This window comes from Macrosteles quadrilineatus, unplaced genomic scaffold, assembly GCF_028750875.1.
Source record: "Macrosteles quadrilineatus isolate MER2022 unplaced genomic scaffold, UCM_ALF_1.0 Scaffold_6__1_contigs__length_79288215, whole genome shotgun sequence".
In the NCBI taxonomy this organism is placed as follows: domain Eukaryota; kingdom Metazoa; phylum Arthropoda; class Insecta; order Hemiptera; family Cicadellidae; genus Macrosteles; species Macrosteles quadrilineatus.
The window spans coordinates 44,224,569-44,512,926 of record NW_026542599.1 but is presented as its reverse complement, the minus strand read 5'-3'; the positions used below and the strand labels follow the sequence as shown (position 1 = coordinate 44,512,926).

Sequence of the window (288,358 nt, the reverse complement as noted above, 5' to 3'; positions counted from 1 at the left end):
ATATTTTAAGGTTTTGACTTTATTTTTTAAATTAAGTGGTAATTCAGGACCAATAATTGACAACATTCATAATTATTCAGACAAACTGCCCATAACATTCTATGCTTACCTTACCCTTTTTAACAGTGTTTTATTTATTTATCCTTATATTTTTTAAATGCTATTCCTGTTTATATGAAACAAAGGTCAACTAGCGTATTTAAGAAATCTTTAAAAAAGTGGCTTTTACCCAAGTCAAACCATGAAACAGTTGTATAATGGTTGTATTCTACCACTATAAACACCTGGGATTCTTTTGCTGGTTATTGTACTAACTTGTTACGGTTGTAGTCAAGGAGAAGTTGCGTGAGGACGCGGACAGTGAGGTCGCTACTACGAGTCTGCGCGTGTCTCTAATGTGTCCACTGGGACAGATGAGGATAGTGGTGCCTTGTAGACCTACCACCTGCACACATCTACAGTGCTTCGACGCACGTGTCTACATACAGATGAATGAGCGCAAGTCTACGTGGACATGTCCCGTGTGCAGCAAGCCGGGGGATTTTGATAAACTATTCATTGATGGGTACATAGTTTGATCATTTTATTTTTATCTTGTGACCACAGATGCCTTTAGTATTTTTGAGGTTATTTGTAAAAGAACAGTCCAAACCCTGGTTTTGTTACTACCTTTTGCTAGATAGCATAATGAATTGATAGTTAAATGACAGATGGCATCTGGGTCTAGAAACGATCTTGCTTGGAATTGAACCAAGACCTTCAGGTTTAAAAGGTCAGCTTTATATCTGATCTCATCTGGTTATTCTGGGGCATAACAGTGGGCTGTATTAACAGTTCCATTGAAATTACAAACCTTTGGTGGCAGACTATTTTTATTTGGTATAGTGTGTGTAAGATTAAAATAGTAATTGAAATTGATAGATTATATGTCAATTAATAATGGTTAATATATTATGTCAGAGTGTTCTTTTACAAAAAGTGTTGAGTTAAAAGTGTCCTTTTTCTTTATAGTGCTCTTTTATGACATTTTGAAGTGCTCTTTTACAATAGGTACATTATGTTAAAGGTATATTTCACAGTAGATTATGTTAGTGTCGTAAATTTTGCAGGTATTTCCATGAAGTGCTGAATAGTGACAAGTTGCCTTTGGATGTGAATGAGGTTGAGTTGCTGCAAGATGGCTCATGGATCTTTGTCAAAGAAGAAATATTAGAAAATACATCTAGTGCTGCGGTAAGAAATGTTGATTGATATGGATGAATAATGAAGATTCTTTGTACAGAAATGTTTCTTAATTTGTTGTTGTCTTCAGCACTAGGCATTTAATAAAGTTAGGCCTATTGTTAGGAACCGGTTTGAAATCTAGATCGTTGCTAGCATCGACCTGTTGTTTAGAAACATAATTAAAAGTAATGACAAGTGAATCAAAAACAGATTGTACTATAGATTTATTGGTAATCTTGGGACTTCTTGATATCACCCATACTTGGCCAATAGCCATTGATATCCGTATCGAGAATCCATCGTCAAAAGTCAATTCCGCTACCTATACCCGTCACGCCCGCATGATCGTAAAATTTAAGCATGTATGTTGTGGTACTTTCCAGTACAAAACAATTTTTAAGATTCTTACCTAATCATAAATTTGCTGTAAATTACATTTAGGTATCACAATTGTCCCTTATCACAGTAATAGTGTGATCATCTACCACACATGTCGAAATCGTGAGTATACCCTGTGTTCATCGTCTCTTGCGATCACGGAGATATCATTATCGTCTTCCACGATTGTGGTAAAATCCTGAACGTAACTCACAGTCGTTTGGACATCACCATTGTCTTCTGCGATTGCCACCAAATCCTTGACATATCCCATGGTTTTGTGGACATCATCATCGTTTTATGGGAAAAAAATAAAAATGGTAGTTATCAATGTATCAATTATTATCTGCGATTGCGGCGAAATCCTGGACATTTTCTACTGCAGTTGTGTAAACATCTTGATTGTCTCTTGCGATAATGGAAACGTTGTCATCGTCATCCGCAATCGTGGCAAAAGGACAAATTTTGTTGATAATCTTTGTAGACGTGACTTACAATTGTGTGTGTAAAAGCTTGGCTAGAGCTCATTTTTCCGACTTGGTGCTGATCCCTTGTCCGCTCACTCATCTCTAGTTATTGGGCCACTGATTAATGACACAATCTAACAAAAGGTCGACGTTAGCCAGTTATAAGACATGAGTTTAGACCGTTCTCATACAAAAAATTTAAGAACATGTGGGTGAATTAAAACAAATTAATAAAAAAACAGTGTTCTCAGGTACAGCAAGCTAGCTAAACACCATCTAAAAATAAAACTGAATCAGCCACACGGCATTACATAATTATTCTATTACTTTCTATATTTTAATTATTCTATATTTTCTATGTTATGAGTCATACTTAAAACTCATTTTCACAGGCCAAGAATCGTAAAGGTCCTCCAGTCCTGATGGAAGTACTAGAAATAACAGATGATGGTAAGTCAAGTTTATGAGTATTCTCTTATGGTTACATTGTTAACAATTAATTGGTAGTCAAAGATTTCTTGCTCGGTTTTAATTAAGGAGTGAATCCTTCAAGCCACAAACACTGATATACATAATCATGAATGCTAGGGAGCATAACGTAACTGCTGAAAACTGTGTTTGATCTGTGCTACAACTTGGAGGACAAGTTTTCTATGTTAAGGCGTTGTCTCTCCTGTCAGAAGGCAGCACTGTACATATATTTATTTATCTATTGACGGAAAACTCAATTTTACATGTGCATACAAAGATGGCAAAACGTTACATTTCAGACTTTAAATAGAAAATTGAGTGCATAACTCCTGTCCTGGTCAGATCTCGTGTGTCACTCTTGAGTTTATCTGGTGAGAGAAGTCCAATTATAAACTATGAAAGACTCAAGTGAATTTTGCTGTGTATGGGTGGATTCTTCCTAAATTACACCTCTGATCAGACATTTTGCTGCGTTTAGCGAATTTCCTCTATAGGTGGTAAAACCTAGAACTGGGATGGATTTACTATTTTATTTTGATGTCCCCAGAGGCCAAGACAAATATTTTGTATAGGCCTATGTATGTGTGTCCAGGTCTTATTTTGACAAAATTTGGCTTAAATGTGTAGAGTTTTGTGTTGTAGGATTTTATTTTTTTTTATTTTATAAAAATTTAAATATGAAAATGCTAACTTTTTAAAGTTACAGAAAATAATAAAAATAAAATTCCCATGTTATTTTATTTTTATGGGAAACAGTGAAAGTTTGCTTGTGTATGGATGTATTTTGATCAAGGGTATCATCGTTAAGGAAATGTAGTTTGTAGGATTGGACAAATGAAAATCCACTTAGTCATGTAACAGGTTTGCTGTAACGGGAGTATATTCATCCTTACTGCGCCTGTGTCCAATTCAAAATTATTCCTAAACACTTCCTCCTTCCATTACACTACTAAATTGGATCTGTGTATTCACTAAAAAAGGGAAAACGTAAAAACTGACATTTTCAAATTAATAATCCCTGGTGCTCAAAGGATTATTCATTTTCAGCGTTAACATTTCTTTTGCAGATATAGTGCCTTTAGATGTGAGCTCAGACAGTGAAGACATCAAGACTAAGCCTATGCAGCCTATGCAGGTCGCCAACGCACTCACTGTAGACTTGACTGCGAGCGATGATGATGATGACATTAACACATTAGCACCTGTAAACATTAACACTCCCTATAACAAGACTGACATTGGTATGTAACAATGGTGATGGTCAAGTGCTAAGTTCAGTTAGGAGAAAGATGCGATAAACTGAGAAAATTCATGGGAAGTGGATTCATCTAGATAATACAGTAGATAGACAATAGGAGCTGTTGGCCCGTCCTAGGTACGGGAATCGAGGAGTCAATTAAACTAAATATAATTCAGAACAGCTAGTTTAAACGCATAACAGATTCTGGCAGTTTTAATTGGGAAAATCATCTTGAAAACAAATGTCCCGTGGCCACCTATTTATTTCGGAATTTGTTGCCATAGTGTAACCTTTTTTTTTTTTGTAGGTTTCCTCCATTAAGGCGGAACAAGGAATACACATACATCTAGATTTTCTTTCAATTTTCAAATCCTTAACATTAAAACTTTACAGTTTGATTTATTTCAAAGGCCTTTTTAATATTAATCATACAACATATTATTATATTATATATATCAAACTAAATACCCCTGCCACAGCAGGGTTTCAGGAACTTCTTTGACTATTTCTGCAAGGTAAGTTAAGGGTTTACTACAAACAATTAACATAATTAGGAGCGTTCAGATAAATGTTTCAACAGATGTCTAAACATTTTTCTGGTTGACATTTCATTATTTGTTATTCTGAAGAGATGGTTCTGTCAAGAGGTTGGCAAGAATCACTCAACACTTGATTTAATCGAAATTTAATAGTTTTACTTCACTTTCAAGTCTAGTGAGCCCTTGCGACATAGACAAGTTATATTTTTTTCTTATCTCGTTCACCTCCTTAATGATTTGTGCCAGATCCGAAGCGTCTGTGGTTCAAGGACAACTCATCAGTTCTGGGCCCAGAGTTGTTCACGGAGTCGTTCACCAGTACGATCGAAACACGCTCAGAACATGAATAGCAGTACCAATTTATTCCTTTCATTTGAAAAATACTCTTGAAATTATCGAAATTGGTTTTTGAAATGCTCGATATAACACCATTTTTACACCACCCGTAACACTTCACTGTGTTATGATGATTCTGGACTATTTTATCACACAAGCCACAAACACTTTCAGATTCGCTACCCTGCCGTCTTGCAGAATATTCTGAACAGGCTTTTAGTAAACTGAAAAATTTCAAAGGTCTTTAAGTAAACAATTATTGAAGTTCAGGTAGAAGGTCTGAATAAAGTGATAGACAGGACGGTGATGACAAATCAACAAGAAGGTGTAGGCGTCAATAAAGCACTGAATGATAGATGACGTTATAATGACAAAAATCATAAAAGATTAGGTAAAAAACCTGTAAAACCAATTAAACGTATATAAGTAGATAGGTCTGACAACCAAAGGTTTTGCTTTGTGTTGTTCTTAACATCCCACTTATCAACTTCTGATTGTTTCAGACAAAGTGGGTTTCGGCAGTATGAGACCTAACCTGTTGATTCAAGACATAATCGATCTAGACTCGCCCCCTAACTCACCCCTTGGATCATCAGGCGAACCACAATTCCCCATGAAGACTGCCCCAGTGCAATGGGATGCTGCCCCAACGGCACAGTGCCAAAATCAGACTCTGCCATCATTCTTCAACACAGAACCAAACATTCCATGAGGTAAGAATTAAAATTTCCGTAAATCTTGCCGGGAAAGTCACTAAACGTTGTTTCACTAAAAGATTGACAGTTTCAGGCTAAGTATGTGAGATGTACCTATCACATGTGCCTAGACTTTTACTTTACACTTAGTTATTGGCAGGGTTGCCACCAGCCATGAAAACCTTGAAAAGCTTGAATTATGCATGAATTCTTGTGACCATGAAAAAAGGCATGGATTATGCATGGATTTCTCCAATGGGCCATGAATTTTCAAAATCAGGAACAATTATTCAACCAGTACCATTACATTTTCCAAATAAAAAAAATTTCATATTTAAAAACAGTTCATAGAAACGAACACCATGAAAATACTGTGTGAAGATGATTATTTAACATGTTTCATTTTTAAGAGTTGTTAGCCTCCGGATTACGTTTGAATATTTATAATGGTTTAAATACCTGCATTCAGTAATCCATTATGCTGCTTGTGGCAACTATAGTTTCGGTTCACAGGGAACCATCTTCAGGCCGTACAAGGCTCAAGAAAACTACAGGCCCACAAACTTCAAATTTCGCAGAGCATTTAATTTCACTCAACCACAACTATGTAAACATAAATAGTAATATGGACGTTTTACATCTTTCTCAAGACCGATCAACCATTAACACTTATGAAGAATTTGAAATATACAAGGCAGTCAAAACAGATGGTCAAAATGTTTTAAATGACAAACTCTCATTCCAATCGAATTCCATTTATAACACCGCAATCAAAATACTGGATGGGGGAGGAGGAGAGAAGGAATGAATGCGAGCCGGCAGTGATAAGGAGACAATGGCTGACGTCATACCGTTAGACCACTGACCACCAGTTCGAGCTACAACTTCCACCCGGTCGCGTCACCTGTCTCGTGTTCCCGAGTACTCGGTATTTTTAATGTTAAATGTTCGTGTCAATGTATGTTTTCGTGTGTTCGTGTTTTATGTACTTATGACGACCTTCATATATGGAAGTGAATAACGACGCCTTGTACGGCCTGAAGATGGTTCCCTGTGAACCGAAACTATAGTTGCCACAAGCAGCATAATGGATTACTGAATGCAGGTATTTAAACCATTATAAATATTTAACATGTTCCTCGATCAGAAACAATTGTTTAGTTCATTCCAAGTCATCCCAAAGATGCTGATGTCAGTTGAGACTTCCTGAGGACTATATATAGTTCGAAAAATCATTAGTAGGCGTACCCCCGCGTATGAAAAAGGGGTATGGGGACTTAAATCACAAAAACAGAAGTTTTAGACCATGCAGGGATTTGAAACGGGGTGCGAAATAAAAACCAAATTTCCGACTCTGACGCCTGTTTTTTTTAGCTTGTTGGATAAAACCATCATATCCTAGTAGGTTGTGGAATAAGAGAAACCAGAGTGCACATTTTATGACATTCATGTAGGGGATAAAACAGGAATTTTTTGGCCAGGTGAGTTGGATTTTTGTTTTATTTCGGTGGAAAGACTGAATTAAACCTAGACTTAATATATTTTACAATTATTCTCCAATATCTCATATAGAATAGCTGGACCTGTTTTGTTTTCAACTTTGTTTTGAATGTTTATAAATCACTCTTAAAAAGTTGTATATTAAGTATGAAAGGTTATTGAAAAGTAACACACAAAGAAACTGCATCTTTAACATCAGTTTATGAAATCAGCAAAACTCAATTGTGTTGAAATTGTATAAGCGCATCGACCATGAATTCTTTTAAACTACCAATGAAAACCATGAATTCTGCATGAATTTTATCATCCTACTATGGTGGCAACCCTGTATTGGGTAACCTCAACACATTTAGGTACTAGATCGTGGAAGCACTTTATTTTGGCTACTACAAACAACCACAACCGTAAAAGTGAAATAATTATTTTCACTAAACATTGTAAGGGCATGTTACCCTTTTAGCGAATTTCCCTAGAGGGAAGTAGCTATTACCGTAGGTGGCACGGTAAGACCTAGGCCCGGGACCGATTTACTTCTTCATTTTGATGTCCCCAGAGGCCAAAAACACCATTCGTTGAAATTTGTATATATGTATAGTATATACATATATATATATATATATATATAGAGAGAAAGAGAGAGAGTTATATATGTGTCCGTGAACACGTTAACTTGAGTAATTGTTGTCCCATTTGATGAAATTTGGCTTGAAGGTGTAAAGCGGGATAAACTTGAATGAGTTCGTGAACCAGCATGATCAGACCATAGGAGAAGAGCTTAAAAAACAAATGATTGAGTATATCAAAGTATTTTTGTATGGATATTGGTAACAGAGAAAATTCATAAAATTGTAAATTTACAATTATGGGGAATATTGTATAATGTTTTAGTTTGCTTGTTTATGGATATATTTTGATCAAACTTGGTAATTTAATTTATTTTATACTAAGCTATTAATATTTTACATAAAAACAAAATTTATTAGCAGCAAACCTAGGTACTCTTTAAACCACACGTTATTTAAATAAATTTTATTGAAAATTAATTCAGGCAGATGAAAATTCGCTTAGTCGACAGGTTTGCTGCGGCGGGGGTATTTTTTGTAAGTATGGGTTGGTTGTAAAGAGAAGAAAAATTCCATTTTTTTGTTAAAAATGTATCATTAATGGGAAATAAATATGTATTTCATTTCTTCCATCTGCACAGTTAAAAAAATGAGTTTCGGTTCTTTCATCGCACAAAAACTACTAGACCAGTTGTTATATATTATTATATCTGTTAGTCTGGACTCATTAATTAATTTTATTTCTATTTACAGCTGATGTAATATTTTCAATTCTAAGTTTGAGAAATGAATAAAAACAAGACATTATTTTTAGTTCTTACAATTATGTGTTATAATTATTTAATTCAATAAGTACGTAACACCAGTCAAGATGACCGTTCTACTAAAGCCTATCTTGTACAACTGTTAAATAATTTTTGTTTTCCAGATTGTGTGGACCAACCCATTTGGCGATATTGGTGATTTCTCATGATCTCCTGACAACCTGTTTCTCTGACTGTGATGGTAGTTGTGTATAAATAAGCTACGATTACCTTGTCCATGTTGTGGTGGACCTAAATGTAAAAAGTCATCCAGAAGTTTGGAAATTTCATTTGAAATATGATAAATGCAAGTGTGTTAGTTAATTGTGGTGGTTATTGCTTGGGACAAAGCCATACTGATAGTTGGCTTTTGTCTTGGTTTTGGCAGAAAACATTTTAAATGTTGAATTTGATTGTTTTACTAGTATTTGTAGTAGAAAATGTGTTTATAAATAAGTGGTTTAACAACCGCATAACATAAATCATTTTTTGATTCATCTAAAAAAATTTTTTTAATATGTGCTATTTGAAATTTTTGTTTTGATTAGTAAAACCCAAGGTTAGCCTAATCTGTTTAACCCAGCAGAAGTTGCTATGGACAGGAAAATATTAATTCTTTTTTGACCAGTTAAACTAAGCCTTTATTAGTAAAAGATATTCTAAAAAAATAAATAAAAATGCCTTTACTTGTAAGTTTTTCTCATATATCAGATTTTTTAACTATTGTCAACTGAATTTTTCAAGTGATCATTGCTCTAAATTCAAATTGACACTTTGAAATATTTTATGATTTATACAACATAGAAAAATTGCTCCAGAAGGAATCAAGTCATAAGGCACAATGTGCCTTAGACTAAGTAGAACGGAAAATATTTTTCATCACTCCGTAACGAAAGTAACTATTTTCGATAACAGCTGATATCAATGAAAGTAGTCGTTTCCCAAGCTCTAATTTGGGGCGAGGGAAAATCGATCAGCTGATTTTCCCTCGCTCTAAATTTACTTTCCCTCGCTCTCAATTAGTTCTCCATTTATTCACTACACGCGCTAGTGTTTTGTTACGGTTTAATTTAATGATTTGAATCAGCTGTATGTATTGTTAAAAGTTGTTTTATTCTTTTATTTTCATGTTTAAACAAAATTTATTGAGAAATATACGTAGGGTTCCTTTAAGAAGATTCAATTTTATTTTGATGTTCAATCAAATTAATTGAGAAATAAAATATTTGTAATACTACTGAGGTCTGCTATTCTGTGTTTGTGTATTTTTGCGTCGTGATGAAAAGTATCGTTCATAACTCGTACCGAAAGTTATTATCCGGCACTTGCTCCACTATTCCCGTCCTCGGCTTCGCCTCGTACGTGAAAATAGCTCTCACATACTCGGCTTCGCCTCGCACGTGAAATTAAGGTTCCCTGTGTTCGGCTTCGCCTCACACAAAAACTTGAGCGCGCGACGGAAAATGCCACTTTCGGTCCTAGTAATGAAATATACTATTTCCACACATTTTAAGTATCACCATGAGAAAAGAATAATCAAACTTCAGAGCAACTGGTCTTTTAAGGAGACTTATTCCTTCAGACTAAATTAGGATGAAAACAACTTTCAATGAAACAATAAGAGTTTAAAATAGATTAAAGGACACTACAGCATTCTAAAATTGATGTGACGTGTAGTGTGACGTGCATGTCTCTGCTGTCAGATTAAAACTGACAATAGGTTAACTACTTAATTCTTATTTGCATTGACGACACACAACGGATTTCAGCAACATAAACAGACATTATTAAACAAAGTTAAGTTAAATGTAACTGTTATTTTCAAACAATCAGTGCGGCTACAGCTGTTTCATACTCAATATGAGTACATTATCAGTATCATGTCCAAACAGTCAAATTTCTTTATTTTCTCGCTAATCCTTGACAATCAAATTCATTGGCCTCATGATCTATTTATACTAAACAGTGAATATGAAACAACTGTGGTCATGCTATCTACAAAGGATTGTTTGAGAGTAACACATTAACATTAAACCTTAAATTTTCTTACTATAGTTCGGCCGCTTAGAAAACGACCTGCGCGCTAATGCTAAACCAATGCTGGAGGAGGTCGCTTTCTAAGCGGCCGAACTATAGACAATCCAGAGGCTATTCTATCTATTAGACTTCTAATTTCAAATTAAATTACAATTAAATGTCATATGTAACATCTAACGATGCTACACTAGTTGCTAAAGTTGTCATGAATGTATAGCCAAATGAACTGTTAGAAGAGGTAACTGCATATGCCCTGCTTATTAGTAAGGCTGTAGTGGGTTTAACCTTTAATTTAAACTTCTAAAAAAATACCCAATTGTTGACAGTAATGGCTGAGCATGAAAAATAATATCACCCATGGAACATTTTAAATTCATCGCATAATGATAATTTTCCAAACGCAAGAAAATATTTCTAATTAGCCTAGTTGTTGTAACACCAAAATTCACAAGCAAGTATTTATAAATCATATTTCTTATACTTTCTGGATGGCTAACAAAGTTTTTAGTATAAAATTATTTTACTACATGGTTTGAAACGTTTGATTGTGATTCATTGTATTTTTATAAAATCTGAGGTTACACCTCATAGAGGATAATTTTTTATGATAATAGTCATAGTGGTTTTGTAGTCGTAATTTCTAAGTTGAAGTTAATTTTTTCATACTATTTTGTTACAATTAGTCATTAGAACTGATTTTGTTAGATATATAATAGGGACGAAGTAGGTGCCTTGTACTAAGAAACAGTCAACTTATAATTTGAGAATTTTTTCCTGCTTTGTATAAATTTGTTTTAAGTCTGATGTCGGGATTTTAGAATAAGTTGTGGATCCTAATACTTATGTTATTGATATAATCGTCTTGGTTCCTAAAAGGCATTATAGTGTTTTCTCTAACAAAAAAAAACACTTGTCATAAATAGTTAAGTGTGTAGGATAAACCAAAAGAAATTTTTGTTCTTTTAAGACATAAAGCAAAGAAAATGCCATGGACTGAATGGTAAAACTACTTGAGATAAGGACAAGTATTAAGTTTTCCTGGTCCAATAATTCACTTTTTTCAGTGATAAAGTAAAATAAGTATATTACATTACAAAGATAAACTAAATTTGTTTATTTCTTACAGAGTATGTACTATGTAAGACAAATAGATTACTGTTATCTGAAACTAAATATTAAATCAGTTAAATACAAGGTTATTGTGTAAAAAAATCTATTGGAACGTCAATAACCTGACTACAGCTTATCATTTATAGTTAATTATTATTACTTTTTTATCAATCACTTTAAATTAAAAACCTTGATAAGAACACCCCCTCAATTTTCTCATATAATTGAAGGCTTTTACTCTTCAAAAACATTATACAAACTACTATGCAAACCTAAATGGATCTGAGATTTATTAACAACTTCAGGTTTATCTCTAAGCATATCTGAGAAAAATATTATAGGTAATGAAAGTTATCAAACGAATTTTAACTATAAACCTTTAAAACATATTGCATTCTGAAACTCGCATACATATTGTGGAAATGTAATCAAAATTGTTTTAGACCTTTTCGAAAAAAATTAAGATTGTTTGATTTTTCTCATTTCAGGGGTTTACTTTCGTTAGGTACCCTTGAGAGAAAAAAAAAACTGAAAACATGTGCTGTTTATGTAGACAACATAACTTTTAAAACTTAAAAAAAATTTGAAAAGGCAATACTTTCTCTGTATAGTATTGGTTGAAAAAATTCAGTATGAAATAATGACGTTTTTAATAAAAACTGTTGTAAATTGTAATAATATTTTCTTAGGTACAGTAATAGTTTTCTTAACCCTTCCCGAGTGGCGGCTGCAGGGTGAAACCCTACTTACTACGTGATCAATAATTTGGTTTAAGGTTAAGAAATTGATTTCTAAATCTTGATGTTTTCCACCAACAATAATAGGCTTATTAATTAATGGAGCAAGTCAAGTGTCTCATGGTATGTCCCTGTTATAGCTATAAAAGTCGAAGAGGCAGTTTTTGTCTGGGCTTGGTACCATAGGTATAAAGAACAAAAACAAAGTAAAAATACCCCTGTTGCGGCAACCTAAGCGACCTTCCCCGTACTAAGTGAATTTACATTTGTTTAATGGTAATTTTTGCTTTAGTATTTCCGTAAACATGTCAGATTTATTCCCTATTTAATTTTTATTCCAAGGCCTGAATGAGAAAATAAAATTTTACCCCAAAAAACCTTGTTCTCAAGTCCGATCAACATGCCAAATTCAACCCACAATTTTTTAATTTTTTTTCGGACTCACTATTGAATGAATGATGATTTTGGTCTCTTTTGGCCTCTTGACACATCAAAATTAATCAGAAAGTTAATAAATAAATAATGGTTTAAATACCTTATACTGTTAAGTGATCCTTTGTAGTCCAAATATAGGCTACTGCAGTTTCGTTCCTGATAGGAACTTCATCAAGCTGTCAGGACATCAAATATTGTTCCAGAGGAAGTCGTAGTTAAAATCCATCGATACATTTAACACATGGGTGTAAATGTATCGATTACATGACCATTATTTATTAATTTTTTTAATTACCACTGGGCTACCTAAGAATACCAACTGCTTGATTATTTAACAAAAGTTCAGGTCTGTCTAGCAACTTGTGATAACATTGTTAGGGATTGGACTCAACAGAAAATAACCTTGTAATTACCATGAAGTAAGTTTATTGTAGGCTATATAGAAGTAAATACATAGCAAGCATACATAAAACTTACTCCCCCCTACTCCAAAACACGCGTTTCAACGCTCACATGTGTACGGCCCCATTAGAACCATTGTAGCTGAAGGTGTGCTGCTAAAAGGCGTTTCACGAAGAACCTCTCAGGCGCAATGAGCGCCATGTAACATGTGTTGCAATGCTTCCATGAGTACAGGGTGTAAGGTAACTGTTGACGGCCAAGAAACAACTTTAAAATACATACATACGTTAACATGTTTTGGCATATATATGCGTCATACGCTTGTGCCCTACATGAGTCGTGAATAAATATACAGCCAACGCTCGGGAATGGTTAGTTTCTAATTGTTTTCTGGAAACTTAATATTAGTCCTTATATCTTACGATCAATTATTGCTCATACCAAATGTTAGATTAGATGTACAGTAGTTTCGCCAAAGTTAAGATGTTTTATTCTAGTTCATTTATGAATTGTTTGATTTATGTTACCAGTTTAAATTACATACATAAGTGATTTACTTTGTGTCCTTTTTCCTTTTTCATATTTTGTTTGTTTGTTCCTCAATGGTAAAATACTGTACCACCACTACAGTAGGCTAACTGATGAGTGATGACATGTTTCATTTCAAAAATTTAATAATAGGATGTAACCTTGAATATATTTTTTGACAATTAATAGCTTTTACCAAAGGTTATCCCTCTTATTCTTTGGATTCCATTTGTTTACCTTTGTTAAAAAAAAGTCTGTTGAATCATCTATTCAGTTTAAATAACGGTGTAGGTTACATTTTCTATTTGATTATTAAATATAAGTGCTGTTAACAGTTTATCAGTTGAACACCTAATAACTCTATTCCACACAAAAAATTGTTTTGCAATGAAGAGGAACGTACCTTTTAAGTATTCTAAATAATGTAAACATTTAATTTTTTTAAATAAAATTGTTTTTGTACTTTGACATTTTCTGCCCCTTGCAAACTCCTATAATGTTAATTTCATCACTTATTGTACCAGCTAAAAACTTATGGAGTGAAGTTGTAGCACCAAATCAAAACAAATTTTTTTCATGTGAAAGGGTTATTTATTACTAGTGGCCTATAGGGGCCATAGCCCCTAATTTAGACTACAATAAAAAAACCATATATAAAATGACAAATATTCGAAATAGGCCTATGTTTTTAAAATTATCAATTTTATGTTACTTAAAATTAACAGTGTTTTTTGTTTTATATCTTAGTTTTCCTTCCGTTGGAGTCGTATATTAGTTGCTTCTGATGTGTCAATGAAATACAATTGTAAAATAATGATTAAATCAATAACACAATATATTAACTAATGGAAACGTGCACACGGTTTGGCCTGAGCCCGGAGAACTACGAATCAGAGCTGAAATCATACAACATACAGTAAAACATTGCACATCTTTTCTAGTTTAAAATTGAAGATTTGTTTTGTAATCTTACGAATTCTGTTATAGTTTCCATTTTGAGAACCACATGTAAAGGTCAAAATTATTGTTAATTATCATGAAGGCAACTCCCCATTTCGCGGTAGTAAGTCAGAAATATATCTACGCATTTGTCCCTGAATTTTAAGACAGTAAGGCCCATTTCCCGGAATCTCTTTTTGTGTAGCGGAAAGCGACGCAAAAGCCATTGCACTGTTGTATTGCTTTATGTTTTTTATAAAGTTCGAATCATCGTCATTTACTTGTGGTTGTGGCATGTCCATAGTGGCAACATGCGTTGAAATGTCCATTTGTGGCCTCCTCTGCGAAGTGAAATGCGCCACAATGCATGCAAGTGCTTTAAGAGAACCTAGATTGTGAGAAACAACACTCAACTCATTTTCCAGCGTTCTTCTAAAGACAGGTGGTAAAACAGCTTCTGGATTTCTTTCACAGTTAGGCCCTACATGACGTTCTTTTTTGCATTTTTTAAGTCTGTTGAATTCCTGGACACTCTTCCACGTCTTGCAGGTCTTACTTCTAGTTACTTCACTCATTATAAAAACGGAAAACAAAAAAATTAAACACAATTCATTTTGAAACATTATTTACCAACATTGACTTTTCGGAATAAATGTAAACATTGCAAATAAATAAGTAACAGCTGATAGAATGCAGACAATTTTCAGTCCCAATGCATTTCTTATGGTGGATATTTTACGTTATATCTCGTTTTCTGGCAACTTTATGGGAATTCTGCTATTTTTCCCGAGTCCCTGGGGTCAAGACCTTCAATTTAAGACCTCTCCCACTTTTCTGCGACTTACCAGACGTCCACAATTTTCTGGTAAAAAGTTTGTCTTACAGAATTATATATATAGATTAATAGATTTACTAGCTGACCCGGCGAACTTTGTACCGCCTATAACAGTCATGTATGTCGTGATCATATGCTTTATAGAGGATGTATATTTTGCTGTATGCTGGGTTGCACTGGGGTTGATGATTCTCTTCAGTAAGGCACCTTGTGAAATACAACATTTTTGTTTTGTTATAAGGCGCAAGAACAAATAAATATGAAGGGTTTGCGACACGTGAACATGCCACGTAAACCACATGTCTATAAAATGTATAAAGTGAATAAAGATAATTTGATTTGATTTGATTTAACTTGCGATAACTACAGACCCATCACTCTAGTTTCAACCATTTCGGAAATATTTGAAAAAGTAGTAATAACAAGATTAATACAATTTTTAGAAAGAAATAATATTATGTTTATAAGAACCAATTTGGATTCGTAAAAGGGGGGGAATCAACCACCAATGCAATGTTTACACTTAACAAAATAAGTAGTACGGGCTCTGACTCAGGAGAAAATGCTTTAGGGGTTTTCTTTGACCTGAGCAAGGCCTTTGACACTGTAAATCACGATATGCTCATCAATAAACTAGAATCTATTGGAGTTAGGGGGCTGGCACAGGAGTGGTTCTCCTCATACCTTCGAAAGAGGGAGCGATTCGTTGAGGTCAGAGGTGTTGACAGTACCCAGAACTGTCAATGACAGTTCTGGGTGTGCTCGACCCTTTAATTGTCTCCTCTCGGGACACCGTCACTCGTGGGGTTCCCCAGGGATCTGTCCTCGGACCTGTGCTGTTTCTGATTTATATCAATGAACTGCCTTCAAGTGTTGAGGCTGGAGAGATCTGTCTTTTTTGCGGATGACACGTCTAGCTCTGTCTGGCTCAACTTCCGAGGGATTAGAATTAAAATCTTTTATTGAAGCAAATAACGTAAAGCAGTGGTTTGACTCCAATTTATTAAATCTCAACCCCAACAAAACTGAATTGCTCCGTTTTTCAATCCATACAACTATCCTTTTAGACAACGTGGAAATTGAGTCAACAGAAGGTGTCAAGTTCCTTGGTTTATTATTAGACAAATACCTTTGTTTTTATGACCATATCGACAGTGTCTGTATGAGGGTTGGTTCCGGCATCTTTCTTTTAAAACAATTGTCAAATTTTTCTGATCAGAAAGTCATTATGACCGCCTATTATGGGGTCATTTTCACTCATTTAGTATATGCAGTGCCGGCATGGGGATGTGAGAATAGAAGGACCAGATTTCTATTTCGACTTCAAAAGAGAGCAGTTCGAACCATCTTTAAAATCAGCTCACGAACTTCATGCAAAGATTTTTTTCAGTCTTCAAATATTTTAACTTTTCCATGCATATACATCCTTGAAACACTCTCTTTTCTGAAAAAGAACATTTCCATCTTTTCAAGTTCCAGATCATGTCCATATTCTTTGCGAAACAGTCTTGATCTTCAGATACCAAAACATTCAACCACCTTTTTCAAAAAAACTTCTTTATTATGACGGTCCCTACTGCTTTTCGATGCATTGTCAACACATCTAAAAATTGAGTCAAACCCTGTTAATTTTAAAAAATCACTTCGAAAATTACTGGTGTCCAAGTGTTACTACCATGTCCGTCATTTTATTGCTGATGGGTAGTCATGGGCATATGGTATGCTTGGTTCATGAATTGTTTACATGTAAATATTGTTTTAGTTTAGTAGTAATTTAATGGTTTTTAAGAGACTGTATTTTTTAATTTATTTATTTATTTGCCGACGGATTTAAACCAATTTTACAGGTTGATTGAGTTGTAAATTGCTCATTATGACTAGATAACCCATATATACATAATAACAATGAAAGGAATGTCAAATGTAACAATAATAAAAGTAAAGTATAGCCTACATGTGAAAAACTTGGTCAAAGAAAGAATAACTGAGTAACGATAAGCAAATACATAGTTGAATGAATAACGAAGATATGTATACAATAAATGGCACATGGACTTATGGACCTAGAACCCCTACCCTACCCTATCTACCTGCTTAACCTAGAAAACAATAAATAATATAAATAACAATAAACATGATAAATATTTTTGTGAGAACAATAAACAATATAAATAACAATGTATATTTATAATAACAATATTTAATGTATATTGACTTTGACCTACAGTTACCTAACAATGTACATGTTCTCTCACTGATTTGAGAAAGCAAAGTGGCCAATTCGCTCATCCACTCTAATTACTTTGTCTCACTCCAGATTTGCAACGTGAAGGCACGAAATAGTGAGCGCGTAACATGAGACAAGATCGTATGCGCGCGAAATACGTTGGCAAAACTGGCAGTAAATCAGCTGGTCAACTGTTTTACTGTTGTATCATTAAGGCCAGGCGCACACAGGCGATTTTGAGTCGCGCAACAGTTGCCCGACTAAAATGTTCAACATTGTTTTAAATTGGAGTGCGCACACGAAGGAAACAGTCTGGGGACAGTCGCGCAACTGTTGCAACCGATGTTCCCGGACCCAATTTGCCAGCGACTGCTCTGCGACTGAATTGTTGCGGGACTGTCGCTCCTGGTTTGGTATCCATTGAAACAAGTGTAGATGCGCACACATGCAACTAAATAGTCGCTGTGTCGCTCAGTCTCACCCCAGGAGTTAAACTACTCGTGGTCAGAACTGTCACTATTGTTTGCTCTCTTGTTGTGTGAAGATTTTAGAAAATTACAAGTATGAGTGTGCTTGATGAGGATTTTTGAGAAGAGGCCGACTATATTTAAAGTCATTGAAACTGTCCTTTCACAAGTCGCTCACTATATATATGGGATGAACCCAGTATCTTCTCTTTTTCTTTCGCGCGCGAAACTTCAGCAACAAAGCACATACTACGGTTGTATCATTGAAATCCATTCGGAACGCTGTTACGAATGTATTTCCAACACGTCTCAAGACTAGATCCGCGACTAAAAAGTTGCCTGTGTGCGCACTCCAGCTCAACTGTCGCTAGACTTCAGAGTCTCCGAGAGAGTTGCGCAACAGTCCCCCGATTAGTCGGGCAACTGTTGCGCAACTCAAAATCGCCTGTGTGCGCCTGGCCTAAATGTCATATTAAAAGTTCACTTCTGTGTAAAAATATGTTACGTTTCTTTAACAAATTAATTTGTTTTATGGTATCTGTAGGAAAAATATAATGTGCAACTCGAGCGCAAAGTTTGCTCACTTTGCTCACTAGTTGCACAAATAACTATTGCCAATTAATGCATTAATGTAAATCTGGCCAAATAAATGACTTATGACTAATGAATTTCTTCCATTTGATTTGATTTTCTGTTAATATTTTGTTGCTATTTCGTCGTGATTTCGTCACCAACATGACAACCCATAACAGACACTTTTTCACCCTCCCTGTTGCAGCAAACCTATTACCTAAGTACAGCGAACCTAAATAGGGAATAAAAATGTGATATTTGTTATGAGATATTTTTAGTTTACCCAGTTTACGTCCAATCAGGCAAATGGACATTCGCTTTGTATGCAGGTTTGCTGCGGCGGGGGCATTTCCTTCTTCTCCTTTGTTCTGACCTGACTTCTGTCGTCTGTCCCATCCTCCAGCTGGTCTGGTCTCATCTCTGGACTGGATCTCTCCCCATCCGGTGTCCGACTGTCCGAGTCCCGAGTCCGATCCCCATATAAACAAAATGAAAATAACAACCGAATCTAAGTTCGTTTAAACTTGGTTGCGCTTTAGTTTACGTCCTATATTTATTTTACACTAGGAGTAGGAGATTATCAGCATTGACTTTATGATATTAGTGTCTTTGTCAATGATATTGGTGAATTCGTTAAAGGCAAGTACCAATTTTGTTTCTAGTTATGCCTAGTTAAAGAATTATCTCTAGGCTAGGCCCTAGTTATAGTTAAGCCTAGCCTTAGAAACTGAAAATATTGAATCGAAAAAAAACAATCGACTGAGTGTAGGACGTCAAGTAAAGTGCAGCCAAAAGGATCTGCTTGCTCTAATGCTCTGCCCTCCTTCTAATGCAATTAGTTGGGAAGGATGTCATGACTCTTTTGTAGGCTACCTAAAGTGTATTATTGGCTACTAGGCTAAGTTAGAGGCTACAATAACTTACGCTTGGAAACTGACATAGCCTGTAACAATGTTGTTGATTGGCCAAATAAATTCATTGTAGCCTATTCATTGTATTTATTGTACACCAATCTTATGGAAACATAATAAGTTATGGTTAGACCTAGATCAAGAGACGCAATTTGGAAGTGTAAGTCACGGAAAGGGTGCTAAACTTAGGCCTGCTCTAAAACCCCTATATTTTATCATGGACAATGAAAAGCCAGTGGCAATGATGGCCTTATAAAGGAATGGGGCAGATACTTGTTGGTGCCTTCAATAGGGTAGGCTACTTAGAACCAGACATTGAACCTGTTGAGGTTAGGAGTAAAGCTTTATGGATGGAAAATGACCACAAACAGCCGCCCAAGGAGACAATTTTTTTTTTTTAAGTGAGGTCGGTTTATCCAAATTAAGTTAGGCCTAAGTTTACTTCACTAGAAGGAAAGAGAGATGAGATGCGGTTAACATTGCATAAAAATTAATAAGTTAGTAATGGTTCTCAGTGAACTTCTCACTCTAAGCTAGGCCTACGGATGAGGGTTATTGTTTTCAAAATGCCTAGGTTACTGATATTTCCGTCGAACATCAATGTTTTTGGCCAAGTAAGTTATTGTAATATCGATGTTTTCCATAAGTGAATTGTATTGTAGGCCTATTTATTCTATTGAAAGGCTGACGAAATATCAAATCCAAAAATATCGAGAAACTGCCAATCTAGAACGTCTAGCTAGCAGCATAGACTAACCAACGCAAGGGAGTGAGTTGAATCAATGCTTGTAAAGTAGGTATGCTAATAGTTTAATCAGCTGAGGCAGTATACATAAATCAGACAAAAAACTAATAAGAAAATATCATTGTTATCAGTAGCTTACATTGATGGTTGACACTATTCAATGTAGGTATTTCTAGGTACGACCTATCCATGCTCATCCCTATGTCATACGTGTAAAGGACAGCCCCGGGCGCCGTGAGGTATAGGGAATGTGCTCATATAAGTTAACAGGTATCAGGGTTCCATGTCAAAGTGTTCAAAAACTCGGATTCACACACTTTGTGTAAATAATATAAGGAGTGTTTTTTTAGTAAAAACAAACCATACAGCAACTGGCAGTAAGTTATTTGAATATAGAGCTTATTCCAAAAATCCAAGTGAAGAGCATCCTTAGTGAATATGTGAATGAATAGCATACTAGTGGGAGAGATACTTAAAAAAAACTTGTTGAGTGCTGCCACTGAAGCGGGATCCTCAACTCAAAGGGCTTAGAGGCATTAACAACGTTTACCTTGGAGATCGTCAAAGGTTTTCTCTTCAATAAAGGTTAAGTTCTTAAAACTGCAGCAGATAAAAATTCTATTTAATTAAAATAACTAAGTTTCACTAGGAATAGAAGTTTAGGAAAGAGACTAGCCTCTGAGAGAAAATTGAGGAATAAGAGGCTTGAACAAAGTACCAGTATGGTAGTGTATAATTTTGTTAGAAAATATCTTGAGCAGCTAGAATATCACGATGTTGTAGGTATGCTAAGCTATAATACCGAGCCAAATAATAACAGTCTAATGAATCTTTTGAAAATTATTGGAATTGCAAAGTAGCAATTGAATTATGAATTAAAATATTTGTCTCTGTTTTTGTTTTAGGGAGCCTACCACTAAGGAAAAAATAATATTGAAAAGTAAAAAGGGTCTCAGCTATTATTCATTGATTAAAACCCTTTAAGTCACAGACTACAGAGCCAAAATGTCAATATTCATCAAATTCTGCAGTTTGCAAAGGATTTACCTTATGTCAAGGCCGAAGAAAAATATTGCCATGATAAAAGGTTAGTTTTAGTTTTTTTTTTTTGTACTTAATTGTTAGTTAGTTTAGAATTTAGATTTAGGCTACTTATCCTTTTTCCTACAGTTACCTAACAATGTACATGTTCTCTCACTGATTTGAGAAAGCAAAGTGACCAATTCGCTCATCAGTGAGACAATGTTAACATTGTCTCAATCTAATTACTTTGTCTCACTCCAGATTTGCAACGTGAAGGCACGAAATAGTGAGCGCGTAACATGCAGGCAACGTCGTATGCGCGCGAAATACGTTGGCAGCACTGGCTGTAAATCAGCTGGTCAGCTGTTGTACTGTTGTATTTGTCACTTCACATTGAATGTTATATTAAAAGTTCACTTCTGTGTAAAAATAGGTTATGTTTCTTCACCAATTTATTTGTTTTATGGTAACTGTAGGAAAAGTATAATGTGCAACTCGAGTTCAAAGTACAATTGCCTCACTCGAGAAACCATTCCTCACTCGCCTACGGCTCGTGAGTAGGGATTTCTCTCGAGTGAGTCAATTGCTCACTTTTCTCACTAGTTGCACAAATAACTATTGTCATCGGCATTTCAGCAAGCTTAATGTTTACCTTACCGTAAAACGGGGTGACTTGAGCCCAGTGGGGTGACTTGAGCCCAAAACGCAAGAAAAAGTTTTGAATTTTCGTTTCAGAAAACCTAAATGACTTATCAAAAGGTTTTATATATCAATTTGAAGGTTACCTAATTAGCTTTCACCACAAACGATTCCAATTATTTTAACTGTCCATTTTAATAATTATAAAAAATAATAATGTTAACACGTCTGAATCTGAATTTCATTACGTTGAAAAAAGGTTATCGGCACAATGGGTATTTGCACTTAAATGAATATAAAACTATTTTTCCCCATTTCATTATTTCCTTGACAACACAAACATGTTGAAGCATGTTTGATTATGTAATGGTTTAAGTCAGTATGACCTGGGTTTACCTTATCATGACCAAGTTTGGCAGATTTTGGGGTGACTTGAGCCCACCTGTGTTTAAGTGGTACCGTAACGTTTGTTTAGTAATGAAATAAGACACTTTCATTATTTCATGTGGTCTAATAATTGGAAATGGCCAGAAAAGGTAGATGAGTGCTGGTACAGCAAAGCAGAAGTTAAAGGAAAAATAGCAGCCCCCACACCCATTACCGACAGAGGATCTTTTGCCGTTCCAGAAGTGGAAAAGTGGCGGTTAATGGACAAAGACATAAAGTAGAACAAGTGCTTTTACTAGTGTAAATAAATAGTGTGTAGATAAAAAACAATTTGTTATTTTTACATTTAGTTAGTCTATTAATGACTGTCAAAATGTCTATTGTGAAGTTTTCTATATCGGAGTGACGAATCGGTTCGGATTAACTAGAACGAGATATTGGCAACATTTCATTTACAGAAAAAATTACTTTTTTATATTTTCAAAAATTGCTGGTGGACTTTTTCTGATTAATCATATTCAGATCTTCAATATTTGGTAAGTAAAATTTGTTTAAATGTTTCTGTAAGTTTTTTATAAATTTATTACAGTTTCGACAAAAACTTTGTGTTTTGTTGTACACTTACCGTCATTAAACCTTTAAAAAACAGGAATTTTTAATCTAAAAAAATACCAAAATAGTCAGCTATATATGTGGGTTCAAGTCACCTCATGGGTCAGTGCAGTGGGTCTAGTGCATTAGAATAGCATTGAAATATAATAGCTGGGTTCAAGTCACCCCGACCAACGAGGTGACTTGAGCCCACCCATATTTTATTTTTTTTTAAATAGTTACACTAACTTTAAAAAAATCTTATTCCACACATTTGTAGAATAGACCAAGACTAAGTTTACTGTAAAAGATTTATAAAAAAATACTTAATGGGTTTACTTTAATGAACAAGCAAAGTTCAAAAGTGGGCTCAAGTCACCCCGTTTTACGGGCCTACTGAATTAGGCGTTAAAATCATTAAACTTATATTATGAAGTTGATGACTTATCTTTTCATACTTGCAAGTTTGACATTGCTGCTAATATTTACGTTTATGCCTACTCGTGCCAATAATAATAGTGTTTTTAGTTGAACAGCAGTGGGTACTGTATAGGTAATGTCCTGGCTTAAGGACGGTCTGACTTGTAAAAATTTACTTTTTGTATTTTTAGGATTATTTGTATTTAGAATCATTAGAATTTTCCGTTTATAATGGAAAAGCCACTGAGGCAGAGCCCAAGGGACTTTCAAAAATGTAAGGTCAGTTTACAAATCTACACACCTAGACGAACATTTTGGTATATAATATGTTTGGTTAAATGTTAAAACAAAAAAGCCTTATTGTTCACAAAGGTTCATCTAGCGTATTAATAATACAAATAGATGATTGATGATATAGATATGGAAGATTATTGCTCCCCATTGTGCTGTACAGGAGTACAGGACCCCTAGTAGTATTATTTTATACTAGTGGCTTGTAGGGACATAAGTCCCTACAATGCTCAATAATATAAAACAAATTATTCTAATATTTAAACAAACAAAGAAATATATTATCTATGTGTCAGAATAGATATCCCTTATATATGCCATATCTTTTGCAAAAAAACAATTTGTTGTTTGTCTTTGTTGATGTTATTTTCAATAAATCATTCGAATCACTACATAGATTTAACTCTGCTAAAGCAAGGCCACACTATAATGGCAGCAAACATATAATTGGTTGTGGATAAATACTGGTTTATTAAGGTAGCTCGTTAATTATTTATTCAATGTGGTTATTTCTTGTTAAACACAAGTTTGAAAAGTTTCACAGTAAAATAATATATTTCCATATTCTATATAACGTAACTAAAAAGTCTTAATTATTATAGGTAACGTTACCCCTGGTTTTATATAGTACATTGCTGAACTTACTGGCAAATAAGTATAATCCAAATGTTAACATTGCGTACTGGCTTTATGATAAATCACGATCAGCTGTATGAAGTAAACAACCATTAGCAGAAAATAGCTTCTAATGCTATTCTTATGGAGAACATTTTACGATATATCTCGTTTTCTGGTAACTTTATGGAAATTCTGCTATTTTTCCCGAGTCCCTGGGTTCAAGACCTTCAATTTAAGACCCCACCCACTTTTCTGCGACTTACCAGACGTCCAAAATTTTCTGGTAAAGATTTTGTCTTACAGAATTATATATAAGGATGTTCTTACAAAGGTATTTTATGATTTTAGATTTTCATTCACAACTATCACGGCGTTGGTTTTGTAGCAGTTTGAATCAGTTTGGTCAGCAACTGAATAGCTCATCACCAGGTAAAGAATAGTCTACTTAGTTAGTAGACTAAAGCGAAACTCATATTGGTTTTATTTTCAAATAAACTTCAAGTTTACTCTTACTTTTATCTTGTTAACCCTTTTAACCACATTAGCCTTATTAATTCATCTTAATCAAATAAGATGAAGGAAACATCATTCGATGAATACCACCAACATTAAATTTATTTTCTTTTTCCATCCGGATTATGTTAATTATATAAATTAGAGTAAACGTAAATCCAAATTGTTGCAAACACGCTACTAGTTTCGACTTCATGAAGTCGTCATCAAGCGTCCAGGGGATGTCAAATTTACTAGACGCTATATTCACCCAGTCGCGATGCAGCATCCCTAAACCGTTGTTACCATATTTATTTTTCTTTCACATGTTGTAAATGTACCTTTTTTTCGTATCTACATTCGTGTTTGTGTATAAATGTACAATATGGGTACCCACGACATGAGAAGTGATTTTGACATCCCCTGGACACCTGATGATGACTTTGTGACGTCGAAACTAGTTGCGTCTTTGTAACACTTTGGATTACTAAGAAGCAGGTATTTACACCAATTTAAATTTATTGATGACATTGTGGTTCAAAGCGTTACCTCCCCAGCCAGATATAGCACTGAGGATAAAAGGTTTGAATACCAACTTGTTCGTGTGGTTCACAACTCATTAGGTGCTCACAAATATTGTTGAATGTAAATTTATAAGTATAATCATGTATGTAACTTATATATAGTATTATAGGAATAATATTTTGCTTGTGTAACATTAATGCTCAATAACTTTTAAGTCAAGCCTGCCTATGCTAGCAGAAAAATCAGATGTTAGAAACAAACTCTTTGAAACAATGGCATGGATTGGGGAACATTAAAATAGGCGTGTGGCATCATACTGTAATTGGTAATAATATTTTTTATTTTTTTGAAGTGTGGGGTTGGTAATTGTGTTTTATTTTAACCCTCAAACTGACAATGCGCAATATATGTAGTGGCAAGGCATTTTTGGCGATTTTGCAGTAATATTTTAGAAAATTCGAATATAAACTAAACGAACAGAGCAAACCTATTGAACCATATACTTGAATTGTTCGTAATGAAATTAAGAATTTGAAAATGGCAACAGAATATTTAGAACAGTGTGTATTGGCATTAGGTAGACAAAAATATAAAAAATAGGTTTTTGAATTTTGAGATGTTAAAAGTAAAACTTTGCTGCATGAACCAAAAATTCTTTATGTGAAAATCAAGATATACAAAATTTTTGGAATTTATTTCCCTACTTGTAAATGTAAACTTGAAAAACTTTGGAGCCTACTTTTTAGGGTGTCTACTTTACTCTTGTACATTCTTCTGTTTAACAAAAACCTTTTTTAACTTTTGCCACTACTTTGTAAAATTTATCTCTTTGGTGATACAACGTAATATGCATTTAAAATAGCCTCGACTTTTTTTTTAACACAATCAGATGATCTATGTCTGAGATATTAAAGTTCAAATTCAAGTGCCCATATTTTTCCTCAACAATAAATTAAAATCTGGGGTTCACATGGATATAAGTTCAAAAGTATTATTAATACTTGCTAAATATAAATCCAATTGTTCTCGATAATTTGAAGTACGTAATTGTAATGGTTGTAATTTAGACAGTTAGCAGTGATAGTGTGATAGTGATCTGAGCTATAATGGACGTTTCTCCAGTGATAGTGACATGGCTTGTGCTTTTTGTGTTGCTCTCTGCAGTATCCTCTCGTGATCCCGTCAACCACAAACGATCTGCAAAAAGTAAGATTGTGTCAGATGGTAGTTTGAAATATAGGAAATATGAAAGGATAATTCAATGTTGTTTAGGTCTGGTTAGGTTGGGGATAAGCTTAGATAGTAGAAGTATTATCATAGACTAACCAACACAAGTAGACTTTTCATCCCATTGTAAATTTTGAAGCTCGTTTTTCGTGTCTAGTTCTTGTACAGTGACACTGGGCGCTGGTGTCGACTAAATTTTGTTTCTATTATTTTAGGGGTAATTTCTTGATTTGTGCGTTACTGTTTGGTTATATAACTAGGAGACAAGTTGTTATTGTTTATGATTAGATCGTATTTATTTGGTTAAACGAGGTTTTAAATGACTGAAATAAAAAGAAACATTTTTTGTCATAATTTTGCCAGAAACTGTCCAAAATAAAAAATTTTATAATACCCCAAAGTACTCATATTATAATTGTTTAACCAATTTTTCATACAGGTTAGATCAAACATCAGAACCATAATGTCTCAAACGCCAACTATTTTTGAATCTACAATAATGATGAGTTGTTTTGAACTTAGTGAACAAATGATTTTATTTCCTTAAAGATTACAGTGCTTTACAATAATATTGTTGGAAATAAGACCGACCACTTTCACCAGTTGTGTGGTCAGTGAAACAATTTCTTTTGACTGAAAATAAACATAAAAGCAGTCTAGTTCAACCATAAAAATAAAACAAATTTGCTCTCTGTGAGGTTTGCTACAAAAAACTCAATTATCTAAATCAAACAGCCTTATACAAAGTTTAATAAATATAAAAATATTCAATCTTAAAATTATAGGTTGAAAGAACAACTATTCTTGGATATCATTGTGCTGAATGTTTATAGGGTATAAATAGAAATTAAAATATTGTCATCTTTATATTGGAGAAATTGGAAAATATTAAACTAAATAAATTTAAGTGTTGTCAGAAGTTATAAAGTATATATTTTAAATCCAAAAGCAATATCTGAATTTGTTACTGTCAGGCTAGTATGAACAACTACAGTATTAAGAAAGCTGTTAAAGCTGTTTTATTGCTTAGATTAGCTACAATAAGCTGCTTACATGTAAAAAATTTCTTAAAGTAGCCTAATAAAATTTCAGAAGGCGGAGCAGGGATTCCTCCAGTTATCAATTCATCTTCAGGAAAAGCGGGAAAGAAAAATCCTCCCCCTCCAAAAACCAAGAAAGCAAAACCACCAAAAGTAGATCTCAATTTAGTAGAAGAACTTAAAAAACTTGATGAGCAGTATGACAGATTAAAAGGTAAGTTATAGATGAATAGAACTTTGTGTGTATTAAGTTGACCAAACTATGCAGCTGGTCTATTAGGTTTGGTTAAAGCACTAAGTTTGACCATGTTTTAGTCAAAGCTCTGACTTAAAAACAGTAGTTCGAATCCCGTCAATCACACCTATAACTCCTAGCTACATGATAGTTTTGTGACTTGCTTATCTTAGAAACAAAAATATGTAGATCAGGTGAGAAAACTTGTATGGGAAAGTATACCCTTCTCTAAAGGTCATACAATTCTGAAATTTAGCCAATACTTACTTTGCGTTTGCAGATAGTAGTTTTTGTAACATACCTATCTCCAGTGTAGACATTTTCTATATGACTATGCACAGTTATTTAAACATATTTTAACTCTGATTGGTTTCTACCAATCATGACTTTTTTGGTATTTTAATGCAACCTACACATTTTCCTGGTTAAAAAAAAACTATTAAATAGAAAACAACAAACAAACAAACAACAACAACAAATGTTGGTATGCTCCAACAAATACTGTGAAAAATTTTATGCTCGGTTTGTGTTTCAGATTTACTTCAGCCAATCTTCCCGTTTCCAAAAAATAACTTACACAATGCATATGCAGTCATCTCATCACAATTGGGAGCTCAACATAAGGTAAAAACACCCCCGCCGTAGCTAACCTTCAGACTGAGCGAGTTTCTATTTGTCTGATTGGGTTTTTACTAAAATATGTCCTTAAAAATACCAGATTTATTCTCGATTTAAATAACATCAGATTTAACGAGTACGTAGGTTTGATGCTAGGGGAAAAGGGAAAAATGTTTTTTTTATGTTAATGGTATGAAACAAATTAAATTGCCAAATTTGATTAAAATACAGGGTGATTGATATAAGTGTGCCAGCCGTTTTATTCGAAAAACATAAGAGATATCAAAAAAAGTTAAATGGTAAGTGCCTTTGATTTTTTATTTTAAAAATTTTAGTCAAGTCAAAAAAATTATTTTTGCCGCCATTTTTCCAATATGGCCGCCAACTTTGATTTTTCTTACGGAACACCCTGTATTTTATGATGTATTCCGGTAGAAAATGTAATTTTAAGACGATTTTATTCTTGGGATTTTTTTCATAAACCTAACCGTTTCAAAGATAATAATGTTTAAAGTTTTAAAAATTAGGCATAAGAAAGAGTTTCAATAAAGGCCTAAGCAAGCATGCCAGCTGTTTCATTCAAAAACTATTCAAAATTTCACAACTTTAACCACTATTATCTTTGAAACGGTTAGGTTTATGAAAAAATCACAAGAATAAAATCGTCTTAAAATTACATTTTCTACCGGAATACATAATGAAATACAGGGTGTTCCATAAGAAAAATCAAAGTTGGCGGCCATATTGAAAAAATGGCGGCTAAAATTTTTTTTTCGACTTGACTACAATTTTTAAAATAAAAAATTCAAGGCACTTACTATTTATCTTTTTAGCGAATTTCCCATATAGGGAATAAGCTATTACCGTAATACTCACGGTAAGACCTGGACCCGGGACCGATTTTTTTGTTTTTTGTTTTGAGGTCCCTAGAGGCCAAAAACACCATCCGTTCAAATTCATATATATATATATTTATATATATATATATTTATATATATATGTGTCCGTTAGCGTGATAACTCGAGCAAAAATGATCCGATTTTGATGAAATTTGGTACAAACGTGTAAACCTACGTTTATTCGAACGAGTTCGCAAACCAGCATGATCGGACCATGGGAACGAGGGTTTATGGGGGCTTTTATGGGGTAAAAATGGGTTTTTCCCATTTTTGACCTAAAAAACATAAAATTTTGCAATTTCTTTCTAAACTATTTTGTAGAGCTTAAAAAAACAAATTATTTAGTATATTGAAGCGTTATAATGTGCCTAATGGTTACGGAGAAAATTTCAAAAAATTGTAAATTTAAAATTCCCATGTTATTCTTATGGAGAATAAGTAAACTGTTGTAGTTTGCTTGTTTATAAACATATTTTGCCCAAATTTGGAAAATTTTTTTATTTCTTACTAACTATTAACATTTTACATAAAAAACACTTTTACCCTCCCTGTTGCAGCAAACCTATGTGTAAAACTGATTCTATTTAAATAGGGAACAAATGTGATATTTTTAAGGAGACATTTTAGTGTAAATCCATTCAGGGAAATGGAAATTCGCTTAGTCTGCAGGTTTGCTGCGGCGGGGGTATTTTGATATCTCTTATGGTTTTCGAATACACTTATGGCACTCTTATGGCTGGCAGACTTATATCAATCACCCTGTATGTTCATAAACTAGCAAAATACAGTTTGTAAAAATGTGACGCAAATTTCTAGGGGGGGAATAAACTAGTATTCACCAAGTCAGGCTAGGCCTACCCCTAGAACCGGCCACACTCAAATTTCTTCCCCGGAGTGCTCAGAAGGAGCCGAGAAAAATCCAGGGGTCGATACGAAGTTGTCACGGCTTTGACTGATCAATTTATTTAAAATTTAATCGAAGGCTCAGAGCTCTAGAAGCGCTCAGGAAATCCTGCAGACGCCCAGTTGGAGCTATATCATCCCAGCCTTCGTACAAGTGTTTTGGAGAATTTTGCCTAACTTTTAGAATGACTCTGTAGGGCCGACGAGTATCCAATCTTAAGCCAATGTGATATAAATACTCGTAATGAACTTTAAAATAATTAGCTAAAGGCCTAGGTAAATAGTATAAGACCGAATATAATGTAAAACCCAATCCCTACAGAGTCGTCGGGGCCTAATTAATATAATTGGACGGATAATTTATCGTGATGTTGTTTAAAATAGATTTAATATTAATATTCGTAGCTGTTTGATTGTTCAAATCAGCTGCTCCCAAGACTTGATTCTTTCACCCGCCAAAGACGGGGTTTAGAACATAGACGACAAGTCTCGGGGTATTAAAACGGTGAAAACGAGATATAATTTTAGACGTGATAATTATTTGTTAAGCGAACGGAGAAATCGTAATTTCGAAACTAATTAATGGTAATTAAATAAACGATAGCCACCGCTAGTCACTGGCAGGCAGGAACTGGCGGGTCAAGACTCAAGTTAAGATATTAAATTTAGATAATTCGAAACGGAATATTAAGAAAACGAAAAGGTATAATAAGTTAAGTATGCGTAAGGTAAAACAGAAACAACGTAAAACGTAAAAAGGGGCCTAACTAATATAGTAGCTAACCTTCGTAATAATATCGTACAGTCGTCAGAGCTTCTCGTGAACAAGTCGACGGTTGAACAGCGAATAATCCTTGTCCGGCTCAAATCATGATTTCCTCGGTCGAGGCTTAATCGCTCTGGTGGTGAGTTTGAGAACTAGCCAACAGCTGATTGGAAATTCACCTGTTGAGCCGGTCTAGTTGTCGTCTGTCGTTGGTCAACAAACACCATTTCGAGGTTAAGTGATGTTGTAATCGGCGTTAAATATTCGTATAATTGGTCGTTTTAACTTTATTATGTGAAACGAAGCGCTATTATGAATGAATATGTAGTTGTGGATGTGTTTGTGCACTTCACTGTGAATAAAAATAGGCCTACGTTCTTTGGCCCATAGCCCAAGCTATGGCCAACACATAGGCCTCGGAGTAGGCTATTGTGGTTAAAAAATCGGGTAAGTTCTGGTGTTCATTTATTCGTAGTACGTTTTTACCCCCCTTAAAATTTGGCACCTTACAAAAAAAACTCGCAAATTTTAAGATAAAAAGTTTTATCTTATCAAATCATAACGTTTGCCTTTTCCAACTGAATATATTCTACCCAGTTGACCACAAAATGTGCAATTTTTAGGTTGAGTTCACTTATAACATGGTCAGTCAAGCGCCGTCCTTTTGGCACTGTCAGGTTAAGGTGGGGTGGCCTTCAGAGGCCAAGTTTACAGGCCGAGCTGCCTCCAAGAGTGAGGCTAGTGGCCGAGCATCTCTCCTCACCCTTCAATGGCTCCAGGTGTGTTGTTACACTCCAAAAATTCAATTATTTATATTTGCTTAACGTTCATTTCTGGTGACGTTGAGCTAATTTTATTTAAGATATCGCTCAAACCACCATTTTGTGCAGACATTTTGTTCATTGTGTTACAATTTTGTATGTTCCTATTAATTTTTTTTAGTCTAGAGGCTTTGTTTTTATTAGCCTACTGTTTTAACTACAAAAGTCAATACTACAGCTATCTGTGTAATTTTCAATAATTATGATTTTCCAGCTTCGGCCAATTTTGTGTACTAATCTTGTTATTTTATGTATTTTCACACCTAGGACGGGATCAGACTCTAGATCCCAAAACAACTTAAATATATTTTTAACTAGCAGAGTACCCGTCCTTCGTACGGGGTTGGCATATAAGTTTAGTATAAAATGCTTATTTTTTGCAGTTATACTCAAGCTTTGCGTTTGCAATGGGGGAGAACATAGTTTGATAAAATTTGCCACTTTAAATTTACATTATACTATAGTATTACACATCAACCATAGTCATAATGTTTTACCAATTCACCTAAACAAAAGATAAAAATAAACTGTCGAAAATTCCCAAAATATCACAAATTGTTTATGGAATTAAAAACATAAACATAACAGTAAACAATCCTACTTTGACAGTTGTCATTGCGTATCACAGATTTTTTGTTGCTGCTTAGTTCAAATTAGCTGTTTTCATAAATGCAAAAAAATAATATTGCAGCACTCTGTTGGTAAATCTTATAATTTTTTAATGCTTTTCATATCATAGAATCAACTTTTTTAGTTGAAACAGCTGACTATAGTTCGGCCGCTTAGAAAACGACCTCCTCCAGCATTGGTTTAGCATTAGCGCGCAGGTCGTTTTCTAAGCGGCCGAACTATAAATCTTTAATTCCCTTTAAATATGAATACTCATAAGGTTAACATGGGGAACTACAGAGCCACTGGGGCGGAGCCCGAATGGATTTTTGAGATAAGAATATGCCTATATGTTAATCGGGAATGTGAGCTATCATCATGTTAAATTTCAGCCCAATCCGTCCAGTAGTTAATGCGTGATTGAACTTCAAACAAACAAACAAACACACAAACTTTCACATTTATAATATTAGTAAGATTAATCGTGATGGAAAATGTCCGCAGTAAACCTAGAATAGAAGTTATTTTAGAATCTTATCTGTTAGAATGTAGGCTAAACTAGAAATTTGCTATCATCTTGATTTTCAAGCAAAGATTTATTTTGACGATATTTAAGTGATTGTAGAAAGAATATGGCGTAATTGAAAATTTGTAATATCTCACGATCTTGGGAGATGATCATGAAGTGTGATTTAAATTTCTCCTTCTTTCTTCATGGATAGATTTCCATGGACAGATATAGATTTGGGGTCTTTTTGTCACTTGATACGTCGCCCTTATATCTAGGCCAAAACGTCAGTGAATAGTGTTACATACAAATATTTCTCTTCTTATTCTGGATTAAAATAATATATCAGCCTCCCAAACATCATAAAATATTCAACAAGTCTAAAACTGTTTAAAACTAGATTATTGAAGATGCCATGTAATAAATGCTACTGCAAGATTACAGAATTTGTTAGCTAGTTAATAGGCCTAGTTATTTTTGCAGTATAAATTTGTGTTATCATGTGATTATAGTGGTTATTCTTGACACAATTCACTTTGATTAAATGATTTTAAAATGTGATAGTTTTGATAGTCTATTTGTGAACTAAATTATATGTAATATCAGTCTCTCGGCAAGATCAATCGTAAGGGGGAAGTGGAGCTGATGGTTCAGATGAACAAGAAAGCTGCAAAGAATACTCCCGTGGCAGAGATACGACTTAGCACTGAAAGTTTGGCTAGTATTGAAAAAATCATCAACCATTACTATGAGGTGAGGGCTTGTTTTATTTTGGTTGTAGAACAAACGGTACTAGACCACGTAAATTAGTAGTAGGTAAGTTATTCTTTACTGTAGACTTCCTCTTATCCTGACTCCTCGGGACCGGCCAGTCGAGGCCAGTCCAGATAAGGGGCTTTCCGGTTAAACCGACGTCCGCAAAAACTCGTTAAAACGTACCGTTTAAATGTGTACCTACTGTATACAGTATTTGACATAAATTTAGGAGAACATTGTTTAGACACGTGATCACTGGTCTCAAATCTTTCCCACGAGAACAGGCGTTTCAGTACTGCCTACTTCCTGCCGATCTAGTCAGGTTAAACCTATGTGCTGATAAAAATTTTCTGGATAAAGAGATGTCACATCTACCGAGTGTAGTCCGGTTAAACCGATGTCCTGTTATAAGGTGTCCGGATAAGAGGGAATCTAATGTATTATGTTACCAACAAGTATGAACCAATTCTATTTTTTATTTTTTAGATTTCTTGTAAAAGTAATAGGACTTAAGTCTAGGGTTTTGTTGTAAACTTGATAAACTTTTTTATACGTTAAAAAATGTCATTAAACTTTTTTAACACATTCGCTGCGGCCCATCAATGGCAGGGGTAGCCTCGGTGCGTCGCAGCGTCGAACAAACCCGATTGCCAGGCGATTGGCTTTCAAATATTTTGGTCTGACGAATAGCAAATAATGTGCGGTGATGTGCTGCGTTACGATGAGAGTCGACGTAGTTCGCTAAAACACCCACAGATAACAGCACTGCTTGGACCGTAGTCTGTCCCATTGTATTGCCAATTGGAGGGAGAAAGACGGGACAACCAGTTGATTTCCAGATGGACTCGTCAGACGGGGATTTTACGAGGAAATTTACTACCCCGTATTAGACTGGTATTAGAGACACGATACTAACGTGTACCAACCGTCCTCGATGAGAGCCTGAGCCACTTTGACTGTGCAATAGACAATAGACAATAGACAATAGACAAAATCTTTATTGAAATATTCCTAGAGAACATTCATGCGTCAGGTACATAAAATGTACAGTATGTACGTAAACTATTACAGTAATTTGCAATTACAATTAGAATTTTCTCTTCTTTTTTTTTTTTCTTTCTTTTTTTCATGGTAGCTCATTGTTTAAGAATTCATCCTCAGAGTAGTGCAAACAATGCATTGTGCGCTGTGTCCCTGATGACGCAGCCGCCCATCACCACGGCACGCCATGCATCACCGGGGCACCCAGCCGCAGCAAATGTGTTAAAGAGAAGATTCAGTTCTAAAGAATTTTAATTCTAAATCAATTTGGAACTAAAGAAAGTGTAAGTTAGCCCAATTAGGCATATGTAAGATTAATTGTAAATTATAAAAATGATAACTTATCTTTTAACTTAATAATGCAATTGTTTTCCCAGTGAGAAAAAAATTTGGCTAATTTAATCAGTGTTGCCAAATAATTCACCATTCATCTAGTGTAAAGGCATATCCATTAAGTTAAGAGAGTATCAAATCATATGGTGATTTAAAGTGAAACCTTAACTTTTTCATTCATCAATATACTTGCTAAACAATTTGTTTTCTGTTTTTTACCCCAGTTTTCCCTCCAAACTATTCTTTTAACACTAATACCGAAACCCCGGTCTGACAGGCCCACGGGAATTTTCAAAAACGCATGTTGGCAACACTGTTTACTTGGTAGATTCCATTCCCCCAATACCTTCCCCCCTTTTCCTCCCCTACCTATTGATATATCATTTGTTCATTTTGCATGGGTGCCGTGACCTTTACAGGTCGTCTGTTCATAACATGTCCGTCTCAGAAGCTCAGCCTTAGTGTATTTTAAAGCGGGGTCTCACAGACCGAGGGTTTCGGTTTGTGTGTTTCTAAGCGGGGTCCAATATTTTTCAAATGGGGTCTCACAGACCGGGGGTTTCGGTTAACGTCAGCCTAGTTGGGGTTTCGGTATTAGTGTTAACGTTGATGCTACTGAAACATAGCCAGTTTCTATTTGAAGTATAACTTAATCATATAATTTCAGAATGTTGTTAAGATCGACCAGATTGCTCAAAAAGAAGTTCCAGTCATCTCTAATGTTACGGAGAGTCAAACTATCAATGAAGAAGAAGACCTTGATATGGAAATTGGTATGGTCTATCTAAAAACATCAAACTCTAGTTATAAAAAAAATCTACAAATTTTTTTTTTTAAACTGGGTTGTCAAACTTGAGGGCCCCATTAATTTTAGTCATCGTGGACCCCTAAAAATACCCTTGATCGTGTTTTGTTAATTAGAACATTTAATATATACCGATATATATTTTAGATTAACTTGCTAAGAAGATGGTTTTTAACTCAAAGTATAACTTTCACTTGCCTAAACAGATTTTTATGGTACAAATGATTTAAAACTGTTTCAAATATTTGTTTGCAAAACCTTAAGAATATACTTGGACCGGTGCGCAGACCATGCTATGAGAAACTCTAGGCTATCTCGGAGCAACTATTTAACTAGTTAAGGCATTTTATACCACTGAAGAGTACCTGAGCTGTGACCCTCAAGACATTATCTATTGATTTGTGTTAATACTTTGATGACACCTATTGTATACTGCATATTTAATGGTGAATACATTCTTGATTCTTGATTCTTAATAAGTTGGCTCATGAAAAACAAATAGGCATTTACAAGATTGAATAATCTTTATCACTGAAAATGTTTGATGTTTTATTTTAGGACACTTTTGTAGCTACAAATATTGACTTTAAATTGTGCTAGTACTTCTTGTTTGATTGTAAGATCTTTGTAAGTGTTTTTTTATATTGGTAATTATAAGAGTGTGCTTATTTTGACTAAAGGTTTCTCATTAGGGTAGATTTAAATAAATCGTGCCTTACAGTTTGGAGTTTGGTTATACATAATACTAGAGGATACTGTCATTAATCAAATATTTTTTTGTTAAAATTGTTGAAAATAAGTTAATTAGCACGAAACAAATTGTTGACAATTGAACATCCTCTACACTGCCCAGACAGAACTATCCTTAATATTGTCTTTAGCTGATCAATAAGTATGGATTATTTAGGTAGTGTATTTAACCTGTTTAACCTACGGCTTCAACTGAATGTGAAAGTAACAAGTGTTTTTCTAGATAGACGCACTGCCTATCCGACGTGAGAAAAAACTGTTTCCACATGTGGCTGATCGGAGGGACGGAGAACTCTTTAGGAGGTATGAGAGAGTAAAGAGTAGACGAGAGGATTTGAGCGCTGCACTGCCGATTGATAAGTTCAGGTGAGTTTAGTGGCAAATTTATATTTAAATATTGGAATCATTACCTGACAGCAGTATTTAGGGCTGCAATCTAGTTAAATTTATTTGTCATCTACGAGTAGTCTTCTAAATATTTAGTTAAGTATGAGTCCCCCTTAAGTCCTAAAAATTATTTATTGATTTGTTTAAATATATTTTTGTAATATATTCTCTTCATCTTGTGAGGATAAATTTGTAATAAAAATGTTTTTATACTCACCTAGTAGAACTCAACCATCCAAATCAATTGGGACTGTGCAACATTTAGATTATCAAACAATTTTATTTTCAACATAAGTCAGGATTTTTTTTAGTACTATATGTATTTTAAATCTTTATTTTCCCTGTAACCAATTGGTTGGCAAAATTTCCTCACCGAGAGTTTTTTTGCAGACAAGAAATAATCAATTTGGTAGAGAACAACAGTTTTGTGGTGATCAAGGGAGAACCTGGTTGTGGTAAGAGCACGCAAGTGCCGCAGTACATCTTTGAGACCTTTGCTGCTGACCGAGAGGCAACTGACTGTAACATTGTGGTGACGCAGCCTCGACGCATCAGTGCGATATCACTGGCCGAGCGAGTTGCTTACGAGCGGGACGAACAGGTAAGCGACATACAATAGTCTAATAAAGTGTTTGCCAGTAGAGATATGCGATACGGTTGTCAATTAGGAAATACTTCAACAAAACATACTGTTGCTTGTATATGGATACATTTCATTGATAATTTTTAGGCAAATTTATATCAAACTATTGCATTTTACTAACACTTTATTACCTTCCCTGTGGCAGCAAACCTTAGTAAGTGCTTGTTAAAGCTAACGTTATTTAAATAGGGAATAAATCTGACAAATTTAAGGAAATATTTTAGTGCAAATCCAATCAGCCAGTGGAGGTATTTTCATTAAACTTACTTTTTTCATTTTTAATTCTTCTTAACATTTTTTAAAGTAAGTTTTAAGACAAAGTAAAAATTATTTTATTCCAATTGTAAGATATGAGATAAAGCTCGTCCTCTCAGCCACTCTAATGCACCATAACTAAGAAGTGGGGAGTGGGGGATAAGAGATATGCAGACATGTAAAACTGAAGATGTGAGGTATGCAGCACGCTAAAACAGTAAGATAGTACAGTTAAGTGTGGGTCCCTGAAGGCTTGCATGTACAGGGTGATTCAAAGTGAATGACCCAGTTTTAACGCTTTATAACTTTTATACTATTAAACTTACCGCTATAAAATACACATCAAACGAAAAAGCAACTCAAAGAGTTTATGCCTTCCAAAGACACATCATTTAACAAAATCGATCCAGCAGAACTGTAGATTTAATTGTACAAAGTTAAAAATTAATCTCCAAATTTTTTTACCACTAGAAATTCGGAGGTTACTTGACGTTTTTGCAAATAACTTTTAAATGGTGAGGAAATCGACCAAAGTGGAAGGTAATATTCCAAAAGAGAATAAAATTTCCTACAATCTACTGTTATGCATTTCTTGAGAAAACTCAATAAATGTAGCTTAAATTTGGCTTAAAATAAAAAAGTGTGAAATTTAATGTTTGCTATGTTTATTGTCTACATTGAAGACGGGGATTTTCAATTTTTGTTTCATTTTGAGGCAATTTTTGGTACCTTTCTTGAGTATTTTCAAAAAATGCATAACAATAGATTGTAGGAAATTAATCTCTTTCGGAATATTACCTCCCACTTTGGTCGATTTCCTCACCATTTAAAAGTTATTTGCAAAAACGTCAAGTAACCTCCGAATTTCTAGTGGTAAAAAAATTTGGAGATTACTTTTTAACTTTGTACAATTAAATCTACAGTTCTGCTGGATCGATTTTGTTTAAATGATGTGTCTTTGGAAGGCATTAACTCTTTGAGTTGCTTTTTCGTTTGATGTGTATTTTATAGCGATAAGTTTAAAGGTATAAAAGTTATAAAGCGTTAAAATTGGGTCAATCATTTTAAATCACCCTGTATTTCAGAAGTTCAGTCAGGAGCAGCAAAATTGTTGTATCGACACAGTTATATCACATGGTAATAGTGATTTCATAGTACTTCCACACGATTGTCTACAGGAAAGGGCGAAATGACACACGATGAAATGAAATGAAATGAAAAAATATCTTTATTCATATGGTATACAGTCGCATACATTGAATGGCGTCACGATGTCAGATAATTTAGACTACTGTAACTAAAGAAAATAGTTCATAAATATCACTGTGACAGAACACCCTTTGTGATGCATTGACTGAACATTTTATTGAATGTTTTGGCGCTTTGTGCAAATGAAGTATGCCAGTACTTATATCTTATCAAAACTATTCTACGTTCCAGGTAGGGGATGTAGTCGGTTACCATGTAAGACTGTATGCTAAACATCCAAAATACAGAGATGGATATATTCTATTCTGCTCAACTGGAATGCTGGTACAGAAAATGGTCAGCGATGCAGGTAAATTTTCTTTCAAGAGTTTGTGATGCACATTTAAGCATGAAAAATCATTAAAAGTTAAAAAGAAAAAAGTTAACAGTTTTTTACGGTTCATATATTTTTCTAGTTTGCAAGAGTAGTCAAGTCTAGAGTGAGTCTAAGGTCTCAAATTAATGTTTTCCCTGCATGAGTGCAGTTTTGTTTCCTCTTAAAAAATGATATAGTGGAAAGTGTACTCTGCCAACCGGACATACATTCCTCTTTGTAGATTACCATTGTCTTTTTGTATGTGTAAATATAAGTATATTCATAAATTTTTAACAAATTTCGATGGTTAAACTTTTTGTAAATTCGGCCGCCCGTTTAAACGCACCATTGGTAGAACCACACGATATCATTAAATGTTTTTCAATTAATAACTTGCATACACAAAACACAATAACATAATAATAATTATTATATTATATTATTATATTATTATACAACATAATAATTTTGCTATTTTTTTTAAAATAGTAAGTAGAGTTTTATTATACATTTAACGTGTTTCAGGTTTATCAGGCGTCACTCATGTAATTGTTGACGAGGCTCACGAGAGAGATATCCCTGTCGACTTTCTGCTGTTGCTGTTGAAAAGAGCCCAGGAACAGAACCCTGCGCTCAAAGTGATCATTATGAGCGCAACAATAAACGCAGAACTGTTTACCAAGTTCTTCAATGATTGCCCGAGCATTTCCATTCCAGGGTTCACCTTTCCTGTACAACACAGGTTTTTGGATGTGAGTCATTTTTAAGGTTTTTTTATTGAATATTATAATTAAATGCAGTGGTGGCGCTTTACCTGAACAGTAGGGTGGGACATTGCGGGGTGGGATCATTCCGAGGGGTTTGGGGGTATGGAATTTTGAAATTAGGTTTTTCAAAAATTTTTTCATAAATTAGACTGGGTGTTTATCATTTGAAGTACCTGATTAGAAGTTGGGTTGGTTAAAAAATGGTAAGTTATGTTCTACTATTAATTATTTTTTACTATTTAAATCATGGCAAGCACTGCATTTTTAATAACTCACAATTCTGAAGATTGTAGTAGGCCTACAGTTTGAGTAAGTCTAATCCCATTTGAAACACAAACACACTTCACAATAACATCACCATCAGGCCTTTACATTTATGATCACTAAAACCTTAATATGGCTACTCTAATATATATGTACGAATAATTTTACAAAACTAACTAAAAGTCTTATTATTACATAAAATATTACAACTGCAACCAGTTTGCCGGTTGGTGTACAACATACACGGCAAGATGTAAACAAAGCTACACTAGCGCTCAGTACTCCCAGCGAGAATATTGAAAATCAACGTCCAGTTGACCAGCTCAAGTAGGCCCACCCTGCTCCATATACCTATGCATTGTTAGTCAAGCGCTGCCGGCTGGCGTTGCCTTGTCCATTACCTTCTTATGGTGGCTAGAAGGGCCCAAAATCCGTGGCCCTCCAATGTGTTACGAGATGATTGCATTATGTTTCAACAAAAGTTATGACCCATTGAAAGTTCAAAATTAATTTATATCACAGTTCATTGAATAATATCAACCAAATGACCTATAGTATCTAAAAATATATGTTACTGTTTATTTTTGGTGGGCCCAGCCCACTTGGCCCTTATGGAAGCGCCGCCACTGATTAAATGGGTGTTATAATTGGTCTACATCAATCCATATTTTATCTCAGATCACTAGTAGTAGAGTTTGTTGCTTTGTTTTTTCTATTCAATTAAGTAGGAAATAAGATTACTTATCATTTGACAAGACCTACCAAACAATAAAATGATTGTTTTCTTGTTTTGTGATTTGTAACACTTGTTTTAATGTTTTAAAAATCAGATTCAGAAACTGAGCAATTAAGGTGTGAAACTAACCATCTGTGGACTAACGACGACAAGATATTTTTCCTATTTTACAGCAGTTAAGCAGTTTTTGAGGATTCATGGTGGCAAAAAATCAACTGTAGAGAAGGATTAAAAATTTTCGTTTTCTAAGATTTTGAATTTGCTTGATAGTCTTTTAAGATAAGCTGGTTATGTAGTTTGTGAGTCATGTGCAGGCTGTCAAACCATCTAAAATCTGAACAGAAGAGAACAAAAATAACTGCAGTCTAATGTAATTCACAAACTACACAGCTTAATGTTTCAGAACGAACTACGGACAATGTTAAGACGTCAAGGGGCACAGTTTGAAGAAGAAGGCGACCGACCAGTAGTCAACATAGAGGCTGTGCTTGGAATGATTGATTGGATCGACAGGAACAAACCAGATGGAGCTATTTTGGTTTTCCTACCCGGCTGGTTGGAGATCAAAACGGTCATGGAGCGACTACAGGAATTGCCTAATGCCGAGAAGTTTATTGTAGTTCCTGCACATTCAAAACTGAGCAACGATGATCAAAAACGGATATTCCATGTGCCTGATGCAGGCTATAGGAAAGTTATTTTGTCCACAAACATCGCTGAAACAAGCTTGACGATCAATGATGTCGTGTATGTGGTGGACTCGGGTGCTGTTAAGGAAGAGAGGTGAGGATGCTACGCTAATATATTTTTTGTCTTTTCAAGTGAAATTTAAATTGGTTCCTTAAAAATAAAGTCTACGGGCTGATATGTTGGAAAAAATTTGTTTTTCATGCATTTCTAGCTTCACTTGATTTCTACCCCTTCTTTGGGTATCCCAAGTTTTCATTCCATATTGGTTTTTATCATAGTTTCTAAGATCATAGATTCTTATCACATGTCCAATCCATTGTATTAGTCTTCTTTTAAATTCAGCAATCCACCTAGAGCTTGAAACAAATCCCTTAGTTAATGCTTGGTTCTCCGATTTAATATTTCATTATAAAGGAACAATCATTTTTTGATAGGTCATATACAAATCATATAAGTGACCTAAAACTGGTCTATTTTAGAGAAATGTCTTCTTTGATTGTACTAATTGATTATTTTGTAGGATGGACCTGAAGACGGGTCTAGTATGCCTGGACAACCAGTGGGCGAGTCAGGCAAACGTGAGACAGCGCCGAGGTAGAGCAGGCCGAGTAAAGCCTGGGGAAAGTTATCATCTTTACACAGAGGACAAATACAACAGTCTGGAACAGTTCCCTACACCAGAGATCAACAGAATACCTCTTACAAGATCTGTACTGGATGTCAAGGTTGGTAAAGGTCATATCTGCATTGTGTAGGAACTAGAGGTGTGGAAGCAGCTTGATTTTTCAGCTGAGCTGAGCACAAAGTCAGAAGCTCAAGCTGAGCTTTTACAATCACAATTCTCATAGCACTCATAGCATCTGTGTCTGTTTCTTAACACAAGCTTGAAGGCGCCATTCTATATTAGGTGAACAGAATTACATTTCATTTTGCTTGAATCAGTTGTTTCAAACTGTACAATTTCTTCTTAACCACATTTCAAGAAGTTAATTTATAAAAGTAACTTATAATTCTCTTATATAAAAAATTCACAAAACTTGGAAAAGTCAAGTTTTTGTATTTGCACTGACGTTTTCTCCCCAAAAGCTTAAATTTAAGCCTACTTTGCACTCTTTGAAAGCCATATTAAAGGGGGTTCTGCAACAGTACACCAAATCAAAAAAAATGCTCTCATTACAGAAAGGCTAAAAGAACTAAAGAAACCATCTCAATCCCAATTCCCAATATCAATAACTCTAGAGCAACCCAAGAGAGCACCATACCTTCTTCATATCAAATGAAATCAAACAAACCTACAAACCCATGTCTCCCACCCTTGAAACAGTAATCATATTCTTTGTAATTTCATATCTATGACTGTAAATACAATTATTCTTTCTACTTATATTCTTATGGTACTGTAACACTGTAACAGATTAATAGAATGATATAGGTACTTAACAATTCCGGAGATGTTCCAGAGGTGTGAACTGATCTTTCCGGGGAATTTTTGATATCTTTCCGTGGAATTCCTTCTAGTAGTGTTGTTAACACTGCTGTCCGTAATTGCGAGAAAAGATGATGATGACCACATAATGACAGAATATATTCAGGATTTTTCTGCGATCCCAAAAGATGATGATAATGTTTCCAAGACAATGATGATGAACATACGACTGTGATAGACTTTCAGGATTTTGCCGTGATTGCGGATAACAGTGATAACGTTTCAGAGACCACGGAAGATGATGATGGCCACAACAGCGGCGAGAGATATTCAGGGTTTTATTGCGATCACGGTCACGGATGACAATAATAACATTACTGTGGCCATAAAAGACGATGTTTCTGTGACCCATGAAATTATTCAAGATTTTTCGGCGATTCCGGTAGATGATGATAACGATTCCACGACCAACAGAGATGCTGATGTCAACCACACAACCATGGGAGATAGTTATGATCCTGTCCTAACTATCTATGACTTAATTTTTTTAGTTAGGATCATTTCCTCCTGAAATAAATTCACTTGCTGTTCTTTTTTTTTTTACCATAAAATGTTGACCTATAGATGTCTTTCAAATGATAATTTTTATGCTGCTGCTATAGTAAGCTCACTTCAAATTTAAAAAAATGTCAACTATTTGTTTTATTTATTGTGGAAATAGTTATTTATTATTTTAATATTTACTTGTATTCTTCGTCCATAACCCCACCAATTTTAAGAAAAAATTGCCTTTTCAAGAATATGAAATGAGGTGACATGTATTATGAAACTTAGTTCCTCAATTCATCCTTTTATCTTCTACAAAATTGTTATTTAACTCTGCATCATAACATTAAATTGCATGCAAAAAAACTGTTTTTTACTAGTTTACTTTTTATTTGTAATCACGTTATACGCATGATAGAAAAAAAGCTCAAGACTCATTCCTTTTTCCAAAAGTCTCAGGCTCGCACACCTCTAGAAGGAGAATAATTGTGGAAAGACCAGTAGCAGTTTAGTTTTACAAGGTCTTATATTTATATTTAGCATTCTCATTCTAGTATTGTTGCTTTTGGATCATTTGCTTGTATGCTTTGGACACAGTTATGTTTCAGTCCAATAAAGTTACCTACTTTTTTGATAGTAAAAACCTTCTGTTGAATTCACAAAAATCTAATTTTGTAACATTTACAACCAAACAGACTAAGCAAAAATTAAATCCCACAATATTCATTGAAGAATACTTAATAGATCAATTAGAGAAAACAACTTTTTTGGGATTAGTTATTGATGAAAACCTAATGTGGAACGACCATGTAAATCTTGTAGTTAAAAAAACAACAAGTGGTTTGTATGCTCTTCGGAAAATGGCAACCTCTTGCAATATTGAAACTTTAAAAACAATATATTTTGCCTTAATCCATTCACATGTGTCTTATGGTATCTGCATCTATGGGTCAACCTCTAAATTAAACATGGATAGAATATTACTCCAACAGAAAAGGGCATTAACGGTAATTTTGAATCTAAAAAAAAAATCTGATGTAGTTAAAAATGATTTTTCCAAATTGAAAATATTCACAGTTTACAGCCTCTTTATTTTTGAAACAATAAAATTTGTAGTAACTAACAATAAACTAACATTTGGTAATACTGTCCATAGCTATAATACAAGACCCCATCGATTGGTTGAACATCATAAATTAGAGCTTTTTTAAAAAAAAATCACCTATAAAGGAAACAAATATTTTGATCTTTTGCCACAAAATATCAAAAAAGAAATAAATAATACAAACAGATTTTTAAATTTGGCAAAAGCATTTCTAATCCATCAGCTTTCTTTTCTATCGGGGAGTTTTGTTCTTGACTCTTTTGATTTTGACTCTCTCTTAATAATTTAGAATACAATTTAACCTTATGTATTTTTTGAATAACCATCTCACTTAGTTTTAGTTCCCATGACTCTATTTCATGTAACTATATGTTTGCATATTATGAAATAAAGATATTTTGATTGATTGATTGATTGACTTAGTTTTATATTTGGGATTTTTTGTGATGATAGCAGGCTTACCTGAATGAGGAATAGTCTAAACTGGCACAAGAAACAAAATATTTTACACTATTAGAATATTTCACCGTCACTGACAGCATTTTGAACCATTGTGCGAATTCAGTCTACTTCCTCTCAAGTCCAGTTTGGTCTCTTTCCCATACATGTAAGCCTGCTATGCTTACAAATTTTAAAACAAATCCAAAAAACCTGGGCCCTTGTGCTCTATTTTATATTCGTAGTTGTATATTTGGAATATTAAACAATGAGTTCCCTTCTGTTCTAGTTTTCCCAGATCTGGGCATCTACTTATCTTCTCTTTAAAGATAGATAAGATTAGTAGATGGCATAGGAAAGGTCCTAAGCCTCTACAGTTCCAGATTCCAACATCTGTCATATCACTTCCTCTTCTTGACTTCACTTTATTTACTACTGCTACCGGGACTTCTTCTCATTCGCATTCCTTCTTTCAACATCTTAGAGTTAAAGAAAAAAGTGCATACCCTATTTAAAAAAAAATATTTTGCATTCCTTTCACATGCACAACCCAGGCACTGGTCTTGCTGACTAGATATTTTTAGAGATGAACCCCTTTGAAACCCCTTCTGCTTCCCCTGTGCCATAGCCTAGCAGTGTACCCAGACTATTCTCTTCTACTGTAACTATATTGATTTGTTCAGATGCACACAAAAGATGAGAACATCAGTCAGTTCCTATCACAGCTGCCAGAACCCCCCAGACTGGAGTCGGTCACTCAGGCTGTCCGAGTATTACAAGCTATGGGTGCTCTGGATGAGGATGAGAATTTAACACCTCTAGGCAAGCGAATATACAAACTGCCACTGGACCCTTACCTGTCAAAGGCTCTCGTACATGCCTGTCTGTTCAAGTAAGTGATGCCTTCGACTATGGATGGATGTAGATATTCCACCTTAATGTTACAGTTTTCAGAATGAAAATGGACAGCATTTTTTTGGGCCACCGGCAGAATGTACTGATGTAACAAACTTTTTAAGTTAAATGTTAAACTGATACGACGACTTATTGTAAAGTATGGCATCTTTTGTGCTACATCATCTCCCTAACAAATCAATACCAAAGGAGAATATCAAATTTTAGATGGTAGCATTCTCTGTAAGGGACTCACTCAACTGTGTTCTATTTGAAAGAATAAAAACAAGGCTGGTCCATTTAGGTGGGATGTCCACTTCACTATCCACAAGTAGATGGTTATACCAATGACTAGAAAAAATTTCATTACCTAACACGTTCAGTGCGAGGAGCGGTAATTCTCGTTCCACTGTACTGGCACCACTAGTAGTTTGGTCGGGAAATGTCCTCCTTGCATAACAACAACCTTGCTTCAGTGTGTGCTCAGCCTCACACGGGGAACGTTGTTTCCGATTAACGCTTATTGTGCCTATTGTACAAGTTTTATACTTCAATCTAGTATAATTCGTTTTCAGATATGACTATTTTATCAGTGGAAGGGATTGTTTCAAATTTAGTGTAGTGTGGGGTTTTGGCTTGGATTTAGTGAAATGAATGGAATAATGATAATAATTACTGCGCACAGTGAAGCATTTGTGAAAGGAACCTAACCTAAAAATTGTTCGTGATGCCTTTTTGCAATATTTTTTCATGGTGTATCCGGATTTTTGTCCCTGCTTTTTCCCTGCCTTTGGCAATACTAACAGTTTTAGCAATACTAAATCGTCTGTGTCAATTGTAAAGATAATTTTTCTTCCAGGTGCGTAGGTCCGATATTGTCTGTAGTCACTGTATTGTCAGCTGACTACTCGTTGTTTGAGAATTCACTCGGTCTAAAGAGCTCGATGCGACAGATGAAACAGAAGTTCAGTCCGAGCAGTGATCACATTGCGCTGGCCAGACTGTACCATCAGTGGGAACAGCTTGACTGGCAAGACCCGTCTGTGGCAAGGGACGATTGTCGGGAGAAGGGGATTGTGTACAAGAGCATGGATAGGACTAGACGTAAGTTGGAGTATTATTAGTTTGTTGAATGTACGGTGATACATAGCAAAGTTGATACATTTAAACTTCACCTGAATAGGCGAAACATGTTGTGAGTTCTACTTACTACAATTGAACTGTTGACGTACAGGTATGTACCTCATATTAATTTAAACTTCGCTGAACTGTAACTCCAACACCTGTTATGGTTTAACCATGAGATTTGTTTAAGAATTGCTACTTATCTTAATACTTTATTGTATCTGTTATGATAAGGTGAGTATACTTTCCTAAAAAGAACATGGCAGAAACTCCCCCCCCCCCCTTATTGTCCCTTATTTTTCCATCTCTTGGGACTTTTCACCAATTTAATTATACCTATTTTTCCCAGGTTGTTGCTAAACTTTTTTAATATTTTAATATCAGTTTTTTACTTTTTTTATATAGCTATTTAAAATTATTTTTAAATAACTATTCCAAATAGTTGGTTTATTTTATACTAATGAATTTAAGTGTCATTGGATTAGAATTTTAAAGTGCTTTAGTTTTTATACCTACCAAGTGTAGTTTTGATTTAACAGCTCATTTTCATAGCATTTCATTTTAAAATGAGTCAAGTTGAATTTCTTTTTTAAGTTTGTCTTTTCTAACTGTAATATACATACTGATTCCAATTTTCATAAAGATAAGTTATAAATTAATTTTGTATTTCTTCTTTATTTTCCCCTAGTAAAACCACTTAAATAATTCACTATTAATCCAACAAGATGAATGTTCCAGAGCTGAGGTCGCTGCATGCTGAACTTCTCGTGGCGGCACGACTAGTCCCAGAAGGGACGGATGTCAACGACCTCTCCGCCCCCTTCAACAAGTTCTCTCCTTATGACGAGCTACTCAAGAGTGTGTTGCTGACTGGACTGGGCAAACTGTTGCTGTCCTCACAACCCACTGGCAGAAAAAAAGGGATAACTATTCGAACAATGTAAGTGGAATCAAAGTTTTCTTTCTTTGAACCGTGTGATGGAAGTAGACATTCTTTTTTTCATGTGAGCAAACATTAGCAGGTTTTAGAATCAAAATTAAGCTTGTTTCTAAATATCACCTTTGACCTTCAGATACTAGAGTATACATTCCATCAGCTGAAGGCCATGTTGTATTCAGTTGGAGCATAGTTGAATTAAGCTACTGACAAATTGTGTCTATGTAAATTAATGATTTATTTTGAATGCCAAACTGAAATGATGATTCATTGTATTCTAGAGTATGTTTTATGTCATATAAACTATCTTTATCTAGATAGTAAAAATTAACGGAGAAAGTAGAACATTATATGAGTGACTCATTGTGAATTTGGCAGTAACTTTTTTCTGGTATCTTGGATATATGTGTAATTCCATTGTGCGTGATTTTGCATGGACGATATTCAGAAAAATGCAACTTTTTATTGATTACAGATCTATATTTAAACAAACACTTTGGTGGAATCTTAGTTTCTTACAGTTTCAAAATAATGTTATTAGAAAAAGTTTAATTGATAATAAGAAGGCTGCAAAATAGATTTTCACTGAAGTTTGTAGCATAGACAAAAGAATTAAATAAAGACTGACAAAGGAAAGTTCCGCTACGGCTCACCGTCTGCTACCACCACTACCACCCTTGCAAACAAAATGCTACCAACTTATCACACCCACTTTTCAATGTGGGTAAAGTACCAAATTCTGAAATCCTGTAATATTAACAGAAAAGCCCTTTTTTTTTAATCCCCGGAAATTTTTTAAACTTGAAAAGATAATGGAACAAACTCCTACTCCCCAGATTTCAGGGGATTCTCCAGAAGGGGCAACCCTGGCACTAACAACTAACTTGTCATGGCAAGTGTCGGTGCCCACCGAAACTACACTCCTAGTGGTGGACGCCATAATATATGCTAACTCCATCAATGCCGTTGGTCTATATTTAATTATTTTGTCTATGGTTGCAGTCTACGAATAGTCTTTGCTTATGTGATTTTGCTATACAAGGCACATTAGCAGAATGCATACTGGTAGCAAGGACTAGCCTAACTGCCATGGCCACACTGGAAGCTATTTGGCTTCACCAAACAACTGTCTCCAATCTAATTGGCTATCTAATGTTTCTGCCTCTTCTAGCACCCAGAGGGTCATCTTCCATTCTATAAAGTATGTCTAGAAACAGAAAGAGGTTAAAATCGCTAATACGAGGTTAACTTCCTCTTCCCTATATATCTTCCTTCAAACGCCATAAGTTGTTATTAATTGAATTTCAAAATTATCTGGTAAAACAAAATTGTTCTGTTTCAGAGATGGAACGCCAACCATCATTAGCAGTGAGAGTGTAAACTCCAAGTTCAAAGAGTTGCCGACGCCATTCCTCACTTACTTCAAGAGTATGTCGTCCACGGAACGGAGAGCAATAATTGTTCACGAGTCTTCTCTTCTGTCTCCATTGACAGTCATTCTGTTCCAGCCGGGTGTTGTTACACTGAAAAAAGTAGGTCTTGCTAGTTAATATGCAATTGGTCTGCTACTTGTGTTTGTGTCCAAGCTTTTGTTCGTACCTTTGATGAAACAATCTAATTTTGAGATACATATTGATTTAGTGCCACTTAAATTAAGGTAAATTGTTTATACTGGTTACATTTCCTGGATCTACGATGATTTATTGGAATTATTATATTATTATTATTATGTATTGAGGCTGTCTATGGCCGGTCAGATTCAGAATATAGTATTTCTAGATTAAGAAGTACCACTATCGGTACTTCTTACTCGGTACTTCTTCTCCACTACCGACCATCTGCGTGATTCACAACTTATTACAGTTTCTCCAAGTTTTAAACTTGGCTGACATACCCTTCCAACAGACCTAACACCATACCGGATAATAATACACAATACACAAGATTTTACTAAATAACATCTATGTATTTCAGAAGGACATACACAATATCTTGCATTGCACCTCGAAGTGTTTGGTAATACAATACAGTAAATGTAAACAGTATGTATTGTACATAACCCTGTTTACTCTTTAGATGATTCTATAGCTAGTTTAAGTAATTTTTTGTAATTTTCCAAATATTTTTTCCAGATGGATGGATTGGAGGATGATAAATCTGTGATTGCCATCGAAAGCTCTAAACCTGTCAATATCATTGTTGGACAAAAGTAAGTTTCTTTTTGTATACATTCTGAATTGATTTCAACAATCAAAATTCCTGCATTTTGACTATCACAGTTGTCTGTAGCCCTTTTAACTGACACTTTTACTTCCAACTTTTTCTTCTTTATTTCAAAAGTTACGTATCTAAAAATAATTCTAAAATTTTTCATTTTATCACACACAATCCAAATATATAGTTTTATAGGTTTGATCCACAGATATTGGAACAGAAATATGATCAAATCAAATCATCTTTATTCCACCGACACAAATTGCACCCTGGCGGGGGGAGCAGGAACTTGAAAATATTACGTCATCGTACTCACAGACCAAAGACACCATGTAAGACTAAATTACTTACGTAATTCCCGTCACAGCTCAATAAAATATGTCAATTCAGGACATGTTTCGGTGTTAAAACACCATCGTCAGCTTCAGGTACATAGTGTAGAGTTGATCAGTTGTTAACATCGTCAGAAGAATAAATAAACACAGTACGGACACGAATAAATACATAAAACAATTAAACATTTAAAAAACAGGCCTGTTCTAACAAAGATGACCGACCGCACAGGTAGCAAGGGACAGACTAGACCAGCTTATGCTTATCAGTTGTGTGAGAGAGAAAGATATTGGGCAAGGATCAGCTGTTGTAGGATGGACGGAGTTATTGATGAGTGAATTAAAAATGGTGTGGGAACTGAACTGTAGTTTTTCGTTTAATATAGTCTCACGGGTGTTAACGTTGTTAAAACTTTTGTATATTTCATACTCCTCTAGAGTGTCCATCTTTTTCCCTTTTCTGCAAGTGTGTAGAATTTCCAAGCTGTCATCAATATTTCCCATTGTATGATTGAAGTCAATTAAATGTTGTGCGAAGGTGGATTTTTGTTTGGTTACGCTGGAAACTGGTCTGTGCTCTTTAAACCTTGTTTTGAAACTTCGTCCTGTTTGGCCAACATACATACTAGGGCATTCAGCGCATTTCAGTTTATAAATGCCAGTTTTACAATGTATGTCCTTTGCGGTCGTTTTTGAGGCTAATATATTTTTTAATCTGTTGCTAGTGTTGAAGGTCAACTTCATGTTATTTTTCTTGAATTCTTTTCCCAAGCAATCATGTATGGTCTGAGAATAATCAACACATATATGTATTTTGGTTTTTCGGCAATGTTGTCCCTAGTAATATTGTTTTTATTTTTATGTTTTTGGATTAGTCTGTCCACAATATTACTTTTAAAACCATTTGCTAAGGCTATATGTTTGATAATAGCTACTTCACGTTGGTAATGTTCATTGTTCAGTGGGACAGTGAGTAGTCTATGAACCATACTATTGTAAGCACCCATCTTTTGGGAATATGGGTGATAAGATGTAGCGTGAATTGTTTGGTCAGTAGTCGTCGGCTTGCGGAAAATGTCAAAGTTAAAACTATTGTTGTTTTTAATGATGGTTAAATCTTAAAAATTCAGCTTGTTGCTATCTTCAATTTCAAGGGTGAATTTTAAGTTGGGTTTCAGACTATTTAAATAGTTAAGGAGTAAGTGTAGCTGCCTTGAATTGCCGTTGAATATTACAATAGTGTCATCAACATATCTTCTATAAAATAAAATCTTGCTACTATATTTATTTGTGCTTGACATGATGCATGTATTTTCTATGTGATTTAGATAAATGTCGGATAAAATTCCTGATAAGGGAGAACCCATAGCCAATCCGTCAGTTTGGTGATACATTTTACCATCGAATACGAAGTAGTTTTGTTTTAATACCTCCTTAAGTAGTAATAAAAACTCATTAATTGCATCAGTTGGGAGGCAGGAGCTCTTTAGATGGAGCTCCAATGGAGGATCCAACAGCTCAGGGGCTACACACATGAATTTAAATCAAAGACACCACTCTAAATAAATAATCATATGTTATGCTGGCTGATGAAATATAAATCTTAACAGACTCAAAATCTAATTATTTTATGTACTTTGATATAAATAACTTATACAGCTACGTAATGTCTTAGTGTATGCCTTAAAATCGGCGCCTTCCCGCATGAATCTAATTTTTATTTTTATTACTTGAATTGTATCGCGATTTGATGCATCGAATCAAATTGGAATTTTTATTCATTTTCGATGCATTACACACCCCTAAATGTGGATCTTAAATTTGTAAATTTTAACCCTATCCACTTATAACACACTACACATTTTAGTGCTATCTTAATGTTGACATCTTGATTTCAGGGAAGGAGAACAGCTTTTGCATTTGAGGCAGGTTATTTGGAATGTGTTGGAATACCTTGTTGAAAATCAAGGATCTCCTAGAGATTTGGAGCAGTTCCTTACAATCTCTGAGTTTAGAGATAAATTACTTGACGTTTTGGCCAACATAACAACGGAACAAGGATCAAACTTGGATTATACAGAGGCAGGAGAGCTAAGAACCGAACCTGTCTATCAGCGGTCGTATAGAGGATAAACTACCAGTCTTTTAAAAAAACAATTATTATTCATACAGAGTATTTGTAAACGTTTGTACAAAAGTGTAATATACAGGTGTAAATATTAATTGTTTATGTTTGAATAAAGTGTTGCGATTATCACATTGATTTGATAGTTTTCTATCCTTTGCCTTGACAGAATTTTATATTCTACCTACAACTGAATTTCCCCTAACAATCTGTTAAACCTGAGTGGAAAGTGCTGGCCTGGTAAAATCAGAAGGTTGCAAATTCGATCCTGGAATGGTCTGAAGCTTTTTAATTTTAATTATTTGAAATCAAGTGTGTGTCGAGCAGTCATCATTGGGCCAATAACTTAGTTCCTTGGCTAAAGAATCGCCTGATAGTCTGTAACAAAGCTGTCATCTCATTTTGCATCAAAATATATTTGAGAAATTAAATAATTATTATATATTGGCCTTTTGTACCATCAAATTTAGTATTACATTACATTAAAAATATATGTTGGTTTCTCTTACAGTTAAAGTACCGGTACCTATTTACTTATTACAAAACTGTCCAATACCATAAAATAAAAATGGCATAAAGATACTTGATAAAAATGCTCTAAATTTTGCCTACTTTTTCCTACCAAACTGCATGGAAATTATCACATTTTTGGAAAGTTTTCAAATGAACACCCTGTATATATATATGTGTCCGTTAGCGCAATAACTCGGGCAAAAATTATACAATTTTGATGAAATTTGGTACAAACGTATAAACCTACATTTATTCGAACCAGCATAATCGGACTAAAGGAACAGGGGTTTATGGGGTAAAAATAGATTTTTGCCATTTTGACCCTAAAAACACGAAATTTCATAATTTCTCTCCAAACCATTTTGTAGAGCTTAAAAAAGAAATGATTTTGTATATTGAAGCATTGTTGTATGCCCAACGGTTACGGAGATAATTAAAAAATTGTCATTTTATTCTTAAGGAGGATAAATAAACTGTTGTAGTTTGCTTGTTTATGGATATATTTAGCCTAAACCAAATTTGTATAGTCTGCAGGTTTGCAGAATTAACATCGGAACAACACGTCGAAAGTCATGGAAGTATCTAGGATCTGGAGATGGTCTTCACCCTGTAGTTTGAAGTGCAAAGAGAGAAAGACAAAGCTGGGTGATGCATATCTTCTGGCAGCAATACGTCCACAGCGTTTCTTACATCGAGATCTTCGTTGTTTGAGAAAAAAAAGTCAAGGCTAACTCCCCTATGCTGTAAGACTTTGTTGACCTGAGTGAGGTCATATGACAAGAAAAGTTTCCTTGACGTTGCGTGAAGATAACATTAACCTTTGAGGATCTGGGTCAGTCCTAATGGAGTCTGGGAGGTGCTCAGATTGCAAACACCATTTTACCATTTAGAAAAATTATAAATACAATAACAATCAAATCAATAGTTAAATAACTATTGATTTGATTGTTATCAAATCACAACAACATCACGCCACTCGCGTGAGGTGCGCGTCCGCGCCCGCGCTCGCGTTCGATAAATCGCTGTGACGTAAACGTGCCAATCGGGTGATATGTGTATAAACTGTGTAAATATGTAAATTGAACTTCAAGACTCCCTGAAGATGCCACACACTGTGGTGAAATATATTGGAGGATTATATATTTAATAAGCAAAAATATCTCATTATTGGTATTTACAGGTCACCTAGATCAGATGTAAATATTTTTCTGGACAGGTTAGATATTTTAATTGATTATTTTAATAAAAAATATGATAAAACTAGCAGAGTACCCGTCCTTCGTACGGGGTTGGAATATAAGTATAAAATGCTAAAGCCATAATGTTCTACCACTTCACCTAAACAATAGAGAAAAATAAATTATCAACAATTTGCAAAATATCACAAATTATTCATGAAATGAAAACATAAACATAACTGTAAACAATCCCACTTTGACACTTCTCATTGCAATCACAGTTTTTTGTTGCTGCTTATTTCAAATTAGCTGTTTTCATATAAATGCAAAAAAATATAGTGCTGCACCCTGTTGGTAAATCTTATAACTTTTTAATGCTTTTCCATATCATAGAACCAACTTTTTTAGTTGAAACAGCTGACTAATTTCTTTAATTCCCTTTAAATATGAATACTCATAAGGTTAACATGGGGAATTACAGAGCCACTGGGGCGGAGCCCGAAAGGATTTTTGAGATAAGAATATGCCTATATGTTAATCGGGAATGTAAGCTATCATCATGTCAAATTTCAGCCCAATCCGTCCAGTAGTTAAGGCGTGATTGAACTTCAAACAAACAAACAAATAAACAAACAAACAAACACACAAACTTTCACATTTATAATATTAGTAAGATTATTGTCTATAAGTCTCTTGCCTATAGTGTCCAAGTTGTTTGAGAAATTGTTCCTCAAAAGACTACAAGCTCTTTTTGAAGAAGACGACGTCATTCCAGGACACCAATTCGGGTTTAGACGGAGACATGGCACCGTGGAGCAGGTCCATAGGGTTGTTCATAAAATTCGAAACTGTTTGGAAAACAAACAATTTTGTTCTGCTGCTTTCCTTGATGTCAGTCAGGCATTTGACAAAGTATGGCACTCTGGCTTACTATTCAAAATTAAGAAGTTACTACCCCATTCAGTTTTTCCTATTTTAAAATCATATCTTACCAACAGAACTTTCCAAATTAAACATCAAAATTACTTAACTGACTTTTACCCTATAGAATCAGGAATCCCCCAAGGAAGCGTGCTTGGACCATACTAACTTGTATATTCTCTATACATCGGACCTACCAGAAAGTGTAAACACTATGGTTGCTACATTTGCGGATGACACGGCGATTTTATCTGTCCACGACAATCCAGCTCAAGCTACAGCAAATTTGCAGCTAAACTTGGATGAAATTTCTCATTGGTTTAAAACATGGAGGTTCAAAATTAATGAAAATAAATCAGCACACATTACTTTTACCTTAAATCAGGCTACATGTCCTCCAGTATCCATGAACAATATTCACCTCCCTCAAGTAACGGAAATAAAATACTTGGGCATGCACTTAGATGCAAAGCTTAATTGGAAGGCACATATCTGGACTAAAAGGCAACAACTAAATTTAAAAACAACTAAACTTAATTGGCTTCTTGGATCTAAATCAAAACTCAGTACACAAAATAAATTGTTACTGTACAAAACAGTTTTAAAACCAATTTGGACTTATGGTATTCAGCTTTGGGGATCAGCAAGTACCTCAAACATTGAAATTATTCAACGTTACCAATCAAAATTATTACGTAAAATTGTCAACGCTCCTTGGTTTGTTACCAACAGAACACTTCACAATGATCTTCAAATTCGAACAGTAAAAGAAGAAATTACAAAATATAGTGAAAAATACATTATAAAATTGGAAAATCATTCAAATCATCTTGCACTTAATTTATTGGACAATCACAACACCATTTACAGACTGCTGTTTGCTAGTGTTGACGGTGGTCAATCACTAGCTCATATTCTTCAAGTTATTTTTGTATGTATTACTATTTATATCATTTGCTTATTGTTCAACTTGAACAGATTGCAAATTAAATAAAGTTAAAAAAAAGAAAAGAAAAAAGATTATTGTAGCAGGTGACCTGAATATTGATGTTTTAGTATTGGACAGCAGACATAGATTATTACAACAGATGTTAGAAAGCAAAAATATGAGGTACCTTGTTAATTTCCCAACAAGAGTTACAGATAATTCGGAGACAGCAATAGACAACTTTTTGATAAAAAATATTAAATTATCTGACTTAAAGGTAGAAGGTCTGGTTACTTTCTTATCTGACCATGATGGACAGCTATTAAAAGTAAAATGCCAACATTCTATGAAAACCGTAAATTTGCCGATTAAAAAAGAGTTGCGTAAATTTTCACCTGAAAACACTAATCTTTTACACAATTACTTTCCAATGAATCTTGGCTCGATGTATATAATTCCAGGGTAGAAACAAAGTATGATGTCTTTTTTAAAATTTTTTCTTACTATTTTGATCAGGCTTTTCCAAAAATATTGGTTACAAAGAGAAATAAAAAACGTACATGGATAACTAAAGAATTAAAGATGAAACAACAGCATATTATCATTGACTATACACCTCTCTAGTAGAGGTGTATAGTCAATGATATTATTCAACTGACTAAGGAATATCGTAGTAATAAAAGTAATAGTCTAAAAGATTTTTTACATCAGGAAAAGGCTAGTTATAAAAGAGAACTAAATAAGGCTAAACACAGACATTTCCAACAAAAAATTGGAAATTCCCAAAACATTCAGAAAACCGTCTGGAATATAATCAACTCTGAAGTTGGGGAAAATGACAAGAAACCATTAGAAAATATAATTTTAAAACAAAATTCAGAAACAATTTTAGACCCTGGTAAAATTGCAAATATGTTTAATGGTTATTTTAGCAACATGGTTACAGATTTAGATTTAAATTTAAATTGTAACAATCAGAATGTGACGGCTGATGTGAAAGCTGATTTTATTGATGACTTGTTTGTAAAGCCAAAATTTGAACTGAAACCGATCACTGAAAGGGAGGTGGAAAAAATAATTCAATCTTTAAAAAATAAACACTCCAGTGGGCATGACGAAATTCCTGTAACAATAATAAAGGCTGCAAAAACCTACATCAGCAAAATTGTTTGTCATCTGATCAATTCTTCGTTTGTTTCAGGCATTTTTCCTAAAATATTAGAGCAGGCAAAAATAATTCCTTTACACAAAAAAATGACCCTGAAATTATATCCAATTATCGCCCAGTGTCTGTTCTTCCTTCAATTTCTAAAGTGTATGAAAAAGCCGTATACTTACAATTATCCGAGTTCTTGGAAAAATTTAATATTTTGGATGATAATCAGCATGGATTTCGGAATGGAAGATCAGTTGTAAGCGCAGCTGTTTCTTTTATCGAATCAGTCATTGAATCAGTAGACAAAGGACATTATACAATTGGCATATTTATGGACCTTTCTAAAGCGTTTGATAGTGTAAAACATAGTAAATTACTAGAAAAACTTAAAATAATTGGAATATCAAAAAGAGCTCTTAATTGGTTTTCTTCCTATTTGACAAATAGATCTCAATTCGTGGAAATTACCCATTTGACAAATCATAATAGAATTATCAAATCATCATCAACTTATCAACCAATTAAATTTGGGGTGCCACAAGGTTCAATTTTGGGGCCTTTGCTATTTTTGTGTTACCTTAAGGGCATGGAAGATACTTTAACCTACAAGCAAAATTCTAAATTATGTCTTTACGCTGATGATTCTAATTTGATTGTATCATCTAACTCTCCAGAAGAAGCTGAAATTCTTACATATGTAGAATTAGAGAATATTGGGAACTATTTCTACAATCATAACTTATTATTAAATTCACAAAAAACTAAATTTACAAATTTCAGAACAGCACAGAACAGAATTACAAAAGATCCAACAATAACTTACAACTCAAATAATATTCAAAAGGAACATTAAATCAATTTTCTGGGATTAACAATAGATGAAAATTTGAATTGGGATAAGCACACACAGAAAGTTTTAACCAAAACTAACTCTGGAATGTTCGCATTATCAAAAATGTCCTTTTATTGTAATTTGAAAACCCTAAAAAGTATATATTTTGCACACATTCACTCCCATATTTCATTCGGTTTAGCATTATATGGGTCAACAAAAATATTAAATATGGATAGTATTCTGAAGCGACAAAAAGAAGCTATCAGAATTATGCTTAAGCTTAAACGAGATGATTCGGCAAAAGAAAATTTTAAGAAATTACAAATTTTTACAGTTTATGGGCAATATATTTATGAAACAATTCTTATCGCAAAAAAAAAATGAATCTGAGCAAGTAATAAATTCAGTGCATTCTTATAATTTTAGGAGGAGAAGGGAGTTTGTCCAGCCTCACAAATTAAAATTTTTTGAAAAAAAAACCCTCATATGCTGGTAATGATTTTCTAAAATTTGTCCCTGAATTCATAAAAAAAGAAACGAACCTATCTAAGTTCAAGAAAATTCTAAAGGAGCATTTAATAAATCTAGCATTATATTCTTTTGATGAATTTTCCACCTCCCATAAATAGAAATAGTATTTTTATTTTAAGTATTCTGACACTATTCACTGTACCACCAATGTACATGATTTACGAATAAAGATGTTTGAATATGAATATGAATATATAGCTTCATACCTACAAGAACAAAGGCATAAGGTAACTAGTTCAAAAATTAAATTATTTTGTTTTGAATCTTGAAATAATTACCAGAAATGATAAAATAATTATTTCACAAACAGATTAGTAGGCTTCTTTATTAATACCAAAGTCTTAACTGAATCTTCAAACAATTAAATTAATTCAATACAAAAATATTTAACATGTGTTAAACCAAAACACAGTAGTTTAGAAAAATGTAACAGTCAGATCAAAAGGAAAATCAATGAAGTGAAAACATATTCAATAAAGTTCACAACATCCTCCCCCCATTTAAAATTGCTAACCAAACATGTGCAATTTTAAATCAGTAAAATCGCTGGGGCACTTTTACTTCTCTTCCACATCTGATTTTCTTCTTAGCGAAATCAAAGACTTCGTTTTCAACTACTTCTTCTTCTTCAAGTGGTTTATTTTCTTTCATACACTCTTTTTCACAAGCTGTGATTTCTAATGGGAAAAGTCTTTGTAGTGGTCTTGTCAAAATACCATTTCCAGTTTTTAGTCTTGCGACTCTGGAGAAACCATCTCTTCCTGGATATACATCTTGTACCAACCCCAAAGGCCATCTTATTCGTTTTGTGTTATCATCTCCTATCAATACAACTTCTCCAATAATGGGTTCTCTACTTTTCTTGTTTTTTCCATTGTGAACGAGTGTAGTCAAATATTCTTTCTTAAACCTGTCTCTTAGTGATCTTCTTAATTTGTTTATATAACGCACTCTTTTATTCAAACTTAGACACTCAATTTCATCCAAATCTGGTAATTCAGCTGTTGATGTTGGTTGTAAGAATAAGGCTGGAGTTAATGGTTGAAAACAGTCATCATCATTCGAAAGATAAGTCAAAGGTCTTGAATTTACAGTTGCTTCACAATCACACAAAATTGTTGAGAGTTCTTCCTGCGTGACTGATGAATTTCCCAAGTTGCGTCGTAAAATTTCCTTTACCACTCCAATAAGTCGCTCCCTCCATAAAAATCTTAAAGTGTCTCGGTCACTTTCTGTTAAACTTACTTGCAAGAAAGCTTTCTTAATATCTGAAATAACCCCTATTGGGTGTTTTCTAAACTTCATTAGAGCTGGAATTAGTTCTATTAAATTAGGTCCCTTTTCCAAACAAGAGTTAAGAGAATTCCCCCTACTATCGACAGCAGAAGCATCAAAGACTGGTCGAACCTTAGTAGTCAAACTGGATTCTTTGACCACAGCGTGATGAGGTAAGTAGTGTAAAGGTCTATCAGTTACAGAGGACTCAACAACCCTTTCAATAATGTTTGAATTCAACCACTCTGAAAATACCTGATCATACTCATTGAACTTTTCTAACTTAATCAACTTCTTAGTCACTGCATGTAGTCGATTTTCGGCTGTAACTCTGTTGTCCATAAGCTCCGGATGGCTTTCAGTCCATGGAAGAGTCACCTCGTACCTATTTTCACTATTTACTACAATAGTTTTGTTAAAATGCTCCAAGACATCTGATGCATTCGCCTCCTTTGTTTTACTACCTGATGGATCAGTGATGCCCAAAACATCTAAACGCCATAGATCTGAAATGTCCATTTTAGCAAAGCAACTAATGCTAATAAGTGACTGGTTACTTTTTCCACATTGTCCCATTACTGTCCATCCTAACACAGTCTGAACAGCAACCAGAGATTGATCTAGCTGTTCAATTTTACCTGTGAGAAGTTGGCCCAAGATATCAGCTCCTAGTAGTAACTGTATTTCTTCTGCTGCATCTTGTCCAATATCTGAAAGGTGTATATTCTTCTTCTTTAAAATAGGAAAATACCTTTTTGTATCTAATCTGGGTATGTAATTGCAAATCTTGTCTTGATCAAGCACATTAACTGAAATGCCAAATTTACCCTTTGTGTCACGTAACTCTACTTGGTAAAGATTATGTGGAGTCTCTTTAGTTTTAATACCTCCAAACAAACCATGAACTATTAATTCCTCACCAGATTCTATTAATTTAAGTTTCTCTACACAGTCCTTAGAGATATAAGACCTTTGAGATCCAGAATCCAACAATGCTCTTACTAGTAAAGATTGCTGGTCAGGTCCTATTACTTTCACTAGAAGAGTTTGTAATAAGGTTTCCCTATTCTGATTTGCAATCAAGGACTCAGATTTGTCATTAATTTGAACACTTTCAATGACATTTGATTTGTCATAATCATGAGTATTACTGTGCATCATTTTCTCTAAACTAGGACACATTAAGCAGTAGTGTTTCCTTTTACAGATAGCACAGGATACAAAAACTTTACATTTATTACTGCTGTGACCTAACTTTAAACATGAGAAACGAGCTCCATTTTTTGTCACAAACTCTCTCTTTTCTTTTAAAGTAAGCTTTTGTAACCCAGAACAGTCTTGGGTGTTGTGATTTCCTTTATTACAAAATAAGCATGTAGGCTTACTCACCACTGAAGAGCTGTCTGTAGCAATTATTGTAGATGCTGTAGGTAAAGGTAGTCCTTTCTCAAACCCACTTTTCATACCGGGACGTTGGTGGCGGTATCTCTTCTGTGGCTGGGTGTCACTTGGTGTAGTGTCTCTGTCCACTGCAAAACTGTTCCGAGCAAGAGCTAAACGTTCTTCGCTTTCGACCTCGGAACGTACAAAATTCAACAATAGCTGTAAATAATTTGAATTAGATGACTCGTTACCTTTAAATTCACCTAAGCCTATTTTGTTTGTTGTTCTGTACCGCTCCCATGCTCTGAGAGTATCAGTTGGTAGAGCAGATTCAACCAGTGGGTATAGCATGGCAGCATAATTATCTGATGTGACCCCGAGTGTTTCTAGGGCACGAAGTTGAGTCTCAAGTTTATCAGAAAGGGTTGAAAGTGGCATGATACTTTGTTTGTTGGCTTGTTTCAAAACTAAATTTAGTAATTCTCTTACATAAACTTCAATCAAAAGTTCATCGCGTGCAAACCTGGATTTCAATTGTTCAATAGCCTTGATGTAATTTTCACCAGAAGGAGGAAAAGAATCTATTAATTCCCTAGCTGATGAACCAGGTTTCAAGGATTGAATTAAATATTGAAATTTGTCTTCAGGTTTAATTTCACTATCTTCATGAATCTTTTTGTACTGACCCCAAAACCCAATCCAATTCCTAACATCCCCATCAAATGAAGGTAATTGCAATTTAGGCAAATGAAAGTTACGGTTTGGTCTGTAAATGTTTGACTCACCATTGATGGTAGGTGTTTTAAGAAACATTTCATACTTAGCCTTCATCAGGTACCATTTCTTCTTGTATTCTTCTTGCGTGTCCAGTTCATTGTCCAGATCAGCATCAGAAGCATCTTTCATCAGCATTTCATCAGAGATTTTTCCATCCATTACCATTAATGCTGTTATTTTGTCTTCAATTTGAGAAAAGTTTACTTTTATTTGAGTTTCTTTATCATTCATTGACAGCTCTTCATTATTAAATGCTTCTTCCAGTTCATTATAAACTTTGGTGAATAGCCTTCTAATCTGTGATCTTTTCTTTTTCATATTTTCTAGGCCTTCCATATTGGTATAAACTATTAAATAACCCAGATGTCTTAAATTAAAGAAAAGGTCCTGTCACGGTCGCCAAAATGTTTTGAATCTTGAAATAATTACCAGAAATGATAAAATAATTATTTCACAAACAGATTAGTAGGCTTCTTTATTAATACCAAAGTCTTAACTGAATCTTCAAACAATTAAATTAATTCAATACAAAAATATTTAACATGTGTTAAACCAAAACACAGTAGTTTAGAAAAATGTAACAGTCAGATCAAAAGGAAAATCAATGAAGTGAAAACATATTCAATAAAGTTCACAACATATTTTATAGTTTTATATTTGTTATCATTAATACTGAATTTTTTCAGTGTTTCAAGATAATAGGCCTAACTACTATCATAGATAAAACATACGTGTTGGTTAGTCTATGCTACTATCACGGCCGCCTTAAACTCATCCAGATCCAGGCCGCGGCCTTCGAAGTGGCAACGTTGCAAGTGGTGAAACAGCTGTTTTGTTTGGAAGAATCTAATGGTATTTGTGTATTTACGAAAGATTGGTTACTGGGCTATTGACTCCGCTTAAAAATTTACAGATATATATAGATTTTTAATTCACATTGTTTCGGTTTTCAATTCTGTATGTTTAATTTTCAATATTTTAATAAATTTATGTTCATAAATTTAAATTTAAATTTAAAACAATAAAGTGAGAATTAATGAGCTGATGTCACCTGTGTGACATGTTATCTTATGGGACTTCTGTCACTATCACTAAACAACACCAACACCAACACCACTTGCGAGTCGCAAGTTGCGACCATGGTGGAAGAAAAAAACATTTGCGACGTTGCCAATTCTACCAGGCCGCGGCCTGGACGAGTTATTATTTATGATGAGATAGTTTTGGTTTTATCATAGACTAACCAACAGTATGTTTTATCTATGGTTTTATCTATGATAATACTGATTATGGATTTATTGTTTCATGATTGCAGTTGACCCTAGTGTCACGGCCGCCTTTAACTACAAAGGCGGCCGTGCTAGTGGTAGTTAAAGGCAGCCGTGGCTAGTGGTAGTTAAAGGCGGCCGTGGCTAGTGGTAGTTAAAGGCGGCCGTGGCTAGTGTCGTAAAAGAACAGGAACAGGAAACGAACCAGAAAAGACTGGACTAACTGTCCTGAAGGAAGTCTGACTGAACTGAATAGGGATTGGGTTGTTGTTCTCGGAATGATAAAAAAAAATAAAAATAAATATGATCAGATCATGATCATGGCTGCCGAAGACAGTGGAAGTGCTAATACGGTGGATATTGCAATGGAGAAATTAGATTATTCAGTTCATAAATGTTCTAGTTTTTCGGCTTCATTTGTTCCATCGTAAGTTGTTTATTTCCCTTCACTGTAGTTTAATTGTATGCCCTTCGTCCTAAACTTAGACAATTTGCTTTTAACCTTACATAACCTATATCAGGTTAGTGTTAGTGAAGACAAACAACGTTTTGAAGATCATTTGACTATTTTCGCAGTTTATGCATTAAATAACGTAAACAATGTTTTAAAAAAAACATTATTGCCACATGTTGCCAGTTGGCATGTCAACCTCTTCCTATGCAGACTTAATTTTAATCAAGATTAAATTCTTCCTCACGAGGAATGCTCATGCATATCCCTAGCTTCAATTGGTTTCCCTTCTCTACACTTTTCTAAACCTATACCTATATTTTAAACAATTGGTAGGCCTAACCATGTAACAAGGTAGGGCTGTGCCCTAGGAAGTTAGGCCTAGTTAGCGCCTGCTGACAGTGGGGTTGAGGTGAAGAAGGTGAATTTTCTTGAAAGTAAAATTTGTTATTTAAAAGTTTTTTGTGTAGGCCTACTTTTAAATAGGCCTAATGACAATAAAAGGCTGCACTTTAGTATCTGTCCTAAGTTACACTCGTTCAAATGAATATATCGATTGTTTCATCCGATAAGTTATAACTTAACTTAGGCCTATCAAGTTTGGTCAACTTAGTCAGGTTAACCTAACCCAACTAACCGAATGAAAGGTAATTCTGAGCAATTACTTGGTCAACCCCAATTTTTTTCATATTTTACTACGGTCATCAGGAGGTTCTCAGAAAGCAAGAAACATATAATTCAAGGCCCGCAAGGCCATCGTACAGGTTGCCGAGCGATAAGAAGGTTCAAAGTCCAAGCGATAACAGTGGCTTGCGGAGACGCGCGGAAGGCCAGTTGTGACAGTACCGTTATGGCTATGGCTAGTGGTTCCTCCGACAATCCTTTTCTATGTACCTAACCTAACTTATTATGTTTTTTTTAGTCTCAAATACATCTCTAAGGCCAATTGTAACAGTACCGTTACGTTAGGTTAGGTTGAGTTAATTAATAACCTAACTTAACCTAACCTAACCTAACTTAACCTTGCGGGGCTTGAATTATATGTTTCTTGCTTTCTGAGAACCTCCTGATGACCGTAGTAAAATATGAAAAAAATTGGGGTTGACCAAGTAATTGCTCAGAATTACCGAATGAAATAATCGATTTATCGAATAACTTATATAGGTCCTATCGTATCGGGTATAAGGCCCTATTGGTTATAATCTATACCCTATTTCCATGCTACTGGTTGTGCACACACATAATATGCTATAGCCTACAGTACAAAATAAAATTTACAAAATCAAGATACTTAGGTATCTCATACCTAACTTAAGATACTTCCGTACCCATAAGTTAAACATATTTTTTTCCTATAAAATCACCCTCAGGGGAGGGGTTAAATAGGGGGCAACCCCTATATTTTATTTGTATTTTGATAGCTTAAAACTCAGATCTTTATTTTTCTATCATTACAGATTGTAATAAGTTAACCTAACTTACTAACTTTAATTTTGTGGTGTCTTTAAGGAATATCCAAGAAAACAAGTCAACGGACCAGACTTCAAGGTGGTCTTCAGAATCAAACAACCCTCCACAGTTTCTTATTTTAAAACTATCAAAACCTGCAATTGTAAAATCAATAACTTTTGGCAAGTATGAGAAGAATCATGTGTGCAATCTTAAAAAGTTCAAAATATTTGGTGGAATGACTGAAGAACGTATGCTGGAGCTACTAGATACGTAAGTGGAAATCTTGTCTAGGTTTTCTTCATGTTAATTTAATCAACCTTAGAATAGGTGACTAGTTTACTCATAGGCCTACTTATTGAAATAGGCCTATTGACCTTTGAAGAGCAATAACATAACCTCTATCCCACATAAGACTTTACTTGTTAATAATCAACAAGGAAGACTTTACTACTTTTCATTGTGATAAAAAATACAATTTACCAAGTATACAGCAAATAATAGTAACTTTTTATGTTACAGATGATACAACAGATTTTCTTACTAATCCTTGTTTTAAAAATTTTACAGTGGTTTGAGGAACGACAACATTGAAGAAACATTCCCGCTGAGGCATAATGTTGGGGGTCACGCTTTTCCTTGCAGGTAAAAAGCTAATGTTTTTAGCAACATATCATGATATAAGATTTCACTTATCATTCAATTAATTAGCCCAGTACTTAATAAGATCATTACAAACTCGTTTACTAGTAGACTAGGTACTGTACTACTGGAAATACTAACAATAAAAATGTAAACACTCAACATGTTCATGTACCTAAGACCTTTTTGGAAGTAAAAACTACATTTAATAAGAAATTTTGGTTAGTCCCCCATTCTCTCTCCTCTCAACCAAATAATGTTCTCAACAGATATATCAAGATCATGCCCCTACAGTCCTGGGGACCTTGCTTCAACTTCAGTATTTGGTTCGTACTGTTGAGCGGAGTGAACAAGCCCGAAGTAGTAGAACCGGCGTTGGAATGGTTTATAGAGGTAATAAATTACTGGTACTGTTAAATTATAGTTAAAGAGAAAATATTAACTAACTTTGTAGTCAACTGATCGGTGCTGTTATTTTTAGAACGTGAAGTAGGCCTACGACAATAATGAGCAACCGTGTACTATAAAAATTGTTAGTATACTTTTTCTAGTAAATTAATAGCATTAAGTTAATACCTCCAAAATCGGCGACACTCAATTTTTATCATAATGCTCTTATGGGATGTTAGTGTTTTAGTGGTGGGATGGTGAGGCTAATATTCTGGTGAGGGATATATTGAAGTCCTTTGTCCAAATCTTGCTGATCATCAAAGACCGTCTTTGCAATTGTCTTTCTCTTTGCTACTCTTATCCTCCTAGACTTCCTGGTTGACTACACCATTTTTAACTTTTAGATGAATTATGGGTTGATAATTTCATATAGGCCTAACCTTATCTTACTTAGGCCTACCTACACTGTGTAAAAAATGCTCTCCACCACCACCATATTTTTTATTTTCCCTTTACACCAACTATTTCAAATGTCATGGTACTAACAGAAAATCTCTATAATTCCTGGTACCGGTCTTGTCGCTTGGAAATAACTGGACAGCGCACTTTGCAAGCTGCTAGGCTAGATGCGTTACGTGAGTAGGTTACTTGTGGTCAAAACAATACGGAACCAAAATCTTTTAAGAAGACGCTTGAACATATTTGACAGTTCATGCTTTATAAAGTGCTTTGTTATTATTAGCCTATGTGTTGTAAGAGTCTCGTTTACAAATGTGTTTTTGTTTCCCATTTTATATAAATTTTGCAATTTTGTATCTTTTTTTAGCTAACTTAACCAAATACAACAAATCCCACACTTACAGACTAACTTAGGAATTTAAAAACTTTAAATAAAAAAGGTGGTTGTGAACTAACACAAAAGGACCAAAATAAGTTTTTGTTACACTATAGTTTGGCTAAAGTAATAACATACTCTAATTAACAGTACCAGAAGAGAGAGGCAATACGGCTTTGTCTGAAGCACTTCCGCCAGATGAACTACACGGAGGCGTTCGACGCATTGCAGCGTGAGACACAAGTAGAGCTGGAGGACCCGTTGTTGAGTCGACTTCACTCAACTCTCGTAGAGCAAGGTGACTACCAGGCAGCCGAGGGGTTCATGGAGCAGGCACTCACTGGTGAGTGTGGTTTTGCACTTTCCTATGCTAACAGTATTTTTAGCAAATTTCCTATGTAGGGAATAAGCTATTACCGTATTAGGCTACTCATAATAAGACTTGGACCCGGGGCCGATTTATTTGTCGTTTTGATGTCCCAGAGGCACAAAAACACAATCCATTCAAATGCACTACTGAGTAGTAGCTCCAACTCCGAGCCAGCACAGTGGCAGTGGACAATCGCTTGACAACATCCCTACAGCCTTTCTCTTGTGTGTAAGACCAATGTTGGAAAGAAGTTGATGCGTAATGCTAAAAAATATTTTACTTACTCTTACTCCCATGGCCATCGATACCCAAGTTGGTATTTGGCCGTGCCAACTGAATGCCTCCACTTCTTCCGATCTTCAGCATCTTCCTCCATGATTCTTATCTTCCTCATATCTTTGGTCACTTCATCTTTCCACCTCATTTTGGGACGCCCAGGAGGTCTTCTTCCAACAGGGTTCTCTTTCCAAACTTTCTTTATCAATGCATCATCTTCTCTCCTTAACACATGCCCGAGCCATCTTATTCGTCGACTTTTTGCTTCCGCCACAGCATCTGGTGCTTTATACAGGTCTCTAATTTCTCTGTTATGTTTGATCCTCCATTCACCATTTTCTCTTGTTGGTCCAAAAACCTTTCTTAGTACTTTATTTTCAAAGGTGACAAGTTTTTTTCAGTACTTTTGTCCAGAGTCCATGTTTCAGAACCATAAAGCAGAATTGGACGAATCACAGTTTTGTAAATTTTTAGTTTTGTGTTGACAGAAAACAGCTTTGATGATAATAGTTTATTCAAGGCAAATAAAATAAAATAAATAAAAAATAAAAAATATTTTAACTTTACAAAAATTATATTTTGTTCCAATGAACATCAAATTCAGAATGCTGTATTAGCCAGATTAAAAAAAATCAATTTGCAAAATATGTTAAGTTATGGCTATTTAATTTTATTCAACTAGAAAAAAAATTACCCATCGATCGTGCTCCCCCTGGGAGCCTAGGGCGCGCCCATAGGCCTGGGCCTATTGGGAAATTCGGCCCTGTACGTAGATCACAATAGTAACATTGCAAGTCATTAACAGAACACCAAAAAGCCTTAGAAGTGAAAGGGGAGTTGTAGTAAAAGACGTCTAAACATCCGGAAAAACGGAGCAATTAGCGGTTACAGACAAGTTAAATGTTTTATCAGAATGTGTAAACCTGCCTTAAGTCTGTTCTTTAGCCAGGGCCATTAATTAATTTAGTGAACAAGTACAGCTCAGTCCAGTTCAAACCTTCACTAAAAAGGTTTCTGATGCACAGGATAACTCAAACCGGCAACCTTTTGATTGCTATTGGAGGTACAATAACCCCTTAGCTATTAAGCTACAAGTGAAGGCAACATTGTTTTTTGATTGATGGCAGTAGTCTATTCATAGGGTCTAGCCCTTGTTTTATGCAATTTCGCTTAAATGTTTTTACCCGTGGCTTTTTGATTGAATCGGAAACGCTTTTAAATGTAAGAGATCCAAACCTTTAAAATATTTTGTAGTGTATGTCTGGGGTTTAAACTCACCCCTCTTGCATTGAAGTCCGATACTGTCATACACACCCTAAAATCAAGTCATATTTGCTAAATAGTCTGTTTGTCTATCTAGGTGGGCTGTTGAACTGGTATGTGTCAAAACAGGAGTACCGAGCTGTTTGGCACATGCTGGCCAGTGACAAGACGAGGCCAGGCATGCGCGGCGGACATCAGATGTGCATGGATCCTCACACGGAGACTATTTACCTGTTGGGAGGCTGGGACGGCAATCAGGTATATCATGGTTAACGATTAGCGATAGAATTTTTTAAAGAAATTGAGTTGAGCTAGTTTGTGAAAATTGAGTCCAGGGGAAAATACACACTATAAAAGGCCACAAAACATGAAACTGCTATTTTATCCTAATATAGGACTGCTTCAGAGATTGTTTTTTCAAAGATAAAAAGTTGTTATAGCCATTTGGCTTTTCTGTTGGCCTAACTATAACCTCCATTAAAGGGATAATCTACTTGGGTTGTTTCTGGTCAGATTTACAAATCTTTTTAAGGAGGGTTATTAAGAAGCGGGTTTTAAGGGGTTATGAAGAGATCTACCATAATCACCTAGTCTAGCAGAAGGTCTGGTATCCGTTGGAACAAGCTGGTATAGTGGTAGTGGGTAGGACATTGTTCCTCAAAGTCTCAGGTTCAAATCCCCCCAGTCACCAATGGATTTTATCTATGATAAAGCACTGTGACTCAGTAGACCAGCCTGATGGAAAGTGTAAAACAAACTGTTCAAGACTTTTCCCCCTTGATCTGCATTTAACATGTGTATATTTATTTATCATATGTTATTATTTCTTTCTGTTTACTTTTTTTTTACATTGTTTTTATTGCTCAAGTGAACATGGTTTCTTTTTTATAATTATAATTTTTCCATTTCCCAATCCAACATTTGGTCCTAATTCGCAGCCGGATGAAAACCTGGTAACTATATTCATTCCTTGTTAACATTACCCCATTTATAATCTAAATGTTCTACTTAGTTCCCTTACAGTCCACTAGTAATTTATTGTTTTTGAAGTTTACCCGATTATAATCTTTTTGGACTCAGATCACGATATGAAATGAACTCTTTACTTACTTTAATACTATATTTTTGGTGCCAATCAATCAAACAAGTTCAAGTTTATTAATTTTTTGTGCACTTAATAGACTATACATTCCTCCTTTTAGTTAAAGACTTTATTGAAAGAAACTTATGATCTATATCTTTGATGTACAATTCATCTTTTTTACTTCATACTGAGATTTTGTGTGTGCTCAAGACCTTTTTATATTGTGTGTGCCGCTGTTAAATTTTGTGTTCTACTACTACAATGGCTCCTAAAACTTCTGATTTTAAGTCATCCACATACACACGCTCAACATCTCTAATTAAAACTCGTTTTAATAAGCTTAAATATACTGTTGATGAATACTCTACCTCAACGGAACAACTCACCCCTATTCAAATTAAACAACTAAATGCTCATTTAAATGAAATTCGTAAAAGAAAAGAAGAATTCGACAACAATGTGCAACAGGTTTTAATCTTAGAAGAGGATCCTATCTCTGACGAGACATTGTCTCAAGACCTGGATGAAATTGAAAGTTTATTTTCTCATATCGTGGCTACTATTGAGTTCTTAATGTCCCATCCTGAACCTTCAAATTCTGCTATCTTAAGTGACTCTTCTTCCGTTTCTCTTCACCAAACACCGATTTCGCAAGCAGTACGCCTTCCAAAATTGGATTTACAAAAATTCTCCGGTGACCCACTAACTTGGACAAGTTTTATAAATTTGTTTGATACTGCAATACACCAAAACGCATCGCTTTCCAGTGTCATGAAATTTCAGTACCTCTTAAGTGTACTTAACGGAGAACCCCTCGACTTAGTCAAAAGTTTGAATCTTACTGAAGCTAACTATTTGGTTGCATATAATCTCCTCCGTGATAGATATCACAATGAACGCCGCTTACAATCTTTGCACCTCAATCACATTTTGGACCTTCCTACCATTAATGCATTTACTATAACAGGACTTCGCCATTTTGTAAATTGTTTCACTGAACACACGCAAGCGTTAAAAGCTTTGGAATGTGACATTACAAATAATAATCCCCTTCTCTCCGCACTGCTCTTGCGTAAGATGGATGCTGATTTACGCAAAAAGCTTGAAATGTTCCGGTCTTCAACCGAAAATCAGCCGAATTCTCACTCACTTCCCGAGGTCAAAGATATAATAAAATATCTGAACACTGAATGCTCTCAGGCTGAGGATGCAAATCTACACAGCGCTCCCACACTGAATAAAATTAATAACACTTTTGCTCATGCACCCAAAGACACTACACAAAAGCAAGTACACTTTTGCTCAAGAAACGTTGCTATGGCCACGACCCACACTTCCCCCCATCAGTCATCTCATTCAACCGGCATCAAAAAACCGACTCATTGGCAGTGTTTTGCATGTAACTCAAACGAACACAAGATCTATGCCTGCAGTGTGTTCTAAAATAAATCTCCGCATGAGCGACATAACCTCGTCAAAGAAAATCATCGCTGTGTCTCCTGTCTAGGCCATCATAACCTCAAAGATTGCCATTCACAAACTTCATGTCGTACATGTAACAAGAAACATCACACTTTGTTACATTTCCCTGCACCTCTTGTTGATCAAAATCATTTTAAGCCTGTCAATGCAAATGTGTGTTACCCACATGAGCCTACTCAAACCTCAATGACTTCAACTTCACAAGATCACTCTCAGCCACCTTTTAAAAGCTCCACTATACTCTTGGGAACTTTTTTGATAAAGGTCACTTCAGTTCAAGGCACATCTCATGTGTTCCGTGCCTTACTTGACTCCGGCTCCATGTGCGACTTAATCACTGAACGAGCAGCTCAACTTTTAAATGCTCGACGCTACAAGTCAAATGTTCAACTTTCTGGACTTGGCCAAAATGCTGCTAAGAGTAATGGGCAAACTTACCTCAATCTTGAAACTCTTTCTGGATTTCTCATATCTCCGCAACATCCAATGCTCATTTTAGACAAATTGACTGTTGACTTACCTCGTGTTCCAGTCTCTCCGGAAGTATTATCGCTCACTAAACGGTTTTGTTTAGCTGATCCATCATTTCACCTGCCAGGACGCATTGATATCGTGCTTGGTTGCTCTCTCTTCCCTAAGTTACTAACTCATGAAAATTACTCTCTTGGCCAACATATGCCCCACGTAATAGGAACTCATTTTGGATACATCGTGATGGGTTCTGCACCCTGTGAAATACCAAGAAATTCCACACCAAATTTCATCAGTCACACCGTCTCCCTCCATTCATCCAATGATGTTGACCTTCAGTCCTCACTTCAGCGATTCTGGACTCAGAAAGAACTTCCAAATCGTCAAAAGAAAACTGAAGAAGTACTCAGAACGCAAACCTACGTTGACGACATCATCACTGGTGCGGATACTGAGGAAACGGCCTTGAAACTTCAAGATCAATTGGTCAACCTGTTACGAAGAGGAGGATTTGAATTACGTAAATGGGTCTCCAACTCTGATCGTCTTCTACAAGCTTTCCCCAAGGAGCATCTTGAGACTCCCGTCTTTCTCCAAGATTCTGAACAGCCACACTTCACAATACTTGGTCTACATTGGTCTCCCCACTCTGACTGCTTCACTTACAACCTTAACTTCCCTATGGACCCTCATCCATCAAAACGTTCGATCTTGAGCATCATAGCAAAAATCTACGATCCTTGTGGATTTCTCGCTCCCTGCATCATGCAAGCAAAATGTTTTATGCAGTTACTATGGACCACAGGCTTATCCTGGGATGATCCCCTGCCCACTAACCTCGCCGAAAAATGGCATTCATTCCTAATCGATACTCAATATTTATCTCAAATTTCTATTCCTCGAGCGTTACAGTTTTCCCTGTCATGCACCGTAGAATTACATGGCTTCGCAGATGCGTCAGAGAGCGGCTACGCTGCTGTCGTATATTTCCGCTGTCAGATGTCTAATGGTGACACCATCATTCACCCAATAATCTCAAAGACTCGTGTCTCTCCTCTCAAAAGAGTAACTCTTCCTCGCCTTGAGCTTTGTGCTGCTCATCTTCTCGCGCAATTAGTAGCACATTGCCATTCTTTCTTCTCAGATAAAATTGCCATCAAAAATATCTATCTATGGAGTGACTCCTCGATAGTCTTGACATGGTTACGGACTCCACCCTACAAACTCAAGACGTCAAGACATATGTAGCCAACAGGGTTTCTCAAACTCAAGAACTTGTTCCCATCGACACCTTTAGTTGTTCTTACATCAGATCCTCAAAAGGAGTGGGAACTTCTTTCTGCCTACTCATCGTGGAACAAACTCCAACGCATTGTCGCTCTTCTTAACCGCTTCATTCACAATTGTCGTCATCAAAATGACCGTCTCAGTGGTCCTCTCTCATCGTCTGAAATCTACAAAGCTCGTCTCAAGATATTTCATCATGTTCAACAAGCCACCTTTGCAGATGAAATAGTGTCCCTCCAAAAGAAGCGTGATTGTTCCACTCGACTACAACGTGTGACACCATTTCTTGACTCTGGTTAAAGCCCTTCGTGGCTTTAAGGCGGGCAGTATGTTCAAGACTTTTCCCCCTTGATCTGCATTTAACATGTGTATATTTATTTATCATATGTTATTATTTCTTTCTGTTTACTTTTTTTTTACATTGTTTTTATTGCTCAAGTGAACATGGTTTCTTTTTTATAATTATAATTTTTCCATTTCCCAACTCAGTAGACCAGCCTGATGGAAAGTGTAAAACAAACGATTTTGCACCTGAGCCTAAAATGATTTCCTAGGATGTGAACATTTGGAGAAAAAAATTGACAATCTTAATATGGATGCTTAAGAAATAGTGCAAGGGAAATACTGGAAAGGAAGAGTAAATGTATGAATTTAAAGAGTCGGCAGGATAGACATGTGTAGGTCTACGTATAGTAATGGACGGGAAAGGAAATTATTTTGTCCCTTGTTTCTGTAACAAAACATTCAAGATATACCTTGAGTACATCTAGTACATTAGTGCCATATTGTTTATGTACTTTTTATTAACAGTAGTGATTCTGTTCACCAACACTGTAATGTGTGTTTCAGGATCTCAGTGACTTGTGGGCGTACCATGTTCCTACCAAACACTGGACATTGATAACTCGTGATACTGAACTAGAGGTAAGTTGTATCCTCTTCTTTACTAGCAAGGGTTCACAGATTCGTCATAATAGATTTTACAGGTTACTTGGTGAAACCATAGCCATTGAAACTGGTGAAATTGTGGTGGAAAATGTATAAGGTGTTGCTTATATGAACACTCCAGGTTTATAGGATTTTCCCCTGTATAGCAGGTTTACCTGAATGGGAAAGGACCTTAAGGCATCTCTCTTCTCAAAACATTCCTTTGTTAAAAAATATTTTAATTTTATGTATAGTGTAAAGTTTTTGATTGTGTTCTTCTTACCACAGTGAACTGTTTCCTCAACATTTAAGCCTGCTTTATCAACCAAATCCTTAATACCTAAGCCCTTTTGCTTTTGCAACTTTTTTTTAATTGCCATAATTTTAGTAAGTTAATTTGTGAAACTCAAGAGCCACTGGGGTGGAGCCCTTTTGATGGATCTGCACTAAACTTCACACAAACCATCCTTGAATAATTCTTAATTATGGCTGAAATTTTCATTGCAATCTGTTGAGTGTTTTCAGAGTCCATAGGGTACATACATTCATACCTCCTCTTTTATAGATATAGATTGGGCATGATTGATCACAATTTTAGTTCAAAATCGCTTGAAGACGGAAAAGGTAGAATTCAGCAAATGTTATTTTTTTAATCCTTTAAGAATCAAAATCATTCATGCTACTTTCTTTACGTTATTCATTTGTCTTCTACCAGGGTGGACCAAGTGCAAGATCTTGCCACAAAATGTGCCTTGATCCAGAAAGAAGACAGATTTTTACATTGGGAAGGTACCTGGACACTCAGTATCGGACCCCTGAAAATCTTAAGGTATATGCCCATCATTATTTAGCAATAACAAAATAGGCCTATTGAAAAACTGTACCCTCAAATAATTTAAGATGAAAATGAATTTTATACCAGAGTCTTGCCAATCCGAATTAAACCCTGTTTAGATTATTAACCCTTACCACTCTCAATTTTTTAATACGGTCGGACAACACTTCCATTAATACAAGAACTAAAAAGAATGCCGAACACATCTCAAGTTTGGTATGCAGATGACTCTTGTAGTCAAGGCTCCGTTGATGATGTTGTGAAGACCTTGAGAGTAAATTACAAACAAATTATAAAAAAAAAGATGATAAAAAAGGATTTTAAAAAAGAGTATTTTAACTGGTCATAGTCGCCAGAGTCAGCTCAAAATTTTTTTTCTTTAAAGATTTATCACATCGAATGGCCTCATTGATGAGTTCGTCAAATTGATTATTCTGCCATTCATCTAGTCTTCTTTCAATTAATCTTCTTATATCCTTAGCTTTTCTAATCATTTTGTCTCTTTGAAGGATACTTGCATTGAAACAAATTACTCTCTCAGATATCTCTTTTCCTTTTGCCAACAGTAATATTTCATCTGCAAGTATTTGAATAAAGTTGTTTCGTATTGATCCATTTGATAACTCATATTGCATCCTTTTCAGTGAAATAATCTTTTCCCATCGAGCATTCCATTCAGATGATAAAGTAATTTACATAATTTAAATTTAGAAATATTATGTTTAGTAAAAAAATATAAACATATCATAGAGCTAATTGAGCGGAGCGAGCGAAGCGAGCGAAGCTCTTTGGGATCAACTTCAATGCAAACAATATAACACCATCACTCAATAACGGCTGAACACATTTCAGCCAAACTTAACAAGACTACTTAGACTAATAATGAGATGGTTTGTAAACAAACAAATTTCAATTAGATAATGCTAATGCAATTTAAAACGAACTTAAAATTTCAAATTTTTAACATTAGGCTTATGGGACTAAAGTAGCTATGACAGTTTTTTTGTTTACAAGAAAAATGTAAACAAGAGAATCATAAGGTATTACTGAACTTTCTATACTTCTCTTTTAAACGTTTTTAAACCATTCCTATAATTTTAATAAACAAGAAAATGCCGTTAAAACATTTTTTAAGGCGCGGAATTCACTGAAAATCGAGAAATTATACGGAACTACTTTCTCAATGCGCGGAGCATAAACAAGGAGCGGAGGGATACGGACCGGTGACTACTTTCTTGGGAACCTATTTGTGTTGCCAGCTGATTAGAAACAGCCAATGTTAGAAATCAGGATTTAATAAGCGATATATCGAACCGCATCGAAATCGGTATTTAATCCGATAATACCTCATAGGTTATATTAAGTTGAATTACATCGACGGTACAGTAAGTTATTACACTTATTGATAAAACGCAGATTGAACACTGATCTAATTTAGGCAGGTGGGGAGGTAGGTCGGGGTTTATGAGTATTCGTGACTACATTAAGTGTTTTGAAGTAAGTTTAGATTAGGAAGGTAAAGTGTAGGTTATAGGTAGGTGATCGGGTTGTTTATTTGTGTTGCACCATATAATTTTTATCTTTTGGAATGGAATAGTTGGTTAAGGTTAAACGGGGAAACGATTTAAAAAATGTTTGCATATGGTCTTAACTTAACAAACCATCTACAGTATTCTAGCTTTGACTTTATATAAAGTCAATGATTCTAGCAAATTATTACATACTGACCAAAAGAAAAGAGAACATTTGGTTTTGGATCTTTGACCATAGCAAAACTAACATATAATTTATGGAATGTGAAAAGTTGTATATCATTATATACTATTCTGTAATATTAATAATTGTTCGGCAAATCCTCATTTTAATGGCTCGGCTGAAAATGGAATCTGCATTTTGTGAAACAGTTATTTGGTAACAATTCAGTCATTTCAAATGTTGATAAAATTTCCTTTCTCTTTTTTATACTTTAATGCCCTTTTTGGATGTTAATATCAGATTCCAACTACTATAATATTTTCCTGGTCAAAACTACCTTACACTTCTCGAAGAGGTAAATTTGAATTATTATAATTTTAATCTTTAAAACCAGCATTAGTAAATAAATCTATTGACCTTTTTGCATTTAGTTACTTATACAAATATCAAATCACGTTTGTTCCGCTCAACTGGCTTTCACCTCTCTGAAAGCAATCCTAGTAAAAACTGAAACTTAACAAGTTTCTTAAAATTATTTAGAGGGAAAAATTATAATGTTTTGTTTTTCACAGAACAGCTGTTCCCTTCTCTTTTAATGAGTTTATGAATAGTTCTAGCTGTACATTGGTGTGTTTACATGATGCTTTGCACAGATGAATTTACCTCAGGGATTGCATCTTGTATCTTGTGGTGTATAGTTTGTTCCGGCGTGTTTCAGTAAATGTCGGTGTTTTATTTGTATAACTTCTTGATCAGCATCATCGTGTGTGTGTATCGTACGTGTATTGTGTGTTTGTACGTGTTTTATTTGTATTCTTTATTACATTTGTTGTTTGACAGAGTGACTTCTACGTGTATGACATAGACAGCAATCAGTGGACACTGATCACGGATGACACAGCCACCATGGGCGGACCTCAGTTGATATTTGATCACCAGATGTGTATGGATGTGGCTGCTCGGACGATTTATGTGTTTGGGGGTCGAGTACTTACAGCACACGCGAGGTAAGCTCTAGAACCTACATACACGGGATTCTACCATTGAACTTTCTCCTTTTAGTTCTACGATAAAATTGTAGTAGAGTTTTAAAATCTTACTTTAAATCCAAATATATTTATTCCTAATTTTAAATTGGCTTGGCCTCGCCAAGTTTACAAAACTTGTCAGTGAGGTACAATTGATTTAAAAAGTAAAAAACAAATTTTACAGAATTTATTTTTAATTCTGGACTCAAACTGGCTATAGGAAGTTATAGTTTCACTGAGAGAATAGGTCAGATTACTAAAAGAACTAATAGGTTATGTTTTTAGGAAAAAGCATTTAGCTTGGATCAAATAAATATATAGGATGGAGAGGACACAGCTAACTCACCTGATGAAAGGTTGCAGACGAGTCAAAGAACACATAAAACACACACATAATAATACTTGATATTTCGCCTCTTTCAGAGGCTTCTTCAGAAGTAGGCCTAGATTGCAGTTACAAGAACAACGGTTTAAAATAGGATGACACAGTTTGAATTCAAAATGTCTGACAGGTTGTCCAACTGACACTACACAAAGCACTAAACAGGCACATTGCAATATTGTATTTACATATAATATGTATATTGAAAAGCAAATTAGTTTTGTCCATGAAAATGTCAGACATTTTGAATTCAAACTGTGTCATCCTATTTTAAACTGTTGTTCTTGTAACTGCCATCTAGGCCTACTTCTGAAGAAGCCTCTGAAAGAGGCGAAATATCAAGTATTATTATGTGTTCTTTGACTCGTCTGCAACCTTTCATCAGTTGAGTTAGCTGTGTCCTCTCCATCCTATATATTTATTTAAAAAAACTAATACAAATCATTGTTAACATGTTACAAATAAATTATAATTAAATCCATCATGTTTCTCACTTGTCAAGCTTATTGAAAGCTTAACGTTTATCTTAGAAAACCAACAAAATTATTTCCGTTTTCAATCCATCATGACCAATAAAAAACTAGTGACAAAGTAAAAACACCAAAACTATGTAGCCTAATAAAGTAATTTGTTCCCTCATACACAGGTCGTTATTTGCATCGACGAAGACATGAGGATTAACAGAAAGTTATGTCTAGGCCCTACTTGTGAGGAGTTGACCAACCGTGTTGAATGTATCGCGCTAAACTATAAGTAGGCCAAGTACAGGCAAGTGGGGGTGCCTAAAACCTGATAAGTCCTATCTTCCAAGTAGGCTTACAGACAATCAATTTCACAGCATCGATCACTGGCAGATTGCGTCAAACTACTAATGATCAGATAGTCGAGTAGTTTATTGTCTAGGCTATATTAGGCACCTTAAGTTCAAAACTATTTCAAACTATTCAACTTTCTATAACAAAATACCATTACAAGATTGTTTAAGCTTTTCCACTGACCTTCAATAATGCTATAACATATTTCCATGTGTTTATTTATATATATTTATATACAATAAATACTATAACGGCTTTTTAAATTGATTTGTTTCCCTGCAGTGTGTCGGAGGAGCGACCAGGCTGCCTGGGATTGGTTGGGTCGTCGGAACCCATATTCTCAGGCCTGTACTCCTATCATGTTGCCACCAACACTTGGAAACTACTGTGTTCCGACATCCCACCTAGCAACTCTAACACAGAACCTGGCCTTCGCTCCAGAGTAGGGCATTCCATGCTGTTTCATCCGGTCAGTAAATAGTTGTTGTGCTATGGGAAGTATTGTTGAATATTAAAACTAGGGATGGACGAGATTAGATTTTTAGTTCGGGATTTTTTATTTCTCATAAAATTTTGAGAAGAGATCAAGACACAATTTCCTTTCTCATACATAACGGGAAATGCACATTCGACATTTTAACCTAATGTTGTAACATTGTTAAATACCTATTGATATATGATAGATTAAATACAAAAACAATAATAATAGGTTAGGAACGTTAGAATTTAGTTCAACTTTGAAAAACACAAAATTTATCATTCTTACTGGTTAAGTAGAATGATTTTGTTGTGACTTATTTTGGCTATGTTTATAGTAGTAAAACATGTCTCAAACTGCTTACACTTAACAAAACTTCTCATCATTTGCGATGTCAAAACAAAAAATTATAAAACAATTAAAGCAATATTTACAAGTAAAGAATTAATTAAATAAGAACGCCTTCACAAAGGAAACACAACATCAACGGGATCTTGTATTGCAAGTATTGCATTAACTCTCTGCAGGCGTTTTTAACTTTTTTTATAATTTTGTCTCTAAAATATCCAATCAAAATAAAATCTTGTCTCGTAGAACGAGATTTAAAATATCTTGAAATTTTGAGACCCATCCATCCCTAATTAATACTAACTTTGACTATTGATTGAACTAGACATTCCATCCTCATGTTGGAGTTGTCTCCAGTTTTAGGACGTAGTTGAGTTGAACCACGAACAGAGTGCCCTTATTACTAATTTCTTTTGAAAACAGCAACTTTTTAACCAAATCAAAGTGATAGGGCAATTTGTAATCAATTGCATCTTCTATGCCTCTACAAGTAACAAAAGCTAAGGCTTAAATAGAGTTTTAGATGTTTGCACATTCTGTGATTGATTCATTCAACTATGTATTGTAGACTACAGCTGATCCATATAGATGGGATGTTTACTTCAGTATCCAAATGTCAATGATATTACACCTATGAGAGAGAAGAAGAATATTGATTAGACTTTAATTCTTTAGTATTTTTAGTAGGCCTACATACATACAACATAACCAAATGTACTCTGGCATTCCGGTCATTCCTAGATTCCTAGGTCTGGGTATCGACAAGACCTCTTCTTGTTGCATCCTTCCACAATTTCATTTCTCTTCCTCTGCCATCTCAGTTACCTCTCATATGGGCTTGGGACAGATTGTCAGGGATTGATAGGGAAGTATAGGTTCAGGTTAGTCATCCTTACTTTCTTTGCCCCATAAAAGCATTCCCATGTTGCACGGTCCTATGTGCAATTTATTTGAGTATTATTATCGAGTACGTCAGCCTTCGCACTCGGCTTTGCCTCCGACAGTCGGACAGAACCCTTGTCTAGAATTATAAATACCCATTTTTCATAAGTACCCCGATAGCAAATGTTATGGTTAGTCAGCTACACACCCCACCACCCAAGAGTTTATTTAATACTTTCCCATCAAATAACATTTGATAAGTGTATTATGTATAGGCCTATTTATTTATGTCATTAAATTATTAAAGTCGGGACCACAAAAGTTTGCAGTTGGTGGCAGCCAATCACAAGACAAGGCTAGTGCGACGTTGCCACATCGCCCGTTGACAACACTAATTAACATATACTAAGCAATATTTTCAAATCAGCTGGTATTATTAGATTTGGCAACACGGCACGGTTCTCATTGGTTCATTGAAAACCATATGATAAATAGGCTCCTCCCTCAACTGCAAACTTTCGTGGTCCCGACTGTAGGAAACTATCAGACACAAAGCAAATCATATTTACAATTAGTACTAATTTTATTAGCGGATATTTTATTTCTTACTAAGCTATCAACATTTCACTAAAAAAAACAGATATTATTCATTTCCTTGCAGCAGGAAAAAACTAAGTAGAACCTATTCATTGGACTTAATGTTATTTAACTAAGGAATACATTTTTCAATTTTGAGGAAATATCAGGGAAATTTGCATAGTATGCAGGTTCGTGGCGGTGGAAAACCACATTCCATAGCTCATCATCATATTTTCATTTCAGTTGTTTACAATTAACCATACAATTTATTTGATTGCATTCTCACAAATCTTGGTTCTATCTCTTTTTTATTCTGTTTGTACTATTCAATAAAAGTAATCAAATACTTAAGTTAATTATTTTTGCTTTGTCAATAAACTATGATATCGTTTTGCAGATTGAGCGCAAACTGTTCATATTCGCCGGCCAGCGCAGCAAGGAGTACCTTAATGACTTTCTAACCTACGACGTAGACACTGGTGTGATCAGGGTGATTAGTGACGGGTCCAAGAAACATATCAACTCTCTCTCCGCCGCAGGCTTTACTCAACGAGCTACTATTGATCCCACGCTCAACGAAATCTATGTTCTCTCTGTAAGTACCGCACATCAATTTGTATTCGGCATTTCAAAACATAACCTAATCTGAGTGACCTAAATCACCTAATCCTAGTTGATAGTGACCTAGTTCACCTAATCATGGGTGTGAGTAGAAGGTATTATTGCCGTACTGTAACGTAGAGGTGTGGTTGGGTGAGACGTAGGAATTGGCTAACTCAGGAGCTCGCTAACTCGGTCGTGTGTCGGAACTGGCTAACTCTGGAACTGGCTAACCGTCTCAGTCAGGAATTGGCTAACTCCGGAACCCGCTAACTCGATTTTGTCTCGCGGCGGAATTCGCTAACTCTGGAAGTCGCTAACCCGGCAGCGCCCACTGCATGGAGCGTTGCCAACCTTGCACGATAAAATAATCGTACATTACCGTATTTCAAAATATCAGTGTCAATGAAGATACAGTAAATGTAATTGTTTTTGTTATCAATTTCACTTTTAACAGATAACTAGCCCAATGTAATTCAAAGACAATTATTGAAAAATCATGAAAAGTTTTTTTTTATTTAACTCTAAAATGGCCAGTTAAATGTTTATGATATCGATCTTAAATATAAATGCCATAAGTATAAAAGAAAATAATAGAGTTGAAAAATATTGAAAAGGTACTAAATAATAAAACCTCTACGAAATTAAGCTAAAATACACGCTAGTTCTCAAACACGGAAAACAAATTTAATCGTAATGTCATCAAACATCAACCATCAGTCATCAACCATCGTAACTTTCATAACTAATTCATAGATTTAAAATTAAATGTTCGTCGTTGAATCGCCCAACTTACGTGTAAAAATATGACATTAGACTAAGCTTTTATCTAGGCCTAATAGTTTAAGCCAAAACGTTGTAGGCCTACTAGTAAATAGTTGCCTAATTCTAAAATGTGTTGAATGTTTTAGTAATAATGTTACATGTTTTAAATAGACTAATTTTTAATGCAATCTATGAATAAATTAGGCCTACAACTTTATAATATTGTATTGATAAATATGTATTTAAATTCAATAGCTCTATTTAAAAATACATTACCACTACAATGTATTTCTGGACTGACGTTTAACGTGTAAATTTTATCATGATTTATGATTCAATTTTATGATTCAAGGTTACAAGCCCAGTATATAAAATACAAACTCAATAATTTATTTGCAGAAGTTCAAAAAATGGTATTTATTCGAATAAAAGAAACAAATGGCGAACTACGAAAATAGATATTTCATAACATGTAAAAGATCCAAATTAAATGTACATTTTTATCTTTTTGCATACCATAAAGCTACTATTTAAGTAAGAAGCCCAAATATAAAACATACTCCCTTATATTAGTATATTTCTAATCCTTATGGATCAGCTGAAAACAGTTTTATTGTTAGTTCTGTCCGGTGCACTGTCTTTAGAGGTCGTGTTTTGTTTACAATTGTTTCTTGTTTCCAGTCATTTAAAACCTCGTTTAACCAAATAAAACGTCCTAATCACAACTAATAACACGTCCCCTAGTTATATAACCAAACAGTAAAGAGCATATTATGAAGTTAACTATAGAAATAATAGAAACACAATTTTGTCGACACTAGCGATCAGTGTCACCGGACATGAACTAGACGAGAAAAGAGCTTCAAAGTTTACAATGGGATATAAAGTTTACTTGTGTTGGTTAGTCTATGGTAAGACTATAATGCATTTTCCACCCTAATAATCATGAGAATAATGTTAAACATACTTCTCAATATATTTATTTGATCAACTGCGTTGCTCTTACTCCTAATTAATCGTAGGATACGACATTATGGTACCAATATAGGTACTACACTTTCGGTAACACTGGCCAAAAATATTCGTGCTTGGCTCCCATTGGACGGCCCGCGAGGCTTCTCATTGGGAGTTAGCGAGTTCCGCCGAGGGACCGAGTTAGCGACTTCCGTACGAGGACGGAATTCGCTAACCCGGCTCTAGAGCGGGTTAGCGGGTTCCGGAGTTAGCCAATTCCGAAACCGAACAAGTTAGCGAGTTCCTCTCATCGACCAAATTTGAAGATAGGGCTTTTAACATGGGGTTAGCGAGTTCCAGAGTTAGCCAATTCCGCGGACCCGGTTGGGTCAGTGATTACAACTCAAGACATTTGTCCTGAAACCGTAAATTCAAAACCAGCCAGTCTTGATTAGCAGTGACTTGATTTTATAGAGTTCAGCTCAAGTTCTCTTACCACAGGTCTCCCTTTCCTTCTGTAAAGGTCGTATTAAAGTTCACTTTTTTACTAACATGAGATTTTTACTCAATTGCCTTTAAATAAGTTTCACAAATCAATTTTGTTAATTGTCTAAAACCTTAATTGAGAAAAAGAGTCTGTTAAGAAGATATAAACACAGGATGACTATTATGCATAACCCCTATAAAGTTAATCTACTTTTCATTGATGCTGTAGTATATTTGTAAAACAGAGTTTCTTGTAGAAAATCTGATTTGTATAAAATGTAAATGTGTGCCTGTGTGTGCGTGCATCACACCATATCACACCATGTCTGTGGCGTCATATCAGGTGATATTAATAAATTCCCATTGGCTGCCGCGACCACGCCATACCCGTGTATCTAACCACTACTCCAGTCTGCTCTAGTCCAGCGACCGTCACACCTCTATCCTGGTCCGTGCAGCCCGTAGTATTAACTAATTATGTAGTTGATATTTTCTCTAGTCCTATCAAGCTAAAATGTTATTAGTTTGGAAACGTTACAGATGCATTATGTATTATAATGTTAATTGTTTAACTGAATAAACTGAAACTGTATTTATCTATTACAACTGTCCCTAACCGTTTGGAAATATTTTAAAATCATGTTAATGTTTTAAGTTCCAAATTAACAATTAATACAAAGTTTTAGTGATGGGATTCCTCACATCACTTAAAACCTTAAACCCTGTTCACTATTTATAAAATGCTGTACTGTAGTTTATTTTCTTTTCTAACCTGATTATGGCTGACTCAACGTGATGCATGAAAAAGACATTTAAGTTAAACTAGGGATGGACGAGATTGGATTTTTAGTTCGAGACGAGACAAGACGAGATTTTTTATTTCTCATAAAATTTCGAGACGAGATCGAGACGGGATTTCCCTTCTCATACATAACGGGAAATGCACGTTCAAAATTTTTACCTGATTTTGTAACATTGTCAGATGACTGTTTAAATACAAAAATAATGATAATAGGCAAGAATATTTACAATCATTTATTAAAAAACATCAGCATAAAATTTTTTTATTAATCCCGCCTAACTTATTAAAAATGCCTACGATTAGGAAACATAGTGATATCAGTTAGGATAGAGTTCAACTTATCCTAAAATAAAATAAATCATAAAATAAAAGCAATATTATTTTTTATAAAATAGTTACTTGTTTTGACTTTTTATAGTAATAAAACATTCCTCACACTGCTTACACTTAACAAAACTTCTCAAATGTTATTAAAGTAATATTATTAAAATAATTAAAGTAATATTTACTTTTAAATAATTAATTAAATAAGAACGCCTTCGCAAAGGAAACGCAACTACAACACGCTCCTGTATTGCATTGACTTTCTGCAGGAGTTTTTAATTTTTTTAATTTTTTTTTTCTCGTCTCGATAAAAATCTCGGCCAAAAAGAAATCTTGTCTCGTGTAACGAGATTTAAAATTTCCCGAAAATTTCCCGAAATTTCGAGACTTGACCATCCCTAAGTTAAACCAAGAAATGCTACGGACAAGCCTTTTATGAGGCCTCTGTAGCTTAGTGTTATAATGCCCTTTGTCATTGTGTTTGTATTGAATAAATTGAATTGAATTGAATTTGAATGAACATTAATTTTAGGATCTGTTTTATTGATTGTTTTAGGGTTTGAGTAAAGACAAGGAAAAACGGGATGACAACGTGCAAAACTCATTTTGGGTCTACTACATCGCCCAAGATAGATGGTACAGTGTTTACTGTTGTATCTTTTAGCGAATTTCCCATATAGGGAATAAGCTATTACCGTAGTACTCATGGTAAGACCTGGACCCGGGACCGATTTACTTTTTGTTTTGAGGTCCCTAGAGGCCAAAACACCATCCGTTCAAAATCATATATATATACTGTATATATATGACCGTTAGCACGATAGCTCGAGCAAAAGTGATCCAATTTTGATGAAATTTGGTATAATCGTGTAAAGTGTAAACCAACATTTATTCAAATAAGTTCGCGAACCAGCATGATCGGACTATGGGGGGGGACGTGGGTTTATGGGGTAAAAATAGGTTTTTCTTATTTTTTACCCAAAAAAAACATAAAATTTAGCAATAACTTTCCATACCATTTTTTAGAGCTCAAAAAAACAAATAATTTTGTATAATGAAGTGTTATTATGCGCCTAATGATTAGGGAGAAATTTAAATTTAAAATTCTCACCTTATTCTTATGGAGAATAAGTAAACTGTTGTAGTTTGCTTGTTTATGAACATATTTTGATCAAATTTGGAAGATGCATTTATTTCTTACTAAACTATTAACATTTTACAAAAAAGACACTTTTTTACCCTCTCTGTTGCAGCAAACCTAAGTACTCGTTAAACTAATTCTATTTAAATAGGTAATAAATGTGATATTTTTAAGTAGACATTTTAGTGTAAATCCAATTAGGCAAATTGAAATTCACTTAGTCTGCAGGTTTGCTGCGGTGGGGGTATTAATATTATACTACAGTAGGTAGTGAAAAACACCTAAAAACATTAAGATTCGCTTAGTCTGCAAGTTTGCTGCATTGGGGAATTTTTTTTTACAAGCCATACTTCCAAAACAACCCATATTTATTTAATATGTAAGCATTATTACATTCCTGAAGGGTGGTTTGTCCAAAATATATCCATCAACTTTATGCTATTTGATATTATAAGTAATGGCTAAGTAGTTTTTTGGAAATAAGAGACATAGTTCAGCAAATCCCAAAAAAAGATGAGTGCAATTTTCTTACCTGAGAAAGTTAAAGTCCAAGATAAATTTTTGACTCATTATAGGCCTAAGGTTACACAATTTACATATTTCAACCTAGTTTGAACTTGCGATTAGAAGTCCTATACCGCAGTTTAGATTCATAAGAAATACATTTTAAAATTCATAATTTCCTTTTGAACTCCATCCCACTGCAAATCTTGAACACAACAGTTCAGCAAACTTAATTAAGAATATTGGTTCACTGGCTTTTACTTAAAATCTATTAAATTATATAGGTGTTAAAAATCAAGTCAAAATATTTATATTTAAATAATTTGATTGTTGTACGAACCTATTTGTAACGTCTCCAAAGAATGCTGACTTGGTGTTAAGCACGGTTTGTTTAATTAGGTCTTGTGTATATCAGAATGAAAACACCGGAGAGCAGTATTGGAACAAGATGCAACACGTGGAGCCTTGCCCAAGGTTCGCACACCAGCTCGTGTACGATCACGTAAACAAAGTGAGTAATGCCCAAAACTCAATCATTAGGAAATTCTCATAAAGTCCAATACTATTGGAGTGTCTGATAATGTCCAAGTTTCTCTTAAAGACCAATTCTTATAAAATCCAAATTATTTATTAAAAAAGTATTGTATCATCCAAAGGACAGCGATAGCTAAAGGAGGGTATATGTCCTTAACAACATTCCACATTTACTATACAATGTGAAGTGTCCATTTTATTTCAAAAGGCTGTCTTAGTGTACCAAAAGCCGTACTAAAAGAATATTTAGTCCTGCAAAATACTCCTTACTTTTTTCTATACCAGAGGCCCTATAATTCTGGCTGTACTATTCAGACCTATAACACAAGTTGGGTGTAGAATCTAGTTTACCTTACCTAACATTAAATTGAGGTGAAGGGTGTAGCATAGAGCACATGGGCCTAGGCTTTTAAAATTTTTTGAGAGGATAGCAGGCTTACCTGAATGGGAAAGAGTCTAAACTGGCACAGGAAACACAACACTTTACAACTCACTCACTCACTCACTCCCAGAAAAATGATGTTTCATGAGACCAAATTGCCCTGTAAGGTTAACGAAAGTTTGAAATCAAGTTTTGGTTTCTTTGTTCAAGCAATTGCACACTTTTAGATCATGCTTTATTATCTCCCATGTCTTGTGACAGGTTCACTACTTGTTTGGTGGCAACCCCGGCAGATCTTGTTTGCCCAAGTTGCGTTTGGACGACTTCTGGAAACTTTCGCTGTTCAAACCTTCGCATTCGCAGTTGCTGCAAAGGTGCAAAGTGCTGATTCGGACCTTCAGGCAAGTCACTGACTTAAGTGTGATTTAGAGAACAGCCAGGTCCTGAGTAGTGGAGATCCTGTGCTTTGCAGTGGTGTATAAGCTTAAAAGTGTACGAAATAAGCTCTTTGAAGCTGCCCCAAAAATGGCTTTTATTATAAACTTTTATAGAATTTTGTATATTTATTATTTATGTTCTAATTAATTTATACACCTTAATATAATTAATAATATAGGTTATTATTATTATTATCCTACCAGTTATAATTAAACTTACCACACAGGTTCACTAATTATTCTATGTGATTTGTCTAAGGCTGGTTTCTATTACGGTTGACCTTAATATAAAACTACTTACATTGTTAAGTTGTCTCACTTGTATTAAAAAGAGAAATGATTTGTTTCTTGTTTAGAAATTATAAACCTCTCTGCTGTTTGAAACTACTAGAAATTTGACATTAGTTTTGTTTGTTTAGGATAATTTAACCTTATGGTGAAGTTTTCTGATGAATAAGTCTTTTTCAATGTGGTTTGGCGAGTGCTACTGAATTTGATCAAAATATTAAACAAGCATTTAACCAGCAAGGATTAACTGTAATTAACAAATTTGTCACCTAGTACAAAACCTTTAGCCTTATCTCAGCAACTAATGTGCAGGTATCGGGAGTTGGCTATGACAGAAAGTCTCTCTGCTTTACACTACCTACAAACTTCCCTCTCGGAGATAATAGATCACCAAGACCCTGACCAGACTAAGGAAGTAAGTTTACCAAGATTTGTTGGTTAAGTTGTATTTTCTCTTTTGGAAAAATCACAACAGTCATATTTGTTTTTGGCTTAAGAATACAGGAAATAATTAATTTATTTCCTCCAGTAAAAACACACTATGAATACAAAAAATGACTTAGAAATTAACTGGTCACTTTATCCAGTACTTGTGGCCAGTGTACAAGGAAATTTATCAGTGGAGGAAGAAGGAATGGATACGCAACTAACTTACTTGAGAAGCAGAATTCTAGGAAGTGTTATACTGCTTCTTTTATAATGAAGTCCCCATATAGGGGACTTCTTCAAATTAATTGTCTATAGGACAATCAAACTATGTGCTGTTAGCTATTTGTGTACACTAACTGCTTGAAACTATTTTCCTGGACAGTCATATCTGGTATTGGGAAAAACATATGTATCACCCTGATATTTATTGTAAAGATTTAAAGCTCAATTTTAACATGAAGTAGAATTTGATTGCTCATGTAAGAAACAATAACAGCCTATGTTAACTGTGTGAAGCTAAAATAACCTAGAAGGTTCAGGATTGTTATGATGTTTTAATTTATCAATGTATTGTCAAAAGTGGGGCCTGCCCTGGCCCTGGCGACCATATTGCGTTAATATCTCACAATGTATCCGTGTTTTAATCGGATTACCGTCAATTTTGACATCGCACGGCAACTTCCTGATTGCTGAATTTTTCCTGGCAATCCACCAAATAGCCGGCGATTTGGAGATTGCTGGGGGACAAGATTGCTAAGGTTTTGGGACCGAGTAATCATCTCGAGCGATATTTTCCACGTGCATGTGCACTTAAGTCTGACTGGCGTCACCTGGTGTGAGAATTATAATCTTTATAATTTCCTTTCACTGTATCGAAAACAGTTGTTAATTCATTCTCAATAATTTAATGTTAAACTCAAGCTCCATTCTACACACTCTTCCACACTGATCAACAAGCTCTGATTTGATTGCCATATGATTTCATTTTGATTACCTGACTGATTTCTGGAATCATGTTTCAACCGACAATCTAATTGCTCATCGACGAGCGACCAAATCACCTAATGTACGGGGCTTAAGAATCAATAATTTTCAAAGCAATCAGATTTTTGCCCTGAGACTTGAGGGCCAAAAAGTAAAAATGTCTGGCCTGCAGACCTCTACTACTTGCTGTTAGCCCTGCATAATCTCAAAGTGCTTACAATTTTCTCCAGCTGGAAACAATTAAAATCTCCGTCGTTGATGTGAGCCACCGACAGATTATGAAATGAAATGAAAATCCTTTATTTCAACAGGCAAAGTTAGGGCCACATGGCCCTTTCTTACACTTAACCTGCATTATGCTGATGTACGTGTAAATTGCTCATTTCTGTTGAATACACATACTTTTTACTAAGTCAAACTGATGGAACAACATAATATTGTAAGCTATAGCAATTGTCAACCCATCAACTGTCAGCAATAAAAAATAGGGTAGAAAATAGAGTTTTAGACACTAGCGCATTCTGTAACTGGGTCACTCAACTATGTTCTTTTTTAATAAAAGATTGGCGACAGCTGGTCCATATAGATGGGATGAAGGGGTCTACATTACAAGGTATTTTTCTTTCAGTTCCAGCAGTTGGCGTCCCTGATATTCCAAGACAAGAAGTGCCAGTCGCTGGGTGAGAGCGACCTGCATCAGCACAGGTTCAAGTTGTACGAGCAGCTGGCCGTGTTCTTCCCCGAGTCTATGACGCAGCCGACAGGCAATCTCATGGACTTGGTACCATTGTAGGCCTTGCTCTAGTCAACCATGTACGGCAAGGCAGAGATTTTGATACTTCAACTTTTCTATCCAGATTTTATGCTGTAAAATAGAGGTGTATGAGTGTGGCTTGATTTCCTAAGCCTAGCGTAAATGTTTGATCGAGGGAGAAAATCGAGCTGAGCTTTTATTGTTTTGAAGCATCTGTAAAGATTTCACCATCGCAAATTCACGAACAAAATTCATTGTGGTAGCCTGTTGCGCTTTTGCAGGAGACGATCATGTTTCAGCAATCGCTGGAGATAATCACGATAGCGGTTTTAACGGATTATAGTATTTTATCTACGATTATATAAATCTCTCAAAATGTCACTTTTTAAAGAGTAGCCTACACAAGTAGATGACATTGGTTTTATTTAAATTGAGTCGTTGTTTTATAAACGATACGCATACATTTAATTCTTTATGGAAACATTAAAAAGCTTTTTGAATAGAAGAATTTGGCTAATCAATTTGATATATAGCATTACGGCACTTTGTTTTATAATAACGCTCGGCCGAATAACATTTAGGCTCAAGCTTTTTCCAGAAGCTCAGGCTCGATTAAATAGCTCAAGTTTACAGACCCCTACTGATCCTCCATCTTTGGAACTGAAAGCTAATTTTACCTCCCTCAGTGTTTTGGTAACTTTGGATTTAACATTTTGTAACTATTTAAAAAATAAGTTAAAAGTTTTATCCTAAAATTATAAATAATTAATGTTTTGTAATCATAATTTGTCATCTATTGCTATCATTGTGTTTAAGGTTGAATGGAATGTTTGAACTAAATTTGAAGATTTAAAAATTCATGTAAATAAATAGTATACTTGACTAGTAACAAAAGTGGCATTTTCCAGTGTGAGCTATTTTGTTTCAAGTGTGAGAGCGAAGACAAGCATGGGAATAACTCAAGCAAATGACAAAAAAGCACCTTTGGTATGGGTTATGAATGATACTTTTCATTACAATCATTTTGTAGACGAGTAAAAACATATGATTTGAATTGTAAAATACATTGAAATGACATTGGTGTACATATGTTCAAAAGAATCTAACTTGGAGCAAAGGAAAGTAAATTTGTTTTAGTAATCAGCTGATTGTTTTCCTTTCTCAGAATTAGAATGTAGGAAACGGGTGATTTTTCAGCTGAAATTAGGGGTGAGGTTCATTTGTCCGAGTTTTCATTTGTCCAAGTGTTCATTTCTCCGATGTTAGTTTAAATAATAATAATATTTGGTGAATTCAACTGTCCGAGGTTTTAAACGATTTGAAAAAATTTTGAAATATTATTTGTCCCAGTTTTCAACTGTCGAGTATTATCAGCGCCAAAAGTGACTCTGCTACCGAGCCGCTAGTACAGTCTGTGCAAGACGCAATCATACTGTCTTAGTCTTACGTACGGTAACTTAAGCAGATATTTCAATCACACGTTTACTCTTACTGATTGATTTTATGATTGTATTATACAATATTTTTATTAAATTAAAACAGTAGGACTCTAACCTAACCTTACCTAACCAAACCTTATCTTACCAGTACTCGTCAATACGATGGCGAGCACGGTTCAACCAAATATTATTATTTATTTAAACAAACCTCGGACAAATGGTGTGATCCGGAAATTAGCTACTTCTTATAGTGATGTAAATTGAAAAATTATTTAGATGGTTGAGAAATGAAAAGCTATTTTTGTTATTTAAACTACTGTTTTGAAATAGTTGCTAGTTTTTTATTAAATTTGCCTGTCAAAGTGTGCATGCTAACAATGTATTTTATTTAAATTTCAAAAAAAATCCATTCCCAAAAATTCTAATCTTCTTAAGAGCATTATAGAGGCCAATTTATCCTGATAAAGCGTGTTTTTGAGAAATTTGGGAATAATGTTTTTTTGCTGTTGGTGTTTTTAGTTGTGTAGGCCTAAGTATTTCAAAAGTCACCCTTTATCAAGTTTATCCCTTTATAAGATTTTCCTTGCTATACAACGATGTTTTGAATCATAGGAAGTTGTTTGATATCATGGTTAGTAGTATAGGATGGTTAGCTCCAAGAAGTCAGTATTTAGACGAGACTAGAATGCCTTGTTGGAAAGACTGGTAATAAGTCATTACTCTTAAGGAAGGATCTTATTATTTGGAAATTATACTATTTTTATACACTTTAATATGTTTTCTAGTAGGAACTATAGCACAATACAAAGTTTTTTTTTTACTGTTATGTTTACAAGAATGTTATTTTTTGTTGTTGAATATTGGTTATTTCATGTTGAATATTAGTTATTTCATATTGAACATAGCAACACTAACGTTAATCATAGCATTGAAGACCAAATTTGAATGGGGATTATTTTAAGACCATTAGCTATACACGTTATATTTTTTATGTAGATTTCTAACTGGTAAGGATTTGTAAGTAATATTTTTATTAAATATTTAATTTGTTTACACAATTTTTTCCGAATGTCTGTTTTTGGGGCAAGTAGTCTTAGTGGTTAGAGAGTAGGTTTCAGTCCAGTGATCTGAGGTTCAAATCCCACCAATCACCAATCTGGCTCTTATCTATGATGTGATAATCCCATGACATTTTAGTAGACTATAGAACCCACCTTAAGCCACATAAAAATAATATGTGCAATAGCAATAGACTACAATGCTACAAAATCATTTTCATTGATTAGACAAAAGTCTTGCTTAAAATCTTTTGAAATCACACAATTAAACTTAGATAACATCAAATTAGAACCTCAAAATATGCACCAACATTTGATTTAATTACTACTATAACATACAAGATTGTCTGTAGGCGATGGTATTTTACCCTCAGGGGTACGTTGTTTGAACAGTGCACTGTAAAGTGGTAGTTTAAACTTAGATTGTTCTTATAGTTGCTATAATTTAAAAATATATAGGTAGAATGGATGGAATTTTACCTCAAAACTATGTTAGTCTGGTTCACAGGCAAAGGGACTTAACAAAATTTGCTGAACTTTGAATTGGAAATCAAAATTTTGGGTACGTTAACCGGTTTAGGTTTTAATGCAAATAAAATATCAGAATTTTGTTAATGCAACCTAATTTAAATATATTTGGCTATTTAAGAATCATTGTAATATTTTATACATAATCAAACAATAGGATAAATCAAATTATGTTTTTTTAATATTTATTTACAATTTTTTAGTAGCTACAGTACTGTACTTTACAAGTTTAAGCTTGCCAATGCCTGCTTAAGGGCTTCAGTTTCTCTCAAATATACCTTGATCAGTTAATGATTGAAATAAGAGACATTAAGGTTTTTGACTACTGGTGCAGTCATGTGCTTTATTTTTTATAACAGGATGAGCTGCAAGTTAAGTTTTAAATTTTTATATCATGTTCACCACAAATTCTGTAATGTTTTTTTTATGAGATGAGTACATAAACTATGAAGTCACTTCCTAACAAAACTGTAGTAACCCTAGAGCTATGTTTTACAAATAAACCCAAATCTGGTGTGTACTTATATGCTGCCATTAATTTATCAATGTCCAGGAAATTTTAAAATCAAAGATTTCAACTGGTTAAAAATGTAGAAATCAAAATGAAAGTATCTGCAAGCTCCCAAGTAAAAGTATATAATATGTATCAACCTCAAAAATGGAAATAAAAACTTGTGTAGAAAAATTATTCCCCAAATTGATTTATGTACTTGTTCGGATTTCATGTGTTGTTATATGTTGTATTCAATGTTGAGCAAACATTTTGTACTTCTAGACTTAAATCACTCAGGAAATGCACTTTTTTGTGTAATTCTATTATACGCTATTAATAGTAGTAACAGTCACTACTATAAGCATATATACAGTCTTATAAGTTTGACATTTTTAGTAGTTTCCACAAAAATGTTGTTTAAAATCGATAATGAACATTTTAATAGGTTAGGAATTGTTATTACCTTAGGTTTTTTTTTATCTTATGCGAAGCAGTTTTTTTGTTTGCGAAATAGCTTTTACATACTGTTACACAATGTTTGTCAATGTAAATATGTACAATGTTCATTAAAGAAGGATGTTTTAGACAAAATGACTTTGTTTTCAAAACTCCCAAGTACTGTTAAGAATAATAATACACCATCTACAAAAAGTAGAAAAACGTTATCAGTAACGAAAGTAATGAATTTAAATATTATGTATATTTAGATCACCTGAACTACATTTTAATAATTTCTAATTCACTGGGACCCTAGGCCTTTTTGGTAAATGGACCAAGATGTTTTAGGCTTGTTGGAGCCATGAGGAAGAGGAAAAATGCCTCGCTGGGAAGGGGGGCGCATACATCTCTCGGGGTCCCTAGCGTGTCACATGCCAACCGCAGGTCATGGTACTAGTTCAATGACTGAGATGAAAAGGTTGGAAAATGAGCATGGGTTGGTTTAAAAAACTCCGAGCTAACTAATCACAAATAAAAAAATGTATACTAACACTTTGTAAACACACATAAATGTAAGATTTTTTTTATGATACCAGGCTTACCTCACAACAAATTCTAATAAACTAGGCCCTTGTGCTCTATGTTACAACCTTAACCTCACACATAAATTATTTAAGTGAGGATAAGATATACATTTATTATCTAACAAGAACCATTTTCTTCACCAGAATTTTTTACAAGTGTGAAAAGTAATTAGAAGTGAGTACATCGCTACTTCTTCTAGAGCCATGTTTACACGAGGCCAGTAGGCAGGAAGGTAGCTTCAGGTAACTTTAAATAAACTACATGGCTTTAGAGATAAGAATACCCCTTTAGCCTCAAAACACATTAATTGAAAATGGCCATGACTGCAGTATAACTATAGCAAACATTTTTTTGATTAACGAATTTCCCATATAGGGAATAAGCTATTACCACCATAGTACTCATGTTAAGACCTGGACCCGGGACCGATTTAATTTTTCGTTTTGAGGTCCCTAGAGGCCAAAAACACCATCCGTTCAAATTCATATATATAAATGTGTCCGTTAGCGCGATAACTCAAGCAAAAATGATCCGATTTTGATGAAATTTGGTACAAACGTGTAAACCTACGTTTATTCGAACGAGTTCGCTAACCAGCATAATCGGACCATGGGAACGGGGATTTATGGGGTAAAAATGGGTTGATTCCATTTTTGACCCTAAAAACAAAAAATTGCAATTTCTTTTTAAACCGTTTTGTAGAGCTTAAAAAAAAAAATAATAATTTAGCATATTAAAGCGCTGTTGTATGCCTAACGGTCACAGAGAAAATGCAAAGATTTAGTGTAATTTAAAATTCTCATGTTATTCTTATGGAGAAAATGAAAACTGTTGTAGTTTACTTGTTTATGGATATATATTAATAAATTTGACAAATTTATTTATTTCATCCTATTGACGTATGGTCAAAAACACTTTTTACCTTCCCCGTAGCAGCAAACCTAAGCACTTGTTAGATCTAATGTTATTTAAATTGGGAATAAATATGTCTTATTTATGGAGATAGTTTTAGTAAAAATGTAATCAGGCAAGTTGAAATTCGCTTAGTCTGCAGGTATGCTGCGGCGGGGGTATTTTTTTATATTAAGACATTAAGGAAAAAATAATCCGAATAACCAAAATTTTAAAATTAAATACTTTCAGAAGATTATGTTTTATTGATTATAGAGTAAAAATAAATAACAAAGTTTAACAAAAACGTTAACAATAAAATAGTGAAGCCTGCACTAAGATGCAAGTATAGTTGTAACCCTGTTCAAAACACAGTTGTTCCAAACAATCTGCTAATATAGAATACACTTCCGGTTGTTATTTACGTACAGTATCAAATAGTTTACATTTTATATGGTACAACCTGGCTGCCAAAAAATTGTTCTTGGAATGAAGCAAGACAGTACTTTAGCTTTTACTTTCTTCAATGCACTTTTAAACTAGATTACACAATAGTCTAAAAATAGTTGGTCAAATAATTTGTGTCCAAACCTCTAAAGTCCTAAATATTACAAGATCTACCCAATTCAATACTTCAATACACCAATATTTTAAATTTTTGGTAACAAGAGTGAGAAAATGCTGCTTAATTCTTATACTATCAACATGTTCTAAAACTATACATAATGTTATGTTGGTATTTAACCTTTATCTTACAAACTTTTGTCATAATTCACAATGAACTTATAGTTACTTCACATCACAAAACCGAAGTCAAACCATTTGCAGAAATGGATAAAAACGCAGATGAATCCGACAAAAACAACATCCAAAAATACATAACAGTTAGAAGGCCCCTCAGAATTGTTTTGGAGGCCCGAGTGTCTTCAAGGAGGGCACAACTTGTACATTGGATTAACAATTGTTAGGATACCAGCTACCGATGACACCACTCCTAGCATCCCTACTGTACCGGGGCTCAGTCTTACATACCCTAATGCTGTCAAGGGTATGAAAAAGTCACAGCCATTCTTCAAAGTGTCCACCACCAAGTCTTTATTTTGCAGAGCAAGTTTCGTCAAACTAACCGAAGCTTTGCGTTGGCTTTTCGCCTTGTTGGCTTCCAAAAGACGGTTTATCTCATACACGTCCCTAACTAAGTTCATGGTAATGGAGTACAACCAGCATTTGTTCGCCCTTTGGACCCACTTGTCTGTGTTGAGATCGGCAAAGCCGGCTCTGGCCAGCCACAACAGATGGTCACAGAACAAGTACACTGCGTGAGCGATCTTTGAGAACGTGGAGGTGTAGCGGACCACAGCCTCTGCGTAGTGCATTGCAGCTAGAGCACTATACAGTGTGTCCAGGAATCTTCCCATCCTCAAAACTGGAAAAGAGAGGTGATTAGTTACAAATATGTTGGGGAAAAATTTAAATATAGGCCATGCCACACCAAGCTCGCTCCCGCGGCGAGCGCGAAGTTTAACAAATTGTTCACCTGTTAATAAATGGGAAAAGTCACATAGCACGGGGTAGTGTACGCCGCGTAGTGCGTAGTATACGGCTGCTTGCTGAACGATTTTTTTGGACTACCACGGCGGAAGTTTTTTTTTTCGTATCTACGCCAGTGGCATTTTTGTAATGTAGTCAAACACTTTTAATGGAAAGCGGTCCAAACCCATTAAAGTTTGGTGGATGTGACAGGGATTGAACCCGTCCCTCCCGCGTCCGCGTTTTGTCTAGCGCATGCACAGAAGTGCACCTTTAACATTAATTCACAATATTAGATTTAAAATACTAATTTCCATGTTCTCCCCTCCATATCTCTATAAGTAATTGTCATATGTTGTGTGTTATTGTTTTAATAGCCTATTATTCAGAGTTGACAAAAAAAGGTTAACTTAAGTCTTGTTCTTTCTTACTATTAACGTTTTTTATCAATCTTTCCATAATATTTTAGTAATAATCCTAGCAAAAAAGTGCAGAGGAGTCTTGTTCTTTCTTACTATTAACGTTTTTATCAATCTTTCCATAATATTTTAGTAATAATCCTAGCAAAAAAGTGCAGAGGACCTTTCTTGTAGATCATTTTACGTAGATTATTTAAACATATGACAAACATTTTGCTGAAGGCCATGGTTCTGGAGTTATTTACGAAAAACTAACAATTCATAAGATCAAATTTCAAATCCTGCTTTGATAATACCCAAAGTCAACTAGTTGAAAATGAATAGCTTAGGGCCTATTTATAAGTTCTAAATATCAAATTGACTGGTTGATCACTTCACCATAACCAATCGTTAAACAGCAACACCTGCCTAAATAAAAAATAAAAAACACTTCTCTTCAGACTAATATAGTACATGAAAATCAACTTATTGAATCTAACTTACGTTTCCGAAAGGTGCTCAGTGTAAATTCTAAGCTCTTGATTGCATCAATTGATTTATGACTTGCATTCAATTGATGCATGTAATACCAAGTGACTCGACTGGCATATTGCAATAATCTGAAAAATATGGTTTAGTAAGAGCAACCTGGGCTAATAATTTGTTTAGGAAAAATAGATACCTGTTTATAAATAAAAGATTCTTATTTTAATTCATAATAGTTAAGTTGCATAGTTCAATAGTAGAAATAACTGAGAACCACTGTTTTAAAACATTAAATTTAATGTATTTTTTTACATTGTTATGCATGTTTTGGGCCACCATCAATACTGTTTGATCAACATTGTGGTTATGGAGGCACTAAGTGTAAGACTAATTTTAAAAGCTGCCAAAAATCAATCAATCTGTAGTAAATAAATTGCAGCAGCTCCTGGATGATTATGCCTATAGGCTACACTTTTTTCCTAGGACGCTAGGCACAAGCCCGGGATTGTTTTTCACATTACCATACTTCAGTGCTAGACCTAGGGGTTGCGGCATTATCACTTAGATAAAATCCATTGGTGATTTGGCAGGATTTGAACCCGGGACCTCAGGCACCGAAGTCCCGCGCTCAGGATATAGGCTACACTAGAATCAATTAGGATTCGATCTTTGGTTCGGTTCATGAAAGGTGAAACTGTCTAGAACGTTTAAGATTAATAACTTGGCAGACAAAAAACATAAGGGTAGCCTACTTAGGGTACATCAAACAAAACTATAAAAAAATACATCATCAATAACATCAATGTGAACCCATTTATATGCACATCTCTGATAGGCCTGGTCAAAGCCCATGAGTTATAATAGTAATAAGTTCAGGCTGTGGGAGAGCGCTAAGTTATATTAGCATGACCTCAGTGTACCTTAGTCATTACTAAATAGGATACTTAGTAAATAAATTGTTCTATCTTAGTGTGTGTTTCTCTCAATATAATTTGAGCCGTATTTACATGTGAGTTAGGAGTTCATAAAAAACTGAGAAACACAACTTTTTGTAAGCAGAAACATTTAGATGTTGGAATGGAAACAGTGTGTTTAGTGTTTACAACATTGTTTCTGTACCTCTACACTGTTCACAACACTTCACCGCTACCCCCCCCCCCTCCCCTACATACTACCAACTACCACATGACTATGCATCGTGCCCTCTCCCCGCAAGGACTGACCAGTGGCGGACCTAGAACAGTCACAAGGGGCCCGCGAACCGGGGATTCTGGGGCACCCCCATCCCCTGGAAAATGTGTATAAACTAAGTCTCCAAAATGGCAGTTTTATACAATTTTTTTGTCCAATGTTAGTGAGACAAATTATTTTACGCAATGTGTATTTACTACTGTATTACATGCAGTCAAAAAATACATTTATGTATGCCCGAGGAGGGGGGGGCGGTCACCCCCCTCTGGATCCGCCAATGGGACTAACCTAAAGTTCTCGGGAACAGTGATAATTGTTTCCAACAAAATCAAAGAATAGAGTGCACGGTACTCTACCTACTTAAGTTTAATTGTAGGCTAGCTAACTTTTGTTATAGAAACAAGTGTTACCAACAAAGTTCCAAACTCCGGCTTTAGTATGAATCTTTGTTTGATGTAACTTAGCCAATGTTATTGATTAGTTAGTGGCAACTCGGAGAACTATTCAAACTCAATTTGTACATACTCGAACACAGTTTCTTATCTGGGCTAACTTTCTTACGCTAATATCGATTGAAAATATCAATTTGATTAGTAAACTTTCAGGGTAGACTTCCGTAAGTTATCTGTTGTAAAAAACAACCGAATAAAAATATCGATCCATAAATTGATTATCAGATATATACTTACCGTATTTATCGTTTGATATAAACAAACAATAGGCTATATCAAATGAAACAATTGAATCATCGATATTTTCATTTAGTTGTTTTTGACAACAGATAGGCCTACGGAAGTCTACCCAACTTTCATTAGATTTTTTTACAATAATTTTTTAAGTTAAACTGTTTTAACCTAACCTAACCGACCAAATGATAATGAAATTATCAAAGAAATTATCATAGAAATTATCAAATTGCTGAATGAATCGGTAATCGAATAGATATTAGCGTCTAGCCCAGTTAAGAAACTGTACCCTCGGACTCTAACATAGGTAGGCCTACAGCATTTTAGACTTATAGACACGATTCGACAAACAACCGTGTTCAAAATTCAACACAAACACCCGACTCGTGACTGCAGCACAAAGTAAGTTATCGCATGGATACATATTCATAAATTACAACACCCAAGTCCAGTATTCAAGAATCATATTTCAGTTAGGCTAAGTAACTTATCGAGTCCACTTTAGAAATTATTAAAAGACTAACTTACCTGGCAAGTTTATCCCTACCAGCGGTCTGGTTGTTAAATTTCACGATTTTATTCATGATAAAAAGTTGTTCATTAAATTTCTAAAATAGTTGAAAATCAAAGTAGGTAATCTGATCATTAAAGCCTTTAATAATTTTAAGTTAATGCCGATGCCCCATAGAATAGGCCTAGATTATTAGACTTCATGACTAAAAAAATGTACTTGAGTGATTTTTATTTGAAGATTGATTACTTATTACTAATTACACTGACATGACATAGTGATAACTTGTGATAGTAACTAACTAAACTACTGAATATTGATTGAAATTGAATTGAAGTGAAGTCCAAAGTGACAGTAGTGATCAGTGACATGACATTAAATGTAGTGCATAGAGTAAGTAGTTTTTTTGAGTTACATTATAAGGATTTTTGTAATGCCAACAGAAGACTTTCCAATGGTAGTTTTTAAAATCATTAAATTAACAAATATTAATGCAAAAGTAATGTTACAAAAATTATTGAAAATGTCTATGATAATGTTAATGAAAATGAAAATCTTTATTTTCCGTTAAGCATGCATATAATATGGGGTGCTTAGAAAACGGAATTTTGATCATTAACGTTGGCAACCCTAGGTCTCTTTCTTACTCATGCTCTCTTGTTACTTGCTTTCTTTACTTTTCTTTTAGTTGCCTATGTATACACTTTTATGTTTTTGTGACTGCTGGCTGTGTTGTTGTCTTTGTCTAGTCGTCGTTGTGTGTTGTTTGTTGTTTTGTTTTGTTGGTTCGGTTAGGATCAATAATAGTCAGATTTCGATTGTCAAATATTTATATTTACATTGGGCCTAATTAAAAATGTCTTTATATGATGATTTTGATGCAATTAAGCAGAAGTCTGATCATGTTGCTGGTTGGTCATCAGGAATTAAATTATTTCAATCTCAGTTGCAGTTGAAGAAAGCATCTCAAACTCAGGTTAGATTCTGACCTAGGCCTAGCCCTTGCTTATTGGTGTGAACCTGGCAATAACTCCAGCCATAAGTAGTGCGCGCGGCCAAAAAAATTTATTGCTGGCCGTTTTGCGGCAAAATACGTCCGCGAGCAATATTACCGATGATGCCAACAGATAGAGGACACTTTAACGGACACGACAGTATCAATATCATGTACCTGGGGGATAAGTTAAGGGGGGTAAAACCAGCAATAAGTTGTGCGCGCGCCCGAAAAAATCTATTGCTGGCCGTATTGCGGAGAAATACGTCCGCGAGCAATATTACCGATGATGCCAACAGATAGAGGACACTTTAACGGACACGACAGTATCAACATCATGTACCTGGAGGATAAAATAAGGGTGGTAAAACCAGCAATAAGTAGTGCGCGCGCCCGATAAAATCTATTGCCGGCCGTATTGCGGAAAAATACGTCCGCGAGCAATATTACCGATGATGCCAACAGATAGAGGACACTTTAACGGACACGACAGTATCAACATCATGTACCTGGGGGATAAGTTTAGGGGGGTATAACCAGCAATAAGTAGTGCGCGCGCCCGATGAAATCTATTGCTGGCCGTATTGCGGAAAAATAAGTCCGCGAGCAATATTACCGATGATGCCAACAGATAGAGGACACTTTAACGGACACGACAGTATCAACATCATGTACCTGGGGGATAAGTTTAGGGGGGTATAACCAGCAATAAGTAGTGCGCGCGCCCGATGAAATCTATTGCTGGCCGTATTGCGGAAAAATACGTCCGCGAGCAATATTACCGATGATGCCAACAGATAGAGGACACTTTAACGGACACGACAGTATCAACATCATGTACCTGGGGGATAAGTTTAGGGGGGTATAACCAGCAATAAGTAGTGCGCGCGCCCGATGAAATCTATTGCTGGCCGTATTGCGGAAAATACGTCCGCGAGCAATATTACCGATGATGCCAACAGATAGAGGACACTTTAACGGACACGACAGTATCAACATCATGTACCTGGGGGATAAGTTTAGGGGGGTATAACCAGCAATAAGTAGTGCGCGCGCCCGATGAAATCTATTGCTGGCCGTATTGCGGAGAAATACGTCCGCGAGCAATATTACCGATGATGCCAACAGATAGAGGACACTTTAACGGACACGACAGTATCAACATCATGTACCTGGAGGATAAAATAAGGGTGGTAAAACCAGCAATAAGTAGTGCGCGCGCCCGATAAAATCTATTGCCGGCCGTATTGCGGAAAAATACGTCCGCGAGCAATATTACCGATGATGCCAACAGATAGAGGACACTTTAACGGACACGACAGTATCAACATCATGTACCTGGGGGATAAGTTTAGGGGGTAAAACCAGCAATAAGTTGTGCGCGCGCCCGAAAAAATCTATTGCTGGCCGTATTGCGGAGAAATACGTCCGCGAGCAATATTACCGATGATGCCAACAGATAGAGGACACTTTAACGGACACGACAGTATCAACATCATGTACCTGGAGGATAAAATAAGGGTGGTAAAACCAGCAATAAGTAGTGCGCGCGCCCGATAAAATCTATTGCCGGCCGTATTGCGGAAAAATACGTCCGCGAGCAATATTACCGATGATGCCAACAGATAGAGGACACTTTAACGGACACGACAGTATCAACATCATGTACCTGGGGGATAAGTTTAGGGGGTATAACCAGCAATAAGTAGTGCGCGCGCCCAATGAAATCTATTGCTGGCCGTATTGCGGAAAATACGTCCGCGAGCAATATTACCGATGATGCCAACAGATAGAGGACACTTTAACGGACACGACAGTATCAACATCATGTACCTGGGGGATAAGTTTAGGGGGTATAACCAGCAATAAGTAGTGCGCGCGCCCAATGAAATCTATTGCTGGCCGTATTGCGGAAAATACGTCCGCGAGCAATATTACCGATGATGCCAACAGATAGAGGACACTTTAACGGACACGACAGTATCAACATCATGTACCTGGGGGATAAGTTTAGGGGGGTATAACCAGCAATAAGTAGTGCGCGCGCCCGATGAAATCTATTGCTGGCCGTATTGCGGAAAATACGTCCGCGAGCAATATTACCGATGATGCCAACAGATAGAGGACACTTTAACGGACACGACAGTATCAACATCATGTACCTGGGGGATAAGTTTAGGGGGGTATAACCAGCAATAAGTAGTGCGCGCTCCCGATGAAATCTATTGCTGACCGTATTGCTGAGAAATACGTCCGCAAGCAATATTACCGACGATGCCAACAGATAGAGGACACTTTAACGGACACGACAGTATCAACATCATGTACCTTAGGGATAAGTAAAGGGGGGTATAACCAGCAATAAGTATTGCAATAAGTAGCGGCTAAGCGACTACATAGAACATAGCTACTGCGTGCACTGGTTCTAGTATAACAGACAATGAATAATGGTTAGTGCAGCAATGGTATAGCAATTGTTAGTACAGTTCTGAAATACAAACAAATGAAAGCGTGTTAGTTAGTAAAGAAGCCAGCAAAAAATTACAATCACTCTAATAAATCAACTATTTTCTTTTACTCCCATAAATCAAATATCTCACAGCTGAATTGCTGCTACAGTAACTATCTGTTACCCACGGGCTCCACCCCTGTTACTACAATAGTATTAATAAAACTATTGATTGGTTAAGTTAAGATGAAATAGGCTAAACAAAACAGAATACAGTAATGGTAATGCAAACAAATAATAACAGCTGAGGTATTTTTAACATTAGGTAAATGGAAAGTTCCCTTTGGAAAGCAATTACGACCTTATAGGGCAGTTTATGAAATAATGAATAATTTTGCGCAAGGTTTCTCGTCATGACGAACATTTTAAGTATATGGTTTATGGGGGTGTGACTTGTAGTTTTCTCAAAAGTTCATGGGTACTTTTGACTTTATACATAGATTACAATAAACATTGACTACAAACTAAACACCACACATTATTTTAGGTAACACCGTGTTCTCACGGACCTACGCGATAACAAAACGAATTTGAAAAACCACCTTGCTGCCGACTTGACTGTCGACTCCCGCCCATCGATGTAGTTATTATACATCGATGCTCCCGCCTCGCCGTCGCCGACCCCGACTGCGACTCAGACTCACTGTCTAGACTAGTGATACTCCTTTTATCTATGCTAGTATCTCGGCTCGGCGAGCGCCGCGCACATCCAGCGCTGTACCCCGGCTGTACCCTTCGCAGGCGCGGGTGACTGATGCGCGGCCCGGCGGTGAACCACAAGATCAGCTGTTTCTGAACTAGTGTCATCTGCTAATTTGTTATGTTTACATTTTGGAACATAACTTCGGTGAATTGGCGAGGCGATTCTGCTAGTAAGGTTTTAGTTTGATTATAAATATTAACAAACTATTATAAATACTAACTTAGTTACTTGTATAACTGTGTGGGAAGAGGTTTAACACCAGAAAACCTAGTACAGTATATATTAGGAACGGCAATGCCTCTCCTCCAAACTTCACGTTATCTGCCCACAACTATATTGATTATGAAATAAAACTGTGCTAAACAAACCTAAACCAAACTTGCTGCAATATTTTAAAATTCCGTTTGATAGCAGCATTCTGAAAGGAAACTGCTGTTCTTTAACATCCTAACTAAACTTTCTGTAACATTTCAAAAATTTCTTTCCCAAAAATTCCATGATTGAATCATAATTCATTTGTTCTAAATATGCAGCCTAAAAATTTAGTTTGTAAAGTGTTTCTTGATGATAGACTAAGTAAATATGAGGTTTGTGACATTAAATTTACTACAGACAAGACAAATTGTAACAAAAAAAACATTATGCTATACTTCAAAAAATCTTTATTTAGTCTTTAGCTCTCAATTACTTTAAACTAAAAAAAATATAACAAAAAATTAAATTATTTGAAAAATTACAAACAAAAAAGAAAAATATACATAAAATACAAATTATACAACATAAATAACAAATAACATTAATTAACGTTAAAGTGTCCACTATCTGTTGGCATCATCGGTTATATTGCTCGCGGACGTATTTCTCCGCAATACGGCCGGCAATAGATTTTATCCGGCGCGCGCACTACTTATTGCTGGTTTTACCCCCTCTAACTTATCCCCCAGGTACATGATATTGATACTGTCGTGTCCGTTAAAGTGTCCTCTATCTGTTGGCATCATCGGTAATATTGCTCGCGGACGCATTTCTGCGCAATACGGCCAGCAATATATTTCATCGGGCGCGCGCACAACTTATTGCTGGTTTTACCCCCCTAACTTATCCCCCAGGTACATGATGTTGATACTGTCGTGTTCGTTAAAGTGTCCTCTATCTGTTGGCATCATCGGTAATATTGCTCGCGGACGCATTTCTGCGCAATACGGCCAGCAATATATTTCATCGGGCGCGCGCACAACTTATTGCTGGTTTACCCCCCTAACTTATCCCCCAGGTACATGATGTTGATACTGTCGTGTTCGTTAAAGTGTCCTCTATCTGTTGGCATCATCGGTAATATTGCTCGCGGACGTATTTCTCCGCAATACGGCCAGCAATATATTTTATCCGGCGCGCGCACTACTTATTGCTGGTTTTAACCCCTTTATTTTATCCTCCAGGTACATGATGTTGATACTGTCGTGTCCGTTAAAGTGTCCTCTATCTGTTGGCATCATTGGTGATATTGCTCGCGGACGTATTTTCCACAATACGGCCAGCAATAGATTTTATCCGGCGCGCGCACTACTTATTGCTGGTTTTACCCCCTCTAACTTATCCCCCAGGTACATGATATTGATACTGTCGTGTCCGTTAAAGTGTCCTCTATCTGTTGGCATCATCGGTAATATTGCTCGCGGACGCATTTCTGCGCAATACGGCCAGCAATAGATTTCATCGGGCGCGCGCACAACTTATTGCTGGTTTTACCCCCCTAACTTATCCCCCAGGTACATGATGTTGATACTGTCGTGTTCGTTAAAGTGTCCTCTATCTGTTGGCATCATCGGTAATATTGCTCGCGGACGTATTTTTCCGCAATACGGCCAGCAATAGATTTCATCGGGCGCGCGCACTACTTATTGCTGGTTATACCCCCCTAAACTTATCCCCCAGGTACATGATATTGATACTGTCGTGTCCGTTAAAGTGTCCTCTATCTGTTGGCATCATCGGTAATATTGCTCGCGGACGTATTTCTCCGCAATACGGCCAGCAATAGATTTTATCCGGCGCGCGCACTACTTATTGCTGGTTCTAACCCCTTTATTTTATCCTCCAGGTACATGATGTTGATACTGTCGTGTCCGTTAAAGTGTCCTCTATCTGTTGGCATCATCGGTAATATTGCTCGCGGACGTATTTTCCGCAATACAGCCAGCAATAGATTTCATCGCGTGCGCGCACTACTTATTGCTGGTTTTAACCCCTTTATTTTATCCCCCAGGTACATGATATTGATACTGTCGTGTCCGTTAAAGTGTCCTCTATCTGTTGGCATCATCGGTAATATTGCTCGCGGACGTATTTTTCCGCAATACGGCCGGCAATAGATTTTATCGGGCGCGCGCACTACTTATTGCTGGTTATACCCCCCTAAACTTATCCCCCAGGTACATGATGTTGATACTGTCGTGTCCGTTAAAGTGTCCTCTATCTGTTGGCATCATCGGTAATATTGCTCGCGGACGTATTTTTCCGCAATACGGCCAGCAATAGATTTTTTTGGGCGCGCGCACAACTTATTGCTGGTTTTACCCCCCTTAACTTATCCCCCAGGTACATGATATTGATACTGTCGTGTCCGTTAAAGTGTCCTCTATCTGTTGGCATCATCGGTAATATTGCTCGCGGACGTATTTTGCCGCAAAACGGCCAGCAATACATTTTTTTGGCCGCGCGCACTACTTATGGCTGGAGTTATTGCCAGGTTCACACAAGTCCCTTGCTTGGCTTACTTAAAGTTAATACTAGCCTATTATTTACTTACTTACTTGCATATTTAGTTGTTGTAATGTCTATATAATTTAATCCCAGAGTAGGCCTAGCCTACTCAATCTGTATACGGTACAGCTTCCTCACCCTTGGAACCAGTGACCAAAGAATAACATTGACTGGCAATCACTAGGCCTATGCCCAATACATTAACGGAGATGAAGCCGTTCCCCCACCACCCATAGGCACATTCACCTGAGCCACTGTGCGCTACTTTCACAAAATTTGGTAGCTTACTTTCCAGTTAAAGGGAACGGTAAATATTCACCTTCCCTGGCTCAACTAAAACGTTCTATAAGACGTGTTTACACTGTTCCTAGAGGGTACTTAACTGGGTTATGCTAATATTAAATGAAACTATCAAATTGAAGGCAAATATTTAGGCCTACTGTGTTTACACTGGGATAAGTATGATGTAATTTTTATATGTCCACTTACAGTATTTTTAACGCTGAATCCAAAAATGCAATCAGTTTTTGCCGGAGAGATTCCTAAGTGGCCGTAGTGGCCGTAAAACAAAGGTTAGGAGGCTGCACTTTACTTTATAGGTCCTACACTCATTCGAATGAAAATATCGATTATTCGATTGTTTCATTCGATGTATCGTTTGGTTAGTTAGGTAAGGTTGACCTAATCAAACGATATATCGAATGAAACAATCGATTAATCGATATATCGATCGATATTGTCATTCGAATGAGTGTAGGACCTAAAGTAAAGTGCAGCCGGTTAGGATTACAAATCTAAGGATAATTGAGTGGTACTGATGGTAATAGTAATATGGCGTGGTCTGGACGGGACCGTACTCCGTACTGAGTGAGAAGAGTTAACAACTGTTTATACTTGATTTAATGCGGAATGAAATGAAATCAATTCGTTTTGAAACCAAATAATCAGTTCTTATTTAGGCATGTGAGGAAGAGGTCGGGTTTTATGCGGACTCGTTACTGTATTAAGTGTTTTAAAGTGAGGTTAGATTAGGAAGGTAAAGGTTAGGTTATAATGAACCGACTCATTAATTTATGCAACTTCCAGACTGTTTTTGCACAATTAAATAGTGGTTGAAACACAATGAAATAACGATATCAAAAATGCGCAAGCTTGAGAATTTAGCTCAAGCTGCTGAGAATTTAGGTCCAAGTTAATTTTGATTTCAAAGCACACACCGTGGCACGCCCAGCTCCAGCGCTGAGTGTTCCGTGAACGTACAATTAGTACGATTGATTCAATTTTTTTTAAGTTAAACATAGGTAGATAATTAACCTAAATGCACTTTTTATAGTTAAAACTTGATTTGTACTAAGTTATTGTTACCTCACAACTTTATCTTTATTAATTCGAAACTATAGTTAAGTTAAAATCACCTTGTTTAGAGTTTCTGTTATTTGTTTCACACACTGGCTCAAGTCAATTAATTTCATATACTGTATCATAATGGTCTATAAAATTAATGTAACTAAGACGAGGTAAAAAATAACGAACATATTTTTAGAGAAAGTTAAGCTTTATTGTATGGGATTACAATAATACCGGGCCTGTAGGCCTAAATCTTACAGTCAAGGATAATTAAAATAAGGGCAATCTTACTGTTCATATTAATTATATTAGGCCTAATTAATGTTTTGAAAGAAATTAAACCCTACAAGTGAAAATGCATGGGCCTATTTATTTGAGATAGCCTATAACATGTGTAGCGTTAAAGCTAAGCTACTTACTTACTTTCTTACAATTCTATAATAAAAGTACAACTTTTATTCATTTATTTTTTACTGCAATTGCTATACAAAGTAAACTAGCATGACTAAACATAAGTTAGGTACCGGTAACACATTGATGGTTACAAGCAATTTAAGAAATATCATAGCTATTTTAATTCTCCCCTTGAAAATATAGGATATAAGTTACTGCGGTTATATATTTTCATGATCAAAAGTCTACCCTGGTATTTTGTGTAAATGGTATAGGCCTATTGGATTTGTCTATCGGTATGCCTACCCAATACGCTAAAAACTGCATTTTTTGTAAAAATTTTAACTTGCGCTGTTGTTAGATTTTACGAAGACTATATTTCTCTTTTGTTGCCTAAGAGTAAAATCCCTTAATTTTGTTGGTCTTTACTAAAACTAGGGATGGACGAGATTGGAATTTTAGTTCGAGACGAGACGAGACGAGATTTTTTATTTCTCATAAAATTTCGAGACGAGATCGAGACGGGATTTCCCTTCTCATACACAACGGGAAATGCACGTTCAAAATTGTTACCTGATTTTGTAACATTGTTAGATGACTGTTTAAATACAAAAATAATGATAATAGGCAAGAATATTTACAATCTTTTATTAAAAAACATCAGCATAACATTTTTTTATTAATCACGCCTAACTTATTAAAAATGCCTACGATTAGGAAACATAGTGATATCAGTTAGGATAGAGTTCAACTTATCCTAAAATAAAATAAATCATAAAATAAAAGCAATATTCATTTTTATAAAATAAATAGTTACTTGTTTTGACTTTTTATAGTAATAAAACATTCCTCACACTGCTTACACTTAACAAAACTTCTCAAATGTTATTAAAGTAATATTATTAAAATAATTAAAGTAATATTTACATTTAAAGAATTAATTAAATAAGAACGCCTAAATAAGGAAACGCAACTACAACACGCTCCTGTATTGCGGGTATTGATTGACTTTCTGCAGGCGTTTTTAATTTTTTTTATTTTTTATTCTCGTCTCGATAAAAATCTCGGCCAAAAAGAAATCTCGTCTCGTGTAACGAGATGTAAAATTTCCCGAAATTTCGAGACTTGACCATCCCTAACTAAAACTCAAATCCATTTAAAACCTAAGTTAGGCTAACTTAATCTTGATAATCCTTAGACCTACATAACTACCGATACCTCTATATTAAGAAATTTCTTTGTAGATTCTTACAAAGTCACAACGGCGATTTAACTGGGTACTATTTGTGTGTTTGTAGGCCTAGAGATAAAATAGCATGATTTAACTTAATTTTGATCCCATGATTACCTATGTAACGTAATGTTTATTAAAATTTCTTTTTTAGCCAAGGAGGGACCAAATAAGAAAATCAAACAACGTTCTTGCTCCTGTAATTGATTTGAAATCAAAAAAAGAAGATGAGGATTCCAACTCTGGTGGGTTTGGTGCATATTCAAAGGTAAGTTTCATTTAGGCCTACAACTAATTTTTTTATTCAAGGATCATAGGTCTACTTAACTCTTCCCTGACGGGTGACAGATATATCCGCCTAAGTCTTTGGCGATAAAGGACGGGTGGCAGATAAATCCGCTTATGGTTTTTGATGTTCCGGACGGGAAGCGGATATATCCGCCTTCTCTTCAAACCAGATGTATCGCGGTACCAAGGCACCACTTTCATGCTTTCTTCATGGCTGCACTCTCTCCCGCACTCCCCCCTCTCTCCCGCACCTACCCCTCTCCCGTGCCATCCCCTCTCCTAGACGCTCCCCCCTCGACGTTTCCCGCTCAACACTACGTTGTCTTTATTCATTGTTTACATATTGTTCTTCATCTATTGCCTAACGTTGTCATGGTGTATATCTTCAAAGACGGGTGGCGGATATATCCGCTGCTTTTCTACTCATCCGCGGACAGGTAGCGGATATATCCGCATAGTTAAAAACAAGTAAAAAATTATTTTGACATCGTGAATTGTTTCATTGTGTTTATTTTATGTATACTTGTATAACAAAACACAAATAAGAAAAATTAATTTTTATTTTTTCCTATGATTTTTTCCCGTTCTATGTCACGATTTTGCCCGTCCGGGAAGGGTAAAAACAGATGAGTTACTCAATGTCAATGTAAGCTTTGGTATAACTTAAGCTTTGACTATTGATACAACTATTGGGGAGCGAGCTGGGGTAGTGGTTATCAATCAATTAATCAATCATCAATTATTTAAGATGGGGACATCACTATGTGCGTATTTTAACCCAGATATGAGTGAAGGATGAGTGTAGGATGAGTGTAGGATGAGTGGCGCGATCTTGTAGTCTTGTTAGTGACTAAGGCCGACATGTTCCTTAGACACAGCTGTTAATTAATAGCCCATACAGCTAATGGCAACTAAGGGACCTACAGTTTATTGTGCAATCCGAACCACATTTTTTCCTCGTAATTAACGAATTGGTCTAATTATTAGGATAGTACTGCGGATAGTCGTAGTACTCACTAGTGCGGATGTCAATCCACACCAGGGAGTATCGCATCCACAGTGCATCCCTATAAATATCCACAATGTTTAGAGCGCGGGACTTCAGTCCCTGAGGTCCCAGGTTCCATCCCAGCCAAGTGACCAATGGATTTTATCTAAGTGATAATGCCGCAACCCCTAGGTCTAGCCTGAAGTAATGTGAAAAACAATCCCAAGCTCGTGCCTAGCGTCCTTGGACAAAAAAAAATTGATACAACTATTGGTATGCTATAAACATTGACTATACACAAATAAGTTGACAAGTCTGGGTGTGTTTTTAAATTAATATCCTGTTTTTTATTTATTTTTAAAGGATGCAAGACTTTTCAACTTTTCTCCCCATGGAAATAATTTCAACAATCAAGACATGGATTGGAACTTTGATGGTGTTGAATACGACCCAATGTGGCCCAACGATTATGAAAAAGTCGTAAAAGGTTGGTTTTTTAATCTATTGACTATAGCTTATAACCCTTTATGCCATAATAAAAAGTGATAAAAAATGTCTAAAATATTCAATTAAACTGTAGGCTCTTCGTATTTATAGGCTTTTACTGAACTTAGTAAATACGGTTTTTATGGTAACATTGTGTTTGAAGTAAAAATAAAACTGATTATGTTGTGTAAATGGGAGGAATATGCATATTGTAACTACAAAAGTTTAATATCATTAACTGGATTCGAACTACAAGTGCTCAAAATAAACTCATGGATTATGTTTTGTAACTTTCGATTTTAGAACTATTTTTGTAGTTTTTAATCTTAGGCTAGGCTACCCTATCAGAATTTATTTGATTTTTGCTATTAAATTTTTTACTGATAGGCTATCTTGCCAAACAACTTTGTACAAACATTAAGAATAACTTAAATTGATTGGCTGTAAATTGATTGTAACCTAATCCATTATTAAATTCTTTATTGCAGATTTAAAAGAAATCAGAGAAAGAGAGAGAGAAAGGGAAGATGATGAACGCCGCAAGAGAAGAGAAGACAGAACAAGACCAAGAGAAAGGTAAGTTTTAAACTTTAGCTAATTAATTTAATTAATACAATACTATATTCTATATTGTGCATTCATAAAAAATTACAAAAGCCTCATGGGTAAATGAAAGTACATTATAATTTACGAAATATTCATAAAATTCCTTTAGTGAGTAAAAGGGTCTTGCGATCAGCCACTTGTGGCCCCATATATTTATAGGGGGTGCTCTCTTATTACCACCTAGAAAAATGTTTTAGAAACAAATTGTACGTTATTTGTTGTCATTGTTATAACACTTGAAAAAAAGCATGTGCATTGTCAGATAAAAAGCCTCTTGTCTTTTAGCGAATTTCCCTATAGGGAAGTAGCTATTACCGTAGGTCTCATGGTAAGACTTAGGCCCGGGACCGATTTACTTTTTCATTTTGATGTCCCCAGAGGCCAAAAACACCATCCGTTCAAATTTTTATATATGTATATATATATAGATATATATATATATATATAGATTTATATATATATGTGTCCGTGAACACGATAACTTGAGTAATTTTTATCTGATTTTGATGAAATTTGGTTTGAAGGTGTAAGGCGGGATAAACTTGAATGAGTTCGCGATCCAGCATGATCGGACCATGGGAACAGGGTTTTATGGGGGGTTTTATGGGGTAAAAATTGGTTTTTCGCATTTTTGACCCCCAAAACACAAAATTTCCCAATTTTTCTCTAAACCTTCTTAAAGAGCTTAAAAAAACAAACAATTCGGTATATCAAAGTGTTTTTGTTCGGTTATTGGTTACGGAGAAAACTAAACAAATTGTAAATTTAAAATTCCCATGTTATTCTTATGGAGAATATTGTAAAATGTTGTAGTTTGCTTGTTTATGGATATCTTTTGATCAAACTTGGCAAATATATTCATTTTCTACTAAGCAATAATTATTTTACTTAAAACACACACTTTATTAGTTTCCTTGTAGCAGCAAACCTAGGTACTCGTTAAACCTAATGTTATTTAAATAGATCGATTGAAAATTAATTCAGCCAAATGGAAATTCGCTTAGACGGCAGGTTTGCTGCGGCGGGGGTATTTGTTTATTTATACCAAGCTTTAAGCCATGGTTATATCTATGAAATCTTGCGAAATAAACAGGAAAACATGTCAAGAAGATGAATAGAGCTGCTGCATATTAGATTGAAACTAGTACTGTAAAATTGTTTTAATTAGTGAAGCTTTGTGTATAAATCCAAATAATTGGAATAATGTGGCGTATTGCAGGTCCTTGTTCCAGAAAATGATAATTTCACACTAAAATTTTAGTAAGAAGGTAGCTCTGTTATCATCATAAGAACAATAAAAAATGCACTTTTAAACAGATTATGAGAAAGGTTTAATTCATGCCAAACTGCTAAACAATAGAATTTTAGTTGCACTTCTATCTTTAAATATAGCCTAAATTGATAGCAGTGCAGTACACACGTTGAGGAGCGAGCTAGTTTAGTGGTTAGAGTGCAGGACTTCGGTTCCTGAGGTCCCGGGTTCAAATCCTGCCAAATCACCTATGGATTTTATCTAAGTGGTAACTTAATGCTGCAACCCTTAGGTCTTAGGTCTAGCCTGAAGTAATGTAAAAAACAATCCCAACCTCGTACCTAGCGTCCTAGGACAATAAAAAGTGGTTTAAGCTTTTGGATTGAAAATATTTGAGAGGTTATGTCTGGAGACCCTTAAAAGGCTTTCTCAGTTAGTGTGTCACTGAAAAATAGTGAGCATATTCAAGCATATTCAATATAGCTGTCATATTCTAGGGCTTTTGAGCTTTGTGCAATTCCTAGTGTTTGTGTGTAAATCCATTTTCTTATTAAGTTTTGTTGGTTTTTTTATGAAAATCTTTAATTAGATAGTTTAACTTAGGCTTCTGTATTGTAAATATTATGTTGATTCAACAACAATTAGGATAGTGCAAATAATTCCAATGTTTAATTGTACTGTAAAAATAATCTTGTTAGCTTTATCATTGAATAAATATTCATACTTAAAATGTGTTTATATCTAGGCTAGTTTAGCACTTTATACTTGACACTATTTTTGTACCCATGTACATGTAATGAAAATAAAGATGATTTGATTTGATTTATCTGGATTAGGCTAGTTTTATTTTTTTTATTTTTTTTTTGCCTAATCAACTGTTCAAATAAGACGCATACAAAAATTTAGTCACACGACTGCATTACATTACTACTTCTTGTGGTAATTAACAAACTACAAAAAAAAAAAAAACGGCAGTACTACATCCGTTTTACTAGTAAATATATAATTTACAGTCGATTTGAGCCGAGCACTCCGGGACCGGAAGAAAGGACACCTGGCCGAAGAGGACTCGGGTCCGGTTTCCCAGGTATGGCTGATGAAGAAGAAGAAGAGGTCATGGCAGAGCGGCCGTCGAGAGGCGGAGGCGTGGCGATTGCTCCCCCTCCATCTCTGCAAGAACCTTCCCCTACTCCTCCTCCTCTGGACGCAATTCGCACACCTACGTCCTGCGGGGCATCCGTGGCTGCCAAGATTATGGCCAAGTATGGTTTCAAGGTGAGAGAATGATTTTAATGAGACTGTGACAAACACACACACACACTGTGTAAGCGTATTTTTGAAATCCTTGTGTACAGTGTTGCCATACGCAATTTTTATTCAGAAAATTTGAGATTTAGACTACACACAATATTAAAACAAGCTATGGAATGAAACAAGATTCCAGACCCTGACGGCTGATTTTTCAAATCATTGCTGAGATCTCAGACACCTCTTTACATGCAAGAAAAGATTGTAGCCGCTAGGAACTAAATTTGGGCAGAAGGGCACTTGTTGGAATAGGTCCCAATCGAACTTTCCCAGATGGTTTTTGGTTATCTAAGCAGCAAGAGGTTGGTCATGCCATGCAAAATCACTAGAGGTCAATAATCATGGCATTTGTTTGCATTGTTGTATTTCTAAATTACTACTCCTTTGCTCATCACCACATGTCCATACACCGCACAAAATTCACGATAAATAGCTGTGGCCGAATACTTTTTTGGCATCAAGTAAAAATAGCTCGCATATCATAGGCCCTACTTGTCAGGATTTTCCATCATGTCACATATTTTGAGCAGCTGTAAAATTAAAATACACAATGGCTTTACTTTCACGCTATGGTACCACGGCTGACCTCAAGAATGACCTCGCTACTCCCATAGTGACTGGTTACTTTCTGAACGGTCCTTGTGTTCATGTGATGTAAAATAGATCTCCCTCCACAATAACTTTCGTGGTTTGACCGTCACACCTGTGGTAGCTATGTCAACTACTAAAATGTTAGTGCACCATACTTTTGTATTTATCTAATTGTTTAAATTTCACCTCTAACCATCTTTTAATTATTCAACAGGAAGGTCAGGGGCTTGGTAAGAAGGAGCAGGGCATCTCGATGGCTCTGCAAGTAGAGAAGACGTCGAAGCGAGGCGGACGTATCATCCATGAGAAGGAGATGATGCCTCCCCCACCTCCCACACCCGTCGCACCTGTAGAGCCAAAGGAGGAACCTTCTATCACGGAGATTATGAGGAGTCCCTCCAAGGTGGTGCTACTTAGGGTGAGTGTTGTTCCAAAACTTATGTTTGGTTCTTTTTGAATAATTATGGTAATTGAGTGTTTATGTCATATTAAGAGATATTGCAGAAATTTTCCATTACGATTAGTTAGAAAACAAGTTTTCACCATGCTTTACTGTAAGCAGATTGTTTTTGGTCTCTTGGTAGAACAGAAAGCCGTTGTGTACAAAAGGGATCAGTAAAATCAGATGGTGTAGAGTGAAATTAGCTGGAGATCGGTAGATTTACCGATCACTCTTACGAGGAACATTTTCAAATGGGCTTAGCGTCCTAGGGCAAAAAGAATCCTCTAGGCTATTATATCAAAAGCCTAAAGAACACTGAAAAATATATTCTAATAATCCAGCAGACTAAAGTGTAACCAAACGTACATGAAACAGACATGATTCCGAATTTGCAATAGAATGCAAAAACTAGGAGAAAATTTACAAAAAATCTATTTTGTAAATGTTGTCTAAATTCCAGCTATTCCACAATTTTTGCTCTCCAAGATTTGCACTGTTAAGTATACATATTTTTTTCTGTTCAGTGTCTGGATGTCAAATAGGTCTCTCCATCTTTTATCCATCCACAGCCACTCTACTTCATCCTTCTTCATCTAATATCCACCTTCTATGGCTTCCTCAATATCATCATCCTTGTATCATCATATACTCCATTTTCATAGGAACTCTCTCTTCTTGCATGTCCAAACCGACTTGGTCTTGCTTTTTACAATTTACTATTTATAAAGTACATGACCCACTTTAAGATTCCTCTTTGTTTCAGAACATGGTTGGCCCAGGGGAAGTAGACCAAGATCTGGAGCCTGAAGTGAAAGACGAGTGCAACACCAAGTACGGAGATGTCATCAAGGTCATCATCTACGAACTGCCGAATGTAGTTCCCGAAGAGGCTGTGCGGATATTTGTAGAATTCAAGAGGATAGAGTCGGCCATCAAAGGTGAGTTCATAACCATTGCATTTAAGGTATTTGGGAAATTATTGAAATGGCTGCAATAATTCTTATTGAAGCCTCATATAATAGTCCAGTCAAAATATATAAATTAATGACCCAACCTCCGAAAAAATCCGAAAGATTTGAAACTGCACACATATTTCAAGGTACCTAGGGAAGATTATACCAAGAGTCCCCCATAAATATGAGACAAGCTCTAGCGACAATTAGTGAAAACAGGGCACCTTTTTTTGTTTTTTGGCTAAAATCTCGTCGGTCGGAGTCAAAAGTGACTAAATACCAAATGAAACATCATTAAATTTTTAACAAATGATATTTACACACTTTTATTTTATTTCTAATGGTTACCGAGTTATAGGACACTAAAATATGGTGTTTTTCTCAACAAAATACCAACTTTAGTTTGCACCATTGCTCGCACCCTGACAGTTTGGCACCTGAGAAAAAACACAACATTTTAGCGCAGTATAACTCGGTAGTCATTAAGAATAAAATAAAAGTGTAAATACCATTTTTGTTGAAAATGTAATGATCTTTCTTTTGGTATTAGTCACTTTTAACTCCAACCGACGGTTCTCGAGATTTTAGCCAAAAATAAAAACAAAAAAAGGTGCCCTGTTTTCGCTAATTGCCACTAAAGCTCGCTTCATATTTATGGGGACCATTGGTCTTACCTAGGTACCTAGAAATAATTGTGCAAAGTTTGAAAAACTTACAGAATTTTCCAGAGGTTAAACCCTTTCTTGACTGGACAATAAGCACAGTTGCCATTTTTTTTATGTTGTGTAAGATAGACATTGTTTACGGCCGTGAATCCAAGCAACAATGGCATTATCAAAGCCCCTAAATCTTTACTCTTGCTAAACAAACAAGAGTAGTATTTTACACCCTTAAATTTACTGATTAATGTGTTTCCATCACAGTACAGTTAGCAAAAAAGTGTGAATTTTCCATTTTTCAAGCTTTTTAAGTTCCACTGCATTTGATATAATTTGGTTCTGGTAAGGTGTAACCTTTCATTTTAAGGTTCTGTATGCAAATCGACATCTCTTAAAGCTCGACATTCACTACCAGGTCTCGGGAGAACATACATAGAGGGAGTGCTGGTAGTGAACATGTTAACCTTTTACATATTTAGAAGATCTTGCTGACATTTTCTGTTCTTTGTTTCAGCTGTTGTAGATTTAAACGGTCGTTTTTTTGGAGGCCGTCAGGTAAGGGCTGGATTTTACTCTCTAGAGAAATTCAACAATTTGGAGCTTTTAGAGTAGGTAGTCATTCTTTATAATTTGTAATTTTTTAAGTCTCTAATTGTAAATAACTTTAATAAAACTGTATGGAAAAAATAATGTGCTATAATCTTTTTCACTTTACTCGTATCGACTTACCTTTTAAATAAGTTGGCCCACCAGAGTCCCACTAATCTGAACCGCATGTTAAGAAAAAAGTTCCTTTCTGTATTTAAATTAAATACTAAGCCATGAGTTCCGAAATACGAACCAGGGTGTCCAGCTTACCAGGAAACCGAAGATTGAATTTCAATATCTATAGTTGTGAGTGAATTTTTTGAATGGAATGTCATCGTGAAGGTAAGGAGAACACGATTGTGGGAGACGGTTACGGTATTTTCTTGATCGTGTAAGCAATACATGGCCACTTACAGACATAAATATATAATTTAAAAAAATTTTAATCTATTACATTTTAGGCAAATCCGAAACAGGTCCAATCAAAATTTGTTTGGATTAGCGGAACTCTGGAATATCAAATATAAAGTATCTGAAAATTTATATTGTTATTTTTACAGAAAATGATGAGTATATTACTACAGCAATTTGTCACCATCAAATTTGATTGGAATAAAATACAGTAGTAGGTTTAATCCTCTAAACCCTAAAGGTCGAAATATCAACCTAAATGAGTCGGCCTTCACTTAAACTATTTATTTATTTATCTCAAAGTATCTTAACAAAAACTGCACCTGAAATGGGCAGCAACTGTAGCCTCAACCTGAGAAGAGGACAACATTAAGACTACCACTTCAATCTTTATAAGTGCAGAAAAAATGTGTTAAGTAGGAAAAAGTAAATTCAATCTAAAAACACTCAGAATTGCTCACAAGTTAAAGGTTTTGGAGGCATGTAAAAAAAATAAATCAGCCACAAATTTACAGTAATGATTTATTGACAGCACAGTATAAAAACACATAAATAATACAGAATAAAAAGTAATACGTTATTTTCATTGTCACCTCATAGCACCCTATTGATATTGGTCATGATAATTCATTGTTTCTCGTTAGTTTTTAAATTCTTCAGTATTTCAGCAGCTTCTTTCCTTACCTAAAACACAAATAATCGTAATAGTAAAAGTGACTTTACAACACAAGCTCTAGTGTTAACTTAGAAATGGATGAGAGGGGAAAACATTTTTGGTACATGTGAATGATTTTTGAGGATTGAGAAGAAAATGCTGAGGACAGAGACAAATGGAGGCACTGTGTTGCTGAAGCTAAGTACAAATTGGGATACAAATGGTCATGGCTGTAATTAATTAATCAAACCCTCCAAATTATCTTACAAATCAGTGTTTATATTGTATGGCTTTTTGTGGAGGGAGTTTTTAAAGACAGAGTTTTCACATTTTTTGCTTTCTAAATAAGAGAACCGGAGCTAAGTGAACTCTTAACCACTGGGTCTGTATTATCACATAAGTCTTTGTGATTGGTGGGTTTTTAACCTATACTTCCATTTTAACCTCCAAGACAGAATAGTGGTTTAACCACTAGGACAGCTGCACCCCATTGTTCACTCTGACTCATATCTGATCTGACCTGATTGGGGCGAGCTAGTCTAGTATTAGATTGCATGACTTGTGTCCCCATGGTCCCCGGTTCATATCATAATCACTAACGGCTTTTCAATGTGACAACCCTCTAGGTCTAGCTTGAAGTGTGAATAAAAAGGTTCCAAATAGAAAGTAGCATACCTGGTCGTCTTCATCAGATGAACTAGGAAAGTCGCGAGCTTGCACCAAGTAGTCGTAAGCTTCAGTTGGTCGCTGCAACTTCAACAGTGTCTTTCCCACCATTAGTAGGTTCTGGCTACAACAACGTAACAAGCCTTACAACATTTTTGTTTGTTAAGAATATATTTTCTAACAGGCAGTCAAATATTTATGTCTTAATTTTTAGAAGTAGACTTAAATTAATCATGTAACACTACAAAGGTAGCAGCAGGAGTGATCATTTTAGTAAAAGCCTGATAAGACTGAACTCTTCATTTATATAGATAAGACAAGTTTTTGTCTACACTGACCACAAATACTGGACAAAGTGCTCAGTTGATTTCCAAATTGTTTTATACTTTGTCAATGTTTTTTTTTTGTTTTTTTTTTCCTTTTTTTGAGGGAATGCATTTATTACTCATTATTATTCATATTCAAATATATAAATTGTAATAAATAGCTAAACATCTAAAAATCACATCAATGTTTTCAATTTTTGTTATGTTTAAACAATTTTTTTTTATTTGCACAGGTTAAATACAACATAAGTCAGGTTATTTTAGGGACATGGTTGTACTAGTGGTTTAGAGCACAACCTCTGTCCATAAGACCTGGGTTCGAATCTTGCTAATCCCTAACAGCTTTTTTGAACATCTGTATGACTTGAAATTTAATATAATGTAGTGGGCCTGCCAACTTCTAACATGTGATCTTTAGTTATGTAGCTTGAAGTTTACCAGTAAATAGCACTAGAATTTCCTCCTAGACTTCGTAGGTCTTTGTTTTTTTACAAACAATTTAAATTTCAAATAAATCAAATGGGCACCAACAACATTCATGTTACTGTTTTCTACCTGTAAAACCTGGGCTGGACCTCTTCTGCCTTGGAGAAATATTGAAGAGCTTCTTCAAAAGATGATTTTGGAGGTTCAGCGAAGATTGTAGCAGCTATTTTTCTTTGATACCAAGGCATGTCTGCTATTTGGTAACACCTGAACAAAGATGGTAACAAATGTTAACAAACAAAATCATCTTGATCAATAATCAAGAAACATATCATAGCAAATACAAAAACATGTACTGTGTGAGTTATATGTCACATTTTTTTTAGTTTCAACAATAAATTCACAGGCACAGGTGAAATAGAAATACATTTATTTGTTTCAAAACATAAAATAACTGCAAATAATTTAACTTCTGAAATAAGAACTTGGAACTGTTTATTGAATATTAATATTAATAATACAAATAAACTTTATTTTTCATAAGAATACATAAGATCATTAACAAAGTCAAAATCAGAATCATATATCTTTTGAGTTCTTTCAGTTAGCCTAGGTGTCAACCTATAGTAAATCAGTTCAGGACGTCCTGCAAAAAGGACAATACAGTTATAAACCCTCCCTGCCGCTGGAATTGTCATCCAAAACCTTGGGCAAGTGGTTTCTTGGGCAGTATTGAGTAACAAGGAGTTTGAGAAACTGTAGTGTTCGCACATATAGGGGGGATGTGAGAGGCAAAATACATGGTTTGTGCATGGTCCTTGAATCGCATTATAGTTAGTTTCCAATATATTACATTACTTTACATCAGTCCACTATCGAATCAAATTTTCAGTGTTAATTTGATAAACAGTTCTTATTGTGTGAACATTTCTGTTAGATATCAATTTCATTTAGTATAGTATATTATTTTTATTTTTAATGCATAGTTTCCATTGCCCTGAGCTTTCGTTTCACCGTTTATCTTTCAACCCATGTCCGGCCGATAAGAATGGAATTTCCCGACCTTTGTACTTTTCCATCGTACGATGCCCGGCCGCGGCACAGTCCGCTACTACTCCTCTCGACATTAAGTCACTTTTCATGCAGCAATACGCTCACCGCTATAACCGTTTTATCATATATTTCATTACCAATCAAATTCAACCCTCATTAGGCCATAAAAGATCGTTTTTTGTTTTGCTTTTTTATAACAAGAAGTGAGTTTTTAAGTTATTTTTTCGTGTACATAAACTATTTCTAAAGACTTTAAAAAGTGTGCAGTGCAATCCTGGACAGGACGACATGACGCCAGCAGGTGGGGTACCCCAGCCGTGAACACCTTTCTACAACTACAAGGTCGGTGGAAAATCTATTTGAAATATAATAGAAGCTGAAGTCAATCATCTATAATATTAAAACGAAACAGGGTTTTTTTATTTCACGATTCTGAATCAACCACTTGACCGATTTTCATGATTTTTGTGTTGAAAGAAAGATAATTTTGAGAACTAGGGAATGTCAAAGCCATAATTTTAATTTAGGGTTTCAGTTTTTTAGAAATTAAGTTTCAATTTTTAAAAAGTCTAGCAGCCGACGCTAGCAATTCAAAGTATTTTCAGTGCTGGTTAAACTAACAGCTGGTTATAAACTGTCATTGAAATGTTTATGTTACAAGTTGTTTGTATACAAAAATATTGTTCTTCGGTGTTGGCCTGCATACTATTTCACTTTAAAATTTAGTTTTTTTTTACCGTGAAGGATCTGCTTTATCAGGAAATGTGTTATTTTGATCTATACATCTCAAACAGTTTAAATCAAGTTTTGTTGTAAATGCAAACTGTGTAAGTAAGTTATTTAGTTTATGCCATGGACATTTCATCTCATATTTGGGAAATCTTTTTTCAGAAATGTATTGCTTAATCGTTTAAGATATAAGTGGTTTACGTGTTGATACTTCTTTTTCTGTATGTCCGAATGTATGTGAGTCATACTATAATTTTGGTTAGTAATGAAAGCGTCAATTGGTGTAGTAGGTCTCTTAAAACTGTCCAATGAGCTGCAAGGTGCAATAGAAACCAAAGTCGACTCATACCATACCATAACTCTCCCCGTAGTATTGAAAAGTGCAGACAAAATATACAGACCAGTTCAAGATAACGGAGGTCGTGATAAAAACAAACAGAGAGCTAAGAGAAATATGTAAACACCCAGATATAGGGGTGCTTTCCAGAAGTAAAAGGCGTGGATGGGCAGGCTATGCGTGGTGGATAGGAGATAAATAAACTTTTAAAAGTATATTCCATAGTACCACAAGATAAAAGACCACTTGGAAGACCAAGAATTAAGTGGAAAGACCAAGTTATGAAATACATCCTCAGACCGGGATCTTAATTAGAAGAGACAGGGGATGGAAAAGAATGGGTGGCCAGAATCCTCATAAGGTGTCAGTCTGTGGTCACGGAGGTAAAGGTGCGGTAAGTGCATATATAAGTGGTATATGCAATAGTAGCAACTCTACTCAGTACCAGTATGTGTGAATCGGTCTCCAATCTCACTTCAAGTCTTTTCAAATCGACGCAACTGCAATTTTATGGTAAAATTATCGAATTTAAAATGCTTATCGCTATATTTTAGGTCTATAATCGGATGGAAGAAACAGGTAGTCACGTGACATTTGTTAATAAGGTCAACAACTAAAAAATAACAATTAATTGTTAATTAGGTTGTTTTGGGGGCAGTTGGCCCCCATTAAAACTGCCAGAATTTGTCAATGTGCGTGTTAACTAGATGTTCTGAACTATTCCGTTTTAATTGACTACTTGATTTCCGTACGTAGGACGGGCCAACAGCTCGTTATAAAATTAAACTATTTTTAATCTCATTTAATATAAAACGATCTTTTGATTTATTTCTGGGTAGGCCTAAGAGCTCATTGCTCACGTTTTATTCCAACACAATTTCAGTGTCAATTTTTATTTTATATTCCATAACATTAGTGCGCCAAAACAAGAGAGAAGAGTTGAAAGTGAGAAAATGTTAACAAAAAAAAAAAAAGAATTACCATGATCCAATCATATACAGGGTTGTAGCATCACTTGGGTTTAACTCAGCTGCTTTCTAAAACAGAATGAAAGTAAGAATAACAATTAAAAACTCAATTCAATGTAATGACATCAATGAAATTTAATAGCGTATACTTTTAACCACTCAAGTAGTCTCTAGTCAGACAATATGTTTAAAAGGCACTTGTTTACTTAAATGAACTCTCTGCGTCTTGTAGATGTTGGCATATAAAAAGGTTAATTAACATGTTTTCTCCTTGTGGTCCTAGTTTATTCTGCTGGATTATAGACAATCCAACTAATAATTTAATTTATAATTCAATCTTATTTATTTATGGTAGTTTAACATTTTTATTTGACAAATAATTGGTCCGCAAACATTCTAACAAGAAATGAAGCTGACGTGGTGAAAGACGACTCTTCTGTCTTTCACCATGGACATTTTTAGGCCAAAATTTTAACTTGAATTAGAATAGCTGGTCATAGCAGTGCGTTAAGTAAAATTATTAATTGTGTTCATGTTTGAACAGAAGAGTTTTAGTTGCAATATTAGATGTTGGATTAAGATAAGGCTTGGATTTTACCCCTTGCAACATCACCTCCCTTGGAGACATCTAGATGACTAATAATGCAGAATGTTATATTTTTAGCTCTGCTTAGAATGAATATCAAAGTTTAAATATGATTCTGTATCAAATATATTATACACAGTATTCAAACTAATTCATTCACAAAAATATATTCTTGTTGCAAACACAAATAGACTGTTTGTATACTGTAAGTAAACAATAACATTGTTTAATCCGTCCAACTTGATCTTTTTCATGCCTGATTCATAATTTAAATTGTTTTTGTTTTTTTTTTTGCTAGTAGTCAGTCAGTGTCAATGGCCTACAAACAATGAAAAGTATCTATATCCTGTTGTCTTATGCATTTTCTAATTTTCCTCGAGTTACATCAGTTCAGTTTTAGAATTTTCCCACTTTAAACGCAAAATAGTGTCAAAATGGACCCAAAATATGTTTGTGTTGGACTGTTAAAAAGAACCTGAAATAATCTTGTGAAGTGTCAGTCACATGTGTAAAGAAGTAAAAAAAAAACCTATTGTAATTTAAAAATTCTAACTGTAGACCCCAAATTTAGTTTATTTGTAGGCTATGATAATTAGATGTTTCTTTAATTGATTCCCTAAATGATATTATCATACGCTTAAATAATTTTTGAATGTAGCCATTTCAAATGCAGAAGTATTCCATAACATTTTGAATCGATAAAACAATTGCCGTCACTAAAGATGACCAGTCAACCATAAAACACCGGCATGATTGTATTTAATTTTCACCTTTGGTTTTTCAATACAACTGTGTATATTAAGTCAAGTAGGTATGAAGTGTATGTTGGCCATTAGTATTTCGTAAGGTAAATAATATAAAGGCTTAAAATCATACATTGCATTGTTAATATTGTTAACTCACCAGCATATGTTCCTTAACCTTAGACAATTGAGTGACCCTCGCCTTCACACCATCGTAGGTGAATCTTGCGTCAAGCAGCACACTCATCCACTTGTGGACCGCCCAGTGGTCGGGGTCGTGTGTGATCGCAATACACAACTCGTCATACGCTGACTCTATCAGCTGACGTCGCTGTGGTTCTACCACTCCCGACTGCTGCGACTGCTTATACTGCGCACGAGCTAGCCGCCATAGCACTTCTACATCCCCAGCGTCCTACACAAAGTATTGATTATGAATACAACTAGATGTTCTGTTCCCATATTGTTGTAGTCTGGTTTAGAATGAAAATTAATGTGGTTAGCAAACGCACAGGTTAATCTTTACGTCACATTAACTGTGTCAAAAACTAAGGGAGTAGGGATGGACGAGATCGAATTTTTAGTTCAAGACGAGACGAGACGGGATTTTTATTTCTCATAAAATTTCGAGACGAGATCGAGATTTCCCTTCTCATACATAACAGGAAATGCACGTTCCACATTTTAACCTGATTTTTATAACATTTTTAAAAACCTACTGATTTATGACAGACTGGATGAATACAAAAATATTTAAAATAGTTTATCAAAAAACATTAATAAAAAGCATCAGTATAAAAAAAACAAATATAAACATGGAGATATGAGTTAGAATATAGTTCAACTTTGAAGAATACTAAATTTATAAGTCTAAAACAACAGTCTTACTAGTAAGTATTCAGTAACAACTTTTCAGTCTTGTGTATTTTTAGAATGATTTTGGGGTGACTTATTTTGGGTTATGTTTACAGTAGGCCTAGTAAAACATGTCTCACACTGCTTACACTAACAAAACTTCTCATCATTTGCTATGTCACAACAAAATATAATAAAACAATTAAAGCAATATTCACATGAAAAGAATTAATAACTAAACTAAATAAGGAATGCCTTTGCAAAGGAAACGCAACATCAACACGCTCAAAAATATTAAAGTATTAATCTTGTCTCGTAGAAAGAGATTTAAAATTTCCCGTAATTTCGAGACCCGTCCATCCTATAAGGGAGAAAAATTAATTTGCTTACATATTTACAGCATGTTATTTGTGAATAAAAATAGGCTACAGCTTGTCAGTAGGTGCAATAATATTAATAGAAATATAGTAATAGTAGTCTGAATGTGTGTACCGTAAACATATCAAGATAAAACTGTTCAACATTTTTGGAGAAGTCAACACCAAATGACACAAATCATTCTACAGGATAAGCACACAGGATATGATTTGTATTTAAATATGGTATTATCCGGAGGCCACCCTTATACAGTGCGCTGCGGCGGTTATGTTAGGTTGGGGTGTCATAAATGGAAAGAACATACTTACTGTCCAAATTTAACATGATTACAATTAGCGGCCGTTGAGTTCTGTCTCCCAGAAGACAGCGATGTCGGTGAGGATTGAGTTGAATGAGTCGCCGCAGCTAGCTACCACAACCACACCAGATACAGGTGACAGGTGATGCGGACGCTCAAGTCAATAACCTCACCTTGGCCTACTTGGAGGAGATTTGGCGAGCGAAAGTAGGACTCATCTGGTATTGTTTGGTTCATAATGAAACAAGAAAAGTCCTAAAAACATATTTAGGATAACCCAACCTAACATAACCGCCGCAGTGCGCTGTAAGGATGGCCTCCGTATAATACCAAAGTACCTGAAATAGTGGTACCAGAAACTATTTGTGGTTTCAGCCCATACCACAACTCATTCTTGTGCTGAGGTACCAGACACAGAACAGAAAGATCCACGTTTATTTTCAATAGCCTAGAAAGTTTTTTTTTAGTTTGAAAAGGTAGGTATTTATGATTAGAAAACATGTAACTTTATAGGTCGTAGTAGAATGTGATCTTCAACAGTTACTTATTGTAGAATCGTTCCTTTTGGGGGAGAACTCTGTGTCAAACTTGACAAAACAACATTTTTCCACAAAGATCAAGTGATTAGTCATTAAGTGGAAGTCAAGTCGCCCTGAGGATGGCACTGTGTATTGAGTCCGAAACTTTGGTGAAGAAAAGTGTTTTGTCAAGTTTGTCACGACGGTCATCATCCAAAAACCACAATTTGACATTAAATGTTGCTTCTTATGAAATCTGCCAAACAGGGAAATTCCATTGTCAACTATACTTAACACAAACCTGAAATGGAAGAAGAGTCGAAGCAGCTTCTTCAAACTTGTTTAAGTTGAATAGTTCATCAGACTGAACAACGGCTTTTTGAGTTTGTTTCTTGAGATTGACATTTTTGGGTTGTATGGCATTTGAATTGTCATCCTCTTCCTTTGAGGGCAAGAATGGAAATCCCCAAAGTAACAAGAAAGGCCGTTTGCTTTTGATGAAGAATAAACTTATGAACAAGAAGGGATTCTGTAACAACAGCAAGATAAGCAGTTTTTATTAACCAGTGGAATTTTAAACATAAAATGTTCAGTTACAATTGTTTGATTGCAAGTTATCATAGCATTCTAACTAATAACTTAAAGATGTACCACATGAAGGATGCAGGGAAAGAACAATCAAACTCCAAAAATATAAAAAATTTTGATACCAACCAGTATATTTTGGTGGTTCGTATAACCTAACCTAAGTGAGTTTTATAACCATGTGCGATTTTCGCCTACCGTACTTATGTTCAGTGTTTTATGCTGATACTGTAAGTAAATTAGAACGTGAATTGTCTGACACTAATGATAGTGCACGGTGCTGTATGTTGATGGTTAAACTATTACCAAGAAAAAATTCAAGCTGTGCGTTGAAGCGTAAAAACTGGAAAATAACCGCATTTTTGCAGAAATATGTCATGTGAGTACTTAAATTTACCGGTAGAGTGAGCTAAACAAGAAGGTGTAAGAATTTTTAAGATCCGATGGATATTAACGGAGATACGACCGGAAAAGGGTAGGATAAACAAGTTACCACCAAAATAACCAAAACTAGGTTAGGTTGGGTCAGGTTTGGTTTTATTGGGTTAGGTTAGATTACGTTGGGTTAGGTTAGTTTAGATTCGTTTCGTTGGGTTTGGTTCGTTTAGGTTTAGGTTAGGTTAATGTTAGATTAGGCTCCGGGAAAAGGTTATATTAGGTTGGGTTAGGTTAGGTTATGTTGGGTTAGGTTACTAACAATACTTACCCATTTTATTGATAACATAACCTAACCCACCCTTACCTAACCGAACCCAACCTAATCTAATCTAACCGTACCTAACCTAATCTAATCTAGTTTTGGTAATTTTGGCACTAGGCCCTAGCTTGATTTTACAGGCCATATTTCTGTTAATATCCATCAGATCTTGTTCAGAAAATTCTTGTTCTTCTCGCTCTACCGGTTAATTTGAGTGACACCCACATGATCTATTTCGGCAAAAATGTTGTCTTCCCGTTTTTCCGGGAAACGGTAGCCTACTTTTTCGTGGAAAATGACAATCATATTTTAATTCAGGACGTTATTTAGCATAATAATAAGGAAAAAATTATTATTTTAACGTGACGTCCGTGATTGATATCATTACACAAAGAAGCTCTTAGAAGGAGGCTAGATTAAGTTACCTAAATAATTTCTTGTATGAGTACAAATTAACTTACGCTACCGTACCGTTACGTGTACTGTAAAGCAAGTTATATAACTATATAATAGCTTAAATACGGCATTAGTACAGTTTGTACAGGCCTAACTTAGGCCTATCTACAGTAGTCGCAGCTAGTCTGGGCGCGCGGCCGCGCTATGGTGCGGGGTGTAGAGGGGAGTGTTTATTGCTCATTTCCAAAAACATCTGACCCACACGGCTCTCTAGGGTTGTTCAGTGCCTCAGCGCTGTCTTCATGGCTTTGGCGCGGGGGACGGTTAGTACACAAGGGTCCGCGCGCCCAGACTAGCTGCGACAACTGTACTTACTACGGTAGTTGATTGTTCATTTTTATCATCGACTATTCTATCATAGTACACTTAACTTACATACCGATTCGTGGTACATACATATGATCATAGCAAGATGTACATTGTTATATTTATCATTTTGGATAGTTTAGACCTAGGTCTATTATTAACTGTACCTTAAGTTACCTAGTTAAGTTAAAACCTTCACATAACTTAAGTGATTAGTCATATAGGCTAACTAAGTGAAATACATTACCCTATGTAAGCTTTCTTACTTTGGAAATCTTAAAACTCCTGTAAAGAAATCCAGCATTTGAGGTTGAGAAATGTTGAGCTTTATGATGGACAGGCTTAAATTTTAGCTTTTTGGTTGTTGCAAAAATATTAAATAGAAGTTTGTTTAAAGAAGTCATCATTATCAGTAACTTATTGACTTAACGTAAGAGTCTCAGTAAGCTAAGAATGTACCTAATGGCAAAATAACACAAACTAAATTCATGGATGGATTACTAAGGGTGAGTGTTTACTAATTAAATTACTCGTAAGTTATGCTCTAGGCTATGACAAACAAACATATTAACTTGAATTGATTGAATGACGTTTCAAAATTCCTTCCTTGCTTCCAGTGCAGCCGAAACAACAAAACAACAGTAAACAAAACAAACCAGAAACCACCTGTTGCTGTTTTTGATTCTTGCTTGAGGATTTCCCTTCACTTGTCAAGTGAGACAGTCTGACATGAAATTATCAAGTAAAGCCATCGATTATAAGGCGCTGTAATGTTAATTAAATATACTGCAGCTATTTAAGAGCAAAATTACTTCACAAAACTTTGCAGGCATGCTCTAGTGCTTCATGATCACTGTCACTATTATAACGAATTAAGAAGACAGTATTGTTTGGCATATTTTACTCAAATAAAATCAAGACCACAGCATAATTCTTCGTTCGATGAGATTGGAAAATGCAATGCAGTTGCAGTACAAGTGCTCACTCTCTTCAATGTGAGCCAAACCGAGTTGAGTTTAAGAAAATAGTGTATGTGTTTGTTCAAAGCTATAGGCCTAGTCTATGGCCTAATCCTATTCCTAATCCTGTTTTAGTGAAAAGTTTAGGTAGAGTCTCTAATGTGCTTTACTCTGTCAATATATTCGCTCGCCCTCTTGTAATTTACCTTCTTATGAACAATTGTTGAAAACTCCTGGTTTTTTTTTTTTACCAACATATTAACCTTTGCCTTTCACTCTATCTTATCCCAAAGTTGTATCTATTTCTATTTCTTCATTAAAAGTTTGTTTGTTTCAGTCTCTCTTACTGTTAAGCTTAGTCAAAATCGTTGTTTTAGCTCAGTTAATTTTAATTTTTGTGTTACTCTTGCTATGTACCTCGTACCTGTAAAGTTTTGCTTTGCTTTTTAGCGGATTTCCCTACAGGGTAATAACATGGTGGTAATAAATAACACAAAAAAATTCACTGCTGCACTAAAAAACTACCTCCTTCAAAGACCATACTACACCATCAAAGAGTTCTATGAAGACCACAACTACTACATAGGGCTACTATAAGAAGAAGTGAGAAAGTAGTAAATGACGATTCTCCAGTCTCTACGACTGCGATGAAGAGGACATATGTAAGATGTAAGGGAAGTAGATTACCGTAAGTCTCATAGTAAGACCTAGGCCCGGACCGATTTACTTTTTCATTTTTATGTCCCCAAAGGCTAAAAACACAATTTCGTTCAAATTTGTGTACCTATATGTTTAGTTCTATATATATGCCTCATTCCTCAAATTGCTCATTTCACTAATTTAGCCTCAGAATAGTTGACGGTACTTTACAATTATATTAAATTACTTGTTTTTTTAAGATTTTCTAAATATTTATGAATATTATTGATTTCCAACAAATACGTAATTCACTGATAGCGACTGAGCCTACACACAGGCACCCTGCCCATGTAGGCTTATTTCCTAAATGACTATATTTAACATAGCTTTCTCTGAAACCTTCCATCCTTTGTTATTATTATTATTAAGTTTACATGCATTTTTATAATTATTTATTTTATCCATGCAATAGCAAGTAAGGTGTCTGTTTCACTGGAAGATTTTGTTTATATTTTATTCTGTTGAATTTTTTTGAATTTTAAAGTATATTTTGATTTGATTTGATTTGATATGTCCGTCCGGACGGTAACTTGAGTAATTTTTGTCCGATTTTGATAAAATTTGGTTTGAAGGTGCAAGGTGGGATAAACTTGAATAAGTTCGCGAACCAGCATGGTCAGACCATGGGAACGGGGTTTAACGGTGGGTTTTAGCGAATTTCCCTATAGGGAAGTAGCTATTACCGTAGGTGGCACGGTAAGACCTAGACCCAGGACCGATTTACTTAAATTTCATTTTGATGTCCCCAGAGGCCAAAAACACTATTCGTTCAAATTTTTATATATGTATATATATATATATAGACTTATATATATATATATATATATATATATATATACACGTCCGTGAACGCGATAACTTGAGTAATGTTTGTCCGATTTTGATGAAATTTGGTTTAAAGGTGTAAAGAGGGATAAACTTGAATGAGTTCGCGAACTAGCACGATCGGACCATGGGAACGGGGCTTTACGGGGGGTTTTATGGGGTAAAAATTGGTTTTTCTCACTTTTGACCCTCAAAACACAAAATTTCCCAATTTCTCTTTAGACCTTTTTAAAGAGCTTAAAAAAACAAATAATTTAGTATATAAAAGTATTTTTGTTCGAATATTAGTAACGGAGAAAATTAAAAAAATTGTAAATTTAAAATTCCCATGTTATTCTTATGGAGAATATTGTCAAATGTTGTAGTTTGCTTGTTTATGAATATATTTTGATCAAACTTGGCAAATTTATTTATTTTGTACTAAGCTATCAATATTTTACTCAAAAACACACTCTATTAGTTTCCTTGTAGCAGCAAACCTAGGTACTCGTTAAACCTAATGTTATTAAAATATATTTAACTGAAAATCAATTCAGACAAATGGAAATTCGCTTAGTCGGCAGGTTTGCTGCGGCGGGGGTATTATGGGGTAAAAATGGGGTTTTCTCATTTTTTACACTTGAAACACAAAAAGTATCAATTTTTCTCCAGACATTTTAAAGAGCTTAAAAATACAAATAATTTAGTATATATCAAAGTGTTTTTGTACAGTGATTGGTTAGAGAAAATTCAACAAAAATTTAATTTAAAATTCCCATGTTATTCTTATGGAGAATATTGTAAAATTATATAGTTGGCTTGTTTATGTATATATTTTTATCAAACTTGGCAGATTTATTTATTTCATACTAATAAGCTATTGATATTTTAATAATACCCCCGCCGCAGCAAACCTGCAGACTAAGCGAATTTCAACTCGTCTGATTACATTTTTACTAAAATATTTCCATAAATAAGACATATTATTCCCTATTTAAATAACATTAGATTTAACGAGTGCTTAGGTTTGCTGCTACGGGGAAGGTAAAAAGTGTTTTTTGACCATACGTCAATAGTATAGGATGAAATAAATAAATTTGCCAAATTTTATCAATATATACCCATAAACAAGTAAACTACAACAATTTTCATTTTCTCCTTAAGAATAACATGGGAATTTTTAATTACACTATTTTTGAATTTTCTCCGTGACCATTAGGCATACAACAGCGCTTCAATATACTAAATTATTTCTTTTTTTAAGCTCTACAAAACGGTTTAGAAAGAAATCGCAAAAGTTTTTGTTTTTAGGTTCAAAAATGGGAAAAACCCATTTTTACCCCATAAAACCCCCCATAAACCCCCGTTCCCATGGTCCGATTATGCTGGATCGCGAACTCGTTCGAATAAACGTAGGTTTACACGTTTGTACCAAATTTCATCAAAATCGGATCATTTTTGCTCGAGTTATCGCGCTAACGGACACATATATATATATATATATAAATATATATATAAATATATATATATATATATATATATATATATATATATATGAATTTGAACGGATGGTGTTTTTGGCCTCTAGGGACCTCAAAATGAAAAATTAAATCGGTCTCGGGTCCAGGTCTTACCATGAGTACTACGGTAATAGCTTATTCCCTATATGGGAAATTCGCTAATATTCCCTATATGGGAAATTCGCTAATATTCCCTATATGGGAAATTCGCTAAAAAACACACTTTAATAGTTTCCCGGCTGCACTTTACTTTAGGTCCTACACTCGTTCGAATGAAAATATCGATTGATATATTGTTTGGTTAGTTAGGTAAGGTTAACCTAACCTATCCAAACGATATCAAATGAAATAATCGATATTTTCATTCGGTTGTTTGTAGGACCTAAAGTAAAGTGCAGCCAGTTTCCCTGTAGCAGCTAACCTATAGGTACTCGTTAAACATAAATGTTAATTTATAGATTAATTGAAAATCAAACCAGGCAAATGGAAATTCGCTTAGTCGGCAGGTTTGCTGCAGCGGGTGTATTTACTTTTTCCCTCTATAATACCATAGACTAACCAACACAAGTAGACTTCTCATCCTCATCCCATTATAAATTTCGAAGCTCGTTTTTCGTGTCACAGAACATACGCGGTAACATCGCGCCGACAATTCAATTCAATTCAATTATCAAATTAGGGTCAAGATTAAGATTCGACAACAAGGGTCGAAGAAATTTTGTTTTTATTATTTTAGGGTTAATTTCTTGATTGGTGCTTTACTTTTTGGTTTTATTACTAGGGAAGGAGAAGTTTTTATAATTAGATTTATGATTTTTAAGTTTAGTATGTTATGGTCCTTTAAACTTTAAACAAAATGGAATAACCCCCATTGATGTAAGTTACAATTAAAAAGTTATTGCAATTTATTTTATTTGACCTATTACATTACTACCATTAGAGTGGTTGGCGAGCTAATGGGAGAAAGTATGTGACAGTTTGCTGATTATATTGTAAGTAAACGTAAAAAAAAACTCCACAGATATAATTTTTGTTTTTTGACTTGTCCCTTTCAGTGGCGGTGACTGAATAAACTGATGGGAGGCGAGTTTAATACTACTTAGTTTAATAATACTATAATGCCCTGATAACTCCACTCAATTTCGTAGATTTAAAATTATATCTATAAATTAATAATTAATATATTAATAATATAAATTAATAATTATAAAATTATATTTATAATTATATTAGTTCTAAACACTCTTCACAGTTAGTTTATTTTTTTAATAATTAGTAAACCGATAAACTCATCGGTCTTAGTAAATAAATCCAAGATTTATAAACTTGGACGTTTGATTGGTTGTGTGTCTTGTTTTGTAAATTCCCTGTGTATCCAAAGTTTACACTTAATGCAACTGTGTTTACATGAAGCAATTTGGAATATTTTACCCCTTATTTTACACAGTCAAAGTAACTAAAAACATTCCAACGGGTTCCTTCCCAGCTGTCACACTCCTCTGAATGTATGGTCCAGCACCAGTCTAAAGCTTTCAACAAATTAAATTAAAGATTTCCTTTTCCAGCTTAATTTGCATTAGGAGTCATACACATATTACGTAACACACTTTTTCATAATTTTAAACCTCACCCTCCCCCATGAAATGAATCGTAACGCTTGAGCAAACCCCCCAACCCACCTCCCTTGCGTTACGTAACTCGTAGTAGACTTTAATAATAGCTAAAGCATAATTTGTCTAATGGAATATGGAGTTAAATAAATCATTGAACTTGTACTGTAATGACTTTTGTTTGTTAATCTTTTTATTATCAAAGCAAAATAAAAAAAACAAACAAGATTTTTACTATTATTTTTGTAGCGTTAAGCTATGCTATACCCCCCTTCAAGTGAGTTACATAATGTGTATGGCCCCTAAGGGTGTTAGGTTCTTGTATTTTTGTTAATATGAAACTATTTACTTCAGAAAAATCAGAGGGCGAATTTGAAAGCAAGAAAAGTTTGAAGTTGATGTCCTTGACTCCAGCTCATTGTTTATTGCATAAGAGAGAAAAATAGCTACATCAGCCCTGTAAAACATGTATATTGAAAACAGCAAAAGGTTGTAGATCCCAGAAAAATAATAGTATATTTCGTACCTAGGGCCGAAAATGAGGTTTTGCCGGCTCGAGATAGTTAAGTTCGAGACAAAGTCAAGAAAACGATCGAGAGCTGCAAAACCATTTCGGTCCGTGGTACAAACGCTATTTTTCACCACACTACACCTTATTACCACTTCACCACAACAAGAATGTACACTAACAGTCAACACAACTACAACTTTAAGGTTAACTGAAGAAACCATTTGAGGAAACAGCAAAAATAATAATAAATAGTTGCTAGGCAATGGTGATACTGATTGTGTATTTAATATGCATTCACTCTTTAAGAAAGTAAGTGGACAGATGATTTTGCGGCCCTAGCGATGTAAAAACCTGCTCGGTCCCCAAAGGCCAGCAAAACGTAGCTTTCAGCCACCAATTAACAGATGTACAACAGCTAAAAACAACATAGTGTGGTGAAAAATGTATTACATAACGAATAATGGATGTTGGTTCATTAAGACATAATGTACAAAGTATACTAATTGTACAGGTTTGCTTTGTCATTCTTCTCATAATATTTTAAATAGGACATTCTCAAAACGAAATTACAGTTTAGAATTACAGTAATTCAGTAACAATCTGATTATGATGGTTTAAATCACTTAGGTCCAATTGGTTGACCTTTTGTAGAAATAAGATAACTTGCAGTTTACAGACCTGTAAACGTCAACTCCATCACAATAATACACAATACTGTAAGTTGTATAAAATAACATAAGTATTGCATTCACTACACAGTTTTACAACAAAATGTTTTGCTAGCAACAAAGGAAAAGATAATACAACTCTTCAATATTCATTGTGAAAATTATTTTAATTTAGAACAAACCAAAATGTAAACATAAGAAATTACAAATAATGTAAACATACATGCTAGGTAAATAAATATACAATCAATTAAAATTAACTGGTTTATTTGGCAAAACTAATTTATAATATCAGACAATGTTCTTGTATATCGTTGTGAGTAGGCACACAAATTATTGTATTAAATCTCATGTAAATGCCTTCAAAGAAGTATAAAAATGTCAAAAATGATTTACAAATCTCGAAATCTGAGTATTAATGACATGACATGGCTCTAAAAATATATCTAGCAGTTGAGTATAAGAATATTTGTATATACTATAGAAAAAAAGCCAAATAAACCCTAAAAGCTACAGAGAAAGCATTAAGGCACAAAGACCTGCAGCTTTCTAGTCGACTTACGCTTTAATAAAAATAACCAGCTTCCACAAAACTTGTTGATCCAGGAATGTTCTTAGGAACGAAATTCACAAAGGTAACCATGCTTATGCTTACAGTTAAAATGCAACGGATTAATTTCCATTTGGCACAAATACTTGCTGCGTTCACTACTGTCTGGGAAGCTTGTGTCATAAATGCTCGATACATGTAAAATAACTTACACTGCAATTTATTACAATCATACTGAGTAACATTCTTATCCCGAACTACTGGTTAATATTTTAAACGAGTAGGTATACATTTTACAACATCAAAATATGGCCAAAAAGTTTTTTGAGAATCACATTGTGACACCTATATATATATTATGTAATACTATAAAATAATATCCTAAAGTAGGAATATAAACCTAACATACAATAGTTGGATAGTGCTTTTGAGATACAGTGAAAATAAAAAATAAAACTAGTAGCTAAGCAATACTAGGGTGGACAAACCAAACACTGGAATATAAGGAAGACCAATTTTGATTGCTTCGTCCAAGAAGTAAGTAGGTATTTGGTTGTACTTAGGCGACGGTCCACCCATTGCGGCCATCTGAAAATAAATTACAACATAAATCAATACTTTGAACACATTAAAGTTTAGCATCTAAAAATATGAACACAAATCAAATCAAATCCAATTATCTTCATTCAATTTATGCATTTTACATACATGAATAGTGTCACAGTTGAACCTAACAACTTACACACTTAACAACTTTTGTTATTGTTGTTAGTGACAATAACAAGTTCAGTTGAAAATATCGTACCATGTAGTCAGTAATATATGGTGATTATATTAATTAATACATTGTCAGACAAGTGGAGACAAACAGCTGTCAAGTGTAAATGTTAAGTCTAGATCAGCTGATATTAGTAAGTGAACATATGTAGTGAGGATGCAGGCAATATCAAGGTTAATATTCTGGCCAACTTGAGCAAAAAGCCATTTTGAGCTTGCACATACATGAATATTGTTGAAGTCGAAGTACGGTACTTAACTTTGACAAACTAAAAAGAAACCCTGTAAGAATTACTGACAAAGTTTCAAGAGCAATAAAAAATACTATAGGTCGGCCGGTTAGAATGCGTCCTCCTCGTAGCATTGGTGCGAGAGAGAGATACCGAGCTGTGGGAGTGAGACAGACTATGGCTCTTCCCCCACTCCGCTGCCGCCCCACCCCCAACCTTCCCGAACACAGCTAATCAATTTAGATTATACAGCTGATCAAAATGTAAACAATTACGTTCTTCATAACTTGAGAAAAATAGGTCCTGCAAAAAATATTGTATAACCTAAATCGCATCAATATTTGAGCATCATGAAATGTTATTATATCATTGTGTAAGCAGTTCCATTTGGTAACACAGGATTCCAACTCCCACGACACCAGGGCGCTGCCGTGTCGGTGTCGTGTCGTGCAGTGTGAAAACGGCCATTGGCGGAGAGGGGGAACCTACCCTCCCTCACCGTTACCTCCCCGGCGCTAAAAATTTCGCGCAGCTCGTTTTCTAACCGGCCGACCTATAGGTGTACAATGCCTTAAAGTTGTAGCCAGGTTTTTAATCAAATTTGTCTTAGTTGATGTGAACCACCTACAGAATGCGCTGATCTTAATTACTGATTTCTGCCAATTACATGATGCTTTTTACCAAGTCAAACTGATGGAAAGACTTATTATGAGCTATAGCAACTGTTGTGACCCAGCAACTATGTCAGTAACGAAAAATAAGGTACAAAATAGAGTTTTAGACACTAGCGCAATCTGTGACTGGCTCACACAACTACATTCTTTTTTAGTAAAATATTGGCGACAGCTGATCCATATAGATGGGATGTCTTCTTCTGTATCCAATAGTCAATGGTTTCATCTAGTTCTCATAAATTAAATGTCTACTTGCAATATCCAATGTCAATGATACATTTGGCTCACATAAATAAGATGTCGATTTGCAGTACTCCACATCAATGATACGCCGGGTTCACGTAAACAAATTGATTACTTGGAGTATCAAAACTCAATGGTACATTTGGTTAACGTTAACGTAAATGAATTGTTTACTTGCTGTAACCAAACTCAATGATACATTTGGTTCATGTAAATGAGTTGTCTACTTGCAGTATTTTAAGTCAATGGTTCATTTGATTCACATAAATGGAGTGCCTATTTGCAGTATCCAAAGTCAATGGTACGTCTGGTTTATGTAAATGGAAAGTCTACTTGTGCAGTATCCAAAATCAATGATATGCATATACAGTAGACCCCCTCTTAACCGACCCTAATGGGACCGGACCTAGGTCGGATAACTCAAAAGGTCGGTTAAAACGGGCAATCCCTAAAATCATAACATAATTAAGTGTTATAAATTTTGAATTATATAATCATTATTTTGAAGTCATACTTCTATTATTTATAAAATAAACTACTCTTATCTCCTTTTTTTCCTATTGATAGAAAAGTCATAAATAAACACTAAACACCGTTAAGTCAAATAGGCCTACTTTAAGTGGAATAGATTATATTACTAGGCAAGAGTCAATAAAAATTCCTATTTTAATAACTTTAGTTCTAACCCCCCTTCCCTGCCCTCCCTACAAGTTGCATTGTTTGTTTACTCTAGCGATACGATAATCAGTTCTCAAAATCGTAACGCACTTTACGATTTTATAAATTTGCCGCACAGATAACAAATCAGATCAGGATGTGCTCGCACTATAAACGATGATGACAAACTGACAATATGCTATATTTTTTGTGATCAATGCAAAATAATTTATTCTTAGTCACATCCTGTGGAGATAAGCGTATGGTTCGGTTCTCATCGCCCAGCGTGGGAGCGGAAATGCCGAGATTCCTAGAAAGCGGCGGCTAAGCCGAACTGCTCTCAAAGCAAGGTCGGTTAAAACAAACTGTGATATTTTACGATGGAAGGCGGATAATCCAATTATCGGTTAATACGAGGTCGGTTAAGAGAGGGTCTACTGTATATGGTTTAGGATCACATAAATGGAATAGCTATTTAGAGTATTCAAAGTCAATGGTGCACCAGCCTAGTTAGGAGTGAATTATGATCAATGGTATTAATCCGATTGTTCTTACCTTTTTCTCTGTACGGTATTTGTAATGTGCTATTTTAGATGATGCGTTGACTAACATATGTTGCGACTCTTGTTTACCTTTTTACTGAAATCTCGCAAATAATGCATGGTGACCAATTAACCTATAAGGCCCATGTTAAATTTCTAACAGTTAAATTCACGTAGGGAAAAGCTGTGTGGTCTGATTTGTACCATTTCAGATTTATACCTTCCCATTTTGGTTACTATGACTGTGCTAAATTTTGTGCAGATCGCTTCCGCCGTTCAGGAGGAGTATTTGTAAAACAAAATCAGGAGTGTAGTATAAGAGCTTCAGTTCGCTCCGCTCAAAAATGAAGTAAATTAATTATTATGGATAGGAAGTTCACTATTTGTAATGTCTCTTTACCTCAGGGCTACCAAGAGACTTACCACAGTTACTTTGGGTCACTCAGGAAATAACCTCTAAACTCTAATAAAAAAAAAACTTTATTCATAACCCACAAATTATAAACAAAATACATTAGCACACTGACCTACTTAATGCAACAGCATTCTGTAGATCAGCACGATAAGTAATTGTTTTGCAATACTTGCTAAACACTTCCTGTTTACAATTTAACACCAGCTTCTAACAAATATTTAAATATAAGGGAAATTCAAATTATCTGTTATTTTTAATTGCCCCTTATATGATGACATTGCTATGAAATAAGATTGCTAAAAAGGATATTAGTAGAACCAGATTTCCTAAACCCAATTAAAGGTCTTGTATACATTTTGTCCATTCGATATTTGAAGGTCTTTAATTTCTCTAACTATCAAAAAAGAGTTATTGTAATTAATTGTATATTCTTTTGGAACTCAATAGAAACAAATTTCCTTTAAATCAATCCCATAAAATAAAATCTTTGATAGAAACAAGAAAGAATGATTTGATTATGTCAACATTTTTCAAAAATTTCCCCAACTTTCAGTCACTATTATATTAAATGGTGAAAAGGTTTGGAGTTTTTTCACCCTTTTTTGACACATGGAAAAATTAATTGTTAAATCCGAGACAATAATCATAAAGTTACCTGAAAGAGGTTGGTAAGGTGAGGTTGGCGGCACGGCATACGGTCCAACAGTGACGAGCATGGGACCTTGCCGAATCACTCCTGAAGTTAGATGCAACCTTACAATAAAATTATGGCGTGAATGACCTTGGTACAGGAAAGAAGAAACCCCCCTACCGATAGACACCAAAACACATGATTCACATGCACATGCTGTGAGAAGAGGAGAGCAGGATAGAGGTGCTACATCAGACTGTTACTTGTAACTCATGTTAAAGTATAAGGTGTTAGCATTGTGAAATGAAATTAAAAATTCTTTTTTTTTTCAGGCAAAGTTAGGCCATTTGGCCCTTTCTTACACTTAACCTGAGTAGTAGTGTGTATGTTAAGTAGTTTTTGTTTAGATGAGGAAAAAGAATGTAAAATGTTACCATTGGCAGAAAGAATTAATAAAATAAAATGACTAGTGATATTGCTTACATTATCTCTAAGGGTTTTGAACTTTTCAAAGATTTCCTTTAAAAGTGTCTTTAAATTTTTAATGGGAGATCAGATAAGGAGTGGCTTGGTTCAACAGTTCATTTTTAAAACTACTTAATGGTATGTTGCTCTAAGTATTTTCAAATTCAATAACAAATATAACATAACATTTTGATTTTAATATGTACATTGCCGGCAAGGCGTATGAAAGAAGGTGTGTGCATAGTGACGTCAGTGCGAGTAAAACGTGTTTTATTTTACCAAATCATATGTTTTCTTGTAATTTTCCAAAGACTTTCGAATGACAATCATTACGAATTAGCATTGAATAAATAACACCACTAATAAAAGACAAATGTGTTTTTCTAGTATTTGTGTATAACACTATTTAGTTATATATAACACGAAATAATTGCGACGATATGAAGTATACATTTGGTTTTAAAATAATAGACAGTTTTCGTGTCGTGGTATGCTTAATATCATCGCAATTATTTCGTGTTTGGGCTCAATGTTCTTGTTATTTGATGCAGGTTACAAAAATGACGTTATTTAATACACATTATGGTGATATACAAACATTTTACCAACTATGCATTGAGCCCAGTGGGTGACTCATTGTCGAAGCCCCGAGCAGCCGAGCGAGGGCTAATTTAGGGGCTGGGAGCTGGGACACCACCCGACCAACAATCCTTCAGCCGCCACGAATCTTTTATTGGCTGAAGAGGACTAAGTGCTAAAACAGCCTCAGTCCAGTAGGGTTTCAGCTCTCTGGATTGGAACGTCACGAAGAACGAACGAATCTTTGCGGAAGGTATAACTACTCACTCACCCCTACCCCAGCACTGCAAATAACCGGTATCCGTAAGTTTTAGTTGGGCTAGCGACCTATCCGCGTGCACAGAAGTTTTGGCCGAACTGTATGTTTAGTGTATGTCATTAAAATGTTATAAAATCCCTACAACTTAAGCTATATGCCATTTTGTGCTGTTTTTGTTAAATATATGTAAATACAATCTTGCCGATTTATTTGTAACTATTTATTTTCCACTAAGGCTACTTAATGAGAGATTTTCAATTATATAAAACATAAGTAGGAGCTGAAAAAGGTATTATACTTAAAACTATTTGTATATTGTCACCTAAAAATATGTTGCCTGTTAAGGCAGCCACAGTTACAATATTTACTGCTTTACTGTTTTTCGATTAAAAGGTACTCACTATCAAAATGCTATATACTAAAAATACTACCACCATTGAATATACTGTATAACACTATGACTATATTCAATATTGAATACAACACTATATTGGATATAAAACGCTAAACAGTGTTACATATTCAATGCTAATTAATTCGTAATGATTGTCATTCGAAAGTCTTTGGAAAATTAGCCTACAAGAAAACATATGATTTGGTAAAATAAAACAAGTTTTACTCGCACTGACGTCACTATGCACACACCTTCTTTCATACGCCTTGCATTGCCGGTATGCATAGTATTTTAATACATATAGACAGAGCACAACTAACCCCAGCTAATTAGATTATCAAATTAAAACACTCAAAACTTGTTTACACCCTTATAAAAAAAAATAAAAGAAACTAAGAACCAGGTTTTAAACCACAAAAAATAGCTCTATTAAATTAAAATAGCTCAGTTATACCAAGTTAAACAATAATAATGATTGAAGATATTTTAATCTCATTTCATTTACTGATTGTTTTTCTTCATTGGTAAATTGTTGGTAAGTAGACTTAATTCAAACTAAGGATTCTAATCCAACTTGTATTTCCTAATCCAATAAATGTGATTTTGTAACAAAATAGAAAATATGCTATGGAGGGAAAATAGCACTATGAACATACACAATAATAAATCAGATCTAATAAAATGAGTATATATTCAGATCTCCAACTCAACTGATTAAAACAACATAACATCAATGATTCAAGAAATTACAGCTAACTATTTTACAAAATTAATGTTTTAATAGACATGCTAATAAAAAATACATATCTGAAGACTGAAACGTAAACAAAACTAAGATAAAAAAAAGTTTATAACCCTAACATGCTGAGCAACTAAAAAATGGGTTTTTGTATATAGTGTGATTAAAAGATACATTTTTCCTTTCTAAATCCAACGCAAAAGAGACAAGCATTAAATGTTTAAAATCTAATATAATATAAGGCTCAGAAGATTACATTAGCACACAAGATGACACTTTAAAAAATATCATCTAAAACCGAAGAATTTAGATAAAATTTTCTAGGACTGATTTTCTTTTGGATATTCAATTTAAAAAGTTTTTTATAAGAACCATAGCAATATTATATTTTTATTTTTTAACTAACAGTTTCAGTAGCATCAACTATAATTATACTTTGTTAAAGTTCTCTTAGATTCTCTTGAATTTTTTTAGTTATATATATAAAACATTTGTCCATCTCAATTTTCAATTCTAACATTACAAATCGACAAATTGAAGTTGAAGAGGTTGTCAAAAACATTTATCAAAACAAATAAGATTAACAAAATAATATTTCCAAGTAAAAAAATCATAGCTTCTTTCGTTATTCAAAAATATCATTTGTATACTAAAAAAAAAATCATTTTCAAAAACAGATTGTACCAACAATGTTCGCATATGTTACGTCTCTTCACTAAACCTAAGGTATCTTTTTCTCGTAAGGCGCGGATGCAGTGTATGGTGGGGGCAACTGTGCAGCCATTCCCATAGCTGCTTGTTGAGCGAGCTGTTGTCTCTGCAACTCCAATTCGAGCTGCTGTTGTTGCAGAATCACCTGCTGTTGTTGCAACTGGACCTGTTGTTGTTGCAGCTGCAACCGCTCCATGCCTGCAACCAACGTCGACTTTCTACCTTCTTCTCACTCCGGGTGATCAATGGTTTGGGTTTGGGATCGTTTATGAAGGGAGGTTCTTCTTTTTGTCTAAATGTGAAGATGATGAGCGATTGCGCAAGTTTCATCCACTAAAAGTTTTGTTTGATATAACTATTTAATGAAAAGTAATAATCAGAATGATATTGTCCACATAGCTTCTAAGGTTGATTGTGAAGATGATGAGCAATTGCGTAAGTGTTATCCACTAAAAGTTTTTTTTATATAACTATTTAACGACAAGTGATAATCAGATTTACGTTTTCAAAAAACAATGAAATTTAACCATTAAATTTGTTTATGAAAAATATTTTCAAGCAAACCAAAACAATTACAAAAAAAAACTATATTAATTTGGATTAAAGTAATGATTAATGATATTCTTGATAGACCTACAGCTTACTTTGGATTCTGAATTATCGGATGATGGAAATGCCATAGAGCAAATTGTCATTGATGATTGGCATGATTTGAATTTTAGGTTTAAATAAAGGAGTCTTACAATAGACCAGCTGCACGCCTGTGAGTAAAAATGAAATATATTCTAATGAAATGCCACACCCAACACAACTTTTAGGGTCACCTCAATGTAGACAACTTTTAAGTTTTTTACTTTTTCAAGTTTTATAAATATAAAAAAAATACTTGTGGCTATTTTGTAACAAATATATAGACTTGATATTTATTGGAATCGGAAACAAAAATTGTCAAAAAATCCTAACCTCTGTTACAGAAGCTTAAATTATTTAACCTATTTTATCCATAAAATTAAATACATTTCTCGACAATCTAAGTGAGAGATATCTTATACTTTACCTTCCCAATGTGGCTGGCAAATTTATCATCCAGAATTTATTATGTTTGAGAAGAGTTACACAACGCCTAACATAAAACCTTAAGTTGTTAAAACAAAGTGAATTATTAAGGCTCTCGTCCCAATTTTTTTTCTCACAAAGTAACCTTCCCTCTAACCCTCACAGGGTCTTGGGATGATTATTCTGTTAAATAATTTTCAACCATTATCATTTACCAAGTTTTACATTCATGATTGTGCATCAATCAATCAAACAAGATTACAGTGTGCTAGGGTGAAGTTCCACCATTAAAGTTGTTACACCTCCCAGTTCATGCAATTTTCTTTAGAACCTAACTGATAAGACCACATCCTTTGCCAATAATAATTTCTCAGAAAAAAATGTATTGAGTTAAAATGTGTCAATGCAAATATGGGCGCCAAATGTGTAGCTAATTAAAAAAAAATGAACATTTTTGTCCAAGTTAAACCTCATTAAAATATCACAGCTAGACAAACTTGGATTACCGAGGAACATCAAAGATGTGTGTATTTGTGTGAGTGTATGAGTTATGGAGGAGGGAAAGTGAGGAACACAAATGTTAAAAGCAACGGCCAGTGGTAGTTACGCAACTAGGCCAAGCATAACATGCAATGTTTCATGCCAGCATTCATATTACAGGTTGTCCACCTACTTCTGAATTACATTTTTAGAATGATTAACAATTTATGCGATTGACATGAGCATTTAGTGTTTTTATTCAGATTAAAATCCATTATAAAAATAGGTTAGAGGTGTAATATAGTTAAGAATAAAAATTATTCATTTGATGGAAATAATTTGGTGTATTAATAACATTTAGACAACCAAATAAAAAATTGCTACTTGAGAATCTTTAAACTTAAATGGTGCAAGAGTGACTAAAATATATAGTGTTAAGAGGATAAATAAGGATTACTCAAGTTAAATAAAATTACATACGTATCATCTTAGGGACAAAATCATTCCACAGTGAAAAGCTATGACAAAATTTCACTTTTTAAAGTTTAAAACAGTCAGTTTAGAATGCAAACCAAGAAAGAGACTATTATATACATATTCCAAATAATAAAAAAATGTTAGTGGTTGGTTAGTCAACCACACAAATACAACAAATAACAACACTACACCTTTATAAGTAAAAACTAAACAAAAGATAATGTATGCCTAGCCTAACATATTATCACATTTCAAATAAAAATTATCAAGACTTTTACAACTTCCACACCAATATCACGTTTTGGTGATAAAAATTATCTGTTACAAAATTATTTGTATATAACCTTTGGTATTTTAAGCATTGACATGACACATAGGCCTACAGTAATGTGATAAACAATTCATATCATGTTTAGGAATGTTAGAAACACATTTGAATACGATGATTACCATGCAAAATAATCTGTGGGTTAGAACTTGTAATTTTTCCCTTTGATGTCATCCAACCTCCAAATCAGTGCATCAACTAATTAATAGACCCAGTTCTCTCTCTTAATAACTTTCATTCTTCATTAAATAAAATTAAGGACTTGATGTTATGCCTAGTTAAGTTTTAATGTATACGAAATTTCATTATTGATTCTGTTCACTGTCCATTAATTAATTGTACTACAGTTAATTGCAAAGTTGTTGTGTAATACTGTATTTCACCATGCAAACATATAACACTCATGCATGTTATTATTCAGACAACCAATATAATTTAGAATGTTGGATTAAACATTTGTTACGCAATTTCCAGTTATTCATTACTAACATAAATAAGTTTCCCATGTGTGAAATACTACATGTCACCAAACCAATTTCCACTAAATATAGTTTGAAAGGAAATAAATCCACTAAGAGCAAGAGTAAGGCAAAACCTCTAGGTTGTGACAATAAAAACATTAGCAGAAAACACTGAACAGTGAACACCCTCTACTTCATATGAATCACCATGTTTACATTCGGGTATTACAATCATCACTATTTTATATTAAGTTATCTTGTGTAAATATTTTAAATGTTAATATCTGTTTAATTCTGTTTGGATAAAAGTTTGTTTAGCATTGAATTAACTATCACATTATTTATTATATCATGTATTATTTATTTATTGGAAACAATCAACCATTTTTATTTAGATTTTATATTGAATTGGTGTAGTTGTTAACAACAATCCAGTTTTCTGTCTTTAAAGTTATAAAAAATCATTGGTTGACATTACAAAAAAATAATCCTCTGACAAATTCACATAGAAAAATTAATTTTCAGCAAATTAAAAAGTGATATAAAATTGTAAGACAAAATTCATTTACAAAAAATTGCCTTACTCTTGCATGGATGTTTACATAAAAAGAGAAGGCAGGTGAAGTATGGTGAACAATTGCAAAGCGAAGGAGGGGCAAAAAGAGAAAAATAATTAAATCTTACTTCCGCCGCTTCTTTTCCTGTAGAAGCAGCAACAAGGGCAGCAAAGACAGCAAACACAGCTGACGATGAAGGAAACAACCAAACCTATGATGATCAGCGGCAGCATAATGGAGATGCTGAAAAAATACAGTTGGTTTAATGCTTTTTCAACTTTAATAAAAACCACACAGATGGAAATAATGGTAAAATCAATACAGAGTCAATTACCATTGATTATAGATAGAACCTGACATTCCATTCCCATGTTTAAGTAAACCAATTTTAGAATGAATCAGAACGTTGAATTGAGCCACAGACAGTTGGTGCTGGTGGAAATTATTTATTTTTGTCAAATCTACCAACTAAGTCAAGTTAATACAAAACTGATGTAACTTGTTGTAAACATTTACATGTGTCACATCAAAAATAATTGTACCAAAAACCAGAGGAAAAAATCAAAACTTGACATATACTGTGAGTGGCTTTTTCAACAATGTTCGATAAAAATTGGCTACATATAGTCCAACACATACAGTACATATAAGTAGATTGGATGTCTCATTAAATATCCAAAAGTCAATGGTTCCAGGAACTAGTAATTAAAAAGCAGTATGTTGGACGTAATTCCTTAAATTAAAACAAGTTGACTATTACACACAATCACTAGGTGCATAATATTTTAAATTAAGTGTAAGCTTCAAGTGGTTTTAAGTCGGCTATAATGAAACAGGATTAATTAACTAATATTATTTGTTTACTTTGCTTAGCATACTTGTTCAGTGACTGATTTCTATAATTTGAGTGGATAACATCTCAACCAGCATAGAGTGTTGTACTAGCTAACATAAGTAGACTATTTATCTTGTTGTAAATTTTGAAGCTCGTTTTTCGTGTCTAGTTTATGTTAGTGACACTGATCGCTAGTGTCGACGAATTTTTGTTTCTATTATTTTAGGGTTAATTTTATGATTTGTGCACAACTGTTTGGTTTTATATCAAGGAGATAAGTTATTTTTCATGATTAGATCGTTTTATTTTGTTAAACTAGAGCAAATGCGAGAAATTACAACGGCGTCATATAATAATATAATGTGTCGGTTTGCTGGTACTTAGTATTTATTTGAGAGCTCATAAGGGTAGTTCATGTTTAGAAAGAGGAAGTGAACTAAAAAAAATATACCGAAGTACAAGTGACTATTTATGATTTGGAAAGTCTGATTTCAGGAGTGACAAGGTTACTTTTGTGCCTAGTACTGTATGAATGAGAATGACATTGAAGACCATTAATTTGATATGTTTTTCTTTGTGCCGATAATCGATTTGATTTTATTTGACAAGCTAATTTTGAAGGATCATTTTTTACATAAATTAAATCACAAAGAATGTACATGGATGGCAAAGTTAGAATGTTTAGTTAGGAAAAGTAGGTAGTCAAGCCAATGTTTCAACAGACTATTGACTACTTGACCCCTGTGCCATCGCTAGTTACATGTTCTTGGTGGGAGAGGGGCGAGGGTGAGTAATGCACAACAGGTGTTTCTGTTCTGACACATGAACATTTCCCTGTCAGCAGTCAGCAGTCAGCAGTCTGGTGTGTGGTGCCAACTGGCAGTTACAGTTCTCAGAATACCGTGGCTCACATATCAGTCTGAGTCAGTTTCCTGTTTGCTTATCTGCACAGCCTTGGCCCGCCTCCTATTGCATATGATACTACACTGAAGAATTAATACAGTAGAGCTTGATACATGAAGATGAAATCTTATGTAGAGTGAAAAAGTCAATTTAAAAGTATTTAAAAGTATAGAACGTTAACTTAAAATATAAGTAAACTGAAAGTAAAAAAATATTAACTTTTTAAGAGTCAGTAGAAATAACCCTAAAGGAAGGCGATCTTGTGGGTGACCAAAACAGAGATGGTGGGACCAGGTCAAGGCAGATCCATCCAGAGATTTGGAACCGCAAAACAGGACACAGAGCTAGTTGAATTGGAGAGAATTTGTTGGTGCGGCTAGATAAACGATCACGGGCTAGATATCACCTACGAGATTAATTGTCCTGGGAGTATGAAAGTTTGATTTATAAAGGTCCAAAAACCTTAACACCTTGAATACTAAAATGGTTTCTGTTAAACCTTTGAACTACAAACATAACGGTTATCAGAGCTCAACAGATCCCATAATTTTGATTAATCGAGGTACTATCTTCGATAAATTGTATATTTATGAAGGTAAAATAACATGTGGTAGATTGAAGAGTTCCGAGGGAATCAGAAATCAATTTATCGAGCCTCTACAACTGGAGTCACATAATGTTCAAAATACAGGGTGTTTCAGTAAAGCGTAGCGGGCTATGGAGATTCAGATTCTACATGCAAAAATAAGTCAAAAATGTTGAATAACTTTTTTCCGATTTCGGCTTAGTTTAGCCGTAATCCGCCATTTTGTATTTTTTTGAAAATAATTAATTACTCAAAAACCCTTTGAGATATTTTTATGAAACTCGGTATAAACTTTAAGTCTACAGGTATAAACATTCTCCAAAAATATCTTTGATCAGGCTCATCAAATTTCAAAATGGCGGCCATTAAATTTTTTTTTTTAAGTAAAATTCAGTGAAAACCGGCCATTAAAACAAAATTTTAAATGGTCGCCATTAAGAAACTCGATGAGCCTGATCAAAGATATTTTCGGAGAATGTTTATACCTATATAATTAAAGTTTGTACCAAGTTTCATAAAAATATCTCCAAGGGTTTTTGAGTTATTAATTGTTTTAAAAAAAAATACAAAATGGCGGATTACGGCCAAACTAAGCCGTAATCAAAAAAAAGTTATTCAACATTTTCGACTTATTTTTGCATGTAGAATCTGAATCTGCATAGCCCGCTACGCTTTACTGAAACACCCTGTATATTTCTTTACAGGTATAATCTCCACACATCAATATTTAAACATAACCTACCTATCAATATTGCACATCAATATTTGCTATTGAGGGGTGGTTAAAACAAAATAGGTTATCAGAGCAAATTTAACTATGAATATTGAAGTTAAATCAAAAATTTTAGGTCTACTTAGGCGTTAAGTATTTTTGTTTAAAATAAGTTGAACGTCATTTTTAACATTGATGTGTATAAACGTGACAACCAGACCCGCGGTTTGCCTGTGAAGTGCCATGGGGAGAGATAATGGTGCAGCTCTCCACCTACCTAATGGGGGAATTGTGATATTCCTTGCCCCCCAAAAAACCTAAACCCTCTTGCGCCCCTAGGCCCATAATTAAAGCGGCCCGTAAAATTGAACTCATGTCCATAATGTCATCACTTAAGTGGGAGTTGAATACTCGTAAGTGAAAGTCTATCAGAGACTGTAGTTACAGTTGGTTTATCACATGATTGCATAACAAATCTCACAAGAAAGACTACATGCCTTATTCTTACAACATTTTTAGTTTAGTTTTCAAATTTAGTTGTTCAACAAACAAGAGTTTAATAAAACTTAAACAAGCCTGAAGTGAGGTTTTTTTACTCATTCATAATAAAATTATAGTAGACATTGCTACAAAGATAATTTTTGTGTTCCAGGCAGTTCAAGAGGACTTTTTGTTTACACAACCTCATTCTGACTCAATTAAAGTAACTCATTTTAATTTTTTCGTCTCTCAGAATTGGCAGGGTCTAAATTTTCATTTAGTACTAGTTATTTTCTCTATGAGTATTTTTTTTCTGTGTCTATATCAAATTCAATGCAAACGCTTTTAAGGGAAAGTGGTCCAAACCCATTTAATTTTTGTGGATGAGCTGGGAATTGAAACGTCCTTAAAATGTTTCTTTGGTCCTGAAAGAAAAGACAGATGCTTTTTAATAGTTGAAAACTAGCCTGAGTTGTCCTTGATCATTAGACATTTAGAAATCCTGATCCTGGTTATAGAAGTGTCTGATCTTATTAACAAAGCTGTCTTTCACCTCATTCATCCTTCACTCATCTCCGCCTTAAGAAATGAACCGTGGTGTGTGGGTGGAATCTAATCTAATCTAGTGTTTACGAAATTAGGCTTATCTCTTCTGGCTTAAGTGCAGTGACAACAAACTATCTTTTACAAACAATCTCCGCTACAATTCCCTTTTTTGTTACTTTATAAATAAACATGTAAACATTAACAAGTTTGAGAAGGTCATGAGTGGTATCAGAAAATACTATGTACAAGGTGAATGATTTCCTTGGAATTATATTTAACATGTCTATGTTACTTTTTATTGTTTAAGTTAAGACCTGGGCCTTAAATGTTTTTTTTTATTCATCAAGGTTTTAAATTCTCTTCTTTTGACTCTATCCATCGTATATATTTAATAACAAAAAACCATTCTGATTTGGAATAACGCTAAATAAATTCAATTGCTGTTCTTATCTATATTGTCAAACATCCAATTACAAGACTATCATTAGGTACTCTTTCTAGGAGATTTTTTAATCAATAGCCTAATTACTTTTTTAAATATCTCAATAAAAAAATTACTTTTAAGAACAAAGACCATTAGCCAGGGGGTACAAAGGTTGGCACAATTAAACCAATTGTCCCAATCAACAAGTAATTGTACTACAATCTCTAGCTCTTCTCAGCAGAATTCACTATTCTCCATGACACAGTGTTTGTCTGTTATCTAGGCAATATACCACAGTAATTTGTGAGATTGCAGCATTAGCAATCTTACTGAGAAAGTCATACAGATAAACTACAAGCTGATAACACTAAGTGAGTGATTCATCCTTCGTCAGTGTTCTGCAATCAGTGTTTAAGAATGACATACATCCTAGCAGAAATGCCAAACGTAATAAAAACAATATTTTAAAGGTGTTAAGGGAGTATTACGGATATTATGCATTACCATTAGTAAAAAAAATTTTCAACTCCCATTTAAGTTTATCTTTTTTAATATTTTAAAGTTTTTGTTGTATTTTTTTTCTACTTATGTTGTACCAGTTTAGTTATGTAAATATAGGTATGTCTGGCTTAATGAATGATTAATATTCAAATCATATTATTCCCATTCCCAATAAGTTTCAGTCCTTATTTTGTAGTTCATAGGCCTACAATTTTCTGCAGTTAAATTATGCTGATATACTTTATGTTACTTAGTTTGTTACTTAAGAGGGTTCTACCCGGTCAATTCAAGATGGCGGCTAAACATGCTGTACAAACATGGTACAAGCTTTTAACATTCTAAAACTAATTTGTTTCCAATGATTGTGCACTTGTTGTGCTCTTAACATATCAGAGCTTGCAGTGGGTGGAGCAAGAATAATGTTTAACTATATTTTGAAGTTAAAATTGCATGTGAAAAAGACTAATTTACGGATTTTCAAAATGTTTATGTAAATACTTAAACAATTATGTAGTTTCAGTTCAGCCAGTGCATAGTTTGGATCTTTGAAAATACTTTACAGTTTATTTCAACTCGATAAACACTTTAATAATGCCAGGAGGTTCTTTTTTGCAGAATCATGTGGTAAACAGCCAGAGGGTGGAGCCCTCTTAGTACTTTTTCAACCGATTTATGATTGTACTACATTAAAAAATCACATGTTTATTCTTGACGATGCACCACTTTTAAAGCTTAAAAATGTCCAATGCTTTGCCAGCCGGAGCTCAATGCTGTGTTTTTTTTTGCGTTTTATACTTTAAGTTAAATAAAATGTATTTAAAAAGAAAAATTATATATCCATCCACTTGCCAACACAAACGTGTATTTTTTGCCAACAAATAGCTGGACTTTCTCTCTAATGTTATTTGATAATCTGATAGAAACATAAAGAGGGTGTGGCAGGGGGGAATGGAGCTAAGCTAATGTGCCTGGAGTGATCAATGTCACATTGTTGACAGAGCACTAGAGCTCAACACACAACTCACGGACTTGTAAACAAACAACAGCTGTTTAGACTGGAGAACTAAGGCTGTATGAAACTGCCACATAAACCTTGTATTTCAAACAAATGATTATGACCAAGAGCTTATTAGTGTTGTTTATTAAACCTTTGACTTTTGACATCCCATCAATATCAGTTGTAGCTTTTTTGTATTCAAAGACCGCTGATAGAACCAGACATACACCATCTCCATAAAGTTTATGTGTTACCAGTTTTTTTTTTTTTTTTTTTCAAAATGAACATAGTTGAATTGAGCCATCAATACAGTATAATGATGGTTAGTTCAGAGAAAAAAATATATTCTCTTTTAAACCCATAAACAGATCTCTAAAATTATATTGATTAGGCCTACTTATAAAAAAAATTACAACATAGAATAAGGGGGGGGGGATTTAATTTTTGTATCTTCCAAATCTCTATATTCTGTGGTCATATAGGCCCTAATGGTAAAAGGAATTGAGAAAACACGCCAAAAACATTGGATACTTGTGCAAAATTTAGCATTTAACTTGTATTGGACAAATTTCTAAGATTTACGATTTTTTCTTTGAATAAAAATCTTTGACAAATCAAATTACAGTTGTGAATATTTTACCTATAAGAGTGAAAATACCTTAAAAAACATTTTTTTAAGATAACAAAATAAATAAGTAGGTCTAACTATGAATATTTTTACTACGTTAAAAATTACTACCTAATTACTACCTAAACATGCTTCACATAAAAAACTCAGTGACACTGATATTCCGTGTGGTAAAATATAACAAAAAGGAAATCCAAACAAATTTCTTTATGAATATGAAGGTTAAACCAACATTTCTGTTTCAAATATTGAACAAAAACGTTGACGCTTTTATTACCAAAACTAATACGTTGTATAATTGAACCATGAACCACGTCAAAACTGATGTCAGTTACGTGGAAGTTGAACAAACCTACAGTTACGGTTATTTAGACGCTTACGTAATAACTCTCACAGGAAAGAGTACATGCCCTATTCTTACAACCATGACTAACAGCAACAGCACATGTATGTACTAAACTTTCATTCTAACACTCACAGTCATCAATGACTATTATATTTATTTAGAGAAAATTTGAATTGCTAAGTGAGATGATATACCACAATATTAATTATGCCCAAAGAAGATTGTTGGGACGAATATAAAGTGGGATTTTTTCTAAATTCAAATTTTTCTTTAAAGGAAATAGGTACTGGTATCAGCTAAGCAAACTAAATACTATGTGTTGCAGGCAAATAAATTGATGTAATTATGCTGTAGAAGGAGAATATTAAGCTAAATTTTGCGCTTAGATAATGTGTTTATATTCATCTTAAAAACACATAAAGTGCGCGCTTTGTTGTCTTAAAGAATAAGTAGATTTTTTTTTAATTAAGTGTTTTTCAAGTCTATAGTTTTAGCTATATAGATAACAATCAATTATTATTTACATGGTTTAGTTTCCACAATATCAATTGTGACCAAACATGTTTAAAAGTAGGCTATTTGTAGATAGAATTACAGTATATAGTTAAACAAATACTTATTGTCACATCAGACAAAATATCAAAAGACTTATGTGGAATAGCAGGTCAAAAGTATTTTATGTAGACAAATTTAAATACCCCCGTCGCAGCAAACCTGCATACTAAGCGAATTTCCATTTACCCGGCTTGATTTCTACTAAAATATTCCCTATGAATTTTCAGATTTATTTCCTATTTAAATAACATTAATTTTAGTGACTAGTTAGGTTTGCTGCTACGGGGAAGATGTTGAGGTGTGTTTTTTCAATTGAAATATTGATAGCTTAGTATGAAATAAACCAAATTGCCAAATTTGATTAAAATATATCCATAAACAAGCAAACTAGAACAGTTTATTTATTCTCCATAAGAATAACATAGGCCTAAGAATTTTAAATTTACAATTTTTTAAATTTTCTCCGTAGTCAATGAACATTCAATAACACTTCAATATACTATATTGTTTGTTTTTTTAAGCTCTTCAAAATGGTCTAGAGAGAATTTTAGAAATTTAAAGTTTTTAGGGTCAAAAATGAGAAAAACCCATTTTTACCCCATAAAACCCCCCATAAACCCCTGATCCCATGGTCCGATTATGCTAGTTCGCGAACTCGTTCGAATAAATGTAGGTTTACACGTTTGTACCAAATTTCATCAAAATCGGATCAATTTTGCTCGAGTTATCGCGCTAACGGACACATATATAAATATATGAATTTGAACGGATATTGTTTTTGGCCTCTGGGGACCTCAAAACGAAAAAGTAAATCGGTCCCGGGTCTAGGTCTTACCATGAGACCTACGGTAATAGCTTATTCCCTATATGGGAAATTCGCTAAAAATAATTTCAGTCAAAAAAGGGATTATGAAGACTATTTGTAATGGTTTTGGTAGAGGAAATATTTTGTGCAACTATTATGATTTATACTAACAATGATGATGATGACTTATAACATAGACTTACAACTATTAAAACGCTTTATGACTCTCATGATCTTTGTAAAATCCCATAAAAAAGATGTTTTTATCCTGTTACAGTTTTATATTCTCCTAGTTGTTTGAAAAAGTACTTTAATAAAAATTAATATATATCAGCATTGTTCCACCCTGGTGACAATAATTTACAAGAAAAAGAGGGTATGTGTCAATTTTCTAATAAAGTTTAGTTACATTTACATTACAACATTAGAAAATCTACGATTAATGTACTATTAAAATCAGAATAATATGTATGTAACCGTAATATGTACTATTTTTGGCAACTCTTTGGACAACTCAATATATTAATGAGTAAGTCATAATTGGTTCACATAAGGTCCCGGACACGTTTTGTGCCAAGGGCAGCGACCGATGTCCTTGGTAACTTGGTAATCCCACGATTCACTTTCTAACTTCCTACGCTGTGTTTTGGTAACACTGTGACAAAATCATCTGAGTGATTTCTCTTTTAACACTTTCTCTTCTGACAGGTGGATGAGTTTTGAAAATTAAAAAATTGTCATTGGACATAAGGCCTTGTATACCAGTTGTGACTACTAATCTACATAAAACAAATTTTTGAACTTTTAATTTTGATAGGCCTACATACTTAGTCTTAAATAGCCTAGTTAAGTTTTTAATATTTATTAAATACCACCCTTGGTATTAAAGTTTAAGTAAAATTTAATTCATATTTGGATTTTAATGTAATGAGTTGGTCATACAAAATACTTCTGACTGTAACCTAAATTTAAAATAAAACTTATCACAGCAAACCCTGAGATGTTTTTTTTTTTAAAAAGAAAACCTAAGCAGTATGCTAAGTTTTTTGCAACATTTATCAACTTTTATAAAGGGGAAATATAAAAATGAATTCAAACAGAAGCTAAAAAAATGTCAATCCAATTTCCAATTTGTCTGGAGATTTTTTTCAAGATAACATTTTAAATCTGAATTTTACTATCTAATGGCTTTCATTAGTCAGCATCATTAATTTTAATTGATAGCCATAATGACTAAATGTCATCACTGTGTTCAGATTCAGAACTGTCTTTTAAATTTCCACCGACAACATTATAGGACTTAGAGTGAAAGGAAATAGTCAATAAAACACTTGCAGGGCAAAAATTAAATTCAATGAACAAACGGAAGAAATCTAACAATATTGTGTCTAGTTCTAAGTATAATTAATCTGAACTGAAAGGTCAAAATATATGTTTGAAGTCTTTCAAAACTCATTCAAAAACATATCAAGCTGGTTCCCAAACCAATCTATTGTATTATATAAAAAATAAATAAAATTATTGTAGTGAGTGTAAAATATTTTTGCAAAATCTTTCAAAAGTCAAAATGACAGTCAGAATGTGCCAAAAACACAAAGTTGAACAGGCAAACGTCTGGTGTATGTGGCCTTGAGACGGACACAATGGTGAAATGATGTCATGGCTATGAAGACCACAACTGTTGAATACCTCCCCCCTTCCCCCACCCTATCCTGTAGGTCTGGTCTACACCAGCTGCTACTCTTGCTGCTGCTACCTTTCCAACTGCCATTGTTTTTAAGTAACTTTTTGACAACTGGGAGGAATTATTCTACCTAAATGAATTTTAAATTAAAGACAAATGAATTTATTTGGTAACTAGATTCTAGGCTTAATTGATAACAACACGCATATGCAATATCAAAAGTGTCTCAGAGGGTGTTTTTAATTGTTTGATTCAGATAGCAACAAAGTATGTCCATTCATATGCTAATTGCTACTTTACAACAGTGGTTCTTTCTTATACACCTGTAGTTTAGGCTAAAATTTAATGGAATAATAACTTAGTTTGTTGTAAAAAAGCAAGTATTTTTTATATGCCATCAGAAGAAAGCTTTGAAAATTATTTTTTACATTATTAGCCGCGATAATTATAAAACAATATTTTTGTAGCTTAATACAAAACTCAAACATCCTTTCACTCAAGCCAATAGTAATCAAAGTAATTTGTAAGTCATAATGAATTTATGGTTTCGAAGAAGGGTGGTTAGTTTTGACTGCAGCCTTTTTTTTACGTCATCTGAAGACAGAGTGAAGTAATGTTACGGTGAGTCTAAGTTACGGTCTAAGTTATTTCCATTTGCCTGAATTTATATACAAGTAAATCTATTTAAATAACATTAGGTTACAAGAGTACCTGAGTCTCGGGCTCAAGTCTTACAATGAGACTTACGGTAATAGCTACTTATAGGGAAATTCGCTAAAACAAGGTGGTAGTGAATTAACGGAAAAATCCCTATTGTTATTTACCATTGATAAAATACCACACTAACAACTTTAAATTTCATGCTAAAATTAGCGTTGGAGTTGATTAGTAAACTGACCTGTTAAACACAAAGTCCGTGAGATTGCAACAGGTGACTCGGTCTCCGCTGGGACTCCAGCAACAGTACGACTCCTGCTCGGAGTCGATGAGGGGTCGCGGACACGTCCTGATCAGCTGTTCTATCACATTCTTACTGGTACCCAGCGAGCAGTCCATGGCTGAAAAACAACAGTTCACCTCATGGAGCTTAAGTTAATTAAAATGAGTGGAAAATGTAAGCTGTTATTTTCAATGAACTCAAAATCAGCAACTTTATGTGATAGATATAGTGCCAAACATCTAAAAATTCATGCTAAATTAGAACTCCCACTAAACCAACTGCGTGAAATTTTTGCTAATCCTTGTAGGCACAAGATTTATTTTATGCTAACAAAGTACCCGACCTTCACATGGATTTGGCATACTCAAGTGTAACACGTTTATTGCAGTTATATTCGTGTTCTGCGTTTGCAATGAGGGAGGACTCGGTTTTGGACAATTTGGTTCTTTGAATCTACTATAGGCCTACCTATGAAATAGTTACACATCTACCATAACCATAATTTTCTACCACTGCACCTAAACTACAAAAAATAGTAAATGATCAAACAATTACCATTACAACTGTACCTAATTTCCATTTAATATACACTAAGGTTTTTTATGGAACGTGTGAGGCTCAAACAATATATTTGACCATTTACTTTTGAAAACTGAAGTAGTTATCCCTTCTATATGGACTAGTTGTATCCTTGTTCTATTACAAAAGAACATTGTTGAATTAGCCACTCATAGGAAGCGCTGCTGCCAAAGTTCTATTTTACTCCTTTAATGAAGAGGTGAAATGAAAACCGTGCTAAGCGCAAAAAAAATCACATTTGTGGTTAAGTATTAAAATGTGTGCTATAAACCAATGTCAAACACAATGATAACCACACTATTTAGTGAAAAAATCCTTTATAGTTCCAAAAAATTCTGATAGATAGCTTAGGCTGAGTGTCAACTGAACGCAGCGCTGAAATGAAATGTGTGCTATGTGGAATATAAGAAATACAAGCTAAGGAACAACCCGGCACCTGTTGCTTTCTTTACGTTTTATGCAGACTGAAGTGTTGTTGTGTTAAGATCAACGTTTACTATTGTTTATTTGTCCATTAAAAAGTTACAATGAGTGAAATGAACAGTCCCGACTTTGCTGTGGAGCTGCAGTGGAAGTAAGAGCTGTAGTGTCTCAAACAAACTCAGGAAAAAGTGGGAAAAAATGTGAAGGATGCTATGAAACTAAATCCAAGAAAAGGCAAAGCATACAGTAGGTTTATCCTATGAAGGAAACCAGGGCATGAATACTGCAAAACAACCCCCAGCAGATGATTTAATTTAAGTCATGGTAGAGGCCAGAGACAAAAACCCCTTTCCTGAAAGACTTAAATACAGCCGGAAGATTTTTTTGATTTCAAACTAGTCGTCTAGCCTGTTTGAATAGGTACTAAGAAGCTTGAACTATCTGAGGTTCAATGGCTTTTTTTACTAAAGATCAGCTTGGAAAGGTCCTTACCAAAGCTGCATTTTTGGGATTGGAAGAGTTTCACTAAGGTTACCGGTATATATGTTTTGAAAAAAGGGTTTTACGATGGACACTTCAGTCTTCAGCCATTAAAGTACCTCCTGTGAATGGACTCTCTAAAGAAAAAAAGAAAAACCTACGATCAATGATATCTCATATCAACGATCACGGACGTATCCATAAATATAAAAATTTGAACGAATGGTGTTTTTGGCCTCTGGGGACATCAAAATTAAAAAGTAAATCAGTCCCGGGCCTAGGTCTTACCTACGGCAATAGCTAACAGAGAAATTCGTTAAAAAATTGTAAACTTTAACGATTATGTTTTAAAAGTAATTCAAGCTTCTCCATTCTATCCAAGGAAATAATATCGTCTTCCATGGAAACTATTTTTTCTGTTTTGAAGCTCTAATAAGTTAGTACAGTATTTAAACTCTCGACTATCTGAGCCCTAAGGCTATCCGAAGTGGTTTTAGGCCCAAATAACTTGTGATGTGGAAAGCGAATAGGGACCTCTTGTTGGGAGTTTTAGATATTAAGTTAATATAACTTATATTTGAATTTATTATTAAATTCCGAATCACTTGGTGCAAGTCAAATTCAAATTGTTTATCTCGCCATTAAACATTACATAATAGGCTATGTCTAAACATAATTCAATTAAATAAAGGTCCCATGCATCTACGATTTTTTTTGTTAATGCTAAATAGGACTGTGAAATTTTGCTAATGGAAAGGGTTCATTTTGAGAAAAACTATTTTGAAAATGTCAAATAGCCTACGCATAAAAACAGTTTTTTTCATATTTAAGAAACGATTTAGGTATTGAAAGGAAGCATATTTAATGTCCTCATTTGAGGCAATACCAATTGTTGTCTTAGCTCGGAACAGTAGTTTTCATTTAAATAATTGTTTATTGAAATGTGTATCAAAAACAGTAGGCCTATTCAACCAATCTCATGAGTTCTTAAGAAAACGGAAAAGTTTCAACTTTTGAAGGTGTAACCGTTGGAACGAATAAAATCTCAGACTTGACTTTTTTGTGTGTAGCAACTCTGTTTGTGTTTCAAATATCAACCCTGAGACTTAATTCCTTTAAAAGTTATCATTTTTCAAAAACAGAATTTTTTTGAAAAATTCAATTTTGAGTCTCAATAAATATTTTTGTTGTAGGGAAAGTTTAAAAATCTGAAATTTGTACCCAAAACCCCTCTTTAATTGTTTATACTGCTTTAAGAATTTCATCTTTGAGATTTACTTGCTAAGTTACAGCACAGACAAGGGAAACAAACATCATGAAAATCACAATAAACCCATAAGCTCGGCCAAGGCAGCTAAGTACTGTTGGTAGCTTAAAGATTAATTTATAGAGGTATAGGGCCTAAGTAATTATCTTATTTAATATAAACTTCCCTACTTTAAAGTAATGTAGGCCTATAGCTTTTTCTTTCAAATGTCTTGTCTTTGTGAAATTTAAAAAGAAGAAGAAAACTTTTATCTGATTATTTTCATTCAGGTTTAACTTACACCAATTTTTTAAATTCAGTTTACACACATTTTTTTGCAATAAATAATTTTAGCTTATTTATACATTTATTGAACCACTTTTATTTTAATAAAGAATGTTGGAAATTTCACATACAAAAGCTGTTTGAAAAACATGTTCTTAAAGTACAACTTTTATACTTGTTATAAAACTACTTTTATAACAACTTTATATACAACTTTTTTTACTTGTTTAGTGTTTTTTGTTCTACTTTGGTTGTGCTCATAAAAAAGTTAAAATATTGCTTCATTCAGTTTGGGGGGTGATGTTGTATGTCCTTCACATTGGTTGTTGTCGGTTCCAAGAGATTTAATTTTCTCAAAACTTTGTTTATGGCCACCCAAGGATTTTCTTTCTCATTTTTTTTTAAGATGGTTGTTGGTCCTGCTGGATCTTTATTTTGGTCACATATAGTCAATCAAAAAACCTCAATCAAATGGTGTTTAATAGATCTAATATTAATGAAACCTTGCCTTCTATACGTCCGGCGGTGGGGAGAAGTGTGGCGGTCTTTATAAATATGTGTGTGTGTCCATTAGCCGGATAACTCGAGCAAAAATCATCCGATTTTGATGAAATTTGGTACAAACGTGTAAACCTACGTCTATTCGAACGAGTTCGCGAACCAGCATGATCGGACTATGGGAACAGAACACTATGGGGAAAAAACTTTTTCTCAGGATTTTAATTTTACAAAAACAGTCTGCAGGCGACATAAACTAACAACTCGATACATTATAACCAAAACTTTACCTTCCTAATCTAACCTAGTTTCAAAAAACTTAATGCAGTCACCAATTCACATACAGCACGACCTACCAACCTGTCATACCTGAATAAGAACTACAGTATGTAATTAGTCCACCAGTTCATCTATATCTCCATAATGTGACGAAATTACTATTATAGAAAACATTATTGACTACAGAATCACTTGAAATGTTTCTACAACGATGTTATCATGTTTAATCAACGATGTTCTTCTTCTCGTCAACCATGTTACTTTCTTCACTTAACCTGGACCCTGGACTTGTAACGGCGTAGCTGACTAGCACTACACAGCACATGATATGAGTATGAGTATTTTTGTTTTGAGTTCTAGTTGTAAGTAAAATGACGTCAAAGGCATAATTCAGAGTGAGTTAATAAAGTTCAAAAGTTGTTACTTCCAGTTCCAGTTGCTTGTCGTGTGGTTGAAAACAGTCAGCTGTAGGCTTAGTTACCCCCAGTTCATTCCACTTGTAAATGTTAACTTATCCATTCTACCTTGTTTATCGTATAATGTTGTATGTTTTAACGGCGATATCTTGAGAAATATTCATTAGAGCGGTGAAATGGTATATAATGGAATAATGGTAGGCCATTTGGATTCAGGAGGTAAAAAACTATAAAGTAAGATATAAAAATAAAAAATTTGTTTGGAGGCACCTATACGGAATAAATACCCAAATTTATTATTAAGTTAGGTGGAAGTCCACTTGCCCCAGGCGTACACTTAACCCTAGCAGTGGCCAACCGTCGCCTGGTGACGGTATGACGTTGATGCTTAGAATGGCCAATGTCGTCTGGTGACGGTATGGGCCGAAATTTTTTTAACGGTAAAAAAACACTTACAATCAACTCAGATGAGAATAATATATATACCATTCGAAAGATCACATTCTGAACTTTCATTTGATTACATAAACAATCCCTGTAGCAGGTATATAACAATGTCACGACGATTAGAAATCAAATGAAATTTTGGCGCGGTACGACTTTTGCAGCCGACACTTGGGAACTGGCAAAACACGTCTTGTTTGGCATTACCCTGCTCGGGTAATTTTCGTCTTGGGATGTTGCGGGTGGTACCACTGGATAGCCATTGATTTTATCTTCATTGTGGTAGTGATATTTATAACTAAATATTGATTGCACAATCAGTACGATTTTATGAAAACAGCTGTTTTTGAAATTTCTAACAAATGGCCAACAGTCGTCTGGTGACAGTATGGAAAATACGAATTATATACAGTGAAAGTTATTATTACTAGTCATATAGTATATCATTTTGAAGAGGAAGAAATTTAGATTCAGAGAGTGGCAGCCCTGCACTCAGGGTTATTTCTGTATGCTCGCATGTAGACGACAAGTGAGTCATTACTGCTACAGTCTGTCAGCTATCTTGTATTGCCATTGTTTGTTTGTGTTGTTGCCGGTAATAGTTTTATCCACGATTTATTACTAAATATGTTATTAGTTTCGTAGTGTTAGTGAAGTGTTGTGTGTGTGTATAACAGTAATCTTCATGCATAAATATTACTGAATTGTGTGAAATAGTGTTCATAAAAGGTTGTATTTTGTTAGCATCATGTCCTAAAATGACGATTCTGACATTCAGAGATTGTTGTACCTATATAATGATATACCCAAGGTGTTATACATTTTTATAAAGGTAAATGAATAAACTACAACATGTTTATAATTGTTTGGGGGTAAAAAATTTTGTAAAAAGTTATAGCCTATACTAAATAGGCCTACTACTGTATTTTGTTAGCATCATGTTCAAAAATGACGATTCTGACATTCAGAGGTGCTATATATGCTATATAATGATTTACCCAAGGTGTTATACATTTTTATAAAGGTAAATGAATACACTACAACATGTTTATATTGGTTTGGGTGTAAAAAATTTGGTAAAAAAATTATATAGGCTACTAAATACTGTACACTCTATTTTCTGGAAATGCGCAAAAAATTCAAAACGTTCTCAAATTGATACATAATCATAGGTGAAAATAACTTTTTACCATCATACTTATGACTTTTTTGGATTCCTTACTTCATTAGCTTTACAAATATGTAGGCTACATATCATCAGCCTACATAATGTTTCACAACACAAGCAAACACTGTAGGCTATAGTTTACACTTATTTGCGGTTTTGCGGTTATTGTATTATTATGTCCCTATTACGTACCTACAAAAAAAAATATTTCTAACATGTTATACATTTTTATGTAGGTAATTGAATACACTACAAGATTATTATGTTGGTTTTGAAGTAAACAAATTTGGTACAAAAGTTGTATACTAAGTACTGTGAATTTTTTTCTCGAGAAATCGCTAAAATATAAAAACATTATTTTATATACGTAGGTATGTTTATAGGTAAAAAATTATTTTTACCATAAACTTTATGACTTTTTTGGATACCTTACTTCATTAGCTTTACAAATATGTAGGCTACATATCATCAGCCTACATAATGTTTCACAACACAAGCAAACACTGTAGGCTATAGTTTACACTTATTTGCGGTTATTGTATTATTATGTCCCTATTACGTACCTACAAAAAAAAAATATTTCTAACATGTTATACATTTTTATGTAGGTAATTGAATACACTACAAGATTATTATGTTGGTTTGAAGTAAACAAATTTGGTACAAAAGTTGTATACTAAGTACTGTGAATTTTTTTCTCGAGAAATCGCTAAAATATAAAAACATTATTTTATATACGTATGTTTATAGGTAAAAAATTATTTTTACCATAAACTTTATGACTTTTTTGGATTCCTTACTTCATTAGCTTTACAAATATGTAGGCTACATATCATCAGCCTACATAATGTTTCACAACACAAGCAAACACTGTAGGCTATAGTTTACACTTATTTGCGGTTATTGTATTATTATGTCCCTATTACGTACCTACAAAAAAAAAATATTTCTAACATGTTATACATTTTTATGTAGGTAATTGAATACACTACAAGATTATTATGTTGGTTTGAAGTAAACAAATTTGGTACAAAAGTTGTATACTAAGTACTGTGAATTTTTTTCTCGAGAAATCGCTAAAATATAAAAACATTATTTTATATACGTATGTTTATAGGTAAAAAATTATTTTTACCATAAACTTTATGACTTTTTTGGATTCCTTACTTCATTAGCTTTACAAATATGTAGGCTACATATCATCAGCCTACATAATGTTTCACAACACAAGCAAACACTGTAGGCTATAGTTTACACTTATTTGCGGTTATTGTATTATTATGTCCCTATTACGTACCTACAAAAAAAAAATATTTCTAACATGTTATACATTTTTATGTAGGTAATTGAATACACTACAAGATTATTATGTTGGTTTGAAGTAAACAAATTTGGTACAAAAGTTGTATACTAAGTAGGTACTGTGAATTTTTTTCTCGAGAAATCGCTAAAATATAAAAACATTAGGCCTATTTTATATACGTATGTTTATAGGTAAAAAATTATTTTTACCATAAACTTTATGACTTTTTTTGATTCCTTACTTCATTAGCTTTACAAACATGTACAGTATATATCATTATTAGTATACACATATATTATAGAACTTTTTACAACATAAACTAACACTGTACGGTTTTCAACTGCTGAAAAAGTGCCAGAGGGAAAAGGTAGGTATTTAAATTGGCATTTAATGAGGAAAACACACAGAAAGTAGCTATTAACTTAACTTTTTAAAAAAAAACACATTTGCTAAGTGTTGAATAAATGATTTACGCGTGTGTCCCAAAAGTGCCAGAGGAAAAGGGCCATAAAATATAGGCCCAATGAGAAAAAAATTCTAGGCTATTTTCAAAATTCGTCTGGAGCTCCTAAACTAAACAAATGTCTTTAATCTAAATTACTGTCATCATTCATAATAGGCCTGAGATTAAAGGTTTTGGTACACTTGTATTTATTAGGGACTTACCTTGTGCAAATTGAATGCCGAAGACGGTCAACATCACAAAGGATAGATTAATAGCCATTGTGAGGATTCAAGTTCGGTTTCTTGAACGCTTTGAATAATTAATTATTTGGGAAAACCGCAAGAAGTGGACTTTTAAAAGAATCAAGAAAACACTTTGACAACTTTTCTCTCACAACGCACACTACAGTCCAGTCAGTCTTGCTCAACACTCAAACAAAACAGAAAACAAGTCCAGTAGAAGACGAGAACATCAACAACACGCACGACACGGCACGAATCGGACACGACCTTCCCCTTTCCTTCCTTCACCACACTACACTACACTCTACAGAACAGAACAGAAACAAATCTCGACTTCGAGTGGGTGGGACTGGTCGACTGGTGGTGGGAGTGGGACTGACGACGACGACGAGTCGACGAGACGAGGAGGCTGAATTTTTATTTCAGGATAAGTGTTGCCTACAGTATTATTTTGAGACTTCTGATTGGCTGAGGGAACATCATTACCGCGACGATACGGTCGATGCAAACACTGAGCTATAATTCTAACTGGAGGTAGCACTGAATGTCAAAGATGCGTGTCGCCAGCCGCCATGTTTGCGTGAGTCTGGTGTCATAAGAAGCCATATTATTATTATAACTATTATTATACTTGGCTTAAAATACCTACTTTGTATGGTCGCCATTTCAAAGAAAATTATTAAAGTATTAAAAGTATTCAAGTATGACAAAAATACTCACTGCTATACCAACCTAGTTATAAGAAGCCATGTCATTGCTATGATAAGAAAACTTACTGCTATACCAACCTAACAAAATCAGCGACACGCTTTTGACAGACTTCTGCCATGGCAGTGCTACCTCCAGTTATAATTTTAGCTCGGTGGATGCAAACGACTTCGGTGGTGAAGTGGATAGAATGCTGGGCTGATGATCCGAAGGACCCGGGTTCGAATCCCATCCATAGCACTATTTTTTTTGTATTGGATTTTTTTCATTATCAACAAGTTTGGTTGGTTTGGTTAGGTTATAACGGTTTAATTTTATAATTAAAACATTATGAAATTGAATTTGACCCATTTATAGTTTTATTTTATGAACAGAAATATTTTTTTCGGTTAAGCCTTCATTTGATTTTTCATTATTAGCAAGTCTGGTTAGTTTGGTTAGGTTATGATAGTTTCATTTTAGAATAAACAAATATAAAATAGGATTTGAGGCATTTATAATTTTATTTTATGAACAGAACTATTTTTTCGATTAATAAACCTTCATTAGATTTTTTCATTGTCAGCACGTTTGGTTGGTTTGGTTAGGTTATGACGGTTTAATTTCATAATAAAAAAAATATAAAATTGAATTTGAGGCATTTATAATTTTATTTTATGAACAAAAATCATTTTTCAATTACTAAACCTTCGTTATAGCATTGACTATATATACCTACAGTATATATAGTCAATGCTATAACGACTATATATATATATGCTATATATATGCTGTAGGTATATATAGTCAATGGTTATAGTCAATCAGGAGCCTCTAAATGACACTGTTGGCAAAATTAATCCTGAAAAACAAATTGTGCGACGAGGAGAAGGAGACGACGACTGCCAAATGCCGACAGGGACAGGGACACGAGACCTTGCCGTCAGACCGCCACCGCCCACCACCGCGCCGTGCATCATACCGTGCATAGCCGAACTGTTCGTGGGAAATTGTTATCTGTTATCTCTATCACTGTCGCTGTCAAAACGTGTCATTTGTAGGTTAAATTTAAATTAATTTAACTATCATAACCTAACCAAACTTGCTGATAATGAAAATTTTGAATGAAGGTTTACTAATAACAAAAATAGTTCTGTTTATAAAATAAAATTTTAAATGTCTCAAAATCAATTATATATTTTTTTAAATTATAAAATGAAACCATCATAACCTAACCAAACTTGCTGATAATGAAAAAATCGAGTCAAAAAGTTAATGCCTCCGGTAAGTTTCGAACCGGCTACCTCCGTATTATCAGCCCGGTGCGCTAACCACTACACCACCGAGACCTACGGCTGTCCAACGTATCGACCCGCGTGTATCGACATCATCCACCCCCACCACATTAAGCAATACGGTTGAAAATGGTGTCACGATTTAGTGCTCATTTTGTGCTACAACAATATATAAGTTTTATAATTTGGGCTCTTAAAACACCCGAGTAAATGAGGAAAAACTGCTGCCGGTGATGACATCATCCACCCCGCCAAATTATTGCAGATACATTAATCCACTCCTAAACTCCACAGTGCTCACCTTTACTACTTCCTTCACCACTCCCTATGTCGTAGACCTGTTTGCCCTCCTTCTCTATACCATTTTAGAATTGCAGATACATAAATGCCACAGACAGTTCCCACACTCTGCACTGCTAGCCTTACTACTTCCTCCACCATTTCCTAAGTCATAGACCTGTTTTCCTCCCTTCTCATAGCATTTCAGGATTGTAGATACCTTAATCTAATCCCCATTAACAGTTCCCACACTCCACACTGCTAACCTCTACTGCAATCATAGATAAAAAAATTCCTGCTACAATGTTTAATGTGAGCAATGACACATTTACTCAGGTGGTTTTAGGGTACAAATTTTAAAAACTATATATTGTTGTAGCACAAAATGAGCACTAAATCGTGACACCATTTTCAACCGATTTGCTCAACGTGGTGGGGCGGATGACGTCATCACCGGCGGCAGTTTTTTCTCATTTACTCGGGTTGTTTTAAGAGCACAAATTATAAAACTTATATATGCACAAAATGAGCACTAAATCATGACACCATTTTCAATCGATTTGCTCAACGTGGCGGGGCGGATGACGTCATCACCGTCAGCAGTTTTCCTCATTTACTCGGGTGTTTTAAGGGCACAAATTATAAAAGCTATATATTGTTGTAGCACAAATTTCAACATGAGCACTAAATTTCTATGTATAATACATTGTTTATTCGTTTGGTGGCGGGTTAGACGTGAAGTTAGCCCAGCCAACAGTTTTTATAACTTTTTGGTGTGTTATTGTTGAGCACAATTTTTTATATATACCTTTGAGAAGCACAAATTCAGCACCAAATTTTGTACATGTTTTTATAATTTGTGCTCATTATGGTGGGGCCAACTTCACGCGGGTTTCAACACTGGGGTTGGTGGTCTGTTGGAATTCGGCAAGGTCTCGTGCATCCCACCAGCCGATCACACGGCCAACCTAACAACAAGAAACACCGAAAACAAACATTTTTATCTAATGTTCAACCAGAAAGTAGTGACTCCAGTCATAGACTAATCGGAGTATGTTTTATCTATGCTCCAGTTAATCTATTTATCTCAATGTGGGTACGGGGTTCCAGTTTATGCAAGGCTCACGGGACGCTCCGTGACGCACAATTCGCGGTGTAGCGAATAGCGTACTCGGCTGATGCCCAAGGAGATAACCAGATCGAAGCGAAGCCTACAGGTTACACAAACTTTTAGTCAAAGATTTTGCTTAGGATGCGATTACTCTTAACTGTACATCTTTTGTTAAAATTTGAGGAATTTATAATTTTATTTTATGAACAGATCTTTTTCCGATTTGTAAACCTTTATACGATTTTCTCATTATCAGTAAGTTTGGTTAGATCAAATTTCAAATTCGTTTATTCAGCTAAAAATTAACAAAACAATTGCATTAGCTAAGTCAGAAAAAAGTACAAACTCACACTTACAAAATAATATACAAATATGCTTACCATCTATTTACAAAATCAAATTGACCTTATCATCCTCTATTACAGGTTGCAAAAACTCCTTGACACAGTAACACGAGAAGTTAATCAGAAGTTAATAATGAGATTATCTTTCAAATGTAAACTTTGAATGGTTTGATTCAAACTTCAGGGACCGGGATGGGTTATTGTACAGATTAATACCGTTTTAGAGTGCATGCTTTCTGAAGAAGGAGGTTGTATATTTTGGAACAGGTAAATCATGTGAATTTCGCAAAGGGTATGGTCAGGCTGTAGATTTATCTGAGACTACAAAATAATAAAGACAATTAATTTTGATTGACAAAAGTTAATGTTTGCAGGATTTATAAACTGGAAATATAAACTATTAAAATTTTTTATTCAGAGTTAGGTTAGGTTATGACTGACTGTTTAAATTTATAATTAATTTTTTTTTAATGTTTCTTAATTTTATAACTAAGTATGACGTCATGGATTTACGAACCATCAATATGACGTCAAGGATGGCTCCCGTGAGCCTGTCCGGAACGCGACCCAGGTGGGGGTCCTTGTGGTTCTTGTAGATAGGATAGATAGATAAGTTTAGCAGCTAGCAGCACAAGCACAGCGACAGCATTCAGCTTCAGCATTAATAAGCTAAGCCCAAGCAGACGTCGTATTTTCTTCAAAATGGCGGAATCAGGTAGTTTAGATGTCAAGGTGGAAGATGAGATTGGCTGTAAACATTACAAAAGGAGAACGAAATTTGTGGTAAGATTAACAAAAATTGTATTTAGTTATAAATGTTGTTATTTTATAACCAAAAAAGTCCAAGTGTAATAATTTATTTCACCTGTAAATATTAACTGAAGGTTGATAACTTAGTCCACCTGCAGTAAGTTATCAATATTTTAGTAAAACATTTATAAATGATACTTATTTTACAATAAAAACTTCCCCTCCCAGATAATATTTCAACATGTTTAATGTATATGTAACTAGTTTGTCATAGGCTAAGCCTTCAATCTAATAGGACCCATTTCCTAGTTAATGAAACACAATACTGTACTGTCTGTGGACTCCAGCTGGCAACTTAGGCTGTAGCCTAGTAGCATAGACAAAAAGAATTAAATATAGACTGTCAGCCGTACTGCGGTTACCATAGGTTCCGGCGCACACCGCTGTAGTTTACGTAGCGTGTACGCCGTAAATACATGCCCGCCCCAAGCGGTGTGCGCCAGATGGTGGGGCACACGGAAGATTTCTCAGGTACAGTTTGACATCACTAACTGCTGACGTCACTAACTGCTGCGTCTCAGACAATTTAATGATTTTTCTATTATTAAATTAAACTGTCATAACCTAACCAAACGTGCTGATAATGGAAAAATCGAATGAAGGTTTACTATTCTGAAAAATAGTTTTGTTCATAAAATAAAATATTAAATGCCTCAAATTCAATTTTATAATTTTTTAATTATAAAATTAAACTGTCATAACCTAACCAAACCAACCAAACTTGCTGATATGAAACAAATTGTTGACAAAAAGTTAATGCTACCAGTGGGATTCGTACCTGGTACATTTGGATTATCAGCCCGACACGCTATCCACTACACCACCAAGGCCGATGCCTCAAAACCATGTTGCGGCCTAATGGTGTTCCCTCAAAGTGACGTCAGCAGTTAGTGACGTCAAACGTCACCTGAGAAATCTTCCATGTGCCGTTTTGGTGCGCTAGAAGCTATGGTAACTGCAGCACGGCTGACGGTCTATATTTAATTCTTTTTGTCTATGCTAGTAGGCAGTTCTTTGGCAACAAGTTTACCACTAACATAACTTAGTTGCTCTAAATTAGTGAGGAGCAACTTTTGATTTTCCACAAAAAATCTTCCACTAACTTATTTTCTCACATTTGTTCAGAGCAACATTTAACTTAGGCTATTTAGTTGTAAAATACATTGGTCGTAAGTTAAACTTTTTGTTGTAAACTTTTGGTTGTCAACTTTGGTGTGAACGCGGATTTATAGGCCAATAACCAGCTTAGCAAGCTAAGATAATTGGAAAAAAACATAGCCTACTCCCTTATCGGTAGTAGATTTCCCATCCTTATGAAACAGCAGAAGCCAATTTTATCGTAGTTCTAACCGGTGCACTGTAGAGGTTGATTTTTGTTTACAATTTGTTTCTTGTTAGCCTATTTCAGTCATTTAAAATGTTTTGCTGCTGACCGCTAGATGCCGGGATGGCGCCAGTAGCTGAACTAACGCTCGCCACTGCCGCCGATACACTGAATTACAGTAAAAGCAACAGTAGTTATACTGGATGGCAATGTTCTGTAATAAAACTGGATTTGGACATAGTACTAAGTGATTCTGATAGATAGCAGCACTACCCAGGTTACAGCCGGTAAAGTAGTGTCGCTATCTAGCAGGAAAGAGGTGAAACAAAGCCCTGTCCTAAACTACCCTGGTGGTGATTTTGGGAAACTATATTTTTTATTGTCAGAAAAGTACGTTTCCGCGAGCTGCAAAGAAAATAGGACACTTGAGCTGGCTGATGGAAACGTTAACCAACAATTAACGGTGACGTTCCAGAACGTTCTTTGCTCCTGGCGCCGTGGCCCGGTTGACGTTCCGGAACGTCCGTATCAGTGAACGTGTTAAAATCCTGTTTAACCAGATACAGGGTTTAAACCAGTAACCTCTTGTTCTAGGTACTAAAGTGTCATAATCTTCATCTTCTACTTCTTCGAAAATGTCTAAACTCTTCCGTTTGAGTTAAGGGGCAAATACTGCAATTAATAGTAGCCTAACTTGAAATTAAATAAAATGTAAAAAAATAACTTATTAAAAACAGTAAATTAAAATATAAATAAAACTTAACTTATAAGCTAGCCCTAAACCAAACCAAACCTACTTTTGTTCAAATGAATTTGTAGTTGCTTCAATTATTATTGTTTTAACACCTACTTTTTGTTTTGATTTGAGGTTATGTTACTGTTGTAATTTACTAATTTGAACTCAGTTTATTTTATCCCAAGTAGTTAAAAAAAGTCGAGAGGTGGTTTAGTTTGAACTTAGATTAATACCTAGTTTAAATCTGGGGAAACACAAATCAAAGATAAACTAAGTCTAAATCGCTGTTTAACTTAAAACTAAGTTTAAATGAGTTGGGGAAACCGGGCTTTAAAATGAATAAATAAAAAAAAATGTTCTAAATTGAAGTTCTGTAAAAATCTTCAATTAAGTAAAAAGCCTTGTCAATAAGTAAATTATCTAAATTGTCTCTTTAAATTTGGTTTTGCTTAGTGACTTATAGCACGGCGGAAGCACATTGTAAATCTCAGCCCAGCATACAATGGAGATTTTTCATATAGGGTCAAACGGTGTTTGGGGAGTCTAAATATATTTTCATTTTGGGTTTCATACCTGTGATTAAAATGTATTGTTTTTGGTAGCTCATTTTGAACTGAATGTATGTAATTTAATAATTCTAAAATGTACAACCCCGTTAATGTCTGAATTTTTAAATTTTGAAAATGTTTCTTACAAGAACTGTGTGGATGAGAGTTGGTGATAATGCGAATAATACGTTTTTGTAACCTGAATATAGTTTTAATACCAGTTGCTTGACCCCATAAAATTATGCCATATCTTTAAAACGACTCCACATAAGCATGATAAACAACTTGAAGTGTCTCAATAGAAACACAGTCCCTTAAATGTATGAATAACAGATGATATCAACCTAATTTTGGTATGTAAATAATTCAAACGTGAATCCCATTTAACTACGTCATCTACATAAACCCCTAAGAATTTATGAGCTTCAACTAAATTAAAAGAACATTTTTCCATATTTTTGTGTCTAGTAGAAAATTTAATAATATTTGTTTTTTCAACATTAAGTTTTAACCCATTTTCTAAAAACCATTGCTCCATATCCTTTAACACACCTTGCAGAGAAGAAAACATTTCAGTTGTATTATTATTTTTTATCAAAGCAGTAGTGTCATCGGCAAAAAGAATTAGTTCTTTATTTAATAGCCTTTGGAAGATCATTAATATAAATAATAAAAAAAAGTGGGCCCAATACTGAGCCTTGGGGAAAACCTGTGGATATAATTTCCCATGGTGAAAAATGTTTATTGTTATCTTCTAAAATTAAAGTTCTTTGTTTTCTTTCAGAAAGGTAAGATTGTATTAAAGAAAAGCAACTTCCCCCAATCCCATAATCATTAAGTTTCAGCAACAGGAGTGAGTGATCCACACAGTCAAAAACCTTAGACAGGTCAAAGAAAACACCCGCTGTGGCCTGAGACCTGTCCAAGGCCTCTGCAATCTCATTAACAGACAGAGTGAGAGCAGAAACTGTGCTTAAGTTTTTTTCGGAAACCAAATTGTTTATTGTAAAATAAATTATTATTTTCAAAATAATTAACTAGTCTACAGCTTATTACTTTTTCAAATATTTTATAAAAATTACTTAATACTGATACTGGGCGGTAGTTATTAATATCTGATTTTGAACCTTTCTTAAAAATGGGAGAAATTTGGGAGTACTTGAGTTGATCCGTAAAAATACCATTCTTTAAACACTGATTTATAATAAAATATAAGGGTTCGGAGATAACGTCAGCTGCAGATTTGACCAGTTTAATAGGAATTCGTCCCAGCCCACTGAAATTTTGTTCTTTAGAGAAAGGATGACCTTTTTTATTTCATCTTTATTAGTGAGACTAAGATTGCACAATGTAACCCCACCATCAATGCAGTATGATTTTACAGACGAATGAACACCATTGACAGAAGCCTTTTTTACATTCAGATTAATAATTGTATTACAGAAAAAAACTGTTAAAAAGCTTAGCTACATTATCAGGGTTGTCAACAGTGGTTTGGTTTGTATCATCTTTTAAAATAATTTTGTCTCTTTGAGTAGGTACGGTTCAAGCCCAGTTCATTGTTAACAATTTGCCAAGCTGCCTTAGATTTGTTTTCAGATTTTCTAATTAGGTTATTATTTGAGAGAATTTTTGAATTTTTTATAACTTTATTAAATATTTTTTTATTGTTTGACATAGGATATTTAAACTCTTGGCTTTTACCTTCTAAACTTGGCTTCCAAGTGCAATTCTCGTTTCCTCTTACTGGAAATTCTTATACCTTGGGTCACCCAATTCAAAGAAGTATATTTATTAGTTTTAGCATTCCTTTTTAATAATTTAACAGGAAATATATGATTGAAAGATGATAAAAAATTTCTCAAAAAAACTATTGTAATTTTCATTGGGGTTTAAATACAAAATTATAATAAGTGCTCTGTAGATATTTGCAAAATTCATCTGTATTTCTATCACAGATGATTCTTTTCTTGAAAGAACTAGAAGTAATCTTGATGGTTTTACACTTGGCAAGCTTAGGGAGGTTTATAAATATAGCATTGTGATCAGAAAGACCTTACTCAGTGTTTAACCTAAAAAACCTGCAATAGCAACTAAACGTTTTGGGTGTGATAAAATTATCTAAACAATTAAATGAAGTATTTGTTATTCTGGTTGGCTCCTCAAATTGAAAACAAAAACCATTACATTCAAAAATTTCTTCAAACCTATTGAATGTGTCATTTGTTAAAATGTCGATGTTAAAATCTCCAGTTACCAAAACGGTATTTTTTTTAAATTTTCTGTATTATCAGAAATAGATTTTAAAGTCTATCTAAAAATTGTTTACTTATGTTGCCAATTGGTACTGTATAAATAGAAATTAAAATTGAATTAAAATCCACACGTTCAATAGCAGAACATTAAAAAATAAAGTCTTCATTTAAATTGGAAAACTGTGGTATTGATACATATTTACAGTTCATATTCAACTTATTTATAAATAACATTGGCAACGCCTTAGATTCTGAGTACCTTCTGTTCGCTGATGATGCAAAACTTTTCTTGGAGACCTCCAGTGCTCAAGACTTCATTCGTCTTCAGTCATCCATAAATGCAGTGATGAATTGGTGCCTTGACAATTCAATGAATCTGAACACCTCGAAATGTGTCGTTATGTCCTTTTCTCGCAATCAAAACACTCATGAGCATGGCTATTTTCTTGGGGACGACCCTCTGCGTAGAGTTTGAAGGATAAATATTAACAGCTGTTTCACTAAAATGTAGTGTAAAATTATGCATATGGTCGTAATGTAAACAAATCTGAAGAGGGAACTTTAAAGGCCTCTGGGTCAGAGCCCCAAGGGAATTTACCTTGTTTCTCTTTTGATGGCTCATCTACAAACCAAGACCTTTCTTTAGACACCCCTATCAAGTTTCTACGCCCAGCCGTTCTCTCAAATTAGATGTGACAAAAACCCCGTTTTTTCCTCCATAAGAATGAGATGGGAATGGAATTTTAAAGGCCACTGGGGTAGAATTTCTCTTTTGATGGCTCATCTACAAACCAAGATCTTTCTTTAGACACATCTACCGAGTTTCTACGCCCAGCCGATCTCTCAAATTAGCTGTCACAAAGAAAAACAGTTTCAAATTAATATATAGATTATCTATATAAATAAAATTAGAGTTTTGTCTGTACATTGCTCAGAATCATAAATTTTTAGGTTATTTTTACATTTTATACATTAAAGAAGCCAAAACAAGTCCCATCTAAATTTCTGTCTGTCTGTAACACTCAAGATGGCATTTTACGCAATCTTCTCCAGGAACACGAGAGTACCTATCAAGATCCAAGTCATTTTAATGTATTCACTGGATTGGCGAGAGTGTCTTTAGCCATTAAAATATGGCCTCACTACTTTGTAAATAAAATTACAAACGTTCAAAAATGCAGTTTTGTGTGATTTTTGTCAAGTTTTCATCCAATTTTTATCACATAATCATCTATGAAATAACGAACAGCTGTTCGGATCAAGATTATTATTTCTAGCTGTCACTGATATGGTTATACAAATGTTGTTTACAAATACCGCAACCATTTCCGATCACTTTTTGAAGGCAAATCCCAACCAAGTGAGATTAAAAAAGTGTTTCTTACATAACAGATTTAATTAATCGCAAGTGGAATAATATAGTGTAAACGTAAATGAAATTAAATAACTAGGCATCATCCAGGTCAGGAACCAGAGATTCTTTGTGTTTAAAATATTTCTTGAGTTTTGATAACCAGAAAGAAGACCTTGAATCAGTGTTATATAGGGCTGGGAAACTTAAATTTATTAATGATTGTTGCCAATAGCTTACAAACAAGGAGTCCACTCATTGACGGCGCTTCAATGGCGGTTGTGTAAAGTGTAAAGTAAAAAATCACAACTGCAGTGGGTGATTGTAACAGAGGTTTACGGTTTATGGATGATGCTAAACTCGCTTTTCCAATGTGTCACTTTCTGTTCCTACTCACCGTGTGATGTAATTGCTGGACCATACAGCCAATAGGTCCATAGCCCATCTCTTGGGTACTTACGCCTGTAGACCCAATTATTCATAACAACCTTTTCGACGACGATCCTTGGTAACGGTACTTTTCCCTAGAATACACGGCCTCCCTACTTAAGAAATAAATTTACAAACGTCCAAAAACCCAGCATTGTGTGAGTTTTGTCACATTTCCTTCTAATGTTTAAAGATATACCAATCATTGTTTAGAGAATACATATTCTATTAAATAACAAAAAGTTGTTTGTATAAGGTTGTTTTTTTTTTTCAAACTGACACCAATAAGTTTACATTAAAAGTTGTTTACGAATAGAGCAATTAATGGGAAATAACTTTGATTGCCGATAACTTTTTATAAGAAAATCCAAAACCAAGAAATCAATATCCTTGGGACTTGATTAACGCATTTAATTGGTCGGACGTAATTCTTAACTGTAAACGTTGGTTTTTGGTACAGGTTCTTTTCCTTAGAACTGTTGGTAGCAGCAAGAATAATTGTTACGTACCAACACATCACTGTACTGTAATTTACAAATTAGTTATCGTTGGTGTTGCACCTTATTTATACAGTCGTATTACAGCCGTATTCAATTTAATTGATGTCTTAACTGTATAAGTTTTGCCTTTTCTGTCTGGATTCAAAAATGTTAGTTTATGCTAAGAAAATGATAACTCATTTAAGTAAAACATTTGCTCAGCAAACAATCATGAATTGTTTATGTATCAATAGGTAGTTCGTGGCCTATTTTGGTAATTTTTACTATAAATTACCAATCTAAATCGTATATAGTACTTCATTTCATATAGTAAGCCGTCATTTCGACATCATTTTGGGTCATCTTCGGATCAAGCAAATATAAATTGTTATGATAACATTTGATGACATTGACTAAGATTTCAAATACTAATTTTATATGTACTTTGTTAGCCTTAAAACGTAGCAAATTCCCTAATCGAGTTCTGTATTTTTGTGTGTATGTCTGTTGGTAACGCATGAATGTTGTTATTTCTCAGTGTCACGAAAAGGACAAGAGTACCTTTGATAATGAAAATGTCAACCCAAATAAAGTGTTAAATGGTGAGGTTGAGGTAGTACTTTAAATACTTTTAACCATTGTGGAAAGTAACTTTCAACTATAGGCCTACCTTAGGGCTATGCCTCATAGATCTAGGCCTATAAAGCATTTTTTAGTTTAATTATTGGATTTAAAATATGGACCAACACGATCCGGGTGACATTTAATTGCGGAGCATTTGTTTTGGCTTGAAACTGATACTGTATTTGCGAAGGTTTATACAGAATAGTTTTGCCAGCATATTTTGCCAACAAACCAACTGCTGTTCTTAATATAAGAAGGTTTCAACTGACTACTATAAGATTCCCGTGCGTAGAACGGGCACACAGCTAGTAATAACTAAGTAGGAGAGGAGATAAGCTACCCTAGTGATCGCTTATTTATTTAATGGTCACCAGTTTGATCACTGAGAATAGCCAGAAGCTCTTTGGTGATTTTAAACTGGGCCGTTTGGGCCCAGCTGTCTATGATTAGGCTTTGGCTTTGTGCCTGATCAAAGAAACAGGATCTAAGTTAGTAAAAGCTGTCATCTCATTCATTCAACACTTCACCGTCACTCATCTTTGCTTTTAAATAAGCTACAAAACCCTTTTCCTGTCTGAAAAATCTAAGTTTTAAACTTACAAAGTCATATGTTAAATTTGCTGGGGTTTACAGTTAAACAATTGTCTAAACTGTGTCCTTGCTATGTTTTTTTCAAGATTTATACCATCCTACCCAAGTTAAGTAGTCTGTAAACCATCAATAATGTTTTACTTTCTATTTTGCCATCTATCTACTAATAATTTTTATGACCGTTAGACGCCTTGCTGTGACAAGGTATACACCTGCCGATTCTGCCATGATGAGAACGAGACCCACCCTCTCAACCGCAAGGATGTCACAGAGCTAGTGTGTGGCAACTGTTCTACGCGACAGAAGGTGCAAGCAGAGTGTGAAAAGTGCAGACTGCGGTTTGGCAAGGTAAGGTAGAATTTTATGTTTTTTAAGTAAAGTTACCAGGACTATTGATTGGCCTACACCGGCGTTGAGTACGTTGGATAGCACGTAAGTTAGGCCTTAAATGGGGAAAAATTGTAAACTTTAAAAATTATGTTTTAAATGTTAATCAAGCTTCTCCATTGTAAAAACCTATCCAAGGAAATAATATCGTCTTCCATGGAAACTATTTTTAGTTTCTCCCCCTATACCATAGTATATGGAGAAAGTATTGTTTTCGTCAAAATTTTCGAGTTTGAGTTTTGAGTGGATATATTCGTTTTGGGCCCCCCTGGACCCAAAAAAGTGGTTTTCGAAGTGATGTCTGTGTGTGTGTGTGTGTGTCTGTGTGTCTGTGTGTCTGTGTGTCTGGATGTGTACAGAGCTAGAGACTACACCTGTGGTCCAATTTCGATGAAATTTGGTATGTAGGTTCTAATCTATGGTATCTCCAGGCGTTTTTTTCATTTTTTTGAAATTTTGATTTTTAATGGGGATTTTTCCATAAAAACCCATAAAAAACCGGAAAAATCGAATTTTCTCAAAAATGGACCGAACGATTTTGATAAAAATTTAGTATGTTGTAGCCCTTTAAGTTCTGAACAAAATGGTACAAATCCCATTTCTGTAAAAATTACGGTTCAAAAGTTATGGTAAATTATGTTATTTTCCCATAAAAACCCCATAAAATAACGGAAAATAGGATTTTAGAAAAAAATCCGGTTTTGATTTAACATAGTATGTTATGGTCCTTACAATTTTGAGTTTTTTTTTCATTTTTTAGAAATTTTTATTTTTAATGGGGATTTTCCCATAAAACCCCATAAAATAACGGAAAATTAGGATTTTCCCAAAAATGGCCCGAACGACTTTGATAAAAATGTAGTATGTTATAGTCCTTTATATTCTGAACAAAACAGCATAAATCCCATTCCTGTAAAAATTACGGTTCAAATGTTATTGTGAATTATATTATTTTCCCCATAAAACCCCCATAAAATAACGGGAAATCGGATTTTCCCAAAAATGGCATGAACAATTTTGATAAAAATGTAGTATGTTATAGTCCTTAAATTCTGAACAAAATTGTACAAATCCCATTTCCGGATATGAGGTTGTTGACAAACATATGGGAGAAAGTATGTGTCAGAATGCTGATACCGTTTATTTTCTGTTTTGAAGCCCTAATAAGTTAGTACCTACAGTACACTTTCGACTATCTGAGCCCTCAGGCTATCCGAGGTCGTTTTAGGTCCAAATAACTGATATGTGGTGTGGGAAGCAAAAAGGGACCTTTTGTCGGGAATTTTTGATTTTGAGTTATATACAGGGTGTCTGGTCATACGTGTTAAATAAAATTTTGCACAAAACTAAATGGTAACGGTGACAGAATGACACACATTTGAGGATCCAAACTTAAACCGTTAGAATAACAAATAAATTAAAGATTTTTCAAATAATAATAATACATTTAAGTGCAGGCAACAAATAATTAGTATTTTCTCGCATGCAACACTTTGTTTATAACTAACAAGTTTAACCTAAGAAAAGAAACATATAGTAGTAAAATGTGTTTGTGAAAAAGTTGAGGTTATCGTATATTTTTCATATTTCAGATAAGATTCCAATTAACTCCTGGAATTTCTATTTTGTTGAATGGACTTAGTCAATAGATTCAGGTATTTTACTGATAACAGTACTTTATCCAAGCGATATGACAACAAAGTGTAGGCCCAGTCATATTTAAAAATACCCCCACTGCAGCAAATCTGCCGACTAAGTGAATTTCCATTTGCCTGGATTGATTTTCAATAATTCCATTAAATTAACATTTATTTTTAACGAGTACCTAGGTTAGTTGCTACAGGTAAACTAATAAAGTGTGTTTTTTATTCCAATATCAATTATTTCTCCGTAAGCTTAGTATGAAATAAATAAATCCGCCAAGTTTGATCAAAATATATTTATAAACATGCAAACTACAACATTTTACAATATTCTCCATAAGAACAACATGGGAATTTTAAATTAACTTTTTTTTAATTTTCTCCGTAACCAATCACCGTACTAAAACACTTTGATATACTAAATTATTTGGTTTTTTTTAATGTAAGGAGTTTGACAATAAAAACAAGAACTAATGCAACCAATACCACCACAAACACAACCACTTTGTACTTGTTTAGGATGTAAGCTGTTTGAAGATTAAGACAAGAACCAATGCAAACAATACCACCAGAAACACAACCACTTTGTACTTGTTTAGGATGTAAACTGTTTGAAGATTAAGACAAGAACCAGTACTATTGCAAGTACAGTACAACCCATTCTGTCTGTGTTTCAGTACACTTGCTTAGAATGTAAGCTGTTTGATGACGAAGACAAAAACCAGTACCACTGCGAAGGCTGCGGAATTTGCCGCATTGGCGGCCGTGAGAGGTTTTTCCATTGTCAGAAATGCAACATGTGTTTGCCCAACAAGCTGCAGAGCGGACATAAGGTTAGTCCAGCTCATTTTTGTTTGTTTTAGAGAAATATAAATGAACAAATCTAGTATCAAGCCACAACCAATATTGCTATTAATAAAACTTCTATGGGAAACCTTTTTTCACTTAGCTCAACATTTTTGTAGGTTACGTTAGATTTTCTGTTCATGCTTTTACTGGTCAACTGCCAGTTACATTAGTTTTCATTTTTAGAGCGTGAGGTACTTTAATACATTTGTTTGTTGTCTGCAGTATGCCTAGGTATAGATGTAATCTAGTTTCCAGATTGTTTCTAGCTGCAAGGGGACTGCTAGTTAACACATTTCTAGCAAATTTCTGAATTTAAGTGAATTTGTTGATAGTGTATTGAGAACGTGTCCCGCGCCAATTGTCCGGTGTGTCTGGAAGACATTCACACTTCCCGGATACCCTGTCATATCCCGGACTGTGGACACCTGCTGCATAGGACCTGCTTTGAGGATCTGCTGCAGAGTGGGCTCTTTACTTGTCCCTCCTGCCAGACCTCCCTGATAGACATGACCCCGGTTGGTAATACCATGGACCATAGATCTAACAGCTGATTATAGACATTTTCAAAGTTAATAGGGAAAAAAACTCGGATCCATTAAAACCGGATCCAGCCCAAGATCCGATTTTTTGTGGATTCGATCGGGCGTCGGTTCCGGCGGATCTGTTAGTCTGATATCCAGATCCGACCATCACTAAAAAATTTACAAAATCCCTTAAACGATAAGACAGTAACATTGTAGTAGAACACTGTTTCAGTTGTTACCAGTTTATAGAACAAAACTGACTTAGTTTAATTAAGCCACCAACAGAGAATAGACACACTTTGTGAACATTGTGAATTTTCTTACCTCTACAAACTTTTTGCACACAGAATAAACAATCAATTTAAATTGCACAGATTTCCATCTGTAAAATTTCAAAATTTTTCAAAATACGGCCTAAAGGAGAAGAATGCAAATTTTTTGGTCTTCAACATTTAGCATACCTCTGTTTTATTAACATACCTACTTAGTTAAGTTTTGAATGCATGGATGCATTTAAATTTCAAAATCGTTCTGTAAATGTTTTAATCATTTCTCCTAGTCAATCTTAAATAATTTTTTGTGTGTGTGTGTGTCTTAGTGTCGAATGCAGGAATTTGTTGTTTCAATTTTTAAACATTACAGGTGTGGGAACATTATGATCAAGAGATATTATTGACTCCAATGCCAACGGAGTTTAAAGACTACTTAGCTCAAATCCTCTGCAAGGACTGCCAGAAAGTAAGTAATTATAAATCCTCACCGTTCAATTTAATTTTTTTTACCAATTTGTAATGAAGTATCAAGTGTATTATCTTAATATTAGCAGTAATGTAAAAAACCCATTATTCAATTTGCTGAAATTTTCAAATTTCCAAAGTCAATGAAAGCATGAAGCTGAAAATCAATGTTATTTGTAGTGAGTTTTTTCATTTTTACACAGACCTAGAAACAATCTTGGTAAATATTACAAGCATTTGAAATAAAATAAAATAAATATTTAAAAAAGGGTACTTTGTTAACTATGTTTTTAATTTTTATCATTACCATTTAATATACAGGTAAACATTAGCTTTGGTCTTTGAATAGCCAAATAGTTTGGTATTTTAAGCTCTTCCCAGTCCCAATTCGTCTACATTGGCTAGGCCTACTACTTGATTCTCAACTTGACTTCATTTGAGCATGTTTATTATGGTGACATTCCCTAGTTGATTTAATATAATTTTTTTTCTGCGAAAACTATTTATCATTCTATATACACCTCTTTATCTGTTTGTTATGTTGTGTAGAAACCTGTTTCAAATGCTATCAGCAAATTTTTATCTTAAAAGTTAATACATTGTTTTAGCGAATTTCCCTATAGGGAAGTAGCTATTACCGTAGATGGTACGGTAAGACTTAGGCCCGGGACCGATATACTTTTTCAATTTGATGTTCCTAGAGGCCAAAAACACTATTCGTTCAAATTTATATATATACACAGTATATATATAGATACGTCCGTAAACGTGATCGCAACTTGAGTAATTTTTGTCAGATTTTGATGAAATTTGGCTTGAAGGTGCAAGGCGGGATAAACTTTAATGAGTTTGTAAGCCAGCATAATCGGATTACCGGTATGGGTTATGTTATGGGGTGTTTTATGTGATAAAAATAGGGTTTTCTCATTTTTGACCCTCAAAACATAAATATTTACTTTTACACCATTTTAAAGAACTTAAAAAACAAGTAATTTAGTATATTGGAGTTTTTGTGTGCGGTTATTGGTTAGTTACGAAGAAAGTTGAATAAATTGTAAATTTAAAATTCCCATCTTATTCTTATGGAGAATAATTAAATTGTTGTAGTTTGCTTGTTTATCGTTATATTTTTATCAAACTGGTAAATTTATTTATTTTATATTTAGCTATTCATATTCTACTAAAAAACTCACTTTATTACCCTCACTGTAGCAGCAAACCTAGGCACTTGTTAAACCTAATGTTATTCAAATACATTTCAATGAAAATCCAATACTGGTAAATGGAAATTCGCTTAGTCTGCAGGTTTGCTGCAGCGGGGGTATTTATCATTTCCAAAAATTCTCAGGTCCTTGTTATCCTTGTTGTTATGACTAACGACTTTGTAATATCACAATTTTTCACAATTGTCATCATATTTGTATTTTTATTTCCAGTATTCAACAGTACCTTACCACGTTGTTGGACTCAAATGCCAAAGTTGCGGTTCATATAACACAACAAGAACAAAAACATTTCGTCCTGGTAAGTTTCTGTATTTTATAACACTAGTCTGTTATTGCTACTAAACTTTGAGTGTAAATTTCACTAACCATCATTGCTGTCAGGGAAGTTCTCCAATAAATGTTAATTATTTGAGGCGATTGATCTGTTAGTTAGATCGCAGAACTCCTCTTTCAGAATTTTTTTTCATGTTCCGTCAATTTTATCTATAGCTCTCGATAACGCTATAACACTTGAGCTTCAAACCGGGCGGGGGGTTATATTATCATATTGAACTGATAACTACCCTCGACATTAGGAAAATGTGTTTGCCAAATTGAGTCTGACAGCTGTTCCGCCTTCTGACAGTGCATGCACTGTAGCTTCTTTTGCTAACTGTGCATGATGTTTGGCTTTTCACTCCCGCAACGGACTGTACAACATATTGAATAACATCATTATTCTATATCTACAGTAACTACCAATACACAATCTCAAACATCTCACAAACACAATCCTTGACAATGAAAATGTACAATTACTTAGATGAATTTTTAAAATTTTCTGTGGTAAAAAGTACCAAAAATCGCGACGGTTCATCTATAATCTATGAAATCTATAAAATCTATGAAGGTTTTTAATTTTTATCTAAGAAATTTGAATTCTAAGTGCAGGAATTGCCTCATTTTTGTTCCTGGTATTATAGGAATAGAAATTTGATGAAAAATTTGAAGGATTGTCTGAGGATTCATTTTTTTATAAGAAGTTTTCACCAGTTTTTGACGGATTTGTATGATTCTTCGGTTGAATGAAACTTAATTGAACCACTTTCAACACCAACAACTCAAATACAAAAGTAAAAGTTTTGTTCTCTGTAAATTAACATTCAAAGATTTTTTTTAGCATTAACTAGAAATCCATGCCCTAGCTAATATGAAGCTATGGATGGTAGTGGCTTAAGAAAATTTTAAGAATAGAAAAGTATATCTGTATTACAGAGATACTTTTCTATTAACTTAAGAGATACTTCTACTAAGTATCTATTGTGTTAAAGAGATAATTTTCTATTAACTTAAGAGATACTTCTACTATCTCTGCATTACAGAGATACCTTTCTATTAACTTAAAATTTTCACAAGCCACTATCATCCATAGTACAACACTCCAACTCAAAATATTGGTTATTTTGGTTACCCTAGCTATTTTTTGTAGAGCAATGAGCTACCTTCAGGGAGAGGTTCTTTGCCAGCCGATTTAATGAGTGGGGTTGTTTCTAATCAAAGCTTATATTGTATTCTCTTTATTTTTATCTAGAGAGATGAGAGCGTGTCCCTACAATAATAAGTCAAGAGTTTATGCTGTAACAATTAAATATTTATTCAACAAATCTATTAAATCTAACATTCAGTCTTATTAAATAATTATCACAGTGATCTTTCTCACTTAACAATTCGCAAATATTTAACAATTCATAAATATTTAACTTGAAATTGAATAAAAATCTACTTTAAATTATATCACAAAATATTAATGACTCAAGAATTCCCTAACTCGCAATAATGTAACCCCTGAGAAAGAAATTAAGTTTAGCTAATAAAAACCCTAATATGTAGTTTAATTTGCCAACTTTCAGCTCTTACCAACTCCAGCACAAAGCCGAGTGTAGTGTTTGCCGAATGTAGCTTTGAGGACTCTACTCTTCCAGCTAAAAAGCCGAGTTAACAAGAGAGAAGTCTTCCCTCTTTCAAAAATCCCGCCCTGCCATGATACCGGAGTACGTACCGCGCAGAAAAAACTATATGACGTAATGTGATTGTTTTACTTCCTCTCACTCAATTCTCAAACCGGGCCGGGTACCGATGTCTGTCAAATGTCATGTCCTGGAGGTTATGTTAACGATGATTGTAAATAGGCATCCGTATAAAGTTATTCTTAATATGAATTTAAACAATCTTACAGTAATTAAAACAAATCACAGCTATAGGATAATTTAAATAAAAGAATGATTAGTCGGAGTCTAATTTAATTATGGCCTTTGATGAAAGTAAAAGTTGTATCGGCAGACGTTATGATATCGAAACGGTAAGTGTACGTATTGTAGGTTATCTTAACTTAGTCAATAATGAAATTTGACTTAAATCTGTTATTAATTAGAGAGGTATTTATTAGAATTTTATTTATTATTACCTTGAAATTACAAAGCATCAAGAGGATCGGTGTTTATTGCAACTGTGCAACAACCTAGGCTATTTGGAATAACGTCTTTCATTGGTTATTGTTTGAGCCTATTAGAAAGCTTGATAGTAATCTAAATTTGGTTAATTGAGTAGGCCTATTATATTATTATTACGGCGGTAAATTTTGGTAACGTCGTAATTGTCCCCTCAATTTTGTGACGAAGCTAATTGTTATTGCAAGTTTCACAAAATTCTAATATCACAGAAAATTTTTAAAATTTTAGATAAATCAGTCTTGAAATGAGCAAAAAATAAAATAACTAATAGGAACATGAAATCTTACAACTAATAATACATAACAGTCTTTAGGTTGGAGTCTTGAAGAGTCCTCTAAAACTCCAGGGTGAAATCCTCTTCTAATTCCATCTCCAGGACGTCCTCCTCAGGATGGGCTTTAGGCGGGCTGAAGATGCTGGTCACCGGATCAATCCTTTGAATGGGCTCCTGGACCTTCATCTCGTGCAGGATGCGCAGCACCTCCCGGTCGCTGGAGTCTTCAGTTGGGGGTCCCTTTGGTGGTATGTCGCAAGGATGCAAGACATACTTCCGGGCGATGATAGGGTAGCCCAGCACCCTCTCCATTTCTGTAAGCCTCTTCTTGGCTTGGACATCGGCGTACTTAGTGATGTCCGCCTCCTCAGATAGCTGCTCACACCGTCTACCGAGCACCTCTCGCTGCTTCTGAGCCTCCAGCTTCCTGTTGTTGATCTCCAGGAGATTCGCTAGTTTCGTTCTCGGCTTGACGCCTGAAGCAAGCTGCACTCGTCTCGGGTCGTCAAGTGGGAGCTTGGCCAGCCACTTTCGGAAGGCTTCGTGGTGACGCTTTCCTCCTTTCTTTGGAATGTAGAAACTAGCTGCTGCCATCATCTGTTTTGCAAATTCAAAAGAAGATTAGTGTTGTGTTTATAATAATACATTTCATAAACTTTTTTTTTTTTTTTTTTTTATTATTCATTATTTTATATGTATTGTTAATTGTTATTGTTAGCTGTGTTTTTCTTAGTTTCTATTTCATCCCAATCTTTGTGAAGATTGTCATTGTTATGTATTACTTTGCACTCAATAACTTTACTACTGACCTCCTCTAAGTTTACAGATATGCTTTGATTCCCATGGTAAATTGAGATCTTATTTCTTCCAAAGTCAAGGTTCATATTCAACTCTTTGATTGTATCCACTCCCAGTATAATTTCTCTTATTAGTCTTGGTATTACCAAACATTGGAGCATAACAGTTGTATTTAAAATTGTGGCTTCAAGTAAAACTATTTTATTTATACGTTTACTTTTCTGACCTGTAGCAGTAGTAATATTTACGCTTGTTAGAGGTAATTGGCCTACTATACTAATCTTATCTTGATTTGCTTCCAACCATTCAGTTTGTACACAAGTTACGTTACTACCAGAGTCAATCAGTGCATTAATTTCTATGTTCTGTAATTTCAATTTTATTTCAGGACATCTTACAATTTTACTATTTAGATTTTCAGGGACTTCTAAATCTTCTGTTAATAGAAATTCTCTATCACAATATACATTTCCTATTAATATTTTTTCGAAGTTAGTATTCTTTATGTCTGGTTCCTTTTCAGTTTTTATTTGAATTTCGGGCGGTGTGGTTGTGTTGTGCACCGAGGCTTCTACACTTTCTCTTAGATTTCCTAACAGTTTTGTGTTGGGGCCCGATTCTCTGAAAGTCTCGGTGCTTTCTCGTTTAAAGGCACTGGTTGAGAATTTCCCTGGTACACCATAGAGCATACTCTTCTTTGCTCCTCACTAGGATATCTATATGGCTCCTTTTGTGGATAGTTAGGTCTTGTTTCATTATTTCTCGGTCTGTAGTTTGGTCTTTCGCCATTGATGTTATCTTTGTGTGCTTGTGGCCTATCATATCTATGGTGATAGTTTTGTTCTGTTCGGTTTCTGTTGTATCTGTCTCTACGTTCTATTTCTTGTCTGTAGTCTTCATTTCCTACGAGGTGTGTTTTACTGCGTTGTTGATTGTAGTTTTGGTTTGGCTTAGAGCTGTTACTTTGAAATTTTAAGCTTTTATTTTTCTCTTCGTTGTCCTCACGGTCTAACAATTTTTCCATAGCACTGATAGTGGTTATGCCCTGGACACTACAAGCATCCTGAATCTTTTGTCCAAAATGACCTGACAACAAGCTTATTATTTCCTCCTCGTCCAAAGTATTGGCTGACATTGAGCGTAAGAGAACCGCCTTTTCCATAAAGTATTCGGTACGACTTAATCTACCTCCTGGCCTATACTCTTCCATCTCTATTCTCTGTTTTAATCCACGTTGAGTCTCCTTACTCCAGTATTTATTTATGAACGCTTTTTCAAAGTCGTCAATGTTACATATACTATCCTTTATGATTTGCCACCAAGAAGCTGCGGTACCAATAAAAATTCCTTCAAGTACTTCCTTTAGATCAGAATCCTCGACTCCTATCATGTTAGTTCGTTTTTTCTCTTCACGACTAAGGTATGCTTTTAGTTTGTTTAGAAATATCATTGGGTTTGTTTGTCGTCCGTCAAATTGCAAGTGTTTTAGTGACTGTTCTGGGGACCCTTGGTATGTGATAATTATTTCCTTACTGTTTGTAGCCTCAATATACCTTTCTTTTGATTTTTGTTCCCTAATGGTGTCATTAGTGATTCCTATTAAGTCACTTTTTATTGTCTCTATCATTTGTGTTACGTTAGCATTTTGGGATTCTACAAGTTCTTCCACCCGGCGCATAATTTTTATCTCCCTTAGTTCACCTTCTGATTTTACCCTCCTTAAATCATCATCAATATAATTTATTTTTTGATCAATTGTGTAAGTTACCTTTTCCAATTGGTTTTCTACCTGTCTCTTTAATAGTTCAATTGTTCTATCTATGGTAAAGCTAAGTTCATATTTAGTCTCATCTACTTTTGCATTTAGTTTTTTAATCTCATCTCTAGTTTCCCTCATTTCGCCTCTCATTTCATTTAGTATTAACAAGATCTTGTCCATAGTTATAGTTTGAGATTGGGATGGTTTACTGTCGTTTTCTCTGTTTGATGGTGTTTTTTCTGTTATTCTTTGTGTTTTATTTATCGTCCCATCTGTCCCCTCTATTTGTAAGATCTCACTGCTAGTGCTGTCACTATCGTGGATTGAATTTTCATAGTTTGGGTGTGTTTCCTGACCTATAATTTCGCTAGGTTTTTGTGTGATGGTTTGATTTTCCTCTGGATTTCGTCTTGTTAAAAATTCAAAGCTTCATTACTTTCTAATAATTTATTACTCGGTTTGATACTCGAACGCAAGTTATACTGACTGGTGTTGTCTTCCATTATTATTTATAAACCTATTTATCAGATTCTAGACATTCAAAGTATGTTAGTTTAATTAAGTTTCTATGTTGGTTACTCCGTACGGTTACTACGTTGGTTAATTGGCTGCTACGTTGGGCGCCATTTTACAACACTCCAACTCAAAATATTGGTTATTTTGGTTACCCTAGCTATTTTTTGTAGAGCAATGAGCTACCTTCAGGGAGAGGTTCTTTGCCAGCCGATTTAATGAGTGGGGTTGTTTCTAATCAAAGCTTATATTGTATTCTCTTTATTTTTATCTAGAGAGATGAGAGCGTGTCCCTACAATAATAAGTCAAGAGTTTATGCTGTAACAATTAAATATTTATTCAACAAATCTATTAAATCTAACATTCAGTCTTATTAAATAATTATCACAGTGATCTTTCTCACTTAACAATTCGCAAATATTTAACAATTCATAAATATTTAACTTGAAATTGAATAAAAATCTACTTTAAATTATATCACAAAATATTAATGACTCAAGAATTCCCTAACTCGCAATAATGTAACCCCTGAGAAAGAAATTAAGTTTAGCTAATAAAAACCCTAATATGTAGTTTAATTTGCCAACTTTCAGCTCTTACCAACTCCAGCACAAAGCCGAGTGTAGTGTTTGCCGAATGTAGCTTTGAGGACTCTACTCTTCCAGCTAAAAAGCCGAGTTAACAAGAGAGAAGTCTTCCCTCTTTCAAAAATCCCGCCCTGCCATGATACCGGAGTACGTACCGCGCAGAAAAAACTATATGACGTAATGTGATTGTTTTACTTCCTCTCACTCAATTCTCAAACCGGGCCGGGTACCGATGTCTGTCAAATGTCATGTCCTGGAGGTTATGTTAATGATGATTGTAAATAGGCATCCGTATAAAGTTATTCTTAATATGAATTTAAACAATCTTACAGTAATTAAAACAAATCACAGCTATAGGATAATTTAAATAAAAGAATGATTAGTCGGAGTCTAATTTAATTATGGCCTTTGATGAAAGTAAAAGTTGTATCGGCAGACGTTATGATATCGAAACGGTAAGTGTACGTATTGTAGGTTATCTTAACTTAGTCAATAATGAAATTTGACTTAAATCTGTTATTAATTAGAGAGGTATTTATTAGAATTTTATTTATTATTACCTTGAAATTACAAAGCATCAAGAGGATCGGTGTTTATTGCAACTGTGCAACAACCTAGGCTATTTGGAATAACGTCTTTCATTGGTTATTGTTTGAGCCTATTAGAAAGCTTGATAGTAATCTAAATTTGGTTAATTGAGTAGGCCTATTATATTATTATTACGGCGGTAAATTTTGGTAACGTCGTAATTGCTTCATATTAAGCTAGGGCATGGGTTTCTATTTTATGCTAAACAGATCTTGGAATGTTAATTTACAGAGAACAAAACTTCTACTTTTGTATTTGAGTTGTTGGTGTTGAAAGTGGTTCAATTAAGTTTAATTCAACCGAAGAATCATACAAATCCGTCTTGTGGTTGATTCAGAATCTTTGGACAAAAACCCCTTCACCTATGGTATAGGTTGTGTGAACAATACCTTCATTCACATACTCCAGGTTAAACATCGAGACAAAACAAAACATATAATTTGCTGTTAGATCACACAAAGAAGTATCTTTATACTAGTAAGCTTGTCAAGTAGTACATGTTGAATGAACATGCTGTTAATTCATTTACTCTTGATAAATCAGGTTTGAGGACCACTCAACTAGCAACACACTCATTTTGTACTGATTAAATTGATAAGAAAACTTATCCAGCATTGGGATTAAGAAACGTAGACGTTTTTCTGTCATAATCAAATTGGTGAATGACTAGTCTTAGTTACTCTAGCAGTCCTAGTTGTAGCAATTGGTTGCACAGTGTAGTACGAGTGTTTGCGTATTCGCTAGTGAAACCAAATTGCCAGGGTGTTCAAGCAAACTGCTCCCACGTTTTTAATGAGATGTTTTATTTTAATGGTCTTACTTTCTGCTTTTTCTCATTCATGTCATAGTCTAGACTTAAGTTTTAATCACGAAGGTGGTCCTTGCCCACAAAGCTCTTCCACAGACACGGTTTGGACTGTTCCCTTGCATAAAAGTTATAAAATTGTAGATAACATAAAATAAGAATAATAAAAGACACCTGAATTTATAAATTGCACACCAGACTTGACTGAGACAGGATCAAATCCTCATTCTATGATGATGTCTGCTCGGCCATTGGTCAGACATCACCCAACAGTAGTTCTAACTTAGCTCCGAGGCTGCAAGACATAATATCAGGAATAGCTGTCAGATTTTTTAGTCGACTTATATTTGCCTAGATAGTAAGTGGAGGTTTGATTATGTTAATCTCGTGTCGGAAATCTGCCTTAGGAGCTCAACGAGGGTGAGAGCACTTTTTTTCTGATCTTGTTGTTAGTATTGTCGTAGAAGTAGTTAGAACATTGATTTCTAGCCTAAATTATGTTTTGTAATTTTGTTCTTTATTTTTAAAAATAAATTCATTACTTTTCCGCAGATGCAGATGGAGTGGACGAAGAGATTAACTTGACAGACTAGTACGCTTGATAGCACGGCTTTCGCTTGTAGTTGACTACCATAGTGCCAACCTCAGCACCGAACCCACGTTGCAGCAACCCTGCATTCATCACTTGACACCTGAATGAGTAGTCTTATGTAAAATAAGTTAACAGTATAAAAATTCAATAGCAATAGCCAGAGTACCAATTTTGCTTTGGTTCTTCTAGAAACAAGGGTATTTTAATCGTTAAAACTTCAATTACTAAACATTTACAGGTGAAGTTAAATAAGCTAAGGCTTGAGCCAAGGTTTGTGATTATGGTGAGATACCTTTTGTAACTATTGACTATGACTATTGACTGAAGTCACCTTATTTTGGGTCACAGAGAAGCTACCATTTATTGGGGTATTATTGCAGTTGTTACAATGTAGTGGACTAGACTAAAAATTGCCTTTTGTGATGAGAGGAGGTCGGATGGGCCAATCTTAAGAGGAAATAACGGTAAAATAAAGAATCAAAAGGGCTATTAATCAAACTATTTTTTTTAAGTTTTCTATCCAACTCGCTTAGGACTCATGCTTGCGTTAGTCTGGCCCAATAGATGACGTATTATTGCGGTTTGAAATGAACAACTTGTACCAAAGCCTAGCTATGGAATGTGCTGGATCACTGGCATTTACTATGGAATGTGCAGGCACTAGTCCCTGGGATTTGTCTATGACAGACTACAATAGAAGGACAATGTAAAACATGGTACTCTGTGCTTGTAAATTGTTATTACTAATACAATGTTTAGCAGCCATTTTGTTTTATTAGAAAAGTAAATTGTCTATTTGTCATTTTATTTTTTAGATATAAATTATATTTTGGTTTTATTATACACACAAAATCACAATTTGTTGTAGTTGATTGTTTGCTTCATGTTGTTGATTGTGCAATTTCCATTGTTTACCTTTTGCGACCATTCTTAGTAAGGTAGATAGATTTGATAGAAAATGTTCCAGTTTGCGTTGTATAGGAGTTTAAATTTTAAAAACTTGCTGAGTTTAGGCTAAATGGATTGTTTGAAAAAAATATTAAGCCTACTTATTCTTTAATCAAATCACATAGTCATATTTCTAGAAATATGAAGTTTTAGGCAAGGGTAGGCCCAGGGTTTTTAAGGATTTTGTAATGGATAAGCCTAGGCCGAGCTTTTACAGCAGGCTTACTTTACTTACAAAAATAGATAAAAAACACAAAATAAACACAGTATTTTCAGAGCTCTCCGACAAGTTCCTCCTTCCATCGACAACCAAAACACCTTATCTGTGTCTATTTGCGCTTTTAATTTATTGATTTTTCAGTCTGGCAGATAGCCTGTATACTGTAAATATATCACATAGGTTACTTACTGTCTTCGCAATCCTGATTTAGTTATACTACTACGGCCATTTTGTCAGGTGTAGTCATGCACAAAACTAAACTAGTGGGGTATACGTACCATTTATTAACAATTGACTCAATGAAAATGAAGAAATCCCATGAAAAATGTAAATGCCCCAGTATTTTAGTTTAGTGTACGACTACACCCGACAATGGAGTAATCTCCACAACGACCATAGTGCTATAACTAAATCAGAAATGCAAAGACAGTAAGTAACCATGTATTTATATATTTTAACTAGTGATGGGTTTCTAACCAAAATCGGTTCTCGGTTCCGGTACCATCGGTACTTTATTTTAAATTTTTAGGATAGGCTTCTTAATTTTTATTTTTAAAACAAAATATCCATACAGTATTTCAATTTTACAGTATATTGCATTAGTATTAGGTTGGTACAAAACTTAAGGGAGAAAATAAAACTTATTTGAAAAAAAAACACTTAAATAACCAAACACATTCAAATCAAAATAATATATAATGTAGCAGAAGTGTTAATATTTGATGAAATTAGTGATGTGTCGATACCAGAGTTTATAGATTCTGGATACCGATAACTAAAAAAACAATTCTCAATGCCAATACAATTTTTTTAATCGTTTTATGAAGTTTTATGAGTTTCTGGGGAAGTTTTCTGGGGGGGGGGGGTTGTACTACAACAATCCCTGTCTTTTATGTCTTTCTATTAAGCATTTTTGAGGTAGGCTAAGGCTATTAGGGGTTTTTTTTAAGGGAAAAAAATGTATGCAGCAATGAAACATTCTAACTAGCCAATTTCCAAGTATAAACACTTCTTATCACATCAAATAACTACCATATTTAAGATACTACATAGAGCCAGCCTGATATTTTCAGTCCAGCCAAACTCAAAGTAATATCGTGAAAATCGTCGTATTCTGATATCACTGCAAAATCCAAAGTATTTTTCTCAATTACTGAAACATCATCACTGTTTTTCACGGGTGCGGCAACATCATGAACATCACTCACGGTCGTGTAGACGTCATTGTCTCCCGCCATTGCGGCAAAATCATGAACATCTCCTGCGCCCGTGTAGACAACATCATGAACTCCCGCGGTTACGGAAATGTCTTCGTCGCTGTCCACGATCGCAGCAAAATCATGAACACCTCTTACCATGTAGACGTCATCATCCTCTCCCAGGATCGCCGTAACGTCATCATTGTCATCCTCGATCGCAATCACAGCAAAATCATCTCCCGCGGTCATGGAAACATCGTCGTCTTGCGCGATCGTGGCAATATCAGTAATTTTTTGTCATTATCAGTACCGAAGGTACCGGTACCTACATTTCACCATCGGTTCTCGGCGGAACCGACATTTGACGTAAAGTACCGACCTATCACTAATTTTAATCTATTCTCGTCAGTAAGGTAAACCTGCTGTTAAACCTATCCATTACAAAATACTTATATTTTTAAATATAGTTATGTTAACAATACTTCTACCTGTGTGCGTAAAAGCATTTTCCCTCCTCTCCCTAAAAAAAACAACAAAAAAAACACTTCATTCAGAATGTGCAGTAAAATAAACTCATCAGCTGATAATGTTCTTTAGAATGTTAAATTAATGCTCACACAACATGAGCATAAAAATGCCCACTACTCAAAGCTATACAAGGTAGTTAAGGCAAACTAAACATTTGTTTAAAGTTTATCACCAGTCAGTTTTATACAAGATTTTTCTTTAAACTAACTTTATGAAATATTTTTATTTTCATAATCTTCAGTGATTATGTTATATTAGACCCTTATAAGATACAACTTTGATTCTAAAATTTTATTTCGGTTTGAATCCATACAAATTCTTTTAAGACATGGACTTACACTTGGGTGTGTATTTTAAGCTGAAGTACCCAGGGACGAGTCATGGCTCAGTATAGTTTATTTCGATCGTAAAAAGCATTATAAAGGAAACTCACGTTTTATCTACAACTAATTTTGGCTTTTATTATTTAAGTTTTAGTGGAATTTAAATCCAACCTTTTACTATAGAAATTTTAACCTGCCAATCCGCGACAAATTGCATTATTTAACTTTTGTTAAGTTACTTTAATACCTATTTTATTAAATAACACAATTTATAATATTATTTAGCATATCTACTTATACTACCACATTAGAAAAAAAATAAAATGTTTTGGAAATCAATTTAGTAGGGTATGAATGTAGTTTTTATTTTTATTTTTTTAAGTATTATTGAATTATTTACAGTGTAAGTACTTAGAAAATAGCACATATACTTAAACAGAACCAGTATGGATCATTAGACTAATTAAGTTGCTGGCCCGAATCCTATACTAATAGCATTAACATGTGGTTTAGACAGCTCCATTTAAGCAATGTTAAATTATGTTAATTTTCAGGCCAGTAATAGTTATTTGTCTAACCAGTGTGTGCAGTGGCATTTTGCTGCACATGAGAGAAAAGTTTAAACACGAACCGCAGGCTATAAATCATATAATTAGTCTTTCAAACTCTTAACAACACGTTTTTAGGTTAGGTTAAATCCAAACCTTGAACGAAATGGGAAATGCTGCACCAGCTGATCGTAGTTGTAGTATCTTTAAGTGTTGCCAACTTATTTTCAAGCTTACACGTATTACGTGCTGAATAAAAGCACTCTGTTTTGTGTTGTTTGGTTGAAATAAAAATTCTTTCAAGTGTGGCAAAATAATTACTGCGGCAAAAGTGAGTAAATGCAGCAATTAGCTACTTTGCATTCTTTAATCAGTGCAAGGAAGCGTTTCTTTACCAATTTATTTGTTTTATGGTAACTGTAGGAAAAATATAATGTGCAACTCGAGTGCAAAGTGCAATTGCCTCACTCGAGAAATTATTCCTCACTCGCCTACAGCTCGTGAGTAAGCATTTCTCTCGAGTGAGTCAATTGCTCCCTTTGCTCACTAGTTGCACAAATAACTATTGTTTATGTTTATGATCCATTCTGTGTCTGTTCAAGTATTCGTGGAAAATAGCCATTGTTTGGTCAAAAGCTTTATTTTGGAAACATTCCGGGTTTTATATACTAATATATTAACTGTTGAATTAGCTTGTATCCAAACAGCTTTACAGATTTACTTGTATAAGCAGTATGTATAATGAAAGGCTTCGTAAAGAGCAGTTATTATCATTAGGCACATATAATAACATGAAAATATGATTTCAGTTTTGCTTTTAAAACGATTAAAACTATTAGTAAATTATTTAAAATGTTTGTCACTGTTACACCATTTAGAATATATTGAGTCAGTGAGTAAAAAAGTGTGCAATTCCTTCAAATTCTCACCAATCAAAAGCCTATTGATGTTGTACATGTTCCAAGATATATTTTGTAGGGCTCAATGAAGATTGCTGGCACATGTAGTAATGTAAATGCTGTTTTGTTGTATATATTATGTAACACTTATGTAAGTAAGGGCCATGCCCATTGTTATTTCCTTGTGTACAAGGTATGTGCATTAATATAGTGGTGTATTTATTTTACAGTTTATGTTAGAAACAATCAGGCATTACAGTTTCCAATTAAAAGGCATAGATTTGTGGCCAACATTACGTTGGGCATGTTAACAATTCTCCTTTCGGTTAAGGTTAAAGTAAAAGTGTGGTCAAAAATAGTTGATTGTTATTGGGTATTAAAAGTTTATGCAATATTTTTGTTGATGTTTTTAAAAATACCTGTTGTCCTTTTTAGATTTTTTCTTGTTAAATTAAGAAATTAGTTTCATACACAGAGTAACTCATATTTTAAACTTTTGAAAGATTTGTTAATTTTTTTATAGATTTGCCATTTGAAGTTTTTAAAGTATTAATGCCCTGAGGCCTGGCCACCAGCCATAAGGCTGGTGCTTGAACTTTTAAGAAGTACAAGTCATGAGTCAATAGTCTAAAGATGAACGGTACTTTAAGAGCTTGTAACCATCTACTTCTAAAATCTGTGGTTCTAAGTCTGCTAATACTGACAATATCTTAGTGTGGCACTATCTTGGAGGAGTGTTGTTGCTCACGTCCTGATCCTTAACCCTTTTTTACTGAAAATAATATGTATATAGGTAATTTAATTACTCATGTTGTGTGTTTTGTCTTACACTTAACAGTGTGCTGGAATGACAAGTAATACTGGCCTGAATGTCCACGTTAACACTTCAGAATTATTTCAACATCCAGCTTTCTCTGTCATTCACATGGTACACATCCAGTAATCTAGGTGCTTCTGGCAGATAATTCCCACCACCTTGGAATATTTAGTCTGAAAGTTGATCACTAGACCAACAACTGGTGAATTGATCACTCGGTTACTAACTGGTCACGCTGCTGATAAGACAACCAAAAAAGTCTACAGCAAGATCTGGCCCCAAAGGGCTAAAATTTGTTGTATGGAAGGTGAAATAAGCTCAGCATGTTTTTAAACAATATTTAATTGATTAAATCCATAACAAATTGTAAACCAGTACGCCTGTTACTGAAAATCGAACATTATGTAAATAGTTCCAGTGAAGCCATACTGCACAAGCTCTGCATAATTCGTACAATAATTACAATAAATTAGATCCCAAAATGGTTATCCCTATAATAAATGGTTTCCTTCTGGTTTTACTATTAATTACATATAACAACAACAACAACACCCCAACATAACATAACATATAACAAGGCCCCACTAGAAAAAACAGGCCATGCTGCAGGATCCATGACGTCAGTCACACTAGTGGATAGTTTTCATTGATAAATTCATTGCCATCGCCATTCCCATATGTTTTAAGTAAATAAACAAGCTGGCTGTTTGTAAGATTTTAATGGTAAAATTTTAGTACAACTATCAACCACTGTGACGTAGTGTTGCGCTGCCCGTGGCCAGTATGGCCTGTTTTTCTAGTGGGGCCTTGCATAGCATCTGTTACTTACTATTATAGATATATAGACTAACAAATTGCAAAAATAAAACCTTAATAATATTTTTTACAACCTTGTTCAAAATTTTATTTGAGCAGTAGTTTTTAATTTAGAAACTGTTACACGGGTGTTGTCCAAAAGGTTAAACAATTTTTTTCTGTCCTGATTCATAGTTTGATAAGAATAAACAGTTTGCATTGTATTAGATTGCAATTTTAATGTATAGCCACTTGAATGAGTTTTTACTCATGCTATACTTGTGCTAGAGTTTTCCCCAGCAGAAGATAAAATGCTGCAATCAAATCAAACTTAAATGCTGCAATCAAATCAAACTTGCCAATAGCAGGCAATGAACGGGGAGGAGACAAGTGCGCAACTAAATCACTTTGTGGCAGCGAGCACCATGAGGATAAATTACAATTAATCTATAAATATAATTCCTGGCAAATATCCAATCTTTTTATCAGATAATTGAAGACAGCTTTTTAATAGTTTATAATAATAGATTTGTTGTTAACATATATACCTGATTAGATAAAATCTTGCTTTAATTTCGTATTCATATGTATTAAATTTTTTTTCCAAAATATAAAATATATTTTCTTAAAGAAGTTTTGCCTCTAAAACCTTCCAACCCTGGATGGACTCTACAGTCGCTACATCACTGAGTCTTCATGTATCACCGAGCTTGATGAGTGAATCTACCAAAAATACTAAAGTGGTTTGTAAACAATATAAATCCACAGTGGTAAAAATGGCACCAATATGCATTAGGTCAATGTTACGCTGATCTGTAACACCACCTCGGAGCTGTCCGAAGGTTGACGGAACAACTGAGCATGTTGCCATGCCACTTCACCCTCCCCTCCAGTCAAAACAGCTGACAGGGTGATGACAGACGAACCTCTAAACTGCGAAGTCTTTAAGTCTCCTACAAAAGTAAAAAAATTAGTATCCCTTAAGATTAACCGATGTAACGTAGAGCGGATGGGCCTAGGTTAGGATAGCAAGCTTGCCCAAATGGAAAAGAATGACAAAAAAGAAATGGTTTGCCAAACAGCAAAAATATAATATTTTTGACAGTATTTTCAACCAAAGAGGCTTGAGTTGGGAAGATAAATCTTGTACAATGGTCAATTATTGGTACATTGGACCAGAAGACATCTTAACACAGACCTCTTGGGTGAAAATGGTGCTAAAAATGTTTAAAATTTTCTGTATTTGGTTTCTGGTGCCAGAGTATATGGACATGGTCTATCTTCCATTTATTTTTTGTCCTTTTCTATTAACTGAGGGTAATTTCAAGATATTTTACTGTCCAGGTTAAGGATAAGGCTAAATCCCTGAAGAAGCCAAGGATGGAGGAATGGAGGGGTATCATTGGCGAGGCATAAAACCGGCTTAGGTTTCAGTGGCCAAGGTAATGAGCGCATGTGGAGCATGTATTAAAAAGTAAAGAGGACCCGGTAAAATAGATTGAACACAGTACCTACTAAAACTACAGTACGGTATGCTACTAAAATTAAAGAAAAACATCCCAATCAAACATGAAACGTTAGTAGAGTCCCGCAAACTCGTAATGTGGACTGGAAGGCTGCCGAGTTTGTGAAATGCCGGGTTATCGGAAATTAGAGTTAAAAATAAGAACAATACAATTTTTAAGCTTAATAACTGCCTCTTTTAGTTATATTTATACTAGCAGAGTACCCGTCCTTCGTACGGGGTTGGCATATAAGACACGGTTTAAGAAAATTTTGTCTTTTAATTTATACGGTATCCTATAGTGTCCTACAGTATCTACCATAGCCCTAATTTTCTACCACTGCACCTAAACCATGAAAAAAAGTTAAGTTCTCATTGTGTACCACAACTTTTTGTTGCTAGTTGGTTAAAATTAGCGTTAGTATTTTTCGCGTTTACTTGTCACAAACATCCATGCATCCTGTAAACATATTTATATTTTAATTAAATTCTTAAATTTCATCTTTAACCATCATATCTTTAAAATTCATATTAGGCCCATTTAAAACTTGCTACTGATTCAAGTAAATAAAATATTACAATTTTCTAATACAAAGAGACATGTTGAATGGCACCGACGAGTCTACAAGTATCATATTCAAGGTCCCGGGCAATGTACGCACAACCTGACGTCTACAGTGAACTGCTGATCGAAGTGGCAGCCAATCACAGCATTGAGCACCAAAGGGATCATCTATGATTGGACACTGTAGGCGGGGTTAATTAGAATGATGGGAAATCTAAAAAAAAAAGGAAGGGACAGGAGGAGCAAGATGGCATCAGTCTGGAAGAAGATTTGCGAGGCTTAGGACGGGGTCGGATCGAGCAGGCCCCAAATTATATCAGGATTGGTAAAATCTGCCACCTGAATACGTCCTAGGCCAAACTACTTCACCTACTCAGCCCACGCCGAGAGAAGAGGTTCCAGGGGGTCGTCATCCACCATCGAGGACCAGGATCAACCACCGAGTCATCTGCCAACGGAGACAAGGGGAGGCCTGGACATCACGAGACGTCACCTCGGGGAATTCATCTACCCTCAAGATCTTCTCCTCGGTATGTCAAAATTCAATTATAATTCCCAGGACAACAAATTTTAGAAGAAAGAAGATAAATTTAAATTACATAAAAAAGGGCCTAAGTTAAATAACTACAATTCATTCAAATTAAACCTAACTTAAAAATCAAATTAAAAACCTAAATAAATCGATTATATAAATCATAAATAATTATAAATAAATAATTTCCTGCTAAATAAAAACAACAACAATATAGCCTTAAAGGTTAAACCTGTAAAATAATGTATTTTATATAAGTTAGTTCTCATTTTATATATTATTTTCAAACGTGTATTTTGGTAGGTCGCTAATGTAAATATTCTTTGTTTGCAAAGTGTATTAATTTTATAGAATTTCATATTAGGATTGTGTATTAAGTTTTGTGAACTGGACTTTGGCCAAATGGCAAAGATGTAGATTAATAACATTTTATGAATATCTATAATTTTTATGTAAAAGGTTTAATTAATTAAGATCAAGTCGTTTTACATTTGCATTATATCTATTACTTTTAAACTTATATATGTGTTCAATTCTCTTATTTTGATACTGGGGCCCCAAAAATATTTAATTACTTTGGTAAATACGTCACTTGATTTATTGATTATTATATATTTATATATATGTTGTGTTTTAAAGGGTTATCAATTAGACTAAATAGTGAAATAAAATTTAGTAACTCATACAATGGTGTCAGTTCAATCAGTTCCTGAGTATTCTCACATATGCCAAGCGAGTATACTGAGCTTAGTAATAATTTTGTATTTTTCACATTTAAAGTAAGAACAAAACCCCACAAGTTTACAATCCATCCATACATCCAAACTTTCTTACTTATAATATTAGTAGGATAAGTAAACTGTTGTAATATTGCTTGTTTATGGATCAATTTTTATCAAACTTGGCAAATGTATTTATTTCATAGTAAGCTAATGATATGTTCCTTAAAATCACACTTCGTTGCCCTCCCTGTAGGCAGCAAAAACCTAGGTACTCGTTAAACCTAATGTTATCGTTGGTGCAATTAGTAGCGCCATTTGAACAGCTACTGCAAATCAGCGCTACTATTCTATTTGCTAGCAGCTATACCCGGGCCTTGCATCGGGGTCAGTATGCAAAAGAGACAATGTTGGTTCTTAGAAACATGCCAAATGGTTTTCCAAATGCCAAATTTAGAAACAAAATTTAACTGTACTACTTAACTTGATAATAGTACGTTTTTGTTAAATCTTACTGTGATTACTTATTTATGCTACCTACCATACAAAACCAAAGATAGATTTTAAGGTATAATAAAAGAATGTATTTCATGGTTTGCACTGTAAAAGAAAAACTATCACAATAAACCTCATAAAACTCAGAATAAGAGCCTAGATTGATAGGGCAATGATTATAGAATCTTAATGATTTCCTATATCCATGAACAATTTTTTTACAACGAATTATTCCCTCTAAAATATTATTACAGCATTTCACAAATATTAGAACAGACTCAGTATAATAGATCATAAACATAAACAAATGAAGTAACTGAAAGATTCATATACTAATGAAATTCAAATTATATTAACATATGGTTTGACAGCTCCATTTAAGTAATGTCAAATAATGTTTACATTCGGGCTAGTGACATCATTATTTTAAATTTTTATAATCCTTACCCTCTCTGTTCTAATATTCGTGCAGTATTTAATATGTTTGAACCAGCTGTGTGGAAATATGAAATCAACATTCATTTGACAGTTAGTTCTGCTTGTTTACATTTTTAAACTTTGTAGGTTTGTTCTTTGTTACCATGGATACCATCAATCAATATTTACTTTTAAATCTCTCACCTCAAATTTTTGAAAGCCCACGGGGCAGAGCCCTAGGACAATATCGAAGCGGGAATAGTTCTATATGTATCCTCGGAGCTGTAGCTTCATTTGTGTGCGATTTGAGCCCAGTCGATTCAGTAGTTTTTGAGATTACCTCATACAAACACACACACACACACACACACACAGACACCACCTCTTCTTTATAATAGTATAGATTACAAGTTAGTATTAAGTCATCAGATATAGTATAACAAATCCTTGGTACGAGCTGTGAATGATTTAACTTGAGCTGGCTTGAGTCCATAGTTAACTCGGACTCAAAAAATCACTAATTTTCTGAGCCAGGTGATGGTTGAGTTATCCAGACTGCCGGGTTATCGAGTGCCGAGTTTGCGGGACTCTTCTGTGATAGGTTTTCAGTTTTTGTTTTTACGAAAGGATAAAAAGTCTATTGCAGTGAAGGCTACACTCAAATATACTGAGGTAAGTAACAAAGACTATGCAACAATTGTGGCAGAGGTAGCCTAGAAAATGCATTTTCATGCATGTAAAGCCCTGAGTTCAAATATTTTCAGTATAGCTTTCACAATTAACTTCTCTGATTATAATAACTGACTTCAATGACCCTAGTAATGTAATGTCTAGATGCTTAGCCTACCGTTGATGACTGGAATACAGATGTCTCCAGAGCACAATGTCAAGGCTACACAGCCGTTATGATACGTCGTAGACAAACATGTCACTTCAACCTGATGAACCTTCAGCCCGCTGTTTGATACATCCACTTGCCATGAAACTTTACCTTCATTACTTCCTTCTGTAAGGGGAAAACATAATTTTTAATCAATTAAAATCAGTTTAATTTAATATTAGATCGCTAGATTCATTGAGAGGGTTTGTAATATTTATTAATTGATCCATAAGTTTATAATTAATCATGTTTGATAAAAGCTTGTCAATGCTAGGACACTTTTTAACCCTTGTTTTGTGGACAAAAACCCTTGTTTTGTGGACAAATCGAAATCAATCCTTAATTCTTGAACTTTAAGAACATTTAGCTGTTTTGTAATGTTAGATAATCCTAAACTCCATTATCGAGCACTTAGTACAAACTCATTGACATTCTTGTCTTAACAAGAAGAAACATTTTTGAATTAATCGTTGATGGTACTAAAACTACGGGTATTCAAAGTATGTTGTAGCTTCAGTATCCAATAGTCAATGGTTGTAGGTATAGTTGTAGATTACAGCAAAGCAGCAAGGTTTTTTCATCAAGTAAGAACTCCTTTAAAGGATTGTTAAATACACTGAAAAAGCAAAAAAAAAATGTATGAACTAATTCAGTCATTCTGTAGAAAAATGTAGGCCTACACTCAACAAATAAACAGTGTCATAATACAAAAATTGCTATATAGCTTTTAAACCGTAACTTACTTGGGAGTTTGCGTTTTTGTTCAAAATTAAAAGGGCTATAACACACTAGATTTTTCTCCAGTGCTTGAAAAAGTGGTCAGTGGCAACAAAAATTTCTACTTTTGTGTTATATATTTTATGTGTCTATATGGACTTATTTAAAGGTAAGCCTGCTTTCCTGTCAACTTCCTTAATGATTCCTGGCAAAATGCCCTATCTTTTTATCAGATACCCTAACCTATAACACACTAAATTTTATTCAAAATCGTTCAGGACTTTCTTGTAAAATATGATGTTTCCCTTATTTTAGGGGTTTTCATGAGAAAATCACCAACATTTCTAAAAATAAATAATAAACGCCTGGAGATACCATGGATTAGTACCCACATGCACAGACATCAAGTGAAAACCAAAACGGATATATCCACCCAAAACTCAAAATAATTTATGTTGGCAAAAACAATACTTTCTCCATATAGACATGGGGAGAAAGTAAATAACAGAAAGAGGCTTAGATGGTTTGGTGTAAAAAGGAAGAATGAAAAAAAGTACGACTGAGATACAGATTTAATTAGAAGAGTGGAATAAGACAAAAGAAATGGGAAAAGAGAACTTATTTTGGGAAGAAAAACCAGTAAGTGGGAGTAGGAAGAGCTTTATTATGGATACGAGGATGGAATGGACTTAACAGCATGCTCGAAGACAAGCTGCTAAAAATGATGAAAGAATATTCAAAATAGAAAGGTTGATTCTGAAGATTTAACCAAATTTTGTCCTTTTACCTCATAAACTGTTTTCTACTTTCTAATTTTACAATCGGCCTACCAGTTCGACACAGGTAAACAGTTTTCCAGTCCTTTTCCTCTTTCCGGAACACATTTTCAGCAGAGAACACACAAGAGTTCCAACCTTTTACAGTTTCGCCACCAACTCTCAAGTATTGATCTTTGCCAGCACAGTAACTTATCACCATCTTTTTCCCCTCAACCTGTCAACATAACATCTACACATGAATACAAGTATATTTAATCTGATACTAATATTATTTATAGGCATGCACTGTGGATGCGATGCTCCCTGCTACGACTATCCGCACTCCGCAGTAATATCCTGATAATTAGACTAATTCCTTCATTACAAGGAAAAAATGTGGTTCGGATTCCACTATAAACTGTTGGCCCCTTAGTTGCCATTGGCTGTATGGGCTATTAATTAACAGCTGTGTCTAAGGAACATGACGGCCTTAGTCACTAACAAGACTACAAGATCGCGCCACTCATCCTACTTTCATCCTTCACTCATATTAGGGTTAAATTACGCACATAAGTTAGTGATGTCCCCATCTTAAATAATTGATATAACTGATAATGTTTGTAGGCCAGCACTTTTTTCAATAAGGAATTAAAGACCAGAGTCATGATAAATGCTTAATCAAGATTCAAACCTCAAGTTTTGTTGGTGTCCACACGTAAGAAGTTCTCTCAGCCTGTTGGAGAGTTGTTTCATGTCGGGCTAACCTCCAAGCAAGTGATCCTGACAATCGGCCCTACAATGTGAAAGGAAGGTTAGTGAAAAACACAACTGATAGATATACAGTGTTAATGTTTAAGATGTGCAAGAAATAAGGAATGTTTCGCCCTGAAAACAGTAAAATATTTTATATCAGAGAAGATTAACACAACTTAGTTAAAGGTATAATATTGAGCAGAAAAAACGAGAAAAAGGTGATTTGGCCATGTGAAAAGATGTAGATGAGAGAACCTCAAGAAAATGGAATTGGTATTTAAACAAGAGAAGAAGAACAAAAGGAAAATAAAAAAAGATTAATGAAGTGGAGAAGGGTATGGAGAAAAGAGGGATGGGACTGAGGAAAAAGAGGAACTGTGCAGGAATAGATAATGGACAGTCCTAGTCAACGCCTCTACCAGGTACGGTAATAATTGGTATGGAACAGGATATTTACCTAAAATAATGTAGTAATTACAGTTCATGGCACATAATATGCACAACACATACCTGACTATCTCCCTCTGTTTCTTTGGCTGGTACCATCAAATCCACCAGTTCAACGACAGTTCTACGAGCCAGTATCTTCCTTCTGGCAGCGCTAAGGTTGGCTTGCCTAAACAGAAATAGAAATACCAAATCAGATTAGATAAGACTAGAGCTCGCCCCATGGTAGAAAACCTGACTAAAAGTATGTATTGTGCAAACTTTTCTATTTTCACCCCACACTGTAAATAAATCATGTGATTGGAATTTTTTCAATTTGTTTTGATTTTCTTAATATTTTGTATTTCGTCACTAACATGGCAACCCATAAGGTCCATGTTAATAAAAAGAAAAATTAAATATAATTCGTTGTGCTTATTTTTAGCCTATTTTATTTTATAAATTGATTCTGCACATCTATAGGCAAATATCTTTCTAACAGTATGTGTAGATTTTCCCTGCAATGCACAGGAGCTGAGAAAAAAGGGTTTTAATAAACATGGTTGTTTATTAATAAATAACTTCTTGATAAATAACTTGTTTATTAATATTTTTTGTTTATTAACAAGAACTAGCACACCCGTCGTGGCTTCGCTTAAATTCAACAGTTATGTAATCTGATAGGCCAACAAAATAATTAGGAAAAAACAAATTAGGCCTAAAACCATTTATATAATCCCTTAATTTAGTTAAGTATGTGTAACTAACGAGTAACGAAGAACGATTTTGATAAGAATTTAGCATGTTGTAGCCCTTTAAATTCTGAACAAAATGGTACAGCTCCCATTTCTGTAAAAATACGGTTAAAAAGTTATTGTAAGTTATATATTTTTCCATAAAAACACCATAAAATAACAAAAAATAAGATATTAGAAAAAAACCGGTTTTAATTTAACTTAATTTAACTAAGTATGATATGGTCCTTAAAATTTTCAAAGTTTTTTTCATTTTTTTAAATTTGGATTTTTAATGGGGACTTTCCAAAAAAATAATGGAAAAATGGCTTGTAGTTTTTGAGATCCAGTGAACAGTGAGTCAGTGAATGGTATTTGACTTTTAAAAGTATATCTTAGCCCCATGTCAAATCTTCATAAGAAAAGTTTAATTTCCATTTTTGACCTAATTAATTATCATCATAAATATTTTCAAAATACAAATAAAACCTGCACATAAATATCTGATAACCTTTCTTTTGGTACAACGCCACCTGTAATTCGGTCTAGTAGTATGATCAGGCTAGCTGTCATAAAGTTGGAAATTTTTTTTTACCTTTAGGAGACCAGCTTTCGATTTTTTGGAAGTTAGTATTTTTTTTTTTTTTTTTAAATACAAACTTCCAATGTATTGGCAGTTAAAAAAAAGATTATCTAAAAAAATTTAAAACAAGTTAGAAAATCAAGAACAGCATGCTAGAAACGTTAAAGAGGGCTGCTATTCAAAAGTTATAGCATTTTTTATATAACATTGCAAAAACTGTTAATTACCCCGGTCCTAAGCAGTGCGTCATATACCATAGGGGCGGTCTCTAAAGGGTTAATATATCAGATTTAATTTTAACCAAATCAGTAAACTGTACATGCGTTTCCTTGAATAGCATCAACATAGGTCGAGTTTGGTATCAAATTAAAGGTATTATTTAGTAAAATTAAAATACATAGCCGTAAACCCAAACTCAAATGGACAACCGAGTCAAAATGGCAACTGTTCAAATGTGTCTATCATTTTTTACCCAGCTGTTATTTTGAGCTAAAATTTACGGCATTGTAATCTACTTAATACCTGGGGACTAAGCTTTGCTCAGGGAAAATCATTATTTTACACTGACAGAAGTCTTAGTATTGCAGATACATTAATCCCACTGCCACAAACGGTTACCACAATCCGCAATGCTCGCCTTTACTACTTCCTTCACCACTTCCAACGTCATGGACCTGTTTCCCTCCCTTCCCATAGCATTTAAGTATCGCAGATACATAATCTAACTGCCACAGACGGTTCCCACACTTCGCACGGCTCGCCTTTACTACTTCCTTCACCGCTTCCTACATCAGCGATTTTTTTCTCTGCCTTCCCATACCCCGCACTGCTCACCTTACTACTTCCTTCACCACTCCCTACGACGTGGACATGTTTCCCTCCCTTTCCATAGCATTTAAGTATTGCAGGTGCATTAACCTAACTGCCACAAACGGTTCCCACACTTCGCACGGCTCGCCTTTACTACTTCCTTCACCACTTCCTACATCAGCGACCTTTTTCTCTGCCTTCCCATATCATTTTAGTATTGCAGATACGTTAATCTAACTGCCACAGAAGATTCCTTCTTTGAACGACTCCCTAAAATAGTTAATATAGTAAAAATAGAAATCGTCCAGTGGCTGAAACTCGACCAAAAATATGTAATGTACAGACTTCTCTATTTTCACCCCACACTGTAAATAAAACATGTTATTGGAATTTGTTTGGATTTTCTGTCCATATTTTGTTGTTACTGTATTTTGTCACCACCAAAGCAACCCATAAGGCCTGTTATTTTTTTTTACTTTAAAATCCATTTTTTATGCTTATTTCTGAGCCTGTTTTAATTTATAAAGGGATTCTGCACATCAACAGGAAAATTTCTTTCACGTGCAATTCGGTCCAGTAGAATGGCTAGGCTAGATGTCATACCTTTTGCAAAGGTTTTTTAATGTACCTATAAGATTATAATATCTAAATGTGAGCTGTTTATGAGGACAAGACACAAAATAAACTACTACTGCAATTAAAATCTTAAAAAGTTAAAGTGTGTGTCCCTTTGAACAGTTTGCCAATCTGTGTCTTGTTTTGGAATAAAGAAATTCAACATTAACTAATATTTTCATCTGGAAAATATGTATTAGTTCTGAATATATTTATCTAAGAATACTCAATTGAAATACTCAATTCAAATTATAAAAAATCAGACCATAACATTTCAAATCACTATCAGCTATAACTGATCTATATGTTATGTCTACATCAATACCCAAAGTTAATGGTTAAGTAGTAAATAATTCACTTACCTGATCTGGTTAAGCTTTACGAGGGTTTGCACTAATTGTTCCTCGGAGCACAGATTGCGCCGTGCTCTAACAGCATCATGATGCGCCGAGTAGCGCCAGGTAACGTCTTGTGCACCGTCACACGAGAAACCGATCACGTATGTCAGTTTCTTGCCCCACCCCTTCTCATAGAGTAGTGGCTTGTCCAAGGCACATTCACAGGCATCGCAATGCACCCAGCGCTGCAGTGATTTGAAGTAAACCTATCAAGTTAACATATTTGGATTATGGTACAAATTATAAAATGTGTGTAATTAAAAATATACATGGAGAAAGTGGGCTGTGTTAGTTCATTAAAATCTACAAGTACATTGTATATTGTATATTGATTTACGGATAGGTTATATATACAGTATATATACAAGCAGTATATTGTCTAGGTGTATAACGGCCAAATTGTTAGGTTGAATTGTTACGTAAAAATTTTTTCCAAATTGCTATGTATAATTAATTGAATGTTGAATAAGATATTTAGCATAGTGACGAAAGTTGTTCTGAAAAGCTGGTGTACCAGAGAAACGCTTAATAAAGACATTTTTATTTATTTATTTAAGTAAACACTTTTTACAAAAAAATATTGTCCTTTTTTTACAGATTCTCTATAATCCATATCAAGCTGCCGTATCTGAGTTGTAGAGTTGAAATATCCCAACATGCTGAGCAGTAAAGCAATATAAAAATTTTCCGTTGGAACGAATATAAATAAATGACTGTCTGAGGTAATTGAGGCCTTACTTAAAACATGACAGTCCTGATGTAGTTAGGCCTATTTATGTTTTAATTTCCCAAATATTTTCACACACCCTTATAAAACAACCAACAGAAAATATGCCCTTACCCATTGGTACTGTTTCTAGATTTATGCCAAACTTTTGTACATTAACTGTTACGGTACTATGTATTTGATAATAAATAAATAAAGTATATTTAGGATTTAAGTCTAGACACCTAGAACTGACTGTGCAAAACGTCACAGACCAAAAAGGTAGAAAAGATAGGTAGCCTTTATTACAGTCATATTATCAATTCAGGATGCAAAGTAAACAGATTCATCATTATTACCTAGGTATACAAAAAAGTTGTGATCTGTTGATGAATTTGTTCAAAATAGCTAGATATCAATTATCTACGATGAACGATACAAACCTAGTATTAGTGAGTCTCACCTCAGTCCAGACGTGGTCCGTTGCGTCGAGGACGAATCTCGCCTCATAGCCGAGGGCTCGGCACAGCGCAGTAAAGGCGTTGGCCCACTCTCCACATCGGCCTCTGCGAGTGTCAAACAGTTTGGTCACATCATTGATACGAGGAAACAATATTCTAGCGCTGCAACCGCCACATTTGTACACCTACAATCAGAATGTTGAGTCAACAATAGGTTATGCCTAGGAATTTCAAGTTTAAGTTCTGAATCCATAAAATGCTGTTTAGTGTTTATGGATGTTAAAACCTAAAAACAGGTAATAAAATACAATATAGAATGTAGTTTTAAAACATATTCCTTAACATTATTCTATTTATTTTGAAAGAAGTACCTAGGCCTATAGAACTTATGGCTCAATTGATTTTCAGCTCTCATGGCAATGTCCATTAGGATCTCAAGCCATCTTGGCAATAAAACTCATCTGTAGGCCCTAAAACTCTCTTTGACTTTCCTCCTGAACAAACAATTTTATCAGTATCACAATCAACGCAACAGGAAGTCTGAGGAAAAGATTTGTCAGGTGTTCAGATAATAATGATTTTTAAACCTAACACAATCAATGAATTATTCAATATGAAATACTCATGAGTCTGGTGTTGTATACAACTAGTGCACCTGTTGCTCGAATTTGTGCAATTGCTAAGTGTTGAAAGGTTACAGGCGTTATTTAAAAATGAATAACAGTAATAATTTCCGATGACTTAAAAAAAGTCAACTCAAAGCTAATGTAATCAATCACTCCACTCCAGTTATCAAAACTGAAAACGAACTCACTCTGAAAACGCTCTTGTGTGTATCATGTGTTTACTATAATAGATGTTATGCTATGCAATTAATACAAATTATTCATCTGTTTAAGTAAACAAAATCTTTTCTTCATAAGAAATACTGGGATTTTGATGACCTGTGGGGCAAAGCCGAAAGATTTTTATAACAGGAATTGGTGAAAGGGGGTGTCTACACAAAAGATACTTTATTTTGACATATCGTTTGTAAAAATCCATCCATTATTAACGGAGGAGTAGTGTTTTGTAGAAATCGCCTTCACGTATTATATAGAAGGATATGTTGTGAAGAAAAAAATATTTGTTTTGTTTGTAAACAAATATTTTTATTTTGTTGTCCCTAGGTTGGAAGAACCAAATGAAAATAAACTCACTCAACAGAGTGATGGCAGTGGAAGCTTGTTGTTGAATTAAAGTGGGATTGTGGGTACATTTATGCAAAGAACCTAAGTTGTATTATCGGTTAAAACTTTCATTTGGTATATATAAAATTTATATAACTAGTGTACATGTTGCTCGAATTCAAGTAATTGAAAAGTATTACAGGAGTTATTTCATAACGAATAACAGTCATATTTACAATGAGTTTAAAAGAGTTAAATGAGCAGGGTTGTTTAGTCTTGATTGAGTCATTGACCTGTTATCACCACCCTGGGTCTGGCATACCCTCAACACGCATGCTTGTGTTACCGCAGTACTGTGTTCATTGGGGAGTCTAGTTTACCTCCGTGCGTGTAATAGTGTCTCAGTTTTAATATATTAATTAGTATTAATAACTTTTTGACTTTATTATTTATAATTTTGATAGTATTGAAAGTTTTATAAATAATTTAGTATAGAGTCCACTGATCTAGCCTCCCAATAAAAAGGTGCGGTGCACCGTCTTCCTTGGTAAAATATACTCAAATTTAAATGTAAAGCCTTAAAAAAAACTTATGTGCTAGGGACAAATGTAAAATATTTGTGAAGTGTGTTTGAAAGGACTTCTCAACCAAGGACCACTGGACAAGGATTTTGAAAGAAAAATACCAATTACCTACCAAAGAAAGTGTAATTTCTTTCAGTTTTTGTTTAGTATTTTCTAAAAACCAGGTAATGTATTAATTATTCATGAAATATTTACTGCTTCAATGGTTTTGTATAAGTATTATACTTGTTTAAAATTAAAAATGACTAGGTGAACCTGTGCGAATTTGCACGAATAATAAATTAGGATGTTATAACAACGTCGTTAGAAGTTGCGGCGTTGTATCGACGTTGGTCTTGAGCTCGATCGTTGACTATATGCATTCTAAGTTCTTTTTGCTGTTCAGTAGGGGTATTTTGCAGGACGGAGCTCATCATGCTGAAAAGATGGTAGAAAAGATGGTCGGGTCCTTGGAATGTTTAAACGAAAATATAATGTAAAACTTTTCTCCCGACGTGTCCTATAGGTAACATTTCTTTGCCTGGTTTCTAATTGTTTGTAAAAACATGCAAACTGTTTACATTTCAAAACCAAACAAAACAGCTGGGATATAACTTTTTTAAACCAATTTATTGACATCTGTTTCAGAATATAATAACATTCAAATCAATCACAATGTTATCCTTATGGAAGGAACTTTGAGGGCAGCCCACGCCCTTAAAAATATATATTTTGAAAATCTAAAGCCAGTTTGCACATCTACACACCTAGACGAACATTTTGGTATATAATATGTGGGGTTAAATCTTAAAATAAAAAAGCCTTATTGTTCACAAAGTTTCATGTCGCGTATTAAATATATAGATATTTGTTTGCTTTGCATTAAAAACATGTTTAACTTCGATTTTCTTCTCTTCAACACTATTATTACGTTTAATTATGAAAAGATTAAGGGTTCAAAATATTATTTTCAACAGAGTTAAAGGATATGGTAGGATCATAACATTTACGTAACAATATGAGAAAATGAATATAGATATTATACGTCTAAGGGCTAGTGCACGCTATCCCAACCACGACCACGACTCCGACCGGTCGGATACGACTAGTTTTATAATAGGCGTAAATGGAACAGCGCGCACTGGTCGACTGGTCGGACCCTGGACGAACCCTGGTCGCACGACCAAAGTCCTTTCAGTTTGGTCAGGCCCGACTCACTGTCTGTTGCAGCCAAAAATAGAACACATTGTAATGGGATGACGCGCACTACCCCCGACTTGTCTCCGACCTGACCAGTAGTACATCACTCAATCCCCAGTATCCCTAAATCAATCAAACGTTAAACACTTGTTTTTTGTATGGTTTGTGAAGTGACTTATTTTTTTAAAAGTGACATAATTTCGACACTGAGAGTTTTATTATGGCTACTAAAGAAAGGTCCTGTTCACAGGATCTATCAGCAGTTTTACCATCAGATAGGGATGAAGAAGGAAGCTTTGGAGGAGATCACACTGATGTTTAGTGGAAGTGAGAATGTTACTCATTCAGCCACTTCTTCACACTAATATCACTTCTTCACACTCCATCTTGTCATTGAAGTTTCGTAAACATTCGTAGCCTTGGCCGGGTCGTGGTAGGGTCGTGCTCTGGTAGCATGGTGAACGACAACGACCGGTGGGGCATTTGGTCGTGGTCGTGGTCGGGCTGGTGTGCGCCAGCCATAAAGTTTAAAGAGCTAAATATCAAAAACTTTTTTTATATACCCATTTTTATTTGGGGGTCCACTAGACCCATGTGCGCTCCAGTGTAAAAAAAACGAGCTTGTGCTGGTTACGTGGTGGCTGGACTGAGTGCCAACTCACGCGCTGGTTACGTTGTCTATATTTGACAACGTTCTGTCTATGGTTCTGTTCACTTATTTCTGAAAAAATCTAACAGAAAGTGTTGGCGTGTCTTCTCGGGACTTATTCACAACACAACCACATATTTTTCAGTTTTAGATGTTGGCTAACCTGATTAGCCTATATCCAAACTTTGGTTATGTTGTCAGCTAGATTTATGATTGTTTTGCTCGCCAGCTGACTAACCTTATTTCACTATCAGCGTGTGTAACTTGTTTACTTTGTTGTTGTTTTTATTGTGTGAAGTAATGTATATAATTAATACGCTACATTAAACTTTGTCGGTTGAACTCCTCTGCCATTTCTTAACCGATTTTATCCACTGACGTCTCATTGGAAAGAGCGTTTCGCGTAGATTTGCAAACTGACCTTACATTTTTGAAAAAGTTCCTTGGGCTCTGCCCCAGTGGCTGTTAAAGTTCCCATGTTATCCTTATGAAGAACATAATTGTTTACATTTTGATCAGCTGTATAATTTTATTGCTGTTATTTATTTTTCGATTCAAAGTCTTTTAAACTCATTGGACGTTATGATGACTTTTATACTTTACTTCTTTGCAATTGCTTGATTTCGAGCAACGTGTTTACTAGTTAAAGATAATTATAAGTGAAGATAATTTGCGTATTTCTGAAACTGATCGTTTCCTGAACAATAATGATGAACCTGATTGTGATAGTGATTTCAGTGAGGAAGACAAAATCCCCAAAACACTAGACCGATTTACTATCGTCGGATAAAAATGACAATTATCATTTCAATTATCAATTATTTAAGATTAGATAGCTATTTGATAGGTATAGGTTCATTTGTTTAATGGTTTTAAGAAGAAAATTCTAAAAAAGTTATAAATTTAAAATTCTAATTTTATTTTTATGAAGAAAAAGTAAACTGTTGTAGTTGACTTGTTTGAACATATTTTGAATTTCGTACTAGTTTTTTAGCTATAAAAACACTTTATTTACTTTCCCTGTTAGCAGCAAGGTGCGGTACTCGTTAAGCTAATGTTTTTAAAATAGGGAATAGATATGACATTTTTTATTAAGGTGATATTTTAGTACAAATCTATTCAGGCAAAAGGAAATAAGCTTAGTCTGCAAGTTTGCTGCAGCGGGGTTATTTAATTTCACAACTAATAGGCCTACTTTTAAACTAGACCCTAGGCCTACTTAAATTCTAGGGTAAAACTTTTTTATAAATATATGCTACCTACCTCAACACGGTCTGAATGCACCAGTTCCTTAGGATCAGAACTCATTTCGACAAATCGACTTTCACATTTGCAAAGGTCACACTTTGGAGAGTTCATCCATTCAAAAAAGTCATTTTTAAACCATTTCATCAGTTCATTAATGAACAACGCTTCTTGAATGCTAGCCTCGTCTAGAGGTTCACTGTTTTTTAAAGCTACTTGCTGGTGGTGTCTCATACTCTTTTGCACTCGTTCACTAATCTCGTTGAGGGGTATAACCGAGATTGCCTTTCTCTTTGTGGCCTCCTGCTCATATTGTAGAACCATGGAGGAGTATTTTTGTAACTGGTTGAGGAACTGGTTTGTCTGGAACAAAGAAACGGCTTGATAAAATTGAATTAATTAGGTGTAGGCTAAATGTTAGTTCATGAATACCTCTCAAGTAGAGCCAATTCACTTAGGCTACAAGAATGATTTTGTTTGTTTTATAGAATGGATAAATAGTCTTTTAAAGTTAATATAAGAAGAATAAGCTTTGGTGCTTACCGAGTTTACTACTGTCTGTAGAGAAGGCGTAGCTGCGGCCTCTGGTTGTGGTGTTGATTGACGTTCATTACAAGTTTGTTTTGGCTCTCCACCCTGGTTTCCGCCTGGGGCATTTACATTAGGTTTTTCTTTCAAATATTTGTTTCTTCGGTTTGATATTTCTTCTCTGAACCGAGTCAGCTTTTCAACCGACGTGCTTTCAGGAGGTAGCAATAGTGCATCATCGCCCTTGAAGAATAAGAGGAAAAGAAAATGTTAAAATAATTAACTTAGCCTAGATTTTATAAAATTGTAAGGACTAATGATATATTTGAAATTTACTCAGCCTGGATTAGTTTAACTTAAACTACTGCATGTAGAGAAGGCGTAGCTGCGGCCTCTGGTTGTGGTGTTGATTAACGTTCATTACAAGTTTGTTTCGGCGCCCCACCCTGGTTTCCCCCTGGGGCATTTGCATTAGGTTTTTCTTTTGTTTTATAAAAGTTGTAAGGGTTAATGATATATTTGAAATTTCCTTAGCCTGGATGAGTTTATAACTTAATTAACTACTGCATGTAGAGAAGGCGTAGCTGCGGCCTCTGGTTGTGGTGTTGATTAACGTTCATTACAAGTTTGTTTCGGCGCCCCACCCTGGTTTCCCCCTGGGGCATTTGCATTAGGTTTTTCTTTTATTTTATAAAAGTTGTAAAGGTTAATGATATATTTGAAATTTCCTCAGCCTGGATGAGTTAACTTAAACCTTAGAGTACGGTAACATAATGAACTAGCATAAGTTATATTACAAGTACCGGTAGCCCACAGTATTTTTTTGGCTCAATTGTAAAACTTAAAATGTAAGACAATGAAATACAGTAGAAATTCGTTTACACGACCCTCAATGATACGACAACCTCGATCACAAGTGCACTTTTCAAATCATTTGAAAAAGCTATAACACACAATGTTAAATTACCCATATTATAACTTTTTCTATTCAAAAAACCTCAATAAAGCACCTTTTTCAAACACTTGAGGCAACTCAGAACCTCTATGACAAGTTGTTTTGATGAGAAGTCAACCTTTATAAAACAACTCTACATAACTGTATGAAACAGTTCCCACAAGAATTAGCCAGAACGGATGTTTTCGAGGAAACAATGTCAATGGGACTAGAAAAAGTGACCCCTACTTCACTCCCATTTTCAGAACATTTTTAATCTTTGACAGATCAGTATCGTGTGTCTGTTCATTGCGGTCTAAGTATTTCCTGTATTATTGATTATCCATATAATTTAATCTCAAGTGCAGTAATGTATACCACATTAATACAGTTGGTACTGTAATGATATAGGTACCTACCTAATACTTATACCATAGATAAAACCTTTGATAAAACATACTCCCTTAGTAGATTTGTCATCCTTATGGAACAGCTGAAGCCAATTTTATTATTAGTTCTGTACCTCCAACTGTAGAGGTTGTATTTTGTTTACAACTTGTTTCTTGTTATTTCAGTTATTTAAACCCTTATTTAACAAAAAAAAAAAGATATAATCATAAACAGTAACTGGTCTTCTAGTTTTATAACCAAATAGTAAAGCAGAAATCATGAAAATAACCCTAAAATAATAGAAACAAGATTTCGTCTACCTTAGCGATCAGTGTGGACATATGAACCAGACGCGAAAAACAAGCTTCACAATTTACAATGGGTTGAGGAGTCTACTTGTGTTGCTTAGTCTATACCCACGATTACTAGAAAAATACCGGGATCATAAACATAAACAAATGACGTTTTTGGCACGAAAATAAACATGATTTAACATTGCTTAAATGGAACTGCCAAAACATATGTTAAATGCTATTAGTATAGGATTCGGGCCAACAACGTCATTTTGTTTATGTTTATGATCCATTTCGGTATTTTTCTAGTATTCGTGCTAATACCTAATATACTAAAAAAAAACATTAAACCATAGTGTTTTTTAATATAAATTAGGCCTAAGTATATAACAACTTATTTTTAACCTATTTCAATTTGTTAAGTTACACAATATTAACGAAAAAATCATGTGTTTGCACAAGTTCTGTAATGCACTCATTATGAAGATGCTCGGTGCTTTAATTAACCTGGATGACATGACTGCAAGCTTAACACGTTCGCTACTGCAATAGTACGAAATTTTCCTTTCACATGGACCAGCGACGCACATATGCGACGGCCGGTTTCCACCCATGGACTGCCGTCGCATATATGCGACGGCTAGTCACATTAAAATAGACTGCCGACGCATATTTGCGTCGGGGTTCTAATGTTATTAAAATGCTCATATCTTTGTAGTGGTCTATTTGAAGGCACTGAATTCCCTGCAGTGGTCTACAGAGATGTCTGACGCACAACTGCGTCGCTTGGTCTGCGGATATGATGATTGGTGACGTCATATAATAGGTGGAAAAACTGGTCTTTACTTTTCTGCATCACTGTATGTATGTATGCAGTATGTATGCTGCATTATCCTATGTAGCTTTTATATTTGTTCAGTTATAAACTGTTCTTGAATAATCTGTTTATTTCTCTACTTACTTTCACCTTAAAACACAAAAAAATGAACTGTCGCATATATGCGACGTCTAGTCTATTTCAAGAAAACTATGATAATTTTCATTATTGTCTTCGCTGTAGACCGGGCGTCGCAAATATGCGACATTACAAAAGGTTATAAAAAATACAAATAAACAAGAATAATTTATTTACAAACACCATTGTAGCGTATTAAAATGTAAATGATCGCTGTTTTACAGGTTTTCGCCCGTGGTCTGTGTGTACTGTTATCCAAGTGACAGTCGGTCTATGTGTAAGATTCAAATGTATACCTCGGTCTGTGGCAATGACCGCGGCGTCGCATATATGCGACGCTCAGTAGCGAACGTGTTAAATGACCTTGATAACACGACCCTCTACTAGAAGAACACCTCAATACGCTATAGACATGTACTAGAAACAAAAGAACCCTGGGCCATTTCGAGCCGCACAGGTTTGAATGGCACGCCACACCTACCGGCGCGAACCACGTGATATTTTCGTTCCTGAGCAGGTTGTTTTGTTCTTGGGATGTCTATAGCAAGTATTTTCTTAATCTCCTTGAGACACTTCTTATCAAGGTTCTACTGAATTCATCATTGGGCAGTAATAGCTTATAATAAACTGATCCAGTTAGACCCTTAATGCTATTCTTTTAGTTTATATTTCTTTGTTGCTTTATCATTAATTGCCGTTTTTTATTACTAGGCCTATATAATAAGGAATTAACTCATTTTGTTTTGTTACTTTTCTTTAAATATAAGTTAACCTACGTAATTTTGTTATTGATTAAGTAAATATTGATAGTTTTATTTACTTATTTAATCAGTTAACTTATCAATAAAAACAATGAAAAATCATAACTCAATTTGATGTTAACATTGAGGAAAAATTGTATTAATCAATACCTATAAGTTATCAAATTGGAAAAGTATCGACATTTATCGTTCGCACGTTATCTGCGGAACTGTACCAAAGGACACATTCAATGACACAGTTCAGATAATTATGGCATTACTTGTGGTGATTATCGGTCAATAGGTAAGGCAATGTCATTGACAATCCCACACCACTCTAACTAGCCTTTAAGTTATTTGTTGAGATTCTTTACAATCAGGCCTAAACTGCTTCCAACCTTCCAAGGGTAAAAAGACATAGGGTTTAAGCTACATAAGCATTCTCTGTTCCTTAATTATCTAGCTGCTCATTTCATCTTAATTGTCTTACTAAGTACGATTAGTAAGAGAACCAAAATTAACTAGGCCTAACTAAAATATACCAACCTCTTGGAATCCTAATTCAAATAAGCATTCCATACCCCCAATAGAAGGTAATATTACAGTGGACACAACTTTATTTTCAAGCCTGAGTTTCCTGTATTTGGGATTAGAAGGGTAATGTAAAACATTGTCAACCAATCTCAAAAGTATAGAGGAAACTTCTAAATAAACATCAACTGAATTTTCTTCCAAACTATCAATACATTTGAACGTCGTCATTTTGACAAACAACTTTGTGGTTATGGTTATGAACTGTTGACGTGTATTTAAGCTAGCTGTCTTCGCGGTCGTTTAAATTAGCCTATCTATAATAAACTAAAATTAATATTGAAACTTTGATACAGTTATTGATTTAGATGGAATAAAACAATGTGTTTTCCATAATTAATCAAACGACTGTGAATATTGCACAACAACCGACATTAACAAACTAACGGCAAATAAATAAACAAACACTGGCCTGCTGGCATACAGACGACAAAATCAAATCAAACATCAAAATAAAAAAATCAAACTTGCTTGACATTCCATTCTCTGCTGTTAAGGCAAGCCAAATTTTTGAGCCATGTAGCTTATTCAGAGCTGCCGATATTAGATTTTAAACCTAACGAATTTCGGGAGGCCTTCTTTTTGGCCACGTTTCACTTAGGTCAAATATCAAATTGGTCCCCTCATTTAGAGATGAGAGAATCACATAGGGATCTACAATTTCAAGATCCATGACACGTTTTACCACCAAAAGTACTGTAGGTCCTCTAATTACTCAAGGTCATGATCCTGAATACGCACAAATGTATAAGTAGTGTGACGGTCACGGTCAGGCAGTTATTTACCATCACCATGGTTATTAACCATACTATATATTCTTTTTGTCTATGGAGATAACTAATAAACCAATGCAGTATGAAAGTGGATCTATTAAAATATTGTACATTACTTTTATAATTTTTTACAACATATCTTTCATATTTCTAATCAGTCAGAAATTACTTAAGAGTGACTCTTTGATTGAGGGATTGCTGTTTATATTTCTTTCTTTATTCTTTTTATTACATGTTTCAGTTTTGCTTGAATTCAAGCAACGGGTTATCTTGTTGGGTTAAAATAAGCACCAAGGTGGCGCCCACATCTCAATGATTGATAGATAATTGATCTATACAGAGGTCCCAAGGTTAAGTTTTGTGGAGATTTATATCCCAGTAGACAGTTGATCTGTTTTTTAGGAGAGGGGAAGGTGGGTACCTAAGTGGGAGATTTTGAATTTAAATAGCAACATTAATTATTGAAAGTTGAAAAAGGTGACAGAATGAAAATAGTAAAACATGCCATCAATATTTTACTAAACTAAGTACTAACTGTCCTTTAGAATATTTCATGTAACCTAACTGCGTAGGTTCTGAACTACATAGGATAGGGAAATTAATAACCCTTGTGGATCTTTTCACCAGCCTTAGTACCTTTACAAAGTGTGGTCCTCGTACCCTTTTGGGATGAAAGTGTAAAAATCTTGACAAAGTTTAAAGCAGTGTCTTGCTTATGACAATCCAAGTCTACTTTTGATTTAAAATTTAAAGTTTACACTCTACAAGTCCAATAATTAATCATGGTTATATATAATATATTCAAATAATAGTTATCACAAAACCTTAAGGTAGTCATGATCATTAATATGATATGTTTAGTCTACTATGGAGCTCCCATCAACTCAATGATAATATTATTTATATAATCGATTTGAAAGATTTAGGGTACTCTATGATGAAAATTAGATATTTAATTTTTCTATTCTTTATTTTAGCATTGGCAGGTTCAACAATCCATACTATTAAAACGCTACATGAATCTTTGTGATGTACATCAAATTTGCGGCACTGTATTATACTACATGAATATTGGCCAATGCATACGTTTATTATTCTCTTCCGAATTCTAGTGGGGTGCCACCTGAGGGGTAGCGTATATTGCACAGTAACAGTGTACCAACTTGTATAGCTCTATCTGCAACGGTTAAATAAATATTGAGCCGTACCCAGACTTTTCAAACACCCTGTATATCAAGTAGGTAATTTTTGAGTGAAAAACCCAAAATTTAGCTACATCATTCTTATATTACTATAAATGTTAATACAGTAAAAGTTTTAAGGTGTTTTAATAGGCCTAATAAAACCTACATTATTAATTGAATAAACAAACTATAATAGGTTAAGAGATTTCATATACAACAAACACATAACAATTTACTAATGAAAACAACCCATAACATCAACAAATGCACAATGAAATTTAAATGAAAATAATAGCAGATTAAACCTAAAAGTACACTAACTTATAACCTCTATATTCTAATTATAAAAAATACTCTCCCTTGTTTAAAGCAATTGGCATTGATTAAAAATTTAAGAGAATAATACAATTAAAATGGAGCTTATATTACAAAATTGAATGTATGAAATTTAGCTATATGTGTTCTATAAAAAAAGCTCTCCACCTTCCAGGCATAGGAAGCATAAAGTAATGATTATGTTTAGTTATAAAACCCACACTTAAAAAAAAAAAACAGAATTTTTTTGCGCTAAGAGAGTATTGTAAGTATGAGATAGACAAAACTTTTAAAATACTTACAAAGGTAGATTGTATACATACATTTCAAATGTTATGAAGCTGAACAACAGGTGCAGTTTACATAGCTCAGAAAACATCAAAACACTTACCAACAATCACAGTTTTAAAAACTTATATCTGGGTTTAGAAAGCAACAACACAAATTTTCCCACCAAATTTCTGCAACAAGATTTGGATCAAAACAATATTTTTCTCTATGTAATACTAGGCATTCCATCCCCATGTTAAAATTGTTGCTAGATTTTTTATTAAATTTTTCGAATTTTATGTGAGCTTGCGTTGATCTAAATTACTAATTTCTGTTGAATACACCATGTTATTTACCAAGTCAAACTGACAGAACAACTTATTGTGAGCTATAGCAACTTTTATAGCCCATAAACTAAGTTAGCCACCAAAAATATAGTGGCAAATAGAAATTTTGACACTACCTAGCACATTCTGTGACTGGCTCACACTACATTCTTCTTCAATAAAAATGTACAAATTTTTCCTAAAAAAAACAAAACCTAAGTTTAATTCTTGATCAATTTATTGTTGTTGACAAATTTAACGGTTTAATAAAAATTAACTTTTGGAGTTGCACTTGGACACATGTTGCTCAAAGTATTTTTTCAAGAAGTACTCTTTACTACATACGTTACAAGTAAACTTTTTTTGACCTTCTGCACAACGCTTCATATGCTTTTTGACTGCATACCTGTCACTTTTAAAACCGCATAATTCGCAAGTATATATGATGCCCAAGTGGACAGTTTCGTTATGAATTTTCAAAGAATATTGGTCCCTGTAAGCTTTATCACACAATTGGCAAGCAAATGATTTCTCAACTGAGTGAGTATAGCTGTGTCTCGTGACGTGAGCCCGTTTTGAGAACCCTGCACCACATATTTCACAAAAGAAGTGTTTTTCCACCACCCCTAGATGAGTCAAAACATGTTTAGCGATATCAGTTTTTGATCTGCACTTCAGCCCACAGTCCGCACACGTATACTTTTTGTCCGGATTTGCGTGTGTTCGTAAATGTCTTCTAAGATAACATCTTCTTTTAAACTCCATGGGACAAAAGTCACAAGAAAACGTCTCCCCAGAAAAATTATGATGCACTTCTTTGTGCACATTTAAATTGTTCAGAGTTTTAAAAGCTCTCTCACAAAATTCACATTGGTATGGTTTTTCAGTTGCATGAACGTACATGTAATGGGATTTAAGAGCCATTCTCTGTTTGAATGTTATGTCGCAATGTTTACACTTGAAGTGGTATATGTCGTCATGAAGTTTTTCGTGTTTTAGCCAGTTGGCCTTGTATTTGAATTCCAATCCACAAACTCTACAAGAATGTTTTGGACCTTTAATTTTTGATTGATTTTCATTCACTTGTTTTTTATGCTCTAATAAATCCTCTTGATTTTCAAATGCCTCATCGCAGCCTTCCAAAATTTCCACGGTACAATCTAATTGATTCTTAGCTTCTGGTGAATCCCCTGCTTCAATACTCACAATGCAGTCAATATTCTCACCATCCATTTCTTCCATGCCCCCCTCGTCTTCTGTGGTAATCTGGAACAACATTGCAGCATTATGACAAAGACCTATGTATAAAATGCATTTTTTTAGAGGTTGGTGGCCTCTTTTAACCTTGCATTTGCCCGTCCACATAGACTAACCGCTCGAGCGTGGATTTGGATCGTTAACAGCAAAGCACGGAGTGAGCCGGTACAGTACAAAGGTGAACTGTACTGATGTTTTCGGCAGTGACCAGGATTCGAACCCACGACATCGCTGCCTTGGGCCCGAAGTCCGCGACGTAGTGATGTGCGTATCGATACAAGGACCGCAATATAGCCTATAGCCAATATCGTATCGAATATCGTATTGTTTATTTATTAATATAAATCTTATTTTTATGGTAAGAAATTTGTCTTCCCATCTTCCTCCCCTCAAAAGTAGTAGTGGAAATTTGATATTTTACCCTAGCATCTTCAAAAACACTGATAAAACATGTATTTCCAGCTATGTTTTGCAAATAATCTCAAAACTAGGGCCACCATTAATGGAAGTGGGGACCAGGGAACACAGAGTGGGGACCCTCATTGTCCATATTATACTATTTAATGTGTATGTGGCATACCCACCATCATTATTAGTACTTTTTGGTTCAATTAATTATCCCTGTGTAAAAACTAGGAAAACAATAACAAAATGTTTTCCAATTTGAGGGTTTACCGGAATTTGGAGGTTATGTATGTATGTTTGATACAAATAAAAAGACACAGGAAGGTCTTATAATATAATGAGTTACTAGGTGGCGTTCGCAGAGGCATCCACAAAACTGAGCGGAGTCATTATTGTCGGGACCACGTAAGTTTGCAGTTGGTGGCAGCCAATCACAAGACGAGGCTAGTACGACGTTGCCACATCACCCATTGACAACACTAATAAAAATATACAAAGCTATATTTTCAAATCAGCTGGTATTGTTAGATTTGGCAACACCACACCGTTCTCATTGGTTCATTGAAAACCATATGGTAAATAGGCTCCTCCCTCAACTGCAAACTTATTTGGTCCCGACAATAAGGGTTCATATTATATTGTTAGCGAATTTCCCATATAGGGAATAAGCTATTTTTGTAATACTGCAGTAAAAACAGTCGTTTTTAGTGCATGCGTTGCGGGTCTAAAGTAGCATTTTTACTCTTTGTGAGTAAAAATCGTTTTAATCCTCTATGGAGTAAAAACCAGCTGTTGTCAACTCAGTTGTAAATTTCTATTGTAAACGATTGCATGTATCGAAATATGTATCGATTCGTGTTTCGTAATTATTTTAACCTACAGTCTACAGTCTCTTCCCATAGTATTTTAGCATTGCAGATACATTAATACATTCCCACACTCAACACTGCTCACCTTAACTACTTCCTTCACCACCCCCTACGTCGTGGACCTGTTTCCTTCTCTTCCCATAGCATTTTAGGATTGCAGATACATTAATGTAATTGCCAAAGACAGTTCCAACACTCTGCACTGCAAGTCTTACTACTTCCTTCACCATTTCCTACGTCATAGACCTGTTTCCTTCCCTTCTCATAGCATTTAATTATTAGATATACAGTATTTATCTAACTGCCCAAACGGTTCCCCCACTCTGCACTGCAAGCCTTTACTACTTCTTTCACCACTTCCTACGTCGTGGGGCCTGTTTCCTTCCCTTCTCATAGCATTTTAGGATTGAAGATACATTAATCTAACTGCCACAGATGGTTCTCATACTATGCTCATACTTTACTACTTCCTAAGCCACTTCCTACATTGTGTACCTGTTTTCATCACTTCCCATAGCATTTTCGTATTTTAGAAACGTTAATCTAATTGCCACAAACATTGTCCACACTCCGCACTGCTAGCCTTACTACCATTTTCTATGTCGTGGACATGTTTCCAACCCTTTTCATAGCATTTCAGCATTGCAGGTACATTAATCTAACTGCTACAAACGGTTTCCAGTTCCCACACACTCCGCACTGCTAGCCTTACTACCATTTTCTATGTCGTGGACATGTTTCCAACCCTTTTCATAGCATTTCAGCATTGCAGGTACATTAATCTAACTGCTACAAACGGTTTCCAGTTCCCACACTCCACACTGCTCACCTTACTACTTCCTTCACCTCTTCTTACGTCGCGGACCTGTTTCCCTCTCTTCCCATAGAATTTTAAGATTGTAGATACCTTAATCTAACCGTCATAAACAGTTCCCACACTCCGGACTGCTCGCCTTGACTACTTCCTTCACCACTTCCTACGTCACGGACCTGTTTTCCTCCCTTTCCATAGCATTTTAGGATTGCAGATACCTTAATCTATTGGTCATAAACAGATCCCACACTCCGATCAACTCGCCTATACTACTTCCTTCACCACTTCCTAAGTCACGGACCTGTTTCCCTCCCTTTCCATAGCATTTTAGGATTGCAGATACCTTAATCTAACCGTCATAAACAGTTCCCACATTTCGGACTGCTCGCCTTGACTACGGTACTTCCTTCACCACTTCCTACGTCACGTACCTGTTTTCCTCCCTTCCCATAGCATTTTAGAATTGCAGATACCTTAATCTAACCGTCACAAACAGGTCCCACAGTCCGGACTGCTTGCCTTTACTACTTCCTTCACTACTTCCTACGTCACGGACCTGTTTCCCTCCCTTTCCATAGCATTTTAGGATTGCAGATACCTTAATCTATTGGTCATAAACAGATCCCACACTCCTAACAACTCGCCTTTACTACTTCCTTCACCACTTCATACGTCACGGACCTTTTTTCCTCCCTTTCCATAGCATTTTAGGATTGCAGATACCAAAATCTAATCGTTATAAACAGTTCCCACAGTCCGGACAGCTCGCCTTGGCTACTTCCTTCACCACTTCCTACGTCGCGGACCCGTTTTCCTCCCTTCCCATAGAATTTTAGGAATGCAGATACCTAAATCTAATCGTCATAAACAGTTTCCACACTCCAGACTGCTCACCTTTACTACTTCCTTCACCACTTCCTACGTCACGAACCTCAAGCTAGTGTCGTCATTTGATTATATTTATGATCCATACCGTTTCTGTTCTAATATCTGTGGAATAATGCTATCAGCTATTTCTTTATCTAGGTACTGCATTCAAAAGTCAACAGCTGATCATATGTCTTTGTTTATGTGTCAAATACCGCTTCCATAAGGATTACATTGAAACTTTGAGACCCAGTGGGGCGGATTCCTGAGAGACTTCTTTAACGCCATATAGATGTTGGCACTCACCGATATGGTCTTTATCACCATGCAAAATTTGAAAACGATTGATTCAGCCGTCTAGGAGGAGTTTGCGTATTACGAAATGCATAAGAGTCGACGTATAAGAGCTTCGCTCGCTCCGCTCAATTAATAGCCTATTATAACCCTCTTTACAAGCTTGTAGTAGCATAGTATTTGTCTATGCAGCTTGTATATTTGAGATAATTTGTATTTTTTTTTTATAAATAAACAATACGATACGATATTTTATCGGATACAGATAAAAATCGATACATGAGGATACGATACGATACACGTATCGATACACCACGTTCCGATACGTATCGATACGCAGTATCGATACATTGACCCGTATCGCCCATCACTACCGCGACGCTACCCACTGAGCCACCGACTCACTATTTAATAAAATAATTTTCACACCTCCAATAATATTGCACAAATATTACCTACCAAATATTGCACATCTCAAACACTTCCCAAACTCCGGGAAGTGGTTCTATGAGTCAAAATAAAAAGAAAAAAACATATTTTTTCCTAAAATCCCATTGTTGACACATCTATCATTTCATATTTTTTACAAATACATTTTAATATCTGTATTGATTCAACCGATCCTTGTGAAACACCTCATTTTGCCATCAAAATCGTAATACTTCAGTTATTTTTCATTCAATCATATTCAACTTGGTGTTGTTTGATAGGTCATTTGAAATTCTAAATAAGTGTTCTTATTATCTTATCTAACTAATATTATAAATGTGAAAGTTTGTGTGTTTGGTTGTTTGAAGTTCAATCACGCATAAACCACTGGACGGATTGGGCTGAAATTTGGCATGATGATAGCTTACGTTCCCGATTAACATAAAGGCATATTCTTATCTCAAAAATCCTTTCGGGCTCCGCCCCAGTGGCTCTGTAATTCCCCATGTTAACCTTATGAGTATTCATATATAAAGGGAATTAAAGAACTTATAGTTCGGCCGCTTAGAAAACGACCTGCGCGCTAATGCTAAACCAATGCTGGAGGAGGTCGCTTTCTAAGCGGCCGAACTATAGTCAGCTGTTTCAACTAAAAAAGTTGGTTCCATGATATGGAAAAAGCATTAAAAAGTTATAAGATTTACCAACACTATATTTTTTTTTGCATTTATGAAAACAGCTAATTTGAACTAAGCAGCAACAAAAAACTGTGATTTGCAATCAGAACTGTCAAAGTAGGATTTTTTACAGTTATGTTTATGTTTTTCATTTCATGAATAATTTGTGATATTTTGCGAATTGTTAAAAATTATATTTCTCTATTGTTTAGGTGAAGTGGTAGAACATTATGGCTATGGTAGATGTGTAATACTACAGAATACTGTAAATTTAAAAAAAGCAAATTTTATCAAACTGTGTCCTCCCTTATTGCAAACGCAAAGCTTGAGTATAACTGCAATAAGCATTTTATACTTATATTCCAACCCCGTACGAAGGACAGTGCTTTCATAAAACAGCCATGTTTTAGTAATTTAAATTATAAAATTAAAATGGCTGGCATTTTGAAATTTGAATTGGACAAAAGATAGTTTCTATTTTAGCAATAGGGCTCTACTACCTAAACCTTAACATAAATTCAATGTCACATAAGGGTCAGTTGGAACATTCTAAATATAAAAATGTTTATGTAGAACAGGTAGAACATACAAAACTGGCAAATATCTGGTTAAGAAGGGATTTTTGGGAAAATTCCATTGTTGATGTTCTCTTTATTTTGACCCATGGAACCATTTTCCAGAGTTTGGCTGTTTACTCCCAGGAGACACTGTATAAAGGCCACTAGGGCCAGGCCAGGGATGTTTAAAGGTGTACGCCTAGAAGCAGTTTGGGAGTGGGTCTGTGTAAAGGTACTTATACCAAAAGAACTGAAATGTCAAAATTTGTCTGTTGCTACCGGGAACGTTCCTTGTACCAAGGTCATCCTCTATTCCATCATTCCAATTGTTCTTGTTCTAATCAGCAAATTATGCTAGGGCAGTATGTTTTTAAATAATCATTTGTATCCCTCTGAACCAAACAATTCAAGTTGTCCGTCTCAGTTTTTTTTTAGCACTCTACAAAAACATTTGATTGGACACTTTAATGTTAATTTCTGTTGAAAACTTGTTGAGTGAAAATTTAAAAACGTACGTTTTCAGGAAACACACTTTGCAAATTTTTTTCCCCTTTTTTCAAAACTTTTATTATTTTTTTGATTTCATTAACATTTGAAGTTTCATAAAATGTCCATGGTAACGCAATATCTTTGGTAGTTTTTTTTTAAGAGAGCATCTTTAGTGGAAAAACACAAAATCCTGTCACGACCATAACAGACGTTTAAATGAATATTAAAAATAGTTAATATTATTTTTATAACTATGTTTTGCTATAAACTAATTTACTTTTATGACCATTATACATTAAAAAGGTCACTGAGCTTTTAGTATATTTGGTCTTTCTAGAAAAAAATAAAAAACTCAAAAAAATTGAAAAAAGCCAATAATATCTTTTTAAGTTTGTATAACTCCGAAAAAACTTACCTGAGACCCGAAAAATCGTTATGTTTGCATAGAGGCGTGCTTCTTTTGTGTATAAAACATTGAAATATGACGATATTTTAATTTTTGAAATTTTTATGACAGAAATCATAAACGTGATGGTCAGGGACAAGCGGTACGGTCGTGAATTTTATAAAAAAATCTAAATCTTTCTAAACAATCCTTTAATTATACTATTAGTTATAATAAAAATATGTGTTTCAATTGAACTAAACTGTTCAAATTACAATTATATTAAAGTTATTGTCACGACCAAACACACTATAATCCATAAGGCTGGATAGGTCGTGAAAAAACCCGCGATGGTCGTGAAACTTTGGTCGTGAAATTACGTGTTATTTGGCTCTGTTCTGGCGGTAGCTCTGCACCTCATGTTCGAGGATACAAAGTGGACTTCTAGGTTAATCTAGCAATTGAAATATCTTATAAACAAAAATTAACACCATGTCTACTTCATCGAATGACTATGTACGGTCATGGACACACCAAAATTACAAAAAACACAACCTTTCCTGTATTAATCTTGTAATTCCTCCTTTCAACTCGAAACGACCGGCACTACAATCCTGACGTACACCCCGAACTAGTCTCTAAAACCAACTGACTCCATCAACGCCAGGCTTGCCACTGTCGTGCTCCAAAGTTGAAAAATTTTCCCAAATGGTCGTGACGCCAAATCGAGGGACAGACTTATTATGTCATGGTAGTCAGTTTGCAATGACAATAAAATTATAATATGCTCCTTTTTTGTAAGTTTAATAACCATTGATGACATAAAAATATGGCTTTATATATTGCTGCATGAATAATTAGTCTAAAAACAGCGTGAAAGTTGGAAAATGTACCCTAGGGACACGTCATGGTCGTGAATTTCGAGACTTTAAAAATACGAAAAAAATACCTAGAACCTATTTAAAACCAAATAAATGTGTGTAACATGTTGCCCCCATCCCAAAAATTATTAAAACACATAATAATAAACTACAAATCCAGTAGCTACGAAGTAAAAGGCCAGGGACATGAAAACGTACGTTTTTAAATTTTCACTCTGTTACAGTTTCTTGTTTAACAATACAATGTCACAAATGGTCCATCCAACACAGACTTATTTCAGTGTTATTGGCTTTAGTATATTAGTTCCTCCTATTTAGCTGTTTCACTTTAAACACATTTTTTAGCTATAGAAGAAATCAGGGACCTAGAACTACTTTGGTAAATTATCATATTGAATTTTAGCCTCCTGATCACATTTAAATATTAAATAATTGGTGTAAATACCTGCATTTATGTGATAAATGTGTTGCTAAATTGCAACCGGTTTCAACTCACGAAGGAGTCAGTCTAACACCCGCCCGATCACATCGTGTCCTGTTACCATTCTATTATTACCCTTCGTTTTTAACCCTAAATGTTTTTTTATGTTCGTGTACGTGTGCGTGTTAAATGTATTTATTTATTATGAATTGACAACCTTTGAATGATGCAAGAAGACATCTGTACTGGCCCGACAATGACTCCTTTGTGAGTTGAAACCGGTTGCAATTTGGCAACACATTGATCACATAAATGTAGGTATTTACACCAATTATTTAGTTTGGTACATTACTTAAAACACGATAAACCCTGTTTAGGTTTACATCCAATTGTTTTAATTTACGAGACTGACAAAATATGTATGGTTACAAACTATTGAAATAAATAACAATTTGTTTTTAACTATTGTCTATCCACATTATAAGCATTGCTGTTCTGGAACGAAAGCTGGAACTGACACTTTTATGATGACAATTACAGCAGCTACAGAAAATGTTCTCGTCCCGGAAATGCATACACCTTTAAATCTGAGGTCAGTAGGGAGGTTTGCTGGGTAGCATAGTTAGTGTAGGCTACATTATACTATCAATATGATAAACTATTGACAGTAATGGAACAACCCCGATATCAATCCATAGGTACCTAATTTCAATACATGTGATTACTTTACAATCAAAGTTTACAACAGCTGATTTTTACTCCCTAGAGACTAAAAAGGCTTTTTATTACAATTATTGTTGATTCCATTTTAAATTCAATAATTTTACAATAAAACAGCAATTTTGTTGATTTAAAAAGCATTGAAGTGAGATTGGCGGCCAATTCATACACACTGGTTTTGAGTACAGTAGCTACATACCACCCTCCATTGCACACTATCACTTACTGTACCTTATCTTACCATACTATCCGTAGCCGTAGCCACTGAAACCTTAAAGAGGATTCTGGCGTCCATTCTCTTCTATCCCATGCCTCTTCTAATGTAGATTCCAGTCTGGAGATGTCTTTCATTAGGCCTACTTGGTCTTTCCACATTATTCTTGGTCTTCAAAGTGGTTGTCTACCTTGTGGTACTCCTTGGAATACACGTTTAAAAGTTTATGCATCTTCTCTCCACCATGCATAGACTGCCCATCCAGGCCTTGTATTTCTGGAAAGCAACCCTATATTTGGGTGCTTATACATTTCTCTCAGCTCTCTGTTCTTTCTTATCTCAACCTCCGTTAAACTGGTCTGTATATTTTCTCTGCACTCTATTGGCAAACCCAAAGATAAGGTTTTTTGGTTCATTAGTCAGTGCCCAAGTTTCTTGACCATACAACACTATTGGGATGGTTACGGTATAAATCGATTTAGGTTTCTACAGACACCCTGCAGCTCATTGGACAGGTCTCTAGACACCACTACTCTTGTTGACATTTTTATTACTAACCAAAATTTTGGTATACCGACATACACACATTTGAACATCAAGAAAAGGAAGTATCAACACATAAAGCACTTGTATCTTTAACGATTAAGCAATAGTTTGCTGAAAAATATTTCCCAAATATGGGATAACACTTTCATGGCATAAGCTTGTACTTAGGTACCCAGTTTGCCTATATAACAACATTTGTTAATACGCACATATTTGAGATGTATTGTTCAAAATTACACATTTCACTATAATGCAGATCCTTTACGGTAGGAATAAAGCTACGTTTTAAAATGAAATTGTATGTAGGCAAACACCGACGATCAATATTTTTTCCAAACAAATAACTTGTAACATAAATATTTCGATGACAGTTTAAAACCAGCTGTTGGTTAATCCAGCACTAAAACAACTTAAAAATTGTTAGCATCGGCTGCTAGACTTAAACAAAAATTAGAACTTGATTTCTAAAAACAACTGAAACCCTAAGCTAAAATTATGGCTTCGACATTCTCTTCCTTTTAAAATTACCTTTCTTTTACTCACCAAAAAATTTTACCTCAAAGGGTTAACATGAAACAAAAATAATGAATATCCGTCATGTGGTTAATATAAAATCGTGAAATAAAAAATTCCTGTCACATTTAATATATAAGATAGCTCGATAGCTAAAATGAAAGCTAGTCTTTCACATAAGGTGCTTAGACCAAAACATATAGGATAATGTAATTATAGAACTGGTGAAATACATCTTAAACTGAAATAAGAATTAAAAAAATAAAATTTATGTTCTTTGGTCAAGTATTACACTGGATAAATTAATTTGATTCTTGATGGCAAATCTGTGTGTGCAAAAGTTAAATGTCAGACCAAAATTATAAAAAACATAAGCCGAACCGAGTTGGAAAAGAAAAACTAATATTCTTCAATACATAGATTTATTTATTATATTTAATATGCCAGACATCAGATTTTCTCTATTCTAATAACATTGAAGATTGCACAGTATCGTTAACGATTAATTAATTGCTTGGAAGACTGAATATAATATAGGTTATAGTTTTTAGTTTGCATTAAAATGTATTAAAAATATCATTTAATATTAACAAAAAGACTTAAGACCTGCTCTCAACGACCTTAAAAACATACCTAGTCTAAACAGTGCATCAGTCAATAAAAATAACTTCATCAATACAGACATTTTAAATGTGCAGAACACGAATATTAGAGTACAAACTATATGTATGAAAGTAAATGAAATAGAACTGACAAAAAATTACCAAACCTGTTTGAGTCATTGAGATTAATTAAAAATCAATCCAGGCAAATGGAAATTCGCTTAGTCGGCAGGTTTATTGCAGTGGGGGTATTTATGTTTATGATCCAAAAGTTTCTGTTCTAATATGCATGGTACAGAGTGGTATCAGTTACCACAAAACAAAACCTCATAATGACTAAACAATAACAAACACACACACAAAAATACAACATACAGTGATGCAAGAATTTAATTTAAAACATCTGGTATTTTAAAAAAACATCTAGTGTTACAAAAACCTAAGTTCAATCTATCTATATATTAATAGGCAAGCATGTTTCTTTAAAACCTTTTTTCTCAGCTCGTGTGCATCGTAGGGAAAATCTACGCATACCGTTGGAAAGCTATTTTCCTGTAGGTGTGCAGAATCCCTTTATAAATTTAAATAGGCTCAAAGATAAGCACAAAAAATGAGTTTAAAAATTTGAAAAAATTAACATGGATCTTATGCGTTGCTATGCTGGTTACGAAATAACAACGAAATATAAACAGAAAATCAAAACAAATGGAGGAAACTCCAATCACATGTTTTATTTACAGTGTGGGGTGAAAATAGATAAGTGAGTACATTACATATTTTTGGCCGAGTTTCGACCACTGGACGACCTCTCGTAAAAATAAAAATACAATTAAGTGATGCAAAAATAACAAAACATACATGAGAAATATATTATTTCCTACAGTTGTGTCCTACCTGACAAAGTGGGCTTCCTTGCAATGTTTATAGCACGCAAAGTAGCAAATTGCTATATAATTTTTTTGCCGTACTCCAGTATTCCAACCAAACAACACAAAACAGTGTGCTTTTATTATGCACGTAATATTTGTACGCTTGAAAATAAGTTGGCAACACTTAAAGATAATATGGTTAGTAAACACACGCTTGGATTTAACCTAACCTAAAAACGTGTTGTATAGTGTTTGAAAGACTAATATAGGATAAAACTATACTCGAATAAAACATAAAACATAAATGCGTTTTAATGTTAAGTATGTCGCTTTGTAATTATGCTTTATAGTAACTGAAGGACAAATAAAATGTGTAGCGCGAGTGCAAATTGCCTTTGCTGCACTTGAGTGTCACTTCCCACACTAGTTACACAAATAAATATTTTATTTGAATACAAAACTGGCTTCAGCTGGTCGATAAGAGATGGAATGTCTAATTCAGAATTCAAAAGTAAAAGGCTAGCCTATATGCAACTATTTAGAAATACAACACATGCATTAAATGCTTTGTGGTTTAAAATGGCTGTGGTTTATACTTAGTTCTCTTATGTATATGGGATAAGTATTGTTTTCGCCAACATTTTTGATTTTGGGTTTTGTTTGGATCCCCCTAAACCCAAAAATTGGTTTTTGAATTGATGTCTCTGTGTGTTTGTAAGTGTACAGAGCTACAGACCACACCTGTGGTCCGATTTTGATGAAATCTACTTGACCAATTGCTTCTAGCCAGCCTAGTTAAAAAACAATATGAGTTGTCTTGTGTGTTGCGTCAACTGTCCTCGCGACCCTCGTGAAGGCGTTCAGGTACATGAAACAACCCCGTGAGTCAGCGGAAATGTTTGCAGTCCGGTCTTCTCCTTACCTCCACCCTCCCACTGCCTACACTGCCTGTTCCAGGTCCAAGTGCCAGCTAACGTTTCACAATCATTATCTCCAGGCATTTTTTAAATTTTTTTAACATTGATTTTTAATCGTGATTTTTCTATAAGAAAATATAATATAACAAAAAATATAATTTTTACAAAAACAGCCTTATTGATCTTGATTAAAATTTCGTACGTCATAGTTCTTTTAACTCCAAACAAAACGGTACTGTTGTAAAAATTACGAATAAAAAGTTAATTTAACTTACGCGATTTTCCCATAAAACCCATTAAATAATGGGAAAATCTGACACAAAACAGATCGACTGATTTTAATTAAAACTTTCAAAAAATGTTCATAAGTGATAGCAATTTTTGTGATTTTTCCCATAAAATATCATAGTTACCCATGGGAAATGTTGAAAAGCATATGGGAGAAAGTGTGTGTCAGATTGCTGATACTGTTTATAATTAAATTATTTGAAGTACAGTACGTGTTTCTTGTAAGAAAAGGGATTTCCGCTACGCCTTATAGGTACATTCCGCTGTCACAGAAACATCGTCATCATCTTCTGTGATCGTGACAAAATCTTGAATAGCTACTTCGGTCTTGTAGACATCGTTATCATCGCCTCCCGCAATGGCAGCTAAATTTTTATATCTCCTGGAGTCACAGAAACATTGTCATCATCTTCCGTGATCGAAACAAAATCTGGATTATCTACCGTGGTCTTGTAGACATCCAACGTCATCTTATGCGGTATAATCGTGCTTTGTGTTCTTCTTGGATAGCGTAAGTTTTTTTATTCACACAGACCCATTAAGCAATTGTTCAACAACTGATAACAAAGTTGATAATTAACTTCAGAAAAAAAGCTTCTCTAGCACAAACATCACATGATGAAGATGGTATATTTTACAATTTAAATCACTAATACCGCCTTAGTACAACCACTTTCCGCAACAGTCATGAAATATGGGTGAAAAAATTATAATAAAACACAGCATTGATTCATTGTCATCATATAGATACTGTAAGATAAAAATGAAGTAAATACAAAAAAGTCAATGCTTATTTACTATCTGAACCGGACGGAACTAAAATTAAACTTGTCTTTTAAAAATCTTTAAGGGAGTGTTTAATCTATGATTAATCAATCAAAATACTACCTTCCACTATAAGAAGTATAGGAATGTAACATTTAAAAATCATAACATCTTCCTATGCTATTATCGACATTGTTTGCGATGCTGACTTAACGTATGTCTATGCCTACATTTATAACCACAACCTTCACATGTAAATAAAGCTTTACAGTGGACTGTTTCGTTGTGTATTTTTAAACTCGAAGGATCTTTATAAGCCTTGTTACAAAGTTTACAAGGATATGGTTTTCTATCAGAGTGAACATTTTGATGTCGCAGCAAATGATCACGCTTTGTAAATTTAGCTTCGCAAATCTCACAAGCATGAGGTCTCTTAACAGCTCCAAGATGAGTCAGGACATGTTTGGCAATGTCTGTTTTGGATCTGCATCCAAGTCCACAATCTTCACAAACATACTTCTTGTCAGCCCCAGTGTGCGTCTCTAGATGTCTGGTCAAGTAGCACTTCCTTTTAAACTCCATGTTGCAAATATCACAAGAGAATTTATCTTCTGTGCTGTTGTGATGCACTTCAATGTGATGCACTAAATTAGTTTTCGTCTTGAACGAACTATCACATTTAACACATTTGTACGGTTTTTCAGTTGAATGAACTTGTTTTCGATGATTGGTAAGGCCTCCCTTTTCTTTGAAACTCATGTTGCAAATTTCACAGTGAAAACAGAACTTGTTCTCATGTAGATATTCATGTTTCTTTAAATTTTTTTTGCTATTGGTTGAATAATCACACATATTACAACAGTATTTTTGGTTTTGCATCTGATTATGAATATTGTTTATATGCTCTCTTAAACCATCTCTTGTAGTGAAGTTCTTGCCACAGTCGTTACATACTAAAAAAACTTTTGAATCTACAAGGTCTTTACCATTATCTGCAACGTTATCATGGTCTTTTTTTTCTTGAACCTCTTCATGGATATTATTTATGTGTTTATTAAGACATAACTTAGTTCTAAAATCCTTCTTACAGATGTCACACTTGTAAGGCTTTAGACCCTGATGAATCAGCAAGTGTGACTCCAAGGAAGAAGACTGTACAAATCGTTTTCCACAGATATTGCAACGATATCTTTTCTCAGTATGATTTGAAGTGTGGAGTTTCAGTAAACTTTTCCTTGTAAATCGCAAACAACAAAATGAACATTCGTAAGGTTTCTCACCCGTATGTGTTCTTATGTGGCGAATGAGTATGTCGCCTTGTGGAAACTTTTTGTCACAATACCTGCACATGTATTTTCTTTCTTTTATATAGACTTTCTTTATCCGACCTTGTTGTGGTGCTAGAGATGTTGATGGTTTTTCAAAGGTGTCAGGAGCTCTGACATCACCTTGTGCTCCATAAACCCCCCGGGTATTATCCTGCAAATTAATTTTATAATGGTTATAGATGTTAAACAATATTAAACAGAAGAAATAAAAATTAACATAAAGGTAAATTTCAGTATAACATTTGTGCTCTAATTGTTACACAGTGTGGTGTGTGTGTGAAAGAAAAGTAGAGCGGATAATTTTTTATGCCGAATAGAGCATATGGTACAGCTAGGGCGATCAAGCACCAGATCAGAAAAGTGAGCTGGAGCCAAGCAGAGCTTACATTTTGCGACCAATAATTCACAAGTATGGAGGGTGACTATGATGTTTTCTACGATAGAGGGAGGGGTTCACAACTTTGCTGTTTTGCTTTGATGTGTGACGTTGGTTATGCATTCACGATGCTGATAGGGCCTGTTGATGTTATGGACAAAAAACTTGTATTGATGTGTAGGTCATCAGCATATATGGTGTAATAATTGAGCTGAAGTAATTTATGGCAAGAACAAAAAGCAGAGGCCCGAAGATTGACACCTGAGGCACACTAAAAGCAGTAATTTTTGCAACAGTGTGCACTTTTCTCAAGTCTTTGATTTACAGGGGAAGTGTGTTACTTGTTTTGACACGAGTGCTTTTGTCAAACAACTCAGTCCAGAACATACATGAAAATACAGAAAATAGCTATACCTACTACAGAATTATTTATCCTTCTTGTACCTTACAGTTATACTAACTCCAAAATCTTCCATTCAGATATGAAAATATTATAATCAAAACAGCTACCAGTGCGTTTACCCACAATGTTTGCGATGCCGACCTAATGTACGTCTATTCCTACATTTATAACCACAACCTTCACATGTAAATAAAGCTTTACAGTGGACTGTTTCGTTGTGTATTTTTAAACTCGAAGGATCTTTATAAGCCTTGTTACAAAGTTTACAAGGATATGGTTTTCTATCAGAGTGAACATTTTGATGTCGCAGCAAATGAGAACGCTTTGGAAATTCAGCTCCGCAAATCTCACAAGCATGAGGTCTCTCAACAGCTCCAAGATGAGTAAGAACATGTTTGGCAATGTCTGTTTTGGATCTGCATCCAAGTCCACAATCTTCACAAACATACTTCTTGTCAGCCCCAGTGTGCGTCTCTTGATGTCTGGTCAAGTAGCACTTCCTTTTAAACTCCATGTTGCAAATATCACAAGGGAATTTCTCTTCTGTGCTGTTGTGATGCACTTCAATGTGATATACTAAATTAGTTTTCGTCTTGAACGAACTATCACATTTAACACATTTGTAAGGTTTTTCAGTAGAATGGGCTTGTTTTCGATGATTGGTAAGGCCTCCCTTTTCTTTGAAACTCACGTTGCAAATTTCACAGTGAAAACAGAACTTTTCCTCATGTAGATATACATGTTTCTTTAAATTTCCTTTGTCATTGGTTAAATAACCACATGTATTGCAACAGTATTTTTGGTTGTGTACTTGGTTATGTTTAACTTTTATATGCACTCTTAAACAATTTTTTGTGGTGAAGTTCTTGCCACAGTCGTTACATACTAAAAAAACTATTGAATCTACAAGGTCTTTACCATTCTCTGCAACCTTATCATGGTCTTTTTTTTCTTGAATCTCTTTATGAACACGATTTATGTGGTTACTAAGATATAACTTAGATCTAAAATCGTTCTTACAGATGTCACACTTGTAAGGCTTTAGACCCTGATGAATCAGCAAGTGTGACTCCAAGGAAGAAGACTGTACAAATCGTTTTCCACAGATATTGCAACGATATCTTTTCTCATTATGACTTGAAGTGTGGATTTTCAGTAAACTTTTAGTTGTAAATCGCAAACAACAAAATGAACATTCGTAAGGTTTCTCTCCCGTATGTGTTCTTATGTGGCAACTGAGTTTCCATTTTGGAAACATTTTATCACAATACTTGCACATGTATTTCCTTTCTCTATAGACTTTCCTTTTCCGACCTTCTTGTAGTGGAAGAGATGTTGATGGTTTATTTAAGGTGTCAGGATCTCTGACATCACTTTTTGGTCCATAATGCCCCGGGGAATCATCCTGCAAATGAATTTTTTACTAGTAATTGCTATTAAACAAGTTGAAACAGAATAAATAAAAAAGAACATGGAGGTTAACTACAGTACAATATTTGTGCTCTCATGTTAACAGTGTCTCGTGTGTAAAAAGTATATGCATGGAAGCGGCTATTTTAAAAACCAATAATTGAAGCTTGAGCGACTGAGCCCTAGGTCAGTAAAGCTTATTTTACAGATCCTGGTAAGACAAAATCAATGATCGATTTGACCACCACTCTTCCAAAGGTTGGCTTTCCATTATGGATCAAGAACATAATGATCACTTCCAGCGACCATTTCTTTCACTGCTTGTCCAATTCCATAGCTCTTCCCATAGGGTGTATTTTGCATCAAACTCTCCTGCTACTAGGACTCCCTTCCAGGTGATGCAATATTTGTCTCGAAACTCTCAAGATCGCTTTCAAACTTTTCCAGTGTATCATTTCTGTAAATAGTGGAAGATTTATACTATCCAATCTTTGACCATCTAAAGTTCCATGTTATCTACTCTTCTTTGCTGATGATATTTCCTCGTTGCAGTATAGCACACAGCAAGAATGTCGAGACACCTTTTTTTATTTTCGCCAGACTGTAATTGGGAAGAAGCACCAGGTTTAAGCACCTGCATCACTTTACTGTACTTTCTGAATGTGCACTTCATACTAAACATTTTGTCAACTACTCATACCTATATAACTTTGTTCACCACTAAGTTGCTGTGTGAATCACTCAAGTGACACTGCCCATGCAGTTTCTAGATTAGGATAAGACTGCAGCATCCAATGCAGTCAGGACTTGTGGTGGTCAGGATAAACATTATTCTGGTTGAATGAAGAAATGTTAGGCCTATAGCTTAACATCTAAATATAGACAACAAAACTGCATCACTCTTTTTGTGGTTGCTAATGCATGTACCTAACAGACCTAAACCATACATTTAAAAACCCACATAAGCGTACTATTGAAAAATACATTATTGACCTCCATCATGCCTCTAGTGCTTTATGTAGCCTAGTGTGTAAAAGAAATGGATTAGTTTCTCACCTCAAAGTTATCCTCAGGATCTTCTTCATTAGTCTTTTCGACCCCGAAAAGTAGAGGTTCTCCCTTTTTAATATCCACTGTCTTCTTCTCCTTTAAGCTTAGGACATCTTCATCAATGGTATCATCCAATCGTTTTAACAACACTATTGGTTTGGTATCGCAATCAAACTTGGCAGGATATAACTTTTTTTCAAAAACAGCAACGATTGGTTCCAAGTACTCCTCATCTTCCTTTTTTATTGTTGGAACAATATTTTCAATCTTTACTCCAAATTCAAATATTGGTGAAATGATTTCCTAAAAAATTAAATAATGAAGAATTGAAATTTTGTTATAAGAAAATATCTTATGTTACTGTACTTGATTTAAATTAGGAATCAAATTTTGAGTAACTTAAACAGTCTACTAAAACCCCCACAAATTCATACTAACATGGCCAATAAGTTAAAATGATAATTATCCGCCTTGTCTAGTAATGATTGTCCAGTACTTTGTTTTAAAATGCTGGTTTTATGTGCTACTAAGCCCTATAACTTATAACTATATTAACTATAACTTATAACTATATTAAAAGATAAATACCCCCGCTGCGGCAAACCTGCAGACTAAGCGAATTTCCATTTGCCTGATTGGATTTACACTAAAATGTCTCCTTAAAAATATCACATTTATTCCCTACTAGCAGAGCACCCGTCCTTCGTACGGGGTTGGCATATATAAGTATAAAATGCTTATTGCAGTTATACTCAAGCTTTGCGTTTGCAATGGGGGGAGGATACAGTTTGATAAAATTTGGTTTATAGATTTACGGTTTGATATAGTATAACACATCTACCATTGCCATAATGTTCTACCACTGCACCTAAACAATAGAAAAAGAATAAATTATCAAACATTCGCACAATATCACAAATCTATAATATTAAAACGAAACAGTGTTTTTTTTATTTCACGATTCTGAATCAACCACTTGATGGATTTTCATGATTTTTGTGTTGAAAGAAAGATAATTTTGAGAACTAGGGAATGTCGAAGCCATAAATTTAGTTTAGGGTCCCAGTTTTTTAGAAATAGGTTTTAATTTTTTTAAAGTCTAGCAGCCGACGCTAAGATTCTAAACTAGCTTTTGGCATAAAATCTATATATTAATTTGAAACTGTTTTTCTTTGTCACAGCTATTTTGAGAGAACGGCTGGGCGTAGAAACTCGGTAGAGGTGTCTAAAGAAAGGTCTTGGTCTGTAGATGAGCCATCAAAAGAGAAACATGGTGAATTCCCTTGGGGCTCTGCCCCCGTGGCCTTTAAATTCCCATCCCATGTTATTCTTATGGAGGAAAACGGGGTTTTTGTCACAGCTAATTTGAGAGAATGGCTGGGCGTAGAAACTTGGTAGGGGTCTCTAAAGAAAGGTCTTGGTCTGTAGATGAGCCATCAAAAGAGGAAAGAGGTAAATTCCCTTGGGGCTCTGCCCCAGAAGCCTTTAAAGTTGCCTCTTCAGATTTGTTTACATTACGACCATATGCATAATTCTACACTACTTTTTAATGCAACAGCTGTTAATATTTAAATTGTGATTTATTGAATTTGTCAAAATGAAGTACAGTATTTGCAATGGATTTTTCTGATTTTAAAATTGATTTTCTTCTGCATCGTGTCATGTTTTGCAATATAATGTTCTATTACCAAATCAGTGGAAAATCCTAATATCACAGTAACTTTTAAAATTATTTCTTATGGAGTTAACTTATATCTATTGTATGGCTTGGTTTCTGCCTTTTTTACCACTTCTTGGAGATTGTACGTAGGTGATATTCTTTGGCATATTGCATCCGTAGATAAACGAAACTTGGGTTGGTGTAATTATTACAATGGAAAAGAGCGAGAAATCTTGGACAATTTGATATAGGCTAAAAATAAAACTGAATTAACACTGTGCTACATTTCTTGAGCAATCATTTAAATCACCGATTTGCAAACAATGGAAACATAGAAAAAGTCATAGAACACAACCAAGTAAAAGAAATAGAAATAATGTTTTTTTTACACTAAAAACACTAAAATACCCCCGCCGCAGCAAACCTGCAGACTAAGCGAATTTCAACTCGTCTGATTACATTTTTACTAAAATATTTCCATAAATAAGACATATTATTCCCTATTTAAATAACATTAGATTTAAAGAGTGCTTAGGTTTGCTGCTACGGGGAAGGTAAAAAGTGTTTTTTGACCATACGTCAATAGTATAGGATGAAATAAATAAATTTGCCAAATTTTATCAATATATACCCATAAACAAGTAAACTACAACAATTTTCATTTTCTCCATAAGAATAACATGGGAATTTTTAATTACAGTATTTTTGAATTTTCTCTGTGACCGTTAGGCATACAACAGCGCTTCAATATACTAAATTATTTCTTTTTTTAAGCTCTACAAAACGGTTTAGAAAGAAATCGCAAAATTTTTTGTTTTTAGGTTCAAAAATGGGAAAAACCCATTTTTACCCCATAAAACCCCCCATAAACCCCCGTTCCCATGGTCCGATTATGCTGGATCGCGAACTCGTTCGAATAAACGTAGGTTTACACGTTTGTACCAAATTTCATCAAAATCGGATCATTTTTGCTCGAGTTATCGCGCTAACGGACACATATATATATATATATAAATATATATATAAATATATATATAAATATATATATATATATGAATTTGAACGGATGGTGTTTTTGGCCTCTAGGGACCTCAAAATGAAAAATTAAATTGGTCTCGGGTCCAGGTCTTACCATGAGTACTACGGTAATAGCTTATTCCCTATATGGGAAATTCGCTAAAAACAAGATCAACTTTTTGAAAAAAGATAAGATATTCACAAAATATTTTGATTATATCTAACTGTTGTGTAGATCGTTAGTATTTCCATAATCTTTGAGTCGCCTGTAATGCTTCGCAATTGCTAGAATTCGAGCAACAGGTACACTAGTAATTTGCTTAACATAACAGCTGTAAACATTCAGCTTTTGTGTCACAAATTCAGCATTTGGATAAAAATGTAAAGACATACTTAGGGTTGACTTATTTATACTATGTGTAATGCTAATCATTGATACGTTCAATTCTTCTATAAGAGGATGACAGATTAATTAAATATACATAGTAAAATACTAGGATGTTTAAATTATTTTTTAAAGCAATCTTTGTAATCTTCGATTTGTTTTAGAGCAATATAATTTGTTTTAACTAACAGCAGGTTAAATATAAACTATGGAACTATGAGGTTATTCTATTTACTCTTATTTTGTCATTGATTATAGGAAATAAGTAAGATTAGTAGAGATAATTAGACCAGAGTTTAAAATAGTTTAGACCAAAATTAATTAAACCACAGTACAAATCGAGGCTTTGTACAGGAGTCTTAATAAAAAAGGATAAATGCAAATTATTTTACTGCTCCACTTTTCAAGGAAAGATTAGAAAAATAACAATGTTTACATGTTTTAATTCTTCATGGTAGCTTTTTGTTACAATTAATGTTTGTCTGCTATAACTTTGTTTGGATTAGGCCCGGAAATATTAATGTCATAAAAAGAAGATAAAGAATAATCAGGATTTTAAATTACCACCACAACCTCAGCCGGGTTTTATACAAAGATAAACAGATTAATGACATAGATTTAACATAACGTCAACATTGACCTAGGATACTGCAATTAGACAAACCATCCTTTTATGAAATCGTGTTCAGTTGTGGTTACGTTTGGGGGTGCCTATATCAGCACCTTTAAACGTGAAAATATCGGTTTTATTTCACCTATGAATATATTGTAGTTTAAATTAACTAATATGGGAAATTACGATGTACATTTATTCAATGAGGGTGGGTAATTATCAAGGATAGAACTGATAACAGTATGGATAATAAACATTGACAATTACGTCATTAGCTTTACTAGCGTGTTTTACTTTTTATATTCCTGCTATTTTCAAATGAATGTTATTTGAACCAAACAGCTGTTTCAAAACAAACTGTTATTGTTTTTACTTTTCTTTGTTTACACTTATTTATTTAGCAATTAATGCAGTGAAATTGATATAACGGTTAGGTGTGACGATTAGTTTTGATGTTAGGACACCAAAGTTAAATTCTGTGTACTGTGAATTTTATTGGATATTATCGTTTTATTTTAGGTTGTTTCTATTCAGACCTACTGGAAATTGTGTATAGTAGATGTATTATGGTGATAATAATTATGGAAGAGGCAGGTATGCTATGGAAGGTGGTATCGTTGACTAGGTCTATACACTTCTCAATTGACTATTACTCTCTCTACTGTAGGCTACTTATAATCAGTGTGCGTCTGTGCGAATCGGCTGCAAATCTCACTTCAACGCTTTTCACATCGTAAAAATTGCAGAATTGCTGTTTTATTGTAAAATTATCGGATTTAAAATGCATATCGTATAGGCCTATGATGGAATAAAAACATATTTGGTCACACAACATTTGTTTCCAAGATGATTTTCACATTAAAACTGCAAGAAACTTTGTCTTTATAAGTGTAAACTAGCAGATCTGAATTGTACACGGTTTTAACTGACTACCCGTATGTAGGATGGGCTAACACCTCGTTATACATTAAATTAAAAACTCAAAACTAACTGTAAACAATCTTACTTTGACAGTTCTCATTGTGTATCACAGCTTTTTGTTGGTGCTTAGTTCAAATTAGCTGTTTGTCATATATGCAAAAACAAAATAATAATAGTGCTGCACCCTGTTGGGAAACCTTATAACTTTTAAATGCTGCATATTATAGAACCAACTTGTAAAGTTGAAACAGCTGACTAAATTCTTTAATTCCCTTTAAATATGAATACTAATAAGATTAAAATGGGGAACTACATAGCCACTGGGGCGGAGCCCAAAAGGATTTTTGAGATCAAAATATGCCTTAATGTTATTTGGGAATGTGTGCTATCATCATGCCAAATTTCAGCCCAATCCGTCCAGTAGTTTATGCGTGATTGAGCAACACACACACAAACACACACACAAACTCACAAACATTCAGATTTATAATATTAGTAAGATTTAAATAACATTAGTTTAACAAGTACTTAGGTATGCTGCAACAAGGAGGGTAAAAAGAAGTTTTTTTGGGTAAAATGTTAATGGTTCAGTATGAAATGAATGCATTTTCCAAATTTGATCAAAATATGTTCATAAACAGGCAAACTTCAACAGTTTACTTAAATTTACAGATTTTTGGAATTTTCTCTGTAGCCATTGTGCGCATAACAACCCTTCAATATACTAAATTATTTGTTTTTTGTAAGCTCTACAAAATAATTTGGAAATAAATTGCTAAATTTTAAGTTTTTAGGATCTTTTTACCCCATAAAACCGGATAAACCCCTGTTTCCATAGTCTGATCATGCTGGTTCGCTAACTCGTTCGAATAAACTTAGGTTTACACGTTTGAACCAATTTTCATCAAAATTGGATGATTTTTGCTCGAGTTATCACGGTAACGGACACATATATAAATAAATATATATATATAAATATGAATTTGAACGGATGGTGTTTTTGGCCTCTAGGGACCTCAAAACGAAAAAGTAAATCGGTCCCTGGTCCAGGTCTTACCATGAGTATTACGGTAATAGCTGATTCCCTATAAGGGAAATTGGCTAAAAGATTTTTTTCTTTACCTTAGCGAATTTCTCATACAGGGAATAAGCTATTAACCCAGGTCTAACGGTAAAGCCGCGTTTACACCAGAGTTTAAAACTTTGTTCACTAACACTTTGTTCCTAATTCACTCGCAACTGTTCCTGGTGACATGAGGTTAGTCCTTCTCGAGATTACTACAGAAGAGGATGTTTTACTGGCAGCAGCGGTGTGTATGATCCAATCTAAAAAACAGAGACTGAAACGGCACTGGTTGAGACCGTCACTGCAATCCAGATCAAAATATACAGTGGCAATGTATACAATCTGTAAAATGATTTAGATAGGGATGAGATCGACCTCCTATCAGGAGAACTGCGGACAGACGGGAGTTTCAAAAACCTTATAAGAATACCCTGTGCTGACTGAATATTTTACCCTTATGGTTGGCCAGAAGTTCAGAATACCCTTTGATCTTTACCAAATTCTAGCAGAAAACAAAATTTCAATGTTGTAAACACTAAAAAAATGTTTCTCTTCAAAAAGTAGTGTTTCTTGGTTTGTTAGGAACATTTAGGCCTAATGTAAAAAAGTGTTCCGAACTCCGGCGTAAACACGGTTTAATACCTAGCCCCAGTACTGATTTACTTTTGCGTATTGAAGTTCCCAGAGGTAAAAAAAACACAATCCGTTCAAATTCTTAAACATTAATATTATATACAGGGTGTTCATTTGAAAACTTTGAATTTATTAATGGCGATTATTAAGGCTACTATGTTTATAGTTTATCATATTGACAATTTTAAAATTTAATTTTTATTAATCAACCAAAAGTTTGAATCTTAAAGGTCATAATCATATTGTCTTCACCATAATAAACAAATATTACAATAAGGTAAGGAAATTAATTAAAAAATAACAAATATACCTAAATAATAAAAGAGAATATATTTGCATTCAACACAATAAGCTACAACCATTAACAAAGCCAACGGAAGAAAAACAGCCCAAAATTCAAATTTCAAAATAAGCTACATGACAATAATAATGCCTTTTGAGTTTAAGATGATCGGTGCCAAGCTAGACAATTTTTTCCAGATCCACATGCCATTAGTCATTGGGCTATGAACTAATGATGTTATCTAACAAAAAGGTCTATGTTAGATACTGTATTAACAAGACCAGGGTTTGGATCGTTCCCTTTCAAAACGTAAAAAAAGCCATTGGTGTAGGAAACAAACAACAAATAAAATAAATTCCCCCACTGTAGCAAACCTGCTGACTAAGCGAATCTATTAAATTAACATTTATGTTAAACGAGTAGGGCCTACCTAGGTTAGATGCTACAGGGAAACTAATAAAGTGTGTTTTTTTATTAAAGTATCAATAGCTTAGTATGAAATAAATAAATCCGCCAAGTTTGATCACAATATATCCATAAACAAGCCAACTACAACATTTTATAATATCCTCCATAAGAATAACATGGGAATTTTAAATTAACAATTTTTTGAATTTTCTCCGTAACCAATCACCGTACAAAAACACTTTGGTATACTAAATTATTTTTTTAAGCTCTTTAAAAAGGTCTGGAGAAAAATTTATAAATTTTGTGTTTTAAGGGTAAATAAATGAGAAAACCCCATTTTTATCCCATAAAACCCCGTTCCCATGGTCAGATCATGCTGGTTCGCGAACTTATTCAGGTTTATCCCGCCTTACACATTCAAACCAAATTTTATCAAAATCGGACAAAAATTACTCAAGTTATCGTCCGGACGGACAAATGTATATATACAAGGTATACAAGGTATATACAAGAGGTTCTACCCGCAAATTCACGGGTGAACAGAAGCCACCATTAAATTAATTTAATCAACTTTGACTTTATATTTCATTTAAAGGGCCCAAGTTCGATAAATTGTCATCTAAAAGGATGTTAAAAGCAGTGGAACCTCATACCTTACGTCCTAGGTGGCCGAGGTTGTACCTGAACACGCAGATCTCTTTCACAACGTCTTTAATACTTTTCAATGAAATTGCGACTTGTTAAAGATCGGTGACAACCTCTTGGAACGAAGAACATACATGGTTTGTTAATCTCATATTCATTGTGTTTCGAACACATTTAATCACTTACTTGTATCAAACAGCTAGAAATAGCTTCACTGTCCATTTGCCGCACTTCACGTAAATGGACTAGACACTGGACTAGACATAAACTTAAAAGAAAGCATTAAAGCCAAAGATCTTACCTCCTTAGCTTCTGTTTTAAACTTAGCATCAATCTCTTCTGTGGTGTCCTCCATTTTGAACTGTTTCTGTGCTCAAGATGCGTAGGCAAACCACCTTTTAAAAATCCTGAAAAAGGACCCACAAAACCTCTTTTATTCAATGCCTAGGATTTAAACTACAACATCTTACTTAACTTAATACAAGCATAGACCAATTTTCCAAGAGTTTGTATGTAATACCTATTTAGGCTACTTTATAGCACTAGGCACCAAGAACAACACACACATAGCACATATGACAAGTACTGTAAGTTACTTGTTGAGGTGGTGTGGAATAAAGTTGCTAATAATTGATTTGTTTAGTTAGGTAATAGTTTCTCAGTTTCCTTTTACTTGAATTAACCGGTAATATCGATCAAAGAAAGTTAATTATATCGGTAAAAATAGGGCATGTTACCTGCTGCTCAAGCTATGAAATTGTATCACTGCGCAATACCTGCTGAACATCTATCATGCCATGTTCCACTGCCATGTGAGCTATGGCCTACTGCTATGGGGTCATGCTGTGGATGTTGACGACATTCTAGTGATACAGAAGCAGGCTTTGACTTTACTTTCAGTACTGCCTTGCCTATTAGTCCAGTAAAATAAGACATTTTGGTATGCAAAAGGTCGGGTAGTTCTGATTTTTGGATATGTTGTTAGTATTGGACCCATAACATAAAATCCAAGTTATCCACCTCGAGATACTGCCGCTCACCGCGGGGCGCGCCACTTGTTATCGAAATATAAAAAGTATGGCAATTCCTATTGTTTTTCACTCAATCTCGCGAACCGTTGATTTTACCGAAAATTTTATATTATTACATTAAAGAAGAATAAATCTGTGACAGTTTAAGCCCAACAGCAAGTATGTAGCGTAAATAATGGTCAAAATACAGACCATCAAAATAAATAAATTTTCCAAAGACGTATAAAAATTGTGGGTTTTTTCAATGTTTCCACAATATAGTTGTTTGAAGCAAACACTGTATTGATTTAGAGAGTATGCCAGTTTATTTGCTATTAATAGAAAATAAATGAAAGTATGAATAAAAATACCCCCGCCGCAGCAAACCTGCCGACTAAGCGAATTTCCATTTGTCTGAATTGATTTTCAGTTAAATATATTTTAATAACATTAGGTTTATCGAGTACCTAGGTTTGCTGCTACAAGGAAACTAATAAAGTGTGTTTTTGAGTAAAATATTCATAGCTTAGTACAAAATAAATAAATTTGCCAAGTTTGATCAAAATATATCCATAAACAAGCAAACTACAACATTTGACAATATTCTCCATAAGAATAACATGGGAATTTTAAATTTACAATTTTTTTAATTTTCTCCGTTACTAATAACCGGACATAAATACTCTTGTACACTAAATTATTTGTTTTTTTTAAGCTCTTTAAAAAGGTTTAAAGAGAAATTGGGAAATTTTGTGTTTTGAGGGTCAAAAGTGAGAAAAACCAATTTTTACCCCATAAAACCCCCCGTAAAGCCCCGTTCCCATGGTCCGATCGTGCTGGTTCGCGAACTCATTCAAGTTTATCCCGCTTTACACCTTTAAACCAAATTTCATCAAAATCGGACAAAAATTACTCAAGTTATCGCGTTCACGGACGTATATATATATATATATATAAGTCTATATATATATATAAACATACTAGAAGCTGTTAAGGCGACAGTACGAATAAGACGACAGTTACTGTCGCCTTATCAGCCTCAGGCGTGCCAACATACGTTGCGTGGCGGCTGATGACGTGGGGACTGGGATGGGATCTCTTGTTTCCCGCCGACTCTCAGTCTCAGCTGCCGGCCTGCCACTCCTACCCTACCACCGCGGTGCTCACTGCGCACAGTCGTAATCGGACATGGGAAACAATGCGTTTCCGGGCTAAAAGTTGCAATCTAAAGGAGTTGCCACTTTAAGAATACATACTGTTTACTATTGTATAATTTATTACCTATTATTTTGATGGTTTTCAAAAGTTTTACACTTTGTCAACTGACGTTGTGGTATGGCTTTGTCGAAAATCTGTTTATTGTTAATCTTTTTTAATCTTTTTATTGTTAATCTGTTTTTGTTAGTTTTTTTTGTAGTACAAAAAAAAGAATTTTCACAAGATTCCATACATAAAATCAACTTCCAAATTCAATGTTTCGTAGCTGTGCAGATTAGTGTTTATGATTTATTTTATAAAAATATCAAACTACTGTATTCATTTTTTTTTTTACTTTTGCTTAGTTTTAGGTAAGTAGCCTAAATAGACTCCATGTGTCAAATGTTGGGTAACAGTTGTATTCATATATTTTATAAGTAATCTACCCAAAGGCCAACGTCTGTATAACTAATGCATTGCTAAATGTTTTACCACTGGTATTTAGCTTTATGGTTTGGGGGGGGAGTTATGTGACTGTAATAGTGCCCACCACTGTCTCTTCTGCTGTCCATTGACGATTACGTGCTCGTACAGCGCAGTCTTATTGGAACGCCCGTCCGTCTACCTGCTCTTTACAGCCTGTTTAGGACTAGGATTACGAGTTCTGTCCTTTGTCATAATTTATGAATGGCCTTATTAGTCCTAATAACCCCAGCCCCAAAATCGTAGTTATTAGGATACAGTTTTACGCTTGATAAACAATGCCGCTTGAGATAGTCAACAATACATGTCGCATTGTCATTCCTCTGCATTTTGGGCCCTCTGCAACGTTTGTATTAAGAACAATATGTTTAAGGTGATTGTTGGGTTTTTATTGTCAAACATTTCCACTTCATCTTTGTACGATCAAAGGTTTTTCTGTAATCAATAGTGAACACCTTACGTGATTCACCATGTATGCCTATATACGACAAGGCCGAAGAGAACAGTCCTAAAACAGAAACTGTAGGTTTTCAGGAAAATGTAGCTTAAGAAGAAGAAGGAAACAGCGTATTACGAATACGCTTTGCTATAACTATTTCGTTACAGTAGTTCAGTAAACTTCATGTTTATGTATATTTCATACTCTTTGGTTTAATTGACTACTTGAATGTATTTGCCTTCAAACATTTATGTTCTTAATCAAGTTAAATTATTCTCTATTTTTCACATATGTTGTATTTTAAAAATACAACGTCACAAATATACAAAAATAAAAAAAGATAAAAATACAACTCTCACTCATTTTTCTCTTTCTTAACATTATACCTTCTGATCCTTCGAACTATTTCCCATGGCCCTTTAATTTCTATTCCTTTTTCTCAACCATTCCCTATAATATTTTTATTTACTTCTCTCTAATTCATCCATTGGTATTTATATCTTACTTTGAAATTTTTCAAACAGTAGTATTTTTAAACGCCGTTAATGTTTATAACTCATATACGCAAGCAGTTTTCTTTTCACAGTCATGACTCGATAACGGCCTGATGGATTTTAACGTTTGAGGTATCAAATTAAAGGCATTTTCATGTAGATGTGCAAATACGTCTCAGAACATTAAGAAAGGGCATTACGTAAGTATAGTTAAGGGCTAAATTTTGGGGACGGCAGCGCTATCTGTTGACATTAGATCAATCTCAATTCCCTTTGTTTACAACTAAACATATGGACGAATAGTTAAATTGATTTACCTTGCATCGTATTTTATCATCGTATTATGCATCGTATGTCTTTAACCTTCAATACTTTAGAAATAAAATAACGAACATTCAAAAACCTAATTTGGTGCGACTTTTTCAACGTTTTCTCCCAAAGTTTTACATGTTTAATCTATAGTTTAACTACATTATGTAATTTATTAAATAGGCTACCAATAATATTTTTTAGAGAATACGTCATCTATAAAACAACGTACACATGTTTGGATGAGGATATTTTTTCCAACTGTCACTGATGTATCTTATCTTACTAATATTATAAATCTGAAAGTTTGTGAGTTTGTGTGTATGTTTGTGTGTATGTTTGTGTGTGTGTTTGTGTGTGTGTTGCTCAATCACGCATAAACTACTGGACGGATTGGGCTGAAATTTGGCATGATCATAGATCACATTCCCGATTAACATTAAAACATATTCTCTTTTCAAAAATCCTTTCGGGCTCCGCCCCAGTGGCTCTGTAGTTCCCCATGTTAACCTTATGATTTTTCATATTTAAAAGGAATTAATGAATCTTAACAGCTGTTTCAATTAAACAAGTTGGTTCTGTTCTATGATGTTCAATAGCATCAAAGTTACATGGATTACCAACAGGGTGCAGCACTATTATTTTTTTTTAATTTATGACAACAGCTAATTTCCAACCAAAAGGTGAGTGAGCGTAGCGAACGAACTTCAACCTGGAGGCGAGTTAGCGTAGCGAACGAGCTAACCTGAAGGCAAGTGAGCGCAGCGAACGAGCTCCAACTTAAAGGTGAGTGAGCGTAGCGAACGAACTTAAACCAGGACGTGAATGAGCCATGCGAATACTTATGAAGTTAAACGGGGCAAAGCCCGCGGGTACAGCTAGTTTAAATTAAATGTTAAAAAAGGGAAATTATTTCCGATTACGTTTTGTAACCAAATCCACAACCAAGAGACAACGATATTGTTGTCTCTTATCTCGTGTGTCTTATTTACAAATTTAATTGATCCCCACTACGAAAGTGTGTATAAATTAAATTATTTAACTAACAACCGTCTCGAAAAACTGGGAATTCTGCATGTTTCAAATTGTACTGAACTTGAGTTTTGATAACCGGGAAGAAGGCCATGAATAAGTGTTTTATAGGACTGGGAAGCTTAAATTTAGAATTGTGTCAATAACCTAACACAGTATATAAAATTGTAATAAAAAACGTTTACTGAAAGAGTATAATGTTTTTTGTGATATAATTGAATTAATTAATGTAGTTAATGAGTTAATGATTTGTAGCACTGATCACCGATACTGTCAATAAGGGCTGAGTCAAGGTCAGCCATTATTAGCTCCCAAACTTCAAACTCCTAAAAATACGTTATTTGAAATTTTGTTAGATTTTCTTATATTGGCATACTCAAACATTTTGGTTTTCTTTTGGTTGAGTCCTAATAGCGAACAGTCCAGATTGCGAACAAGGGTAAAATTGTCCAGACTGCAGACACCTAAAAAATGTTAAGGTCTACGTAAAAGTCGTCATAAGCCGACAAATATTTATTAGAAACAATTTTTATAATTCTAGGAAAACATTGTAATTACAATCCATAGACAACTGTTTGCTGAAATATTAACAAATCTGTAACGTAAAATTTAGTAACTAAACGAAAATAAAAGAATTTGGTACTTTTGGAATTAAGTTTTTATGAAAGAAGGCTAAAGTAATTTAAATAATTAGTATTTGGTCAGAACTATTTCCCTATATCGTCTAATCTTTGCTCAATAGTTAAAACCGATGGTTCCCTTTGTACTGTATTTTGTAATTTGCTAGAATACTGCGGATGGCTCAACATGAACACATGTTACAATAGGTATTTTATTCAACCAATATAGTTACTTAGAAAACTCATAAGGCCAATGATAAATTTTTAAATGATTTGCGTAGGAAAATACAAATCCTTCTGAGGTAGTGGCTGTCACCAATCACGTTTTTAGGGTCTTTTATGAAAGAATGTTTAGAGTACCTTTATTTGGCATTTTTAATTCCCTATCAACCGATACAAAGATCAAAAAGATCAGTTGATAAATATTTGTAATATTACGATTTTAGCTGTAAAATGGGATAGAAGAAAGCAGAAGCTCTATTTTACAACTAAAAATCTTAATATTTTTCAACTATTTATCATCCGATCTTTATAAACTTGGTATCGTTTGATAGGAAATTAAAAATGCCGAATAAAAGTACTTGTCATTTTTTGATAAACCCACCCATTATTAGTAAGTTAAAAATCAAAATGGCCGCCATTTTTAAGTTTTGAATCGAATCAAGATGATCTTTTTTCTAACATGGGTCTCTTTTACCATAACAACCATACTAAGTTTCATTAAGATCCGTTAAAATAATTCCAAAATAAAAATCTTTATGTAAAAAATACAAAATGGTAAATATCAGGTTAACGAAGCGATTTTGGAAAAAATGCCATACAGTACCTCATTTTCTCTTTATTGCGACTAGGAATCACTACGTAAAATTTGTCCCCACCTTTTTTGAACACTGTGCATACTTATTTATAAGTAATAGAACCTCATCTCATCTCATCAGTGGGTCGGTCTATGAGTGATTTTGATCTTTTCAAACCATGGGTCTTTCATAAAACGTAACGCACTAAATGAAATTTGTATAGTCACTAACTAGACTACAAGATCGCGCCACTCATCCTTCACTCATCTCCATTCATACTTGGCTTAAAATACCTACTATGTATGGTCACCAATTAATGGAAAGTATCTATTTATAATATTAAAACGTAACAAGGTTATTTTTATTTCACGATTCTGAATCAACCAATTGACGGATATTCATGATTTTTGTGTTGAAAGAAAGATAATTTTGAGAACTAGGGAATGTCGAAGCCATAATTTTAGTTTAGGGTTTTAGGTTTTAGGAAATTTAGTTTAAATTTTAAAAAAGTGTAGCAGCAGACGCCTACATTCTAGATTGGCTTTTTGTATAAAACCATTTGTTTAACGTAACAGCTGTAAACATTCAGAGTTTGTGACACAAATTCGGCATTTTGATAGAAATGATATATTATACGCAGGATTGACTAATTTATACTATGTGTAATGCTTTAATAATTACATACATTTATTTCGTAAGGGGATGACAGATTACTTTAATATTCATTGCAAATACTTGATAAACTAATTTATTTTTTATAGCAGTCTTTAAACTCTTGGGTTTGTTTTAGTGCATTATAATTTGTTTGAACTAACAGCTGGATGGATATAAAAATATTCTATGGAACTAGGGGGTTATTTAATTTGGTCATTGAGTATAGGAAATAAGTAAGATTAATAGGGATTAAGTAGACAGTAGAGATAAGGAAGCCCTTTGCCGTCTACAAATCGAGGCTCTGCCCACGAGTCTTCAAATAAAAGAAAAGCCTATATGAATTACTTTACGAGATTTATTCAGAGATAGACACATGTATGACAGAGATTAATCACGATTTTATCATTGACCTAGGATACTGAAAGTAGGCCTATCCTTTTGTCAAATCTAAATTGTTGTTTGGCGTGTGTTCATGTGTGACTTGTTTGGCTACGTATGGGTGCGCTGATGTAGGCAAAATATATCTTTTAATTTTTAACTAATTATCGTATAGTTTGGATAAAGGAATATGGGAAATTATGATGTACAGCACATAGATTCAATGAGGGTGGGTAATTATCACAGATAAGAACGGATAATGGTATGGATAGTAAACTAATTACGTCACTAGCTTACTAGCGTGTTTACTTTTTCAAATTCCTTCTACAGATGACAAGCAATTTTTTTCAAACGAATGTTGTTTCAACTAAACATCTGTTTCAAAACAAACGATCTGTTATTGTTTTTACTTTTCTTTGTTTACTAATTTATTTAGAAATTTATGCAGTGAAATTGATTTAAAGGATAGGTATGGACGATTTTTAATTATGTCAGGACTATTTTAGCAAACCAAATTTTTGGTTAGTAATTCAAATGTCAACAGTTGTAGTAGGTCACTAGAAAACTCTCCAATAAGCTGCATGTTGTTAGTAGATACCAAATTGGATTCATTTGATACCATAAATGGTTCAGAAACTTGGGCACTGACCAAAGAACCGAAAACCCGTATTGCTGAGTCTGAGAAATAGAGTGCAGAGAAAATATACGGGCCATTTGAAGTAACGGAGGTTGAGGTACGAAAAAACAGAGAGCTAAGAGGAATATTTAAACACCTAGATATCCTACCATTGTCAAGGGTATGCTCCCAAATTATTCATTTTCCCGCGCGCGCCAAATCGCCGACCTGCAGTGCTACTACAACTAGCAGTTGGTAGTGTAAGTACTGTACCCTGGGATCTGGCCATCTGGGTACTCACGAGATCAGCTGATCAGTTATCCCTCATTCCCTCCCTGGCTTCCCACAGGATTAGTTTTGAGTGTGTCGTATCTATACTATAATACGAGTAACGTTTGCGCACAATGATTTAAAAAACCGCTCCTAGGTCTTCCTCAAAAATTGTTAAATTAGTTTTCGTTATAAGCATTAAATGGAATTTTTATATTTTTAGCATAGGTCTTATGAACTGTCAGATGCCATTATAGTTTTCGAAAATTTAAACAAAGGAATGTGACATAAAATTATGCTTTATGACAAACAATCTAGAGTACGTTAGCAAATTGCTAAATAGTATTAACTAATTATAAGGCATTATTAAATACTAATTACTAAGGCAAAGGACTGGGTTAGTGCTGGTGTAGTGGTTAGAGCGCGGGACTTCAGTCCCTGAGATCCCGGGTTCAAATCCTGCCAAGTCAAAAATGGATTTTTTCTAAGTGATAATGCCCCCCTACAACCCTTAGGTCTAGCCTGAAGTAATGCCTGAAACAATTTCGAGTTCGTGCCTAGCACCCAAGGACAAAAAGGCAAAGGACACTCCTTTAAATACTATTTAGCATTGATTACCCAATACCCTTGGGGTATATTACCTTTGTATTACTAAGAAAGGGATTACGACTATTAAAAAACGTAGAGTCTTTAAACAAGATACACTAATATTGAACTAAAACTCTCAAGGTGAATAAAATGATGTTTTGTAGTTTTTGACGATGCGCCACCGGAATGGGAGGGGAAAATTTCAGAACGCACTCTGAAAAACTGCCTGATATGTGTAAAAAATGAAGACGAGCAATAAGCACCCGAAACGCACGAACAGAAAACTAATGCTTTTCACAATAATTACATGTATGTTAAATGTACACAATTAAATAAAACAACCCTCATATAATGTATGGTGACGACTATTTGTCCAATTGTCTCAAAGCAGGCAAGTCTTTAAAAAGTTACATCTGCTAATTACATGGATGCGTGCAGGATTATTTCTGCTTGAATTGCAAAATCTGGTCGATATTGAGAAAATGTTCATTGGTTTAGTTTCAATGTCGGGTTCAACCAGAACTGTGGATTCCACAGATGACATTAGCAAGCAAACACAAAAATTACCAATACTAAAGTTATGTATGTAGTGTCCACAACTTTACGTATGAAACTTGTTATAGATGTTGATAGTTCTGAGCGAAACTTATAAGTTAAATTGATGAAACAGTTGTATTTTTTATTATATCTATAAACATTTTTAAATTATTTATTGCTTTATTAAAAACCATGAAACGTGATCGCTCCACTCAACTGGATTTCACTACTGTGAAAGCAATCCTAGTTAACAAGGTTGCACACAACAGGTTTTTCCTGGTCATTCACTAGTACAAAGAACATGTGTCAATCAGGTAGATATACAAACGCTTTAGAAAATTATAATACTTTCATAAACCCATCAACAACAATCCTACGAAGGACGGGAAATGCCATCAGGTCCGTTTCGGATTGCCGAGGGTTGAAACTATTTGAACACCTGCTGCCTCCCGGAAAAGGTTACAGAGTACTTCGCGGTAAGAAAATGTAATTGTGTCTTCCAGAGTTTTGCGTAGAAGTTTTAATTATGTTCCATACTGATCATTGAACGCTTGAGCTGTAACTTGAATTATATTAGTGCTACAATAAATAATGTCCCATCCTAATTAAATGTTTATATTTGGTTGACAGAGTGGTGCTCGGGGGAAAATCAGTTTGATCATTTTGGATTTCTTAAATAAAGCATAGTTTATTCCATGAGCATTTTGTAATTAACTGTATTATCGCAATTTCAATTACACTCTACTTGTCTACTTGTCGCAGAGCCGTTTCCGAGATACGAGATATATACAAGAATTGCTCTTTAAAGTAATAGGGTATATGTTACAACTAACTGTGTGCCCGTTCTACGGACGGGTTCATTTTGTCAGTTGAAAACTTCTTATAATCAGAACAGCAGTTCGTTTGCATATTTAGTTTGCATTTTTTCAGATATGCAGGCAAAACTTCGTACACAGCTCTTTTTCAGGGTCTTTTCCCGGTTATCAAAACTCAAGTTGAATTTGATTTGTTACACACACACAGAATCTCCGGTTAACGACTTGACTGTTGCCTAGAAATTTAATTTAATTTACAGTTACACATTATTGCATTTACGATCTATTTAATCCGTTATGTAAGGCACCACGTTTTTACCCTCACTTGGTTTTGGATTTTCTTACAAAACGTGATCGGAAATGGTCGGAAATGCACTGGTCTGTAAATGATTATAGATTGGTTTTCAATTGTCAGTATATTACTTGAAATTTGCACTCGCAATGCTATCAATGGATGGCCCAGCTCTCCATCGATTGCATAGTGTTCTTCAACAGTAGTATTAACAGTGGGCCTAGTATTATTTTACATGTTTCATGAACAGTCTTTTTTTATTCGAGCAGATTCTATTACCACCTAGAAATCTAAAAGATGGGAACTACCTCTTGAATATAGATTGCACTACTGGTTTTAGGCGGGAAAGGCAGTGTTAGGCCTATTTGGTTTGTCACATGACTAGTTTTTCAATTACATTATTTAAGCAGACTCTTTCATTTTAGATACACAGATATATTGAAGTGGTTGGCTCTCTTGAATATCGATTATACTACTTTTTTATACAAGAAAGGCAGAGGTGTTCGAAACGTAACATAAATGTATTGTTATAAGGAGCTTGGAAGTTAATTCGAGCTTGATGAACTTTGGACCAACCTAATATCGAAGGGTTACTATTTGTTTAGGTCGTTTAAATGATTTTAAGTACGGTACACATTTCTCCAATTTACAAAAATACTGTTTTGACCAGAAAAAAATTAATATAGGCCTAGTTTAGTTAATTGCTATAGTAAAACGAAATCAGCGAAAAATAACTAACTGTTTAAATAAGTGTTAAACTGGAAATTTATTCAATTATTTATGATGGAACATAATGACACTGCTTGTGTTAATAGAAAAGCTACTGTATTTGAAAGAGCTAGAAACGCATTATTTTTTACTATCACTTTCTTATTTTTAACAATAAACCAGTGTTGTAGAAAGCTATGCCTAACTGGTTAGTTTAGGCACCAGCTAACTACGCACACCTCCGTCAACACAATGGAATGGAATAAGACGATAAATGTGGTATGGTAATAAAATAATATTCTACATAACTCAGAGATAGATAGTTGGTGTGGTGTGTGCACCCAATCGAGCCTCCCACTTCCTAAAACCTTCGTTTCCTCTCGGCTCCTGTTGTATTAAGCCTTTGACTAAACATAACTTGTACAGTACACGCAAATCTTACATGCAGAGAAGGTTACATCAGTCTAACCCCACTGGTGTAAAATATACGATTATGTACTAGCTGTTTTACCTTCTCTTCGTTCTGGCAATCTTTTGTAGAACAATAATATTAGAAATGCAGCTGTAAAAAACTTAGATTAATCCCCAGACGATGGAAATTCCAATTAAGTGTACGTGTCTTGTCACTTTGAAATAAGGCAATTGAACCATTGTTGACAGAGTTATAAGGGGGTGGAGGACAAAGTCAAGGATTATACATAATTTCCAATCACTATTTGCCACCGCCAGTCATTGTACTTGAGTACGGAGTTGAAAAATGTTAGTTTTGTAAATAACCACAGATTGCTATAGGTGTACAACCGCAAATTAGCTGTAATCTCTGTTTTTTAAAACAGTTTGCTAAACACCTCAAATTGGAAAACAATTCTGAAATACTTCTATGTTTTGCATGTTTTTATAAATTGCAATACAAAATTAAATCAAGTAGTATAGGAATATTCATAAAACTTCATACTTCAACATAGACTTTAAATTTAATAACTCTACGTACAAAATTTTCAAAATTCCAGGGCAAGTGAGACAAAATTGGCGGTTTTTAACAAAACATTAATAGTTGTAGAATCATATTACATAATACATATTTACATCAAATTAATCATCGTTAACATAAACATCGTTTATATTATTTACAAAACAAATTACGTATAAAACAGTTAATTCTAAAATCAAAACTAAAAATAACATACAAAATATGGCCTACTAAAATTGTATAAGTAAAATATTTCCAGGCTTAATTTTTTCCAAAATAGAGATTACAGCACATTTGCAGTATGTTGCTGTATAAAAAGGTAAAATCTGTGATCGTAGCACACAAGTGTAACGTAAAGGTCATGAAAACCACTAATAAAGTATTGTTAAATAATTGTGTACTGCGAATTTCGGAATCTGTCATACGTATTCACTCTTCGCACGGACGTGTTAAACTTCTTGCATAAAGTTCTTGTTTAAGTTTCACCTCCAGTTTTGAAATTCATTTTACTTGTATAGCGTATTTCATATATTAACTAAACATAATCTATATAATTAATACGCTACATGAAACTTTGTCGGTTGAACTCCTCCGCCATTTCTTAACCGATTTTATCCATTGACGTCTCATTGGAAAGAGCGTGTCGTGTAGATTTGCAAACTGACCTTACATTTTTGAAAAAGTCCCTTGGGCTCTACCCCAGTGGCTTTTAAAGTTCCCATGTTATCCGTATGAAGAACATAATTGTTTACATTTTGATCAGCTGTATAATTTAATTACTGTTACTTATTTTTCAATTCAATGAAATGCATTGAGTACATTTCTTTACTATTTGAGTTTGTGTAAACATAACCCCCAAGACGGATCGTGTTAGTATGGTTTTATCTTAAATTTGTGTATTTATGGTTGTTTTGTGTCGCTATGACGGATCGCGTTAGCATGATTCTAACTTAAATTTGTGCATTTGGGTTTTGTGTACCTATAATTTGTTTATTTGTTGTTGTTTTTTTTTTCTTTTAAATGCCTCCGATGCGACGAAAACGAATCATAGACAAGAGGCGTAATCGTGATAACGACCGCAGCTACAGAACAGTGGCGCGTAATAGGCTTAACTCATCACAGTCAGCACCTGACCCTGGACAATCTCAACTATTAGATTATAAATGCGCCCTAACACTACCTTAAAACGACTTTTCGTTCTCAATTAGCCATCTATCAATGATCTGTGTTGCATGTAAGTTACAGCGAGGCATTTAGAGAAGGAGGAAACCGGCCGGAATGCTTTAGGTTTATCAATAACGAAGATAAACATGGTCTGAGTTACACACCGGTAATCTTTGAGTTGACCTTTTTTAAACTCATTGTAAATATGACTGTTATTCGTTTTAAAATAACTCCTGTAATACATTGTAATTGCTCGAATTCGAGTAACATGTACGCTAGTAATTATTAATAGCTAACATATAATTAATTAATTAATTATAGCTAACATATTCATTTTACATCTAATCAATTGGTGAATATTACGTCTATGAAGAGGGTTTTCATTCCCATATAGGGTGTATAGCGTAGGTCTCATGTAACTCGCGCGCCGTGCGGCGAATTCGCCGCGCGGCGCGCGCCGGACATGGTGTGAAAGGACTCACATACTCCCATAGCCCTACGCCGGATCCGGCGGGCGCCGCGTCGTGTGAAAGTCGTGTAAGGTGTTGAGCTGCGCATGTCGTTCTTATAATTCAGGGATTACCCGATTGGTCGTGTTGCGCATATAGCTTAGTCGAGGGTAGTCTACAAACTGCGCAGTTACCAAATCGTATTGTTCCAATAATGTAAATTCAGATACATGTTTTGGCTAAGATTTTTAACAGTAAGATATTAGTTGAAAACATACAGTATAAAACGTGATGTGTGCACTTTGAGTACAGCTTCAGATTGCAGATACCAAAAAGTGTTGTAATGTATGTTTTAATTATAATGGAAAATGTTTGCAATAAACATTTAGTAACTGACCAGACCATCACCAACAATGAACTTCAAAAGTTTAAAAAAACGTTGGAGCCGTTTCTTTCAGCATTTTTCTTATCATTGTCCGCACAAAACACTTATCAAAATAAAAATAAGGCTATAGGATATAGGGATAGAGATTTGTTACAAATGTAGGCCATTTTTGGGTCATTCGGTTGCCTTATACTAAACTTGTTACGGACGTGTTAAGTCTATGCAGTTGGTACCATTTACAATATAAAACAGACTTCTTCAGAGGTAACTTATATACGGCTAGATGGTGTTTTATTTTCAACTCATATAATATTCATTCCCAACAGTATACAATCGCACTTTATACACAGTTTGGAGTCAAAGTAATGGCAATTATGATAATACATTTCATAAATGTATAGAGCAAAATTGACAATCGTGTTCGCAATGACAAAATCAAGGCAAGAATATTACATTCATTTTAAAGAGTAAATAAAAAATATAATATACACTTATGTGAATGTTGTATCACACAACCCTTTTCAATGTTTAACCTAGAGTTACCAAAAGGCCTATGTATATATGTCCGTTAGCAGGATAACTCTAGCAAAAATGATCCGATTTTGATTAAATTTGGTATGAACGTGTAAACCCAAATTTTTCTTTGAACGAGTTCACTAACTAGCACGATCGGACCATGGGAATTGGGGCTTATGAATATATAATAAAAGTATAAAGTTTTGCTATTTCTTTTGACACCATGTATATGCTAATTACGTAAGCCGATTCTTTGCATCAAAATTGTAGGCAACTGGGAAGTCGTATAACGACGGGAGAGGGCTCAAATTAAAGGTCTCAATCTCGTGACGGCGAAAAAATATTTAAATTCCCAAAACTTTAACACAAAAAATTGGGTGAAAACTTTACAAAAGATCACACAAAATTGGGGTTTTAAACGTCCGTCATTTTATTTACAAAGTAGTGACGCCATATTTTAATGGCTAAAGACAATCTCGCCAATCCAGTGAGTACATTAAAATGATTTGGAACTTAATAGGTACTCTCGTTTTTCAGGAGAAGGCCGCGTAAAATGGCTCTTGGGCCGTGACAGACAGGAAGACAGACAGACAGAAATTTAGATAAGACTTGTTTCGGTTTCTTTGATGTATAAAACGTAAAAATAACCTAAAAGTTTATAATTCTGAGAAATGTACAGATGAAACTCTAGTTTTATTTATATAGATAGAAAATTATTAACACATATGTTTCAACTGTCGTGAGTTATGCCGTATTCAAAATATTACACATTTTTGCATATAAACAGCTGCCATTTTTAAGCTAATGAAGAGATCCAAATTCTGACTCACCCATTTGACAATAATTGTGATATTTGAACGAGATAACCTCTGGGTTTGGTACATTATGTATAAAATACATTAAAGATATTGTTGTATTAATAGTCAAAGGTTATACCTTGGGGTTTGTTTAGTCATTTCATGACTGTGAGACAAACGGTTTGTCTGAAATCAATAGTGGACACCTGACTTGATACACCCTGTGTAGTACCTCATCCATATCCTTCTAGGAACGTCGGGGCAGTTCGCACCTTCTCGCCGAGACTACTTTCACTTTCTTCCCCATTCAGCACCGTCTGTATTTCTTTAACCTACTCGATTGATCTGCACCCCTCATGTACCGGGGAGGGCCATAAATCAGGGAATTAGATTTAACAACGATCGGGTAAAACTATGAAGAAACTTCTGTCTTCCTTCGACTGATAAACCTTTTTGGTTAAACATTCTGATTTACCCATTCGATGTCCTACTATTTGCCACCAGTGTCTTGCCACCAGTAAGGTCAGTTGCCGGAATTCTTGCCTGACCGTTTCTATGTGTCACAACCATGTAGTTGTACTTATAAATTTTTGTATATTAAATAAATGGTTATAACTCCAGTTACAACTGTGAATTGTGAAAATTAATTTTACCATCTTGTTCGGCTAAGAAGAACGCACATTTTGAGTCCAAACTTCACATAATCACAAGTTAAACAGTATAGGCCTATCTATGTTAAGGTATTTTAAACTATTTGAATGTTCCTTACATGGCCTGAGATTAGATAAATAATACAAAAATAGCATTTGTCACAGTATATGACGCATCAATAAGACTAAATCCCATTAAAATCTTGAAAACCCTCAGTTTAAGTGTTTAGTATTTTGCGAATATACAGGGGGATGAATTTGAATGTGCCACCATTGCCATCTCAGAAACTATCCGATTTAGAGAAAACATTATGTGGGGACCTTTGACTAGTATCTTATGACATACAAAAATATGAATCCTGGACGATGAATTCTTTCTGGATAAATGAAGACCAGGGTTGGGGCTGAGGGCTCACCCAGTCAGATATACAGTGGTGGCAAATGACACAAATCCTAGAGTGGTGGCAAATATCACTTGTGGCGATTAACACATATTCTGCCCATTCACGTTAGAGTCTTATCATGCCCCCATTGATATTTTAGTTATATGGTAGTTATATAGCTACATGGTAATGCTATTAATTTTATCCAAGACGACTACTTTTTTAATTGCATGGATGCTTTTTAAGTTTTCGGAATAAATCTAGATAGGGTAAAGGATTGTTGTATGACATTAAGTTTGCCCTATTAAAACATTTTTACTCTGATAAACCAAAAGTCAATTTTAACTTTGATGCGAAGCTGAACTATAGCCAGCTTGAAATGGACATGTTTACATTAGGCAACTTACCTATTAAGATGTAGGGTTATTGGTTTCTTATTTGACATTTGCAAATATTCCCTAATGCGTTTTGTTGTAAATTTATTTAGCCGAAATGGCGAAATACAGTTCTTAATGTAATTAAACATAAACATGTTCACTAAATTTCAAGAAAATAAGCTAATTTAATACAAAAAGTAAATTTTGCATTAGTTTGTTTTAAGTGGAAACATTGAGTATAGTCCCTAAAATCTGTAGTGGATGTTTAATTATTTCGTACAGTACAGTATATTTAATGATCAATATTAATCTTTTCCACGTCTTATCTCAACGCTCTCGATAAAAGCACGGGATTGAATTATAAATTGCATAAAATGGCGGGAATATGTGCAAGTACACTACTGTATAACCAGTGATAACAGCTATGTAAAACCATTCTTAAGCACATAGCCAACACAGACAAACACAGACAAAGCCAGGCCTACGAAAAGTCAAACTATGAATTTAGAACCATGTAAAGAATAAATCACTGTAAATGATTAGACAAAAGTACAGAGGTACACACTTTGTTAGACATTTACGCAGTAAAGGAGTGTCGTTTCCTGATTGGTCTAAACAACGTCATCAGTTACCAAATCAATTAGTTTCAGTCATACACTTTTTTAATTTAAACTTGCGCTATTATCCTAGGGCAGTTATAGTTTTAACATTATATATGTATACTTACGACAAGAGTTTCGACTAGTTTCGTCGACTAGTTTCGGAGATTTTGTAAAGTTAGAAATGATGGATGTAGAAAGATATGTGTAGATTACAATATTTTTTGATTGATTGATTTTCCGTGTTGATTATGTGCCACAGTGCATTGTTATTATTATTTTCCGCCATTATGCTTAATTCATTGCCAATATTTCTTTTAAGATATCTTGCATTACTTTGTATGTACTAGGTGGAAAATGCAGTTCTCTGCTTGCAATATTGAGAGGAGCTATTATTGTAATCCAATACGTTTTTCAAAGTCATTGCTTAATCTATTCACGTAATTGAGATGTCTCCTTACATCTTTTAAAGAACCCAAAATACTTACAGTAACAGCACTGTACATTAGTGAGGTAATTATACTTGCAATTTCAACAAATAAAACTAAGCTCGGAGACTACCACCAATACAACACAATAAATGCTTCAGAATTCGCACTCCCGATACACCACCTCAGTTTTATAGAGAAGAAACCTACATGCAAAGAGAACTCTACTTCAACAGTCTGCCTGATGAACTTAAACAAGACCCTGGAAGACAGTTCATCTACGAAAATGGCTTGAAAATCACCCCTTCTATTCAGAAAAATAACTTTTAAAAATGAGAGTTTAAAGACTGTATATTTAATTTTCAATCCAATCACTAAAGTTCATGTTTAATTTCATTTTCATATTTTCCTATGTATTTTTAATTTTTAATTTCTTCTCTTTAAAACAGTACCCATTTTTGTTTGTGTAAATAATAAAGAATGTTTGTCTATTGTCTATTATCACTAGTTGCGGAAACTTGTTGCTTTTCATACCAAATGCAGTGACTTTTTCTGTCATCCACTAGTGGAGAGACAAGTTATCCACTAAATTTTGGCTATCCGCGGAGTGTCGGTAAAGATCAAAGAAAGTTTACAACATAAGTGAAATCCTAGTTGCAACGTGCTTTGCGCAAACAATTTGTGGAAAACTAGTGGAGAACTACCCCCCCCCCCCATTGGACAGTTATGGCTTTCCTGTAAAAAGCAGGAGTGTAGTATAAGAGCTCCGCTCAATGAAACAAACATTAGTGTTAATAATAACTGGATTCTATTTTTTCATGCTTATTTAATCCTCCAATGGTGACGTGATTTTTCGGGTCAAAATGGCGACGTCCATCCGTGAGATCATCTCTTACACACTAATTTTTCATGCAAACTAGAAATCTACATATATAAAGCTCAAATACCACTGACTCATTCACTCACTCATCACGAAATCTCAGAAACCATAAGACCTAGGAACCTGAAACTTGGCAGGCATCTTCCTTTTGAGTAGTAGACGCTCACTAAGAAAGGATTTTACCCTCCGACCTCTGGGCTCCGCCCCAGTGGCTCAGGAGTTTCCCATATTAACCATATGAGTACTCATATTTAAATGTAATTAATGAATCCTAACAGGTGTTTCAATTAAAAAAGTTGGTTATGTCCTATGGTGTTCAATAGCATTAAATATACAAGGATTACCAGCACTATTATTTCTTTTACATTTATGACAACAGCTAATTTGAAACCAAAAGGTGAGTGAGCGTAGCGAACAAACTTCAACCTGGAGGCGAGTTAGCGTAGCGAATGAGCTAACCTGAAGGCAAGTGAGCGCAGCGAACGAGCTCTAACCTTAAAGTGAGTGAGCGTAGCGAACGAACTTCAGCCAGGACGTATGAAGTTAAATGGGGCAAAGCCCGTGGGTTCAACCAGGACGTGATTGAGCCATGCGAACGAGCTCACTTATGAAGTTAAACGGGGCAAAGCCCGTGGGTAAAGCTAGTTTAGTATATGCATTTAGAACATTTATATACAGCTGATCTTTTGGGAAAATAAAAACAATACATTTATTGTAAATAAATAATTGACAAAGTTTTTGTCACCTAAATGTTTATTTAAAAGCATGACTGAAGAAATAGATATAATATTATACACGCTTAGCCAGTACCAAACAATTATAGATTTTTTATAGTAAGAAATATCTAGCGAAGATGCTTTAATGAAAAAATAAAGTTGTTGTATGGACAAAAAAGGATTTAAACAAATGAAAAACCGTTTTTAGCTTTTTCACTACACCTTACTGTATTGACCACGGTCTGTAGGACCAAATTCTGATAAAAACAATATTGAATATCAGTCAGTTAAAGTTTGTACACTTGTGTGTAATGTACACTCAACGCAACATTTTATATGTCCGGATGAAAAATAAAGTAAAATATAAACTTAAAAGCGGAACTAATGCATTCCTCTACCTCTCATAATCACCCCAGTAGTGCCAACCCACACGTCACATAAGCATTTTCGGTAGTTTTACTCATACACCCGTTATCGGGTTTCTCTCATGAGGGTACTGATGTTGGTTAGGCACGTATTTATACACATTTTTATTGAATTTTAGCACAGGAAAATAATTTTTATAACTAATTCCATTATAACTACTGTCCTAGAACGTGTTCTTTGTAAGGTATAAGTGACGACCGACTACGCACGGAAAACTAATAAATTTATAACGTCAGTGGTGACGCCGGTCCACCACAACAATGGCAAATCACGCCTGAACCTCGGAGCGTCGTAACCCCAAAAATTCAACGCCGACAACTGGAGGAACACTGAGGATAGGAGATAGTATAGAGTATAACTCGAAAGTCAGTGCATATAGTGCAAAGGCCAATTATTAAGCTATTAATAAATTTCGGTTCCGTTCCAGATACCATGCGTCACAAAAAATATTGAATTTACATTTCACTTTACATTGTACTCGAACAACAATTTTTGCTCTTATTACATTACTCTAAAACAACAACCTGGCCATAATAAGGCCAGTAAATACTCTACGAATAATCTTTGGAATTAGCTCTATGCGTGTGAAAGCTATGTATAGATGCAAATGCGGAAGTAGGCGAGAGCACGTGCAAGTGCGCGCTGTTGATTAATTGAGGGAGAATTAGCGAAAAGGACGATGGAATCGGGAGTGACGGTAGTAGTTATTATTAATAAAAGCATATTTCATTGTTAAGTTTTTATAATACTAAATAATCGTTTTATTTAAAAACAAAGGCAGTAGGATTGAATTTCTAGGAATTTCGTCGATAGAAACGTGCATAGGATTAGATTTATATCATCTATTCGAAATTTTAGTCCAGCCTAAGAGAAAGGGGATGATATTTATTATCTACGTAGTTTTACAACGATTAAACTAAACGATTGGGTCAAACTTTACTTAAATTCTTATGATTTATGAAGAATATTTGACAAAAGACTACCAGAAAATCGATGGGAAAACTTGTTCCCAACAAAGAAGTTGGTAAGCCTGAATTTTACACGTGAAAAGCTGTTAAGAAGACAGTGAGTGTTATACCAAAAGCCTGTTAAGAAGACTGTCCTCTTATTAATAAGGCGACAGTTACTGTCTTCTTAACAGGAGTTGTGTATAAATTTTGTCCTCTTAACAGCTTCTAGCATATCTATATATATATATATATATATACATATATAAAAATTTGAACGAATAGTGTTTTTGGCCTCTGGGGACATCAAAATGAAAAAGTAAATCGGTCCCGGGTCTAGGTCTTACCGTGCCACCTACGGTAATAGCTACTTCCCTATAGGGAAATTCGCTAATACCCCCACCTCAGCAAACCTGCAGACAAAGCGGATTTCCATTTGCTTGATTTGATTTTCACAAACCTATTTAAATAACATTACGTTTAACTGGTACCTAGGTTTGCTGCTACAGGGAGGGTAATATAGTATATAAAATAATAATAGTATGATAAGAAACAAATAAATTTACCCAATTTTATAAAAATGTGTCTATAAATAAGGAAAAAACAATAATTAAAAATTTTTGCTTTTGGAATAACTTGAGGTTTTTTAATTAACTTTTTTTAATTTTCTCTTCAACCAATAACTGTAAAAAACATTTTAATGTACTAAATTATTTTTTTTAAGCTCTACAAAATTCTTTAATGATACAATTGTAAAACTGTATGTTTTGAGAGTTAAAAATGAAAAAAAAAATTCTTACCGGCAAAATACCTATAAGGCAATTGTTCCTATGGCCTTATCATGCCGATCATGCTTCGCGATCTCGTTTTAATAAATAAATGTACGTTAACATGATTCAATTATTTATTAGGCCATTAAGCAAAAGCAATAGGCTAAGTCACTTACAATACAAAGTAAATGATAAATAGATCATCTCTTGATTCACAAATAAAAGTAATGTTTTTACCAAATTCCACTAAATCGGATGATTTTTGGGAATCATCGTGCTAACGGACGATAATAACTTTTTTGGATACAGTTTAGTAAAATCTTTAGTTTTTTTTTGGATACAGGGTCTCCAAAAAAACTCACCTAGTTTGAAAATATATTTATTGATTGTACTAGATACAAACTACTGTTCAACAACTGATACCATAGAGAAGGCTATGCTGTACATTAAATGAAAGGTAATTAAATAAATGTTATTTTAACACTATCACACCTCAATATGCGAACCATTTGTAGTCCTGCAGACATGCAAACTATTTTTACTCATTTTTATCATTAATATTTTATTATTTGTATTATAATTTATTACCAAAACTATGTTCAAGGTCAAATAGGTGTACGCAACTTATTGCCAACGTACGAAACTAAAACTTTGAAGTATACTCTACACAGCACGAAATGATTATTACTCTTACATTTGAACAATAGTATCGTGAGGTATGTTTAAAACTATGGAGTCTTTTTCGGACACCCGGTGTAGGCCTATATACAAATATATTTATATATGTTATAACAATTTTAACCAACAGTATTTTTGGCCTCTAGGAATACCAAATGAAAAAGTAAATTGGTCACGGGTCTTGGTCTTACAATTAGACCTACTGTAATAGCGTATTCCCTATAAGGGAAATTTGCTAATAATCAGCATATCATTTATATTAAATGGTGTGTGTTGAGGAAACCACTATTTAATCTTTTCATCAATTTCGTTGTCTCGAGCAATGCGAGAATGACGCACGTCAACATGTTGCTCACTGTTAATGTTCAACTGACATCATTTTTAAAATGACTATTCAATGACTATTCAATATTTCTCAACTTCCTACAGATTTGATGAGGACGGATCATCCCAAGCGCCCATCAAGTTACAACATTTTGTCTGTTATCCCTCGTCCTCGAGTCAATCCACCAGAGCTTTTCATTGTCTTTATGAGGGCCTGTTCGATGGCCTAATCAGACCAAATTCCACACCAGAACTTGTCTGTATGTCTTGTAGTGAAATTTTCGATCTTTGTGAATTTTTTGTGTTCTTCAATATCAATCCTGTATTTCAATTCATATTCAGCATGTCCTGTATAGATGGGCGCACTTGGCGTGGAAAAATTACCCGCTGCATTGAAGATCTGTAGAGTGATTGTAATTGGAAGATCTTATTTGCCTAATCTTTCAGCCTCAATAAACTGTTAACTATGTTAAACTTTTTTGTTTTGTTTTCATGTGAAAGTATTGCACCCAAAGCTTAGCTTAAATGTTTATGTATAAACATTTGACAGCTTTGGGAATAGTAGTTTTGCCATTGAAGGTATATTTTGAAAGTCTGTTTTTCGGCATGTAAACCTACATTTATTAAAACGAGTTCGCAAAGCATGATCAGGCCATGGGAACGGTTGCTTTATAGGGGTTTTCGTTAAGAACTGGTTTTTCGTATTTTTGACCCACAAAACATACAATTTTACAATGTATCTCTAAACCATTTTTTAGAACTTAATAACAAATAATTTAGTACATTAAAATGTTTTTTACAGTTTTTGGTTACGGAGAATATTAAAACATGTAAATTAAAAAACCTCAAGTTATTCCAAAAGGGAAGATTTTTAATTATTGTTTTTTCCTTATTTATAGACACATTTTTATAAAATTGGGTAAATTTATTTGTTTCTTATCATACTATTATTATTTTATATACCATACTAGCTGTACCCGCGGGCTTTGCCCCACTTCATAAGTGAGCTCGTTCGCATGGCTCAATCACGTCCTGGTTGAAGTTCGTTCGCTACGCTCACTCACTTTTAGGTTGGAGCTCGTTCGCTGCGCTCACTTGCCTTCAGGTTAGCTTGTTCGCTACGCTAACTCGCCTCCAGGTTGAAGTTCGTTCGCTGCGCTCACTCACCTTTTGGTTGCAAATTAGCTGTTGTCATAAATGTAAATGAAATAATAGTGCTGCACCCTGTTGGTAATCCTTGTAACTTTGAACATCATAGAACAGAACCAACTTGTTTTATTGAAACAGCTGTTAAGATTCATTAATTCCATTTAAATATGAAAACTCATAAGGTTAACATGGGAAACTCCAGAGCCACTGGGGCGGAGCCCAAGAGTCCGATCAGAATAAAAATAGCTTAGTTTTCCTATTTAATGCCTAAAGAATCAGTGTTCCAAATTTCAGCCTCCTAGGTAAATGGGAAGTGGGAGAATTAGTGATGAGTGAGTGAGTGAGTGAGTGAGTCAGTCAGTGAGGGCTTTGCCTTTTATATATATAGATTACCCTCCCTGTAGCAGCAAACCTAGGTACCAGTTAAACGTAATGTTATTTAAATAGGTTTGTGAAGATCAAATAAAGCAAATGGAAATTCACTTATTCTGCAGATTTGCTGAGGTGGGGGTACTTTTATTCATACTTTCATTTATTTTCTAATAATAGCAAATAAACTGGCATACTCTCTAAATCAATACGGTTTTTGCTTCAAACAACTATACTGTGGAAATATTGAAAAAAACCACAATTTTTATATGTCTTTGGAAAATTTATTTATTTTGATGGTTTGTATTTTGACCATTACCTATTTACGCTACATACTTGCTGTTGGGCTTAAACTGTCACAAATTTATTCTTCTTTAGTGTAATAGCCTAATATAAAATTTTCGGTAAAATCAACGGTTCGCGAGATTGAGTCAAAAACAATAGGAATTGCCATATTTTTTATATTTCAATAACAAGTGGCGCGCCCCGCGGCGAGCGGCAGTATCTCGAGGTGGATAACTTGGATTTTATGTTATGGGCCCAATACTAACAACATATCAAAAAATCAGAACTATCCGACCTTTTGCACAGCAACCCCATATTTTCTGACAGATTTACTGGACTATATTGTAAACCCATCTTTGCAAGATAGGGAATCCTCACTGTTTACAGTCATTACATCCTGGCATGCTCACTACTTATCTATCTTATGACAACCACGATAAGTTTCAACTCCGTTCAGCGTTTAATGACCACTGAACAAAGCAGCATGTGTTACTGGATGTACTTAGTGTTAGGCTAGCATGATCTCAATAGAGCTATAGGCCTACTATAGTGGCAATACAAATTCTATCAAGTGCCTTGAGCGCAAATTTTTCACGAGGAAGCTAGTCCCTCTCCTTGAGTCCAGAGAGTTTTTTTTTCGACACATTTCCCGAATTTGTTGATTAATCTGCATATCCACACGCCAAAGTTTTTTTAAATGTATGTTTTTATATATCAGTTTGTTTTAAATGTATTCATGTATATTGAATTTCTGATGCCATCAATCCCTTTTGGGTAAAGGGTGAAAAAACGGTAATTAGGTAGGCTAATAGTAGGCCTATTTATTCCACTTAAGTTTAAATGCAAAATAACGTCCTGAATTTTAAAATGACTGTAGGCCCTAGTTACACAAATTACCTAAGTACCCAACCTAAACTTAAGTAGGCCTAAGTCATTATTTCATCCTAACTTATACATCGCTTATTCAACGTCAGATCAAGATGATTCTTGCATGTTTATGATCTGCTTGTTATTCCGGTTAATTTGAGTACCCTCATGACTTGCATTGGTAAAAAATGTTTTTTGGGTAGGCAACCGGTAGTTTTGGTCGCTTTCCGCGGAAAAAGAACGTCATTTTCGGATTCAGCGTTGAGTATAATGAGCTCTGTTGGACCTTTGTGAACATGTGATAAACCTTTAAGAAGAGGAGGGGACCGTCACCGGAATTTTCATTGACCTAAGCAAGGCATGTGACTGCTTAGGCCATGATCTGATCATGTCAAAACTTGCCTTGATCCTCCAGCGAGTCCTTGGAAGCTCTCAAAGTCAAATCTTACATTGCCCTGAATGTAACATTTTGGACTACTGTCAAAATAACAACCTTGTGTTTGATGAAGACAAGACCAAGCAACTTACTTTCAGTAAAAAACCCTTTCCTGGCTTACCGAACCTTGACACCGTGAGCTCTACAACACATCTAGGGATGACCATCAATTCCACCTTTACCTTCTACCTTTACATGGAGACCCCATTTAGATATCCTCTGCATGAAGTTAAGCAGCACATTATTCACAATCACAAGAGTCATGGTCTCCAGTACACAGCAAGAGTCACTTCCCTCGCCCTCTTCGAGAGTACCGGTAACATTAAGTATGGAGTAGCCCTCTGGGGAGCATCATCCTGCGCCAATCTGGAAAGAGTCCTACTACTCCAGAAGAGAGCCATACTAACAATGGCAAGGTTGGGTTGGCAGAATGGCTTTCAGAGATTGGGGAATGCTCACTGTTGTAGCCGTATACATCTTGGAAGTTGTGGACTCTGCATGCTCTAGAAGCCTCAAAAGAAATAGCCATCTCCACCAGGCATGCTGGAGACTTCAACCTGTGAGAATTCATTCCTGCCCCTTCATCACAGGAAGTCTTTTGAGATAAAACCTTCTTACGCCGGAGCCAGATCTACCCTTACAACATTCTACCAGAAGAACTGAAGTCTGTGTGTCCCAACCAAGTAAAATCTCACCTGAAGTAGTGACTGTCCCAACGTCCCTTTTATACTGTTAAAGAATTTATAAACTGGATGGACCCTATTATCTGAAGGTTACACGCACAACACAATCTCACCTAGCCTATTATAACAAAAACATTACCCTGACGCCTGTCAAATCTTAACCCTTAGAGTGCCAGGCGAGAAATAAAAGTAACACTCAAAAAGTGCCGATGATTTTTCCCGAAGGTCGCGCTAAAAATGCCGAGCGCGATCTGGCGATTTTTAGGTTAAAATTTCGTAAAAATCGAATTTTCGATATTTCGACCAACAAAAATCGATGTATCGCATCTAGTAACTTTCAACTCAATGTTAATATATGGGTTAAAAGAATCCGAGTATCCATTCGGTTGTTATGACAACTGTTCGATCATTACGAAACGTCCGGTCAGCCGGACGTTGGCACTTTTGGCTCGTTCTAAAAACGTCCGGTCGGCCGGACGTCGGCACCTAAAATAAAAGCCTAAAATAAAACTCACAAGCACTTAAAAAGAGTAAAGTTAATTACCTTGCGACAACCTCACTTCACTTCATTCATTCTTTCTTCTAACTTCTAACTAGCAACTAGCTATAACTTATTTGTAATTGTTATAAAAATGTTATAATCAATATTTACCTTCCCAAAATCCATTTTTTCAATCATTGAATCATTCTTATTCTTCTTCATTCTCAAAACTACCTTCTTCATCTTCTTGACTTCTTGCCCTGTTGAGTGTTGACTTGACGCATGGACTGGACGGGTCTGACTTAGGGGAGGTACGATTGAGGCATTAGTTCAAAACTCCTCCGTGAACAGCGCTGTAGTAGAGAGCATTTTGGCAATGTAGGTTTACTAATCGTGAAAATAGTTCTGTTCATAAAATAAAATTATAAATGCCTCAAATTCAGTTTTATAACTTTTTTATTATAAAATTACTATCATAACCTAACCGAACTAACCAATTTTGCTGATATTGAAATAATATAAACAAGTTTATTAATAGAAACAATAATTCTGTTCATTAAATAAAACTAGAAATTGCTCAATTAAAATTTTATAATGACTTAAGTAATAATAAAATTAAACTGTCATAACCGAACCAAACCAACCAAACTTGCTGATAATGAAAAAATCTAAGTCAAAAAGTTAGCGCCACAAGCGGGATTCGAACCCGGTACTTTCAGCATATCAGCTCGGCACGCTAACCACTGCACCACCGAGGCCGATGGCTGGAACCGTATTGTTACGGTAATGGTGTTCCCTCTGCTAATGAGAATCCCACAGCTGTCATCGTAACCTCATCTATACCTCACCTAAGTAAATACCTGACTTGACTTACTTCTACTTGGCGTTCTGTCTGTACCCACACGCACACGGGGCATCTCTATCTCAGCTTGAGCATGCGCAGAAAGCTCTTGGAGCACTTTCCGAGGTAACTGTACTGTTACTTCTGATGTGTATTATATGATGTGTATAGCATTGGTATCAGCTTCTCACAGCTTTCAGCTGTAACTTTTATCCATTCCTTGAATTAAGTTTTTTAAAAAGCAAAACACAATCAATTTTGACATGGAAAAATAATAAAACATTTGCTATTTAAATTAATAAATAACTGGTACTCCAGCCCCATCTTCAAACTCTCTAAGGGTCCTCCACTTCTTCCTTGTCCTCCTTAGACACATGCTGCTGGCCCCTAACGTCGCACAGATGGTTTTTACCCTTATCCAGTTCATCACTAAACTGTAAGGTTTCTTCCATTTTTCTGTTAGGCGTTCTGCCATTGCTCTGAGCAAGGTCTGAAACTCTTTGCCCAGCATTCCGTCCACAGACGTGACTAGTCAGTGGGGTAAAAGATGCATTTATTTCTGGTTTCTGTTATTGTTAAATATTTCTTCTTCTTCTCTCTTTCTGCATTCTCCAGCACTTTTTCGTATGGGAGGTTCAAGTACGACGGAGCATCAGTGTCAACGACACGTACATCGAATAATGCTTCCGTCTGAACCTCCCATACACCCCTACAAGCCAAGTCTGCTTTTAGTGCTGCAGTATCAAATGATGACCCTTGCTCAGAGATCATTGCTGGTTCTCGAACACAGTTTCCCCATTTATCGTAATTCTTTAAAATTTTATTTAAATAAAACAAACTTACTATATATCTTACCATAATAAAAGGTACGTAGTACCTATATTATTATAGTTATGCTAGTTGTTTTTGATTACAAGGTGTGTTTATTGATAGCTTAGCCTAGTATGAAAAAAACAATTTCATGGCAAAAACAAATTCACACACAACTCAACCTACTAGGCCTTTATTAACAATATCGCTCTTTCTTCAGGAATCCGAAAAAATATGTTAGGTGAACATCTAAAACTTCATAAATAGTTCATAAGCACACAGTATTTATTTGTCAATACTTCTCAGCACTTTCATTTTCATAATAATAATAACACTTGACTTTACAAACAGCTCAAGTCAAAAGTGCAGCACCATTAACGCATTAATGGCAGAACATGGTCTCTCGCTCACTCTGAGCAAAACCATAGATAAAACATGCAAAACTGAGGTTGTAATTTTGACTAAATACCCACACCGCAGCAAACCTGCAGACCAAGCGAATTTCCATTTGACTGATTGGATTTACACTAAAATTTCTCCTTTAAAATATCACCTTTATTCCTTACTAGTGGCCTGTAGGGGCCATAGCCCCTAATTTAGACTAAAATAAAAAAAAAACCATATGTAAAAAGACAAATATTCGATATATGTTTTTAAGATTATAAATTCTATGTTACTTAAAATTAACAGTGTTTCTTGTTTTATATCTTGGTTTTCCTTCCGTTGGAGTCGTATATTATTAGTTGCTTCTGATGTGTCAATGAAATACAATTGTAAAATAATGATTAAATCAATAACACAACATATTAACAAATGGAAACGTGCACACGGTTTGGCCTGAGCCCGGACAACGACGAATCAGAGCTGAAATCATACAGCACATCTTTTCTAGTTAAAATTTGAAGATTTGTTTTGTAATCTTACGAATTCTGCTATAGTTTCCATTTTGAGAACCAAATGTAAAGGTTAAAATTATTATTAATTATTAACTCCCCATTTCGCGGTAGTAACTCGGAAATATATCTATGAATTTGTAGGCTACCTTAATTTTAAACCATTAAGTCCCATTTCCCGGAATCTCTTATTGTGTAGCGGAAAGCAACGAAAAAGCCATTGCACTGTTTTATTGTCTTATGTTTTTTATGAAGTTCGAATCATGTAAAAACGGTTCTTTTAGTTCGTCATTTACTTGTGGTTGTGGCATGTCCATTGTGGCAACATGCGTTGAAATGTCCATTTGTGGCCTCCTCTGCGAAGTGAAATGCGCCACAATACATGCAAGTGCTGTTAAGAGGACCTAGATTGTGAGTAACAACACTCAACTCATTTTCCAGCGTTCTACTAAAGACAGGTTGTAAAACAGCTTCTGGATTTCTTTCACACTTAGGCCCTACATGACATTCTCTTTCAGCATTTCTTAAATCTGTTGAATTCCTGGACACTCTTCCACGTCTTGCAGGTCTTCCCCTACCCTGCTTGTCTAGTTACTTCACTCATTATAAAACCGGAAAACAAAAAAAATTAAACAAATACAATTAATTCATTTTTTTATCAGAATTTATTTTACAATCTGTTCAAATATGAGAACAATAAGTAAAACATATATCAAAACAATGTCAGGAAGCAAGCACCTGTTCATCAACAAGTCTTGCCAAAAATTGGATCAGTCATTTAAATATTTACAGAAATCTGTAGCTTAGGTCCAGCACATGCACAACACTTTTTAACCTGGTAATGCACTGACTATTGTCCAGCAGATTAAAAGCAAGACTGTTCGGATGATATTCTAATTTTTCTTGATAATTTTTGCTAAGGTCTGTAATTTCTTCTTTCACTGATTTAATTTTGAAGTCATTCCTAACTGTAGTGTTGGATACGAACCAGGGTGCGCCAATAATTCTTCTCAGTGCCTTAGCCTGAAATCGTTCAAGAATTTCGATGTTGGATTTGCTCGAGGTCCCCCAAAGTTGAATTCCGTTGAATTCATTTTGAAACATTATTTACCAACATTGACTTTCGGAATAAATGTCAACATTGCAAATAAATAAGTAACAGCTGATAGACTGCAGACGTTTTTCAGTCCCCATGCATTTCTTATGGTGGATATTTTACGTTATATCTCGTTTTCTGGTAACTTTATGGGAATTCTGCTATTTTTCCCGAGTCCCTGGGGTCAAGACCTTTAATTTAAGACCTCTCCCACTTTTCTGCGACTTACCAGACATCCACAATTTTCTGGTAAAAATTTTGTCTTACAAAATTATATATATAGACTAGCTGACCCGGCGAACTTCGTATCGCCTAAGTTATAGGTTTCCCCTAAGACAGACCGATGGAAAGAAAGTACCGTTACGTTTAATTTTCAAGATGATCTCGTTCGCATCGCTCAATCACGTCCTGGTTGAAGTTCGTTCGCTACGCTCACTCACCTTTGGGTTGGAGCTCGTTCGCTACGCTCACTCACCTTTAGGTTGGAGCTCGTTCGCTGCGCTCACTTGCCTTCAGGTTAGCTCGTTCGCTACGCTCACTCGCCTCCAGGTTGAAGTTCGTTCGCTACGCTCACTCACCTTTTGGTTGCAAATTAGCTGTTGTCATAAATGTAAAAGAAATAATAGTGCTGCACCCTGTTGGTAATCCTTGTAACTTTAATGCTATTGAACATCATAGAACAGAACCAACTTGTTTAATTAAAACAGCTGTTAAGATTCATTAATTCCATTTCTCATAAGGTTAACATGGGAAACTCCAGAGCCACTGGGGCGGAGCCCTTTTAAGAATTTCGAAACGGGAAATAGTTTACGTCCGATTCGCATACCTACAGAATTTACACACCAAATTTCATAACGATCGGTGAAGTCGTTCCGGAGGAGTTTGCAGACAAACACTGTGACACGAGAATTTTATATATTAGATAGATTTAAATAACATTAGTTTAACGACTACTTAGGTTTGCTGCAACAGGGAGCGTAAAAGGGTGTTTTTTGTAAAATGTTAATAGTTAAGTATGAAATTAATGCTTTTTTTCCTAATTCTATCAAAATATGTTCATAAACAAGCAAACTAAAACAGTTTACTTATTCTCCCTAAGAATAACATGGGAATTTTAAATTGGCCGATTTTTTGAATTTTCTCCGTAACCATTAGGCGCATAATAACGTTTCAATATACTAAATTATTTGTTTTTTAAGCTCTACAAAATGGTTAGGAAAGAAAATGCTAAATTTTAAGTTTTTAGGGTCAAAAATGGGAAAAACCAATTTTTACCCCATAAAACCCCCCATAAACCCCTGTTCCCATAGTCCGATCATGCTGGTTCGCGAACTCGTTCGAATAAACGTAGGTTTACACGTTTGTACCAAATTTTATCAAAATCGGATGATTTTTGCTCGAGTTATCGCGCTAACGGACACATATATAAATATATATGTATGAATTTGAACGGATGGCGTTTTTGGCCTCTATGGACCTCCAAACGAAAAAGTAAATCGGTCCCGGGTCCAGGTCTTATCATGAGTACTACGGTAATAGCTTATTCCCTATAGGGGAAATTCGCTGAAAGTGATTCAACTCAGTTGAAATGTTCTTTTAGGCTGATTTTATTATTTTCTTTGATCTGTACTCAATCATAATGTTCTCAAAATTCAACTATTTGTAAACAGTTCATATTTATTTGTTTGTTTTGTTCATTTTTACATTTTTCATTCATTTCTCTTTGCTTGAAAACGTTTGTATTAAACGAAAATTTGCAACGGATCGTGTTTTTGGCTTCTAGGGACCTCAAAACGAAAAAGTAAATCGGCCCCAGGTCCAGGGCTTCATGAGTAATACGGTAATAGCTTATTCCCTATATGGGAAATTGGCTAAAAGAGGATTGACTCCATCTATAAAACATCTATAAAACGTTGAGGATGGGGAACGTTGAAGTCCAAACCACTCGTGCCGCAAAGTACAAAAAAAAAACACTTGTACCTTCGGGTCATGGTGGACAGCAAGCTCAGCTGGCGAGACCAGATCACCCGTACAGCGGACAAGGCCGCTAAAGTGGTTTCTTCCCTTAGTCGGTTAATGGCCAATGTCGGAGGTCCGCGGTCCAGCCGCAGAAGGCTGTTGATGTCTGCGGTCCAGTCCGTGTTCGTGTACGGTGCGGAAGTGTGGGCAGACCAGACGCTCTCAAAGGAGATAGGATGCGACTCGCCCGAGGCAGCGTCAGGCAGCACTAGGTAGCATATTCTGCCTATCGAACAGTGTCCGAACCCACCGTCCTTTCAAACTCTAAAACATTTCTTGAGTAATTTTATATTCTTTCTTCATAGACTATAGGTTGACAGTTTTAGAACAACAAACGATTTTGAAAATGTAGTAAATTAAAGTAAATAACATGCCCAAGTAAAAGTCTAGGCTCACAAGGACCATCTGATCTGTGATAATTCACAAGTGGTGAACAACTATTTTTCACCACACTATGATGTTTTTAGCTGTTTTGCATACGTTTATGGTGGCTGAAAGTTACGTATTGTTGGCCATGCCAGCTGTCATCGTCATTTGGGGGCCGAGCATGTTTTTACATTCCTAGGGCCGCAAAATCAGCCGCCCGCTTACTTTCTTAAAACATAAATGCATATTAAATACACAATCCGTATCCATAGCATTGCAATAGAATTGTTTTATTGTCACCGCTGCCTAGCAACTATTTATTATTATTTTTGCTGATTATTCTTTCTTCATATTACCCTAAAGTTGTAGTTGTGTTGACTATCAGTGTGCATTATTATTGTGGTGAATAGTGGTAATAGGGTACAGTGTGGTGAAAAATAGCGTCCGTACCACGGAGTTTTTGCAGCTCTCGATCGTTTTAAGTTCTCGACTTCGTATCGAACCTAAAAACTATCTTGAGCAGGCAAAATCTCATTTTCGGCCCTAGGCACGAAATATACTATTTCACACAGCATTTTTTTTTTTTTATGAAAAGACAACTTCAAGTAGTTAGAATAATAACGAAATATAATTTATGACAACACACAGATGATTGATAACGTTACAATTCTGGTATATTTTCACCATTAAACTAAATGTCCTTGAATAATTATGCACCCGTTTTGGAGATAAAAGAGTTTAATCTTTACTGCTGTAAACATTTTCCCTTGTATGTTTCCAGATGGTTATGAAGAATCCAAAATTAAATTGCATAAAGATAAATTGGCTACTCAGTCACTTATGGACTTGGGACTTGGTCCATATTTCAGCAACTAACTTATGTAATGTCTAGTGTTGACTATTGATACAATACAGTCAATGGTTTAATGTATTGCAAAAGTTATTTTTAACGACAAAAATAAAAGTACTGTAAATAACAATAACAATGAAATACATAAAAAACAAGACTAGTAATTAGTAATTTTCATCACTAGGAGCGAAAGTGGTTCTGTTTGGTGTACTGAGCTTGGAAAACACGATTGAATACTAAAAAGACACGTTCACTCCATGTGATGAACAAAAGTTTTCATCATACTGTGAAAATAACCTTCTAATCTTACTAAAATTAGACACATAATTTGAGGTTACACAAAATCATCATCAATGTTTACGTTTCTCAAACAAACATAACATATAGTACATTACGTCACTAGTCCTGAAAATAGGTGTTTACCGGACGAGTGTGGTCGTTCCCGTGCGAGACGAAGTCGAGTACGTTATTACCATACGAGTCCGGTACACACATTTTGGACGAGTTACGTACGATAGTTTACGCCATACTACTAAATCTGTACAAATCCTTATATATTTCCACCAACTAAAGGACTAAAAATCACTAGTCATAATCTCTAAGAGAGGTTATGTTTTTGTTTACAACCACTCATTGCCACATGAATTCAGTATAATCAGCTGATTGGTGTCCGGCAAAACTCATTACAGTACAGTAGTACGCAATGAAACCCCGTTTGAATAAGCTGGCGGCAAACAGCTGTTTTCTGGACTAAATCCTTGCGTGGGAAGTTCGTCAAAATAATGTAGTATGGCGTAAAAATAATTTCGTGTGATTAGCAGGGTTATCATAATGTTTTCAAATAGAAAACAACATACAATGTGCCATAAGCAAATGTAGAGGTTAGTAAACCGAAAATGTACCAATGTTTTTTCGCTACACTACTGTGAAATTACCTGTTCTCGTTGCATGTTTATCACCTGCGAAAATCCATTACTACATTGTTTACTACGGCAAAAGAATTTTTAATATGCGAAAGTAACGTCTACTATCTTTTTTTGGATTTTGCCGACGTAAACAAACAAATATTTGCTATTGTTTCATCAACAGTTTCAATATTCAACAACTAAAGTCAATATTAACTTTAAATTAAAGTGAAGGCATAACCTGAAAAATGCTGAGTTTTGTAACAAAGAAAATAATTATTCTTTGTAGTGTAGCGAACGGTACGTTCAAATCACGATTGAAAATGAAAATGGGTCTATATACATATTCTCGACCAAGTGCTCGATAAATCTCAAACTTCTAACATGGCCTTAAATATGTAATGACTCACTTTCTACTCTTGTTATGAAATATAATATTCTGTTGCCTATTTGAAGTGTCCAGAAAAAGATAATTTTGCGGACGATAAAAAAAAACTAAAAACTGTTGTATTCTATACAGGATGATGAAAAAAAAAATTTGGCAAGACCAAACGAGTCAACACAACATATGAGACAGCCACAAAATTATTTATTAACGATAGCTTTCCCTCTAGTGTCAATATAACAGGATGAGCTATTAATGTGAAATACCCTGAAGTAAAAGAAACATATCAAATTAATATCACCGAGTTAGACGAACTAAACTAGTCACCAAAATAATCTGGGTATTTTAACTTTTGCAAAAAGTGATCCTTAGGCTAAAAATGAGGTGTTTCATCTTCACTAAAAGAATCCGAAGTCTGACAATATTTGACCCGCTCGTGTATTACCCATGCTGCCGTGCATAGTTGATGTGACATGCAGCCATGATTGTCCTAACCGCGACCGATCATCAGCCGTTGTTTGCTCATCTTTTTACCGACGATGTCCGTAATTGCTGTTTGAAATTTGCAGATCCGCGCAATCGTGATTACTGCCCAGCCACATGTTACAATTATCTGCCGGCCAAATTGAATTTCCCGGTGTATTTTTCTCGCAGTATCAATCCGTAATGCAATTTCTCGTTTCCAGCTTCATTTGCGTTTCAACCCGACATTGATAGATTGTGTGGTTTTTAAAGTTTGGATTACGTTGTGGTAGTAATAACGGGGTAGTGTTTTTTAAATTGGTAAGCGACAAATTTTAACCAAAATTATCAACAGTTTCTGTTAAGACAATATATAGTGATTAGTGATAGTTTTAATAGTCTTTCTCAGGCTGCAGGAAATTTTGTTTACACTCTTAAATTACCTCACCTGTCGTACTTGTCTAGAGATTTTATTTTTGTTTTGAGATGTTATATTTTATAGTTATAGAGTCAATTGAACAAATCAAAATAACATTTAATTAATGACAAAATATCCAGCAAGATTGAACATGTCTTGGTGGATGTTACATCTTTTTTTAGTTTATAACAAAAGACGTGTTCGTGTTCACTGAGTTATAACAAATTAGCTGGTTAAACTGTAGGCCTATGGTATTGAATGAAGCCTGAAATTGTTCTTCTGCAGCGTTACGAAAAGAAATACCCCGCACAGAACAGTTCAACTTTCTGTCCGTTCCTAGAACTTCAGTTTCAGGAAAACTGCACTCGAGAATATTAGGTCATTTTTTATGACTCGAGCAATATTCTTAAATCAAACAGCTGTTAAAGAATAAGTGTCAAAACTGCAACCAAGGAATTAAAACAGATAATAAGCCGCAAAAAATAATTTTTATGGGATGCAAATCGGAAACCCTGCCTGATCATACACACCGATCGCGTATGATGTATGTATCTACTGCAGTATGCGGGGGTGATACTTTAGGTAGTTTTGTTGTGGGGATATCTATAATTCTTCTTATCTTACTAATATTATAAATGTGAAAGTTTGTGAGTTTGTTTGTTTGTTTGAAGTTCAATCACGCATTACCTACTGGTCGGGATGGGCTGAAAATTGGTATGGCGATAGCTCACATTCCCAATTAACATATAGGCATATTCTTATCCCCAAAATTCTTTCGGGCTCCACCCCATTGGCTCTGGAGATTTCTATGTTAACCCTATGAGTATTCATATTTGAAAGAAATTAAAGAATTTTGTCAGCTGTTTCAACTACACAATATGGTTCTAAGATATTTAGCATTAAAAATGTATAAGGTTTACCAACAGGGTGAAGCACTATAAATGTTTTGCATTTATGACAACAGCTAATTTGAACCAACTAGCAACAAAAGCTGTTACATACAATGAGACATTTACTTTTTTTATTGTTTAGGTGCAGTGGTAGAACATTATGGATATGGTCCCCAGATGTGCTATATTATAGCATACCGTAAATAAAAAACCAACTTTTCTTAAACAGTGTCCTCTCCCATTTCAAACGCAAATCCAAGTACTTTAATATTTTTCATTAAAAAGGCGACCATACAAATTAGGTATTTAAAGCCAAGTATGAATGGAGAAGAGTGTAGGAGTATAACTGCAATAAGCATTTTATACTTGTACGCCAACCCCGTACGAAGGACGGGTACTCTGCTAATATATATATGCGTTATAGGCCTATCTGATGAAAACGGCAACATGTCTCTGGCCTCGAAAAATAATACCACGAGTTGAATATCAATTACATAAAAACATGAGTAACAAACGATGTTTTCAGAACGGCGCTCACAGTCCCAGAACGGCCATAACGCCACAGTGGCAGATATATCATTGCGACGGCGGCTATGAATTCTGTATTACGCTAAGATTGAATTAAAATGCCGTTAAACAGCGCGCGAGATTGGGGGACTAATAGAATATGTTATTGAGCCCACTACGTATAATCTGGCACGGCCGTAACTCTGGCTGCCTCCCGCCATTACGCCATTATCGCCGCCTTGTTCATCGCGTCGTTTTGCACGCTTTTGTTTCCGTTATTTACACACCTTTGACTCCGCTTCGCTTCTCGCACTATATGTGATGTATCGTTGTAGTGTTTATCGTGCTGTATATTGAAGCTAACAATATTGTTGTGTATTTTTTGCTCTTGAATGCCAGTAGGATTATGTTTCTCATTTAACAAGAGACGTAAGAGATTTTGAAGCAGGAATGTTTTAGGATAAAGGTTTTTTAGACGCTCTTGATTAAAGAAGGGAAACTAGAGAAATTTATTGACCGATTTTATTGACCGGATTTTTTGACTGATGCTTAATGATGCGGAACTCAAAACCTGACCATTATTTCCACTAACCATTTAACCTACCGGCAACTCGGTATTCAGGGGATTAGAAAATCTGTTAACGGAAAAGGGAACTGAACTACTGTAGTTCATGTCAATAGTCAAAGGCGAATTGATTCTGATATGGTTTGGCATACTAAATAAAAGTTAATAATGCTTTACATTATTTTGGTAGTCCGACC

At 34.6% G+C, this 288,358-nt stretch overlaps 11 protein-coding genes across 18 annotated transcripts in view; 5 read left to right on the top strand and 6 right to left on the bottom strand.

Moving 5' to 3' along the window:
- Positions 1-8,921, top strand: part of LOC128996839 (E3 SUMO-protein ligase PIAS3-like) — a 26,535-nt gene extending 17,614 nt beyond the window's left edge. The window contains exons 9-14 of the mRNA XM_054422340.1: positions 331-565; positions 1,110-1,233; positions 2,462-2,519; positions 3,608-3,781; positions 5,159-5,368; positions 8,342-8,921. Coding sequence (XP_054278315.1) covers positions 331-565; positions 1,110-1,233; positions 2,462-2,519; positions 3,608-3,781; positions 5,159-5,367 — 800 coding nt within the window. The 3' untranslated portion in view covers position 5,368; positions 8,342-8,921. The remainder of the gene's footprint in view (positions 1-330; positions 566-1,109; positions 1,234-2,461; positions 2,520-3,607; positions 3,782-5,158; positions 5,369-8,341) is intronic.
- A 12,158-nt stretch (positions 8,922-21,079) lies between these two features.
- Positions 21,080-53,045, top strand: LOC128997208 (ATP-dependent RNA helicase DHX30-like). Of its 2 annotated transcripts, XM_054422811.1 has the most exons (19): positions 21,080-21,249; positions 24,480-24,560; positions 27,468-27,629; positions 28,186-28,274; positions 31,460-31,615; positions 33,381-33,527; positions 35,572-35,677; positions 36,687-36,825; positions 37,237-37,447; positions 39,185-39,302; positions 39,834-40,060; positions 41,479-41,858; positions 42,286-42,490; positions 45,964-46,172; positions 47,034-47,278; positions 48,038-48,239; positions 49,579-49,768; positions 50,369-50,445; positions 52,681-53,045. In XM_054422811.1, the coding sequence occupies exons 1-19, from the start codon at positions 21,168-21,170 to the stop codon at positions 52,913-52,915; spliced, it is 3,261 nt and encodes a 1,086-aa protein (XP_054278786.1). In that variant the 5' UTR covers positions 21,080-21,167; the 3' UTR covers positions 52,916-53,045. The 2 variants fall into 2 exon arrangements, with proteins under 2 accessions (XP_054278786.1, XP_054278787.1); XM_054422812.1 differs by lacking the exons at positions 21,080-21,249; positions 24,480-24,560; positions 27,468-27,629; positions 28,186-28,274; positions 31,460-31,615 and having other exon boundaries at positions 33,402-33,527; positions 36,683-36,825.
- A 10,941-nt stretch (positions 53,046-63,986) lies between these two features.
- On the top strand, positions 63,987-92,428 carry LOC128996356 (muskelin). Of its 2 annotated transcripts, XM_054421634.1 has the most exons (16): positions 63,987-64,099; positions 65,633-65,845; positions 66,143-66,217; positions 66,484-66,607; positions 67,590-67,782; positions 69,446-69,606; positions 74,522-74,596; positions 75,315-75,428; positions 77,970-78,136; positions 79,637-79,823; positions 82,039-82,236; positions 86,129-86,208; positions 87,617-87,728; positions 88,395-88,534; positions 89,171-89,273; positions 90,900-92,428. In XM_054421634.1, exons 1-16 carry the CDS (start codon positions 63,987-63,989, stop codon positions 91,062-91,064), a joined length of 2,220 nt encoding a protein of 739 aa, XP_054277609.1. In that variant the 3' UTR covers positions 91,065-92,428. The 2 variants fall into 2 exon arrangements, with proteins under 2 accessions (XP_054277609.1, XP_054277610.1); XM_054421635.1 differs by lacking the exon at positions 86,129-86,208 and having other exon boundaries at positions 87,633-87,728.
- A 4,269-nt stretch (positions 92,429-96,697) lies between these two features.
- Positions 96,698-101,628, bottom strand: LOC128996492 (peroxisomal membrane protein 11B). The gene is made up of 3 exons (XM_054421862.1): positions 101,277-101,628; positions 98,890-99,005; positions 96,698-97,883 (listed from the first exon to the last, which is right to left on the bottom strand). Exons 1-3 carry the CDS (start codon positions 101,330-101,332, stop codon positions 97,384-97,386), a joined length of 672 nt encoding a protein of 223 aa, XP_054277837.1. The 5' UTR covers positions 101,333-101,628; the 3' UTR covers positions 96,698-97,383.
- A 382-nt stretch (positions 101,629-102,010) lies between these two features.
- Positions 102,011-119,462, top strand: LOC128996617 (splicing factor 45). The gene is made up of 8 exons (XM_054422022.1): positions 102,011-102,235; positions 111,354-111,467; positions 112,839-112,962; positions 113,450-113,537; positions 115,833-116,094; positions 116,933-117,136; positions 117,924-118,098; positions 119,287-119,462. The coding sequence occupies exons 1-8, from the start codon at positions 102,116-102,118 to the stop codon at positions 119,382-119,384; spliced, it is 1,185 nt and encodes a 394-aa protein (XP_054277997.1). The 5' UTR covers positions 102,011-102,115; the 3' UTR covers positions 119,385-119,462.
- Positions 119,463-120,279: 817 nt separating this feature from the next.
- On the bottom strand, positions 120,280-130,972 carry LOC128996843 (regulator of microtubule dynamics protein 1-like). Its single transcript, XM_054422345.1, has 7 exons — positions 130,620-130,972; positions 128,611-128,838; positions 126,421-126,675; positions 124,945-125,000; positions 121,974-122,111; positions 121,102-121,216; positions 120,280-120,455 (listed from the first exon to the last, which is right to left on the bottom strand). Exons 1-7 carry the CDS (start codon positions 130,758-130,760, stop codon positions 120,399-120,401), a joined length of 990 nt encoding a protein of 329 aa, XP_054278320.1. The 5' UTR covers positions 130,761-130,972; the 3' UTR covers positions 120,280-120,398.
- A 6,300-nt stretch (positions 130,973-137,272) lies between these two features.
- On the bottom strand, positions 137,273-167,412 carry LOC128996533 (uncharacterized). 3 transcript variants are annotated; one of them, XM_054421919.1, is made up of 5 exons: positions 167,079-167,409; positions 159,250-159,409; positions 148,477-148,592; positions 141,868-141,948; positions 137,273-138,262 (listed from the first exon to the last, which is right to left on the bottom strand). In XM_054421919.1, the coding sequence occupies exons 1-5, from the start codon at positions 167,134-167,136 to the stop codon at positions 138,234-138,236; spliced, it is 444 nt and encodes a 147-aa protein (XP_054277894.1). In that variant the 5' UTR covers positions 167,137-167,409; the 3' UTR covers positions 137,273-138,233. The 3 variants fall into 3 exon arrangements, with proteins under 3 accessions (XP_054277894.1, XP_054277895.1, XP_054277893.1); XM_054421920.1 differs by lacking the exon at positions 141,868-141,948; XM_054421918.1 differs by lacking the exons at positions 137,273-138,262; positions 141,868-141,948 and adding an exon at positions 144,756-145,188 and having other exon boundaries at positions 167,079-167,412.
- Positions 167,413-171,486: 4,074 nt separating this feature from the next.
- Positions 171,487-198,793, top strand: LOC128996446 (RING finger and CHY zinc finger domain-containing protein 1). The gene is made up of 7 exons (XM_054421779.1): positions 171,487-171,598; positions 180,149-180,310; positions 182,670-182,825; positions 183,174-183,356; positions 184,008-184,103; positions 185,539-185,626; positions 193,695-198,793. Exons 1-7 carry the CDS (start codon positions 171,518-171,520, stop codon positions 193,733-193,735), a joined length of 807 nt encoding a protein of 268 aa, XP_054277754.1. The 5' UTR covers positions 171,487-171,517; the 3' UTR covers positions 193,736-198,793.
- A 787-nt stretch (positions 198,794-199,580) lies between these two features.
- On the bottom strand, positions 199,581-221,748 carry LOC128997170 (peptide-N(4)-(N-acetyl-beta-glucosaminyl)asparagine amidase). Its single transcript, XM_054422762.1, has 10 exons — positions 221,297-221,748; positions 217,454-217,681; positions 216,929-217,273; positions 212,087-212,269; positions 210,882-211,123; positions 207,862-207,967; positions 207,290-207,391; positions 206,671-206,833; positions 205,091-205,249; positions 199,581-200,964 (listed from the first exon to the last, which is right to left on the bottom strand). Exons 1-10 carry the CDS (start codon positions 221,510-221,512, stop codon positions 200,804-200,806), a joined length of 1,905 nt encoding a protein of 634 aa, XP_054278737.1. The 5' UTR covers positions 221,513-221,748; the 3' UTR covers positions 199,581-200,803.
- Positions 221,749-223,065: 1,317 nt separating this feature from the next.
- On the bottom strand, positions 223,066-277,395 carry LOC128996203 (zinc finger protein 25-like). Of its 4 annotated transcripts, none has more exons than XM_054421347.1 (4): positions 277,218-277,304; positions 250,488-250,593; positions 242,562-242,858; positions 223,066-225,475 (listed from the first exon to the last, which is right to left on the bottom strand). In XM_054421347.1, exons 2-4 carry the CDS (start codon positions 250,539-250,541, stop codon positions 224,483-224,485), a joined length of 1,344 nt encoding a protein of 447 aa, XP_054277322.1. In that variant the 5' UTR covers positions 250,542-250,593; positions 277,218-277,304; the 3' UTR covers positions 223,066-224,482. The 4 variants fall into 4 exon arrangements, with proteins under 4 accessions (XP_054277322.1, XP_054277324.1, XP_054277323.1 ...); XM_054421346.1 differs by lacking the exon at positions 223,066-225,475 and adding an exon at positions 239,572-241,500; XM_054421349.1 differs by lacking the exons at positions 242,562-242,858; positions 277,218-277,304 and adding an exon at positions 277,326-277,395.
- On the bottom strand, positions 235,968-239,557 carry LOC128996204 (zinc finger protein 888-like). Its single transcript, XM_054421350.1, has one exon. The coding sequence runs from the start codon at positions 239,336-239,338 to the stop codon at positions 238,172-238,174; it is 1,167 nt and encodes a 388-aa protein (XP_054277325.1). The 5' UTR covers positions 239,339-239,557; the 3' UTR covers positions 235,968-238,171.
- Positions 277,396-288,358: the final 10,963 nt, after the last annotated feature.

What these genes read in the sequence shown, in the direction of transcription:
- LOC128996203 (XM_054421346.1), bottom strand. Translation starts at nt 250,541, where the DNA reads ATGGAGGACACCACAGAAGAGATTGATGCTAAGTTTAAAACAGAAGCT. An exon ending in TTAAAACAGAAGCTAAGGAG is followed by an intron (nt 242,859 to 250,487) that starts GTAAGATCTTTG and finishes TTAATTTTTTAG; the next exon opens with GAAATCATTTCACCAATATT. An exon ending in ATCCTGAGGATAACTTTGAG is followed by an intron (nt 241,501 to 242,561) that starts GTGAGAAACTAA and finishes ATTCATTTGCAG; the next exon opens with GATGATTCCCCGGGGCATTA.
- LOC128997208 (XM_054422811.1), top strand. Translation starts at nt 21,168, where the DNA reads ATGTCAATATTCATCAAATTCTGCAGTTTGCAAAGGATTTACCTTATG. An exon ending in TCACCCTTCAATGGCTCCAG is followed by an intron (nt 31,616 to 33,380) that starts GTGTGTTGTTAC and finishes ATGTAATATCAG; the next exon opens with TCTCTCGGCAAGATCAATCG. An exon ending in CTTACGAGCGGGACGAACAG is followed by an intron (nt 37,448 to 39,184) that starts GTAAGCGACATA and finishes TCTACGTTCCAG; the next exon opens with GTAGGGGATGTAGTCGGTTA.
- LOC128996204 (XM_054421350.1), bottom strand. Translation starts at nt 239,338, where the DNA reads ATGTGCAGGTATTGTGACAAAAAGTTTCCACAAGGCGACATACTCATT.
- LOC128996446 (XM_054421779.1), top strand. Translation starts at nt 171,518, where the DNA reads ATGGCGGAATCAGGTAGTTTAGATGTCAAGGTGGAAGATGAGATTGGC. An exon ending in GCAGACTGCGGTTTGGCAAG is followed by an intron (nt 180,311 to 182,669) that starts GTAAGGTAGAAT and finishes TCTGTGTTTCAG; the next exon opens with TACACTTGCTTAGAATGTAA. An exon ending in CCCTGATAGACATGACCCCG is followed by an intron (nt 183,357 to 184,007) that starts GTTGGTAATACC and finishes TAAACATTACAG; the next exon opens with GTGTGGGAACATTATGATCA.
- LOC128996843 (XM_054422345.1), bottom strand. Translation starts at nt 130,760, where the DNA reads ATGATGACTTCTTTAAACAAACTTCTATTTAATATTTTTGCAACAACC. An exon ending in AGGTTAAGGAACATATGCTG is followed by an intron (nt 125,001 to 126,420) that starts GTGAGTTAACAA and finishes ATTCTGTTTTAG; the next exon opens with AAAGCAGCTGAGTTAAACCC. An exon ending in CATCTGATGAAGACGACCAG is followed by an intron (nt 120,456 to 121,101) that starts GTATGCTACTTT and finishes TTTGTGTTTTAG; the next exon opens with GTAAGGAAAGAAGCTGCTGA.
- LOC128996617 (XM_054422022.1), top strand. Translation starts at nt 102,116, where the DNA reads ATGTCTTTATATGATGATTTTGATGCAATTAAGCAGAAGTCTGATCAT. An exon ending in AGAAAGCATCTCAAACTCAG is followed by an intron (nt 102,236 to 111,353) that starts GTTAGATTCTGA and finishes TTTCTTTTTTAG; the next exon opens with CCAAGGAGGGACCAAATAAG. An exon ending in TGGCCAAGTATGGTTTCAAG is followed by an intron (nt 116,095 to 116,932) that starts GTGAGAGAATGA and finishes ATTATTCAACAG; the next exon opens with GAAGGTCAGGGGCTTGGTAA.
- LOC128997170 (XM_054422762.1), bottom strand. Translation starts at nt 221,512, where the DNA reads ATGACGACGTTCAAATGTATTGATAGTTTGGAAGAAAATTCAGTTGAT. An exon ending in AAACAGAGGGAGATAGTCAG is followed by an intron (nt 207,392 to 207,861) that starts GTATGTGTTGTG and finishes TTCACATTGTAG; the next exon opens with GGCCGATTGTCAGGATCACT. An exon ending in GGACACCAACAAAACTTGAG is followed by an intron (nt 206,834 to 207,289) that starts GTTTGAATCTTG and finishes TTATGTTGACAG; the next exon opens with GTTGAGGGGAAAAAGATGGT.
- LOC128996533 (XM_054421918.1), bottom strand. Translation starts at nt 167,136, where the DNA reads ATGGCTATTAATCTATCCTTTGTGATGTTGACCGTCTTCGGCATTCAA. An exon ending in ACGGACTTTGTGTTTAACAG is followed by an intron (nt 148,593 to 159,249) that starts GTCAGTTTACTA and finishes GTATTTTTTCAG; the next exon opens with CATCTCCATTATGCTGCCGC. An exon ending in CAGGAAAAGAAGCGGCGGAA is followed by an intron (nt 145,189 to 148,476) that starts GTAAGATTTAAT and finishes CGTTGGTTGCAG; the next exon opens with GCATGGAGCGGTTGCAGCTG.
- LOC128996492 (XM_054421862.1), bottom strand. Translation starts at nt 101,332, where the DNA reads ATGAATAAAATCGTGAAATTTAACAACCAGACCGCTGGTAGGGATAAA. An exon ending in GGTAGGGATAAACTTGCCAG is followed by an intron (nt 99,006 to 101,276) that starts GTAAGTTAGTCT and finishes CATATTTTTCAG; the next exon opens with ATTATTGCAATATGCCAGTC. An exon ending in ACTGAGCACCTTTCGGAAAC is followed by an intron (nt 97,884 to 98,889) that starts GTAAGTTAGATT and finishes TCTCTTTTCCAG; the next exon opens with TTTTGAGGATGGGAAGATTC.
- LOC128996356 (XM_054421634.1), top strand. Translation starts at nt 63,987, where the DNA reads ATGATCATGGCTGCCGAAGACAGTGGAAGTGCTAATACGGTGGATATT. An exon ending in CATGGAGCAGGCACTCACTG is followed by an intron (nt 67,783 to 69,445) that starts GTGAGTGTGGTT and finishes TTGTCTATCTAG; the next exon opens with GTGGGCTGTTGAACTGGTAT. An exon ending in GTGCTGATTCGGACCTTCAG is followed by an intron (nt 88,535 to 89,170) that starts GCAAGTCACTGA and finishes ACTAATGTGCAG; the next exon opens with GTATCGGGAGTTGGCTATGA.